The sequence below is a fragment of the Tenrec ecaudatus genome, chromosome 1 (genome assembly GCF_050624435.1).
Source record: "Tenrec ecaudatus isolate mTenEca1 chromosome 1, mTenEca1.hap1, whole genome shotgun sequence".
Lineage (NCBI taxonomy): Eukaryota > Metazoa > Chordata > Mammalia > Afrosoricida > Tenrecidae > Tenrec > Tenrec ecaudatus.
In genome coordinates, this window is record NC_134530.1 from 31706930 (window position 1) to 31995287 (window position 288358).

A 288358-nucleotide genomic window follows, 5' to 3' on the forward strand; every position below is an offset into this window, starting at 1 on the left:
CGCTGGAAATCAGAAAAATGTAATGAAACTTGCACAAAGGTTAACGGAAAATGAGCAAGATGCAAACCGGTCATATAGGGATGTCATGGTATATATTACTATTTCCACATAATGAGGAGCCAAAGAAATCTGATGCTTTTAAAAATTAAACTACACATGTGAACACGAGAGGCGGATGTGGTAGCATTGGCTGATGCCAGTTTAAAATCCCCAGGTGGCTTGAGGGCCAGTTGCAAGAATACGCGTGTTTTCCTTGGTTCTGGCTGCCAGCTGAGGGAGAACTCAAGGCTTGTTGTGAAGCCAACACGTTCCCAAATAAAGCTTGTAAACTGGTGTCTTCGGAAGGCACGTAGATACAGAAAGATGGTGGTAAAACTGGGGTCAGTGCTCTTGGTGCCTTTTCTATAATTGTACTTGTTTTTTAATTACTTCCTTTCACTGCCAACCTCGAATTACTGTACAGTATATGTCTTACTGCTTGTGATCAGCTTTGACAACGGTGACAGCCCCACCACTAGTAGCCACCTGTACATTTGTAAACTGACCTGACTTGATTTTGTTTTTAAATGTGTGGGTTATGTTACAGCTGTTGCAGTCTGCCCTGGCCCCCCCCCAAAAAAAAAGAAACCCCCAAACTATTCTTTTACCCGATTTGACCTCTTGAAGGACACTGAACAATTTACAAACAAGCGCATTCATCCGCGAGCAGAATACAACGCCAGCGCTTTCACAATAGCCTCTCAAAACCGAATTTAGTTGGGTTTATTCCATTTATTATGGTCAAACGAACTGATCTTCGACAAGAGTAAAGGCCTCAGTGGATTTGCTTTAACCCTCACTTTTTTTTTAAACGTTTCACATGTTAACATTATTAGCTGGATAAGGTATACGATTCTGGAAGATAGAGACTTTAGAATTAATTAGATGGGTTCTCATGGAGGGGACAGGACATAGGTTCAAAGCCTACCTGTGTAACCTACCAGTACAACTGTGATTCCTAGGTGAGGTAAAAATGCACTTCCACTGAAATGAAGCATTTCTGACCGCTTTTTCTTGGTTGTGAGTCTTAATTTTGAATATAAGACGATAGGTAAGCACAGCTTTCTTGGATAATCTGAATTCCCAAGTGCCAGGAGTAGGATTTCATTATAAAATTAATAGCTAATCTTTATTCTGTCTCCTGAAGATTTAATTGCTATTCTTGTTACCCATTTGAAATCAGCTGTACTGTGTGAACGAAATACAGACAATAACACGAACCCCTCTCTGGCTGCACGGTCGCTTATGGCAGTTCCACACAGTAGTTGGCGCCCAATGGGGGGTCCCTGAGACTTGCATGTAAAACTAGTCTAGATGTCTTCTTTTTTGTAAGTTTTATTTTTGTAATTGTGCATGTAAAGCATCATTGAATCAATGGATCTGTTGAAGAACTCAGCTGCTGGAAACCATGCAAAATGTTTTGAATTGCCCTTAAAATATGGAAAATGTTTTCTGAATGCTTTATATTCTTTCTGCTGTAAATTAAAAATGAAGAAAATTTCCCCATACAATGTGTGTGTTTTCTTTTAATGCTACCTGATGAACGCCAAGGTGATTAGCATGTTTGAACCCAATTGGAATAACTTCAAGGGCTGTGTTTCGTTGGTGGCCTGGCTTGAAAAGAGCTGGAAGGTGAGGCTGTTTGCTCAGAAGCCCACTGGGGCAATGGTACTCTGTCCGACAGCGTTGCCTGGTCAGCCTCAACTTGACGGCAGTGGACCTGTTTCCTTTCGCCCAGATACAGCATTTTGATACTGAGTGCTATTGTGACAGATCGTGTGAAAGAAAAAATCTTAATAGGACCATGGTTCCTAGGGCACTTGCCTTTCACCCATTTTCCCAGGCACTTCTCAACATATACAACCATAAAGTGTTTTGTAAAGTAAAGGCAATATTTTAGATTCTTTTGATTAAAAATCCTTTTATTTCTGTTGTTAATACATTGCAGACAGATCCGGAGTTTACTTGTGTGTTGGACGGATCACGAGATAACTCTTGAGATAACTCGTGATTTCTACCTGCTGTTTTCAGATGCCATCTACTTGGATACATTTTAACTACTTCGCCTATTTAGCTGTTTATATCAGTAGTGAATGTATCGAACTCAATTGTCTTCATGTTCTTTTTGTTTATTTAGCATTTTAGTGCAATTTGGTTAAATCAAATGGTTACTATTTGAATTGTTTTGCAAGGAGTTATGCACTTACCATGATCAAACCTCAGTGAAACATAAAACATCACCTACATTGCTCAAGTGGTCTCCTGTTACTCAAAAAGACATGAAGAGACTCTTAGCCCTAATTCTTCTAATTTTTCAAAGTAATATGGATTGTTAATTTTACAAGAAATTTATAATTTCATGGAGATTATAGTTCATAAAAGTAATGGTCTGTGTACATTGCAAAATATTGTTTCATAATGTGAGATGTTTTATATTCAAAAACTGAAAGAAATGAATATGATCAAAAGTTGATGAGATGTAAATCCACTTATGGTTTAATGCAAAAAAAACAGCTGAAAAAATACACAGCCACTTTGGTAAGTTGGTAAAAAAATATCCAGCCTTTAATGTGATAATTGATTGAATAACTTCTCCCTAGGCCCCAACCTGCACCCTCTGGTGGTTGGTTCTGTGCACACCATGTTCCCTATTGTCTTTGTATTGTTCAGCCTTGGCGTACCAAGTGCTCCTTTCAGCTACTTAACCAACTCAAGTCCCATACCCTCTGTGACACTTGTTTGTTCTAACTAAAACCCAAACTCACTGACATCATTCCCAATTCCGACTCATAGTGGTGCTATAGGACAGAATGGAGCTACTTGCTCCTGGGAGCTTCCTAATTCTTAACTGGAACAGACAGCCTCGTTTTTCTGACACGAAACAGCTGGTGGGTTTGAAATGCTGACCTTGCAGTTAACAACCCATTCCTTAAGTCGCTATGCCACCAGTAATGTAACATACACTACTGTTTTCCTTTTCAAATTACAGATGAAAGAGAAAGTATTTTCCACCCCTCAGCCAATCTTCCAGTTATATATCGTAGTTGTGTGTGTGTGAGGGCAATGATTGTATGTTGGTAGGAATACTTGCATAGCAACTCAAAAGTACCAAAAGCATTCAGACTCGTGCCACCTTCCATTCAGCCAGGGCCCACTCTGCTAGGGATGCAGAAATGAAGTCCCAGCCCCGGGTGCCACGGCTCCCCCAAACACAGGACCCGGGCAATGACAGACATTGTTGCACTTATGAATGCTGAAGTGAGGGAAGCCAACCCAATACTGTCCGTGACAAATAGCACAAACAAAGGGACTTCCTATCTCCTTCGATTTGGAATTTTTCTCGTGGAAAAACGTGGCGTCCCCAAGGCGGTTGGGTTAATGTGGGGGCAATAAGCAGAACTACATCGCCCCAAAGAAACGGCCCACGACTCACACAGAGCCCACCCTCTCCCGGACAACAGACAGGGTCATGCGGCGTCAGGCAGAGCCCGTTGTCGACCACGCAGCGGACTCGGCCGCTCCCAATTCTCTCCCGTCCGCTTGGGCGGCGTGGAGAGGAGGGCCCCGCTCCTTGACCTGCACGTGCCGGGACCGGGGCCTGCGGGCCCAGTTACAGCGGCGGTGGCCTCGCTTTGGCGTGGAAGCCTCGTTTTGGCTTGGAAGCCTGGCTCCGGCCCCACCTCTCGGCGTCGCCCCGCCTACTCGCGGCTCGCCCCGCCCACTCCCGGCACGCCCCCGCCGCTGCGCCTGCGCTCCAGCTTCCCGCTCAACCCTCCCGGTGACGTCACCCCCACCGCCCCACCCGCCGCCCCGCCCCTCTCCCCGGCGCAGTCCCCGCTTGCTGTACTTCGCAGCCCGCCGACCCTCGTCCACCGTCGCCGCCGCCGCCGCCGCCAACATGTGAGTGACGTGACGCGACGTGACTCGGCGCGACGCGATGCGACGCGGGCCGGCTTCGGGCTCGGGGGCCTGCGGCGGGGCGCCTCGCAGGGCTCGGTGCCGCTGGCCTCTGCTCAGACGTGGGCCGAGGCTGCGCGGGCGGGGGCTCCGAGGCCCGGGGTGGGCGGTGGCCCCGGGGTTGCTGGCTGCACCTCGGCCTGGACAGCCCTCTGCGCCGCCGACGGCTCCGGGGCTCGGCGGGCTGAGGGCTGGCGCAGAAGAGTCCAGGGCGAACGGTTCCGGGATTCCCCGGAGGAAGATAACTGGCCCGCACCCCACCCAACCCCCAACCCCACTCGCCCGGTGTCGCCTCACCCCCCCTCCCTGAAAGTCCCCGAGAGGCGCGGCGGCGGCTCTGCCGGGCTCCGGAAATTGCACCGCCGGGTCTGGAGGCCCCTAAAGTCTGATGACTGGAGTAGTCCCGAAGGGAGTGGCCGGACTTGGCAACCAAACCTGGCAATGGCCTTTCTTTTTAATCGAAAGCATTCTTGTACTGGCCCTTGAAACCGCAGCGTTTCCATTGATAACATTCAGAGAATCCGAATTGTTAACAAGGACCGTCTGCCTCGCTTCCAACTGACTCTGTGCTCACCCACGGAGGCAAGACAGGAATGAGGGTTTGCCCCAGGATTCCTCGGAGAAACTAGGGGACACCGCTCCCTGGAACGTCCCTACGGGGCTGCGGGCCAGTAGACCATGGTGCTTAGTTCATCAGTGGAATTGTCCTAGGAGCTGGCTGCATGTAAACACAAGCTCTCCCCACTGCAGCCAACATGTTGGCTTTCTAAACCTCGCCTTACTCAGATGAAATAGGGATGATAACCATATTTCTCAGAGTATAGGAATTAGTAAGAAAGGCCTGTGAAGGCCAGTGCATGGCCCTTTGCTGTCAATCCCTGCAAACACTAAACTCTTGAGGGCAGGAATCAGATCTCCTGTATCCCTCACCTTTGGCTAAAAACCAAACCCACACCACTGAGTCAAATCCAACGGCGAGCACCCGTGTAGGGCAGAGTACTGTGGTAGATACTTACTACAAGGAGCCTGGTGGTGTGACTGGTTAAGCACTTGATAGCTCATTGAAAGTTGGCAGTTTGAACCCGAAGGATACAGTCAGGGTGATCTGCTGCCATGGATATTCCCAAAAGCAAGCCCCCTGCCATCAAGTTGATTGCAGTACATATATAGGATTTCCAAGGAATGTAAATCAGGAGCAGATGGCTTCAATGTTCACCCACGAAGTGGCTGGTGAGTTTGAACTGCTGGCCTTGTGATTGGTAGGCCAGTGCTTACCCAACAGCACCACCAGGGCACGTCTCATTAAGGATCATACCTCAGAAGACCTTACAAGCACATGGGGTCACTCAAACCAAGCTCATTGTCATCAAGTCAGTTCTGACTTCTAGGACCCATACAGAATTGCCCCGCCCCCTTTGGATCCCAAAGATATAAACTAGTGAGCTTGAACTGCTGACCTTGCCGTTAGCAGTCCATTGTGTTATATCCACTGCACCACCAGGGTTCCTTGCCTCAAAATACCTACCAACAAATTATCTGTCCAGGAAAGCAATGTCTGCCCTGTGCAAACCATATGCTAGACGGTGTCTTGGAAACAGAGAAAAGCCCGAGCAATCAGGACAAACAAGCCTGCCTGGACAGGAGGAGTAAAGTGTTTGATCAGTATTTTTAAGAGATAAGACTGTTAAGAGATGACTTGATTTTGATAAATAAGTCAGATTTCTCCATATTGGGAGAGTATTCATATAATTTTTTGTGTCTATGAAGACAATTCTTGCCCCAATGAAAAGATCAGAAGAGTCCTTAGAAGACTGAAGGCAGATATGTGTTTTAAAGCAAGTAATAATGAATTGGAAAGTATGCCTGCCTAAGGATCAGGTACTTACGTACCCCAAAGTTGATCCGTCGAAAACTTCACTTTAGACCCGGTTCACTTGAACACATGGGAGAATCCTGGAAATTATGGAGAAATGAAAAGAAAGGCTCATTAAAACCTTTACTCATTACTATAGGAAGGACTTCAAAAAAAGGTTTAGTTCTGATGTAAGACAATATCCTCACTGTGGTCCTGGAATGAAGACTTTACGCGTACAAAAGTGTATGTAAATCGTTATTCATGGGAGTGCTTGCTTTTCTGTGTTGTAGGTCTACAGGTGGGTCTACAGGTGCGCCTGCAGGTTCAAGTGCTGCCTCTGGCAGCAATCGGAGACTGCAGCAGACACAAAACCAAGTGGATGAGGTATTGCCCTGAAATGTTGGTTGTGTGGATTTTAAACAAACATAGGAGCACTCTGGAAATAGTTCGGTTTAGAAAAAAGTACCAAGAGAGTATAACGACCAAGCGCATTTTGACAGTATCATTTCTTGGGCTCAGTCAAATTGAATGTGACTCATCTCCGAGGCTGTAGTGTTTAAGGTAATGAGTTGTCTGGTTTTCTCTCCTGCTTAGCCAATGGGAAGATTTGAACAGCCCACCTTTTGGCATGCAGCTCAGTGCTTATCTATTGTGCCACCAGGTGCCTGACAGTATCATTGAAGTAAAAATTTGCCTCTCTATTTCCTGGGCACCCTGACCTAAGCAGAAATCAGACTCTTCCTAGTTTCACGCTTGTTTCATGTAACTGTAACCACATCCTAAAATACACAAGTGAAAAATAAGGTTATGAACCTTTACGGCTAGGGTCTTCAAATTTCTCTTAATTGACTAGGTGGTTGATCAAAATGCTTTGTTTAGCCTTACAAGTTACCCAGCCTGAGCAAGTCTGGGGAGTTTGTCCCTGGCTGTTGCCATGGACACAGTGCAGGCAGTTGCTGGCAACTTGCTGTGTAGCCCAACAAATCGGTGTTTGTAGAAATCTTGAGCTGTAGGTCCATCATAGCATCTTTTGATCTGCATTATACATGCAGAGCCCCAGTGGAGGGCTGCTTGAAGACTTCAGACTGGATTGGTACTGTCCGATAGAGATAGCAGGATTTTCCTGCACTTCGCTGCTTTAAAAAGGCAAAGCTAAAACGTTCAAGATACGCTTGTTAAGTCATTCAGTCATGTTTGGATCTGAATGTTTCTTTTATGGATTTCAGTCTCAGAATTTTGTGTTTTTATGCTAAGAAACCTGATCTCATTCAGTCTTGCTTTGCAACTTTTATTTATAAAGTCAAATGCTGCCCCCTGCCCTTTTTAATGACAATTTGGCCCAAAGCAATAAAGTGTTGACCTGTCAGTAGATTGTATTGTTGGTCCTCCATTTCTTCCTGTGTGACTCGGTGGGAACATACCCATATAGGTGGTGGACATCATGCGTGTCAACGTGGACAAGGTGTTAGAAAGAGACCAGAAGCTTTCCGAGCTGGACGATCGGGTGGATGCACTGCAGGCCGGAGCTTCTCAGTTTGAAACAAGTGCTGCCAAGTTGAAGAGGAAATACTGGTGGAAGAATTGCAAGGTAATTCTCTCGCAACTACTCTGACCACGCACCAGTCTCAGGAACAGTGGCTATAGGTACTGGCCTTCCAGGCATCTGGGAAGGTGGGTTCTACTTCCCATGCATGGAAATTTCAATTAGTCTGATTCCAAAGTGCTGACCCGAATGCCATTTTCCTATCCACATGATTAGGAATTCCTCCTGTGTTGTGGCAGACCGTAGGGGTCTATAGCAGAGGAAATGCAAGATCTCCCACAGACATCTGCTCCCCGACCCCTGTCCCCAGCTGCTCCGGGACTCAGGCTAACAGGCGCCAGCTGGAATTGCTGGTCGATTTGCATGTTTTGCCGCGAGTGGTCCCAAGACCCAGGAAAAGAGCTAGAAAGCTACAGTGTGTGGGACCAGAGAGTGGAAAGTGGTTACACAAGGAGCTTGGCCTCAGCAGCTCATTGTCACCAAAGACAATGGCTGGAGGCTCCCTTCCTTATTTAGAAGTAACACCTGCTGACACAGGGGCCAAGGTGAGCAGCCTGGGGGAAACCTGTCCACACCAACAAATGCCTAACTCAGGATCATAGTCGTTTGAAGATCTTAGAAAAGGCAAATCAGTGCCCTTTGGACCCTAATAAAAACCAAACCCACAGCCATCGAGTAAACACTGACTCATAACGACCCTATAGTACAAGGTAGAACTGCCCCTTTGAGTTTCTGATACTGTCTAACTCTTTACAGTGATTAGAAAACCTCGTCTTTTTCCCATCGGACCTTAATGGAAACATTGCGGTTAGGTTTTAGAAACTGGATTATTTCAGATTGTTGTGCACCTTTATGCCCCCTTTCAATGACCAGAGTAATCTATTGGTCTGCGGTACCCTCAGGAAGCACACTTTTGAAATGTGACTGGAACTCTGTCTCATTACAGATGTGGGCGATTGGGATCAGCGTGGTGGTCATCATCATCATCATCATCATCGGTGAGTCCTGATCCATGTCTTCTCGCTATGTTCAGATAAAAGATCACAAAATGTGCACCAGTCAGCTACTGTTCACAGATTATCTAATGCACAGCTTATCCCAAGGGTTTTATGTTCTTTAGTACATTTGAAGGGGCGCTGGTAATGTAGTAGATTCCACACCAGGCTGCTATCTACAAGACCATCAGTTTGAATCCACCAGCCACTCCATAGAAGAAAGATGAGACTCTTGTTCCTCTACAGCAGCAGTTCTCAGCCTGGGGGTGGAACGACCCTTTACAGGGGTCGTCTGATTCATAACAGTAGCATGACAGTTATAAAATAGCAACGGAAATAATGTTATGATTGGGGGCAGTCACCACCACATGAGGAACTGTATTGAAGGGTCGCGGCGTGAGGAAGGTGGAGAACACTGCTCCAAGGTTTACAGTCTCGGAATCCCACAGAGGCAGCTCCTCTGTGCAGTGGGGTCATTATGAGTCAGGATTGACAGTAAGTTGGGTTGGGTTTGAGTACATTTTTACAAAAATTCAGTTTGTATGACAACGTTTTTCCCTTGGAGTTTTTGAAGAAAAAAATGAATCTATTTTCAGTAATTTATTAGTTTTTCTTTCTGAAAATATTTCCATCCTACCTTTCCTTTTATGAGAAGCTGTGCAGTGTAGTGATTGAGAGCAGGAGCCAGGGCTCCACTGCCAGCCAGCCGTGCGGCCCTTGGTTAAAATGAGACCAGGCAATCCTGGTTAAAATGAGACCTATCCTGTGTCTGAGAGTCATGGGTAAGCCAGAACATTTGCATGCGGCTCTTACGCAACCTTCATTGCAAGCAGGAAGCCCCAGTGGTATAATGGTGACAGCTTGAGCAGCTAACCACAAGGTCATCAGTTCCAGCCCACCAGCCTGCTCCAAGGGAGAAAGATAAGGCTTTCTTTCATAAAGATTTACAGTCTCAGAAACCCAAAGGAGTAGTTATCTGTCCTAAAGGGTCATAAAGAGTCAGAATTAAGTCCGTGGCAGTGAGTTTGCGTTTTGGCTTAGAGCGAGAGAGGGAGGTAAGTGTTGGGCTGCTAACTAGAAGGTCAGCGATGAGCCACCAGCTGCTCCAAGGGAGAAAGATGAGGCAGTCTGCTCCCTTAAAGATTTATAGCCTTGAAGACCTTATGGAGCAGTGCGACTCCCTCTTAGACCGTCGCATACATTGCAATTGACTCAGCAGCAGTGGGTTTGGGTTCATGCAACAAAAGACTGAAAGTCTTTTCAGTGATTTAAATCTGCACATGCAGCAAATGAAGGTGTGATTGCAATAAAGTGCATTGTAAGTACAGGTTGAATCCATGCAGGTGAGCATAAACACACCTAACATATTAAAGGGCAGGCAGGAGTTTTCTGTAAGTCAGACAGCTGTCATATGGACTAGCATAGACGGTATTGACTCTTGGTACCACTTTAGGACTCCTGTCTAGACTCCCCTAGCTCCAAACTCACTGCCGCCGAGTCAGTGCCCATTCACGGCGACCCTCTAGGACAGGGTAGCACTGCCCCTGTGGGTTTCTGAGACGTAGTGCTTTACAAGAGTAGAGAGCCTCACCTGTCCCAAGGAGCAACACGTGGCTTCAGACTAGACTCTGCGCTTGGTGAGCAGAACACCATGTAACACAGGGCCACTGCCCCCCCACCCCCAATACACAAAAAGCTATTGTTCTCATCAGCCCTGAAACAATCCCCTGCCATTTTTAGCTCCTACTTCTTCCTTTCACTGCTGGGCCAATGGCAGTGAAAGTTTCCTTTGACAAGGATGTACAATGCTGACTCCTTCCTCAGGTCCCCCCCCTCCTTATCTCTGCAGACTGTCAAAAAGTCACTAGTGGCAAATGGCCCAGATGAACTTCCTCACCTCTGTGGTTGGAGACTCATTTCCGTTTTAGTGTTCAGCACCCATTCCATATTTTCCCTAGAAGAATAAACGTTTTCCCTGCTTTTTCTCCATTTCCCTGCTTATTAGTGTGGAGTACTTCTTCATGAATAGCCTGTGAAACTCAAGCCTGCTGCCCAAGGAACCTCTTCAAGACTTCTGACTCAGTACCTGCGAATTATCAAGCTTACCTACTACTATATCTAAAATGACTCTTTTTGGTTAGTTAATGTTTGATTTCCACGAAATGTGCCTTTGTTTTTTGATATGCACTCCAGACTAGAAGTGGAGTCAATCCAGCCCCCGGTGCGCACAGTGCCTTTACCCGTTTACACAGGGGCGGATGGGGGGACTTCCACAGGTGCAGTGTGACCATCTAGAAGGAACGTCGTCCCTGAGTAATTGCTGGGTTCCAGCTACGGGAATTTGTTCCACATTGTCTCTTCTCTTCATAGGGTATTGTCTCAAGAGCCACCTTGTAAACCTTTCCGTAATCTGATTTCCAACTTGTGCCTTCCGGAAAGAACATTACTACCTAGCATAAATCTGTGACAGTAACAGGCCGTGCCTTATGTATTTTGCTGTTTTTCTGAGAACCTCTAAGAGAATGCACTACTATTTATACGCACTACTATTGCCGAATCTTTGCTCTCATTACCTATGAAGATGCTTACCGTCATTATGTATAACTTGCTAAAAACATGCCATTTTCATCAGAAATTATCAGCCCTTTTAAAAGTACTGTCGTTATAGAGCTGTGGCTGTGACCAAAGTTTCTATTTTGCCAAAAAGTTGAATCCTAGTAAGCACCTTATAAGTCTGTTCCTAACAGATAAATGCTGAAAAGTGCCCAGTGGAACTCAGGGTGCCCTTCAATATTTGAGCTGTGTTGAACCCTCTGTGTCTTGGCAGACTGTGCTTGCCTTTGAGAGAATGTACATGATATGACTCCCAATGCAGTGTTTTCCCAGGGCGGGGGGGGGGGGGGAAGGTGGAGGGGCTTGGGCTAGACTCTGTCCGCCTCACAAGGAATTTGATCCAGCTGTCGTCAGGGTAACAGCTGTGGAGGCCAGAACGTGTCTGAGAATGGCGTGAGCAACCGTTTTGGACTTGGTCATGATCTGCTCCACCCCCTTTGAAATCATGCTTTCAATGAGGCACTGATCCGAGGTGGGTGCCTTTTCACAGAGGATGGCTAACCATGCCCTACACATGCACGGGCTGCTGCTGGCATCTGAGATTTTATTGGTGTCTCATGAGACTCTGGACATCAGGGTCTGTGGCCAACACATGGGAGTACAGTATGAAGGGAGACAGACAAGAACCAGGCAGAGGCTTCACCCCTCAGTGGCCCACCGTGACGCCACTGTTCCAAAGTGCAGCTCCACGGGCTGTTGCTCAGCTCCTAAACACGGCTTCCATTTCTCTAATACCTGTCCCCTGCTGTCAAGAAAACTACACATAATGCTGAAGACTTGCCTTCCATCGTGACTGCCTGTGAGCAAAAAGCAGCTGTCAGTGGCAGAACATGAGCTGCCCTCTGCACAGGCTCTCTTGGCAGGTCTGACTGAACCACAGTGTTTGCTCCTTGGCCTCAATGCTCCAAGTCCCATGTCACCCACTGGCTCCTGCACTAACCCAAAATACCTCGCTTGTATCTATATAACATAGCCGGGAACTTGCCCTCTGTACTGAACTGAATAAAAAGTTTGTAAACATCCAAGTTGTAGCTCCTGTATTCCATGTTGAGGCGTAAGGAACTAAAATAGCCGTCCTGGTTCACGCACCGTACATGGGGCTCTGTGGACTCCCCGCCGTGCCCTTCCGAGAACTCTGACTCCTCTCCCAGCTCCCCAGTCTCTTCCCAGGAACTGTGTCATAGACCAAGAAGCTTCGCTCTGCCCGAGTGAGTAGAAGCCACCACTCCCCATGTGAAAAGTGCTTTTCAAAGGAGAACAGCCCCCAGCAATCACCAACATTGTCAGGACGTGGCTGTCAAGGTACCTACATGGGTGGGTGGTAGCTCCAGAGCCACTTGCCTAGGATCTGGAGAAGGTGTCTGCATTGTGAGTGTCCGCTTATTTTGATTATCCTTCTTCCTGGAATATACATCCCCATAAATATTCTACCACCCCTAGGGAACCACCTTGGGAGTCCTGGTGGTATAGTGGTCATGCTTGGGTTGCGATCCGCATGGTCAGTTCAGTCCACCAGCAGCGACTCGGAAGAAAGACTGGGGAAGCATTATAGTCTCGGAAACCCACAGGGGTCGCTATGAGTCAGCATTGACTCAGCAGTGAGAGGAAACCACCTTAGTGGTTGAAAGTACGATTTTTGCCCATGTTTTCAATGAAATGTTAAGCCCCAAATTGAACTGCCCTTGAGGCAGTTCTGAGTCAAGGACCAGATGAGTAGAGTACAGCTGCCCCATAGGGCTTCCGAGGCTGTAAATTGTTACAAAAGCAACTGGCCCCATGTTTTTCCCACAAAGTATCTGGTGGGTTTGAACTACCGATCTTGTGGTTAGCAAGGTACCACTAGGGTATCCTAATGAATGCCAGTCACCGCTAAAATCCCATTGGGGTATTTCTGGTACTTCTCCCCAGCCTCATTGATCTTGTCTGCCATATTACTGTGCCCTTCTGCTGATGGTCTGTCTATAATGAAATCTATACGAACTTCTTAAGTGCTGTTTTCAAAACTTTGAAGGAAAATATGTTTACAGTAGATGAACTCCTCTGCCCCTCCCTTAAGCATCTGGGTTCCAACTTCCCTTCCCAATCTGCTACCTCTTCCTGGGCAAGCATGCCTATCCCCACTACCTCTTCAATGGTTACTACACCGAGAACTCCTGGCCTCAGATTTAACGTGCCCCAAACGCTCCCCTGCCTTGCCTTCCTCATCCTGTCATCAGTCGCAGCCTGGGAGAGTGAGACCATCACCCACTGAGTGTCAGCTAGACAAGTCCACTGGCCATGTTGGGGGCACAGCACACTCTACAACCAACAGGAAGGGGCTGTGACACACTGTTTCTAATGTTGTTAATGCTTCTGCCTGGAAGTGGCACGAGCAGCTCTGCTCACATGTCATTGGCCAAAACACAAGCCACGTTGACTAGGCTAATCTCAGAGGAAAGAGCTTTGAGAATGGCGATGGTTAAGCAATCGGCTGCTAACAGAAGGTGGGTAGTCCACCCGCACACCCAGAGGCTCTGCAGGAGAAAGCTCTAGATTCTGCTCCTGCAAAGATAACAGGCTAGAAAACCCTACTGGACCGTTCGGCTCTGAGTTCGTTCTAAATCAACTTATAAATGGTGTACTCTTGCCACACAGAAGGAGAAATGGAATGTTCAGGAACAGGCTGTTTTGTAACAATAGGAGCAAATTCCCCTTAACCAGTCAGTATTATCTAGTGAGTTGTGCTCCCCCAGGTTGTTTCACTAATAAAAAAAAATACTTTGTAAAAGTATGGTGGTGTTGCAGTATGCAGAAGGCTAGGGATGACAGTGAAAGGCCAATATCCGTTTGCAGGGTCTCCGTCTGGACTAAGCTTCCAGCGACTCTGTTCTTCATTGACCAGGCATGTGAATGGCCTTCCCTCAGACAGAGTGCACGGAAAAGTGGACTGATGCTGATATAGTTAGTTTAAAATGTAACACCTTAGCATTGGCTTTCCCTTTTGACCCATTTTGAATTTGTTCCCTCACTGCCAATGAGTCAGTTCTGACTCAGGGGAGCCCAGTAGGACAGAGTAGGCTGCTCCTGTGAGCTGATGAGACTGTAGCTCTATGGGATAGAGAGCCCGTGTTTCTCTGGGACCCTGTGGTTAGCAGCCCAACACATAACCACTATTATTTTCTTCTTTCTTTGGTTTGGATTTTCTATTTGTTGTTGCCATTGTTGGGTTTTATTTTGCTTTATGAGTTTCTTCATGTGAAATCAGGATAGGCAACTCTATAGAACCAATAAGTAGATGAATAGTTTATGAGATACAATTATGGCGACAGGTTGGGGAAATGGACGGTCAATAGTGGTACATGAATAAAGAACCATTGTGGTGGCGACTACATGACTCTCATATATTCAAGCGACTGAATTGTGATTTAAATGTCAACAAAACTTTCTTTTTAAAGGATGGTGTTTTTCGATCGGTTTTGAGTGGGGCTTAATTTTGTTGCTTTAAAACTGAACTGGCTGCTTAGTATTTTTACAGTCAACATTTACAGTGGAGCTGCATTTCATACTGGGAGAAAACTCTGTAAGCTGCATTTCGCTAACCAATTCTAGCATAATTATTTCTTGGACATAGATTTTCTTTTCTTACTCGTTGCATCGCAAGCTAAGTTGCTTTTAAAATCTTGCGAGTATCTTCGTATCACCAAGACCAAAGCTAAGCTCCTGTATTCTGCCTTCACACCTGGGAACAGAAACCCTGCTCCTAGCCTGGGTCTGATCCCCAATCCCTAATGGAGGACTTCTGTCTGGCGGCTTTCCCTTCTTTTCTCCCACTTCATACAGTTCTCCCTCCGTGTGGCGCATCCAAGCAGAAAGGCCTTAATAGTGGTTCACTTTGAAGACCCTCCCTTGACCCGCATCACTCCCTCCAGCAAACAAGTTCTTTCAGTGAAGGTCCTCCCCGCAGGTGTTTATTCTGTCTCACTCCATGACTTCCCCCATTTTCTTCAGACCACAGCATGGAAACATCTTTAACCAAGGTCATCCAGAACCACCATCTGGTCCATCCCAACAGGAACACCCTCTGCCCTGGTCTCACTCTGCTCGCCAGCATCAGCCACAATTGCCAACACTCTCCTTGAGGTGTCTTCTGTAGGTTTCCATGACGCCACACACTCTGGTTTGCTTCCAACCTGACAGGCTGCTTCTCTTCATTCTCTTCTGCTTGCTCTCTGCTTGACCTCAGTCTCATGTGTCCAGGGAGGCCTTGGCCTTTGGCCCTCTCTAAGTGCTTTCAGCCGCCCCACTGCTATGAATACCATGTATATCCTGATGCTTCCCAAATGTAATCCCCCTCCCTGCCTTCTCTTCCAAGTCCCAGTCCTGAAAGTCCAATTGCCCACTGACATCTCCACTTGGACATGGAATGTACATCTCAAGTAAACCACGGGAAAAACCACACTTGATTTTTCCTTTCACCAAAAAGTACTGCCCCCAGGCTGACCCATCTTAGCGTCTGCCCTATCAGATACAGCTTTGCTTAAGGCAAAGGACCAGGAGTCCTCCTTGGTTGCTCTCGTCCTCACAAACATTTCAGTTGCCAGCAAGGCTCGGTGTCCCCACAGAGACCCAGAATCCAACCACTGCTCTCACATTACATTGTCTTTACCAGCACCGCTCACTCTATCTAGCCTACTGGCCCTCCTGTTACTAACAGCCTAACTAAACTGTTGTGTTCTACACACCAGCCTGCCTGAGCTAATCAAAGTGCAAATCAGAATGCAGCTCTTGATTAAAGGCCTCTACTGACCTTCCACCGAAGGAGCCGTGGTGGCGTAGTGGGCTCCACATTGGGCTGCAGCCGTAAGGTCAGAACTTTGAAACCACCAGCAGCTCTGCTAAAGAAAGCAGAGCTTCTGTAGCTTTTCTGAAATGGGACGCCTTTTACAAGCTTTCTATTCCTGTAAAGATTTACAGGCTTGAAAATCCACAGAAGTTTTTAACCTTGTCCTATAGGGTTGCTATGAGTCAGAATTGACTTATTGGCAGTGAGATTGATTTCTGTTGCTGTTTTGGCCGTCCACTGCCATTTGGAAAAAATCCATACTCCTTTCCGTACCTACAAGATCCGCCGTGATCTGGGCCTTCCTAAACAGCGGTACGCTTCATCGCCTTCCATTCTCTGGCACCATACTCTTCTTCCAGCCCAAGTGCACTCACTGCCTTTGAGTTCTCAACAACAGACTTGCCCCCTCCAGGGTGTTTGCAGGCCTATTCCCTCTTCTGGGATATGTCTGTCCCAAGGCCTCTCCCTCCATCCCAATGACACTTAATCATCTCCTTGTTCTGTTTCCTACAAAGCACCTTCCACTTTCTGAACTTAGGGAATTGTCTGATTCTCCTTGCCTCATGTCAGTGAGCAAGAGTGACTCCATCATAACCAATGGAGAGTTAACCAAAGAACGACTCTACGTTAACCCATTTCTAAGCATAGGTTAGATAATTTTCATATGGTCCAGGAAACAGCTGTGCCCACAAACAGTTGATGGTCGACTGATTCTCAGAAAAACACCCTGGCTTCCGCACCTTCCTTGTCCGACTGCATAGTTGTCATTGACCTATCAGAGGCAAAGCCCTACTTAAGGGATAGCCCACCTGCAGTTTGCTGACCACTCTCGTACCAATGATGAGAGCTTTAGCTGGACTTCAACAGTCTAAACCAGCCTCAGCAGAGCAGCTGATCTTACCCTGTAAGATTTGCTTCCTCCCCAGCTTGAGCTCATTGTCTTCTCAAGAAATCTCTCTTGGATTAATTTTTGAAAGTCTTGAGTTTTACTCTTGGGCAAAATGCAGACTCAGTGAGTGGCAAGGCCTTGTCCACCACTCTGTCCTCAGGGCCTGCAGCCATCCTGCCCGAGGTGAACTGCACTAACCGTTGTGGGATCAGTGCAGCTTGACAGAATCAAGAGCTTCATGGAGGGGGAGATTCAATGTAGTGTACTGTTTAGAAAAACAAAGTGATCGATCCAATACATAACTTGAACAAATTGCTTTTTTCCTCCCTCTTTTACATATAATTTGTAGAAAGACCAGGCTTTCTAATGCCATAAAGAATTATAGTCTCAGAAACCCAGAGGACCAGGTCTACTCTGTCGCATGAGGTCACTCTGAATCAGAATTGACTCGATGACAGTGGGATTTGCTTTTAAATATTATGATGTTAACTTATGTAACAAGAATCGACCATCTCTTACGTCCCAAGCATCGGAGGAGGGTGGAGCATGTGCACCGATGCTTTTATTTTAGGTGGGTCTCAATACCAGCCTCTCTCTGCAGGACAATGAGGCTGTCTGCTCCTGCAAAGGTTTCCAGCCTTGTACACACTTATCAGTTCACTATGAGTAAGAATCTACTTGATGGCAGTGGGTTTTGGTTTTTTTTAGATAGTCTAAGATGGGCTTGCAGACTGTTGTTGGAAAGCTGTGAGCTTCTGTAGCTTTTCTGAAATGGGACACCTTTTACAAGCACTTGTCTTTCTCCAGTGACCGCGGAAATCTGTAACCATAGGAAGACCAGGGCAATGTTAAAGTACTACCATCAACATCCAGCTTGTTAAAATGATTGCTGCTTTTCCTTCTTCCCTTTCATTCGGCAGTGGCAGTGGTTTTTAATTGCCCTTCTAGTGCATTCTGACTTAACACGAGCCCATGTGTGCAAAGTAGAATTCTCCATAGGGTTTCTAAGGCTGTGGCCTTCAGGAAGCTGATCACCAGGCCCGTTCCCCCAGATGACATCTGGGTGTGTTCCAGCTGCCCGCCTTTTTATTGGTGGTCGACTGTTTTCGCCACCCAGAGACTCCATTCAGCCATCTTGGCTTCCATTTACCAGGGCTACACAATTGCCTGGTCATTCCTAGCCTACTAACCGAAGGAGCCGGGGCAGGGCGGCAGGGTCTGGGAAGAGAGAGCCAGAATGCTCCTGCGAAGCAAGGATGACGAGAGAGACCAGTTGCTGGAACAGGGCGTCATATGTGGTCAAGTACGTAGTGAAAAAGAGGAAGCCCTTGATCTATGGGCTGCAGTTGACCCAGTCGCTGCAGTAGTGGTGAGGATGGCGCGGACCGGGCGGTGTTTTGTTCTGTTGTACAAATAAGGTCGCTATGAGTCGGAACTGACTGAAGAACCAACTAACAGCCAAATGTAGAGAAGGCAATAGGATTTGCAAGTCCGTCTTCTGGCTGTTCCGGGGACTCCCCGTTCAGGCAGCTGCTGCCCCTCTTCAAGATCTGCCTCCATAGTCCCTCGGGGAACAGGGCCGGTCCAAGAACCTGGGGTGGCTACAGAGCCCTAGGACCAGACCCCGGAAGAACCAGCAGACAGGCCGGCGCCTACACCTTCCTCTCGCCCGCCGGTCACCACCTCAGCCAGCCTCTCACGTGGAGCCGCGCTGGCCACGCCCACTCACGGCGCCAGGTCCCCTGATGACTGGCAGCTCTAGTACCCTCTCTCTACCAATCCCGAGGCTCCTCGGCGGCACCTCACCGCCCATTTATGAGCCGCCTTGCGGGGATTGGTAGAACGCCATCCTCGGCCCACCCCCTGAGTGTTATGTAACGTGCTCTGAATCCTTCGGCCCCGCCCCACTCACCCTCGTTTTCATAACCCGTGCGCCCCAGCGTGGGGCCCCGCCCCCAGACCAATGGGGTCCGCGCAGCTGGCTCTCGCGACCAATCGCGCGGCCCAAGGGCGGAGCGACGGCACGTGGGGGCGGGGGCGCGGGCACCTGCACGCGGCGGGCCTCGGGACTGGCCCGCTCGCGGGGGCGGGGGAGCGCTTGGGAAGCGTTCCGTGGGCAGTGCCGGCACAAGCCTGCCCTCCGCGGGAGTCGCTGCCCCGGGACCCCACTGTTCCCGGCCCAGGCTGGGCGCGCGCCCCCTTTGCAGAACTGAGGAAAGTTGTGTGAATCCAGAGTCTTCCGTGCAGCGACAGGGGTGCGGGGCCCGCTCGTCACGGGCTCTGGTCAGAGGTGTCCCTGGACCCCTGTCACCTTGGCACCTCCCAGACGGGACTCGCCGCTGGGAAGCCACCGAGTAGGTTTTCTGGAAACACGGGGAGACCAGTGCCTGCAGGTGGCCACAGATGCCGAGTCCCCGCGGTGTGGAGACGGCTCGCTTGGCCGGGGACCAAAATGAGGCATAAACTTCTGTCCCAGGCTCGTCGATAAGCCAAGAGCGGACGACAGACGGCAGGCGGCCAAGCAGCACTGATGGAGCTCCGCGAGGGTCCGCAGCCCGGGGCAGCCGCGCCGTGGAGCCGGGACCCCGGGCCTCCGCCGCCGCCCCGAGACGCGAGCAGCTCCAGGTGACGCCTGGGCGTCGGTCCCGGGAGCAGAAGGGGGAATCCGGCCTGCAGACGTGTCCTCTTTGGGAAAGTGGAGACCAATACCCAGTGTACAGTCTAAAAGTACATCCAAAGTGGGAAACAGTTGAGCCTGACATGAGGCTGAAGTGGGAACGAGAGTGGAAGGCGCTTGCTACTTACCCTTATAATTGCCTTAGTTCCTCCTCTCCTCCCCATCCTCCCATGCTGTCCGGTACATCCATCTCTCTCTCTCTCTCTCTCTCTCTCTCTCTCTCTCTCTCTCTCTCTCTCTCTCTCTCTCTCTCTCTCTCTCTCTCTCTCTCTCGCCATCCCCTCTCTCTCTCACCATCCCCCCTCTCTCTCCATCCTTCTCCATCCCTCTCTTCTCTCTCGCTCTCTCGCTCTCTCTCCTTCTCTCTCTGTCTCTGTCTCTCTCTGTGGGTGAGAGAGGGAGAGAAATGAGTATGACAGGGTATTTTTTAACAGATCGCCAGGCCTTTCTTCTGAGGCACTGTGGGGGTGGATTCAAACCCCAGCCTTTCGGTCCATAGCCAAACCCATTAGCTGCTGACACCACCCAGGGACAAAGAAAGCTCTCAACAAAGTGTGCAGAGACCACCGAGAGAACTGGCACACAGTAGGTGGGCAAAGTCGGTTGGCTGTTAGCATGACCCACAAAGTAATTGTGTCCCTTTTGCGCGTTAACAGGGGGCCGCAGAGCCGGATGCAAGTGTCTGAAGAACTGCGCATGGTGGTCCAGGAAATGAAGACGTGCCTCCCATCAGAGAGGCACGGCAAACCCAGCACCCTGGATGCCCTGAACTATGCCCTCCGCTGCGTGTACAGCGTGCAAGGTAACCTGCTGGAGGGACAAGCCAGTCCTGCAAGGCCAGGGAGCTTCTGCAAGGTCCTGGGGAAATTGGAGTGAAAAGCTAAGGGGGTTTTCCCATGAAGTTGTTGAAGCCCCCTCATCCACCCAGGGTCTACCCAGGGAAGGTGTCTGTGTGATTTGCTCCCAAACATCTTTTGAGCTTTTAATGACACTGTGTGAGGTGAGCAGAGCTACAGCGTTTGCTTTACTGTCTCTGTTTTTCAAAAGAAGACCGTGAGAACGGTGTTTGCTGAAGAGTGTAGTAAATGGACCGTATGTTGCTGACCTATTGCGAGGGCCTAGTGTTTAGCATGAACGCTCATTGTAAAGATGAACTTTTAAGAGCATTAACCTCTGTGGGTGCAAAGGGGGCGGGGAAGGTTAGTGCTCTGGAGTTGGTTTCGACTCCCAGCGATCCTTTGCATAACAGCAGAACCAAACGCTCCTGGGCCCTGTCTCATCCTCACGGCCACTGGGCCAGTCCATCTCATTGAGGGTTTTCCCCCTTTTCACTGCCCCTCCACGTTACCAAGCAGGCTGCCTTTCTCCAGAGATGGGTCTCTCCTGATCACATGTCCAAAGAACAGGAAAGAAACCTCACCAGCCTTGCTTCTCAGGAGCAGTCTGGCTGTACCTAAGCTGAGACAGATTGATGGTGGTTCTGGCAGTCCCCCGTACTTGCAGCATTCTTTCCAAGCACCGCAATGCAAGCGCATCAGTTCTGCAGCCTTCCTCGTTCTTTTTCGAGACTTTGCATGCGTAGGAGGTAATTGAAAACAAGGTGTTCAGGCACACCTTAGAACTCAAAGCGACACCTTTGCTCTTTAAAGAGATCTTGTGCCGCTGACTTACACAACACACTGTGTCATTCGATCTCTTGGCTGCAGCTTCCATGAATGTTGATTGTGGATCCAAGTCCAAGGAACTGCTTGACAACGTCAGTCTTTCTTCGGGGTACAATGACATGCTGTTGATTGTTCCAGTTGTGAGGATCTTTGTTTCCTCTGAGGTGTCGTCTATACCGAAGAAAAATGTGTGACTGGATGTGAGGGTGCTTCAAAAGTTAATGGAAAAATGGAATGCAAAGTTAAAGGAATTTTTTCCATGAGCTTTTTGAGCCTCCTTATATACTATACACTTCCCAGTCCTACACCTAACTTTTTAAATGCAGGCATAATATATTGGGAATATACCCGAATAAAAATGAGCAATTGTAAACAGCCTCTTCTTTTTCACTCTGACTTTGATTCATATCTGTGGCCTTATATATGCTCAGTACTAGAGTAATGTGTCTGTCATGCAAAGTTATGTATGTGTGCATTGGTGCCTATGTTTGGAATTCTGAGTTTAGTGTGTTAAAGGTATGTTGTTCCCTGATAGTTAAGGAACTTATAAGGAACTTTGTTTTGGAGAAATTAAAAATCCGAAGAGTGCGGCACTATCCATGTTTTTGGTAAAAGAAGAAAATTGTGAGGAAAAATCACTTGCATCGTGTTCTAAAATTTAAGTCAGTTTCAGAGTAATAAAAATTATTTCCTAAAGTTACTGTTGCCACTGGATGACCTGTGTATTTTCCTCTGTTTCTGTAGCAAACAGTGAGTTTTTCCAGATGCTCGGTCAAAATGAAGCACCCCACGCAGATGTGACCATGTACAGTCCTGAGAAGCTGCCTACTGTTGCCTCAGAACACACTTCCAAAAACACAGTAAGAATTCACATGTTTTGCCATGACCACACAGACGGCTCCCCCCAAAATCTCTAGATACAGATATTTGAAAGCGTGCTGCAACCAGGCTTGAGGCAAAGCAGGAGAAAATTGCTAAAGAGGCATTGTGTCGATCCTCTTGCTCTTGACAGAGAACATGTCCAAGAAGCTGCGCATGAAGTAGTCGATCTGCTTTGGTTGGGAGGTGCTTCTAACTCCTCCTGACCATCTCTGAGAGCTCTCAAAGCAAGAAACAAGTAAATATACTGCGGGATAGTTTCCTGCATGTTATCCAATCTCAGAATTGCTCAGTCTTATTAGATCATTCTTAGTTTCAATACCTCCTACCTCAAGTTAGGCCAACTGGCTTTGATAGCACAGGTGAGTTGAATCTTACCATTTTAAAAATGAAAATCTGGGAGAGATGTTTGGTATATCTTTATGGAATCTCTTCATGTTGACAGAATAATTAAGCCTTGTGTTTTGCTAGTAATGATGGATATTACTTTATGCTTTGACATCACCATAATTGTAATTTAAAGATGTTAACATTTGAGAACTTGAGCTATCTCTTGGACTAGCATAGTGCATATTTACCTACTGGTGTGTGCATAGTACTATAGAAGGCACTGTGGAGATTTAAGGAAAACATTTTCTCATTAAGATCTTTACCCTAAAGCTGGAGAATATACACATACCAGCCCTAGTGGACACACACGGTAGTTGATTCGAAGTGTGTAACATTGGTGCCCAATGAAACAAATGAGAGAGGGATTCTTATGAGGTGAGGTTTGTTCAGGACAGCTTCTTAAAGGAGGTAAATCTTGCACTTGGTCTTGAAGCCCAGAATTTTCAGTTGATGCATAAAACATAAGTCTCTTCAGGTGTGTAAGGCGCCCAGCTTGCCAAGGAGGAATCAGAAGTGTATCTAGCATGTATGTTTAGTCCCTATAGAACGATCTCATACGTGCGTGTGTGTGTGTGTGTGTGTGTGTGCGTGCATGCTTGGGAATTAAATTTCAAAAGGTGAAACTCTTCTGGTAATACGAATTTATGAAGTATTTAGGCAAAATTTATTTCGGTAATTTTGTTGCTATTCTAGTTAGTGTGTGTACCTGGTTTAAATTATTAATCATAGTAGAATGCTAGAAGAAAATTCCTTTCCAGTGCCTATTATTAGTATTTTAATATTTGCAATTATTTTCAATGTTGTTCGTAGGATACCTTTGTGGCAGTATTTTCATTTCTGTCCAGAAGGTTGGTGCACATTTCTGAACATGCTACTTCGATCTTGAATTGTGAAAAAGAGTTCTTGGAGTCTTCTCATTTCTCTGAACTGCTTGCCCCTCAAGATGTGAGGGTGTTCTATACGCATACTGCCCACACCCAGCTCCCATTCTGGAACAACTGGACCCAAAGAGGTAATGACTCCAATATTCATCTTGCCCCATGGGAGATCCATTTCATTCTTTCAGAAGGAACACAGAAACTGTTATAGTGCTTAGGATATGTAAGCGATATGGTTTTCCTTATTTCTTGAAAAATAAAATAAAACTAAAACCAAGATGTAGTGAAAAATCTTGTAAGGACATACGAATCCATGTACTTTGATTTTAGTCAAATGAATTGCATAGCTTAACCAAACCCAAATCCATTGCCATTGATTTGATTCCAACTCAGCAATCCTATCAGAACTCAAAAACCCACTGTCCTGGTGCTCCTGCAACTCCTAGTGACCCTGTAGTACAAAGCAGACCACCCTGTGGCTTTCAGAGACTCCAGATCTGTACTCCAGATCTGTTCCCCCTCCCGAGGAGTGGAGGGCATAGAGAGACTTTTCTGTGTGGCCATTTTTATGGAAGAGGCTCCCCATCTTGGTCCTGTGGAGTGACCTGCAGGCCTGCACCGCTGATCTTTCTGCTAGCACCCAAGTGTTTAACCATCTCCAGTTCATTGCCTAGCAGAACAATCAATGTCAAGGCTTAGTTTCCTTTTTCTAAAAACTTCTCTCTTTTTTGGTATGTCTTAGATACAGACTTAACCAGCCACATCATTAGTCTTAAATTGAACCATCCATACACACTTTATTTCAGCTCATTCATTGTTACCTCTTCAGTGTAGCGTCATGTTACTCTGCTTTCTCCCAATGGTTCCTGTTTCCATTCCACCTGTTTTCCTTACCCTTCGACCTTTGTCCTTAGGGAAATGCTGCCCTTTTAAAATGGTTGGCTATTCTACCAAAAGAGTGAGCTCCGTTTTAGACCTGAAGGGTGACTTCGGGCCATAATCTCAGAGGTCCCACCTGTCTCTGTTTGCCCAGTAAGCCTGCTCGCTTGGATGATTTTGGGTTTTGTTGCACATTTTTCTCTCATTCTATCTGAACCTTCAAATGAGATCCTTTCCAGAGTTAGTTTCCTTCAAAAAAAAACCAGAACAAAACCTAAACCATTTCCTGATGAATAATTTATTCTGACTCATGGAGACCCCAGTGTGCCAGAGAAGAACTACCATAATACTCAAATATAAGCCGACCGAGTATAAGCCGAGACACCTAATCATTACCTGGGAAACCAGAAAAACTGATTGACTTGAGTATAAGCCTAGGGTGGAAAATGCAGGATGTGAATTAACACAGAGACCAGAGGGGAGAGATGGAGTGCAGCCACAGACACATCCTTACCAGTTCAGCTGCCGGCGTAAGTGAATCACTACGGGTGCTTCTGCGAATTGGAGCCGTCCATGTCATAGGATGGCTCTAATTGGTTAGATGTGAGTGAACAAACATTCAAAGCCCTGCAGTGTCAGCGGGCTCTGAATGAACAGCGGAGGAAGGGCAATCACCAGCGAGATGTTACACCTCGCTGGGGTACCACTGACCTGTGTATAAGCCAAACCTCAGTTTTTCAGCACATTTTTAAAAAAACTCGGCTTATACACGAGTACATACGGTAGGCTCCACAAGGTTTTCAGTGACTGATTTTGTGGGTGGTATCTCCAGTTATTTCTCATGAGGAACTTATGGGTGGATCCAAGCCTCCAACTCTTCAGTAGTAGCCAAGGGTGGTAACCATTTGTGTCACCCACGGACTAATTTCCTCTCAGTTAATAAAATTGACTGTTTCCCTTCGATATTAGCTTCACCATAGAGATTTTACTTTGGAGAAAAATAAAATTTTAATTAACAAACCCTTTTCCAATTTTCCTTTCCTGTAAAATGTTTCTAAATCTCCTTACTTTGCTTTTCTTCTGAAAGTCATGCTTCTGTCTGTTCTGGGGCTGCATAGTCAGTTTCTTTGTGGCATTCAGTTCAGTCTTGGTGATCTTTAAGTGACTCATTGGTTTTGGTTGAAGTCATTTTGTGTTACTTAGTTTATATTCTTTGTGACGTGTCTCTTAAAGAGCTTAGTGTGGAGATCATATCCAGCCTCCTCTGGCTCCTGTTGCCACAAGGACAAGGACCAGCTGTGCTGTTTTAATTACTAATGCTGTGTAGTTGACCTCTGTTTTCTAATATTCACTGCAATAGCTACACAGAATTCATAGACAACATCCACTAGTACAGGGCTTACTAAGGAAGTTAACAAGTAACAATACCAGTGTGAAATGCTCAGGGTTGAGTTGCGTATCAAGACATGCCACAAAGTTCTGTCAGATCTGCTCACAGATGCCCAAAGGGCAAGCCACTCTGCTGTAAGCCTCTAGCAGAAGGTATTCAGCTTAAACTCAGCAAACCCAGCTCCTGGCTCTTTCTAGTAATGAGTTCCCGCCTCCTTCTCAGAGGGCGCATTTTATACCCATGAGGCAGCCACTCCAGGGAAGCCCAGTCACAGTTACTCACAGGTGAATCCTGTCAGTGTGTTCCCCCACCTGCTTAGCAGAGCCAGGAAGGGAGAGGGCCTTTGGGAGAGTTAGAGACTTGGGCTAGATGAGTCACACTCAACAACCCACTGCCCCTGCACATGCCTCTCCCGCCATCTTTCTTTACCTATTCTGACCCCCGTCATTCCTCCCATGGCATTCTCTATCTATGCTAGGAGTGATAATTCACTGTCATGGCCTCAGAGAACCCACAGACAGCACTCACAATTAAGGGGGATTTGTTAGGGCAGTTAACAGATCAGGATCAAACAGCATTAAGGATACAGTCAATGGCCCACAGCAGCATGGCTTCTCAGCCAGAACTCAACTTTCTCAAGCCCTCAGTCTCACAGCCAGCTGCTGTGCTTCACAGTCCCAACGCCTCAGTGCTTCTCTGCGCTCTTCTGTTCAGTCTCATGGTCTTCTTGCTTTGGCCTTTGATTTTGGCTCTGTCCCATCGTCTCTGTGTCACAGCTTCTGATCTCAGTTTCCACCACTTGACACAAATCTCAAACAGACCACACTGATGGCCTCGCTTCCTTGATGGTCCTGGGATTCCTTTCTGTGCTTCTGAGATGGCTCTTTTTACACAGAGGACGTGTGGTTTTTGTCTTCAGCAGACCATCGCTCCAAGGAAGCAAAGAATAGTAAGTTGTTCACGCACTCTGGTAAGGTGGAGAGTCAGGATGCATCTCACATTAATCCTGTTCATTAGTATCAAAGAGAACTCCCTCCAGAGCAGGATTGCACCCACAGGCACAGAGGGTGGCAGTTGTCAGGTGCCATTGGGTCAGTCCTGACCCACATAAAAAAACACTTCCTGGTCCTGTGTCACCTTCCAGTTGTTCCTATTCCTGAGGCCCTTGTTGAAGCCATTGTGTCAGTCTATCTCCTTGGCCTTCCCCTTTTTCAATACCCCTCTCTACCAAACATGGTGTCCTCCAGGGACTGGTCTCTCCTGACAACATGTTCCAAAGTACATAGGATGAAGTCTCACCATCCTTGCCTCTAAGGAGCACTCTGGCTGTACCTCTTCCAAGACAGGTTTGTCTTTTGGGCATTCCTCGGTACTTCCAATGTTATTCTCCAGCGCCACAGTTACAATTCATCAATCCACATAGAGGCTAGAATGTACGATACACGACATAAGGGATTATGGCTAAAAGGACCTTATTAATTGAGTACATCTTACGATTAGCGAATTTCAGGCTGTTCTTTGATTTAAGCCTGTTTCTCTAGCTTTTCAAATAGTTATTGATCCGGTTTGCATCTTTATTTTTAATTGTAGACCTTTGCCTGACTCTTTTTGTACATTTTAAAATATAAATTGTAGAAGTTCTGGTGGCTTAGTGGTTACATGTTGGGTTGCTAACTTCAGGGTCAGCAGTTCGAAACAGCCAGCTTCACCTTGGGAGAAAGATGAGGTTTTCGACTCTTGTAAAAGAGTTAATCTCAGAAACCCATGGGGCAGTTCTACCCTGTCCTGTAGAGTTGCTATGAGTCAGAAGCAACTCAGTGGCAGTGAGTAGAAAACTTTCCTATGCCATCCTTGCCATCTTCTGGTTTTCTCAGCTCTCTTTTTTCCCCTCCTTTCAGAAATATTGATTGCACTTTTCCCCTTTCCTGGGCACCCTTTCTCATCTTGAACTGTCCCTGCTTGTTCCTCCACTGTCGCGTAGTCACTCGCTCCGTAAACATTCGTCTAATTACTGTCCAGATGTGTAGCTATCAGCGCAGAACAGCGCAGACACTGGGGACGACCAGGGATTTTCCTACATCGTTCTCTGTGTCGGCTCTGTCTTTACTTTCCCACCTTTTGATAGTCACTGATCACTGATTGCTGCTCTGTGGTCCTTCCCACGCCAAGACCTTAGATCCCCTTGTTCGATGTACCTCAGTGTTTACTTATTATGTGAGGGTATGGAAGTAAGTCCATCCAGTTTGCCTCCATACTGAAATTTTCCTGTAAACCTCAAGGATTCAGATCTGTGCTAAAGGCAGCCAGTCAGTTCCATGACATTTCTAAGCTGGCCCGTGTTACCTTCCTTTGCCCTTTCTTCACCACCCAGCCGTCAGTTTGTCACACAGTGGTAGTCTCGGTGTTGCTGTGATGCTTCAGATATCAGCAGGGGCCTGCAGGGTGGGCAAGTTCAGTGGAACCTTAGACTGAGACAGACTTAGGAGAAAGGGTCTTCTGAAAATCAGTCAGTGAAAACTCTATGGATCATGCCAAAATTGATAGAGTATTGACTATAGTATCCCAAATCTACAGGATCAAAAATAAAAACTCACCCACTGTGCGAGTCAATACTGACTCATGAGTATGGAACAGGGTAGAACTGCCCGAGTGAGTTTACGAGACTGGTTGTTCACAGGACTAGAAATCCCTGTCTTTCTCTCAGAGAGCTGTTGGTGGTTTCAAACCGCCGGGTCCTGCAATCACAGCCCAGCATGTAGCTACTACAGCACCAGGGCTGCTACTGAGTTGGCCTTCTGCCCCTTTCAGCACCCCCCAGGCGGTGTTGCCCACTTAGAGAAACCCTGGTCTAAACGGAGATATCAACTGTCCTGGCCTTGAAAGATGTTGTCCCAGGGGGTAGGCCAGAGTGTCCCTTTGTTCAGGGAAGAGGAGCAGGAACAGGATGGGTGGAGGTACATGGCAGACCCTCTGGAAAATCCTAAAACTCTGACATCACCACGTGACGATTCTTTTTCCCTTTCTTGGAAGCACCAGTCAGGTTGATACTAGTAGCTAGTTCATTGCCACAACCCATCTGTTCATTTGTCACTCTTTGGTGGCTTGCATATTCCTGGGATGCTGGAATCTGTGCCATTATTAGAACATGTTTCAATGGAAGCATATGGTATTAGACCTCTCAGAAGCCTCTGACCACGGTTTCTTTAGAACCGACTTCCAGGAGCTCAATAAGAATTTAGCACAGCCTTGAGCGCGAGGGCTCGCATCTGCTGCGTGAGATTATGGAGTCCTGCTCCCTGTGTTAGGACACTCCTGGCCAAGGCAGCTGAAATTCAGGTAGTGACATGGAAATGGTGGAAGCAGGTCTACGCAGTGTTTTCTGTATGCAAAGAGTTTTAAGCTTAGAATGTGAGGTTTGCTGAGTTTTAAATTACACTCTGTCCGTTCATTAACCTTGGAGTCACTCAGTGAAATCTGAATGTTAGCTTCTGGCCAGCCTATGGAAGCACGGTTACCACGTGCTTTACAGAGTTGGGGCACTCTGTGCACATAAAGGAGTCCTGGGTGGTGCTAACCAGGAAGTTGGATGTTAAAGAGGTTCCTTGGAATAAAGGCCTGACCATCTACTTCTGGGAAATGAGCCATTGAACATTCTCTGGAGCACAGTTCTACTCTGACACACACAGGCTGTCATGAGTTAGCGTCAACTCAAGGCAGCTGATTTGGTTTGGGCATATAAACTTAACGGATAGTACTAATTAGTATCATCTTTTGAGTTCTTAACTATTTTCCAGGGGTTCTTTTTAATGTTACATATGGGTTAAATGGTTTCCACAGCAACCATGCGGGCTGTAGGTAGTCTTACTAACCACATTTTACAGGTAAGGTAGCTATCCGTTTGGATTTACCAGGAAGCAAATGCCAAGATGGGACTGGTTGTACAAGAGATACATTGCAAGAGAGAGTAGGAGAGGTGGGCAGCATCTTCAGACCATACCTGACCAGACCAGATCTGACACCTGGAAGGAGAGAGAAATTAGCTCAGAGGGGGGAAGGACACCTTGGGAAGAGAGAGAGGGGAAGGAGGCAGAGGAGGAAGTAGGTCCACACAGCAGCCTGGTTCAGAGAACAGCTCAGCGGAGAAGCCCAGGGGAAGTCCAGGAGCCAGAGTCATGCATGGGTGGCACTCCTTGTTAGCCCGGCCGTCATACTCCATGCACAGGCACTGGCTAGGACCTGCTGCACAAAGTGTGGTGGAAGCAGAGAGGCCACTGCTTCAGCTTTCAAGTCCAGGCCACTCCGGGAAGCTGGAAGGTACAGGCCCTGAGGACACAGGGTGACTCACCTGCAGTCACACTGCTGAGAGTAGACGGGGCCAGTGTTCACCTAGGTAGTCAGACTTCAGAGTCCCGCTGTTAGCCCCTGCTCTCAAAGTTGGAAAACCTCTCACCTACACAGCCGTTTGTAACTCTAGCTTTAAAATAAGAGTTCCGATTGTGCCCCTTCTGAGCCCACGTGTCTGAATGCAGAAAGCTGCACTCTCAAGGGCTTCCAGGGCAGAGACGTTTCAGAAGATCGACAGGCCTCTCCCAGCCATCTCCACCTTGGGCTAGCTGCTAACTCACTGGCCATTTGCACCACCCAGGGACCCAGCTGTAAAAGGGAAGCCACCATCATAGATGACTTTGAAACTTTCTTGGCTTAATTCCTCCATCAGTTTAAGCCATTCCTGAAACCATTTCTGTGTTACTACTGTAGCATGTTGTTGTCAGGCACCATTGCATTAGCTCTGAGTCATAGCAAAACACTGCTCAGTTCTGCGGCATCTTGTCCATTGTTGCTGCTTGCGCCCATTGTTGCAGTCACGGAAGCCATCCATCTCACTGAAGGGCTCTTTTTTTCCTGACCTTCTCCTTTACCAATCGTGATCGCTTTCTCAGAGGACTGGCCCATCCAGATAACATGTCCGAACGTCTCAGGTGACATGAAGTCTTGCCATCTTTGCTTATAGACAGAGTTCTGACTGTACTTCTTACAAGACATCCTTGTTTGTCCTAAGGGCTGTCTGTGGTGTACTCCCTCACCAACACCAGCATGGAAATGCATCACCTCGGTGGTCTTTGTTATTCAGCCTCAAGCTTTTACATGCATATGAGGTGATTGGATACACCATGGCTTGGCTCAGGCACCCTCTCCACACAGTGATATTATGTTCCTTAACACTTCAAAGAGGTCTGTGCCACCGGTTCCCAGTGCAATACCAAGTTTTACTCCCTGACAGCTGCTTACACTTGCTTGCTTATGGATCCAAGTAAAATGGAATTTTTGACAACTTCTGCCTTTTCTCCATTTGCCATGCTCCTCCTTATTGGTCTAGTTGTGAGGATTTTATCCTTCTTTATGTTCCATTCTGAAGGCTGTAGTCTTCATCTGTGTGTGCTTTAAGCTCTCTTCACTTACAGCAAGCAAGTTTGTTGTATCTGCATATTATGTAGGTTAATGAGTCTTCTGATCTACATATGTCTGACTTCTTGGATTATGAATATGGCGAAAGACTATTCGAGACACGTGTTTCCTGATTTTAAACCATTAAACCATTCAGTGTCTCCTTGTTCCTTTTAAACAACTGCCTCTTGGTGTATGTGCAAGTTTTGCGTGAACACAAGTAAAGAGCTCTGGAATTTCCGTTCTTTGCAATGTTGTCCATCATTCATCATGGTCCACACAGTCGAATGCCTTTGCATAGTCAGTAAAACACAGGTAAGCACCTTCCTGGTGTTCTTTCAGCCAAGACCCATCTAGCCCTCACTCTGCATCCTCTTCTGAGCCCAGCTCAAGCAGCGGCATGCCTGACAGTCATTGCTTATGGTCACTCTATGAAGTTATTCCTCCATTTGTTTTTCATGGATGCATTGTGAAAGCTATCTTCTGGTTCCAGAATTCTGGCACCGTAACTCTGGTACTTTTATGAACTGTGATACTTTGTCACTTATTCCTGTACTTTTAAATTGGAGTTGCTTTTAAAATCTTGTACATTTTCCTCAATCATCCAGAGTCCTTTTTCTGAATTCTTCCAGCAGTTTTTTTCTCCAGAAATGCACGACTTTGGCTGTATTCTGTATCTTGGTTAGTTAGCTTTTGTGGTGTGTGTGCTCTCTGATGTGTGCTTGTGAAACATCCCATAGTTTTACTTCATTCCCCTTCCTGAGGCCCTTTCTCTTACGTGAGCAAATGCCCACAGATACCTTGAGAGAGCTCTAGCCAGAGGACACTCACATAGTCAGCAAGCACTTGGGAAAAGGTTCTGCTCCTATCTTTAAAGGCAAAGTAAACAGCTCTGAATTGCCACTTGACATCGAAGCAAAAACGCAACTAAATCCCTTGCCATTGAGTTGATTCCAGCTCGTAGACCCTAAAGGACAGAGTAGAACTGCCCCGTAGGGTTCTCAAGGCTGTATCTTGACCGGAAGACCTTTCCATCAGTAGCCCAGTGCCTGCCCGCTGGGCCACCATGGCTCCTCACACCAGAACTCGCCGCAATCAGTAAAACTGCCACAAACCATGGCATCAGCATTGTGAGACGACATTAACATATTAATGACAAAGAACCTTACATATCACAGTAACCTCTGAAAGTCGCCTGACTTGTGTGTGATGGGGAAAAGCTGGCGCTGCTGTTGCTGTAACGTGTCGCTGAGGTGGTTCCAACTCGCAGTGTCCCGTGGACAGCAGACCGAAGCACTTACATCTGCACCATCCCCACAGTTGGTGGGTGGGAGCCCGCTGGGGCCCGTCTCCTTGAGGGGCTTCCTCTGTTCCACTGAGCTCCTTAGTTGAACGCACTCAGGATGGCCTCGTTTAGGGGCTGCTCTCTCCTGAGTTGACATGTACAAGGTACGTGAGACCAAGAGCGTCCATGGTCACCGTCCTTGCGTCTAAGGAGTATTCTGGCTGCATTGCTTCCAAGCAGATCTAAAGGTTCTTCAGGCCGTCCATGGTGCTTTAACTGTTCTTTATTCAAAGGCATGGATTCTTTTGCAGTCTTCCCTCTTTGTTGCCCACCAAAGAACAGTTGTGTGAAAAGATTATACTGGTGGCTGCAATAATAACTCTGAAAAGTTGTAGAAATAGGAGACTCACGCAGTGTCAAATGCACGTTAAAATGACCGTTGAGCCTGGTGGCACAAGGATGACCTGCTGGGATGCTAACTGAAAAGTCAGCAGTCAGAACCTCGGAGGGACTCCTTGGGAGACCCGGCCTGGTGGAGTCTCCCCTTAGTGACACAGGCCTGGGCCGTCACACACTGCCCTACAGAGCGCCGTAGCAGCAGACAGCAGCAGTAACAGAAAAACAAAAAGGATTACTGAGAAAGCTGTGAATCGGAACCTGCCACTGTGTTCCCTGAGGGTTGCTTGTGTAATACGGGAGTTCTGTGGGTCTGGTAGAATGTAAGGAAGTCCTTAAAATGACGGAAGAGAGTTCTATATTAATCAAGAGTACTTACTTATCATTTCATTGGGTGCTCTTACACTTCTTATCACAAGCTATATGTATATCCATGTGTCAAGCACATCTGTACATATGTTGCCATCATCATTTTCAAAACATTTTTTTACATGAGCCCTTGGTATCAGCTCCTCAATTTTTTCCTCCCTCCTTCACACTGCTTCCCTCATGAACCCTTGATAACTTCTAATACATTATTATTTTGTTCATGTCTTACATCAGCCATTGTCCTCTTCCTTCACTTTTCTATTGTCTGCCCCCCTAGGCGTGGGTTCTGTCAATCATTGTGATCAGTTCCCCTTCTCCCCCCAGCTTCTCTTACTCTCCTGGTATCTCTATTCTCATTATTAGTCCTGAGGGGTTTATCTGTCTTGGATTCCCTGTGTTGGGAGCTCTTATCTGTACCAGGGTACATGATCTTGTGTAGCCGGATTGATAAGGTAGAATTGGTGTCATGATAGTTGGTGGGGGGGAGCATTAAAGAACTAGAGGAAAGTTGTGTGTTTTGTTGATGCTATACTGCACCCTGACTGGTTCGTCTCTTCCTTGTGACCCTTCTGAAACGGGATGTCCAATTGACTACAGATAGGCTTTGGGTCACCACTCTGCCCTCCCTCTCAATCACACTTCATGATCACACAGGCTAGTATGCTTCTTCCATGTAGGATTTGTTGCTTCTTAGCTAGATGGCCACTTGTTTATCTTCAAGCCTTTAAGACCCCAGGCTCTATCTCTTGATAGCCAGGCACTATTAGCTTTCTTTATTTAAAAAAAAAAACCAGATTATTAGGGCCTCATACAACTTATCACAATCCATACATACATACATACATTGTATGTCAAGCACAGTTGAATATTTGTTGCCCTCATCAGTCTCAAAACATTTGCTTTCTACTTAAGCCCTTGGTATCAGCTCTTCATTTTTTCCCCTCCCTCCCTCCCTACTCTTTCCCCTCCTTCATGAACCCTTGATAATTTACAAATTATTATTATTTTGTCACATCTTACACTGTCCGATGTCTCCCTTCACCCACTTCCCTGTTGTCCATCCCCCAGGGAGGAGGTTATATGTAGATCCTTATAATCGGTTCCTCCTTTCTACCCCACCTTCCATCCACCCTCCAGTATCGCCGCTCTCACCACTGGTCCTGCAGGGGTCATCTGTCCTGGATTCTCTGTGTTTCCGGTTCCTATCTGTACCAGTGTACATCCTCTGGTCTAGCTAGATTTGTAAGGTAGAATTGGGATCATGATAGTGGTTGGGGAGGAAGCATTTAAGAACTAGAGGAAGGATGTATGTTTCATCGGTGCTACACAGCACCCTGACTGGCTCACTTCCTCCCCTTGACCCTTCTGTAAGGGATGTCCAGTGGCCTGCAGATGGGCTTTGGGTCTCCAATCTGCACTCCCCCTCATTTACAATGATAGATTTTTTTGTTCTTTAGTGCCTGGTACCTGATCCCTTCTACACCTCGTGATCGCACAGGCTGGTATGCTTCTTCCATGTGGGCTTTGTTGCTTCTGAGCTAGATGTCCACTTGTTTACCTTCAAGCCTTTAAGACCCCAGATGCTACTATATCTCTTGATAGTTGGGCACCATCAGCTGCCTTTACCACATTTGCTTATGCACCCATTTTGTCTTCATTGATCGTGTCAGGGAAGGTGAGTATTACAAAGTGCCGGGGTAGTACAACAAAAGTGTTCTTGCATTGAGGAAGTACTTGAGTGGAGACCCAATGTCCGTCTGCTGCCTTAATACTTAACAAATAAATTTATGTACATAGATCTATTCCCTATCATTATATATAAATGTATTTACATATATACATACTTGTATTTAGACCTCTATAAATGTTCTTTGCCTCCTAGTGCTTTCCTCTGTTTCCTTTTACTTTCCTTTTGTCCCACTATCATGTTCGGCCTTCATTTGGGTTTAGGTAATTCCTCTTGGCTACATTGCCCTTGATCAAGCCCCTCCAGGCATCCTACACCCTCCTCGCCATCGATTTTAGGTCACTTGTTCCATTGTCCCCAGGTTTGTTGGCACCTCCCTTTCTTTCCCCTGCCTCTTCCTCTCCCATGTATCCCCGGGACCATCGGTCTGGTTGTTTTCTCCTCCAGATTGTTTATCCCACCTATCTTATCTAGATAGACATGCAGAGTCAATAATAAGGGAGACATTGGTCAGTGTAAGACATGTAAAAGTAATAATAACTTCTAAATTATCAAGGGTTCACAGGGAGGGCAAAGGAATGAGGAGCTGATACCAAGGGTTCAAGTAGAAAGAAAATGTTTTGAAAACGATGATGGCAACATATGTACAAATATGCTTGACACAATGGATGGATGTATAGATTGTGATAACTGAGCCCCTAATAAAATGATTAAAAATAAGCACAAAAACAAGGCAAAGCAAAACATAACAACCAAAGAAAACTAAACAACCCAAAAAAAACCAACAGCAAAAAAAGAAAGCCTATAAATAGTTCTAGGTCTGTCTGTTTACCTTTATGAGTGTTTTCCAGTCGCGTCTGATGTGGTGCCATGCGCTGGCCCCAAAGTCTATTTTTTATATTCCTTAGGGACTTTGCTTTGATCCCCCTGCTTCTCCGCTGCACGCCCTTAGTGTTTCGCCCCATTGTGGTGTGCTCAGATCTGGCACAGCTCCTGCACCGTGTCTCCAGTGCCATCCCCCGTAGCGCTGTGGGTCAGTGAGGAACAGTGTGTCTCATGTATGGTCCTCTCTGTGCATTGGCTGCTCTCAACCAGAAGATCATCCTCTGGACTTGCTGGGCCAAGATGTGCTCCACTCTCTCTCCTTCCCTCTTCCCTTGCTCCTGATCAGAAGTGCCCTTCTCCCTGAACTGCAGCTTCAGTGCTGTCCTCGAAAGTGCATTCTTGGGGGGGTTGGTGGGGGGGGTGTCCATGTAGTTGGGATTGGGCCAGCGGCAGACCTCAAGAGTACTTGTAGAGCAAGCTTCTTCTTAGTGTGGCTGACAGTGCAACTTCATTCCCCAGTGCTCTTCTCTTCCCTCCTAAGTGGGAGCAGGCGATTGACGGTATGTCTCTGTCCCCTGCAGCCGCACAGTCCGAATTTGCTCCAGTGAAATCCTTTTTCTGCAGGATTCGGTAAGTATTGGCGTTTATGACTGCCAGCGAGGGTGGACCCTGCTGATTTTCCGTAGTAGTTCTTTTTTTTTTTCCTGTTTTCAATCAAGTTCATTTGTGGATACAGAAGACCTAACAGATCTTGTCACCGAGAGTTTGTGCTTTGACCGAAGAAAACGTACATACAGGTATGCTTGAGAGAAAAGTAGATGCTAAAGCAATGGGTGGAAAGCTGATTCTTACCCTAGCGGCCTATGAGACCCATTGGGTGTTTGCATTTTAAAATGACCGTTGTCTTGGTCTATTCCTGTTGGTATTTTCAGTTACAGCTTAAATTAATTTTTGCATTTGTTATACATATGAGGATTTAAATGGTCCAGAAGCAGTGAAGTAGAAGGAAATGGACCAAAATGTTAACAGTCATTTGCTTTAGAGGAGGATTAATACTGATTTTGTTCTCTTCTGAATTGACTCGTAAGTTATTAATCTTGCTTTCAAAATAAGAAAAATTAGTTTCAAATGACAATTTGATCCCCAACATTTAGTAATGACATTACTAATAGCTTTAAATACTTAGAGAAGAGAAAACTCTTGTCAGTCTCCATGGAAATTATTGAAAACCCCTCTTGGTAGCTGGAATGGCAAAACAAACCAGCAATAAAGTTGAGTGAGGAGCTTGGAGGCAGCAGTGAGGGAGCCCATTGGGGAATCCCTTGAGAAGTAGAAGGACCACCAGGCTTAGTGGGCTACATTGTAGCTCCCACATTTCTCCTGGTAGACTGGTGATCAGCCCTCCCAAGCTGGCACCTTTATGGACTGCTGGTCCATGTGCAGGGCCTATGCCAGTTAAAGCGGCAGTAGAAACAGACTGACTCAGTTCCTTGAAAGAGAGTAGGGGGCACTTCTAGGCAGCGATTGGGGAAGAGGAGCTGGGAGGGCAAAGTCTCCACTCTGCTCAGTGTGACGGCGCTTGAGCGAGCTGGAAATGAGATGGACAATCTTATCTGTCCTTCTGCAGGCAGGAATGTCAGTGGCGGGTTAGGGCCCAGAGATCAGGAGAAAAGTCACAGAATGACTGTTTCACCTTCACCCTCATTGTCATCAAACTGGGACTTTGTCTGCATTGAATAACTGGGAAATAATGTCTCGTGGTGATGGTGGTGGTGGTGGTGGAGGAGGGGGTGGTGGTGGTGGTGGTGGTGGAGGAGGAGGAGGAGGAGGATTAGGTGGTGGTGGTGGTGGTGGTGGTGGTGGAGGAGGAGGAGGAGGAGGAGGTGGTGGTGGTGGTGGTGGTAGAGGTGGTGCTGTTGGAGGAGGAGGTGGTGGAGAAGGAGGTGGTGGTGGTGGTGGAGGAGGAGGTGGTGGTGGTGGTGGTGGTGGTGGTGGTGGTGGTGGTGGTGGTGGTGGTGGTGGTGGTGGTGGAGGTGGAGGTTATGGAGGAGGAGGAGGTGGTGGTGGAAGAGGAGGTGGTGGTGGTGGTGGTGATGGTGGAGGTGGTGGTGGTGGAGGAGGAGGAGGTGGTGGTGGTGGTAGAGGTGGAGGTGGTGGTGGTGGTGGAGGAGGAGGTGGTGGTGGAGGAGTTGGAGCTGTTGGAGGAGGAGGTGGTGGAGGAGGAGGTGGTGCTGGTGAAGTGTGGTCAAGTCAGTTCTGACTCTGGAAACCCTTGCTATTGCAGTAGACCTGGCTGCCCCGTCCTGCACCACCCTCACAATTGTATGTTGCGATCACTGTGTTAATCCGTTTTGTTATCAATCTTGCTCTTTTTCATTGTCCTTCTAACTTGCCAAGCGTGATGTCCTTTTCTAGGAACTGGTCTCCTGATAGCATGTCCAAAATAGATGAGATGAAGTTTTTCCATCTTCACTTCTAAAGGAGCATTGTGGTTGTACTTCTTCCAAGTCAGCCAGCACCATGATTCAGATGCATTCATTCTTTAGTGGTCTTTCTTATTCATGGTCCAACCTTCACCTGCATAGGAGGCAATTGAAACACCAGGGCTTGGGTCAGGCACACCTTTGTCCTCAAATTGACCTCCTTGCTTTTCAACACTTTATAAAGGTGTCATGCAACAGAGTAAGATATTAGGGAGCATTTAAAGAAAAAATTCCCTTTTGAAAATAAATGTGCTTAAACATTTTTTTAATTTGGTAACATCTCTCTTTGGAATCACCAATAAAACATTTCGGCAGTCTTGTTTTGCATTTGACTCATTGAATGCCTTGTCGCCAGTCTAACCATTTTTTAATTTCTTTAGGGAAGGTGCAGATCAAGAGAAGAACTACTGCCCATTCCGGATTATCCCCTATTTGATTCACATGTGTAGCTCCACTCAGCCAGAACCTGAGCCTTGCTGCCTCATGCTGGCTGAGAAGATTCACTCTGCTTATGAAGGTGAGTTGGAGTTCCTACTCTCTGATGCAGATGCAGACATGCCAGCACAGAAGACAGGGACCTGGGAAAACTTGTTTTGTGCAGTCGAACAGTCAGAAAGCTTCTTGAGCCTTCGTGTTTCCCCTCAATGCTTTAGACATTCCTATTTTAGTTTAAAAATTTTTTTTAATTGTACTGTAGATGAAAATTCGCAGAGCAAAATTAGTTTCCCATTTGATAGTTCATACATAAAGGGTCCCGTGTATTGGCTGCATTCCCCGCAAGGTGTCGGCACTCTTCCCGTTTCCAATCTGGATTCCTGATTTCCTGTAGTTCACATTTTCTTCTTAGCTTTGCTTTCGGAAAAGACCATCTTTTTGACCTCAGATAATTGATTGGTGTAAAGAGCATGCTCCTCATGGGTATGATTGTTGATGAGCCTGTCATTTGTCTGAAAGATGAACTCTGGGAAGGACTTCAGTTCTAGGTCAGAAAGGTGTCTTGAACCATAGTCGCAGGGGTTCCTCCAGTCTTTGTCAGACCAGTTAAATCGGGCCATTTTTGTAAACTTGGGTTTTTGTTCTACATTTCTCTCCCCTTGTCTCTAGAACCCACTGTTGTGATTCCAGCCAGAGTGTTTCATAGTGGTGTGCTTCTGGCCTCAGAGCCATGTTGGCTAGGATTCTCGTGGTCCCCTCATCCTTTGTCGTCCAGTTGCTCCCTCGGTTTTCTTCACTCCTGTGCTCTGGACGGGAAGAGACTAATCGCTATGTCTCAGATGGATCATCACAAGCTTCTAAGACCCCATATACTATTGTCCAAAGTGGGATGCAGATCATTGCCTGTATAAAATGTGTCGTACCACACACAGTTTGATTGGTGACACTGACTGCAATCCCCACCAAGGAGCCCTTCCCACTACTTCCCTGTGTTTCTCATTTCCATTCATCCTTCTTTCTGGTCCTTTTCCTGCCTTCTGAACTTTGTCCCAAGCAAATGCTGCTGTTTTGTTCCTGTATGGTTCGTTGGTCTAATAAATACATAAAATTATTCACCCTATAGTCTACTGTTGAGCTGAAAGTTGATCCACAGGGTGGTGTAGTGGGTGGGGGGTGGGTTTAATTCCAGACTTAAAGGGTGTGTCTAAGAGTCATATTCTTGGGAACCCAAATACCGGAAGTCCTGAATTTTAACTTATATCAGCTTTTCCTTAACTTGTGATGAGCAGACTAGCCATTCAGTGAGTATACTTTGCTCTCTGCTTAAAGTTAGCTATAACAAGCATTTCATTTTGACCTAATACTATATCTAGTAATGACAATCATTGTCAACTCCAGTTCTGACTGCTTTAAGACCAGTCCCCTAAATGAAATTTCTGCTATTTCATCTAGAGATTCCATTCCCCTTTTTGTATGTTATGTGATTACTGTGGTAGAAGATGAATTAAATGTTGGCCTTTAAATGCAGCTGTTGTTTTCCTTAGCTCCTCGAATCCCAGCGAATAAAAGGATTTTCACCACAACACATACCCCAGGGTGTGTGTTCCTTGAAGTAGATGAAAGGTAAGTACTTCTTTAAGTCAAAGAAATTTGTTCCTGGAGATAAACTAAAAAATATAAAAAGTTTACAGCACATTCACATATCTTGAGGCTCCATGGTGATCCAGTGGTAAAAGCAGTCAGCTGCTAATTGAAAACTCAGCACTTTGCACCCACCAACTGATCTGTGGGAGAAAGGTGTGTTAGTTGGCTTTGTGATATGGTCTATATGAGTCGGAATCGACTTGATAACAGCAGGTTGGCTTTGGCTTAGTAGTACAGGTATGCATTGCCTTATGTAATTTTTGATAACACCTGATCAAATTGATGTCCGCAATTCCATAAGTTGTTTTTGTTTTTTTTTAATAGGAAAAGTAGCTCTACTTTAGTTTATTTTCTCCTAGTGGTTTCAAAAGATCCCTGGTGGCCGAGGGTGTATATGCTGGGCTGCTGTTCATAAAGTCCAAAGCTTGAAATCATCAGCCACTCCTTGGGAGAAAGATAGGCTTTCTGCTCCTGTGAACAGTTGGGTCACACACGGGGCAGTTCTGCCCTGCAGGGTCCTGCGAGTCAGAATTGACTCAGTGGTACTGAGGGAGAATGGTTTAAAAGACCCCACACGCAGCTTTGGCAGCACTGAGATGCAAGCAGGCGAGGCAGAGAGGATAGCTCAGGGAATCAGCTCGTGGGCTCCGTCCAGGGGACAGGCGGACAGCAGGGCCTGCGCTGCTTCAGCTCAAGTCAATGGAACAGCTGGCAGAGCTGGGCACATTGTGTGGTGTGCACCCCAACCAGCTGTAAATGTCCTCTCAGTCCATTCAGCTGCCAGAAACAGGTTCCCATAAGGACTTCCAAAAAACAAAACATCTTTTCACAAAGCACATCATTGATATTAAATGATACATACCTGTATACGGTTGGCATTTTCCATTTGCCTAGTTTTGATTAGTGACATTGGAATTTGTGTGGTATACATTTAGTATAAGCAGGAGATCTTGCATATCCATGCTTTGCTTCTAGGAGTGATTTTCAATTTTTCAAAGTTGGTTTCATAGCAGTCTACTCCTGCAGGTAGGGCCGAGGCTCTTGTTTCACATTGCAAAGGAAGGCACAGAGCCTGGACCAGTTTACTGAGAGTTCCTACTGTGTGAAGCTTCATCCCAAATGAGGCAAAGACACTGCTCTCTTGGCACTGGCTCCAGCATCATTTCCACTCAGTCATTGGTTACCCAACCCACTTATGATGACATTTTTATCATTGTGAAGTTGGGGGCAGAGGAGAAAGAAAGGAAGGAAGGAAAAAAATAAAAAAAATAAGGGTAGTTTTTGTTTGTGAAACTAAATTAATGTAAAAGATGGTTGTTGTTGATTTGCTTGTTTTACCTTATATACTTCCTACTTTTTTTCTGGTGTTAAAGTAGTATTTCATTAAAAGCTAGTGATATTGAATAATATAATTTTTGCTTATTACTGTCCTTTTAGTGTATTAGGGCAAATAAAACATTGGAACGCCACATCAGTAATCCCTAAGGTTTTTCTACATTTGTATTAAAATTTAACTTAAAAATCTGGAGACCAGTATACTGTACTACACTCGTAAATTCAAAGCAACAATGTATAAAATGCCTAGAAGAGTTGTGGTTGTTAGTTATTAAGTTTTGCTTAAAAGAATCTTAACATCTGACATTGAGTTTTTTTAATAATAGTGTGTTAGGGTTCTCTAGAGAGACAAACCAGATTGCTAGTAATTATATATAAAATATTTATAAAGATAGAGATATAATACAAGAAATGATCTGTTAAATTATATACAGATAGATAATACAAGAAATTGACAGTTAAATTATAAAGCAGTGAGACACTAGCAGTCCTTCAAGTTTTGAGAGCTGCCAGGTGCCAGTCCCCTTCTGTAGAGAGAGCTGGGCTATATATATACCCAGGCAGCAAACAGCAAGGCAGGTCCCCAACTGTCATCAACTGTCGGTCCCCAGCTCCAGAGATGAACATTCCAATTGTGTGGGCTTAAAGGGACCTCAACTTACAGCGACACAGTCCACAGGCTAGGCATCCAATAGGTAGTATACCCCTTTAACCTGAGGCACAGAACAAGCAAGGCGAGGCTCACCGAGCCATTTATCCCTCTGCCCTTCAGTTAATCCTACTTGTGTTTATCGGCCAGGCTGGCACAATAAACTATCGCAAATAGTTACACTGAAATTAAGTAGCAAGTGGTGGCCCTTTATATAATGTCATCTGTGTCGATGAAGAAATTGTAGCTAAACATTACTCTGAAAATTACTTAAATTGATTGCAGTGGAACAGGGTTGCAAACTGGCTCACAAGCCATACGCAGCTCTTTCGTGCTTGTGGCTCTGAAGTGAAATTGAAAGCGAGAACTATCATAGTTTCATTTATAAACTTTTTAAAGGATATTAATGAGATAATGATGATTTCACTTTTAAGAATATATTTATGGCTCTCAAATAATTTTTAAAAATTTGTGAAGGACGGAATTGGCTCTTCAGTTTCAAAAGATGTGCTGCCCCTGCACTAGGAAGTATTTGTGGTGTTTAATACGCAGGCCATCTTTGCGCGATCAGCCTTTTCTACATATTTCTAACATCTTTCCCTTAGGACTTCCCTGTGTGCTAGGTGACTGTCTGTCTCCTATTACCTCTGGGGGACATTGTTTTATCGTTGTAATCATATTTGTAGCTTGCATTATTCATTAAGATTTCTTCTTGTGTTAGAGTGTGGTGTCCTCTTCAAAGATCTTTGAAATGGCAGCAAAAGGTCCCACTAAGTGGACCAGTATTCCAAACTTGTCTGGATTTCAGAGTCCTCTGAAGAACTTGTTAAAAACGCAGTTTTCCAATCTTACTCCCAGAGGTTCTGGTTTAAAACCATATGTACTCATGTATGAGCTGAGTTTTTCAGCACATTTTTTAATGCAGTTTTTGTGGTAAAATTAGGTGCCTCGAATGATACTCGGGTTGGCTTATACTCAAGTGTATATGGTAAGTTTATGGTGAGCCTGTGAATCTGGTTTTTAGCAAGTTCCTTAGACAATGTTGATGAAACCTGCTAGATGTCCATCATTCCCCCACATAGAAGCACTTAGATGCTTTTTACATTTTTGAACATTTTATGTATTACTTGTTTTTGAAAAGTGTTAAAGTATAAGTTTCTAAATTACTTAGAGTCTAGCATGCTTCCGCTGTAAGCAAGCTCTAGAACGATCTCTTGGATCTTTGGTTTGCGGTAACGTGTTCTGTCTCTGTGTCCCAGGGCAGTCCCTTTGCTGGGCTACCTACCTCAGGATCTGATTGGGACATCAGTCTTAACGTATTTGCACCCAGAAGATCGCGCTCTCATGCTCGCCATACACCAGAAAGGCAAGGACCTCCTTTTTTAATTGAAAGAACAACTTTTTATCATTATTCTAATATTCTACTTAATGGTTCATGATGCTAAGCCATTAAAGTTTTAACTAAGTAAACAATGTATTGAAACTGCCAAGAAGAATATTTTTTCTGTTTTGACAGACTAAGAAATTTACAAATGAATGCCTACAACAGATGTTGTTTTGATCAATTTCTGTTAAATGAATTCTGGTTTTGCTCTGTTGTTTCATACAGTCTTGAAATATGCAGGCCGGCCTCCTTTTGCACACTCGCCCATTAGATTTTGTACTCAAAGTGGAGATTACGTCATACTGGATTCCAGTTGGTCCAGCTTTGTGAACCCCTGGAGTCGGAAAGTTTCTTTCATTATTGGTCAGCATAAAGTCCAGACGTAAGTCAGTCTATTCAAATGACCTAGGCATTATATTTCACCAAATGTGTGTTAACCCATCGGTTCCCCATAAACCAGTTGGAACATCAAATAAGATCAGTGCAGCTATGACTCGGTGCTGTTGGAAGATAGTTGGGCTGTGTGTATCAGAAAAGCTTTCCAAATGGAAGGCATGCTTTGCAGCATAAGCTTTGAAATAGCTTCAGTGCCATCTTAACCATCATTAAGTAAACGCTGGATGGTTTTTGACATAGATGATATTGGCCAATAAAAACTTTTACAGAGATTATGTAACATAGGAAAGTATTTGAGGCATTAGATATAAAAAGTGTACATAAGTGTTTGATTCCTAAGATTACAGTTATGCTTTAAATAAGCACACACACTATAAGGGAAAGAAGTTTGGAAATAAATCAAAATATATATTGTGAGTAAGCATAAATTATGGGATGATGGAGAATATATTTTTCTTTTGCTTTTGTGTATGCTAAAATTCCCTTTCATGAGCATGTAAAACTTTTTACATCAAGCTTCTGCTGTCAAATGCCCCTTATGTGTGTGTTCTATTAAATTTTTATCTTGAAAAATTAGATTTTTTCCCTGTTATTGTAGCTGTTCAAATGCTTTTGCCTGTAGCAGAATCATGTGAAATCAACCTGAGCAGTCTGCCTCGGTGCTCTTGTAACCTGAAATGCTCCTAGTTACATCAACCCCTTGAACTTGTGGCCCATGCTCACTTGATCTCTAGAGTTGTAGATTTGGGCAGAGGGTTTCCTTTGAGGTCTTTGTTGTTGCTGTTCTAAGCATGAAAGCTGGACCTGTATCTTCAATATCATCTTGAGAGGGAAAAACTGTACTTCATAGTGCAGGATTATATACATAAATGGCAGTAGCCGTGTTGTTGTTGGGTACTGTGGAGTCAGTTCCAAATCCTCACAGTACAAATGCCCCACAGGGTTTTGTAGGCCATACTCTTTTTTTTTTTTAACATTTTATTAGGGGCTCATACAACTCTATCACAATCCATACATATACATACATCAATTGTGTAAAGCACATCTATACACAGCACTGCTGGGAAACTAAGTTAATAATGAAGATAAGAAATGCGACTACTCCCTGTGTTGATCAGAAAGGGAAACCTACTGGGAAATGAAAATAAAACCAGGCGGTTGTTAGAACCACCCCGGACAGGGAAGAGTCTTCCTACGGGATGCCCATCAGCCGTGGCTTTGGGAAGCTTTGACAACTGAAAGCGTACCCCGCAACTCACTTAGGCAGGTTAGGAACTGTTGGGTCTAATCTTAGAGGTAAAAGGCAGACCCTGTGAAACAAGTAGCTTGGCCAGGAAGGTACTTAAAAAGTGGAGACTAGGACTGGTGTGTGTTATTCTGATTGCCGTTCTGTACACGCAGTGCTCCCCCAACCCTTCAGAGAATATTTGCCAACGCTTGATGAAAGCTCTGTCTCTGTGGCCTGCAGATAATTAATTTGGGTTAGATAAAGCACTGCTATTTACTCCAACTCTTGTATCACATGTATTCGAACAGATCTGTGTCAAGGATCTTTGATGGCTGATTTCCCAGAAGTAGATTGCCAGGCCTCCCAAAGTACTCCTGGGTGGACTTGAACCTCCAACCTTTACGTTAGGAGCCAACCACATTAACCATTTGCATACCAAGGGACTCCACCTCATTGATAGCACCTACATTGTTGAGGTGCTAGAGGCAGGAAAGCCCGGCAATGTCATGTGTGGACTTTGAACCTACACATATGAGACTCTTCATGACTCTCCACTAGTTATTTACTAGCTATGTGAACCCCAGTTTTAAATGAAACTGTATGCGACCCTTTTTACTTAAGTTTTTTGGGCACATAATCTACATGATCATGTCATTTAGTCATTCAGTCATATCAAGTATTGTACAGTCATTATCACAATAAATTTTAGAACCTTTTTTATTCCCTCCTATGATTAAATCACCTTTAAAATGAGTTGTATAATCACATTCAGCTCTAGTGCTCCCTCCCCCTGCCTCTACATCCCTTAAAAACCCTTGCATCAGTTACTATCTCTGCATTCACTCCTTCTGTGCTTCACAAACTGGTAAACCCAGCAGAAACCGTAAAGAACAAAAATGAGATAACATGGTAAGGATAAAACAGTAGTAATATAAAGACAAAAATACAAACAATGAATGAAAAAGAGACCACCATCAATATTTAAAAACCCAGGGAAGAAATGTTTGTCATGAAATGCGCAAGAGATCCTTGCACCTAGAACAGATTCAGGTTCGGCCTAGAGGGAGGTCAGCTGACCCAGGATCAAGCTCAATCCAACATAATCAGGATTACAGTGATCTATGCTTTATAGTCAGGCTGTTCCAGACCTTTGCCTGTGGTAGAGGGAATCTGACAGCAATGTAATCTGCATAGATACTCTGCAGATGAGTTTTGGGCTCCCACTGCCCTCCAAAGTCTCCCACAAATTGGATGTTCACAATTAGAGCTCTGATAACTGTTCCCTTTGTCATATTTGAATTTTGTTATTGTCATCTTTGTATCACACAAACTGGTGTGCTTCTTCCATGTGGACTTAGTTGACTCCTTGTTTGAATAAAAGCCTTTAAGACCCCAGATATACGTTGTCTGAGGTCACTCCCTCAAGCAGGGAAAATAAGAGATGACCATCCACTTGAGGCGACACAACATTGAGACAACACTGGGGCAAATCAAGGGGCCCCCCACAGAGATGGGAGATCATTGTCGGAAAACCAAGCTATGAATAGGGGAGAGGAGCATGTACATTACAGAGGAGAGGCTGACAGGTCTCTTGGAGATTATGGTGGGCGATTGGAGAGAAGAAGCATCATATTGGGAAGGGGTGTTAAATAATGATTGTAGGGACCCTGGGTGGACAATGGGCCAGATTTTATGTTCCTGGGTAAACACCAGAATATGTTTCTACCCAACTCTCGGTGAACCATGTCATGGACTAAATTGCATGATGACCCTGGACATGGATTGTGCAGGAAGGGTGGCATAACACAGGGGCTACACCAGCAGGGTTTAACAGAGTCCTGGCTGAATGAACAAATCCCTGCCTCAAAGTTGCCTACACATTGGACTGAGAACTGGGGTGCTTGAATGGGTGAGGGAAAAAGTGGTCACCCTGGGACTGTGGAAGTCATTGGACCTTAGGAGAACCCCTGGCTTGGGGGTATTCAATGGAAAGGGACCCAGAATCACCATATACTTAGTACCTCGATGCCCTCCTCCCAGTGACTCGACAGGTTTTGGTCTGTTGGGTAGGAATCTGCACTTAGAAGAACTGATCCACAAAGTCTCTCTTGGCACCAAGCCCCATACTTAGGGTAAACAGAACTCAACAGAAGGGGAGATTGAACTGTGTAGGGCAGCTCATGGGCTATGGCTCAAGATGATCTGTACTCGCATAGACTCCTCATACCAACAGAGCCCAGAGTGTTGTGTCATTGGGAAAAGTGATGTCATCAGTGCAATCACCTTATACCCCACGGAGATGATTGACAATGCACTATTTTGTTTATATGGGTGTTTGGAATAGTGACTGGCATATCATATGGGTGTTCAAAATACTAGTTTGTAGTATTACTGTGATGATGTTCTATAATTTGCATATTCTGCTGGGTCCCGTTTCTCTGATATGGGTGCAGATACAGATCTCTTCCAGTCAGTTGGCCAGCTAGCCAAGTTCCAGATTCTTTGGTGCAGACCAGTGAGTGCTTCCAGGGCTGCATCAGCTTGCTGAAATATTCCAGTTGGTATTTCATCAAAGATCATGATGATGCTCTTTAAAAAAAAAATGTGAGCGGGATAGTGCATTTGGAGTTCATTCCACCAGGTCGGATTGTTAATCAAACTTCTTTTAGAGATTCTTAAAAGATTGCTTAACAGTGTGTGACAAGAGAGGTCTGATTTGTGGCAGATCAGGGACTGATTTTGCCAACATGACAGTGCACCTGCTCATGCAGCCATCTTAGTGCGTCAATTTTTGGTAAAAACCAGCATGCCTCTTTTTGCCTCATGCACCTTATTCACCTGACCTCACTCCATGGAGCTTCTTTTTGATTCTGTGAGTGCAGAAGGACATGAAAGCACAGTGACTTAACTAAGCAGAAGAGGTAAAGAAAAAAACAAGGAAATACTGTCAGCCGTCCAAACAGATGAGCTTGATAAATGTTTCCAATAATGGAATCACAGATTTCACAAATGTATTAAGTGTAATGCAGAGTGCTTTGAAGGTGATAAGTTTGTTTTCTTTAAAACATTAAATACTTAACTTTTTTTCATTTTATTTGAGGATTCTTAAAACTCTTGTTACAATCCATGTATCAATTGTCTCCAACATATTCATACATATATTCCATCGTTCTTTTCTAAACATTTACTTTCAATTGAACCCTTGGGATTTTCCCCTCCCTCCTCCCCCCACAACCCTCGTGGCCCTCTGATAAATTGTAGATTGTTAATTATTTTCAGATTTCACTCCGACCGCTGTCTCCCTTCCCCTCTGGTTTCTGTTGTTCTTCCCCGTGGATGGGGTGTGTGGATATGTGCCATTCACTGTGATTGGTGCCCCCCTCCCTCCCTGCCTCTCCCTCACTCCCCCTACCCTTTTGGTATCTCTATTCCCATTCCTGTTCCTGGCTTCCATGTGTTGTGAGTTTTATCTCTTGCCTATACTTATGTACGTGCTCCCATTCAGTCTAGATTGGGAGGCGGCACTGAGGTTGTGATAGTGGGGGGTGAGGAAGCCTCCAGGGAACAGAGGTATATTGCATGACTCATTAGTGCTCTACTGCACCCTGATTGACTCACCCCCTCCCTGTGACCCCTCTGTGGGGGGATGCTTCATTGTCCATAGATGGGCTTTGGGTCTCTGCTCCAACCCCCCCTCCATTCTCACCAATGCACTTTTGTTTGTTTGTTTACTGTTTGTTGTAAATCTTCTGATGCCTGTTGCCCAGTCTCATGATCACACCAGCTGGTGTGCTTCTTGCTTCACTGTTGGTTGGCTGCTTGTTTAACTTCAAGCCTTTAAGACTCCAGACACTATATCTTTTAATAGCTGTGCACCGTCCTCTGTGTTCACCAAATCTGCTTATGTTCCCATTTTGTCTTTAGTGATTGTGTAGGGGGCGGCCGGGTGAGTTCACATCACAAAATGCCAATTTGTTAGAACAAACTGTTCTTGTATTGAGGGGAGGTATAAGCCGAGGCCCAAGGTCTGTCTGCAGCTTCAGTGGATTGCCTTTTAAGTATATGTACACAGGTCAATACCACTATGCTATGTTTGAATGCATTTGCATAAGTGCACACTTCTGTCAATCTCCCTATCTGTGCCTTTGCTTCCTAGAGCTTGCCTCTGTTTCCTTTTGAAATACATAGTTTTAAAAGAAGTCTAGTTTTTGAGGGGGAGGACCCCCTCGTATGCTACCTCTTGAAATGGTTGAATGTCAGCTAGTTTTTTGGGGTACAGTGACTCTGTGTATTCCTTCTATTTTCTTTTGATGCTTCCTGTATCTTTCAGTATTTGTCCCATAGAATCCTTCAATATTGCAACTTTGATGCTTGAATTTTTTTCTTCAGTTCTTTCAGTTTAAGGTATGCTGAGTGTTTCTTCCTTGTTGGTTTTCAAAGTCTAGGTCTTTTGCACATCTCATTATAATATTTTACTTTGTCTTTTGGGGCTGCCCTTTGAAAATTTTTGTGCAGCTCTGTGACTTCATTATTTCTTCCATTTGCCTTGCTATTCTATAATTAAGAGCACATTTCAGTCTCTTTTGACATTCACTTTGCTTTTTTTCTTTTCTGTCATTTTTAATGATTTTTTTTCTTCATGCGTGATGTTCTGGATGTCATTTCACTGCTATCATTAGTGTTCAGTACGTCAAATCTTGTGATTCGTGTTCAATGCATTCTTGAGATGTTCTAGAAATTCAAGTGGGATATGCTCAGGGCCTTTTTTGGCTATCGTTGATTTGTCTTAATTTTCTTCAGCTTCAACCTAAATTGGCAAACTTAGGATCTTAAAATTCCTACAGCATATTACCATATATACTCGAGTATAAGCCAACTAAATATCAGCCGAGGCACCTAATTTTACTACAAAACTGCATTAAAAATGTGCTGAAACACTCGGCTTATACTCGAGTATATATAGTATTCAGTTAATGTTAAATTTTAAGGCTAGCAGTTATTGAAGATAGCACTTGGCTGTTCACTAAAAGTTGGCTGGAATCCGCCAGCTGCTCCGTGGGAGAAAGATGTGGCAATCTGCTAAAGGGTACAGCCTTGAGAAAGAAAAAGGACAGCCTTGGAAACCCTGTGGGGCAGTTCTACTCTGTCCTGCAGGTAGTTATGCGTTGAAGATGACTCCCGGCCTTTTGGCTCTTAGTGAGCGTAAGAATGGCATGGGGACCATGTCTGACCCTCTGACTTCACAAAGGAGAAGACTCAAACTCAACATCAGCCTAATGCTGATTCCTGTGAACTAGGGGTCAGACATGCTTTCACCCTCCAACCTTCTTCACCAGTGTGACACCAGCCATTCTTCCATGGCACTCTATACTTCTCTGAAGGATGCGGCAATTCATCGCAGTGGCCACACACAACTCCCAGACCATGCTGACAATGGTGGGGTTTGTTAGGGAAGTCAAACAGCGTGCAGTCCAGGGTCAGAAATGCTCAGGAGCTAGTCCTTTGATCTGGAGAGCCCCTCCACGTCCAAGCTGATAGGGCCTTTCTCTAGTTCTCCTGCGCAGTGACACAGCCCCTTTACTCTGTCCTGCCTGGGCAGGATTCCAAAACCCCTTTAGTGCTGCTGAGAAAAGTCTAAAAGGTACCCCACTTCCCCATAAGCCTCGGTCAAAGGTGCTCAGCTGCAGCTCCATGGGTCAGGAAACCTAGCTCCACAAGCGTGCCTCTTGCCTAAAGGCACCGGCTTTTTTGCCGACCACTCTGTCCACGCTCTGGTTCTCGGTCCTCCTCTGCTGTCACAGCTCACTCTGCTGCATTGGGAGGCTCAGCACACATCCACTTCTTGCCCTTTTTTCTTGGTGGTAGTGAGATTCCCCTTCCTTTTCCTAAGATGACTCATTTTATATCCTCCAGGAAGGCAAAATTGGCCAATTCCCAATTAAAGAGTTCTAAATTTTTATAATCACAATTAGTAATTAACAATCATTGACAACAGAATCATATCTTCCTATCAGTCTTGTCCCACCTATTTTGAGGCCTGTCAGGAAAAGAGAAATTACACCCACGCTGCATGGTTCCACCCGTCATGTGGTGGGAGTTACAGAGACCATGGTTAGAGGAGCCGTATCAGGTAAATCACTGCACCACTGTGAGCAAATCGCTTTGTGGGCAGATTGCCAGGTCTTTTCTTCCATAGAGCTGTGGTGGGTTCAAACTACAGACCTACCCATTGCACTTCCAGGACTCCTTAGAAAGACCACAGCGTAGAGAAACGAAACCAAAGCCCATTGCTGGCAAGTCAATTCTGACGCACAGTGGCTCTGTGGGACAGAATGGAACATCCCCAGGGGTTTCTGGGGCAATCTGTGTGTGGAAGCAGACTGCCACATCTTCATCCTACACAGTAGCTAGTGGATTTAAATGGACTTTCCATTAGTCACTGATGAGTCTGCTAAAGAAACCTGTTAAGATTTCATTTGTTTGCTAGTATTTTCTATACCTCTATAAATATATTTTTAGGCTCATGTTTTCTATAGTTGGGGTTTAACGAGTTACTTTGTAAGAGATTTGGTTTATTCTTTGAAGAAGTGATTAAGAATCACTTAAGACTTCATGTGAATGAGTTCTCTTGTTTTGGTGAATGAGTTTTAAATTGCTTACCTCAACCTTTTGCTTGGCATTTTCTAGGAGTCCCCTAAATGAGGATGTTTTTACTCCCAGAATGAAAAAGACGAACAATAGTGACAAAGACATCATAGAATTGCAAGAGCAAATTCACAAACTTCTCTTGCAGGTAAAGGGAGAGATTTTAAAAAACAAACACAGAACCCTCATAATTGTGTTTTGTTTTACTAGTGAAGTCACTTCACAAGAATCAACTGCAAGACAGAGAAATCTTTATCTTTCTATTCCAGAAAATGGTGTTCTTTTTTTTAATGTGGTAAAAAATACAGTATTATAATAAAACACACCCTTTTGTGTGTTGAAATTAAATTTGATTCTGAATTTCTTTGGTTCCTTTTTCTGTGTTAAATACAGAGTAATTTATAAGAGCCTATTTTAAGACAGCAATTGAGTCACAGTAAACAATAGCAGGAGAAGCTCTGTGCCATTTGGGAGAATTCTTGTATTCTCAGTACTGCTCTTATTTTAAGCCTCTGGGCGTTGATTTCAGTTTGTTGTTTTAAATCTGTTAGATCTCTCTTAGGAGAGATACACCTCGGTTCTTGGCTTCGCAAGAAAAAGAATTCATTCCGAAGCCTGGTTTGTGATCCCAGTGAGTGTAGAGAATAGAAACAGTTTCAGGATCTATATATAGTAAATGGACCACAAGCTAGACAGTCCACGGTACAGTTGCAGGACTGCAGCCTGGCCACTCTGGGACTGCAGCCCAGCTGCGTTACATTGTGTAGCACCCGCTGGGAATGAACGCCAGGGCAAAAGCCTTTCAGGACCCTGCTGGGAGGTGTGGTCGATGAGACTGGTTGACCCCATTGGCTGAATTAAATACACCTGGCCCAGATGGGCCAATCCAGGTGTAACGCCCACCTCGGTGCACCACTCCCTCCTGGCTGGAAGCTTGAACCTCTGAGCATGGGTAATGTATTCCCCAATCCCTATGCTAAGATCCCTAACAAATCCAAGTTTAAAGTAGTGGTCAAGGACAGTGGGTGGCAGGTCTTAGTACATCTTTAGTTATTATAAGATTTAAAAAATTAGGAAAAATGAACTGTTGGAAAGAAATACCCAAGATGGTTTCTATGAGGGCTTCCGCAGGTTTGTGACACATTGAACAAAAACTGATGATATTCAAGAGAAGACCTACTAACCCAGTTGTTTTCAAAATGTCTTTCATAAAATCTTGAGGGGTTTTCAAGTGTCTGTGAAACTTTAAAAAAACTTTCATTGTATATCTAGTTTTTTTTAATATCGTAAAATTTAAAACAAAGAAACAAAATGGAATTTTGCTAAAAGTTTGCTAAATCTATTATACTGTGGACTTTTTAAAACCTGCTATTCTAGAAATGTTTAAACAAGAAAGCCAGATTTTTCCCATGAGAATTATTGAAATGACAGGAGACTGACTATCTTTCCTGTCAGCATGAGGGCCAAAAGCATTAATCTTCACAAACCTAATTTAAGAGTTAGCGATTTAACTCTTAGTTTTCTGGCTGTTTTAGGTAGGCTCTGAGGTAGATAATGCTGTATCTCCGCTCTGCCACCATAAAAGCTGGCCCTTTCCTTCCAGCCGGTGCACACGAGTACTTCCAGTGGCTACGGAAGCCTTGGAAGCAGCGGCTCCCAGGAACGTTGTATCAGCATTGCATCTTCTAGTGAGTCCAGTGGACAGTGCGTGGAGGAAATGCAAAAGGAGCCAGTAAGTTAGCGAGCTTTATCTTTCTGTGCAGGTATCATATTCTTAGTTTTGTTACCCGGACGATGTCAGTGCTAGGTCATTACAAAGTAACTTAATAGATGTTTCTGATCTGAAGATGTAATCTGATGATGTTGGGAGGCATTGAGGTAGTTCTGACTCATCGCTGACGTGTCTTTTTTCCCAAGGAGCTGTCAGTGACTTTGATCTGCCAACCTTTCTGGTAGCAGCTGAGTGCTTAACCGTTTCACCACCAGGGCTCCTTTATCTGATAATAAAACTTCAAAGTAGCTTTGGTTAGGGAGAATGTCCATAGAAAGAAAATAGCACTTTTCGAAGGTATTATGTGGGTTAACTACATTTTCTTTTTAAAATTTTCACATCTTGTGGATAGACATTTAAAGTTTTGACTGTATCAGTGTATTATGGCACAGTAGGAAGCGGGATTGAAGTTATTACTGAACTTTTAGTTTATGTCAGAGAACTAAACACTAAATGTCTTTTATTTATATATTTTAATGTACATTGTTATCATTTTAAGCCTGTAATATCGCTTTTTTTCTAAGATGACTTTGCAGCAGGTTTATGCCAATGTAAACAAAATTAAGAATCTGGGTCAGCAGCTTTACATTGAGTCAATGATGAAATCACCAAACAAGCCAGCAGTGGGGCTGTGTACAGTGCCAAGGGATGGTAAGTCAGCCTGGGTGAGTCTCCCAGGAGGCCATGGGAACTGACCTGTGGGTCTTCTGATTTTATTTCTTGATTTGCCTAAACAATAATTGTAGTAAAAAGAGTAACAGCAAATATTATTTTGAAAGTTGTATAGGTTTTAGAATGTAGGTCTAGTACATTTTTTTTTTACGTTTTATTAGGGACTCATACAACTCTTATCACAGTCCATACATATACATACATCAATTGTATAAAGCACATTCATACATTCTTTGCCCTAATCATTTTCAAAGCATTTGCTCTCCACTTAAGCCCTTTGTATTAGGTCCTCTTTTCCCCCCCTCCCTCCCCACCCCCCCCTCCCTCATGAGCCCTTGATAATTTATAGACTGTTATTTTGTCATATCTTGCCCTATCCGGAGTCTCCCTTCCCCACCTTCTCTGCCGTCCGTCTCCCAGGCAGGAGGTCACATGTGGATCCTTGTAATCAGTTCCCCCTTTCCAACCCACTCACTCTCTACTCTCCCAGTATCGCCCCTCACACCCCTGGTCCTGAAGGTATCATCCACCCTGAATTACCTGTGCCTCCAGCTCCCATATGCACCAGTGTACAACCTCTGCCCTATCCAGTCCTGTAAGGTAGAATTCAGATTATGGTAGTTGGGGGGAGGAAGCATCCAGCATCTGGGGGAAAGCTGTGTTCTTCATCGGTACTACATCGCACCCTGACTGACCAATCTCCTCTCCTAAACCCCTCTGTGAGGGGATCTCCAGTGGCCGACAAATGGGCTATGTGTCTCCACTCTGCACTTCCCCCATCATTCACTATGGTGTATATATATATATATATTTTTGCATGATGCCTAATACCTGGTCCCTTTGGCACCTCGTGATCACACAGGCTGATGTGCTTCTTCCATGTGGGCTTTGTTGCTTCTGAGCTAGATGGCCGCTTGTTCACTTTCAAACCTTTAAGACCCCAGACACTATCTCTTTTGATAGCCGGGCACCATCAGCTTTCTTCACCACATTTGTTTATGTACCCTTTTGTCTTCGGCAATCGTATCATGGAGGTGTGCAGCCAATGATATGATTTTTTGTTCTTTGATGCCTCATAACTGATCCCTTCGGGACCACGTGATCACACAGGCTGGTGTGTTCTTTCATGTGGGCTTTGTTGCTTCTGAGCTAGATGGCCGCTTGTTTATCTTCAAGCCTTTAAAACCCCAGACACTATCTCTTTTGATAGCCGGGCATCATCAGCTTTCTTCACCACATTTACTTGTTCACCCGCTTTGGCTTCAGCAGTCTTGTCGGGAGGGTGAGCATCATAGAGTTCCAATTTAATAAAAGAAAGTATTCATGCATTGAGGGAGTGTTTGAGTAGAGGCCCAAGGTCCTTCTGCCACCTTAATACTAAACCTATAAATATAGACACATAGATCTATTTCCCCATCCTCATATATATATTTGCATGTACATGTCTTTGTCTAGACCTCTATAAATGCCCTTTGACTCCAAGGTCTTTCCTCCATCTCCCTTGACTTTCCTCCTGCCCTACTACCATGCTTCGTCCCCACCTGGGTTACAGCTATACCTCTTCTTTATGTAACCTTACCCTGATCATTCCCTACGAGACCTGCCACTCCCCCCTTACTACCATTTTGGGTCCCCTGTTGTTCCCTTGTCCCTGTGTTTGTTCAAACACCACTTCCTTACCCCCCCCCACCTCTCCCTATCCCAAGTCCCCCCGGAACTGTCGGTCCTGTTGTTTTTCCTCAGATAGTTCATCCAGCCTGTCTTATTTAGACAGACCTGTGAAGACAATAACATGCACAAAAACAAGACAGAGGAAAAGAAAGCAACAGTATACAACCAGACTTCAAAACAACAACAAACCACTGACAAAGAACAAAACAAAACACATCAAGAAAGAAGAGCTTGTAGTTAGTTCAGGGATCGTTTGTTGGCCCTTAGGAGTGTTTTCCAGTCCAGTCTGTTGGGGCACCATGCCCTGTCTAGTACATTTTTACTAAAGGATTAACTTCTCTGATAATAGCGGCCAGTTCATAGAGCGTTTGCTCTCCGTGTGAGCTATTGAGAAGTTTTGATGATAGCAGTGGCTGGTTGCACACGCAACTGTCTAACCAAAGATTGGCAGTTCGCACCCAGAAGAGAAGACCGGGCAGTCTGCTCCGGAACGGACTACAGCAAAACCTCGGATGGTCCTCTCCCGTCCCAGAGTCATTCTGAAAGGATGCAAGCAACTGCTTGACATCTGCCTTTCTCTACCCCGCCCCCGCCCTACCAAACACCGCTGGAAAAAGACTTACTCTCTGCTTCTGAAAGGTCATAGTCTCAGAAAGTTCTGTTCTGACACACATTGGGTCGCCATGAGTCAGAACCAACTGCAGCTATCTTATTTCTGGTTTCGTATACTTTGGTATTATACATAATAGTCACTTACTGGCAGTCTGCTTCCAAAAGGTCAGCTGTTAAAAACTCAGATGCCCCCAGTTCTCAGACACACCTGGGTTCCCATGGGTTAGAATCAAATAAAAAAACAAACAAACACATCTGGCAATTTAAATTTATATTAGTTATAATGAAATAAAATTTAAAACTGAGATTTATAATTGCCCTAGCCACATGTACAGTGCTTAATAACTTTATGTGTCTGGTAACCACTGTGTTGGGCAGAATAGAAAGTTCTGTTGGACACAGGTTCAGCACAGGCAGTGAGAGGCACTTGACCTTGCGTGAAAAACCATGCCTGCTTGCCCACTCTTAGGGATGGTGAGATTAATTCTTTAGTATAGGTGATGTCAGCTTCATCACTCCAGTGTAATTTTCCCAATCAGCTTCTCACCTCATTGTTTCATGTGTTGATAGTCTTTGCCTGAAACATCTATTTCACCCCTAATTTTTAAAACTATAGATGTAAGATTCCTTCTTGTTCTATGTGCAGTGTGGTCTGCATCGTAGTTTTCTCACATTGTTATGTATTTTCTCTGTCAGTGCACTTGGAATTTTCTCTCATTTTCAATTATTGGATAACATTCAGCTGAATGCATGCATCATAAAGTACCACAATGTAATTTTGCTGAGTACAACTAATGCTAAATAATTTCACACAATTTTGGTTTTGGTTTTGTTTTTTTCAGATAAGCAGAATGTCTTTTCTTCCTTCCAAAATCTTAGCATGCATGCTGAGTCATATGAGGATTTGAGAAAAGATCAGCATAGCCCATCCTACCAGCAAATCAACTATATTGATAGTGTTATCAGGTATAAGATAAGTTTCAATAAACTTCAGTTAATTTTTCCAAAAGCATACATGCATTGCTACTGTGGACTCTTCATACATTGTTTAATAGTTGTTTTGTGTGAAGTTTTCACTATAAATCGGTAGATAACGTGGCCATCTTACCTAAATATAATGCAATAGATTGAACATTAAAGGGGACACACACCCCTTTCGAGCTTATATTAGTAGATAAGACATTAAAATAAGTTTTTGAGACTTGAACCCCAGTTCAAGACCATACTTAACTTGAAGTCACAATCCAGTGATTGGGCTGTGAAGCAAAACGTCATCAAAGAAGAAAGATACAAAGTATCCCAAACAAAAGTGGCAAAGAGATGGGAAATGGTAGAGTCTAGGGACAGGTGAGCGTCCGCCCGTGACCTCATTGTGTTGTCGCAGATATCTGAAGAGCTACAACATTCCGGCTCTGAAAAGGAAGTGTGTATCCTATAGGAATGCAAAGTCTTCATCCTCAGAAGATGACAAGCAAATCTACCAGGCAGATGGTGTCCACACATTGCAAGGTAACAGGAGCACTCTCCTTCAGAGAGAGAAAGAGCACGATTGCAAACTTTCCTTTCTGGTTCTTTACTCTCCTGTCTTTAATTACTTCACTGTAATCACAAATAGACGAGCCCTGGCGGCACAGGGGTTAATGCTCAGCTGCCAACCAGTAGGGCAGCTGTGTGAGCCCCATAACTAGTCTGTGGCAGGCAGATGTGGCAGTTGGCTTTTGTGAAGACTTGCAGCCCAGAAAAGCTGATGGGGCAGTTCTCGGTGAGTCAGAATTGACTCAGTGTTTTGGATGAGCACCCAGCAGCTCCCCGGGAAGGCCTGGTGATCAGTTTCTGTAAAGATTCAGCCCAGAAACCTTCTGTGGCAGCCCTGGGGTACTAGAAGTCGAAGTTGATTCCTTGGTGCCTAACAGCAGTAATCACAAATAATCGTAGTTTTAAATTGCCTTTATGGCAAGTAGATTTTGTCAGTTACAAAAGCTTTTGGGTAACTTCTTTTCACTCACGGTTTCTCTTATATTACCAGCTGTTCCTCAGATCCACATCAGACCTGAATCAGAAATCGTAGCAACTGGACAGTCTGCAGATGCCCAGGAAGGGATTCCTTGGACCCGCTCCACGAAGGCCCTGAGCTTGGTGTCGAGCACAAGTCAGTGCAGTTACAGCAGCACCACTGTCCACGTCCCACCACCTGAGCCAGGTACCACGTGCACCTTCCACTTGTAAAGTCTATTTAGCTTCAAGTAGAAACTGAGTGTCACTAATACTACGTCTGTGAAAGGAGCGTCAAAAAGTGTGTGAGAAATGGAGTTAAAAGATAATAGAATTTTTCATACACTTTTATTGACATGGTTCACGTATCATACACTTCCATAGTTTAGTTGTAGGAAAGAGTTGTACAAACATCCCTACAGTCAATTTCAGAACATTTTCTTTTATCTTGTGTTTGTTATTCGCTCCTCATTTTCCTCCAGCCTCCTCCCACCTACCCCATGCCCTCAAGAAACCCCAAATCCAGCCACTGCCTATAGTTCAATCCATCTTGGAAAACATTTAGAAACAAACTATCAACAGCAATAACAAAATAAATCAGAGAAAACATTCCAATCAAGGAAGAAGCAGGAAGTATTAAAAACTAAAACAAATTTAAAATGGGTCAAAAGGGAGATCAAATGATCAGGTATCACATTTTGACCTAGTTACTGTGATTGAGTTTACCATATTCTCTTGTCTGATATAGTAAGGCCATTCCCACCCCTCAACTATGATCAGAGGAAGTTTAAAAAGATAATGGAGTTTTTTCATAAACTGTTTGAAGGTACCTCATGTCTGCTGAATTTTAAATACCTTTTCTTTTTAAATTTAGCCAAAGTATTTTTAATCTGTTTACTTGGCTATATATTGTGAACTGCATAAGGGAGACTTCAAAAAGTTCATGTAAATGGAATTAATACATGATAAAATTTTCCCACAAAATTTTGAAGTCCCCTCATGTAAGAAAATAAAAAGAACAGATTCATTCCATTAAATAGGGGAGACAGCCTCTTCAATAAATAGCACTGGCAAAATGGAAATGTCCATTTGCAGAAAAATGAAACTGGTCTATACCTCCACCATATATAAAAACTAACTCAAGATAGTTCAAAGGCCTAAGTATTCAACCTCAATCTAAAAAAATCATGAAAGAAAAAATACTGGCTAACTTAAGAGTCCCTAATGGCATAATTAGACTAGCAGACATAATTTAAAATGTACAAACAACAGACGATAAACTAGACTACTGGACTTCCTAAAAATTAAATGCAAATACATATCAAGGGGCTTCTCCAAAAGATTAAAAAGAATATCTGCAGACTGGGAAACACATTTTGGCACTGGAATATCTAACAGAGAACTAATCTCTAAAGTTTGTAGAAAACTTCAAGACCTTGATGAGAAAAAGGATAAATAATCCACATGAATAATGTGCTAAGGATATGAATTTATGTTTTACTGAAGACATTCAGGTGGCCAAAAAATACATGAAGAAATGCTTATAATTATTAGCTGTTTGTAAACAGATGTAGATCAAAACAACAAAATAGCTATCATCTCAGGAGCAGTGCAGATTTGCCCACTGAAACATGTCACCTGATTTTTTGTGGTTGTTGATATCTGATTTCTTGACTGATGTTTTCATGAACATTGATTATGGATCTAAGTGAAATCAAATTCTTGATAATTTCAATCTTTGCTCATTTATTACGAACTTACCTATTGGTCCACTTTTGAGGATTTTTGTTTTCTGTACCATGAGTTACAATCCAAAATGAACACTGTATTCTTTGATCTTCATCAATAAGCAAGCTTGTGTCATCTACATGTCACACACTGTTAAAGAGACCCTTCCTCTAATCCTGGTGCTGCATTGTTCAGACAGTGCCACTTCTCAGATAATTTGCTCAGAGTGCAGATTGAGTAAAGTATGACGAAATCCTTTCCTGACCTTAAACCGTGAAGCATCCCCTTGTTCTGTTCAAATGACTGACTCTTTGTGTACAATGTTCTTACATAGAGTTTGTTGTGATCCATGCCAGTGTCTTTGCAGAGTTAATGAAACGCAAGGAAACATTTTTCTGGCATTCTCTTTTTTAACCAAGATCCATATAATGTCAGCAGTGATATCCTTCACGCTAAATCCTTTTCTGAATCTGCCTTGAATTTCTGGCAGCTCTCTGCCGACACACTGCTGTTAACCATTTTAAAATTATCTTCAGCAAAATATTACTTACATGTGGTAGTATTTTTAATAATCCCCATGTTCTACTGAGTCACTTTCTTCGGAAATTGGCAAAAATATGGCTCTCTTCTAGTTAGTTGGCCAGATAGCTGTTGTCTAAATTTCTTGACATAGATTAATGAGTGCTTCCAGAACTACAGCGGTTTGTTGAAACATTTCAGTTGGTATTCAGTCCTTTCTTGTAGTCTTAGTTCTTACTTATGCCTTCAGGACAGCTTGGACTTTTCTGTCTTCAGTACCATCAGTTCTTGATCATATATGACACCTCTTAAAATGGTTTCATGTAAGACAATTTTGGGGGCTACTGTGCTTCTGCTTAGTTTTTCCATCTTTTAATGCTTGCTCCATTGTTCAATATTTTACCCATAGAATTCTTCGATATTGCAGCTGGGGCTTGACTTTTTCCCCGCTGTTCTTTCAGCTTGAGGTGTGCCGAGCATGTTGTTCTTTTTTGGTTTTCTAACTCCGGGTCTTTGCATGTTTCATTACAATACTTTGTCATTTCTACCGACCTTTGAGAATTTCTGTTCAGCTCTCTCCCATCATCATTTCTCCCACTTTCTGTAGCATCTTTACATTCAAGAGCAAGGCGCAGAGTCTCTCTGACATACATATATGTCTTCTCTTTCCTCTATTTTCAGACCTTTTCTTTTCTTAATGTAGGATGTTCTTTTTTATGTGCAAAAATATTTTTTAATTAATCACTTTATTGGGGTTCTTACAGCTCTTATAAAAATCCGTACATTCAGTGTCAAGCACAATTGTACCTATGTTGCCATCATCATTTTCAAAACATTTTCTTTCTACTTAAGTCCTTGGTATCAGTTCCTCATTTTTTCCCTCCCTTCCCTACCCTTCCACCCTCATGAACCCTTGATAAATTATTATTATTTTCATATCTCACATCATCTAATGTCTCCCTTCACCCATTTTTATGTTGTTCAGCAATCCTGGGTGGGTGGGGGTGTTATATGTCAATCATTGCAATCGGTTTCCCCTTTCTCCTCCCACTTCCACCCTACCCTCATGGTATAGCTACTCCCATTACTGTTCCTGGAGGGTTTATCTGTCCTGGATTCCCTGTGTCAAGAGCTCTTCTCTGTACCAGTGTACATGCTCTGGTCTAGTCAGATTTGTAAGGTAGAACTAGGGTCATGATAATGGGGTGGGGGGGGCAAGCCTTAAAGAACTAGAGGAATGTGTTGTATGTTTCATCGGTGCTATTGTGCACCCTGACTGGCTCGTCCCTTCCTTGTGACCCTTCTGTGAGGGGATATCCAATTATCTACATATGGGCTTTGGGTCTCCACTCTGCACCCCCTCATTTACATCATTATGATTGTTTGTTTTGGATTTTCTGATGCCTGTTCCTGTTGACACCTCATGATCACACAGGCTGGTGTGCTTTGTTGCCTCCCTGCTAGATGGCTGCTTGTTTATCTTCAAATCTTTAAGACCCCAGACACTATATCTTTTGATTGCCGGGCACCATCAGCTTTTTTTTTTTTAACCACATTTGCTTATGCACCCATTTTGTCTTCAGCAATTGTGTCTGGAAGGGTGAGCCAGGTTATTAGAACAAAGTGTTCTTGCATTGAGGGTGTACTTGGTAGAGGCCCAATGTCCATCTGCTACCTTAATACTTAACATCTAAGTATATGTACATAGATCTATGTCCCTATCCCTATAGATAAGTATGTTTACATATCTACATTCCATATTTATACCTCTATAAATGTCCTTTGCCTCCTAGTTCTTTCCTCTATTTCCTTTTACTTTCCTCTTATCCCACTATCATGTTTGACCTTCATAATACTTCAGCTGCATTGCACTTGATCAAACCCCACCAGGCATTCTACATCCTCCTCACCATCGATTTTAGATCACTTGTTGTTCCCTTGTTCCTGGGTTTGTTGACACCCCGCTATCTTTCCCCTGCCTCCCGCTCACCCATGTTACCCCCGGAACCATCAGTTCCATTGTATTCTCTTCAGGAATGTTTATCCTGTCTATCTTACATAGATAGACATGGTGGGGGGGGACTATAAGTAGTTCTAGGTCTGTCTGTTGACCTTTCTGAATTTTTTCTGATCGAGTCTGCTGAGGTGTCAAGCTCTGCCCCTGAAGTCCATTTTGGGGATTCCTCGGGGACATCATTGCATTGGTCCCCTTGCTGCTCTGTTGCACTCCCTTCATGTTTTGCCCAGGAGTTTGGGAGTCAGGCCGGGCATAGTTCCTGCATTGTCTCTAGTGTTGACCCCATAGCACTATGGGTCAGTGAGGGGATGCCATAGCTTGTAGTGGGACTGGCCATATGGTTCTCTCTCTGCATTGGCTGTGCTTTGAGCAGGAATATTGTCCTCGGGGTTTGGTGGGCCAGGATTCAGTCCACTCTCTCTCTCCTTCCCTCTTAGTTTGCTCCAATGTGTTCTGAGGAGACCCGCTGCTCTCCTTGAGCTGTATCTTCAGTGCTGTTCCCTGTAGTGCACTCTTCTGGGGAGGGGTCCAAGTAGCTGGGATTGGGCCCAACCCCATAGACCTCTGTAGGTTTGCTGCTTGATGCTGGTATGTTGCCTTCAAGTCTTGGCACACCAGCTTGAGGTCTGGTCCCTCTCTCCCTTTCCTGTGGAGACATAAACAGTACCCTCCCCATGGGTGGGTAGTGCTGTTCCCCTCCCTACTCATGGCCTTTTTTTAACCCTCTCCTTTTTAGTTGGCTGCCATATTTATCCCTGGGTGTGCCTGACCCCTGCCAGAATACCTGGACCTTTTGAGGATTTATGCATTTATGCATTTACTGGCTACACCAATGGGCTCAAACTTAAGAACAGTTGAGGGTGGCACAGAAGATTGTGGCCAGTTGCCACTTACAGTGGTACCATTTACCAGTTACAGCTTTCAGTGGTATCACTATACAAGAATCTGAATGGAATAGGAAAAAATGGACAAACTTCAAAATTGTAAAAAAGAAAAACCAGACATACTATTCTGATAAATATTGATAAACCCTAAGATTTTGGCCCTTAGACACTCTTAAAACCTAGAACTGAACCAACATCTACACCCTCACAGATTCTTTTAGTCATAAAATAGGCCTATATAGGGCATAACAACACTAGTGAAGAAAGTCCTCCTCAGCAAGTCAGCTATATGTGTTCAAATGTATTGACCAAAAAACAAGATCAGATGACAGGAAGTGACAGGAAAGAAGGAAGAATAAAAATGGAAAACCCAGAGAGGAAATAGAAAAGCAAGGTTACTTTGAGGGTATTGTGCCTGTCACACTACAAAATGTATAAAAATTTGAACGGGAAAATAATGTGCTGTGTCAACTTCCACCCCAGCTGCAATAAAACATGCTCAAGAGAAATGTTTGATCGACAGGATTGTATGAGAACAATTACTGAGAGACAAACGATGGATAAACATGATAGTGGGGCAGGAGACAGGAAAAGGAAAAAAGAAGAAACAAAAATATGTAAATACAGGTGTATATTTATGTAAATATATAAACATTTAAATATAGGTGTGTTTGTTTATATATGTCTGCAAATGCAATAAGGAAGCAAATGGACTTTGGGCCTCTACATAAATCTTACCTCAGTACAAGAACTGTTTGTTCTAATAATGTGGCATTGTATGAAATTCCCCTTCTTGACAAAATTGCTGAAGACAAAATGGGTGCATAAGCAAATGTGAAGAAAGCTGATGGTGCCTGGCTATTAAAATATACAGTGTCTGGGGCTTTAAAGGCTTGCAGTCAAATGTGTTAGTCTGGGTTGACTAGAGAAACAAATCCAGAGACACTCATGTGCATAAGAGAGAGCTTTATATCAAAGAATAATTGTATATTAAGAAAACATCCCAGCCCAGTCCAGATCAAGTCCATAAGTCTGATATTCACCCATATGCCCAATACCAGTCTATAAATACCTCTTCATACTCACACAACGCATGCAATGATGCCAAATACAGGAAGATCACAGGACTGTGGGTGGAAAGTCTAGTGGATCCAGTGGTGGTGGAAGCATCTCCAGTGCTTGGCTGCTATCAGTGTGGCTCCATGTCACTTGTCAACAGGAACGTGAAGCAGAGAGAGTGTGTGTGTCCCGCCTCCAAGGAGGAAGATAGGAGTTCCCAGAAAGCTAGATTCCACCTCTGCTTAAGCTGACAGGAGATTATGTAACTGCCATGTCAAAGAAGCAGGGCTATCTAGCAGGGAAGCACCTAAGCCCACATGGAAGAAGCACACCAGTCTCTGTGATCACGAGGTGTCGACGGGTAAAAGTATCAGAAGTTCAGAAACAAGCAACCAAATCCATGTGAAGGGGTGAGGAGGTAGTGGTTACCCAAAACCCACCTGCAAGGTAATTGGACAGTGCCTCTCAGGCCACAGAGAAGAGATGATAAATTCCAGGGCGTGGCATAGCAGTGATGAAACACATAAACTATCCTCTAGTTTTTTTATATTATCTACCCTTACTATGTATGGTTTTTATTTGTTTTACCTCATTAATCATGTTAGACTTGCATATGTTCATTTATGCAATTAAGTTGGTTCATAAATGAAAGCCAAGATAGATGACCCTTCAGAAATAGTAAAATAAGTAATAGTTCCCTGAGGGAACCGGAAGGAAGGGGGAGGGGAAGGAGTGAAAAGGGGCGCTGATAGCAGTGATGGCTCTGTGACCCCATTCGGGTGGAGCGAACAACAGAGCTGTACGTGAATGGATATACTGGATGGAGTAAGGTGCGTCCGTAAATGAATGAATGGATGCATATATGTGTATATGTATGTTGGCTCCTGGGGCAGAGAGTGGGGGAGGGAGGGAGTAAAGAGAAGCTGATATCAAAGAATTCAAGAAGAAAGAGAATGTTCTGAAACTGACTGCGGTAACAATTGTACAACACCACTTCCTGTGATTGAACTATGGAATGTTATGATAGCTGTAAGAGCTCCCAATAGAATGATTAAACAAACAAAAACGGCAGGGTAAAAAAAGGATTTTTGTCGAAGGAGTGAATGAGAACTTGGCAGATGGTAGATGGACATAGAGTGAAATTGCTAAATAGTTATGTATTTAGTATTTGTTGATTCTTTTAAATCAGGTGGACATACTGCCTTTTAAAACTGCAACTTGAAGATGGAAGAAATGGGTTGAAGAAATGTTCAGAGAGAGAAAAGATGTTTACAAAAAAGCAAGCTTTATTTAAATATGTTTATTGATTATTGCAGCTCTGTAAAAACATACATTTGTACAAGAAGTATAAAGAAATGCAGAAAAATAAGTCAACTTAGATGTTAGGCTGATGGTAGCTCTTCTTTTCCATTTGGCATAATAATTGTTGTGTTCGTTGAAATACAGGTAAGTCTGTAAAGATAAATAAGAACTAAAATTGAAGCCATCCTTTCCCATGGCAACAGATGTGGCTGCAGCAGAAGAAGTTTCCTTGACTTTTGAGCCCTGGACCTTGAACCCACAGCCAGCTTCACCGACCTCAGAAGAATTTAAACCTGTGGGACTCACGAAGGCTGTCTTATCAGCCCACACACAAAAGGAAGAACAAAACTATGTTGATGAATTCTGTGAAAAGATCCTGTCCTCACCCTTAAGCGCCTATCTTCAGCAAGAAAGCAGAGGCAAAGCAACATTCCCATGTGTTCCAGGTAGTTGCATATTTTTTTAATAAAGTCTCATTTGTCATCATAGCTGTTGATTTTACAAATCTCATGTACACACTGGGAGATGCTCAGTAAAGAATGGACGTTTTGCTGGTAAGAAACTCAGAGAAACTGAAATAAGGGTGCTTTCTAGCAACAAATTTCCAGGATATTGGTCACTGTTTTAGAGCTACCTTTGCCATAGCTGTCGCCGATTGGGAAAATGCTTATTCTTTGGTGATCTACTTGTAACTAGTTGCTGGTTCCTCCTCCATAGGATTTTCAGTGGCTGGTGTTTTGAAAGGGAGTCACCAGGCCTTTCTTTCAAGGCACCTTTGGGTGGACTCAAACCACCAGCCTTTCCGTTAGCCGCTGGGTGTGTTACCTCTTTGTGTCCCTCAGGGGTTTAATTGGAACATGACGGTACGTGACGTTCTCTTCTTTTGGGAATTCCATTTTCCATCGTATCTACATCTGTATCCTTCCAGGAGATTCTCCTTCTAAGCAGACCAAATCGGCCGGGTGCAGGAAGGGAAAGACCAAACGGAAGAAGCTGCCTGTGTCCTCGGACAGCAGCCACTCCGCTGCCCACATCTGTCCTCACTTCAGAGAAGGCATGCAGAACGCACAGCCCTGGTGCCCTCCCAGGGTCTCCCCACCACCCATCCCTGGCTTGTCCGCAGTGGTGATTCCCAGCCAGGCTCTTTACCTCGCGCCATCGTGTTCCCTCCCAGCAGTGGCTGCTCTGGGAGGAACATGTGCAGCCTCAGGAACTGCGCTGCCCTGTCTGCCCCGGCCTCCTGCACCCAGTGAGCTGGTTCCTTACTTGGACACATCTATGACTGTTTTCCTGCATGACCCCTTTGCCTGTCCCCTGTTACCCCCATCATTCTCTCCTTATCCATTCCTGGGAACAGCGGGCTTCCTGAACACACCACCCTGCATCCTACCCGTGGCTCTGGACTTGGAAACGCCACCTTCAGCCAGCCACTGTAGGAGGAGGGAGGCCAACTGTGCCATACACCCATTTATCAGCTCCTGGAACAGTTCCCCGCTGCCGTTGGACTTACTGCAGGAAGACGGGCCCACATCAGCATCGCCACCTCAGATGAAAAGGGACGTTTGCCCAGAAGCCGAGTGTGTAAGTGATGCTGGGTTTTAACACAAGAAAATAAGCACAGGTCCTCTTTTTATAACTAAGGCTTGCCTCCTGGTGCAGAACACTGCACCTCAGTGGGGAATCTGGACTGCGGCTGTGTGACTGGGGCGGGAAACTTTGCTTTTAGATCATAGGCTCCCACGTGTACCTGTGGCCTGTAATCCAGGATCAACTGTAGGTGTCTGCTTTTGCAACCCCCTGGAGCACTCCAGCACCCCTGGCCCAAAGGGGTGTGGGTGTACTTTGAGAAACACTGCTTTAGGTGAACATTGGAAACTGTCTACCTGACAACTACGTTTAGAGAGCAGGAATAAGAGAATCTATTAGGTCCTGGTTTGTTACATACAGTCTTAGTTTGCTAGTGCTGCTTTAAAAGTGCTGAGAGGGATTTAAGGAGCGGAAGTTTGTTCCCTCACAGTTTGGGAGCCATCTGCTCTGGGGAAGGCCCTCTTTGTGGACTTGCGGGGTAGGTCTTTTTCAGCTTCTCCAACCCCGCTGCTCCTCCCTCGGCACTCTTTGGGGTGCATCTGTCTTTCCTCATTGTGCTTCTCCCTGGTCTGCTCTGCTCAGTTTATAGCTCTGCTGCTGTTGGGTTGGGACACACCCTACCCTGATAGGGCCTCATTAGCATAGCAAAGGAAGCCCCGTTCCCAAAAGGTGGGATAACATCCACAGGATTGGGGACACAGCAAAATCCAGAACAGGTCCTTGGTGAAGTTTCTCCAGAAGTGAACCTGGACTTCCCTCGGCCCCCCTTGATTGTTTGATATCCAGGTGTTATGTTTAGTATACGTAACATGTATGTTCTGACTTAGAACTGCATTTATGATCTGGCAAGATGAAAAGAAGCCATATTGATTAGACAGGATTTAGAGACTGGATTTTTTTGCTAAGGCTGAGTCATACCTCAGTGGCAGCGCCTCATTCATAACCTGTTTACAGGCGAGACAGGGCCCACTCTCAGTATCATGATCAGAAAATAGGAGGTTTGCCGAGTCACAGCTAGACATGTCACTGCAAAAACAAAACCAAAAGGTCCGTTTCCTTTAGCTTTTCCTATCTTCCCCTAAAAAGACACTCTCAGATTTATTTACGAGGTTTAGCTTTGGGATATGAAGTTCCGTTTAGTTGAACGGGCCTGGAAGAGGGTGAACTTTCATTGATCTTTCCCTCCAAGAATAATGTCCCCTTCAACAGGCGATCAACATCTAATGATCTAGAGCCAGACAATCCGCCGTTTTTGAAAGCCTGTCATGAGTGCAGTTACTAAAGTCAGTGACTGGAGTGAGAAAAACTGGGCTCTGCACTAAGACCTTGGGTTCAAATACCAGTTCTGCTGCCTATTAGGGGAGCTGCCAACGTAGACATGATTAATACTTAAGGATTGTTACATTGGGTTAAGTAAAGAAAAATACTTGTGTCATTCCCCACTGCTACAAACTCCACAATCACCAGAACTTTGTTTTGGTCATTATTGTATCCGCGGTATTTAGAATAGCACTTCTGAACCAAAGCTAAAATTACTTTCAGTGAGTGGATCCGCTTCATAACCACCTATAGGGCAGGGTAGAACTGCCCCTGGGGGTTCCAAGACTGTAACTCTTGACAGGATTAGAAAGCCTGGGTTTCTCCAAATCACAGAGCAGCTGGCAGTTTCAGAGTGCTGACCTTGCAGTTCGTAGCAGTTCACAATGTGTAACCACTAAACCACCGGGGCTTAGAACATAGAAATTATTCAGGAGATCCTTGGTGAGTGGCCAAAAGGGGAAAAGTTCAAATCTCTATAGTATCTTTCGCTTCTTCATCCTTTTCACTGATAACTCTCTTCTACTCGCTGCCATGGACTAGATTCTGATGCACAGTGACCCCATAAGCCCCTGTGGGTAGTGGTTCCGCATTGGGCTGCTAACCACAAGGCCGGCCCTCTGAAAGCACCAGGTGCTCCACAGAACAAAGGGGCGGGGTGTTCTACTCCTGTAGAGAGTTACAGTCTCAACAATTCACAGGGCCATTCTACTCTGTCCTATGCAAGTCCAGAATTGACGTGATGGCAGTGAGTATCCTGAGCATGACATCTCTTACCAAGGACTGGGCCCTCCTGGTGATAGCATGTCCAAAGTCAGGGAGACAGTGTCTCACCATGCTCGTTTCTCAGGCACATTCGGACTGTGCTTCCTCCAAGACAAATTTGTTCATTCTTGTAGTCAGTATCTTTAACGACACCATAACCAAAATGCAGTAATTCTTCAGTCTTTTGTATTCCTTGTCCAGCTTTCAGAGTTGGATTGATAACAGTGGCGGTGACAGTGGGCACAAGCAGAGTAAGGACTGTGAGGAGAATGCAGAACCAAAGAGTGTCGTTCTGTTTCTAGTGTCCCTACGATTTAGAGCTGCTTCACAGCACCTACCGGGTCTCCCCGAAAGTAAGACCTACCTACGGTTTTTCCTCTCACTGAACTATAAGCCAGTCCCCCAAAATAAGACCTCCCCGAAAATAAGGCCCTTGAAGCTAGCATGACTCTGCACTGTAGAGGCGAGCACCACAGCACAGCTCACTGTTGGCCGCAGCGCAGCCGGAGCAGACAGGAAGTGCGAGGTCTCTTTTAATAAAACAGTAAACAATAAATGTGTACTGTATTCTTCTTCATGGAAAAATAAGATATCTCCTGAAAATAAGACCTAGCGCATCTTTGGGAGCAAAAATTAATATAAGACACTGTCCTATTTTGGGGGAAACAGGGTAACAACACAACAACATCGTGCCTGGTGTGTGTAGGTGCTCAAACACCTGTAGCACGTTTACTGCTAATTGCAAAGGAGGTTGACAATATCCCTGGGGACAGGCTAAAGTTGTTTTACTTCTTCAATTTGTAAAGTCTGTTCTGCTTAACATGAACTTTTAGGTCTATTATGCTACTTTGTAATGTACTTGAAATGTTAAGATACAATGTCTATTCTTCTCTCCTTTCTAGCCCCATGTTTTAGGCAACCTTGGGAATAAGAAGAGCCACTCCCCAGCCAGGGAGCTGTCCACTGTGTCATTTCCTAAGCATTGTCCCTCTGGACCCAGTTCTGCAGCATCAGGTAGTGATCCGTGCCACGAATCCTTTACGCTCTGTTGCCAGGGAATCACTGTAAAATGGGTTTGCACTACCTGCTTTGGGCGCTGGCATAGAGTAAAGAATTCGGTCCTTCCTGTGTTGGAGTATAACTTGTGTAAAATCAGATTCACCAGGTTCAGGTGTACTAAACAAGAGTTCTGCTGTGTATCGATTAGTGTAACCACCACCACAGTCATGATAGAGAACATTCTGCTGTCCCTAAGAATTTACTTGTGACTCTTGTAGGCATTTCCCTGCCCTGGAAGCTACTAATTTGGTTTTTGTCACTTTTCAGTTTTGCTTTTTCTATAATTCCATACAGTTTGGGCCATCAGTAAGCTGTCTTTTGTGTCTGGATTCTTCCAGTAGAACTATCGAGGCTCGTTACTATTACTGTGGTTTGGTAGTTTATTCTTTTTTGTTGCTGAACAGAATTACACTGGATGGATATCCACTAATCACTGGGTAAAAATATTGGGGTTTTCCCCAGTTTGGGGCCTGTTATAAATATATTTTTATTTCCCTTGAGTAAATTACTAAGAATGACATTGGTAGGTCATATGCGAAGTGTATGCTTAACCTTAATCTCCCCACAGGGGGTATCCCTTGCATCCCCAACAGCCGTGTAGGAGAACCGCAGTTTGCAGCACCTGCTGGCCTTGTCCCTCGTTTCCATTTGCACCAGTGCATGTGCAATGATACCTCATTGGAATATTAATTTGTATTTGCCTCTCCACTGATGATGTTATCTTCTGATGTATGTATTTGCCATCCATATTTCTTCTGTGATAGAGTATCTGTTCACATTTCTTAGCCATTAAAATTATTAGTTGTAATGCCTAAGTAATATTGATCCATATTTTTTTGTAATTTTTTTATCAGGATAATGCTGGTTTCAAAATATGGATCATGAGCTGTACCTTTCTCTTCTATATTCTTGAAGAGTTTGTATTGCATTGATATTCTATCTTCTTTAAATGTGTAGCAGAATTCCGTATTAAAGCCATGGAATTTTCTTCATGGGAAGGTTTATAGCAAGTTTAATATCTTTAATAGATTTGGAGTGATCTTTGACAATGTATATTTTTTGAGAAGTTTGTGCATTTCATGTAAGTTACCAAATGTATTGGTATCAAGTTGTTTATACTACACCCGTATGCATTTCTCCCTTAGACTCTCAAATGTCTGCAGAATCTACAATCTGGTTGTGAGTTTATCATTAACTTTAGTAACTTGGCAGAAAATCAGCTTTGGCTTAATTGATGTGTTTTCTTTTATTTATACTGTAATCATTTATTATCATTTTAATGATTACTTTGAGCTTTATTTGTTCTTTTTCTTATTTCTCAAGATACAAATTTGGATCATTGATTTGAGACCTTTTTTCTTATCTAGTATCAACATTTAATGCGCTTTATTTCTCTTTATCTGCATCCATCAAATTTTATTATATTGTCAATTTATTACCATTCAACCCAAAATATCTTCTAATTTGCTTTTTTCCCTATATCCTACGGGTTACATAGAAATGTGTTGTTTAATTTCCTAGAATTTGGAGATATTTCAACAAATTTTTCTTTTACTGATTTCTAGATAAATCCCATTACAGACAGAGAATCTTCTTGGTATGTTTTAATTTATTGAGTCTTGCTTAATGGCTCACCATTTGATCTTTCATGGTGAATTGGGTGCATGCCCTTTGGAAGAGCATGTGTTCTGCTGTTGTTGAGTAGACGGCCCTGTAACTGAACGTACAGTCCATCCGACTGGTTGATGCCTTCATTTGCTAGGGCTGCTAGACCACACGGGAGTGGCTCTAAAGTACAGAAATTAATTTCCTTACAGTTCAGGAGTCTAGAAGTCTGAATTCAGAGTATCATCTACAGGAGAGGAGATTTCTGTCTGCTTGCTCTGGGGGAAGACCCTACCTTGGCTCTTCCAAGCCCCAGTGTCTTGCCTCTTTTGTGATCTTCGTGTGCCATCGGTTTCTCCCAGTTGTGTTTGCTTCTGTCGAATACGCTATTTTTATATGTTTAGCACATACCCTCCAGCAATATGGTCTCATTAAACACCAGAGCAAACTTTGTTTCCAAATCAAATTGCATCTATAGTTGTAGGGGGGCACAATTTAATCTATAAAACTTGATCATGGTGATCTGCCCTAACTTATATCTTACTGACGTCATGTCTCCTTGATTGTCATTTGAGTGAGAAATCAATACATAATACAGTGAGACCTGTGGGAGCCAGAACTCAACAAGACAGCCTTGTTTTTATGAATCGTTCAAGTTTTCCACCTCTGACAGCATGCAGTCATTTTAGTGGAAGATATTTGTGTTTTCCTTCTCTGACAGGTTCCACATTACATGGGTTCCAGTTTTGGAAGATTTTATTTTATGTGCTGGCTACAAGAGATCCAACTTGAAATATAAAGTCACAGAGAAGTTAAAAGTAAAAAAAATGTCATGAACAATAATCAGAACAAAAGTAGAGTAGCCACACTGATATCAGACAGTCAATTTCAAAGGAAGATACATTTCATAATAAAGGGATTTTTTCCTTAAAGAAGATAGAGGATTCTAAATGTCTACACACTATTAAGGAAGCTTCACAATTATAGTTGAATATTTTAATAGTCTTCTCTTAATAACTGATAATACAGCTGATCCTTGTGAGGTTAGTGATAGTGGGTTTTTTAGCACCATCTACCCAGATATCTGTGGCTTCTTTCAGCATCCCCTGTTGCTTGGGTTTAGATTAGAATGAAGGGGGTAATTGGCTCTATCAGAGTGGCTATTTTGGGGGTTGTGAAAAGTCAGAGGGAATGAAAAAGAGCATTGTGGAATGGCATTGTGGTCTCTAAGTTGAATGATGAGGGAGCTGAAGAAGACTAAGACCAGGGAGGTAGAAATTTGTAGTTGGAAAAAGCAAGTGAGAAAGTGAGGCTGGGTGCTAGTGATTGCAGAGCCTTGCTGGGCAGTGATAAGACGCAAGGTGCATTGCCTTAACAGAAGAGCCTGGTGGGGAGGCTGGGTGATCACGAGGTGTCCATGGGATCAGGTATCAGGCATCAAAGAACAAAAATCATATCATTATGAATGAGGAGTGTGGAATGGAGACCCAAAGCCCATCTGTAGGCAATTGGACACCCCCTTACAGAAGCATCTTGGGGAGGAGACGAGCCAGCCAAGGTGCAGTATAGCACTGATAAAACACACAACTTTCCTCTAGTTCTTTAATGCTTCCCAACCCGCACCCCCCACTATCATGATCCCAATTCTACCTTAAAAATCCGGCTAGACCAGAGCATGTACACTGGTACAGATAAGAGCTGGAAACACAGGGAATCCAGGACAGATTAAACCCCCTCAGGACCAATAATGAGAGTAGCAATACGAGGAGGGGAAGGAGGGAACCAATCATGAGGATCTACATATAACCTCCTCTCTGGGGGATGGACAACAGAAAAGTGGGGGAAGGGAGACATTAGACAGTGTAAGACATGAAAAAATACTAATACTTTATAAATTATCAAGGGTTCATGAGGGAGGGGGAGTGGAGAAGGAGGGGCGAAAATGAACTGATACCAAGGGCGCAAGTAGAAAGCAAATGTTTTGAGGAGGATGACAACATATGTACAAATGTGCCTGACATGATGGATGGATGGATGGATGGCTTGTGATGAGTTGTATGAAGCCCCAATAAAATGATTTTTTTTTTAAAAGCACCAGGTGGGTGGAGAAGGAGATGAGATAGGAAGATCAAGGCTAAAGGCTTTCTCCACTGGAGGTTCAGTGGCGAGGAAGACCACCAACCAGCTTCCAGAGTCTTGCCAGGGGTGGGGACAGGATGGCAAATCAGTGCCTGACAGTTATTTACTAAATGGTGGTTATTGTGGATTCTTCATAGGAAGCAGTGGCAGCGGTACATACTCTGCTCGTCATGATTCCTCGTCTGAAATCCAGGATACACAGCAAAAAGCAACCACTCTCGGTTCCACCCAAGAGTCTATCTGGACAATGATAGAACAGACCCCTGAGTGCGTTTTAATGACCTATCAGGTTCCTAAGAGGTAAGGAAGCACTTTAGAAGACTTGCTTTCATATGAAATTGAGGGTTCTCATGTAATATAAAAGATTTTCCAGTGTTTTTGTACATGCACTTAGAAAATGTATTTTAAAATTCATTCACTTGGAGCCAAATGAAGAATGATTTTTCATAGTAAGACTTATAGTGACAGTGCACCACGTGTGTTACATGTGATGAGGGAAGAAACATGAGAAAGGCAGTGCTGGCCAAGGTGGCCTAGCAGCCTCTGGGTTGGTTCTTTCTGTCTCTAAGAGACCAAAAGAGATAAGGGAAAGCTACAGGGAAAAGACGAGGCTTTCTACTGAAAGAGCCATGCCTCAGATTCACAGGGACAGTTCTACTCTGCCCGTGTAGTGTCCCTGTGAGTCAGAATTGACTCAGTAGCAGTGAGGGAAAGAAGAGGAGAATCTGTCGCTTGTATATGCCTCACCAAAACACTCTTCAGATGTATTCTGTCCAGAAAAGATGAAACATAACTAACACATGTTATCATGTGTATTATTAATATAGACAGATATAATATTAACACGGTAGAAGATACAATAATATTGTTCTTAGTGCTGTAAATAAGAAAGACTTGTTCTGTTCTTGGAAGAGCCCTAGTGGTTATGTGTTGGGCTGCGATCCACATGGTTGGCACTTTGTAAACCCCAGCAGCTCCTCGGGAGAAAACCTGTGATTTCTACTCCAGTGAACAGTTACAGTCTAGGAAACTTACACGGGGTCACTATGCACCAGCATTGACTCGATGACACTGAGTTTTTGGAGTGTGTGCGTGTGTGTGTGTGATTCTTAATGACAGCATAAGAAACCCCATATCTTATCCAGGACTCTCAAGGCTTGACTCTCAAGGTTTGTTTTGTTTTCAGGGTTAACGATGTTGTACTAAAGGAAGACCTAGAGAAGCTGGAGTCTATGAAGCGGAGACAGCCCCGGTTTTCCCAAGGACAGAGCAAGGAGCTGGCCAAGGTGCATGCTTGGATTCAGAGCCAGACCGTCCCTCCAGAAATCAATATCCAAGTAAGCACTGCAGTGAGAAATCCCAGAGTGTCCCTCTTTGCACTTACTATGCATTGCCTGACCTCTCTGATAACATTAACCGTCACCCTTACCGTGGTGGTAGGTGGTGGTGACCTCCATGTACAGATAACCAACAAAGGAAGGGGTGCAGATAATAATTTGTGTAAGATCACACTCTTCACTGGGTTCTGAATACAGGACTTTTTGATTTTTTCTTTTACCTGTTGGAGTGCATATTTGAAAAAACTTGAAATGCAAGATTTATACCAGAGTAGGGTTCACCTCTAGCAGGAATGCCCGCGAGACCCCAGGGTCTTTTGCTTGTCTGGGGGTTTCTCAGTGAGATCATCAGTGACTGGGCCTGAACAATGCTTTGATGGACCCATAGTCCAGACAGATGGTGGTGGTGGAAGCAGCAGTAACGATGGTACCCATGGCTGTACTAGTGATGGGGTCTTAAATCCCACATGTATCAAGACAGAGGATTCGTGACGTTAAAAACAAAGCAAAAGAACAAAGTCATGAGTTCAAAGAGTGTGATGCCAAGGCTTATGACGTAACCGTGTCATTGAAGTCCACCTCCCCTCATATATAAAGGAAAGGAGTTCCAGCCACTGAGGAAGGGTGAGATACGGTCTTATCAAAAAGCAGGAGCTGGGCTGGTTCCTATAAATGTCAGATGGAGACAAGATCCCCCCAAATAGAAAATATGCTATCATTTGCCTTCCAATAGTAAACAGTGAACTTTAGTGGATCTGCTTAGCTATGGGCTGAGGTCGTCACAGAGCTAAAAATGGCTTGCAGGGTCTGTTTGACTCATTTACAAACCCTCCAGGTGGTGTGAGCATCAAGTTACCTGCCTGTTCTTTTCTGAAGGGTTCTGTCACCGGTGAAAACAAAGTCGTCACTGGGGAAGCTGCAGAACACCCTGACCAGAGTACAGCCAAAGACCGCACTTGAGCGACTGTGCAGACAGACATACCTTCGCACACTTCCCAGGACACAAGGAGCACTTGGACCTTGACTCCTAAATGCTACCCTTGACTCCTAAATGACCACGAAGCTGTCGAATGTTACGGCTTTTCCTTCTTTATTTTTTAGTAGGTAACGTTTTTCAAACAGACATTGTGTCTAGAATATTTTGTTTCTCTTTGTTCGCGATGCACTAAAACTGTCCATTAGAGCCTTTTTAGATGCTGCCTTCTGAAGAGATTGGACAGTCTTTAATGAGGCATGTGCACAGCAGAACTTCATTTCAGGTGTCATGCAAAACAAATGATGAGATGTAGAGCTGGAGTGAGCCCCAAACCTCCGACTCCTGTACTGTGTCCTTTGTTACATATCCCCCCTTCTTCCCCTCTTGAGAGGCCTGAAGAAACCCCACCTTGGGGCCACACAGTGCTCGTCTTGGTTGCCTTACCTAGGCTTTTCACAGTTGGTGCTCCCCCCGAAAATTCAGCCAGTACTCCAGTTTGCTCTCCTTCTGCAGCACAAGTCACTGGAGTATTTACCAGGCCTCAAATATACCACCCAGTAATGTTTCTGGAAATACTAATGTTTAGAGTTGAATTTTACCATCCATTTTTATAGATGCCGTACCCTTCCATTTTACCATTCGCTGAAATTATGGAGCCTTATCTTAAAAACTAAGACGCTTGCCATGGCCTCATCCTTTGAGAGTTTTAATTGATATTTGCATGTCGAATGTTATAATGAAAGAACTATCTCAACAAATGAAATTGCCCCATTTTGAAGCTTTAAAAAGCCTCAAAATCTATGTAAAGGTTGGCGGTGTTCTTTAGTGCTTATGTGTTTAAATGCTCAGTCTTAGCAAAATTGACTGAGGTTTGATGAGGGTTAACTTTCTCCCCCACTCATTTTCATGCACGTAAGAGGTTCTCTCCTTTGGAGGGCTTCCTTGACACATGTTTGCCCAGTCAGTGGGGCCAGTGTCCTGAAGAACCCACAGCATCTACCATGGACGGTCAGTGCTCTCTGAGCTGTTTGCAGTCACCTTTTAAGAAGTGAGTGGCTGCTTACGTACTAAGCTAGCTCTTTACAGGTGCTCTTTAGAGAAGTCCAGGATCCTTCTCAGGCTTAGAACAGTCTAGGAGATGTACACCTGAGGGGCGCAGGAGATGGAAATGGGAGGAAATGAAGGTTACCAGTAACCTTTTAGCTCCGATTACATGCAAAGGACTAAATTTTTTTATAGATATTTTATTGGGAACAAGGGACTCATCTTTTCCTTTCTTGTCTTTAAAATTTTTTATTATCATTTTTCTTTTAGGAAAACATTTCTTTCTCCTTTGAAGTTTTATAACTTTTTGTAAATGCATCTTGATATACTGAGTGGGAAAACCAACCTCTGTATCTGGGTCAGCTGCTGGACTTTGACACACACAACCTCCCCTCACCCTCCCCCCACCCCACACACAAGTTCAGATCTTCTCATTAAAGTAGCATTTTCCTGGATGGTAATTTTACCTTAAATCATCAGATTGTTTTCAAATGCTGCCTTTTAAAATTTCTTGGAATTTTCTAACATTAAGCATTCCTGTGAAAATCCTGCTTTATGATTAAAGGACATTATATTCATAGTTACATGATTTCTGAAGCCTTGTTGTATTGGTTAAGTTGTATTGGAATTTTTGCTCTTAATGAAAAATCCAGTTTTAAAAATGTATCCAGCCTGGATATTGTCCACCAGGTGATGGTCTCGACTTTTTTATGCTAATGAAGTGTGTCATTTGTGTGTCCTTGCAGCGGCCAGAGGGTCAGCTGCATAGCCCTGGGCATATTTTCAATCTCTGCTCTCCAGTCGTGCAAGCCCCTCGTGTCCACTGTTTCTGGAGACTCATTCCTTCCTTTGCCGTAGCACACTTGAGGGGGCGTGTTCCACTGAGCTTCATTGCAAACTGGTGATCATCGTGGTAGGCAGACGTATGGACGCATTCATACACTTACCCATGGGGAGCAGGTCACAGCTGGGAACCCCATGACGTCACTGCTGTTGCTGTGAAGGGAGGGGGGAAGGATGGACGGGGCAGGACCAGGGCAGCCGGGACAACACCAACCCCATGGGGTCTCCCCACACTCCACTTTGTGGTTCGCTTTTGTAATGTTCTCTAATCATGATCATGGAAAATGTAATAAAATGTACCTTGGAGGCTTTCATCTTCACACAAATGTTACTCCAGGCTCCGTCATGTCTTGGACACGGTCAGAACTTAGGAAAAACTATTGCTCTGTGAATGGGGTGGTTTCGCAATTTACTGAAACGCCAGTGTAATTCACAAGTAAGTTAAATCCACATTGAATTTTTTCAACTGAACTTATAATTACTGCATGAGTTTACTTCTTTCAATGATTTTGTTAATATTTTAGTTACTTTTTCAAAGCAAAAACGAGAAACTGTACATGTGAAACTTGAGAAAATTTTTTTCACTGCCATTAAATCTTTGCCCAGATTTATGTAATACACATATATATACACAATAGATAAAATAGATAATATGGGATGTGTTATGATATTAAAGGAGCTCTGATGATGCAGTGCTTAGGCACTCCACTGCGGACTGAATAGTTAGCAGTTTGAACCCAGGCAGAGGCTCCCCAGGCAGGAAGACCTGGCTGTCTGTTCCTGGACAGATGACAGCCTGGAAACCCCAGTGGGGGTTCTCTGTGTTGGAACCAGCCCCTGGACCCCTATCAGCAGTAGTAACAGCACCAGCAAGGTAAGAAAAGTTCCTCTTATTTGATTACTACTAGTCTGAAGAACCTACTGTGTGTAGGACTCACACAGGTATTTCCAGGTTCGTGTCTTACTTAATCCTCCCTTGGGTGTGTGAGGTATGTATGAGGATCTATGCTTACGAGTTTTTTATCTATCTTTAAAGCTAATGAATTTAATCAATGTATAATGTTTTGTTGGGCACTCTTACGGACTCTGTGGAGTGAGCCTGTGTTCTAGAGTCTCATGGTAAATAGTGGCTTCAAGATCTAGAAATGAACATTTTCTTCAAAATCCTGAAGCCAGTGGTTTTTCTTTTAATTTTTGCCTTTTTCAAATCATTGGCACCTTTCTGTAGCAAAGTAAGAGCAAGAAGAGCCCGGTGTGGACTGTGTGCATGCTGCCGTAGCACGGCCTGTCATGGGCTTTAGTGCAAGTTAGTGCTCCCAGCATCTCACACCCAGTGAGATGAGCGTTGCTATGTCCGCTGCTCCAGAGAAGGACAAGGAATGCGGACGCCACGGAGCTGAGCCACCTGGCCCAGGACCCACAGCTGGTGTGTGTGAAGAGGAAGGAAGCAACCCAGTGATCTGACTCCACAGGCTGCACCCTTAAAACATAACTGCAAAATACAGCGTGTGAGGGGGTTGGGAATTTGTACTGGTGTGGAATCCCACCTTCCCGGCCTTCCTGGAATCACCAGTATCAAACCGCTTTGTGGCGCAGGAATCGGTTTGGAGTCCTAGTTCTAGTTGAATTTCTCCCCAGCATCATCATCACTGTAGTCAAGGGCAACATGTTTGTCATTACACCTTCCTCTGAGCTCAAAAGCCGGGTTGCCTTATCGCTATTCTTAGTATCTGGAATGAGGGAAAGTGGGCAGTTGATCAGTCTGTACCCCACAAGGCACCTGTGGCGTTCGTGGACAAGACCAGTGCAGACTTCATTGCTCTGACAGGGCCCGAGTCAGGAGGCTCAGCGTTCTCATCACGGGAGTCGGCCCCACTGTGTGCTTGGGAACCGCACACGACTCTGAGAAGCTTGTAGCTTCTACCAGGGGCTTCCAAAAGTTTGTGGGGAAATTCCATTATCTCATAATTCCATTTTCCCAGGAACTTTTTATAGGCCCCTCCATATTCTATACATACACAAAATAACATTTATGTTGATATGCTAATGAGTACCCCCCCCCAAAAAAAGGACAGAATTGCACTGAATGAAGCAGAGCTTTTGTCGTGTGCATTTCCCCCACTTGGCAAGAATCGGGCAACTCTCTCTAAGTTAGTGCACCAAATAAGGTTCTCTCTGGTCACAGCAAAGTGTTTTGTAAAAAGTTTCACTCAAATCTCATTGTTTTGTGGTGGCTGATTTAAGAGAACAGCATGTGGCTGTGAGGTGGTGTTTCCTGCTTGGGAAAATTGCCGCAGAAACGGTTTGATGTTGACCACGGCTTATAAGTGCAGCGCTATGGGAAAGCTCAAAATGCCGATTGATGGCAAATGCCTTTCTGGACATCAGTCAACTTCCTAAATGGACTGAAGTGGCAGACGGGGGACTGGTTTGGCCACCTGTTCACACAGCCATCTCACTGCACTAGCTTTTGGCAACAAAACAGCATGTCTCTCTTGCCCCACGCCCCTTTCTCCACTGGCCTTGCTCCATGCGACTGTTTCTGACAATGTAGAGGGACATGATAGAAGAGATGAAGAAAAAAACAAGGGAGGCGCTGTCAGCCCTCCAAACAGATGAGTTTGAAAAATGTTTCCAAGAATGGAATCACAGATTTGACAAATGTAGTAAGTGTAATGGAGAGTGCTTTGAAGGTGATAAGGTTGTTTTGTAAAAAAACATAGCTTTGAAAAAATCCAGTTTGGGGGGGATACCCCCTTGTAAATGTATACTTGCATATATACATGTATTCTTAAATTGATAGATCAGATTATTTCTTTCCGTCTATAAATTTAACCTCTTGTCCCTCAGCTTTCTTCTATCTCCCTTCTTCCTCTCTTTCTTTCTGTCTGTAAGCAAGTTAAAGAGGATTTTTACCTTTAACAAATGTTCGTGACCTAGCAGGCTGCAGTGTTGAAAGACTGACATTTTCAGGGGTCTGAACACATGAATTTCCTCTCTCACTACCACTTGGCTTCTTTCTGTTCCTGTATTAGCCTTTTACCTTCCAAACATTTTTGTTTTGACTTAACTGAAGATTCATTGAAGGAAAGTAGAATTATAAATTTTCAAGATATATTTATAAGTAAAAAAACCACTCACATGTTTATTTGCAAAACATAGAGGATTTATTTTCCAAATAATAACAGTATAGTTTGCCTAAGTTTTTCTCTTATGCTGTTTTTAAAAGCAAGCATTTGCATTTTCTAAGATAGTTATTTCTAGTTCAGTAGCAGATGCATATTTCACCTCAGATACAGTATTTCCAGAAGCATTCAGAGGGAGTCTCATATTTCTTAGACTGTTTCCTGGTTCCAACCAAAAGGTCTCTCAGTAAAACTCTAGGGTCTTGTCCAGAGAGAGCCTGAAACCCAAACAATTCAAACAAACACTGGGTTAAGTTAATGAATTAAGAGTCCTGCATGAGAAAGACATCGCTACCAAACTCATTGCCCATGAGTCAGTACCCACTCAGAGTGACCCTACAGGACAGGCTAGAACTGCCCATGTCAAGACATAACTCCAGCTCCTGGTGACCCAGGGGTCAGAGTAGAACTGTGCTCCGTGTGGTGTGGGATGGCTGATTTAGAAGTAGCTTGCCAGGCCTGTCTTCCAAGATGACAGCAGGTGAACTTGAAAGGCCTGTAAGAGTAGCATATTCACAAAGCCCTTTAGGAATCACACATGTTTGCTTCTCAGCGAGGTGATGTGTCTTTCAGTGTTTAAAATTTCCTTTTAATCATACGGGTTGGCTGTCATCTGCATGGTCGGCAGTTCGAAGGGAGAAAGACTGGGCTTTCTACCCCCATAAATAGTTACAGTCTTGGAAGCCCACAGGGGGTCGCTCTGAGTCTGGTGACTCAATGGCAGTGAGTTTGGTTTGAGTTGAAGTCATTATAAAAGGAACCCTGGAGGCACAGTGGTTAAGTGCCCAGTGCCAACGGGGAAGTCAGAGATGGTGACCTACCAGCTGTTTCGTGGAAGAAAGATGTGGCAGTCAGCCTCAGTAAAGATTGACAACCTAAGAAACCGATGAGGCAGTTACACTCTGTCTTACAGAGTCGCTGTGAGTTGTGATTAGTTCAATGGCCGTGGGTTACTGTACGAGAATCCCTGGGTAGTACAAATGGTCAGCATACTGCTGCCAAGTGAGAGGTTGGAGATTCAAATCCACCAGAAGCACCTGAAAGAAATGCCTGGCAGCCTACTTCCAAAACATCAGCCATTACAAGCCCCGCGGAGCACAGTCCTGTTCTGGCATTCCTGATTCCCCAGGAGCCAGCTCACTCAGCATTTTCTCAGACGTACCTTTTCTTAAACGTACACCATTTGAGTTCATGCCCAATTACAATTTTTAAATTTACATGTAATTTTCTGGATATTGTCTCTCGTGTGCATCTTCCATCTCAACGTTTCCAGCCTGCCATTCCTGCACTGGCATGCGACATTGCAGTGTTTTCCTCCCTGCCAGGCATGTGAATCACCTGTGGGCTGGTTAAAGGACTGGCTTTCACTCAGAATGTCCTGGGCAGGTCTAAGAGTCTGTTTTTCCCCAAGTTGCCTGGTAATACTGATGCTGTGGGTCCGGGGACACAGGTTGAAATACAGCAGCAAGTGGGTCAGAAACTTGAAAGCCAGCCCTTATCTATGTTTCATTCTCTTTTAACTTGTAATAATTTCCACCAATTAGCCACCACTGGATAAGTGCTTCCTGCATTAAGATCTTATATGAATCAAAATCTGGAAAAACGAATGCTTTAAAATAACACTGATTGGCCCATGATTCTAAGTGATGGTTTCCACCAAGATCATTTCTCTCATTCATGCCAAGGATCCTCTTGCCAAGAACACTCTTTAGTTCATGAATTTAGAATCCTCTTCAGTTGGGTATAGAATGTTCTATTTCCTAAGCCTAATTTTCATGCACTGAATTACTTACGTTTCTTGTTCCTCCTGAGGGGAAACTGCTGGTTCTTGGTTCTGGAAAATAATATTTGGAAAACAGGCTCACCATCCAATCTCTGTTTTCATTTTATAATCCTTTCATTTAAAACACAGAGTAGCGTATTACTAAATTAGGCCCAATGCCTGCCCTTTCTTTTTCTCACCCTCTAGCACAGTGGTTCTCAGCCTTCCTAATGCCGCGACCCTTTCATACAGTGTCTCATGTTGTGGTGACCCCCAACCTTAAAATTATTTTCGTTGCTACTTCATAGCTGTCATTTTGCTACTGTGATGAATCGGGCGACCCCTGTGAAAGGCTTGTTCGACCCCACAAAAGGGTCGTGACCCCCAGGTTGAGAACCGCTGCTCGGGCAGGCAGAGGCCCTCCTGCTCTTATCTGTGGAACTCGTAAAAGGCTCGTTCCCCTCATCCAGGTAGCACTTAAGTGGTTGACCAGAAATAGGTGACGGCAAAGGGGATGCTTTTCTGTTCAGGAATGTCAGTTGAGAGTTCCGTGTCATTTTCAGAACCCTCCCGAGTATTTGTGCCAGTGCTTTGAAGAGCACACAGAGAGAGAGAGGGAGACACCAGTAACAGCCGACACCGAGCTCCTTTTTGTGTGACCCTCCTGAGCCTTGTCCCTGCATTCTCTCACCGACGCCTCACAGTAACCCTGTGAGGTGGGTGCTTTTTAACGTTCCTGTTGACTGGCTAAGAAACTGAAGGACAGAAAGATTAAGTCACTGCTGGCTGACATTAGTAGTGAGAAACCAGGATTTAATCTTGTGCTCTAGAAACTGGAATAATATCTCCCCCCAAATAAAAAGCCATACAGAAATATATATATATATACACACCGAGACTCTAAGTAGAGCATTCGCAAGGAGTTCCTGGGGAAAAGGAAAACCATTAAACAGAACCCCACTAGCCGAGGGAACCTCTCAGCCAGAAGGGGAAAGAGTTGGATAGTTGACTTGCACAGTTCATCTTTTATCTTTCATGATCGGGGTTTTCCTCGTTTAGTGGACAGGAGTGGAAGGTAAGTTGAGCAGCAGCACCATGAGACAGGCTCTAAGCACATACTTTCTCCTCACCTGGCATCCCAAGACCAGCAGCTCCCTGCGCATGCAGCATCTCTGGCAGCATCCGCAGAAGGGAAGCTCGTACCTCACTGGAAGTCCATCTTGCCTCTTCATCAGTGGCTGCCAGGAGAAATCACATAGCAGTCACTCGGTTCAGTAGCCCCTTGGTTATTTCTGTCCTCGTGTTTCTAGGAATGTGATGCCAAGGCCAGTGGGAATATTAGGAAAAGTTCAGAGGCTCAATTGGTCAGTGGCATTTCAGTAGAGCGATGGGAACTTAACAGAGTACAAGCCAGCCAAACAGGAAGTTGCCTATAGGAGCGGGGCCCGCTGCTTCACCACCTTCATGACAGAGCAGCCTTGCTTGGGCCTCTCTGAAAACAGTTTCAGCTCAAAAAGCAGATCCTTCCTCATTCTTTTACCGACCGCTGCCTACTGCCTTTTGGCCTTAGGATGTGGCTGGTGGAATTAGAGGGGACCCACAAAGGAGTAGTTTTCTAACAGAGGAGACTTACCATTCTATAAAACAAATAGGATACCTCATCCTGAACTTCAAGATTGAGATACAAATATCATCGTCACAATTATAAAAGAATATGCTTTAAAATAATCCTAAAGGGATTTAAGATGTCCGTGTGGAACGTGGTGGACTAAGTAGTACATTAGGTCAAAGATAAAGATGTAGAAGGTTTTTGCTAAGCATGTGTGACATGTGTGATGAGCCTGTACGTAAGGTGAACGAGAAGTAGTGTGAATTGTGTTAGGATGTGTAAGGTGTATAGTAAGTATGTGAAGTAATTGTAAGCATATGCAACACAGAGTGATCTGTTCAGACAGAACAGAACTGCCCCATAGGTTTTCCAAATTTACAAAGTTTGGAAGCAGACTCCCACATCTTCCTCCTCCTATGGAATGGCTGGTGGGTCCATACTTCCAACATCTTGGTTAGCAGCAGAGTGCTTAACTGTTGGGCCACCAGGCTCCTTCGGTGCATACAAAGTATGTGGTGAGTGCATGCCAGGTCTGAGATGAGTTGTGTAAGGTGTAAGGTAAGTGTGGGCGTGACAGTGCTACGGGGACACTTAGGGTTGGGAAGCCAGACTGGTAGCCAGACTGGAAGCCACATAGAAAGCTAGCATGCCCCAGACTTACAGATAATTAGCTACAACCTTGATGGGGAGACAATGAGCAAGCCAGCGTAAAGGCATCTGAGTGCATTTACAATGGTTCTGAAGGGTGTTGATGAGAATCTTGGAAACACTCACCATAGGTGAGTGTTTGTCATGATGGAGAAACCAATGAGAGGCAGGTAGCCTAAGGTAAGCTGCCACCTGTGTGAGAACTTTCAAGTGAGACGGTACTCATTCCATCGTAGTTTCTCTTACTTCATCTTAACAATGAAATGTAAATTTGAAAAGATGACAGTAAATCACAACTCACTGTCCTTAAGTCAATTCTGAAGCTGAGCTACCCTAAGGGACACGGTAGAACTGTCCCGGTGGGTTTCTGTACAGGAACAAAAAGCCTCATCTTCTCCCTATGGAGCGGCAGGTAGGTTCCAACTGCTGACCTTGTAGTTAGGAGCTTAGGTCCCACAGCCTGAGAGTAATAGCTTAAGGTTTGCTCCTGGGTTCCATTTGCTTTTCACTATTCTTCTGTGAGTAGCAGCAATTCAGTGAGGTGAATGCTTGTTTTGAACACGATTTACCTGCTAGTTGACCCTAGTGCTCAGTGGCTCTAGAAACTGACGAGAAGTGCAGGATGGCGAACAGTGCTCAAAATTACCAGAAGGCCTGCCTGGAGAAGGTGTCGAAGGCTACAAATGATCAGATCAATGGCTTAGAAGAATCCTCCCTTTACTTTAAAAAGAAATCGGAAGTTAAGGTAAACGCAAGTTAATTTTTTTTCCCCATGATTCATTTCTTGAGCTAAATTCGGGTAAGTATCTACTTGGCTGATACTTTTTTTCCCCTCTGAATCCAATTTAGACTTGGGCTGAATGACGCAAATTAAAAAGAAAAGATCAATGTACTTGGAAATCTGGGACATTCCTAGCTATGGCTTCTTACTTAAAAAATACTTTTGTATCAGCTGGTTGTTCTTCATCTGGAAAGAAATATACCACTAATTGAATGTAGGAGCAACCAATCCTGCATCTGATCAGTTCATTTAAAATAAAAGCTAAAGGTTATAGTATGTTAAATTTGCTGAAATTTTTTAAGTTAATAAAACAAAATTTTGAGTTACAGAGGTAACATAGTCAGTAGGAGAATTCCTACTTTTATATTTTGGTAGGGGAATAAAACCATACCTACTACCTGACTCTAAAATTTCCAGTGAGGATCTTATAATAATTCTTTCCCTAGCTGGAATTACAACTCTCACAAGACTCTTAGTAAACAAGAATCCGCATTCATTTTGCTGTTACAAAAATAAAGGTACCACAACACTTGCCAAATAAGAATCCCTATTCTTATCACTCATATTGCACTGAGAACCCTTGAAGATGCGAGGCTAACCTGGAGAGAAAGACTCATCTTACCTGAGAGCTGAGGGGACACCTCTCTGAAGTCCGTGACAGGAAGAGAGAAGAGAGGATTGAAGAATCCGATGAAAAGCAAGCAGGAGGCCAGCTGATACATGGCTGGCAGGGGGTGTGGGTCTTCTTTGGCTTCTGTTATCCAGAACTTGCAAATTGCCTCTCCTCATTTGATTATATACTGCCCGGTGACCTCATAAATAGCTCCCTCAAAAAGTGAAATAGAATTTATTGGCTATGGAGGCAAAACGGCAATCACTTTGCATTGATGTCATTCTTTAAAATAAATTTGCAGTCTCGTTGCCTGGAGTACAAATGCGGTATTACATAAAGGTAGAAGAGTTCAGCGAATAAATCTGGCGTGAAAAGTAATGTCCAGCCACAACTCATGAGGTAAAGGGAGGGTCGGGTGTTAGCTGGAGTGGCCAAGGCAGAGAGACGTGGATTTATGAGGCGTGTCACGAAATGCACTGCGTTTTCTTTCTTTTTGATCTGTCCTGAGGAGAATGGATGGGGTGACAAGTGGTGTTTGGGGCTGCCATGCTAGAATTACAGTCAGAGGAAGAAAACTTAAAGTGAATAATGGACTTTTAAATAGGATGAATACTTCATATCAGTTACGCAAGGACGCCGGGGACACATGCAGGCAATGCTGTGCGTGCACTTCACCTCAGGTAAAACCGCGCTCTCCCGACTGTGCGGGAGAAAAGCAATGTGCGGTTGCCATCAAGTCGGCCGCAGACTCGTACAGCCAGGCACTTGACTAGTTGAAGATCAGAGTGTTGTGATTACAGGGTTTTCACTGGCAAGTTTTCAGAAGTAGATCCCCAGGCATTTCTTCCTGGCCCATCTTCATCTGAAAGCTTCAGTGGGACTTTTTCAGCATCGTAGCAACAGAAACCTGCCACGCCAGGTGGCGGCTGAGCGTGAAGTCCATTGGCTGGGAATGGAGGCCAGGTCTCCCCCATGGGAGATGACGATTCTAACACTTGGAACCACCGCTGCTGCATCATGGGCATAACAACTTTCCTTGAAGTTTTATACCATTCCTCAGGGATGAACATTTCCAGAATTTGCTTCTAAATGCTTCTAGAATTAGACCGCTATTCACCACCTCCACTCTGGCCAGCCTGGATTATTGCCATCATCTCCTCAGGCGTCTCAGTCCATATTCCATATTTTATCCCATCATACTCTAGTTTCAGCACAGCAAAGAGAGGCTTCTAGAAAACAAATCAGATCATGTCAGTTTTTCTCCCAAGCCCTCTATTGATCTAAACATAAAAGTAACGACTGTTGGGTTACTGAGAAAAATTTTTTAAATAATAATTGGGCCACTCCTCCATTGAGTGGGGACAAAAAATGTGCCACCTCTCTGTAAAACCGTCTGGAACTTTCTTATATATAAAACTAAGGCATATTTACCCGGAACTCAGAAATCCAAATCCTACGTGTATACTCAAACAAAATAAAAGCATGCCCACACAAGGACCTGTAAACACATGGTCACAGTAGCAAAACACTGCAGACCAGATGCATGTCCACAGCAGGCAAATGGACACTTCGATTGTGGAATACCATATTCAGGATAAAAAGATAGACCAGTGATACACACACATGGGTGAAGCCTCAAAAATGTTCTATGAAGCATAAGGTGACCCCGGAGAGTAGACTGCTCGATTCCATTTAAGAGGAATTCTAGAAAAGGCAAAAATTAATTACCACTAGAAATTAGCTCAGTGGTTGCCTGGGGCATGGGATGGGATGTAGAAGGAATTTGAGGAAAATAGGAATGGTCTACATCTTGATGGAGGCAGCGGTGAGCTGGGCGTACGAAGGGGCTTCAACAAATCCCTGGAAAGTTAAAAGATGATTGAATTTTCCTTGAACTTTTTGACGCTCCCTCTTCTACAATGACCAAGTCCAACCAACCATACACTTACAACAGGTGCATTTTATTGTTTGTGCATGATACCTGGCTAAAGCTGATTTAAAATAACTCCATGGGCTCCTTGTAATTGTTTTCTCCTGCTTTCACACAGTGCCTCATTCCTTCTGACCCTCCTGCTGCTTCAGGACTATCTCCCTGCCTCTGGGCCTTTGCACTAGCTGATCCCTCTGCCTGGAAGGCTCTTTCCCAAGAACCTGCAGGGCACGCTCGCTCAAGTGTTTGTTAAAATGCTGCTTTCTCTGTACACCTTCCCCTACCACACTTTTAAAAAATTGCAACCAACCCCACCCCAGTGCTCCTAGTCTATCTTGCCTGGCTCCATTTTTTTTCCTTCCCCATTGCTCTTACCACCTTCTAAGACACATTGTACTTTCTCTATTTCTCATACATAGTAAACCCACTGCTACCAGGTCCAATCCTTTATAGGGTTCCCGAAACCATAAACCTTTCTGGGAGAAGACAACCTCATCTTTCTCCTGCAGGGGTTGATGGGATTGCACTGCCAGCCTTGTGGTTAGCAACCCACAGCACCCCAGGGTGCCTTGTCAAACACTGTAAACAGTAAACATTTGTGAAAATAAATGGGACACTGACCATACACCAGACCTCGCTTAGGGAAAAGAGCCCGGAATGAAAGAAAAGGAGCCATCACTTTCCTGTAGCTTTCCAACTGGCAGAGACCGAGAGCCAGCATGGCAGGTGACCATTGCTGTGAAGAGGAATCCGGCTAAGGAGAGTGCAGTGGGCTGGCGGTGGATTGTGAGGGTGAGATGCTGAGAGCCAGCTGGTGAACAACGGGATCAAGCAGAGCCTGGTCCTGCACCGTCCTCACAATTTCTGCTGTGCTGCGCGGGAGCCCTTTGTGACAGCCGCTGGGTTAGTCTGACCCAGTGCCTTCCTTTGTGTCACCGACCCTCCACCCCACCAAGCTTGCCGTCCCTCTGCAGGGGAAGTTACTGTTTTATGTAGGGATATTGGGGGGTACTTTCAGAAGGTGACATTTGACACCCTCGTGGAGCCTGTTGGAGGTCGGTGAAATCGGGGCCAGTGGCCTGTGAAGTAAGGGGAGGAGGGGCACCAAGCTCCCAGAGGCCAAAGGAAGACATGTCGACAGCGACAGCTGGGTCATAGCTGCTCACTGCTGGACTCGGGTGTGTGAACCTAGTTGGTGTTGGCCTGGATAAGAGTGGCAGTGGCAGGAGTGTCGGGTGTCTTCGCCTCATTAACTCACACAAGTATTTTCCAGCACCACTTCTGTGCCGGCAAAAGGTCTGTACAGTGCTGCTGAGAGGTTGGTGGTGCAAATATTCCCTGTGGCACCTCAGAAGAAAGGCCTGGCAATCTACTTTGGAAAGGTAACAGCCGCGGGAAATGCTGTGCATAAATTGTTGAATACAAAAATGATCTTAAATGTAAACCCCCAGCTAATTTACAGTTAATAAAAAACCCCACTAGGAATGGTATTAAAACCATGAAAACAGTTGTGCTTGCATAAAGGAATTAACAGATTTTCTTTTCTCAATATGTTCTTTAATACTGTTTCACATACATACATATTTAGGAAATGTAGTTTCACCAAGAGGTTGAAAAGGAGGCAGGCTGAAGGGTGTTTGCTTTTGTAAAATGCCATTAACCCACCATGTGCCACTTCCCCGTTTTTCTTTCCCTTTTCCCTTTCAAGTACGTAGCAGAGTAGATTATTGGAAAATTTTAAAGCCAAGGAGCATGGAACAGTGACTTTGCCCCACTCTTTATCCTTTGATTCCCCATATCCTCAGTGTAGCTTACCCTTTTATTCTCTCCACATCTTTTCCAAAAGTTAGGTGGGGGAAAGCAGGTCAATCAATATTTACTTTGTCGGTAAAAAGCTGTAGTTTCTTTAGAATTCATCTTTTTTTCAGCCTGAATTTTTAAAATACTTTTATTGGGGCTCTTACATCTCTTATCACAATCCATACATTCCTCCAATGTGTCAAGTACATTTGCACATATGCTGCCATAGTCTTTTTCAAAGCACTCTCTTCACGCTTGAGGCCCTGATATCAGCTCCCCATTTCTTCCCCCTCCCTCCCCCACCCACCCTCCTTCATGAACACTTGGTAAGTTATAGATTATTTTTTCCATATCTTACATGGTCCTCTGTCGCCCCTCACCCACTTTTCCACTATTTGTCTCCCTGGGAGGGGGTCCAGGTTGATCCTTATGATTGATGCTCCCTTTCTCTGCCCACCCTCCCCTAATCCTCCTGGTATCTCTACTCTCCTTGTTGTCCCTGAGAGGTTTACCTAAAGGCCAACAAACAGACCTTGGAGCTATTTATAGGCTTTTCCATCTTTGTCAGTGGCTTTCTTTTTGTTAGTGTTATTTTGTGTTTGTTTTTGCTGTTGCTATTGCTTTGTTGGTTTTGACTTCCTTTGTTGTTTTATTTGGCTTTGCCTGACTTTTGAACTTATTAATGTATTTGCATGTCTATCTAGATAAGATAGGCGATATAAATAATAATCAGAAATGAAACCAATGATTGGGGATGGGGGGAGGATATGGGAGAAGGGGAGGTGGGAGAAAGGAAATGGGGTTGGGGGGAACCAACCCCCAGGGACAAAGGAACAACCAGTGAACTAAAATCATGGAAAGAACATCCTAGGATGCCTAGTGGGGCTCAATCAAGGGCAATATAGCAGTGAGGAATTACTAAACCCGAATGAAGGCCGAACATGATGGTGGGACAAGAGGAAAGTAAAAGGAAATAGAGGAAAGAACCAGGAGGCAAAGGACATTTGTAGAGGCCTAAATATAGGCATGTACATATGTAAATATATATATATATATGTAATGAGAGGGGAATAGAACTATGTACTCATATCTATATGTTAAGAATATTAAGGCTGGACATTGGGCCTCCATTCAAGTACTCCCTTAACACAAGAACACTTTGTTCTAATAATCCGGCATTCTGTGATGCTTACCTTCCCTCCACGATTGCTGAAGACAAATTGGGTGCGTAAGCAAATGTGAAGAAAGCTGATGGTGCCCGGCTACCAAAAGATAGAGTGTCTGGGGTCTTAAAGGCTTGAAGCTAAACAAGCGGCCATCTAGCTCAGAAACAACAAAGCCCACATGGAAGCACACCAGCCTGTGCGATCATGAGGTGTCGATGAGATCAGGTACCAGATATATAAGACCCAGAATAAAATCATACCCAATGTGAAGGGGGGCGGGGGCATGGAGTGGAGACCCAATGCTCATCTGTAGACAATTGTACATCCACTCAGAAGGATCATGGGGAAGAGATGAGCCAGTCAGTGTGCAGTATAGCACCGGTGAAACACACAACTTTCCTCTAGCTCTTTGGTGCTTCCTTCACCCCACTATCATGACCTCAAGTCAGATTAGACCGGAGCATGCACCATGCCACGTCCCTGTTTTCATGGGGACAGCTCAGGGAGCGCAGCAGCAGCAGCTACCAGGATGCTGTGCACCATCACCAATATTCTTTGCCAAATGCCCTGTCCCCACACACAAGACCTTGGTGCTGCGTAAACATGAGTGCCCTCTGAGGACACTGATGGCTGCTGAGGGCACCTTCAGAGGTGGGGGGGGGAGCTTCAGCGCTCCCTCCTCAGGGAGAGCTCTGTGCCAAGCTTTGTCATTGTCTGGTGACTCAGGGGTGCTTCTGACAGTTATTAGTGAAGGTTTTACAACGTGGCCTAATTAAGCTACTACTAAAGGCTAAAGCTGCTTTCCGTCAATAGGCCATCAATAACAATGTCACCTTGTCCCAGAAAGGTACTGAGTGAGTGCTTCATTCTACCCTGGAGGGCTTCACTCTTATGTCAGCACTCTTGGGAACAATGATTACCTTCACCAAAGGTGGGAGCTTTTAACCAGTGGCAACTCGGCTTTTCCAAACGAATCTCTTTCACATTATGAAGCAGCCAGCAGTTCCTTTAGGGGCCTTTGCCCGTGGAGCACCAGTGTCCATTGGATCTATGCCAAACCCACACAGCTCTAACTAGTTTTTCGTTTGAAATCACCCGGAGTCCACCCTGTCTGCTCTCAGCTGACCTTTTTACAACACAATCCTAGTAGGAGACAGAATGAGAGGGCTTCACAGGGTTTGTGATGAGATGGAATGAAGGAGATAATGAGGATTCGCCCACCACCTGTTTGAAGCCTGCCCACATGTGAATTGAGCGTCCTTGTTAGTGGGTGCTCCGTGGGCAGGGACTGATGGGAAGGGGCACCGCCTAGCTGGTACTTTCATCTCAGGGAGGAACGACTATTAAGATCGCAAGGGATTACTTAACCAGGCTCTTCTAACTGTAGTCTTTTTGTAACAAACTAACAACTTTTCCCTGAATGGGTTTAAGTAAGAAAGGGTGGGGGAACAGGCTGGTAGGATTATATGATTTGGTTGTAAAGGATTGTTAACCAAGGTTAGTGGTGGTTTTAAAAACATGGACCTCTAACATGGGATTGGTCCATTTTTCCATCCTGAGGGAATATAATGTGAGCTATCTCAGAAGCAGGAGGGGGAATACCACGATCATCAACAATAAAATGTGGCTTGGGGGCTTGCACATTGCACCTTCTTGACCCAGGGACAGAAAACGGTGACACTGGAGACGTGGCAGAATGACGGCAGCAGAGCCAAGAGCCAGAACACGCCACGGAGTGGTGGGCTTCGTGGCCCACAGAGCTAGGAATGCCGAGGGCCTTCAGGTCGGAGGCTCACTGTGGAGTGGGGTGCCTCCAGGCACGTGATTGGGGCAGCTAGGCTTCCTGACCCACAGCCAGGGCTGAGGCTCAATGTGAGAAGGGCTGTCTTTGGGACATTTGCTGGCAGCCCTGAAAGAGCTGTGCCACATTGCCCAACAGGATAAGGGCCAAGCCGAGGGACCGGGGGCCAGAGAGAGGCCTGCCTGCAGGCCCAGCCTAGTAGAAGCTCTTCTGACCAACTGTGTCCTGAGCATTTCTGATCCTGAATTGAAACCTGCTTTCTTCCCTAGTGAACTCTGTGCTCATGAGTATGGCTTGAGTTCAGTGATGCCATTTGCAAGGAATGATTGCACCCAGCCGAGAAGGAAAGAGGGCTGCAGGAGGGGTGCTTGGTGTCATAACAACTAAGGATGTTGGAGGATGGAGCTTGTCTGACCTCGCCTTCATAGCAATCAGCCTTGGGAAGCTGCTGCTCATGCTGGCGTTTCGCTCTCCCCTTGTGAAGTCAGAGAAAGTCAGACATCGCCTCCCCTGCTTATTTTCAAGCTAGTCTCTGAGGAATGATGGGGCTGTCTGCTCCGGTAAAGCGTGAAAGCCAAGGGGGCAGTTCTCTGTCCTATAGGGTCACTGTGAGTCAGACTCAACTCTATGGCAGTGTGCTTTGAGCCTGATGAGGAATTATAGGATTTCAGAGAGGTGATAGGTAAATGAGCAAAGCAGGTTTGGTGGAGAGAGCGTGGCGGGGACTGTGGAGAAATGGAGACCCCCCACCCCAGTGCTGAAAGAACTGCTGCACACAGACTACCCCACTTACCAAACCAGCCTTCAGCCCCTTCCTGGCCCACAGGCCATCTGCTTCCAGAATGGTTTCATCGTCCAAAGTAGACAAGGAGGCAGACTTGGCTAGCGTCCAGAAGAGCTTCATTACACATCAGCAGACTGTGTTTCTCACCAAGGCATGTCAGTGGCAGAGTGAGTGACTGTCAAGTTCATGTGGAGCTGCGATTTGTGTCCTGTTTCACCTTGGAGGACCAGAAAGAGAAATGGGAGGTCAGTGTTCTCATGGGGCAGGGCTGCCCACACAAACCTCTCGTCTCCTCTCTGCCTTATCTCCAGCTCTCTGGGCACCTCCGGCGGCTCCCGGCTCCTCGGAGGTGAGTCGCTGTAATTTTGTCTCTGCCATGGTGCTGTCTCTCCACCTGACCGCAATCATCCTTCTCTTTATTGTTCAGCTGAAGTGCTCCCTCTAAGCACTCTCCCTCCCCCCTCCTCAGGGATCCTTAGGAAAAAAGAGCATTCGCTATGCCTTAGCGCAGAGTTCTGAGCCCACCTGCCTCCTCCACTCAGGGCACAACCTCCTGAGGAGCGCTAGGTGCCTCTACCAGGAACCATTCATTCTAGACACTCTCAGTATGCCACTGAATCCCTAGAGTAGCTCCATTTCCTAATGCTGACTGCGGGAGCCAGCACAGAACTGGGGCTCTATAAAGGATTATCAGGCTGAGTGAGTTCAAAATAACTATCAATTCCACTTGCAAAATTAAAAATGTTAAAAAGCTCTACACCCCACTCCCATCAAAGAACTTAGCATAATTAAATGTTGGCTGGTTATGGGGAAAATGTATTAAATCAGATGCCCAAAACTTAGATGAGAACTAGCATGAAATCACCCAACTGCTCAAAGTTTTGCTTTCCTCCCTACACGGTGGCTTCCAAACACTGAAGCCCAACACCGAGTCTACCAGTGCATCTCAGAGAGCCGTCTTCTGCTAGTAGGTGCTCTGGAAGCCTGATTTATGACGGCATCTCCCAGAGTTTGCATTCTGCTCAAGGGTGCTCCCCCACCCACAGACCACAGTCAGCAGGGGATGCTCTCCACTGACATTGCCCTGGGGCAGGGCTCTCTCACAGACGGGCCCTTGATAAGCCCCCAGGAGTCACGTCCCATTCCGATGCAGGAGGATAGTCTTGAATCTTAGCCTCCTAGTTTGAGAGAAGGCAGTTTACTGTAATTCCGCTAACACCCCCGTCAAAGAGTGTCACTTGGTCATGCTGTGGCTTGGTGCTGGAGGCTGTGCCTCTGGAATTTCAGAGACCAGCAGAGTCGCCCACATTGCACAGGTTTCACCAGAGCCCCAAACCAAGACAGGCTCAGAGGGAAGACCTGGTGATCTAGTTCTCAAAGTCAGCCCATGAAAACCCTGGAAATCTCGACCGGCTGATCTGCAGCTGGTCCATTGTGCAGGGGGTCGCCATGAGTTCATTAGATCCCTGGCAGCTAACAATAACAAAGGGAAAGAAGCCAGTCTGAAAAAGCTGCCAACCCACTGCTTTTGAGTTGATCCCAAGTCATGTTGGGGTTATTGGTACCTACCCATGGACCAGTTCTGCCTCCTCGCGACCCTCTGCCCAGCAGAACACCACCCAGTCCTGCACCAGCTTCACAATTGTTGTCCTTGGACCCATTGTTGTAGCCACTGTGTTGATCCAGCTCATTAGGATCACCCTACTTTTCACTAACAAACACGATGTCCTTCAGGGACTGGACCCTCCTGATAACATGTCCAAAGTGTGTGAGATGAAGTCTTGCCATTCTTGCTTCTAAAGGGGTGTCCTGGCTACTTCTTCCAAGACACGGCATATTCAGTCTGTAGTGACCCTTCTCTGGACGCAGACTGCCATAGCTTTCTCCCGAGGAGTGGCTGGCGGGTCTTTGAACCACCCACCTGTGGGTTAGTTGCCAAGTGCTTTAGCCACTGTGCTACTAGGCCTTCAGAAAAAGCTGTGTTCCTTATTATTCCAACTCCGTGACATTCTAGAGAAGACAAAACCATGTCAGTGGTCCCCAGGAAGCCAGGGGAAGGGCGAGGGGGAGTAGGCAGACCAGAAGGCAGTTTCAGGACTGCAGAGTGCGAAGAGCAAAGCCTAATACAAAACCAGGAAAACCAAACTCACTGGCATTGAGTCAATTCCGACTCACAGTGACCCTGTAAGGACAGGGTAGAATTTCCCCGGTGAGTTTCTGAGACTCTAACCCTTTATGGAAGTGCAAAGTCCCGTCGGATTCTCTCCCGTGGAGCTGCTAGTGGTTTTGAACTGCTGACTTTGCCATCAGCTCCAACACAGAACATCTATCGCACCAGAGCTCCTAATGTAAAAGGTGGACTTTGGTTCATACAAATGCATCAGTGTTGCTTCATCCAGTGTAACAACTGGGCCACCCAAAGGCAAGGTTTAATAATAGGGAAGAGAGGGCATGCGGAAACTCTGTGCTTTCTGCACAATTTTTCTGCAAATCTAAAAGTGCTCTTTAAAAAAAAGTCATTACAAAATCTTGGAAAAATATGCCCATACCCTTGCCTTAAAAAAAGTCCCATCTCAGTGGGAGCTGGTGGGCACGCACAGGTAGGCTGGTGCTTAACTCTCAGGCCTCGTGTTCCTCACAGAGACATCCTTTTCATCGCTGTGACCTGGAGGGCCACTTTACAAAGAAGGATGAGCTGCCAGAAGAAGGGCACCGGGGACTGGATTTAATCCACCGGGGATGCGTCATCACAGAGAGTGACGGCGGCCGGGGAAGGGTGCAGTCTGCTCCATTGATTGATTTGATTAATCTCATTTAGTGATGGGTGGGCGGTGGAGGGTAGCATCAAGGGAATGACCGGAAGGTCACCTGGGTGAGTCATGCAGCCTGCCGCCAGCATTTCTGTCACCCTCCCGAGACTAGAGGAGACTTGAGGAGCAGTGTTCATTGCTACCAAGGCCTGGGTGTCGAGTCCAACAGTTGGACACGTCCGGCATGATGGTGCCACGGTGGAGGTTCTGCTGGGCCGAGCTGAGCCAGTTGGCCATTGCATTTATTGATTATTAATTTCTTTACTAATGAAAGACAGGCTTCTTGGTGCGCCTCTTCCATTTTATCATCAATGGAAAATGCTGCAGAATGCATCGGAGTAGCTGATTTATGGGAAGGCTTGTTTTTCCAGGTGAGAAAACCCTCTTGATCCAAAAATAAAAACAATGATGCATTGCATATTGCCTCCACCTCCACCGCCCAGAAAGGAAAAACAGGTTTGCAGTACTAAGCCCTGGTGCCTGTGAGCAAGGCCTTGTTTGAAGTCGGGACTCAGAAGATGTTATCAGTTAAGTTAACACGCGGCCATACTGGGGTAGGGGGCGTCCCAAGTCTGTGTGCGTGGTGCCCTCACATAGAAAGGAGAAGAGGGGCCGACAGAGGAGAACAGTCTGTGAAACCAGCCTGGGGCGTCTCACCTACTGTCGCCAAGCGTGTTCCAGCACTCGGTGCAGGTTGGCCAGGTGGCCTTTGGGCCCCCTGCTGGGAACCGGGTCGAGATTGCAGATGCGGTTGCTCGGAACAAGTCTGGTGGATGCGCCTGGCACTCACGGCAGGAGGCAGGCCATGCCCTTCAAATGCCTACAGCTCGCTGATGCCATCCTCACGTTCCCTCGCAGTGCCCGCCACAAGGATGGCCCATCAGCCTGGCCGAGGCAGGAGTCGGAACAAAAGGGGGAACCAGCGATGGGCCAAAAAGATTTGAGCCAGAGAAAGAAAACCACCGTGACAGATGTTGATCATTTTAAAGTCAGGAAGACAAAGAAAACGAGGAATGGACTAAAGCAGTGGTTCTCAGCCTTCCTCAGGCCGCGACCCTTTCATACAGTTCCTCATGGGGTGATGACCCCCAACCATAGCATTATTTCCATTGCTACGTCATCACTGTCATTTTGCTACTCATGAATTGGGTGACCCCTGTGGAAGGATCATTTGACAGCCCCCCCAAAAGGGTCGCGACCCACAGGTTGAGAACCGCTGGACTCGTGGCATCTCCTGTAAAATGCCGCTTTCTTGAAAGCAGCTGCTCCAGCTCCAGTGCAGCTGCTGCCAGAGTTCTCGCCAGGACGGCAGCCGGTGCCGGCAGGCAAGGAGCGGCCAGCCCGAAAGAAGAAAGCCGCGGGCCGAGGGCTGGGCCTCCGAAGCGCAGAAAGCCCCAGCCCAGACAGCACCTGATCTGAAAGCAATGGGGAGAAAGCATGAAACGGTGTTCTAAACGGATAGCTCTTCGGGATGACATACTGACCACAAAACAAGAGCTAAACGGATCTGAGCAAGTTCCAGGAGTTGGGGCCACCACCAGAGGCTCGGAGAGCTTTCGGAGAAAGCATGGCCTTGCTGACACCTTGCACTTGAAGTCCTAGCCTCGAGCGACGGCCAGTATCTTTCTCTGATTTCAAGTCATCCCACCCGGTGGTTGCTTTGCTGAGGCAGCCCTAGGGAATGGACACCGGAGCCAAGCTCTGACTGACAAAGTCCCCGTGGGTTTCTTGTAGGCCTTTTCTAAGGCGCTCCTCCTGGCACGGAGCTCAAATCCTCAGCTGCTAATCAAAGGTTGGGCGTTTCAAGCTACCCCTTCGCTTTCTCTGTCCGTACAGCTTTCAGCGGGTGATTCCTCTGCTGAAACCTGGTCCCTGTGGGTGGCTGCTGGCATGTGAAGTACCGGTGACATCGCTTCCAGCATCACAGCCACGCACAAGCCACCAGGGCGTGACAAACTGACAGACAAGTGACTGATGAAAGGACCATGGGCTAGCAGAAGGAAGAAACAAATGTCTTGGAAGAAGTACAGCCAGAATGTTCCTAAGAGACAAGGATGACACGACTTGGCCTCGTGCATTTTGGACATGGCAGGAGAAGCCAGTTCCTGGAGAAGGACATTATGCCTGGTAAAGCAGTGGTTGTTGTTGTTGTCATTGTCGGGGACTGTCACATTGTTCCGACCTCTAGTAACCCTGTGCACAACAGAACAAATCACTACGACATCCTGAGACAGCCTTACAATGGTTTCTGTGCTGACACCCCTTGACGCAGCCGCCGAGTCAAACCATCTCGTTGAGGGCCGGCCTCCTTTTTGCTGCCTCTCTACCAAGCGTGGTGCCCTCCTCCGAGGACTGGTCTCTCCTGACACATTGCCAAAGTCTGTAAGATGAAGCCTCCCGCTCCTTGCCTCTATGGAGCACTCTGGTTGTACTTCCAAGCAGGTTTGGTTGTCCATCCATGCATGATGCTTTCAATATTCCTCAGTGTCACAATTCAAGTGCATTACTGGTTCTTTGGTCTTCCATGTTCACTGTCTAACTTTCACATGTGTATGAAGGAATTGAAAATACTGTAGCTCGGGTCAGACATACCTCTATCCTCAAAGTAACATCCTTGCCTGTTTATATTCTCAGAGGGCTCGTGCAGAAGATTACCCAATGCCAATTGTCTTTTGATCTCTACCCTGCTGCTTCCATGAGCACTGATTGTGGATCCAAGCATGGCAAAATCCTTATGTACTTCAATCTTTTCTCCATTTGTCATGATGACACTGATTTAGTTGTGAGGAGTTTGGTCTTTACACCGAGTTATTGTCCGCACTGCAGGCTGCAGTCTTTGATCTTCGTTAGCAAATGCCTCCTGACTCTCAGCAAGCAAGCTCGTGGCATCTGCATAGCGAAGTTTGTTACCAAGCCTTCCTCCCATCCTGATGCCTCATCCTTCTTCATGTAATCCAGCTTCTGGTCAACTCTTCTGAGAGATTGAAGAAGGACAGTGAAAGGATACAACCCTGACACACGCTTTTCCTGATATTAAACCACGGAGTGTGCCCTTGTTGTGTTTGCAAAACTGTCCTTTGATCCGCGTAGAAATCCCTCCTGAGTTCAATGAAGAGTGTTGGGGTCCAGAGTGTTATGATAAAGTAGAGCAAAAGAGGAAGACCTTCGACACGATGGATGGACATAGCCGTGTCAATGGGCACAGACATAAGAACAAGTGTGAGGCTGGCCCAGGGCCCACGCAGGGTTCAGTTCCATTGTCCTACAGTTGCTGAGTTGTAACAGTCGAAAGCACCTAACACCGCATGGCTCTGTGGAACGGGCTTTCATTAAGAGGATGCCCAGACAACCCTCTGGGGCAGCTCTGCTCCGTCACACAGGCTGGTATTAGTGGAAACCGGCTTGATGGCCTCTAACAAGACTTTCCCAAGACCGGAGTATAGTTTGCCCGAGTACTCCAGTGTACTGATAGAAGCAGTTTCTTTAAAATATGGGATATTGAACTGCTCAAATCATTTTGTTTTTATTCTCCCTTGCTGCCAACATCTAGCCCAAAGCCAACTCTTTTATATCTCAAAAGAGAGAGATTGACACAAAATAAAAGCTAATCTTGGAGCTGGCATCCTGCCTCATTAACCTGACTCCCACTCTTCCTACCTCAGGCATCAGAGTGGTTAGGAATCCAGCCACACCCACTGTGGTTGAGTCCATGCTGACTCTGCAAGCCCCTGTGGGTCTCCAGACTGTAAAGGTTTACGGGAGTAGAAAGCCCAGTCTTTGTCCCCAGGAGCTGCTGGTGGTTTTGAACTGCTGACCAGGTGGATTGCAGCCCAACTCGTAACCACTATGCCACCAGGGCTTCACATCTAGGACATATACATATATTAGATATACATATATGGATCATCGCCGAACACTGAGAACCAAAGCCTCGCCAAGTTAGCTCATGCTTCTGAGGGACCCAATTCGAGCCATAACACCTACGTTGCCTGAAATGAAGATTGCCGCCCAGCTGTCTTTTAATGATGGAATGTTTTTATCCATCCTTTGACTTTTCACCTACTTGTGCCCCTGGGGCTAAGATGTCTATGAGAGGTTTGGGCATTGGGATATAGGTTCTTGCTTCGCAGTGCTGAAAGAATTCACGCGGCACAAGCATGTTTACAATCAAGTGACTTTCATGAGGCAAAGGGAAGTTTCTGTTACTTTAGTCTTCCAAAGTACACGCTGTTTCAGGAAAGCATACAAGACGGAGCGGGAAACGAGCAGGAGTCCATGGACGAACTCGGGACTACGTGGGAAGAATGCAGGAATGGAGCGCAAAGCGCAAACCAGGCTTGCAGAACTAGGAAACCGCGGGGCCTGGAGGGCTTGCAGGGCTGCCGGTCTGGCTTCTTTTCTTTCGCCTCCCGCCCCACTGGCTGGGGGAGGCGTGGTGGAGGGCACTGGCCGGCCCTATTGGCTGAATTTAAGCCCACCTGGGTGATGTCATGTGCCTAGGTTTTGGGCAAGCTTAGCTTCACTAGCACTTGGGTCCTAGACTGCACATGCTCAGTTTGGATCTTTCCATAGGTGTCTAATTAGTATGCCTAATTTCTTAGCCAACCCCTTTGTGGTGGCCTTATTGCAGGCATTGGGTAGACAGCCCCCCCCCCCCTACTCTCTATTCTGGCTACCTAACATATATAAATATATGGTTGTTATTTAATGTAAACACTTCCTTGTAAATTAGATGAGGTTTATAATTCAGATAATCATTTTTTTAATTCAATAACTTATCAAATCTCCCAGTGGCTTACCCTGTTACCTTTTTTATCTTCCTCTTTCCCATCACCTTCTTGTTGGACTTTGGCTTCCCCTTCTCTCGTTAATACCCATCTACCTTCTAGCCGATTTCCCTTCCCTTCCTCCCCCTCCTCCCCCTGGCTACCATCAAAGGCTGTTTCTTATCACACGAAACCTTATTTTGATATTTTTAATAATAATAGTCCCATTCAAAACTTGTCTTTTTGTGACTCACTAGTTTCACTCCGTATCATGTCCTCCAATTCCATCCATGTCAAGAGGTGTTTCACAGATGTATCCTGACTCTGGAATGTTGCAAGGGAGCCCTTGTGTGGAGTTCCGGAGTTTATTAATCCATTCTTCCATCAGCGGACGTGTAGGTTGTTTCCATCCTCCTGTTATTTTGACAGTGCGGCATTGAACACAGGTGTGCATACATCTGTTCATGCTATGGACTATGCTTAGTCCATCCTGCTGCTCTCTGCCTGTTAATTTGAGCATCTAGTCCCGTTATATTCGCTATCATTACTGGTATGAAGTGGCATCAGCCATTTTATTATTAATTTTTAAAATATATATTGAGTCATCTTTTCCTTTGTCTTTGTTACTACTTGCTTCTGTGTTGTCCTTTACTGATACGTTTTTGAAAGTCATTTCCTTAGTGCTTGCCATGGATATTGCCTTTAGCATCTTGTACTTTTAACTCCCTAGGCTAAGTTGGAGGGAGCCCCGGTGTCGTGGGCTGTGTGTCGCGTGGCTAACAGCAAGGTCAGCAATCCAGAATTACTCGTGACTCCAATTGTCAGTAGATTCTTTTCTGCAGCTGTCTCCTCTCACCTTGAGCTGTGCCCCATCAGCAAATGAAGATCCCCAGGCTCTACTCCCACGGGCTTTGCTCCGTTTGTGTCACCACGGCCAGCTGTCCTTTGAGAAAACAGTGCCTTCCAACTCCAGGGGCCCATCCTCCGGCACTCTGTCTCTGACCATGTTCTGTTTCCATTCATCAGGACATAGTATCTGAAAATATTTACATATTATGCCAAAGGTTTTCAGTGGCTGCTTCTTCCGAAAGGAGCAGCTGATTTCTTCTTCATAGTCTGGAGGCTCTCCTGAAACCCATTCACTTTGAGTGACCCTGCTGGCATTTGAAACACCAGTGACATCGCGTCCAGCATCACAGCAACACACAAGCCACCACAGTACGACAAACTGACAGACAAAGGATGTGCCTGACCCATGCCGTGTAACTTCAATTGCCTCAGATGCAGGTGAAAACTGGACATGGATTAAGCAAGCTCAGAGGAGAACCGATGCATTTGAATTGTGGTGTCGTAGAAGAACATTGGAAGATTCACAGGCCACCGAAAGGACAGAGATCTGTCTTAGAAGAAGCCCCGAGTGCTCCTTCCAAGTAAGCATAGCACGCCGATGCCTCACATACTGTGGACCAGCCATCAGGAGAGACCAGCGCCTAGGAAGGACATCATGCTGGGCAAAGTCGAGGGCAACAAATGCGAGGAGGGAGAGATGGAGATAGAGTGACCAGTGGCCGCAGCAATGGGCTGAAGCATCGGGGCAATGGTGAGGACAGTGCAGGACGACCGTACAGGGTTGGTTCTGTTGCGCACAGGGTCGCTCTGGGTCAGACCAACTAGACGGCGGCCCCTGACTGCAACAACAAGTGGCTCTCAGGGAGAAACGTGAGTCTTTCTCATCCCACGGAGACTCACACTCTATCCAACAGGTGCAGTTCTACTGAGTCGCTATGATTCGGAATCAACTCACCAGATATACTCATGTATAAACTGAGTTTTCCAGCACATTTTAAATGCCGTTTTTGTGGTAAAATGAGGTGCCTCCTCTGATATTCAGGTCACCTTATGCTCGAGTATATTCGGTAATGGCAGTGGATTTTTGAATTAGGGTAAGTTGGTACCAACTTAGTTTCAATAGTATAAGAAATTTGATATCTATTTCCTCCTTCCCTTCTCAATTTTGCTGTTGTTATTACCGCTTACATATTTCTATTTCGTGTGCCTTGTAACAGAGTTTTCAAGCATTTGTCTTTAAAAAGCTTGAAGGACAAAAAAATTAGAATGCTCAACCATGAATGCCTGATAACTAACTTTCATACTTATCATTTTAACCCCCTTTCCTAGGGACCTGTATTTTTCTGTATTACTTTCTGGTGCCTTTTCTTTTTCATCCACAGGACTCTCCTGAGTACTATTTTGGATGCCTGGTCTGGTGGGCATGTACTTTCTCAGCTTCTGTTTGTCAGGAATATTTTCATTTCACCTTCATTCTTGAAAGATAGTTTCACTGGGCAAAGTATTCTTGGTTGACAGGTTTTTTCCCTTTTTATTTCGTTCAATGCTTAAAATATTTCATTACCTTCTTCCCACCAATATTTCTGAGAAGAAATTGGTACTAAGTCTTTTCTTTTGTATCCTTTGTGTGTGATGGTTTGCCTCTCTTTCACTGTTTTCAGAATTCCCTTTCTCTTTTTAAGAGTCTTGATAATTACTTTCTTGAGAACCTAAATGTAATGCAACTTGGTTTAGATATCTTCAGGTTTATCCATTTAGAGTTCTTTGTGGTTCTTTGAATTGTAAAATTATTTCCTTTGTTAGATTGGAGATACTTTCTGTCATTATTTCTTCAGATATCCAATCTTTCCCTTTTCCTGTCTCTTCTGGAATTATATACAAGAGTAAGCTGAAAAGTATTGCTACCAGAGTCCCAGTTCACAGATGCAGGGGTTTATCCCAAACAGAATATATTTAATATATCAATACATATTTAATATATCTATATATTATATACATATGTCATCAGTGGGTGGCTTCAGGGAAGTTCTCTCAGTGATCTGCTTGTCTTAGTCTGGTTAGAGTGTCTTAAAAAACAATTGCTATGAGGAAAAACAATTTAGAACTCAAGGCAAATATAAAAATTTTAACAAAATTCAAATGGACATTTTCCCAAGTCATTGGAACGTTGCGACTAGTGTTTGGAAATGCTGCATCACATAAAGCAAAGTTTTGGATGGCTGAAGCTTTTAGGTAACATTGAGAAGACCTCAAAGATGAGCTAAGAGAGGGAAGATCATAAACCAACAAATGAAGACAATAGATTGACCGAGAGAGTGGTAGAGCACTGTAGCATCACCGTTGGTGCAGTAGCTGCTGAAGCTGGGGTCTTAAATGGCTGGATACTCCCTATTTTAAGTGACCATTGTGACCTCAGCAAGCTGTCGGCTCGATGAGAGCTGAACTTGCCAACAATATTTCAAGTGAGCGTGAAGCTAATGAAAACAATCTTACGGAACAAGTTGTAATCGGGAGGGTGAGTCTTGAATTTACTAACATGATCCAGAGCGCAAGATCCAATAAAAATAGCGGATCTCAGGTGATGTACTGGGCAGGTAAATTCAAGGTCGAGAGATTCGACCTCAGAAGGTTATATCGATTGTTTAACTGTTAAGGGGTCATTTGGATAGATTCTCATGAAGGAAACAAGATGATTGTGGGGGCTTATTATGAAGAATTTAAAAGAAAATTGGAAACTACATTGGTGAGGAAAATGCCATAAAAGCTGTACTGAAAAAAAACTTTTTTTGTGCCTCATAACACTGCATCTGCTCATTGTTTGAGTGTAGCAAGATCTTACCTGTGAGAATTTTGTTCAGAATCCTTACCTGATCCACCCTGATCTTATACCTTCAGAATTTTTAGTGTTCCTCCCCCCACACCCCCCGCAAAAACACCCTCAGAGAACATTGGAAGGGAGCATTGTGTCTCTCGAGGATCCCCAAACTGCCATTTTGATGTGGCACAGATCCGAGTGCAGAATTCCTCGGGGAAGAGTTGGAGAAAGGGAGTCGCTGCCTACGAGATGCCTCGATCTTGTGGAGGCCTGTCAGGGAAAACAGCTGCATGGTGTGATATTTTGTATAATAAATCTTCTATGATTCTTGGCGCTGCTTCTCTGCTTACCTTCATGTACGTGTGCTCCCGTGAGCATCCCAGACTTTACTACACGGTGCTGCCTTCGTGGACCTCGGTTCTTGGTGCTGTTCACCCTCCGGAATGTACCTGTCACCCTCTAATTTGCTCATTCCTTTTGTCCGACAAATGAAATCTGTTGGTCAGTCCTCTGATTGTGTTTCTCCTTTCAACTGTTTTTCCCTCCAATTCCAGTCTCTTCTTGGATCCTCATTTTGCTTTGTCTCTTTTTTTTTCTTCGCTCTCTGATTGTACTTAACATTGCTGTGTTTGATTTGTTGCTTTTCCCCCTTGCTTGGTCATTCCTAGATATAAGTCCACTCCCTTTGCATTGTTCATTTGAATGGACATTGTTCTTTCTGTCTTGTGGTAGGGCATTTAGAATTGTTGAGACTGCTCATTATATGTGTGACTGTGTGTGTGTGTGTGTGTGTGTGCATTGTGTTCTGTGTAAAACCCTTAGGCCTGCTGAGCCTTTGCTTACTATTTTCTTTCGCTCTGATATCCCTTTTGCCCTCTTTGGTTTAATTAAATTTTAAAAGCCTCACTTTCATTAAGTTAATTCGAATTCATAGTGATCTTATAGTACAGTGGAGAACTGACCCTGTAGATTTTCCAAAGCTGTGAATCTTTTATTGCAACAGAAGCCATCTTTGTCCCACGAAGTGTCTGGGGTTTCTAACTGCTGACCTTGTGGTTAGAAAGCTAACGTGTAACCTTCTACATCACAGGGCTCCTGGTTTAATTCGGAAATTCCAAACCTTGGTTTTCAATGTCTTTGAAAGATCTATCTCATAGACTAATCAATCTGTCCACCAGGGGGCACAGTCTCCCTTGGCCGTTTCTACCTTCTCTTCTGTGTCTGCAACCCGCTAGCAAGATGCTTCTGGGCTGATGCTGTCCTTCCGTTTTGTCTGAGGTTTCTCTCCCTGCTTCCAGCTGAGCGAGTATTCCTAGGAAACACAGGACAGCGTGGCTCTGTTTCATGAACAGAGCGGGCAGGCATTCCTCAGGAGGACCTCCTCATTTCAGAGCCCCAGCCTGTGGTGGCTGAGAGAGCAGCCTTGTCTTGTCCTCCTTCTGACTCCAACACAGGGAAGCTTCAGTAGCAGTTTACATCCAGCATCTGACAGCTACCGCCTGGGGGAAGAATTGTCACACTCCAAATGGATCCCCCAGGGAGCCCACCCTGTACTATGTTGGTGTGTGTTTAGTCCTCACACAAGGTGCCTACTTCACTGTGTAAGTAGCGTTAGTCAGCAGTGTTCAGCATAGACTGGAAGGAAGATCAGTCAGGTGTACCCGGTCCCTTAGGGAGTCTGTCCTGCTGGTTTCCGAAGCCTGAGCCATAGCGGGAACAGGGAGGGAGGTAGAGTACCCACTACGGGAGCACACTCCACAATTCACAGCAGCGAGTGGCTGCCAATGTCCAGATGGGGGAGGTGTTGGACCTTTCCAAACAGACCTCTCGAGAGATCTGCTTTATTGGTTTCAGAACAGCAGGTTGCTATCCAGTCTTGTGACATACAGCCTAAGGAGTCCTGGTGGTACGGTGGGGTAAGCACTGGAGTGCTAACTGTAAGGTGGGCAGTTCAAATCCCCCAGTCTCTCCAGGATAGAAAGATGAGGCTGTCTTTGTTGATTTTAGAGCAGGATAAATGATTCTTGCTTGTCTGTAGTCCCCAGCTATGTTCCTCTGTTCCTTAATTCAGAACCCCTTCAAGCTGAGCACTATTCCCTTGTATTTCTTATTTTATTTGGGGATGACAGGTGGGAGGTTAGGTCAATGGCCTAGTTACATCATCATCTTCCCAGAATCCTCAATACTTCCTTACAGAGCCCAACAATCTTGTACTTAAAAGAACGAAAACATCCATTAGCTGCTGTTGGCAATTGCAATAGGTCTTGTGTGAACTTGGCTGGGCCAGGGCCCTAGGCGCTTCTGCAGTCATCCCCCACGATGAGATCTAACACAGTGTGATCAGCTCCACGATCGGATGCAAGTTAACATAATCAACTAGCCGAGCCTCCAGCAGTTGCGATGGGCGCGGCCCCTCGATGACGAGACTCCTTAAGGATGTCCTCTGCTCCGTTTTTAGCAGATTCCCCGGAAAAGCTTCATTTCTGCTGGATCTGGAGCCTGCATCCAGTTTATGGACTTCTTGCCATATTGTCTGCTGATACCAGGAGCCATCAACAGACCTAGGATTCAGTCAAAGTAGCATACCCAGCCTGGGGCCTTCCTGGTTCATTACCCTCCGTAGCAGCTACACCAATCAGGAGACGCATCCAGCTTGCTATTTGGCCCACAGACTTGAACCAGACTAGTCCATCATTGCGTGAGCCGTTTCTGGATCTAAATCTACGTACATGCGCATCTATACGTGTCACAGGGTTTTGCTTCTCCAGAGAGCCACGATTAACACAGCAATACACACAAACAAGGGGGCTTCAGAAGGTTCATGGGAAAAGGTAACAAAGAGAGCATCTACCTTTCTTAGTACCTAGTTATGTACATATTTCAATACAAAACCCAACACTTTTATTAAACAAAAAAGTCACAATGCAGTGCGATTATTTCTAAATGATCTTCCGTTCCAGGCTACACCTTCCGAAGGCAGTGCCTCCACGTCTCTACCTGTCCCAGAGGAGTTCTGCGCTGATTTTCACCCCACATCAAAATAGCAGTTTTAGTCTCCGTGCGGAACTGAATGATGTTCCTTGAGTTTGGGGGGCAAACCAAAGTCTGAAAGGAGCAAGATCAGGGCGCTGTAGTGTCCTGAGCACTCCTGTGGCTGACGTCCTCAGGAGGCAGTCAAACCCAACCCAACCCAACCTAACCCAGTGCCATTGCTTTGGCTCCAACTCCCAGTGACGCCAGAGGACAGTAGCACTGCCCCAACATTCACCCATTAACGCATCTGTCCAAAACCAATCCACAAAGTCCTCCTCCATCTCACAAAACAGACCCAATGATGCCGACTGCAGGAGGAGAGCCCAATCAGTGAGCGTGTAAGTGCTGTCAGGGGTCTCCACACAGCTGCTCCAGCACCGAGGGCTGCATCGGGGTAGGTCCATGTGGCTTCTCCTCAGGGATGTCTTGCAGGAACTGAGCCTTGCCAGCTGAAGCAGGGAACTGGCTAAAGCAGCTGCACCCTGCTCCGACCATCAGAAAGCAAGAGACCCGAGAACTCACAAGGCAAGGCTTACAGAGCCATTTATCCCTCCGCCCTTGAATTAACTCACCCCTTATTATTAACAGGTTACCTTCTTGGAGTATGTTTGCTGCAACTCATGAGTCCATATCAATATTGGCACATTAGTCTGAACCCAAGTCCATGGTTAACATTAGGATTTGCACTTGATGTTGCAAAGTTCTGTGAGTTTTGGTAAATGTATAATGGCCTGTGTTCCCCATTACGCTATCATTTCTGTCTCAGAAGAAGTACAGCCCAAATGCCCCCTTGGAGGCAAGGATGATGAGACTTCATCTCATAGACCTTGAACATGTCATCAGGAGAGACCCGTCCCCGGAGGACACCATATTTCATAAAGCGGAGGGGCAGTGAGCAAGAGGAAGGCCCTCTCGGAGATGCAGGGCCCAGTGGCGGCGACAAGAACACTGGGGAGGCTGGTGCATGCAGGATGGGCGGTGTTGCCATCAGTTGTACATGGGGCCGCTGTGAGTCGGGACCAACAAGGTGACACCTAACAACAACAACATAGAATTGTCTCACTGCCCGGAAGATGCCCTGAGCGCTTCCTATGAAAGCTGGGTTTGCCGTTAAAAGGCAGGGCCTAGAGAAGAACTTAGGAAAACAGCTTCTGCCTCCTGGGAGAGAAACCGGTGACTCACCAAGGCGCCACTAGCACTTGCCAAGGATGAATTAAGTTTGCAGGACCTTGGCTCTAACCCTGCAGCACAATTTTTCTTGCCCTTCGTTCCTGCCCTCACTTTATGCTTCAGCTCGTTAGGACATACGGTTATTCCATCAGCAACTCTTTTACAGCCTTTTTAATTGTCAGAAAAAATTGCTAGAGAATGTTCAAATCTGGTCGTTCTTGTAGCCTATATTTTCCAGGCTGTGATATCCCTGTTGTGTACTGCCAAGTGACAAGTGGGAGGGTTTTGTCAGTGCGACCTTGGTAAAGTCACAATCATCAGACTGTTTTTGGTAGTTCTTAAAGAGAGGGGCTGGAGCCCTGGGTTAAGGATTAAGCTGTTAGTCCCAAGGTCAATGGTTCAAATTCACCAGTTGCTCTCCAGGGGAAGGATGAGGTGGTCTGCTCTTATAAAGATCTACAATCTTAGAAATCCTAAGGAGCAGATCTGCTCTGTCCTGTAGGATCTTTATAAGTTGGAATGGACTAAATGGCTCTGGGCTTGACTGTCATGGGTTAAGGGTTTCCAGGATATTGAATATACCGTAACTTCCCAAAAACTCAAGACCCAAACTCAAAAGCTACTGCCATAAAGTCCATTCCAACTGATTTCATTAGTTTATTGTGCCAAGCTGGCTGATAACCACATGTGGGGTTAATTAAAGGGCAGAGGGATAAATGGCTCTGTGAGCCTCGCCTTTTGAGTTCTCGGGTCTCTTGCTTTCTGATGGTCGGAGCAGGGTGCAGCTGCCTTAGCCAGTTCCCTGCTTCAGCTGGCAAGGCTCACTTCCTGCAAGACATCCCTGAGGAGAAGCCACATGAACCTACCCCGATGCAGCCCTGGGTGCTGGAGCACCCGTGCGGAGACCCCTGCCAGCGCTGAGATGCTTACACATTCACTGATTCGGCTTTCCTCCTGCAATCGGCATCATAGTGTGTGTTTTGTGAGATGGAGGAGGACTTTGTGGATTGGTGTTTGACATATGGGTCAATGGGTTAATGTTGGACTGTGGGTGTGGGCAGCACAGGGTTGGGATGTTTTCTTGATGCGCACTTACCCTTTATATAAAACTCTCTCTTATACATGAGTTTCTGTGAATTTGTTTCTTAAAGTACCCCGACTAACACACCAATTCATAGAAACCCTGTGAGAAAGAGAGATCTGCTTCCATAGGTTTCTGAGCCTAACTCTACGAGAGTCAAAAGCTGGAGAGGCTGATGATTTTGAACCACTGACCTTGCAGTTAGCATCCCAATGTGCAACCAACCACACCACCAGGAATTCCAAATGAATGAAAAACCAGTCTTAGTAGAAATATGACCAAAGTGCTCCTTAGAAGCGGCAAGGATGGCAAGACTTCAACGCACTCGTTTGGACAGGTCATCAGAAATGACTGCTGAAAGGCATCCTACTGGATAGCATGTCTCCACCCCCGCCAGTTGAGTTCGACTCACAGTAGCCCTGCAGGACAGAATAGACCTGCTCCTTAGACCAGGGGTCCTCCAACTTTGTCAACAGGCCAGTTCACTGTCCCTCAGACCCGTTGGAGGCCGGACTATAGTTTTAAAAAAAATAAGCTATGAACAAATTCCTATGCACACTGCACATATCTTATTTTGAAGTAAAAACCAAAACGGGGCAAAAACACCCGGCAGCCTGGATAAATATCCTCTGCGGCTCGCATGTGGCCCAGGGGCTGTAGTTTGAGGGCGCCTGCCTTAGGCTGTAAATCATCTTTCTCCTGAAGAGTAATTGGTGGGTTTGAACTGCTAACCTTGTAGTTTGCAGCCCCCCCTTTTTTTACTTTTTTAGTATGAAGTAGACGAAGGTTTACAGAACAGATCATCAGTTCTACATTCAACAAGTGATGCACATTTTGTTTCAGCTCATCCAGTTCAATCCCCTCAGTGTACTATTGCTTATCCTACTTTTTCTCTCTTTCCATTTTCCTGCCTTACCTAACCCTCTGAACTTGGCCCTTGGGTAAATGCTGTCCTTTTGATCTTTAACAGTTGATCATGCCAATGTGCAGGTGAGTCCATAACCTTGGGTGGGGCGTGTGTGGGGTGGGACTATCCCATAAGTCTCTCTCCAACCATTAAGCCTGGTCTCTTTTATGATTTTGAGTTCTATTCTAGATTTCTCTCCCATTCTATCCAGGACCTTCTCATGTGATTTGAGGCGGTGAATTGTGATAGCTGGCCAGGTTGTGGAGACTGGGTTTGCACGTCTGTTAGTGCATTGGACTAATTGTGTCATGTGTATCTCAATTTTCATCACTCGTCTTTACGAGTTGGGCTTCGATCCCCATGGCTGTCAGTTTGAAACCACTTGCAGCTACATGGGCGAAAGACTGGGCTTTGCCCCCTCATAAAGCAGTTACAGTCTCGGAAACGCACAGGCGGCTGCTATGAGTCAAGACTGACATGATGGCAGGGAGCTTGGGGTTTTTGGAGGGGTGGGGGATTGAGGAGGAGAGGTTGGTTTTTCTTTCCCCTAAGCAGAGAGAGACCAATAGTTTTCTCGGATGACTGCAATTGAGCCTTGAAGACTCTGGTCACCCACCACTTGCCAAGTTAGCATGCAGAACACCGGCTTTGTGAACGGTGTTCCCTGCAAACAGGGCCCGGATCTCCCAGGTCCAGCGGCTCCTTCTTTCAAGGTGCGTGACCATGTCAAAGGAGTTTCATAGCTTTGCCCTCCGTGTGCTCTACCACATTCAAAGACATAGTTGCAGCAGCCATAAATATGGGCACACAATCTGAATCTCATATCTATCCGGGGCTTTACTCCCCATTTCCACCAGTTCAGCCGTGTGTCTACCCAAGCATCTATTCCTAGATCCCCACTGTTGCAGGATTTTGTACATAACAGTACTTAGCAGCTTAATTTTTAATGTACTCTGGCACCAGGGCTCACTATGGGTAATGTAGAGGGCCAGCAAAAATAAGTGAAGCCCTTCCTGAGGTGAATTGATAGAATAGCCAAAGCCATGGGCTTAAAGATAGCAATGACCATGCCATGGAGCAGAACCAGCCATAGATAAGGTGGTTAGGAGTCAGAACTGACTTCACAGCAACTACCAACAGCAAAAATGAGAGCTGCCATTATGGAATTGCAGAGGAATTCCACAGCCAGAGGGCCGTGCAGGCAGCCCCTCCTCCCCCCGCCCCGCACTGTGTCTCCGCCGCCGTAGCAAAGGTCTCACAAGGCAGAGTGTGCAGCAACCAGCGGTTTGGATTGAGTCACATAGTTACTGCCCAGAGGCTGGGGTTGAGATTAAGGAAGCAGAGGGTAAAATTATTCCTAGAGGCTATCCATTTGGTAGCTAACCATCAGGTCAGCAGTTTGAAACCACCAACTGCTCTGTGGGGGAAAGATAGGGCTTTCTACTCCTTAAAAGAGCTAAAGCTCCCCAATAAAATGATTTTTTTAAAAGGGTGACAGTCTTAGAAACTCATAGGGGCAGTTCTACGGTGTTCTGTACGGTCACTATGAGTTGGAATTGACTCAATGGCAGGGACTTTCGAGTTTGAGAATTATTTTCCAGGGGCCTGGACAGGTTTCAACGAAGCTTCAGAATAAAATGAACTAGGAAGAAAGGTCTGGTAATCTACTTCAGTAAAAACAGCTAATGAAAATTCTACAGCTCTCAACAGTCTGATTTAAAACTGATCCCGGGGGTGGTACAGGCCGGGGCAGTATTTCATTCCATTGTGTCAGGGTGGTTGCTCTTGGCAACAACAAGAATGATTCATTTGAACACCACGTTTGTCTCCTTCTGAAAGAATAAAAGCACTGTTCTGTTTTAATCCTGCAATTTAAAGTAGACCATAAGTAAATTCAGATGGTCTTCCACTATTGTTTTCAAGAAAAAGAAAGAAAGAAAGCTACATCACTCAGAGCGATGTTGTAGCAGATGGAATTTTATGTAGACTCAAAGTGCAAACTGATTTCTAACGGAAGGAGCAGCAATCTCCTTCTTTGATAGAAGAAACTCTGAATTCAGGCCCTGGCTCTTGTCTGAAGTCAGACCTGTAGCCCAAGCTGTGAGAGGATACATTTCTGTTTGCTAACGCCATCCGCGCTGGGTAGTTCTGTTTCAGTAGAGCCGGCTATCTAAGACACGAGCCAGGGCTTCAGGGGGTCACGGCATGAAACAGTTCAAATACTAAACGCCGTGTTTCTCCATCAGATGAAGAGACCAAACAACCGCACGCTCTTCTGTTGAGTCAGACTGTAACCTTGGCCTCTATGTTGATGACTCTGTTCCTCTAATCCCTTTCTCATCTACTGGGTTTCCAACCATGCATTCTCCAACATGCACCGCCCCCCCAACACCCACCCACCCCATGGACATAAAGGACACAGTTTCCTCAAATGCAAACATTCCACAAGAGCCCTGGACATGTCCAACCCTGCTCCTCGCTACCCTTAGCCAGGCTCCGTCTGTGTCGCGTTCTGCCTCTCCCACAAACCCACCGGGACCAGCTGTGGCCCCCGTCATGCAGGCTCAACACCTGGACTGTCCCTGAGTCATGACTCTTTACAGCCAGGGTTTGCTCAGTCACAAGGTCAGGATACCACTGCCCTCAAAGAGACACTGCACGGTTCAAAGTCAGGAAAAGGGTGCATGGGGTGGTATCCTGTCATCTTCCTTCGTGCATCTGTAGGCTGAGCAAATCCTCAGAGAGGCTAGATTCTACGGAGGAGAAGGTGGCCTCAGGATTGGAGGAAAGCCCGGTAACAACATGCGATGTGCAGATGACACAATCTTGCTTGCTGAAAGTGAGGACTTGAAGCACTTGCTGAAGAAGATCAGGGACGGCAGCCTACAGGATGGTTTGCAGCTCCATGTAAAGAAAGCAGAACTCCTCATAACCGGACCAATAGGTAACATCATGGCAAATGGAGACAAGCTTGAAGTTGTTAAAGATCTTGTCTTGTTTGAATCCACAATCAATGCTCATGGAATCAGCAGTCAAGAGATCAAAAGAAGGATTGCATTAGGTATATCTGCTACGCAAGACCTCTCTAGAGCAGTGCTTCGCCACCTTCCTAATGCCAAGACCCTTTCATACAGTTCCTCATGTTGTAGTGGCCCCCCCACCATAAAATTCATTGCTATTTCATAATTGTCATTTTGCTACTGTTATGAATTGGGTGACCCCATGTGAAAGGGTCATTCAATCCCCCAAAGGGGTAGCGACCCACAGGTTGAGAACCGCTGCCCTAGCGTATTGAAAATAAAGGCTGTTACTTTGAGGACTAAGGGATGCCTGGTCCTAGCCCTAGTGTTTTCCATCACCTCCTAAGCATGTGAAAGTTGGACATAGAATAAAGAAGCCTGAAGAATTGATGTGTTTGAATTACGGTACTGGAGACGAATATTGAAAGTACCATTCACTGCTAAAGGGACCAACTGATCTGTCTTGGAAGCAGTAAGGTCAGCATGCTCCTTAGACGCAAGAATGACAAGATCTCGTCTGACATACGTGCCCTCGACAAGATAGACTGACACAGTGGCTGCTGCAATGAGCTCGCACACAAGCACAGTTGAGGGACGGCTCGGGATCCGTGTGTTCCCTTCTGTTGTACGTCAGGTCGCTGTGAGATTGGGAAGTGAGAAGTCTCCTATTTTGTTCTTCTTCGTTAGTAGTGCTTTGCTTACTCGAGATCTCTTTCAGAACACAGTAGTTTTTTCATCTCTTTAAAGAATGGTTTTGGAATCTGGATTGAGGTCACATTATACGTATATTTGGGTGTTGGGGTTATTGTTAGGGGCCCACAAGTCCAACTGAAGTCCCAGTGTCACAGCTGAGACCACTCACTCAGAAGGTGTGGCAATTATGTAATTTCCTGTCAACTTGCAAAGGGGTGATGTCTAGCCTGTCAAGCAGGTCATAATAGTCAATGAGGCCTCTGTGTGGGCAGGGCCTTCTCCTGAGGATTCTGGGAACTCCTGTCTTCCTCCCTGGAGGTGGGACACACATACTCTGCTTCACATTCCTGATGACAAGACATGGAGCTATGTGGATGGCAGTCAGAGCCCTGGAGCTGGAGGAGCCACGTGGAGACCCACGCCAGTGCTGAGATGCTTCCACCGCCACTGGTTCTGCAAGACTTTCCATCCACGGGCCTGTGATCTTCCTGCATTTGGCATCACTGCATGTGTTGTGTGACTTTGAAGAGGACTTTATAGATTGGTATCGGATACATCGGCTAATATCAGACTTGTGAATTTGATCTGGACTGGATTGGGATGTTTTCTCAATATACAATTTTTCTTTTATATAAAACTCTTTCTTATACACATATGAATGTCTCTTGGGATTTCTCTAGTCAACCCGATTAACACAGAAGACAGTAGGCTTCTTCCTTTTCCTCGAGCATTGTCTGAGGTCAGACAGCCTTTGACTTTCTTCCTCTTACTGGGGCCTTCATATGGGGTTCAAAGTACCCAGCTCATTTATGTAGAGCTTTGTCTTTAATGTGTTGATGTGTGTCCATTGAGTCAAATCCAACTAGTAGTGATCCTATAGGACAGAATAGAACTGCCCCATAGGGTTCCCTAGGTTGTAATTTTTATGGGAGAGGAGACTTGGTGATTCGGTTAAAGCATTCCACTGATAACCCAAAGGTTCACTGTTCCAACCCCCCAATCCCAACATGGAGAGAGAGATGGCAGCGTGCTTCTGGAAAGATTACAACTTTGGAGACCACATGGGGTAGTTCTACTCTGTCCTAGCGTGCCGCCATGACCAGAATTGATTCGATGGGGATGGGTTTGATTTTGTTTGGTTCCATCTTTGCAGGAGCAGATAGTCAGGTCTTCTCTCCCTCGGAACCAATGGTGGGCTCACACTCCCCATGTGTTGGTTATCAACTAAGTGCTTAACCGATTAGCCATCAAGGATCCTGTGTGGTCCTTTAGAAGCAGTATCTGTCCCGCCCCACTTCTGGTGATACTTTTGATATGGAAGTTAGGGGATGTTCTGTCTTCTGGTCCCTCGGAGTTTTGGACAAGATGCCGTTTCCTCAAGGAGTCTGTCCACCTGGTTCAATAGAGAAGGGATCATTGCCTAGGGCAAACCTTGCTCCTGACAATGTCACCCATTTGGTGAATTGTTCCCAATAACACGTGTGTCATGTCATTGTTGCTGCCATTCGCTGCTGTCCCATTAGGTCTGGCACCCCCATGCACAACTTGGGAATGGTTCCCAGTCCTGGGCCATCCCTGTGATGGCTTGTGGATTGGACCATTTTGAGCCATAAGGTTTGCATTGACTGCTTTTGGGAAGTGGATTACCGGGCCTTTCTTCCTACTCTGTCTTGGTTGGAAAGCTCAGCTAAAGCCAGTGCAGCACTGGGAGGCACCAGTCCCGGGAAAAGTAGAGCAGCGGTTCTCCACCTTCCTCAGGCCGCGACCCTGTCACACAGTTCCTCGTGTGGCGGGGACCCCCAACCATCATAAATATGTGCTTTCCGATGGTCTTAGGTGATTCTTGTGAAAGGGTCATTCGACCCCCAAAGGAGTCGTGACCCCCAGGTTGAGAACCGCTGAAGTAGAGGGTCATCCCAAAAAGAGGAAGACCCGCACGGAGGAGATGCATCGACACAGTGGCTGCAACAAGGGACTCAAACGTAACAGCAGTTGTGTTGATGGCACAGGACCGGGCAGTATTCGGGTCTGTTGTGCAGGGGTTCGCTGTGAGGCGGAGCTCACTCTAATCCCTAACAGCACCCACTTTGAGGGTAACAGACTCTGGCAAGTAGCTCCATGATTTCAGGCGAGTCATGGAGCCTCTTCAGCTCCCCCTCTTCTCAACTGCGAAAGGAGAGGCACCAATGAGATCGTCTACTGTCCAGTGCTCTCTTGCTTCCATCTAACAGTCTGCTGGACCCCAGTCAGTGTTTGTTCGAGATGCTAGTGACTTTGATCACCCCCTTGTGGTTAGAGGGGTTTGGTTCTTGTTCTGCCAATGGCCTTTGGAATGTTTTTTCAATCAGACCAAGTGGTGTTGGAGTGTCTCCCTGTCTCGGTGTTTGGTGCCATGCTTACTGAGAGCTGCAAGAGGAAGGCTCTCCGGGAGATGGGCTGGCACCGTTGCTCCCACCTTGGGCTCAGCCCTCACACGGGAGGGTGCCGCAGGGCTGGGCAGTATGTCCTTCCGTTGTACATAAGGTCGCTGTGAGCTGGGACCAACTTGTCCATACCTAACAACAACAGTGACATGGAAATTACATGAAGCAACAAAGCCCACATGGAAGAAGCACACCAGCCTGAGCGATCACGAGGTGTCTAAGGGATCAGGTATACGACATCATCAGAAAAAAAAAATCTTACCATGGTGAATGAAAGGAGACGTGCAGAGTGGAGACCCAAAGCCCATTTGTTAGCCACTGGAGATCCCCTCACAGAGGGGTCTAGGGGAGGAGATGAGTCAGTCAGGCTGCGATGTAGCGCCGATGAAGAATACAGCTTTCCTCCAGTTCCTAAAGCTTCCTCCCCACCCCCCACCCCCAACTATCATGATCCGAATTCTACCTTGCAAGTCTGGATAGAGCAGAGGATGTACACTGGTGCAGATAGGAGCTGGAGGCATAGGGAATTCAGGGCGGATGATACCTTCAGGACCAGGGGTGTGAGTGGTGATACTGGGAGGGTAGAGGGTGAGAAAGAGGGAAAACAATTACAAGAATCTACATGTGACCTCCTCCCTGGGGGACAGACAACAGAAAAGGGGGTGAAGGGAGATGTGGGACAGGGAAAGATATGACAAAATAATTTATAAATTATCAAGGGCTCATGAAGGAGGGGGAGGGGGAACAAAAAGAGGACCTGATGCAAAGGGCTTAAGTGGAGAGCAAATGCTTTGAAATTGATGAGGGCAAAGAATGTACAGATGTACTTTACACAATTTATATATATATATATATATATATATATATATATATATATATATATATATATATATATATATATATATATATATATATAATGTGATAAGAGTTGTATGAGTCCCTAATAAAATGTTAAAAAAAAGAATGTTCAGTAAAGATTTTAAATATTGTTTAAAAAGAGAGCAAGAGAGAGACGAATTCAAGGAGTACAGGAAGAAAAGTATGTTTGGAAACATTGTAGAAGCAATTGTACAGTTCTGCTTGATGCAATTAAACTGTGGAATTATATGATAAAAAAACATATGGCATAAAACACTCACTGCCATCAAGTCAATTCTGACTCACCGGGACCCTGTAGGGCCAGGGGGACCATTCCCAGAGGTTTCTGAACTGCAATTCTTCATGGGTATAGACAGCCTCATCTTTCTCCTGTGGAGCAGCTGGTGGTTTCAAACTGCTAGTCTCACGGTTAGAAGCCCGGCATAGCACCATGGCCCCTCAAAGGAATCCATTTAACCTGCACCGCCGAGAACAATACGTGTAGGATTATCTGGTCTGAGACTGGTTTACTACAAGGATTGCTGTTTTGCTTGGGGGATCGTGGATGGGGGGACCGACCTGGTGTTCCATTGAATTGCTAGTGTTCAGTCCAAAGAAATGGTGTGGGGCTGTGTCTGATTTCCTCTGAGGGGAAGGAGAATCCAATTCCACACCAGCCCCACAGACAGAATGGAGACGTACCTCCACCCTCCATCCCTCTTTGTCCTATTACGGCACCAACAATCCTTTCCATAGTGCTCCATTTCCCTCTGGGCTCAATAGTTTGTTGCAATTGCCAGACAATACTAATCATTATGGGATTTATTGAGGAAGCTGACAGGTTACAACATGTTAAGGATACAGTTCTTCTCAGTCATGCCGGCAGGTATGTGTCTCTCTGGTCCTCAGTCTCTCAGCCACATGGCCCCATGGCCTCTGCCGTGGTCAGTGGACAAGGAAGCTCACTGTTCTGTCTCACTGTCTCAGGGTTGTGTGTTCTTAGCGCGGCTTCTCGGCTCTGCCTCGTGATCTCTGTGCTCTGGCTTCTGGTGCCTCTGCCAATTCAAACAGATTTCACACGCACTCCGCTGGGGGTTCTCGCCTGACAGTCATGGGATTCATTCTATCCCTCTTCCTGCTTCTGAGATGATTCACTTACATACCCAGTGGGATGGAAAAACTGACCCGTCCCCTCCATCAGTGGTTCACACACCCTCTTTATATGGTCCCACCCAACCGTTTGGTACAACCAGACCCGGTAGACGAGCCACACCAGATCGTTTCACTTCGCCGCACTGTGAACTGGCCAGCTTGGCCAATTCATGGTCTCTGCAGGCGATAGAAAGAATTATTAAACAACCTTCCACTAGTTACAAACAATTAGGCTAAGTAGTAACTAAGAATAGTACAATTATAAAGCCAAGTTTAAACATCTCAGCAGAGTGAGTGGGAATCCCGCTCCATGGTTTGAGGATCAATTGTCTACTTCAGATGTCATCGGCTTCTGGCCATGAGGACTTTTCAAGAAATGTCCCTGTTAATGTTGTTTGACGAGGTAGTTAATGGACTAATTTGTCGCTTAGGGTCTGCAATGGACAAACATGTTTCTCTAAAGATATGCAACTATCAATAAGAAAGCTTAAAATATGTCCATATTTTGTTATAATGGATTGGACGATGCATAAAAAATGTAAATATATTAGCTTTTCTTCCCTTCGACCTGTTGTCTCATCTCGTCCTCACGTCGAAGAGGCCCTCAAAGAGAAGGACTGACCCAGTGGCTGTAACAGTGCACTTGGGCGTAGGAACCGTGGCAGGACGGCAGCGATGGGGCAGTGTTCCAGCGGAGCCACCTGACGGCGCCCGTCAACAACCACCACCACACTGCTGGGGCTCGCGCCGAGCCTGAGGTCATTAACCATCTGAAGTCTCGATAGCAAAGTTAGCCAAACCGTAATTTCATAAATCAGCCCTTCCTTTTTCTGATTACAAAATCTTTTCATTTGAAGTCCACTTTACTGCCTTTTGAGTACGATCTTTCTATTTTCAAGACTCTTGTTTCATTCTTTTAAGTTTGTATTCCTCACTTCAGATGTATTTCATCATTGCCTCTATTTACACAGTCCTTTGTTTTGTTTCCTGCTTTACTTTTGTTTTTCTGTGTCTCTCTCACTTAAGTCCTCTGAACTCTTCTAAAACTTACTATAAACCCTCAAGTTTAACTTTCATTTTCTTTGATGTTTTGGCTAACCAAACATTCTATTTCAGACAAAACTGCTTTCTTTTTCCCTCCTAAAAACTTATCATCAGTTTTCTTTCTCTCTTGCTAAATTTAAGGTTTCCTTAAAATTGAAGGTTTTTCTCTAAGGTGGTCAAGCATTTTCAGTGACTCAGCACAAAAGAACATACTTACCAACGACCACTTTAAAATGTTTGTGGTTGGCTTGTATTAATAATCCCTAAAAGCTGAAAACTTTATGAGAATTAATTATCAAACTAATGCAAAGTCAAATAGTCAACTAAAAAGAAAGCACATGAAAATATAATGACTAATCTTAAGAATTTTGAGTATAGCATAAAATAATCTTGAGACATAACAAGAATAAACATAAATTCAAAGACAGCAATTGTTGCCTCCGAGGCACATTACCTAAAATAAACAGTAAACAAAGGAAACAGGTGTATTAAAGTTGAGTACATTTTGTTAAGATTTTAACATATTTCATAATTTTCCGACACAGGGATGCATTATGCTGAAATCTGGACATAGAAGTAGGTTTCACTTCCGTTCGATCCAGCCATACCTCTGCGGGGTATGTCCCCTGAAGAAGTAAGAGACATCGCACAGACAGACACATGGACTCCCGTGTTCATGGCAGCTCTGTTCTCAATAGCAAGAGGTTGGAAACAACCCAAATGCCTCTAGTCGAAGAATGGATACAGACGCTTTGGTCTGTACACACAATGGAATGCTGTGCACTGCTCGCAAACCATGACAAGACCACGAAGCACCTGGTGATGTGGATGGATCGGAAGAGCATTATGCTGAGCCAACTGAGTGAATCCCCAAAGGACAGCTGCTGTAATCCCCCACTACTCTAACGACAGAAACCGAGACAGAGACTCGCATAGCAAAGGAGACCCTGGAGATGACAACAAGGACGAGGGTAAGCGAGGGAAGCTGAAACAATGGTCCAGTTCAGCGGTTCTCAACCTGTGGGTCGCGACCCTTTTAGGAGTCAAACGACCCTTTCACAGGGGTCGCCCGATTCATAACAGTAGCAAAATTACAATTATGAAAGAGCAGCAAAAAGGTTTATGGTTGTCGGGTCACCACAACATGAGGAACTTTATGAAAGGGTTGCAGCATTAGGAAGATTGAGAACCACTGGTCCAGTCTGTTGATAGATGTTGACTTGGGCTAAAGGGAGGATTAAGGGTCACAAGAGGGAGAAAGAAATCAGGGAGTGGGGTTGAGTGGAAGAGGAGGTGGGGCTGATAAGTGATTTGATCTATTGAATACAGAGCTGATGGTCTGAAATATAAAATGCACCCCCCATGTCAATTCACAATGAAAAAAGATATTTATATAGAACTAGGTTCCAAACAAAATGTCACAATCAAAACACTCCCCTAAGTAGGGGGAGGGGGAGGAACAAGGGATTTCCCAAAGAGTAAAATGAACTCTTTTATTTTGTAATTAAAGAAGTTTTTATTATTTTAACACTGAGAAATTGATTGTTATTTAACTGTAAAGTTTTATAAGCAATTCTCATGAACCAACCTATTAAACCATTCATTGCTTTAAATAAACACTTTGACTATAGTAAATAATTCTCTTTTTAATAATTCTTTTAAATTTCTTATTGTGGTAGGTAGGTTTATTGTGCAAACCTGGCTAATAGGAACATGTGGAATTAATCAGGTCAAAGTTTGGAGAGCAGAGATACATGGCTCTGCAAGGCCCGCCCGCTCTCTCTTGCTCTCTGGTGACCTGAATGTGCTGGAGCGTGAGTGCTGCTGCTAGAGCTGGTTCTCTGCCTCAAACTGTGAGCTACGCTACCTGTGGGCCAGGCCAATCCACGGAGCGTGTGGCGAGAGCTTGAGGCTCCTTCGAGACTTTCTTCACCAAGTTGCTGTGCCTACATCGCTTGAGCTTGAGGCTCTTGCGTGTGATATCCCACCTGGGCCTGCTTCCCTAAGCTCCCGAGCTACTGACTGGTGGTGACCCACCTGCTGTTTGCTGCCTGTGGGCAGACTCTGCCTGCCTTGATCCAGGGAGGACGCTGCTGTCTGCTTCCTTGACCTAGGACCTGCCAGCCCACGTGAGTTGAATGACTTCCAGTATATTCACTGTTCATGGAATTGAGTTGAACTGAGCCCTCTGTGCTGCTGTGTGGACTGATTAGCTGTTGTATTCCTTCATGCTGTATCTATCTATATTTCTCTCTGTAATCATAAGTGTCCTGGTTATACAGATCTTATAACATTTTAATTGGCAAAGGTAAACACATTCATTACTAAACCTAAATATTTGGATATATTTTTCTGTGACATAAAAGTAAGAGCCTAGAGGCAGACCTCCGCGCCGAGTCGGACGCCCTGCTCCTGCAGCTGCTCCAGGATCTCAAGGAGCTCGAGGCGAAGTGGGCAGCCTTGAACGCCCGAGGGAGGAGGGCTGGTTCTCTCTCTCCAAGGCTCGTTACACCATGGGTGCCAAGTCGGTAGGACCTCTGCAATGTGCCTCCAGTATGGTGTCCCACTGTTGCGTCCGCACCGGTGACACGCAGGACGGACTTCAGAAGTTATGGGTGGCCAGAGCCATCCCCCAGATGCCAGAGGAGTTGGGACCCCATGAACCAGCTCTCCGAAGGCGCAAGGGCCTTCCCAAGACTCCAGAGCCAGAGCCCTCTGAAGCACCTGGAGCCCCTCTGAACTGGCTTGGGATCCTAGTTCCTCACAGTCTGTGACAGGCCCAAGCCAGCTTCAAAGAAGGCCTGCAGCTGGCTGGACACATAGCCAGCCTCCAGATCCGCATCGATTGGCGGCAGAGCCAGTTCCGGGAACTCCAAAAGAAACTTAGACAGCTCGAGCCTGGGGCTGCCTGAACCTGCATCCCTAATCAGACATGGCTGCCCCAGACCACCGCCTTCTTCCTTTACAGATTACCCCTAATCCACCTAAGATCACTCCCTGCCCCTCTTTAAAATGCCCCCGGCCTTTATGTTTCCAGCATCCTTAGGTTTGAAGAGGCAAATTGAGTAATGCTGAAAACCCTGACTTTGAAATCCTTTCTAGGTCCTGTGTTTTCCCAGGACACTCACACGGGCCAGTACAAGGTTATCAGTATTGGTGAAGAAGGAAAAGCAGCCACCTGAATAGATTAGCTGTGGTGTAGGTTTTGGAGGAAACACTGTACGATGCCATGACAAGAAAGGTTACCTGGAGCCTCAAAACCAACCTCCAGGAAAATAACGTGACAGATTAGGATAAGATAATAAAAGTCACCTGAGTAGATGGGCAGCCCTTGAAGTAAAAAAAAAAAAAAAAAAGATTTTCAAGCTAACGCTAAGAAGAAACTTTGTTTTAAAAATCTGACGTGCTCACCAGGCGTGAGACCCGTGCAGTTGAAGGTTCAAGTGAAAACTGGACGACTCCTCTTTTTGTGTTCTTTAGATGAGAACTCTGCCCATGTCTTTGATTCAGTTTTCTACTGGATTGTTGATCTTTTTGGCAATTTCAAGAAGTTCTATTTATTTGGGGTGATATTAGTACTTTGTAGTATGTAATATAAAATAAAAATACTTTTCTCCAGTTTAAAAAAAAAAGTAAGAGCCTATCTATCTTAAATATACTGAATATTTGCTCATTCAATCTGATATCAGTAAGATACCTAAGATTTTTGGATATTAGTTTGACTATATATTACAAAACATTATTCTTGTTGAAATGAGATGTATCTTGTCTATATATTTTCTCCATCCAACCTTAGCTTTATAGGCAGCTTAGCTTTATCTCATGTTTTAATTTCTTCTGTTTGAGTTAATTGTTTTGTAACACTTAGTCTTTTAAAAGTTAGTCTATGAAAATTAGTTATTAAGAAAAGAAAATTAGAGTCATTAATAAACAATTTTGGAATACCTTTATTCATCAGAAGGATAAGAGTCATTTGGGAAGTAGTTGATTTCACTGCCTTGTCTACAAGGTTGTCTCAATTTCTATGAGAAATTAATAATTGTTCCATCAAATCTAAATAGTTATGCTTAAAGTGATGATCATTATCAATTTCTGATAGAGTGGTACAATTGAAACAAAACAACAATTTTTCTAGAAAATTTATTTCTGCCAAATAAGATTATATTATTGTCAAGGTGAACTGTGGGAGGTGGAATATACTAGTAAATCATCTACATGCTGTAATGAGTTTGATTCATTTTTAAATTGCTGGGGCTGCAAATCAGCAGTAAACATTTGAGTGACCAATAACAGTGAAATGTGCAGCACTGAAGGGTCATTAGAGTAACAGATGAGGATTTGGGATTACTGGAAATCTGGATGCAACAATGAAACTGGCGAAAAGCCCAGACTCAAGAATCTATTTTTTTTTGGAAGAGAAAACTGAACATTTCAGATAGCCCATGGAAGACAAGCACGTAGGGGTCAGTCAGTGAGTAGGTTTGGCCTCTCAGTGACCCTGGGTCCAGCGGAAGTAAGCACTTCCCAGCTGTGCGCCACCCTCCCAATTCTCCTTGTGGCCGGGTCCTTGGAAGTTGTCAAGGATTTGCCTTGCTTGGATCCACAGTCAATGTTCATGGAAGCAGCAGTCAGGAAATGAACCAGTGCGTGCATCCAGCAGGTCTGCTGCACAAGACCTCTCCACAGTGTGGAAGAACAAAGAGGTCACTTTGGGCTTAGGTGCCCCTGACCCACGCCATGCACTTTCCGTTGCTGTGTTACACATGTGAAAGTTGAATGATAAATAAGGAGGACGTAGGAATTTTTGCATCTGAGTTATGGTATTGGTGAGGTATGTTGAAAGTAATGTGGATTGCCATAAGAGAAACCAATTTGCCACGGAAGGTGTACAGCAGATGCTCCTTAGAAGCCAGGCTGAGGAGACTTCAGCTCATACACTTTGTACCTATTGCCTCTGGAAAAGCGGGATCATGCTTGGTAAGGAGAGGGTCATGGAAAAAGAGGAAGACCTGCAGTGAGATGGACTGGTACTGTGGCTGCAACAGCAGGATCGACTTGATATAAGACAGACACAGAGACAGAATATTTGAGACCAGACCCAAGTTCTCAGGACAAAATGAAGCAGAAAACTCCATAAACTCACACATGTTTGAGTATATCTCAAAAAAACCAGGCCTATCCAATCTTACATAAGACAATTTGAGCAATATAGTTTTTTGTTTTTCATAAATGTGGAACAAGGGATATCATTTGTGCTGTCAGATGTATCTTGCTGAAAGCAGAGAACGCCAGAAAGATGTTTAGTTATGTTTTATTGACTCTGCAAAGGCAGTTGACTGTGAACCACAGCAAACTATGGAGAGCCTTGAGATGACTGGGAATTCCAGACCGCTTGACTGTACTCATGTGGAACCTGCACATGGATCAAGAGGCAGACAAAGGGGACACTGCATGATTTAAATTAGGAAAGATGTGTGTCAGGGTTGTATCCTCGTACCATACTTAGTCAATTTGTATGCTGAGCAAATCGTCAGAGAAGCTGGATTCTATGAAGGATTCGGCATTGGGATTGGAGGAAAGGTTATTAGCGACCTTCAATGGGCTGATGATACAACCTTGCTGACTTGAAGCACTTGCTGATGATTCAATGTAAAGAAACCCAAAATCCTCACAATGGGACCTTTAAGTCACATCAATGTTTTCTCTATTTATCATGATGTTACTTAACTCTACCCCCAATTCAAGAAGAGTTAGTTCTGATAACATGGCCCTGCTCGATACTCATGAAATGATCACTGAAGATAAGGGTGCTACAGCAAAGTGTGGTGAAGAAAGTAGATGGTGCCCGGTTATCAGTTAGTGTCTGGGGTCTTAAAGGTTTATATTCAAACAAGCAGCTGTCTAAGTGAGGAGTCAACTAAGTCCTCATGAAAGAAGCACACCAGCATGTGTGATCCAAATATGACAATTACAAAATTCGAATATGATGAAGGGAAAAGTAGCAGAGCTAAAATTATGAACACCCAATTTGTAGAAGGCTGTGGAGGACAGTGGGAGCCCAAAGCCCATCTGCAGAGTAACTCGTCAGACTGAGCAGCTGGCAGGTCCCCTTCAGCCACAGGCAAGAGACTCGAACAGCCTTGCTATCATACAAGGACCATTGTAACCTTGATTCTGCTCGATCGAACTGGATGCTGGGCCAGTTGATCTTCCTCTAGACCTGACCTGATTTTGTTCTGGGTGCACGTATCTCTTACTTGTTCCATGAGAGAAATTTCTTCCCTGGATTTTTGAATGTTGATGGGGTCTTTTCTTTCATACTCATTATTTGTATTTTTGTCTTGATATTATTATTATTTTATCCTTGCCACCGTATTTGATTTTGTTTTTTATTGTTTCTGTTGGGTGTCCCAGTTTGTGAAGCACAGAAGGAGCGAATGCAGAGTGGGAATAACTGATACGAAGGTTGATAGGGGACGTCGGGATGGGGCTGGGTGACAAGGAGGGAGAGAGGATTTCAGGAGTAAACACTGAAGGGGGAGGGGGAGAGAACACTGAACCGATTGTAATTGCACAATTCACTGTAAAGGCGATTTAATCATGGGGAGGGGAATGTTCTAAAACTGATATGGTAACGATTGTACAATTCTTTTTTTTACATGATTGAATGATTTAACTATTGAATTGTATGATATGTAAATTATGTGCCAATCAAATTATTGAGAAAAAAAAGAGGAAGGGTCTCAACAAGATGGATTGGCACAGCGGCTGCTACAATGGGCTCAGACATAACCGTGGTGAGGATGGCGCGGGACCAGGCAGTGATTTGCTCTGTTGTACATCGGGTGAGTTGGTACAGACTCAATGATGTTTAACAACAACCATTAAAATGTATAGTTCAAATTTTTATAAAATGGATTTAATTCAACGGAAAAGCAGATCTTGGATCTAGTTACTAACCTGAGCAGTAAACAAAAGTTCACCAGAGGACAGAAAAGGTAACTTAAATGATTACTCGTTTTCTTAGAGTGGGCACAGAAACTCTAAATTATGTCTAATAACGTCAGTCTCATAACGTTTTTGAACATGAGCTCCAGACTGGTATCCTGGTAGGAGGAAAATTCAAGTTCTTTTAATGATGATGTCAATGGGTTGGTTGAATTGGTTGAAAGAAACCTGGGTCGCTTGTTTAGATTCTTTCTTTCTTTCTTTTTTTTTTTTTTAATACAGATCAGCAGTTCAAAGCCACTGGTCAATCACAGGAGGAACCTTTTTTTTTTTTAGATTATTTTTTTCATATGTTATTTAATTTCTAGCAACATGTCCTCCGATGCCTAGCTTTGGAGTAGCTGCAAATACTGGGCTCGGTGCCACCGGAGGGCTTGGATTTACCTCTGTGAACAGGAGATTGCGGACATTGTCACTGTAAAGCCATCTGTCTGTTTGCCGGGGATCTTATTAGCATATGGAGGAATCGACATAAATCCAGTAGTCTGGGAGGGTGATCTTCAAGAAGGATTTCAAATTCTTCAACACAGTAGTAAAAGCCCCGGCACAATTGGAGGCTGTTGTTAACAATTCTCGGCAAGTCTTTTGGAGTCCAAGGAGCAAAGATACACGAGACCCATTGGGAGTTGTGTTTGGTGCTCATCTTGACGCTGCTTGTAGGGCAGGCTTTAGAAGCTATTTCAGGGACGGGCGGTCATGGTCAGGAGGTTCTTTAAGGAATCGAGACGTGCAGTCTCGTCAGAAGAATCAGAAGGCAGGGGGGGTTAAAGAGAAACTTCCACTGGATGGGGTTGATTCTGACACACAGGGAAGTAATTTTGCTTTCACCACATCGTTTAGAAACTCAAAAGACCAATTAAAATAGATATCCTTGAGTAGAGTGACTAGGGTGGAACTGACTCACCGGCAGTGGGTTGGGTTTGGGTCACTGAGCTTGTTGGAGTTGGAAGTCTCTCCTTTCGAAGCTACTGTGCGGTCAACTTAACTTGTGTGATTCCAAGGGAACCTTGGAGGAACCACACCTTTTCCAGCCTGGCCTTGGTCCAGGGCAGCAATTCAAGCACAACCCAGCTTCTCGGCAACGGCAACTAGTCAATATGAAGTCTTTCAAGAACAAATACAACCAGGTTACTCAATAAATCTCAAAGACCTCTGTCCCGGTCACCACCTAGCTGTGCTGAGGTGGAGGCCCAGGTGTGTTCACGATTGAGCTCCACCCATAACCGGCCGCCGTGAACGAAGATGGCGTTACAGTAGATGCTGAAGACCACCCTCAGACACGATGGCCTGCGTGTATGATTCTCATGCCTTCCACCAGCCCCAAGTCCATCTCTGTGGGCTTGCATCCAGTTGCCTGTACATGTCAACGTGGGGAACCCTATGTGCTTAACACCAAATCAGCCTGACTAAGCTAGGGGAGAACAAGAAACTAGGGGAATGGATAGACTTCTACAAAACTGACAGAGAGGGAAACCCCTTGAAGTGTTTGATTGCAGTTGTGTGATCGTTAAGGACTATGGCAAGAATGTCATGTTACATTATCTTATGTTAAGAATCTCAGGCCAAGGATGCATAGAAGAATATTTCAACTGCAAGAAATGAGCCAATTAAACAAATGGGTTGGCACTGAAAAATAAGTACCTCAAAGAGTTTCCATGTGGAGAATGGAACTTGAGATTTGAGAGGTGGTTCATCCGAGCTTTTCATGGGACTGGGGAGCCCCAAAGGCTGGTGACCCCAAATCCTGAATCCCTGATTCTTCAGTGAATTGCCTCTTCAGGTCACTTGACTATTTTCTACTTTTTATTTATTTTTTTTTTACTTTCCTCATCCTTCTCGATCAATGGCTAGAACCTGCAGCCCAATATCTAACAGACACTATAGAAAAAGAGGTGCTCATCTCATTCATGAATTTAAAGAGAATGCTAGGAGACCTGGTAGCATAGTGGTTACACATTGGCCTTTGATAGGCAAGGTTGGGAGTTCAAAAACTACCAGCTGCTCCTCAGAGAAAGATGATGCTTTCTACTTCCTTAAACAGTTTTTGTCTCAGAAACATATGGGACAGTATTGCTATGTCCTATAGAGCTGGTAAATTGACTTGATGGCAGTGAGTCTATTGAGCTAGGAGCCTGGGTGGCACAGTGGTTATGCATTGGGCTGCTAACCACAAGGTCAGCACTTCAAACCCACCAGCTGCTCTGTGGGAGAAAGACGAGTTTTTATTCCCCTGTAAACAGTTACAGCCCCAGCAACCCACAAGGGCGGTTCTATCCTGACCTAAGGGGTTGCTGTGAGACAGAATTCACTCAATGGCAGCAAGTTTGGTTTTTGAATAATGCAAGGAAACCTTGTGACCCTGAGGATTAGGCACCAGCTGAAAGGTCGGAGGATCAAACCCAGCAGCAGCTCCATGGACGGAAGATTCCGCCGTCTGCTCCTGTAGAGACTTGCATCTCAGAAACCCTCCATAGGTGGCTAAGAGATGGAATAAACTCGGTGACAATACGTTTGGTTTGGGCTCGGTACTGATGTTTCACTGTTGCATATGATACCTATTGTAGGCTTTGGATAGCATTTTTTTTATGTTGTTGTTGTTGTGAGGTGCCATTGAGTCAGTCCTGATGCATAGCGACCCTGTGCACAACAGACGAAACACGGCCTGGTCCTGCGCCGTCCTCACAATGGTTCCTGTGCCGGAGCCCATTGATGCAGCCCCTGGGTCAATGCATCTGACGGAGGCCCTTCCTCTTTTTTGCTGCCCTTCCACTTTACCAAGCATGATGTCCTTCTCCAGGGACAGGTCTTTCCTGATGACATGTCCCAAGTATGTAGAAGAAGCCACAAGTATGTAAGATGGAGCATTTTTTAAATTGAGTTAAAGACATCCCTTTCCACTCATAATTTGATAAGCACATCTTACAGATGGATACTGAGTTATATGATGTGCTTTCTCAGCATCTCTTGAGAAAAACATATGGCTTTTCTTCTTTTGTCATTATCATTAATATGGCGAATTGTCTCAAGAGATTTGGTTAGGGTAGATCATCTTTGTATTCCTTGAATAAATTCTTTCAGAATCATTTGAGTATCAATAAGTGCCTTTAGAAGTATTTGCTTTCTTTTCAAGAAATACCAGAACAATTACAAGAATTGAAAGAGGCAACACAATGTGTTCAGACCTTTTGTACAAAAGGTGTAAAATATTATGGTAATGACAGAATAAATCAAGTGGGGGAGATCATATTAGTATATGGCTGCTGTTTTTTTCATACTAAACAAAGTATATCAGTAGTAGAGATATCTTATAATCTTATTGATTTGTCTGCCTAAACTGTCTTTCAAACTGGACACCCCCCACTTTTTTTTAATGTGACAGACTTAACCAGGTCAATGTTAATGTCTATTCCCATCACATTTGACAAGCCCTTGTGTGTTAATAGGGGCCAAACACAAACGATTTTTATGAAGACAACTTGTAAATAGCCAGTATTTCTCTTTTTAAGTAGTTTGTGTGTCTGATCATGCTTTTGATTGTGACTTTGAGTTCTGTCATCTACATAAAAGATTTACTCGTTCATTTAATGAAACTGAATATTCCACCTTATTTTATGTCTTGACTTGGCTAGGATGGGCAGGATTTTGGAGTGCCCATCCACTAAGTTAACTTGAAAAGGACTGGTTTAGAAGATTGGTGTCTGGAGGGTATTGGATTATGTCCTCCAAAAAAATATGTTGAAGTCCTAAGCTGTACCTGAGAAAATGATCTTAATATGGGAAATAAAATTTTGATTTTTGGGTGCTATTAGTTAGCAACATCTTAAAGGAGTCGGGTGGGCCCTAATTTTGGTCCTTTCTGAGTGGCATCTTATTAGAAATGACAGGCTTGGAAACAGAGTTACACACAAAGGGGAGACGTGTGTGGAGGCACAAGCAAAGGAATGCCAGGGATTGCTGGCAGCCAGTAGAAAGTAGAAGAAAGGCAAGGGACCACTCCTGTCTCTGAGCCCACAGAGGGAATCAGCGTGTGTGATACCCTGATTCGGATATCTAAGCCCCAGAATTGTTTACGGAAACAAATTTCCATTCTTTGGAGTCACTGGCTCTGTGTTTTTTTGTTGCGGCAGATCCAAGGGACGGAGACAGTCCTGTCGCCATCACAAGAGAGCCAGGCAGGGGCCTGCGTAGACACCACCCCGTCCTTTGCTTAACGAGGACCCCAAACCCAGGGAAATGTAACCGTTTTCCCGAAGAAGGTCTCACTGGCCAGGTATCCCAGGTCCATAATGTCACCCCTGGGCTCTGCCCAATGCGACACGCTGGACTCAGTGCAGTCTCTTACCTCTTCATGGTCCCAGGCCCCCTTAAGAATCTGAGGCTTTGGACCTTCAACTCAGCATGACCCATGTGCCTTTGCAGGTTTGCACACACACTCTGGGGAGCTCGTGGATGTCCCGGCTGAGCAGTAGCGCCCAAGCAAAGAACCCTGTGCTGAGAGGCAGTGAGGTGCTGTAGACACTGGGTGGGTGCTGTTCTTTGCCTTGCTTTCCCTCGCTTGCTGTGTACAACGCAAGTCCACGGTCACTTCGCACTAGGTGGTATTTTTCTCCCATCCTGAAAGTCTTTTTCGATAGCCTCCTATGCACCAGGCCCTGGTTAAGCATTCGGGAGACAGCAGAGAACAAATGGACTCCTTGTTGGATGAAGCTTATGTTCCGATGTCGGATGATAGTCAGTGGACAAATATACAAGTAAATATGCTCTGTGTATGGGTATATACATACATGTATGTTTTTATCTGTTGACTCTACTGTTCCTTCATGTGTGCATGTTATCTATACATACAGTGCAATGATTCAGTACAAGGGATGAGAGAGGATGAGACGGGTGCGTTGGTAGGCTTGACGGTGACCGGAAGTTTGGACTTCATCCGACGGAGATGCTGAGGAGGGACATTGCATAGACGGTTGGGTCAGAGTGCGCGTGGGGGCATCTAGGTTTCTTGTTGGGAGCGCTTCCACTGAGATCCCACTTAGCAAGACCGGGAGCTCAAGGAGGAGCAGGGCTTAGGGGAGAAGACAGCGAATTCAACTTTGAAATCTCGGTGATTATAAAACCTCTTTGTATGTGTTGGATGAGAAGTTCTATCTCATCCACCCATTTGTTTGCCCATTTCTCCCCTCATCCATTTGTCTGTCCATCCTGTCATCCATCTGTTCATCCACCTGTCCACCTACCTGTCTTTCATTTACTCCCTCGCCCTCATCCAGGGATTCCACTCTCAACTGATCTTTGTATTAATTATTGCTTGGGGAGCTGTAACATGGTGTTTTAGCAGCTGTCATTGGTTCTCTGATCATACTGATTGTTCTGAAATATGGTGTAAATGGAACAAGCAGGATAATGCTTAATTGCCTCCCTTTAATTGGGACTGGAAGTTTTTTCTTTTTTTTAATCTCAACACTAAGATTTTTGCAGAATAATTTCAAATTATAAAAAGTATGTTTTTGTTCTACTATTAACCAAACCCAAACCCCGCTGCCATCAAGGCATCTTTACTCACAGGGACTCTTGGTAGGGTGTCTGAGGCGAGGCTACACATCTTTAGGGAAACAGAAAACCACATTTTTCCTTCCCCAGAGAGGCCAGTGGGCTGGAACTACTGTGTGGTTAACAGCACAGCTTGTAACCAACAAAGCCACCAGACCTCCTGTTGGCATCTACAGGAAAATGTCCTGATCCAAACGGCCGTCATGACCTCTAGTCTTCTTGGAATTTGTATTCCAGTTCTGGGAAAGACAGACTTGACCTTGCAGAAATGAGCTACTTTGTCTCCCTCTCCTCCGTCCATAAGCAAGAGCACACTCATTTCCTGCCTCTGACAAAAGATCCCCGAGCATATGGTCTCTGTAAAACATTAACCACCACAGCAGTTAAACAGGGAAGGGAGTGAGTTCCTGGATGCTATGTCAGACTTTTCAAAATATGCCAGAGATCCCCTTGAGTCTTTATTCAACGACTAATGCAGAGTGGGGAAGAAGAAAATCCGTGAGTCAAGTCTTCCTGTTGAAGCCTCAACTGCCCCTGGACGCATCTGTCTCTTAAGTGTAAGGCCAGACAGCAAACGCCATGGACGACCAGAAACCAGGAGAGCAACAGGGACTTCACTTTGAGTGACTCCCTTCCTCCAGCTGGGTCTCGGAGTCTACTTCCCTTTCGATTGAGAAATTCTGTGGGTCTTCGTGGTTCGTTGATATGGCTCCAGGAAGAGCGAGTTTGCAACATCTGCCAACAGGGGGAATTTGTATTTCACTAGTAGAATCCCTGCCTTCCCTGTGGGAACTCTGGGTTCGATTCCATTGGCCAATGCCGCTTGAGTGCAGCCACCACTGAACTGTCGGTGGAGGCTTGCGTGTTGTCAGGAAGCCGAGTGGGTTTCAGTGAAGCTTCCAGACTAAAATGAAGTAGGAAGACAAGCCTAGTGGTTTACTTCTGAATCGGAACCAATGAAAATCACATCCACCATGACGATTTGATCCATAACTGAGCACAGGATGGCCTGGGAGCAGGCAGCAGTTGTGCACAGTCACCGTAAGCTGTGAATCAACTTGATGGACACTGACCCATGACATGGACGTTTTACATTCCCGTACCTTGTAGTCCCACGACTTTACTTCTAGGACCCTCTCCTATAAACATATTTGGGAGCAGCTTCTTGACCATATTCATATTCTACTGTATGATTAGTTACATCACATCATGGTTCAGCCTAACTGTAGAAAAGAAAAAAAGATCATCGGTGGAAAGATGGTGCTACTTAAAGTCAATTTGCTTTTACTGGTTACCTGCAACAATTTAAGCATCTGTTATCTGAAACAGGTTATAAGCTTTTGTTTCATAACATGATTTAGGACCTCTACTTTCCTAATTATTTTTGATAACTTATTGTTAATTGGGAGTTAATACATCATTCCATAGTTCAATCATGTCACGCAGAGTTGTATAGTTGCTACCTCAATCAGTTTCCAAACTTTCTTTATCTTCCTGGACTCCTTGGCAACGTCTCCCTGTACCCCTCCTCCACCACTGTACACTGTACACTGTACCCCCGCCACCCCCAACAAGACCCTTATTCTACTTGCTGTCTCTATAGGTTCATCAGTTCTCGATTCATAGACCAAAAAAAACCCAGAAAAACATATTGCACAACTTCAGGAGGGTGGGTACACACTGAACTGTGATCCACAGGTCAGCACTTCGAAACCACCAGGTGCTCCAAGGGAGCCAGTCGGGGCTTTCTACTCTTGCTAACAGTTACAGCGTCAGAAACTCACCGGAGCGGTGCCACTGTCCCCCAGGGTCTCTATGAGTCAGCATCAACTCAGTGACAGTGAGTTTGGTTTGTTTAACATACTTACAATCTATAGGTTATCGTCCTCTTTTCACACTTATGTTGCTGTGGCCCCAGATATTGTCCCATTTCATTTAGTAATAACTAGGTTTCACTAATCCACAGCTAAGGGGCCTCGGTGGTGGGGTGGTTATGTGTTGGGCAACTTCACTGAAAGATCCGTAGTTTGAAACCCCCAGCGGGTCTACAGGAGAAAGTCCGGGCTTTCTACTCCGGTTAAGAGTTAGTCTCCCAAACCTACTGGGGACGCTGGGCTCTGTCCCAGCGGGCCGCTGTGAGTCAGGATAGAGCCAATGGCAGTGAGTTTCTGAGAGACACAAGCTGCCCAGGAATTTGTCCTCTAAACGTAACCGAACACAGTGTCCCCATCAAACGCATGTGCAGAGTTCTTTTGTCAACCGCTGTACATGGACTGTTTTTTTTTTTTTTTACATTTTATTAGGGACTCATACAATTCTTATCACAATCACATGGACTGTTTTCAGTTTCGGGGGAAAACCGGTTGTCAAGCTGATTCTGACTCATCGCAACCTGATTACCTTAAATTTTAGGGAAAATCGGTGCCTTTTTCAACTTCCTGTATTTTTGCCGGCAACAAGGAGGGGTGGAGCGGATTACTGGGGTAGGATGGGGAGTGGGGGTGGGGTGGCGGTGTTGGTGAGCTGGCATCCTGACGCTGCAGTTTTGGTTGGATCTTTGGGAACCTCTTAGAACCTGGTATTCTGTATGCAGTGTCTGTGTGTGGCAACGTCCGCCGTGGTTCTCAACCTGTGGGTAGCGACCCCTTTGGAGACTGAATGACCCTTTCACAGGCCCAATTCCTAAAAGTACCAAAACTACAGTGATGAAGTAGCAACGAAAATAATGTTAGGGGGGGGGGGTCCCACCAGGACTGTCTTCAAGGGTCGTGGCCTTAGGAAGGTTGAGAACCACTGACCTAGAGAATGTTTTCATTTCTACCAGGGCATGCTAGTCAAGGGTGGCCTCGTCTTAGCTATCTGTCATTGACAGGTGACGTCTCTTCCCTGCTGGGAGTTTTCATTTGCTTTTAATGTTACTGGAAAGTGCTTGCTGCCCCCAAGAGCAGAAACTGAAATTCTGCCCAAGTCTTAGCATCTCTAATCAGAAGTAAATTAGGAGCCCATGCTTCATAAAGATAAAATTTGAATCTTCCCCTAATTCCACCCACCTGTCATTTTGTGTGTCGTGATGGCTTACCTGTTCCTGTGCTGCTGGAAGCCCCGCCATCAGCATTTCAAAAACCAGCAGGTCAGCCATGTGGCCTGGCTTTCAGCAGAGCTTCCAGACTGAGACAGACTAGGAAGAGACACCCAGCGCCCCATGAAAACCCAAGAATCGCAATGGAACATTCCCCAGACCGTGCTGGAAGACAATCCCATCGTGTAGAAAGTACTTGAATGACAGTGGACTAGATAGGACGGGTGACCACGGACGGGGCGCAGGACTGGGCAAGGTTCCCCTCTGTTGGGCACAGGGCTGCTGGGAGTTGCCCACTTGACGGTAAATACCAAGGTACCCTGCCGTGAGAAACACCAGGAAACCAAACCCCATCGAGTCGATTCTAACCCACAGAAGCCCTACTGGACAGCTGAGACTTGGCCCTGGGGGTTCTGAGTCTGGACATCTTGAAGGGGCTGGAAAGCCTTGCTGTTCTCCACAGGTAGAGGCTGGTGGCTTTGGGTTCTCAGCCCAGTGTGTAACCCACTACGCCCCCCAGGCTGCGTAAATGAAAAGCAGCTCTCTGCCTTGGTGGGGGCAGCAGTCTCGGTCAGAGCAGGGGGAATGCCAGCCCCCAGCCAGGGCCCACGCACCCAGGCACTGCAGTGCCCGCTCCTCAGACCTCTGCCTTCCCTGGACGCCTGGGCTTCCTAGAGCTGCCTTGGCATAAGAGCAGCAGGTGGGTAGCCCGAAGCAGCAGGCACGTAAGGCCCCCAGAGCTGAGGGTGGAGTGTGCGCATGTAGGATGTTGCACCTGTCGGTGTCTTCTGAAGCTGTCCCAGCCTCTCTGCCAGTTGCTGGCCCATTTTTGTTACCTGATTGGCTGCGTGTTTGGAGACTGGAGTGCATTTAAAGTGCCTTTTTAATAGGTTTTATGATCAATGTGAAAGATGCATCTCAAAAGATGTTTCTCACTGCCATCAAGTCAATTCCAACTCGGAGCCACCCTGCTGAACAAAGCAGAACTGCCCCTGCGGGTTACACAGGGCACGTCTTTACAGGAGCAGAAAACCTCAGCTTTCTCCCGGGGAGTCGCTGGGGGATTCTAATTGCTGAGCCAGCCACTCAGTCCCTAAAGTAACCCAGTGAGCCTCCAGAGAGCCTCCAGAAGTGTAGTTGGAAGCATTTGCCATTCTCTTGCTCCTGTCTCCAACTTCCTCTTCCCAGTTGTCCCTCTGTCGCACTCTCCTGGAAACCCCCGCCTGGGGTCAGTCCCTGCTGCCTCCCTGAGCCCTTCCAGGGAGCAGCCTGTGCATAGAGTACAAGGCTTTGGGTTTCCCCAGTCAGCCATCCAAGCCTCTACTCAACTGCTTCTTTAATGTCCCATCATCCGGTCCCAGCAAAGAACGACAGAGAACTTTCTGGAAGGCACTTCCTCTCTCTCCTTCCTTCCATCAAACCCAGGCACCTACCAGCACATGAACTGCCCTTGTCCCTATCCCATGGCTCTGTGCCCAGGGGTCAATTCCTACTCAAAGAGACCCTTTGGGGCAGTAGACCTGCCCATGAGGTTGCTAAGGCTGCCGTCTCTATGGGAAAAGGCTGGTGGGCTCGCACTGTCCACCTTTCACTCAGGAACAGAGAATGTGACTATCGTGTCACCAAGCTCCTTCCTCCTAGAGTAGAAATGTCCATCCTCACCCTTCCCCGGGCCCTGTGCTCCGCACCTCCGAGTCCCGAGCACGGATTCTTCCCGGTTGCCCCTTCTCTGTTATTTCTTTAACATCGGCATCTAATCTGGTTAAGTTGAACCAGTTTAGCCAGTTGAAAGGTTCCCCCTTCACCCCATTGCCATGTCGTCGCTTTCTACTCCCAGAGACCCGTGTGTATCGGTGGAATTTCACTCCATGGGGTCTTCAGTGATTGACACCCAGTGGATCACCAGGCCTTTCATCCACAGCACCGGTGAACGGGGTGGATGCAAACCTTGTGCGCCACCTGAGCTCCTAAAGCAGGGTCACCACACTTCACAAAAGAAAATGCAGGAGGCTGGTGACATCGGGAGTTCAAGTAAACAACGAATAAATCTTTCCTACGTCCCAGATATTCCATGGGACAAACTTATTCTGAAAATAACAACAGCAACCACCACCCCACCCCGCCGCGCTCTGCTGTCTGCCGGCAGTTCTAATTTAACTGGGCACCTCTTATCTTATTAGCAGCACCAACAGCAACCACCACCCTGCCCCGCAGCGCTCTGCTGTCTGCCTGCGGTTCTAATTTAACTGGGCACCTCTTATCTTATTAGCAGCACCGCCCCTGAGTGCCTCGGTGAGCCTCGAGTGCCCAGGCATGCTGCTTTGTTCTTTCACGGCCAGGCTTTGGCAGAGTCTGGGTTCTGTAGCCTTCCGACCCCCACTGAGTCGCCCCATCAGAGCCTCTGGCCTGGAGCCATCTCAGAGAATACTGAACCTACAGTATTTCTGTCTCCGTTTCAGCTTCCTGCTCAGAAAAACTCCCTGTTCCGAGTGCCCAGTCCATCTTCCCTGTACTGCTGCTTGCTTCAGGCTGTGCGCCATCCGGCCCCTGCTCAGACCCCAGACGACTTCTGATTCGGATGTCTCTCACCTGCAGCATGGAAGAGGGGTGGGTGCAGACCACCAGCGTGTGCCGGCGGCACAAGGAGACCCACTGGCCATTGGGTGCCTGCTGCCGTGCTGGTCTCTGTGAGAGGAAGTTTTATTCCAGTAGGGTCTATGCAAGTAGTGTCCTTCTTGGTGACCCCAGACAGTGTATGTGCAGTTATGGTTACCCTGGTCATAACCCATGGTTACTCAGTCATACCCTCCCCCCACTACCACCCACGATCCTGTAGCTCAGTACATTGGACCGTCACCTCTGTGGCTTGTCAGTGGCCTTCACTCTAGCTACTCTCACCTGGTGAATTTGGAGCTCTTTGGCCTCTGTGATGACATACCCCATCCCCCACCCACGTAGCCTCAGGTGCCTCTGGCTGCCCAGGGCTCTGCCCATGACCTCAGCGTCCTCCAGGCTTTGCTCACCCTCCACCGGGCATCCTGCCGAGCCCAGCCCAGCACTGACCAGCCTCTCTTGACCTTCTCCAGAGTTCATTGGTTCTGTGACAGGGACGATAAACGCCCCCTTCCAGTGCCCAGGCCTGAGACCCGAGCCCAGTCATCCACTTCCCGGCCCCAGTTTCTTCCCTGGCTATCATTTCTCGTGACTACCTCTTCCCCTGGATTCCCAGAACAGCCACCGAGCTCAGCTTTGCAGTTGAATCAGCTTGTCAGGGAGAGCTTGCTAAAATGTAAATCAAATCCAATTGATTTTGAGCATCTTAACTTTGTTGAGAAGGTCTGGGTATCTGGTCACTGCTGCCTTGGTCCCTCCTGGGTCTCCAGCTCCAGTCGTCTACACCAGCTGTACCCTTTGCTCCCTCTGGGAAATGCTGTGTTTAAGGATCTCTTACTCCTCTGGCCGGCCCTCATCATACCAGGCAGTCCCTCCTTCTAGTGTGACCATCCCAACTTCCCAATGTATACAGCTCCCTAGCACACAGCTGTCTCTGCCAGCCAGAGTGGCCCAAGAGGGACAGCCAAGACTCTCTTCTATTTCACAAACACCTACCCAATGTCACCATTCACCTCGAGTGTGTCCTCCTGTGGTGGCTTGTGTGTCATTCAGATGTTAGAAACCATGCCACCAGATTTCAAATGCCAGTAGGGTGATTCACCATGGAGAGGTTTCGGTGGAACTTCCAGATTGAAACATACCAGGAAGGAGGACCTGTCCTGTGGGTCTACTTCTGAAGAAATTGCCCCTGAAAACCCCGTGGATTGCCGCAGAACGTCGTCTGATGTGATGCCAGAAGACAAGCCCTCAGAGGACATCTGGGAAAGAGCAGCCTCCGCGAGGACAGACAACCTTGACCTCAGTGTAGAGCTTTGGCACTTCCTTCGTTGATGTGGCAAAACTCAAAATGAGAAGAACCGGCTACAGACATCCACTGATAACTAGAGTGTGGAATGTAGAATGTTAATCTAGGAAAATTAAGAGTCACCACAATTGAAACAGAAGGCATGTAGATGCTGGGCACTGGTGAGCTGCTGTGGACCACTCTGACTCAGACAAGCATGTGGCCTACTGTGCCGGGAGGGGCGCCTTGAAGAGGAAGGGCACCCCGCTCATCGTCAAAAAGAACATTTCAACAACTATCTTTAAGTACAATTCGGTCACTGCCAGTAACTGGATCATATTCATATGCCTACAAGGAAGACTGGTTAATACAGCTATTCAAATCGGCACACCAACCACTAATACCAAAGATGAAGAAAGTTGGAAACAAAGAGGGATCGATAGTTAGAACGTACGGCCTTGGTGGTAGAAATGAAACTAGATAATCTCGTAATACAATTTTGCAGGATCAGGACTTTTCCTTATACACACCCATTTTCAATAACATAAATGGTGACTATACGCGTGGGTGTCAACAGATGGAATACACAGGAATCAACTCAACATCTGTGGAAAGGGAGTGGAGAAGCTTGATATCATCGGTCAGAACAAGGCTGGGGTTGACTGGAACAGACCATCCATTGTTCATGCAAGTTGCAGCCGATGAAAACAGAGACAACACCGTGCAGGTCAAAGTACAAAGTTAAATACACTTCACCTGGGTTAGAGACCACATAAAGAACACTAAGGACAAGAGAGCAGCTAAGTCGTAGGGTGACATCAATGACATCATATATGAAGAGAGCAGAGTCTCATGAAGAAAAGGCCAACATAGATAAGAGACTCTGAAGCATGCCCTTCAATGTTGAATAATTAAAGCAATGATGAAGTAAAACAGCCAAATAAAATGTATTTCAAAGATAGCTCACGAAGACAAAGTAAAGGTGATCATGAACTGTGCAAAGACACTGGAGTTAGAAACCCAAGAGAAAAACTCTCTCGGCGTTGCCCACGCTGCAAGGACAGGGAGAAGAGGTGGAAGAACTTGCAAGGTTGACGGTTTCTCTGGGCAAAGCGTTGAACGATGTGGGAAGCTTCGAGAGAAGAGGGAGGAGGGAACGCAGAGAGTTACTGTACTAAAGAGGATCGGTCAGTGGTTCAACCATTTCAGGAGGTAGCACATGATCAAAACCCAATGGTATTAAAGGAGAAGTCCAACTTGTACCGAAGACATTGACAACCACGAAAATAAATAAATAGAACTTCCAGAGGCAACACAGTACCGGCTGAGATCCTTCAACAAAGAGAGCCACAATGAAAGTGCCCGTGCTCGTGTATGCCAAGGAATCTGGAAGACTTATCTGGCCAACTGACCGACGAGGCCCATACTCATGCCCATTCCAAACAAAAATGACCCAAGAGAATGCAGAAATTATGCAGCACTTTGCTAATATCACACGCAACCAAAAGTTTTGTTGGACTCAGTAATGGTTGTGACAGTACATCCACAAACAGAAAGCTGCCAGAAATGCAAGCTGGACACAGAGGAGGATGTGAAACGAGGGGTGCCGTTGATGATGTCAGAGGGATCTTGGCTGAAAGCAGAGAATATTCGAACGATGCTTCCTTGTGTCTTATTGACGACACGAAGGCATTCGACCGTGTGGATCATCACAGATTTTGGATAACGTATTAAGGATGGAAATCCCAGACATCTCACTGTATCCATGGGAAACCTATACACAGACCCAAAGGCAGTCCAAACAGGGGCTACTGAATGGTTTCAAGGTAGGAAAGATGTGCGTGTCGGGGCTATTCTTTCACCACACGCATTCGATCTGTGTCTAAGGAAATCATTTTAGAAGCTGGACTATCTGTAAAAGGAGCCTCGGGAATAGAGAACAGTTAGGAACAACCTGTGATCTGCAGGTGATAGACCTTTGCGTGCTGAAAGGGCAGAGGGATTGAAACACTTAATGATGAAGACCAGAGACTACAGCCGCCAGTTTGGAATACACTTCAACATAATTTTTTTAAAATCATCACAACGGGAACAATATACCGCATCACGATAAACTGAGTAAAGACTGAAGTTGCCGATCAAGGACGTCATTCTACACGCCACAGTAGTGCTCATGGAAGCAGCCGGCTAGGAGTCAAGCAACCGGCAGACCTGCTGCCAAACACGGCGTTTAAAGTGTTTTTAAAACAGTCGGACTGGCATGGGATTCACGTATCATGCAATTCAATAGTTCAATTACTTCAAGAGGAGTTGTACAATCTTAAGTGGTTTTTAAAAAACAAAGTTGTCGCTTGGGGGACTAGAGTGCGCCTGGCGCAAGGAGTGCTGTTTTCAATGGCTTCACATGCATGTGACAGTTGGGCAAGGAAACCAGGAGGAAAGAAGAATTAATGCATTTGAACTATGCTATTAGCAAAGAATATAAAATGCACCACTGACTGCCAGAGAGATGAACAAATCTGTCTGGGTGAGTCTGAGTAGACTAGAGAAACAAACTCACAGAAACTCATATGGATAAGGGAGAGTTTTAAAGGGTAAGTGTACATTAAGAAAGCATCCCAACTCAGTGCTATCCAAGCTCATAAGTTCAATATTAGCCCATCTGTCCAACACTGATCTACAAAGTCTTCCTCAATTTCACAGAACACACGCAATGATGCCAACTGCAGGAGGAAAGCCGAGTCAGTGAATGTGTAAGCATTTCAGCGCCGGCAGGGGTCTCCACACGGCTGCTCCAGCGCTCAGGACTGCATCGGGGTAGGTCCATGTGGCTTCTCCTCAGGGATGTCTTGCAGGAAGTGAGCCTTGCCAGCTGAAGCAGGGAACTGGCTAAGGCAGCTGCCCCCTGGTCTGACCACCAGAAAGCAAGAGACCCGAGAACCAGAAAGGTGAGGCTCACCGAGCCATTTATCTCTCCACATGTGTTTATCGGCCAGGTTGGCACAATAAACCTTAACTATCTCACTGTCTTAAAAGAATAACAGCCAGAAGCTCCTTAGAAGGGAGACTGTTGAGACTTTGTCTCCTGTCCTTTGAACATGTTATCAGGAAAGATTAATCCCCGGAGAAGGACATCGTGCTTGGGAAAGTAGAGGGTCAGTGACGCAGTGGCTGCAACACTGGGCTCCAACCTAGGGCTGATTTGGAGGAGGGCGCAGGACTGAGCACTGTATGGTAGTCTTTGGACAGACAGAGTGGCTATGGGTCTGAATTGACTCCGTAACACCTAACAACAGTACATTCCTGATGCCCATCCTGACACCTGGCACCCAGCAGGTCTGCCAACAGCTTTGGGTCAAATAGAATCCTCTTCAGGAACTCCACTAATACCCTGCTGTAGCGCTGACTGGATTCCACTTGTCCACCCTCAGCTGGAAAATGGATCCTTCATCTCTGAGCTGTTGATCCTAATAGGTGCCACGTGGAGGGCAGACACGGGTGCAGGGTGTGGAGCGCAGACAGTGGGGTGCGGGTGCGGGGCGTTCGCTCCATGAAGGAGTCATTGCACGACAGAATCCGCCACCGCAAAGAACGCACGAGAGACAGGATGTGGGGGCTGCTCCAGTGACGTAATGAACCTGCATCCCTGGGAATCAATATTTCTACAGAAGCAATGTTCATGTTCTATGACTGATCACTGTGCGGCAGACAGCAAATGGGATCCCAAGCTCCACATCTTCAACCTGCCTCGCAGTAGTCTAGTCTCCGGCAGCGCACAAAGACCGGCACCTTGCTTCCCAGTCAGCCGTCAGGTGGGACTGATCTCACAGGATTAGCACAGCACCAACGAGCACTGACGGCTGAGCCGCTGCTAACTCGGTCTCTTGTTTCTGAAGCTGGCAGGTGGGTGTTTTCCTAGAGACCCCTGCAGCGCACAGGTGGCGACCACTCCTACAGCCCCTCGTGCACCGACCGCACGCAACCCACTCGGGCTGGTCTGACGGTGCGGCCCACCCACGTATGGAAACAGCTGCTCGGCGATGCCCAAGGCGCCCACTTGAGTAGTCAGACGCCCCTCATATCAAAAGTTTCCATCTGTTTCTTCCACCGGCACCGGAGAGAGAGACTCAAAGTGCTTGATGTGGCCTGCGCTTGTTTTTGTGCCTCTTAGGAACCCACTTCCCACATGTGTGTCTCTAAGGATGGAAGTTCGTTTGTCCCAGAGAACATTCACCGTGGTTTCTACCAAACCCAATCATTGGATTTCAGAAATGAACTCGAAAGCAGGATCGTTTTCTTTTGTCTTGATTTTCTCCTCCCACCGCCCCCCTTCATTAACTGTCTTTGAGGAAGAGATGACTCATCCCCCAAGTTCCTGTGTGTGTTTTTTCTTTCATTTATAACATTTACACCAAAATATACTACTGATATTGCAGTCTGTGTAGTAAAAACCACCTGTCAGGCAAAAAAATACAAACCAACCAAAAAACCCTAAAACCCTCTCTAGAAGAAACTGTCCATTTTCTCTGGGGCAAATGAGAACTGAGTTAGGTTTTCTTGAATGTTCCCAACACAAGACGATGGGGTGTGACCAGTCCCTTCTCCGTGTGCAGGTAACAAAGAGCAAACGAAGAAACACACTGTGCTCTGAGCCAAGAAGGGGAACTCACTGGCTTGTGGTTTGGAGAGTCAACTGGACTCTGGAAGAGGCACTGATCAATGCCCTAGACCAGTGGTTCTCAGCCTTCCTCATGCCACGACCCCCTTATACAGTTCCTCATGTGGTGGTGACCCCCACCCCCCAACCATAAAATTATTTTCCTTGCTACTTAATCACTGTCCTTTTGCTACTGTGATGAATTGGGTGACCCCTGTTGAAGGGTCGTTTGACCCCCAAAGGGGTCACAACCCACAGGTTGAGAACCGCTGCCCTAGACACTGCTGTGCAAACCTCTTATGTCAAAGCCTGGGACCACCATGACTTTTCACTTTTTCTTGCCGGGATACCAAGTTAAGGGACCTCTGAGGCCGCTCATTACTGTTCAGGCTCCTGAAACATCAGACAACTTCACCCACAGAACTTATAAAGCACAACCAATTGCCATTGAGCTGCTTCTGATGTGTGGAGACCTCATGTGTGTGGAGCAGAGCAATTCTCCAGGGGGCTTCACAGCTGGGACTTCTCAGAAGGAGAATGCTACGTCCATCTTTCAAGGTGCCCCTCGATGGCTTCAAATTGTCAACCACTTGGTTAGCAGGCAAACACTTAAGCCACTGAACCAACCGCTACTGAAGTTCTAGCAAGGGTCATTCAAAGTACTGGAGTATTCAGATAGGATCTTAGATATTATCATTCGGTATGAAGCCGTGTGCCCTTTCTTAGCCCCAAGTGGAGTGTTTTCATGTGGCTTGGCAAGATTTCTTGGAAAATTAGAAGGAAAAAAATCTTCCATAAGAGAGGGAGAGGAGAGCAAGGAAGAGCGGGGGGAAATGAGGAGCTGATACCAAGGGCTCAAGTAGAAAACAAATGTTTTGAGAATGATGAGGGCAACAAATATACAAATGTGCTTGACACACAATGGGTGGATGTATGGATTGTGATAAGAGTTGTATGAGCCCCCAATAAAATGATTAAAAAAACATTTTAAAATGTTTTAATATAATAACAAATTTCTTATCAAAAATAGTCAAGAAAGCCAAATAGAAGGACTTCATATATTTAAATAAAAACATTTGCCCAGGAACAAATACTTTATGATTATGTCATACATCAGAGACTAGGAAAACAATCTTATAAGGAAGAAAAAGAGATATAGCGATTATTGCATTAAATTTATCTCATTCTGTGATTGTCTCAGACTGATGCTGAAGTTTATACTCACAAGTGTTCATTTTATTGCTTTGCTCTGTGATTTCATATATTGAGTGTATGGAATGTGGCACAGAGAGGCATCCTCTGCTAAGGTCCCATGGAGCCTTTGAATCGCCGTTGTCATTGGGATTCCCTACAGATAGTTCTTAAAGGAGCATAATATTCAAGGCAGATGTTCTTTACTGGTCACACTGGTTTTAGGAAGGCCCAAGGGGATATCTTTAGTTTAAGGTTTAAAGATGAGCTCACAGGCTCATCCAGTCTTAATAACTCCAGAAAGTCTGGCATCTGTGAGAATTTTACATTTTGTTATAAATCCCACCCACCACCCAACACCCCGCCCCCCGCCCCACCTTCGATCAGGATTCTTCTTTAGAATCTTTTGTCAATACGTCAGTAAAGCCGGGCACCATCTAATTCTTCTGGTCTGCTGGCAAAGGAGGCAGTGGCTCATGGAGGCAATGAGTCCACATCCTTGCCCCATTCCTGATTCCCCCCCTTCCTCGGTTGTTCCAAGTGTGTAGAGACTGACTATGGTACCTTAGACGGCCTCTTCCAAGCCTTTAACCCCGGCACCACCCAGTGGACTCCCAGGGCCAGCTCAGAAAAGAAAGATGAGAGTGTTTCCACAACTTAAAGAAGGCGATCGATGTCATGGACGCGGACATGCAGAGCCTGTGGAATTGGTGTGCGTTTTGTCAGGTGGATGCCCAACAGGAACAAAACGAATAGAATGCTAAGACCAAAGCCAAGTTTGTTGCCCTTGAGTTGATTCTGGGACTGGGATTCAGAGGGAGCCCCCAGGACAGAATACAAGTGTTCCCTAAGGTTAAATCTTTATGGATTTATACATATATCCGACTAGCTTACACACCCACCCACACCCACACACACACACACACACACACACACAATTTGTGAGAAGAGATCTAGCTCCGAGGGAAGTGAAAGGAAGGCCAAAGGTGTGAGGGTGAAGGGACCCACCGGATGCCCAAGCACGTTTGACTCCTTTCAGGCGCTCTCTCTGTGGTTTGGGATTTTCCCTCTGGACCTCAGTCTCGGCCACTCACCACACTCTCCCCCTGGCCGTGAAAAGGTCATTGTGCTAAATGATGGCACCATTGGAAATTCTGGTTGGGGATAGTTTACGGTCTATTGTCACATACCATTAGCGTAAGGAAAAATGGAATTATTTAGATGAACATTTTAGCGAAACAATTGGGCCCTTCATGATTCAATTTTAAATATGATTCTCTTTGGGTTTCAAAATCACAAGTCCAAGACCCTTGGGTCGCATCTAGAAAATGTCTTTTGGCCACCAGCTCTGGCTCAACTGTTAGAAGGGGTACATTTTCAAAGGCCAATCTCACTAGCATTTGGACAGAAAACGTGCCAGAGGCTCGTCCTTGGCCTTCCCTAGGAAGGCCTTTTGCCCTGTGAAGGGCCCGGAGACAAAGGTACTCGAGTCTCTCCTTTGCTTCTTTTTGAGGCTTCTGCCTCAGGGCTCGCGGGCTCCTTCTTCTTCCTCGGGAAATCGGCAGCTACATGCATCTTCCTCCTGGGCAGTTTGTACTGGTTTTATAAAAGCTGCGGAGAGACACGGTGAGTTAGAAGCTACTCAGCTTTTCTGGTCTGTTGTCATCTTTTAACTATTATTCCCCACAAAGTAGCAAACGTTTTCAACTGTGATTCTAACCAGATATCAAGACAGGCATGAGCTTTCTCCCAAAATAATTTAATTCTGAGATGCGTGTCCTCTTACCAATACTTCTGATTGGTTTCTTAAAGATGGCTTCATTTTCGAAAAGTGGTTGAAAAAAAATGGTGAGCACGAATCACCGCACTATAAAATATTAGTCACAGATCAAATGCTGATTCCATTCAGCAACACATATTTTGGTCTTCAGAATTACTGAGAGTAGGCATCAGATACCTTTTTAAAAAATGCTTATGCATGTTAAAGATTCTAAAGATATTCTCAGTCACATAATCCCCCCCCCACTCCCACCCAGGAGGATGAACAACAGAAACACGGGTGAAGGGAGACAGCAGTCAGTGTAATATACAAAAACAATGACAATTTATCATTTATCAAGGGGCCATGAGGGTAGGAGTTGGGGGGAAGGAGGTAAAAAAGAGGAGTTGATACCAAGGGCTCAAATGGAAAGTAAATGTTTAGAAAATAATGATGGCAACATATGTGCAAGTATGCCTGAGACAATTGATGTGCGGATTGTTATAAAAGCTGTAAGAGCCCCCAGTAACAGGATCTTAAGAAACAAATGTACAGCCGGGGCGGGGTGGGGGTAGATGTTCTCACTGGCTCCATGAAGAGCTGGCGGATGTCTTGTGAACTGATTTGTCCATTATGAAGACAGTGCAGCTTCCTCGTGCTCTCTTACCCATTTGTATGAAGTGTTGTGTTACTGCTGGTCAGCAAAACGCCCGGCCCCATCGTCACACGCTGGTGACTAGAGAAAGCATAACCCCAACCCAACGGCAGCACCATCTCACCAAGAACTTCCCAAACCCGGTGGACACTATCAGTACCAGTGAGATGTCTCTTTGCTTTTGAAATATCAATGACAATGGAGATGTTCCAGAAAGATGGAGGAATGGTGCCTTTCTTGATTTCTCCTGCGAAGAACAACCAAAAACTCTGGATCCAATGCGTAAAACAACCATGAAGTAACTCTAATGAAGAGAGCAGCTGGGGACCTCGGGGTCCAAGGAAGGACCTGGGGATACATGAGTTGCGTTTTCTTTCTGCTCAGCTCTCCCATCAGGGGACTAGAAGCCAGCACCCCAGAAATGACCAGGAGGCCCCAAGAAAGCCTGCCCCTCTCTAGCATGCTATCAAGAAAGGGGCGACAGCAAAACAGGAAACTTTTACATAATAGCTGCTCTCCTCCAGGCAAACCCCACAGGAACAAAACGAGTGGCTTCACTGGGCGAAGGCTAGTGTTGAGCCAGAGCTGACACCCTCGTCTCACCCTTCTCACCGGGTGTATCAGGCATCTAGTGGGAAGACAGGACTGTCCCCACAGCCTGTCCGTAAGGAAGCACTCCTTTCCAGCCCAGTCACAGTAGTAGTGGCAGGAGCCTGAACACCCACACATACCCAGTACTGAGAAGAAGCCCCTCACTCCCTGCCCCCCAGGAAGTCAGTATACTACCTGAATTTCCACCCTCATCTCGCAGCAACAAGGCGGCAGCACCCGCGTTCCTCTGCTAGCGCAGCGCCAGAGGAGATCTGAGAAAATGTTATCTACACTCGGGGTCTCATAACCTGCTCTCCCAAGTAGCCAGGTTTTAATTAAACAAATCACATGTCCACAGTCCTGGTGGGGGGACGGGGGCCATCTGGGTCCATTGGCATAGCGTAGTTCATAAAGACAATGCCCTACATCCAAATATGGCTGGTGGCGGCTGGGATCTTAAACGCATGCGACTGACCATCTAAGGGGCACCTACCGGCCTCTGCCTTTCTCGGGGAAAGAAGAGTGAAGGAAGCCAAAGGCTTGAGGAAACAATGGGTGCAAAGGACTGACTGATGGACCCCATGAACTTAGCCTCAAGTCTGACACCAGAAGAACGAGAGGGTTCCCCGAGGCCACCACCAACTGCCCTGACCAGTGTCACTATAGGAGGTCCCAGGCAGTGCGAAAGAAACATGGAGAATGAAATGCAACTTCGTTAAAAAAATAAAACAGACTTATTGGTCTACCACACATTAGTGGACCTCCTAAGACTATGACCCTTGTTCAGACTCAGATCTGAGTCCCAGAGAGATTACAGTCAACAACGGCGAGGGCTGCAGAGATAACAGTAAAACCCGTCAGGAGTGTGTTGCTAAGATGTTCAACTACACCGAGCGACCAACAGGGCAGTATTTGCCCAGAAGCAGCACGCAGACCGCAAATGCGGTGGGAAAACGGAATGAGTGGAAACAGGACGCCCTGGTGGAAAGTGGGGAGAGTGCGATGTCTTGAGGGGATTGTAACCCAAGTCCTGAAGCCATCTAGGTACGTATAATTCTAGGAAACTCATTTGCTTTGTAAACTTTCACCTAAACCACACTAGAAAAAATAAAGCAAATCACACGACACAGCAAGCCTAGGAAGATCTCGGTTTGAATGAGAAAAGGGAATCAACACCAGATGTCAGGCCTAGATGACACAGATGTTAGAATTATCTGGCAATGATTCTAAAGTAGCTATGATAAAATATGCTTCAGCACGCGATTAGGAACATGTGGATTTTTTTGTCTCTGAAAGAAATAGGATATATAAAAAACAAGTAGAAATTTGAGACCTGAAAGTTAAAATAATTGAAATTTAAAATTTCACGAATGGACTCAACAGCAGAATGGAAAGAATAGGGAAAAAATGGTTATTTAATCTAAATATCAGACAAAAGCAGTTAATGGAACCTCTGAGATGCGTGGACCTATAGCAAAGGATCGAATATTGGCCGTGAGAGTTTCCAGAAGAAGAGAAGAAGGTAGGAATGAAAACATATTTGAAAAAAAAATGGCAGAAAAACCCTCAAATTTTGGATAAAAGTGAAAAAACTTACAAATTATTAAAACGTGGTAACTCCAAGCAAGATAAAAATGTATAGCAGGACCCATCATATCCAAACTTATTTTTAAAAAGAGAGAGAGAGAGAGAGAAATTTGAAAGCAGGAGAGAGCAGCACTACCTCATGCAGAGAGGAAAGTCAACTGAAGTGACGGGGCTATCTCATCATAAACATGGAGGCACAATAAGTAGCACAGGAGCTAAAAGAAAAGAATGACCAACCTTAAATTCTATATCCAGTACAAATATCTTTCAGGAATGAAATGGAAATCAAGACATTCTCAGATTAAGGAAAAGTAAGACTCTGCTGCAAGCAGTCGCATGACTGCCTAAAAGACATTCTCCAAGCTCAACGCAAATATGAGGAGCTGATACCAAGGGCTCAAGTAGAAAGCAAACGTTTTGAGAATGGTGAGGGCAACAAATGTGCAAATGTGCTCGACACAGTGAATGTATGTATTGTGATAAGAGTCGTACGAGCCCCCAATAAAATGGTTAAAAGACTGTCAAAATAATAGTAATTTATGAATTATGAAGGGTTCATGAGGGAGGGGGAAGCGGGGAGGGAGGGGGAAAAATGCGGAGCCGATATTAAGGGGTCAAGTAGAAGGAAAACGTTTTGAGAATGATGATGGCAACAAATGGACAAATGTGCTGACACAACGGATGATGTGTGGATTGTGATAAGAATTGTACGAGCCCCAAATAAAATGATTTTTAAAAAACCTCTATACCAATCAAAATGGAATTCTAAAAAGTGTTAACCATAGAAACCCAGGACTAAAAACAGAAAAACAAACTAAAGTAAACAATAGGAGGAAATGGCAGCCATAACATATCAATAATTATATAAATTTAATTGTGTAAATACACTAACTAAATGACAGAGATTAGTAGGGTGGGGCTTTTAAAAGTGGCCTAACTGAATGTTGTGTGTAAAGAAAGAAAATTAAAATATAACTACTTTCAAGTAGGTTGAAAGTAAAAGCCTGGAAGGGTGGACTCCATAACCATGAATCAAAAGAAAGCGAGGACTGTATCAATATTCATTAAAGTAGACCTTAGGAAAAAGAAAATGGAGAGCTACAGAGGGACTTATATAATCCTTAAAGAGCTCCCCCAAAAGACGTAGCCGTCACAAATGTGTGCATGTGAATGATAGAGCCACAAAATAAGTGAAGCAAACATGATAGAACTGAAAGAGAAATAGACAAGTCTATAATTTATTTAAAGAGTTCAACATCTCTTTCTCCCAGTTGATAGAACAGCTCGACAGAATGGGTGCAGGGGGTTTCCGAGGGTGGTGGGGACAGACTCTGAATGTGGCCTCCGGAACAGGAGCTATCTCCTCTGTACCCCTTGTCTTACTCCTCGATGCCACCCTGAAGGCTGGAAAATCCAGTGACACTGTCAACCAAGGGTCTCTCATGAGATGTAGAGAGCCCCCACCCAACAGCAGCAGAGTCTCCCTTTGAAGCACCTGGGAGCCCCGGTGACAGAGTGATTCCTTACTGGGCTGCCATCCCAACTGCTCCTCGGGAGGAAGACGGGGCGTTCGACTCCTGTGAATCATGACAGTCTCGGAAACTCACGGGACAGTGCTGTGCTGTCCAATAGGACACAACTGCAGGGTAGAGCCTATGTCCCTTGAAGACAGGCTGTGAGTCGGCATCAGCTCGATGACAGTGAGATTTTATACACCCACCGAACAGAGACAAAGATAAACCCTATTCTAGACCATCCAACCTCAACACATGTGCATCACAGAAGTCCCACACAGTGTTTTCTGGACATAATGAAATTAAAATAATAATCAAAAAATATAAACAAGAGGCCATCTACCTCAGAATCAACAAAGCCCGCATGGAGGAAGCACACCAGTCTGTGTGACCACGAGCTGTCGAAGGGATCAGGTATCAGGCATCAATGGACAAGAAAAAATCATAGCATTGTAAATGAGGGTGAGTGCAGAGTGGAGACTCAGAGCCCATCGGTAGGCAACTGGACACCCCTTACTGAAGGGTTGTGGGGAGATGAGCCAGTCAGGGTGTAGGGTAGCAACGATGAAACATATAACTTTCCTCTAATTCTTAAATGCTTTCTTCCCCCCATTATCATGATCGCAATTCTACCTTAAAAATCTGGCTAGACCGGAAGATGTACATTGGTACAGATAGGAACTGGAAACACAGGGAATCCAGGACAGATGACTCCTTCAGGACCAGTGGTGAGAGTGGTGATACCTGGAGGGTGGAGGGAATGTGGGATGGAAAGGGGGAACCGATTACAAGGATCTACATATAACTCCTCCCTGGGGGATGGACAATAGAAAGTGGGTGAGGGGAGATGTCAGACAGTGTAACATATGACAAAATAATAACTTATGAATTATGAAGGGTTCATGAGGGAGGGGGGAAATGAGGAGCCGATATTAAGGGCTCAAGTAGAAGGCAAATGTTTTGAGAATGATGATAGCAACAAATGTACAAATGTGCTTGACACAATGATGTATGTATGGATTGTGATAAGAATTGTACAAGCCCCCAATAAAATGATTTTTTAAAAATAGATGAAAGACCAGAAAATCCTGGAGCATTTATAAATGGTTTGGGGGGCTAAAGAAAATCTCAAGGGAAATGTTTGAAAATGAAAAATTATGATTTGTAATTAATATAGTGCTCAGAAAGAAATCTATATCATTAAATGCTTACAGTAGAAAAATTAAGGGCAAAATAAACTATAAGGAAACAGAAGGAAGGAAGGAATAAAAATAAGCGCAGAAATCAATGGACTTGAAAATATAGAACAAGCGAGAAAATCAATGGAATGAAAACTGGTAAACTGGAGTTGATCAAAATGAAACACTTTTTCTCTGTGAGAGACCCTCTTCAGAGAGGTGGCACAAAGGGTTAAGCACTTGATTGATGGTCAAAATGATGGTAGTTCACCCGCACCCAGAGGCCTCTGGGAAGACAAGCTCGGCCATCTGCTTCCCAAAGGCCACAGCTTGGAAGCCTTCAGGAGCAGCTCTCTCCTGCGTCTGTGGGCCCCTCATAAAGTCTAACGTGACCGGAAGGCAAGCAGCAACAACAAAGCAAGGGGGAAGTGCACGGAAACCAGGCACTGCTCCAGAGTGCAGACGGAAGAGCCAACGTTCACCAGTGAGAAGCAAACACAACAGGCAAAGGCAAGCAGGAGCCGCTCATCAGAAAAGTTATGTAGATAGGCAACCATCAGAGAAATGCAAATCAGTAACACAATGGGATAGCACGGAAACCAATTGCTAGCAAGCTGCAGAGAAACTGGGTCTCTCGTACATTTCTGGTGATACCCCTACTCTGGGAAATTGTTTGGCAGTTTCTTTAAAACTACAAATGTACTTGTGGACACTTAGCCTAGAGAAATGAGAACGCAGGTCTACGCAAAATCTGTACGGGCTTCTTCACAGCGGCCTCCTCTATCGCCACCCCAAATGAGAAACAGTCAAAATGCCTCTCCAAAGGATGAGAAAACAAAGTGTGATGTGATCAGAGCATGGACTATTCCTGATCAATAAAATAGACCAAGATGGTCACACATTCACAGCAACTTGAATGGCTCTCAAGAGCAGTGTGCTGAGTGAAAAAAAGCAATATCCAAAGATCATGTGTATAACTCTCTCTCTCTCTCTCTCCACACACACACACACACACACACACACACACACACACACACACACACACCAAAAAACTGAAACATTTGGTTTTTTGATGTGAGGGGGATAGTGCATTTGGAGGTCGTTCCACCAGGTCAGACTGTTCATCAAGCTTTCTATGTAGAGGTTCTGAAAAAATTGCATGCCAGTGTGCGACAAAAAAAGGTCTGATTTGTGGCAGGCGGGGCACTGGCTTTTGCCACCATGACAGTGCACCTGCTCACGCACGCAGCCATCTCAGTGCGCCAGTGTCGGGCAAAACACAGCATGCCTCTCCTGCCCCGCGCACCTTCTCACCTGGCCTCGCGCCACGAGGCTTCTCTTAGTTTCCACGAATGAAGAGAGACATGAAAGGACAGCGATTTGACAACTAGAAGAGGTGAAGAAATAAACCAGAGGGCTGGGGGTGGGATGGGGTCTGGTCAGCCATCCAAACAGATGAGTTTGAAAAATGTTTCCGATCATGGAATCACAGACTTGACCACTGTGCTAAGTGTAATAGAGAGTACTTTGAAGGTGATAAGATTGTTTTGTAAAAAAGACATAGTTTGAAAAATAAAATTCCGGGGTTTGGGGGGTTACCACCGTGCTTGTATGTGTGTGTGCGTGTGTGTGTGTGAATCTATATATATCAGTCTCAAAATGACAAAATGATAGAAATGGAAAAACAGGGCGGTGCTTGCCCGGGGTCAGGGAGGAAGAGTGAGGAGGCGCCCGTGGGCGTGGCTATGAACCAGCAGTGGGAGGAAGTCTTTGCGGTGATGGGCAGGACGATATTTTGGTTGTGGTGGTGGCCGCACAAACCCACGTGTGATAAAATGACGCAGAACGACACACACACGCAACGTGCCATTGCTGATGTCCTGACTCTGCTATTGTCCTCTACTGATGCATGCTATAGCCCTGTGGAGGACACGTGGAAGTTCTCTGTACTACCTTGGCCCCTTTTTGTGAAACTATAATTTTATCAAGGTAAGAAATAAAATTTTATTTTTAGAAATGGGTACAGTTCCATGGCAAATCACTAATTACTCATCAAGACTTTTGAAAAGCATTTGAGAAACATCTTTGTTATAGTCTAGGGTGGCCATGGGATGGATGCATGTGTCAGGGAGGAGGTGGTGAGTTAGATAAGGAAGTTAGAAGTCTAAATTAGGTTGGAGGGTTAGACCTCAAAAAGAAAACAAGAGAGTAGACCACAGAATGGAAAAAATATATATATGCAACCCATGAACAAGAGACTAAAGGATTTCTGTCAATTAATATGAAAGAGCAAACAAACCTGTAGAAAAATGCTGAAAAGAACTAATCAGATACGTCGCAGAAGAGGAAATCCGCTGGCTAATATAATGTTAAAAAGTGTTTAACCTAACTAGCGAGTCAGAGAAATGCAAATTAAAACCACAAGGAGATACCACTCTCCACCCACCAGAGAGATCAAACATTCAAAAAGTCTGAACGTGGCAAACAGTACAGGAATGGGGAGCAAAAAGAACTGCTACGAAAGTGGACAGAGGCCCAGCTCTTTGGGGACAATGGTTTGGTTTGTCTCCCAAGGACCAAGTTACACACGCATGTCTCACATGGCAGCACGTTTACTCCAAGTGAAGAACAAACACCAGAAGTGCGTGCTTCCATGTGCTGAGATGCATGGACAAGAACACCCATACCCCACTGCCTGTACTGTTCCCCACTATGGGAATGCTCCACCACACTTGGAAGGGGTGACCTGTCATGTGCACTAGCAATGAGGATCCTGGAGCGGCACTGTGGAGCCAGAGAAGCACGGTTCAGGGAATGTATGCAAGGAGAATCGCAGCCGCTAAGCCAGTGCTAGACAGCAAGCCCGTGAAGAAGAGCAAGCAGTGAAAACCACAGCCCTCTGCCTGTGACTCGTCCTCGTGGGAGGGGGGGTTGTCTTGGGAATGGGAAGCCAAGAGTGCTCCATCACAGCTAGCAACGAGAAGCCTAGGGCCTTGGGGGTGTTTGTGATGCAACGCTCTTTTAGACAGATGCACCGTGTAAAATACAAACAACAAAGCAGCACCGCACCACACTCGTTCCCATCAGTTGATGCCAACTCAAAGCCGCCCTAGCGGAGCCCTGCTGGGTTATGGCTGCTCTTTGAGGACCCGAAATAGCCTCACATCAGACTTGGCTCATGCTGACCCCCCAGGTATTCCTAACCGCCTCCACACCGACACTCATCAGTCTCTTTCTGGTGTTTCCGGTTACAATCTTGCCCTGGGAACGCTCTTTCAATGTCTGAAGTCCACTTGTCAAGACTAGCCTGTTATCTGTCCTTCACAAAGACAAAGAACGAGTTGCCTCCATCCAGGTAAGCTGTTGCTTCACGGATGCTGATTCCTGCCAGGTACTTATTTGCTGGGCTTCTTACTGAAATAGTGCCTTGTAATACAGTCATGAAGGAATTCCATTATTAAAATTATTCACTTAACCTATACTCCAGAATCAAGCCAAATTCAAGGCCCCTGAGTTCATTCTGACTTTTGACGACCGCCTAGCTGAGTCTGTAGCTCTTTCGGGGATTTGGAAATCTCATGTTTCTCCTGTGGAGCAGCCGGTTTCTAACTGCCAATGTGGTGGTTGGCAGCCCAGAGCCTCACCCACCACACCGCCAGGTTCTTCTCATGTAACCTCTAAGCAAGACCTGGTGGAATCGTGGTGATGCACTCGGCTGCAACCCCAAAGGCCAGCAGTTCAAGTCCCCCATCCCCTCAGCGGAGAAAGCCCAGGCTTTCTCTTCCAGTAAACAGTTACAGTCTCAGAACCTCATGGGGCAGTTCTACCTTGTCCTGTTGGGTCACTGTGAGTCAGCACCGACCCTGAGTTTCTTTTGTTGGTGTTGTTTTAGGTTAAAATAATCCAGTTCATTAAATATACTGCCAGTTTCCTCCTCGTTCTATGCCCGCCTCAAGCTGTGGGTCTCAGCTCAGATTGAAAGCTACTTTCAGGCAGAGGAGCAGTGCTAGATGGGCTAAAGATTCTGATGATTTGGTGACGCCTCTTTGCTAGTGTCCTGTAGGTACATCCAACCAGCTTAAATACACACGCAGACACATGCATGAGCCCAATGGGACCGTATATGAAATGGATCTCTTTTCTAGAATCCTTAGATGGATGCTCCTGCAATAACCCAGATTTCTCGCCCCTGACACTCTTTGGGGGCTGAAGAACTATTCGTTGTGTTGGCTTGCCCTGTGAGTTACAGCATGTTTGGTGCATACCTGGCCTCCGTTCACTACACGTCAGCAGCACCCACCCACTCGTGAGGCCCAACAGGGCTCCCCACTTTGCTAGGTCACACCTGCTGGATACCCACTGTCCCCCACCATTCCCGTTTCAGCAACTAAGAGAGCCTTTTCCTTTCCACCATGAACAGCCCGGCATCCCAAGAGCTCGGGTTGGATCCTTGGGTGTTGATCTTACGTTGCTTGAATATATACAGCAGTTTCTTTCGGCCCCAGTTGGCGCGGGCGAAATGGAGCAGGAAGACGAACATCAGCGACAGCACCACGGCCAACATCAGTGCCAGGAAGACGCCCTTGACCCGCGGCTGGCCATCTTGAAGACAAGAGCAGAAAGAGGAATGGACGCTACCCGGGCGGGCTCATTTCATTCCATGGTCCCCTCAACCTCTGGAAGGCTCTCGAATTAACATAAACTCCTGAGCCCTTGGGAAAGCGACCCCTAGCAACTCCACCCAGCCAATCTAGCTCCCTTGCCTGTGTGTTAAGAGTGGTTTAGGCTTTCCAACCTAGGGAACCAGCTCCCCACGAGCTGAGTCTAGCCAGACTCTACAAATTGGCAGGCCTTGGCGAATCCACATCATTCATGCATTTGGTTGCTAACGAAAGGCTGTGGTTCGAATATGCACCCAGAGATGCCTCCGGAGAAAAGTCTGGGGGGTCTGCTTCTGACACAGACCACTGAAAACCACCGGTTGCAGTTCGACTCTGACCCACCTGGGGTCACCGGCAGTCGGAGTCCTCGCAATGATGCAACTCATCTGGGCGAACACTTCAAAAGAACCTCACGGGAGATGAAGATTTGCCCACAGGAACGAAGGCCATAGGGGCCACTCTGCTGGAGCTCGGAGGCAGTCCTTTTGTCCCCTTTGGTTGCCATGGAGACAGGTGTAGTACCTGTTTCGATCAAGTCTCACCGTATCCTGTTTTCTAAGGTGTACCCCTGACAGAGAGAATGCCAGACCTCTTAGAAAAAATGGATGGCCTCCAGGAAGCCCGGGTGGCAAAAGGAAGGGCCCTGGAGGTGCCTGTGTAGACGGAGAGATGACGCATCACGAGAGCCAGGCGGTGTAGACCCCAACTGGGCTCGCCATCACCTATTCTCTTGGGGGTGCCAGCAGCGAACCACCTACCTGCCTTTCTCTCCGGAGCAGGAACAGTGGCTGAAGATGTAGTTGGAGAGAAGTCAACCAAGCGTGGGCCACACACCACATCCTTTTCCCTCGTGCCATTCACAAGCACAGCTTTTCCATGCGAGGAGCAGCTGGGAGAGTCCAATGAATAGAGTTCAAATAATGAATTCAGGTACAGATCACCCTGCTTCAAACCCATTGACACCCTGCTTCAAACCCATTGATCACCCTGCTTCAAACCCAGTGTGGCTGAATACTGATAAAGATGCATGGCATGGCTGAATACTGATAAAGATGCATGGCATGCGTCTGCGCCTACAGGAGACATGAACATACGTGGATCAATTCCCATCAGACCATCGGGCTTCCTTCAGCTTTCACACGGATGTTTCGGCTGACCGTAGCCCTCCTGACTCTACACACACGACTGGATTCCCTGCCTTCCCAGGTTGGGGCGCCATGCAGGCCCCTTCTTGTTCTGCGAGAGCTGAAAAGGGGCTTTCCTGCCAGGTTTGCCTCTTGCCACGCCCACCCTGACCCCCCAACTTCTTATCATAGTTAGACGTCCCCGGCACATAGAAAAGACAAACCATACAGCCTAGGCTGAGGAGCCGCAGTCAGGCAGACCAGGGTGGAGCTCTTAGCTCGTCCTCTTTCCACCATGACCTTGGGACATGCTAACGTGGGTGAAGGCCCCAACAATCACAACAACTTTTTTTTTTAAGTTCTGGAAGGATCACAGCTATGCAGACAAGAAAAGGATCGCGTTGAATAAGTTAGGCTATTTTATTAATCGCGACTGTAGGAGGACACGCCCAAAAAAGTCGCGAAGCACAAACACAGGGGTGAGTCCTAGTGACACGAATGGAAAATGGCATCGGCTGAGAACCTCCAGAATCGAGACCGCTGGAGACAGCACAGCTCTGAGCAGCGGTTCATGCCGCTGTGCGTAAGATTGACACGACTCGAATCCTACTCGAGAACTAACAGGCAGCACGACCTTCACACTTGATGGGCGTACAATAACCCCAAAGGTAGAATTCTTTGTGTTTCAAAAAGCTGATCCCAGATTATTCCCTAAGCCAAAGGAAACGCATGTCATACATACTTTGTCCAGGGCCGACAGACGCCTTCCGTCTGATCGTTGTATGTCCCAAAGCAGCAGTCTTTACAACCTTGCATAAAAATTAAATCTATCACTCAAAAAGAAGTGTTGCCATATTGTTTCATAACTTTCCAGTGAAGGGCACAAAGCAGTAAAGTACATCAGGGTATTAGACCGCTATACGCGGGAGAGAAATGCATGGTCCTGGTAAATGACGGAGGTCTTTCAATTATTTGCATTGAGTGAAAAATGATTTTGTAAATGTCACACGCTTGGCACGGCGGTTCATCACCTTAAGGGTCAACCATTTTTCTTTTAACTTTAGGATTAAAAACTCAGGACAGATGCTAATGAGTTAGGCTGAGACAATGGACTTGTAACAGAATGCGAACCTACCCCTTTTCGTTACTCCTTGTCCCGGTTTGCAGTCCCGTTGACACTGGGTGCATCCTGCCCCCAGGCAGTGAAACCCGGAGACACATTCACACTCGGCATCGCTGGTCGGGGAGCATGCCCTCTTCGTCCTGAAAACGCCTCCAAATCCCCCCACAGTTACATTACACTTGATCTCCAAATTCAAGCAGCAATTCTTTGGTGAAAAATTCTATGATAAAAAGTCATGCTTGTCCTATGATGTTACTAATGGCCTTGGAGTATAATGCTTACTTTTCAATCTCTGTAAAAGGTATTTTAATATTTTACTGATTCAAAACTCCTCTCTTGTTAAATGAATGTTTCTTCTAATATTTAAAAAGCTTGATTCCCAGTGTGGCAGTCACCTAATCTGGTGTCAATTTAAGGATGAAGAGTGTAGGGGTGGAGTCTAGGCTGTCAATCTGGAGGTAGCCAATGAGACATCTGTGTGGGCATGGCCTTCTCCTGAGAATTCTGGGAAATCTGGGACTTCCTCCTTGGAGGCGGAAGACACCTCTCTCTCTGCTACTCCCTGGGAGACATTGCAGAAGACAAGCCACATGGACACAACCAGACCTCAGAAGTCGGAGAAGCCACAAAGAGACCCCTGCCAGCGCTGAGAAGTTTCCAATGACACTGGATCCAAAGACTTTCTACCCACTGGCTGGTAAATCGTCCTGCATTTGGCTTCATTGCATGTGTTTCGTGAGTCTGAAGAGGACTTTCTAGTTGGTATTGGACATATGGGCTAATATCAGCTTTATGGCCTTGGACTGGACTGGGTTGGGATGTTTTCTCAATATTCAATTCCTCTTGTATATAAATCTCTTTTTTTAAAAAAATCATTTTATTAGGGGCTCATACAACTCTGATCACTATAAATCTCTTTCTTATACACATATGCGTGTCCATGGATTTGTTTCTCTCGTCTACCCAGACTCACACACCCAGCAGGTAACTGCCACTGTAGTCCATTATCTGAGTGGACCTGCCTGTTGGCAGGGGAACCAGCCATGGAGGTCAGGATCACCTGTCGGCTGCTGTTGAGTCCGTTCCAACTTATGGGGCCCTGGTGGGGATCAGAGTCGGAGTGTGCTCGAGCGAGTTCTCAACGGCTGAGTTTGGGGAACATGAATGGATTCTCGGGACACCAACAGAAAACGGCAGCACTTGACAGCGACTAACCACAACGAATATAGAGCTAAGGATGACACGGGCTGAGTAACAGTTCGTCCTGTTGTGCATCCGGTTGCCGTGGTTCACGGCCCACTCGGTAAGAATGAACGACAGCACTCTGCTGGCACTGCCCACAGATCACCGGCCTTTGCCTCGAATCTAGACCAGACTCAAATCGCCAGCCTGTGTTAACTCTTGGGACTCCAGAGACCAAGCCCAGCCAAACACAGGTGGGAAATCATACCTTTGCACTGCTTGCACACGTCGCAGCTCATCTGTCCCCCTGTGCTGGAGAAGCTGTTGAGGGGACAAGGAATGCAAGCCGGCTTCCTGTTGTTCTCACAGAGAGTACCTACGAAAAGGTAGATGCTGGCTGTGCGTGCTTGCTAGCGCGTGTGCACCACCCAAAGCGCTACGAACATTTATTGAAAACAAGACGACAATATAAAAGAATTACTAGCTGTCTGGATGCCACCGCCATGAGAGACAGTGTTTGGTTGGTTGGCTTTTTGAAATTGTACGTTTACCAGATTATCTGCTGAGTAATCACAGAACTACTAATAACCAAGTCTAGACGTTGCAACCAACACATTAATGGAAAGAAAAACATGTCCCCTTATCTCTCAGATGCAACAGAGCAAATGAGGAGAGCTACCAGTTGGAACCAGGAAGGAAGACCCTTGTGGATCCACTAAAAATTAAGTTTTCCCAGTTCTCTATATTCTATTAAGCCCTCTGGCCCCTACTTATTTCCTGCTCTCCCCCCAGGCCTGCAGATAATATTAAGGTGTATTGGGGGCTTGCCATGGGCCACACATTGATCTAAAGCCTTCATAGAATCCTTCCAGCAACCCTTTGAGATGGGTCCTTTATTACCCCAATGGGGTTAAGTGGCTTGGCTCTGTCCACTTGTATGATTATGACCACACTGAGTTCATTCCGGTTCACAGAGACCCATCTTGGGGTTCTCAGGCTATATATAACTCTTGATGGGAACATGAGTGGTACCCAGTGGGTTTGAACAGCTATGTACCATCCAATAGATGTTGGTAAACGAGTGAATAAAAGGTCAGTAAAAGGAAGCTCATTCGCTCTGACCACTGGACTAATTGAGGCGTATTTTCAGCAGGACAGACGACATGCACACGAATTGGGTTCTTACCAGCTGGGCAATCCCCACAGGAATCCGGCGCTGCTCCTGTCCTCTCCAAGTTCAGGACCAAGAGCACTGTTGCCACCATGCTGTAACAGCTGTTCCCCATGATGGAATCTCGCATGGGCGCGACACTGGCAAAGCAGAATCCAAGCAAACTTGAATCATCCCATTGGCTGATGTCACAGCTGTCACCCCACAGAAGTCAGCCTTTCAAATAAAGAGCTGGCGTCTCCTTCTGAAAGTGCCCACATGAGGGGGGATTCCCCCTGACAAGAGCCAAGGTTCTTTCCAGACCAAGTAATACTGGGATAGACTCTGGGAAAGGATTTTCACTTTTGGGAGACGCCAGACTTCTATGATAAAACAAGCATGAGGAAGCACATTGGTTTGTCAGCATTACAAAGCACATTTACTGTTGTGAATCATGCCCCCCCCCAAAAAATATATATGAGTTGTAGATCCTAACCCTCTGTATTGGTGGTCACAATCCCATTAGGAACTTGGTTCTCTTTTTCAGAATAATGAGGTAGTTAGTGGAGGCTGTGGTTTGAGTCCATCTCTTTTGAGATACGAAGGACACAGATTAAAGAAAGATGGGCGGAAACAGATGCTCTGCCGTATGAAAATCACCAAGGACAAAATGAACCAGCGACGAAGAGATGCGGACCCCCCCCCCCCGGAGCCAGCAGAAAGAGCGGGGGCTTCCTCTGGCATTGGAGACTGTATCCAGATTCTAGCCCTTTGGGGCAGTTCTATGCTGTCTTAAAGCATTGGCTATTTGTCAGATTAGACTGGGGTTTGGGGAGCCTCCTAAACTGTGAGAGAATCTCTGTTTCTTCAAGGCCCCCCTCCTCCCCCTTTCTGGTATTGCTATGGGGGGTGGGCACTAGGTCACCAGGACACTTTCCAGCCCATTTTGCCCAGAACTTTGGGGACTTTCATGGATCCTGAGCATTCCCACAGCACCAGTTGCGTGCTGCCCCTGAAACACAGTGCCAGGGAGAGAATCTCAGTGGAATCTCTCAGCTCAGCTCCATGAAGAGACTGATCTTCTTAACCTGAACAGTAGGGGGGGTGTTCCAACACCTGGTTACCTCAACGCTGAAACACTCTTCTGCCCAATTCAGGATCCTCCTTTCTTAAACACAGACATGCACTCGCTTACTTTGAGATCTGAAGCTTCGGGGCTAACACACTGAGGATTCAAAAAAACACACATCCTTCAGGTTCAACTTCTTGATCTTCATGGACTAGGCTACTGAACAGGAAAATTGCTCTAAATTAGAAGGAGGAAAAGTCTAGACTTGTAGCAAGGGGAAGCAAAAGTCTATCTTTCCCCGCTGTGGGTCCTGCCTGTGCCACCCCACCTCCCTGCCCTCCTCCCTGCCACCCCTGGCTCTGCCCTGGTAGACAAACCTTGAAGTCGCAGGGCTGGTGGAGAACTTTCCACTCCTTGATCTTCAGAGCAGAGAGAGTTCTGTAGCTCAGAGAGTGGAGCAGGTTAGACAGAGGCAGTTTGGGTGACTCAGCCGGGGGCGGGGCCCCATGGGAAATCCCCTCATTCAGTATCCACTGACCCCAAGTCCTCTAGACCCCTGTTCCCACGTGTTAACGATACTGGAGGTCATTTCTTTGAAACAGCACCCCACTTAGAAGATGTTTCTCTGATGATTTGGGGAAAAAAATATTGTTACTTCAAATAGTTCTTCCAATTATGTCCTGAAAATACTTGATACTCGAGGAATGAAACCAACTTCTAAATGGTGATTAACACTTTTGTCACACTCTATTTCTTAATGCCCCAATAACAGTGATGTTATAAAATAAATTTAAAGCCAAACCAGTTGCCCTGCAGTCAATTTCAATTTATGGCGACCTCATGTGTTTTGGAATAGAAGTACACTCTGGAGGATTTTCAAGGGCGGTGACCCTTTGGAGTCCTGGTGACATCGTGGGTTATACATTGGTCAGCACAAGGTCAGCAGTTCAAAACCACCAGCCTCTCTGTGGGAGAAAGATGAGGCTTTCTACTCCCATAAAGAGTTACAGTCTCAAAAACCCACAGGGGCAGTTCTACCCTGTCCTGTAGGGTTCTATGAATCAATAGCAGTGAATTTGGTTCTAGGAGTTTGGGGATGACCTTCTGGAAATAGATGACCACGTCTTTTCTCCCAAAGTACTGCTGAGAGGATTTGAACCCCCAACTATTTGGTTAGTAGCTATGTTAGGCTGGGTGGTCCAGAGAAACAAATCTAGTGACACTCATGTATGTCTAAGAAAAAGCTTTATAATATGAAACCATCTAATATCAAGAAGGCATCTCAGCCTAGTCCAAATCAAGTCCATAAGTCTGATGCAAGCGGGGCCCCTCATCAGACCCATATCGCTGCACGCTGCTAATGCAGAAAGGTGAAGTGGATACAAGAAGATCACAGGCCATAGGGCACAGAGTCATGGGGATCCACACATCGTGGAAACATGGCAGGGCGCTGACAGCTCTCAGGGTCAGGAGACAGGCTAGTGGCAGCCAGCAGAAAGGCAAAGTGGCAGAAGGTCTTGTAAGAAGGCCACGCCCCAGCAAAGGCAGCATCAGGCTGTGACCTGATTGACAGGATGGATTCCACCCCTAGTCTTTTATGCATGTTCAAGTTGACATAAAATCTCACTACCACAGTAGCCAAGCCGTCACCATTGACGCCATCCAGGGTTCTGCTGGTGTCACTGGTTGCTGTCGAGTTGAGTCTGACACATGGTCACCCCGTATGTTACAGAAGAGAATTACTCCATAGAGTTTTCTCGACTCTAATCTTTGCAGAACCAGGTCACCCAGCAAAGGTGCCTGCGTACGTAGGTTTGAACTGGCAACTTTTCCATTGGTATCGCCATGTTTAACCACTGTGCCACCAGGGCTCCTTGCCTCTGATGTTCCAGACGCCAGATAAGTCAGTGCTTTAACTGATGCAACCCTTACGCAAAGACCCTGAGTTGTTATTGTTGCTATGATGTTTAATATTAGCATTAAGCAAATGAGGAGAATGGGGCTCGGAATCCGGTCAGATTTTCAGCAGGAAGGGGACCTGAGAGTAGAACTCAGGACCCAGATGCTTTCTGCTCTGCTCCTGTCTGCGTGATGAGCACAGAGGAGGAAACCGAAGGCAGAGAGGGGCAAGGGAAGGGCAGGGAGGTGGGGGGAGCAAAGACATTCATGCAGAGCAGAGTTGAGATTGGAGAGAGCCTTTGAAAAGCCCATGATTCCAATTTTCTTGGTGGCGGGGGTAGAAAGAAGGAGAAGGAAAATGCGATATAGAAAAAGGAGAAGATGGCAAAAAATGGAGGGAGGAGGAGGAGGAAAAGGGGGAGAAGAGCTCTCCAGACCTAGAAGCCTGCTGAACACTGAGTCACGAGGGACCATCAGGAAGGCAACCTTTGCTCCCCCACCTGCCCATTGAGCATTTGATGTCATATTACTTAATCCTTCCAGAACCAATTGTGCAAGATGGTTATTATTGACTCCATTTTGTTAACATGAGAAGTATTACTATTTCATAGACAAGAAAGGGAGGTTTGCTCAAAGGCATTAGGTAACCCAAACTCTTAGGTGTTGAGGCTAAAATTCAACTTCGGGCACAGAATGGAGCCTTCCAGATGGGAGGTCTCACTGCATTCATCCTTGACAAGTGTATCAGGGCCTGAGTGAAGCAAACTATCAGGAGAGCTGATCTCTCCGTCCTCAGCCCCCACTCCAGCACATCTTTGCCCCCGTTGTCACCCGAATCAACTGGAGAAGCAGAAGGAAGTGGGCCTGAGGGCTCTGCTGGTTCGCTCTGGAGCTCCGACATGACAGCTATGTGGCCTGAAGAACTCATTGTTATGAAGTTGAATCTGACTCCTCGTGACCCTGTGGGACAGAGTAGCCCCATAGAGCTTCCGAAGATGTGATGTGTATGTGAGTGGCCCGCCGTGTCTTTTCCTCCCCAGGGAGGCGCTGGTGGGGTCAAACTAAAGACTACGTCACCAGACCTTTGGGCAAGCTATTTGACCCCTCTGGCCTCAGTTTCCTCCTCTAGGATCCCCATAGACCCGCGAAGAGTCGGTGAAATACAGCGACACTAGAAACGCTCAGCAAACACATCCGTTCCCTGCAGCCTGCGGAGTCTCCTTTTTCATTCCCACGACGTCTCCCTCTTCTCCGTTCTCACACCCACTGTCGTAGATGCGGCCTTTCTGAAGAAGACCTTATCATGGCATGATCTTCCTTACCAACCTTCGGTGGCTCCTGGCAACCCACAAGAGAAAATCTGAGCTCTCTAGCCCATCATTCAAGAGCCTTCCAAATCTGGCCGTGGAGTTTCCTTTCTTACTTTTTTTTGTTTAAGTGGAGATAGACTCACACAACATAAAGGCATCATTCTAAACTGTACGATTCAGTGGCTTTTAGTAGGTATTGTATTGTATTAGGCCATCATCTTTGCCTTACATACGTGGGACGTGTGGCCAGAAGGGGCCAGTCCTTGGAGAAGGACTTGGTAAAGTGGAGGGCCGGCAAAAACAAACAGGAAGGCCCTCAACCAGTTGGATTGGGACAGTGGCTGCAACGATGGGTGCTGGCATAGAAGCAACTGTGAGGATGGCACTGGACCATCACTGGTGCCTGGGGTCATTATGCATCAGAACTGATTCGATGGCACCTGACGGCAATAGTGCGACCAACACCAGTCTAAGCCCAGAACCTTTCCATTTCCCAGCAAGGCCATATCAGCCTGTGAGCGGTGAATTCCAACTCCCCACATTCCACACCCCTAACAGCCCTTCATCTGCATCTCTCTCGATGGATTTGCCTACAGTATTCCAAACCCGTCCTACAAATGAAATGGGACAACCTGCGGCCTTTTGCATCTCACCCCTTTCACCGAGCATGTGTGCAAGGCTCATCCATGACAAAGCATGTGTCAGAGCTTTGTTCTTTTGTATGGTGGGATGCTTTCCCATTGTACGGACGGGCCACCTGGCTGTGTATTCATCAACTGATGGACATTTGGGTTGTGTCCACCCTGGGGTTGGTGCAAGTACTACAAACGTGTGTGTGCGCGAATTTTTGTGTGGACATGAATTTTCAAGTCTTTTGGGATATTTGTGTAGGAGCAAGATTTCTGGGTGATAAAGGGTGGGGGGAGTTCCTATTTACAGAACTGCCAATCCATTTCCAATGGCAACTGCCCCGTCCTCCTCCTCAGTCTCTGAGGGCTCCAATTTCTCCATGTCCTCACACTGGTAAGTTTCCCTTAAAGTGTTGTGCCCATCCTCGTGGAAGCTAAGTGGTTATCTCACTGTGATTGTGATTGACCTCCCTCCCCTAATGTCATCGCACCCGATGCACTGAGGAATGACAGGTACAGCCCCGCAGTTAAGACATCTTCCTCTCCCCACCCCACCCCCAGCCCCAGACTGGCTGTCAGGCTCACCCAGCTCGAATCCAGGCTCTGCTGTTCGTGGTCGTGCAGGCTTGGGCAAGTGTCTCAAGTTCTCTGGGCCTGAAGCTTTTCCAACATTAACTTACTGATGGTTCATCTGATACAAATGGATGTGGTCGCACCCCATTCCCGTCTGGAGAGGCCTAAAGGACGCAATGATGTGGAAGTACTCAGCTCGAGGCCTGACCCGGCCAGGACTGGAGGGATGAGATTTGCTCTGTCACCTCCCTTTCCCTCCCGGAAGAAGCAGTGACCATCAGAATGCAAATAACACCCGGAAAAGGAGGAAAAGGTCCGGATTGTCCAGGAAATTTATTCCCAGACACAGGGAAGCGTCTCCCCTGAGATCACTGTGGGAATCTGCTCCACGGCACCCCCACGCCAGCAGAGCAGGCTGAATGCGGGAGGGTTAGACCATAGAAGTTAGACGACTGATAGTCTCCTGCCCTTTAAAGAGAACATCTAATCAAGCGACCTTCTCATTTACGTGGGGCGCTGTGTGCTTGGAGTGTCGCTATGACATTTTTGGACTCTATTTTCATTTGACTAAATGCTGACTAGGAGCCCTGGTGGTGTAGTAGTTACGTGTTGGCCGGCTAATCACAAAATCAGCAGTTTAAAACCACCAGCCACTCTGTGGGAGGTAGGTGAGGCACCTCCCCTCCTGCAAAGAGCGAGTCTCTCTCTACAGCCCGCAGGGACCATTCTAGTCTGTCCTCTAAGGTCACTCTGAGTCAGAATCGACTCGATGGCAGTGCGTTTTTGGTTAAATGCTACTTACCCATCTGCATTTTGAATATTCCATGGGCCGAGTTATTAACCTCAGAAGTGACATATTGAGTTTCCCAGCACAGTCACTAGCTCACTTTCTCAAGCTGATGTAAAAAACCTGTATGAAAAAAAAAAAAAACCCTGTATGAAGCTAAAAGATTCTCAAGATTAGTTTTGTGAGCCTAACCCACAGAGTTGACTGAGTCAAGTCTGCCTGACTTGTAGCAGCCTTAGGACGGAGTGGAACCAGAGACCCACACCCTCGTGTTTCTGAGCCGGTCCGTCTTTAGGGAGCAGCCAGCCCAGCTCTCCTTCATGGAACAGACCTCGTGGCTGACAGCCCAATGCTTAACTTCCTGCACCATCTGCGTGCCCACTTTAAGCAAAAGGAACCCTGGTGGCACAGTGGTTAAAGCGCTCAGCTGTTAACCAGAAGGTTAGGTGTTTGAATCCACCAGCCACTCTTGAAAAAAAGATACGGCTGTCTGCTTCTGTAAAGACTTACAGCCTTAGAAACCCGGAGGGGCAGTTCTGTTCCAGCTAAAGGGTCACTGTGAGTTGGAATTGACTGGATGGCAATGGGTTTGGGTGTTTTTTTAAGACAAACAGAATCTCACTTCCATTGAGTCAATTCTGACTTGTGGCAACCCTATGGGGCAGAATCGAAGGCACCTGTGGGTTTCCAAAGCTGTAGCTCTTTCTGGGAGCAGAAAGCCTCATCTTTCTCCAGCGGCAAGGCTGGTGGGTGTGAACTGGTCACTCACTCTATCACCAAAGCTCTTTTTCTTTTAGACTGCTCAGCAAAATTAAACTTCAGAATGAATCTACTGAAGGGTATGATCAGATTCATGCAGACTTTTAAGAAGGTCTTTAAAAAATCATTCTCAGGTGCATAAGCAAATGTGCTGAAGAAAGCTGATGGTGCCCAGCTATCAAAAGATATAGCATCTGGGATCCTAAAGGCTTGACGGTAAACAAGCGGTCATCTAGCTTGGAAGCAACAAAGCCCACATGGTGGAAGCACACCAGCCTGTGCGATCACGAGGTATCGAAGGGATCAGGTATCAGGCATCATCAGAACAAAAAAATCAAATCATTGTGAATGAGGGGAAGTGCAGAGTGGAGATCCAAAGCCTATCTCTAAGCAATTGGACATCCCCTTACAGAAGGGTCGCGGGGAGGCATGAGCCAGGCAGGGTGCAGTATAGCACCAATGAAACATATAACTTTCCTCTAGTTCCTAAATGCTTCCTCTTCCCCCACTACCATGATCCCAATTCTACCTTACAAATCTGGTTAGACCAGAGGATGTACACTGGTACAGATAGGAACTGGGAATCCAGGGAATCCAGGGTGGATGATCTCTTCAGGACCAGTGGTGAGAGTGGCAATACCAGGAGAATGGAAGGAGGGTGGGGTGGAAAGGAGGAACCGATTACAAGGATCTATATATAACCTCATCCCTGGGGGATGCACAACAGAAAAGTGGGTTAAGGGAGACGTCAGGCAGTGTAAGATATGACAAAATAATAATTTATAATTTATCAAGGGTTCATGATGGAGGGGGTTGTGGGGAGGGAGGGGAAAAATGAGGAGCTGAAGCCAGGGGCTTAAGTGGAGAGCAAATGTTTTGAGAATGATGAGGGCAATGAATGTACAGATGTGCTTAACATAATTGATGTATGTATGGATTGTGATCAGAGTTGTATGAGCCCCTAATAAAATGATTTTTAAAAATCATTTTCATGTTACTGCATTCTTGTGTGATAAAATCTTCATAGTAAGCTAAAGCATATAAGGTAATTCTCAGATGGCCATGCGCTCTAACCTAACAGATGCAGTAGTACATTTTTAGGTGATGTTCATCTGCTTTAAAATGTGTATCACCTTACTTTATCAATTTTAGCCTTCTAGTATTTTAAGTGCAACAAAAAGTAATTTCTTTCATAAGGTCTTTCCAAACTAACTCAAAGATAACCAACAAAACATCAATGCTTACCAGTATTCCTGGTAAGTACTATTTATCTCATCACATTCTAAACTAAGCCAACGAATAGATTTCGTCTTGTTTCCGTTGATTGTGACTCTGATATTGACTAGATCAAGTGATTATACTTTGAGGCCAAATAGTATAAAGGCTCTATGATTCTAATAAACATTAAAAAAATAAACAGTCCCTTGAAATATACCCATCTACCAGGGCATGTTTTAGAAGCAATCTACACAGGAAATATTGACTGCTTATACTTGTAAGCTTCCCAAAGGATTTAATGGCTCTAGGGTACCCAGCCCCAAGTGAGGTGATGGCTACAAATCACAAGCACATACTTTGTGGTGCCTTGGTGTTCTGTAGCAGAGGGACGGATACAATTTTTAAAAGGAAGCCAATAAAATAAAATAAGTAGAAAATCTGAGACAGAGGAGAGAGAGCAGGGGAAGAAAAGGAAGCACTTCTAAGGACAGGAGGTAAATCCAGAGACCAGGTCTAAGTCCCAGTCAATGACCTCCTGCACAGTCACCATGCACCACCACCCCGCAATAAAACCTACTACTGTTGAGTCCACACCGGCTCCTGGCAACCCTGCAGGACAGGGGAGAGCTGGTATATAGGTGTCCCGAGGCTGTGAATCATTGTGGAAGCAGACTGCCACATTCGCCTCCTAGGGAGCAGCTAGTGGGTTTGAACTACCATCCTTCCGTTTAGCACCCGAGTGCTTTCATACTGCGCCTCTAGGGCTCCTCCTCTTCAGGACAGGGCCCTACAAATTACAAATATTTCTCCACACACACAGTTAATACACGGTGCCTCTGCACTGGGCATCCGGCTCTTCACACTGGCATCGAGGACACATAACTTGGAAGATGGCGCCCTCTGTTTTCTTGGGATTAACACAGTCAGGCTGCAGGTGAACCTTTCTCTGACTGTCCCATGTCCTTGACGCACAGGTAAGTGTCTCTCCATGCTGGGAAAACTGCGGCCGCAGCAGAGACTAAGAACCCCAGGGCCCGGGGAAGACACAAATCACTGCAGCATCTGGGTCAGAGAACAATTTGTCAAATGATTCAAGACCGAGAATGCGCTCGACTTCCGCAATGACATAGCCTTTCCCAGCAGTCTCGAGTGTCTGTTTCCTGCATCCTATTTATTTTCCAAGTTGTCGGTCTAGAAATCAGCTGCAACTCACAAACTTTAGAAGCATGTTTGAAAAGTATATAGCAGGCACTCAACAGCCCATTATTGAATGGGTGGTGTGATAGTTAGATTTTCGCGTGTGCAAGAAGACCTGGGTGGAGTTTAGCCTGTCAATCAGGCCCCAGCCTAATGACCGCCCTTGGGAGGTTGATTGAGATGTATAGCTCTGTGGAGGCTGGCCTCTCTCTCTGCCTTCATCTGTCCTGCTTGCCGACGGTCCAGAGAGCTGCAGGAGCCCTGGCATGTTCTCCACTGGCCTCGGATCCATCGACTGCACACAGCAGCCTGCGATCTTCCTGCATTGTGCGTCCTTGCATGTGGCCGTGTGAGTCTGAAGAGGGTCTTAGAGCCTCGTATCAGACTTACTGACTTGAGTTGGACTGGGCTGGGATGTTTCCCTGATGTATAATTACTTCTTGATATAAAGCTCTTTCTTACACACGTAGAAGTATCACTGGCCTAACGCAGATCGATAAATGGAAACATCGGTAAATGTGTTAAATCTGATGCTGCACTCTGCCTACTTCTTCATGACTCAACATTTTATTCCTCTTACTCAAGGAATCGGAGGTTCATCTAAGGCACATTGTGAGTGCCTCCTTTCCAGGTTTCCCATAAAACACTCTTCTAATAGTGGCTAACATTCCTGAGAGATTACTCATGGCCCTCGGTGGTAAAAAGCCCTGTCTTTATCTTGCAGAGCGGCTGGTGGTTTTGAACTGTTGACCTTGTGTATTACAGTCCAATGCACAACCACAACACCATCAGGGCTCAGGGCTCCTGCGGGATTACTAGGTGTCTGTTTTATAGGCAACTTCTATCAATGTATGTGATTTCCCTCTTTAACCTTTACAGCAACCTTCATTCCTGTCATATGGTTGAGGAAACTGGTCACAGAGAGACTGAGTAGCCTGTCGGGCTGGGGAGGAGCAGAGGGAGGCTTCACATACACTCTTAGCCTCTAAACTCCATGCTCTTCTTACCTAGGATTCTTTCTGCTCCCAGGACACTCATGTCAACCTAAGCTTATGTAGCCCTCCCCTAATAATGTCCCTAAGTTCATCAAATACATGACTGCAAAGGATTACAAAGGAAACCAAACTTATTGAACTAAGTTATGTCATTGTTAGGTGCTGTCTTCTTATAGAGATTCAATGTATAACAGAATAAAACACTGCCTAATACTGTGACATCCCCAAATTTGTTGCTGTATTTGAGCACCTTGCTCTAAGCCACTGGGTCAGTCCATCTTGTTGAGGGTGTTCCTCTTTTCATCAACCCTCTACTTGACCATATATGATGTCCTTCTCCAGGGACTAGTCCCTCCTGCTAACATGTCCAAAGTAAGCGAGATTTGATCTTGCCATAATTCTCAATGTGCTTCTTCTAAAGCAGAATGGCTCTTCTGGAAGTACCTGGTATAACCAATTCTCTTCACTGACAGCATGATTCGGAGGTATCAATTCTGCAGCTTTGCTTATTCGTGGTTCTGCTTTCACATGTGTGTGAAGTGATTGAACATACCACAGCTTGGGCGAGGCATCCATGTCCTCAAAGAGGCAGCTTGGCTTCTTTACACTTTAAAGAAATCTTGGACAGAAGATTTGTCCAAGGCAATTTGTCATTTGATTTCTTGGCTGCTGTTTCCGTAGGTGATGATCATAAATCTAAGTAAAATAAAAGCCTTGACGATTGCAGACCTTTCTCCATTCATCACTGTGTCGTTTATTGGTCCAGTTGTGAGGAATTTTGAGTCCTTTACATTGAGATGTACTCCCTACTCAAGACTGTGGTCTTCGATCTTTTCCAATAAGTGCTTCAAGTCCTCTTCACTGTCAGCCAGCAAGATGGACTCTTCTGCATTTTACAAGTTATTCATGAGTCTGCCTCCAATCCCGATGCCTCCTCTCATCTTCCTTTTTCTTTATAAAACTCAGTTTCTTCAGTTATTTTCTCAGTATATGGATTGAGTGAGTATGGTGAGAGGATACAATGCTGATGCACACCATTCTTGTTTTTAAACCATGCCATCCCCTTATTCTGTTCCAACAATCATCTCTTCATCTATGGACAGCTTCTGCATGAGCACAAAGAAGTATTCTAGGATTCCCATTCTTTGCAATACTGCCTATCACTGGTTAAGATCCACACAGTTAAGTGCCTTTGCATATTTAATGAAACAAAAGTAAGCATCTTTCTGATCTTCTCTGCTTTTAACCAAGATCCATCTGGCAATAGCAATGGTACCCCTCATTCCATATTCTCTTCTGAAAACTTTTGAGTTTCCTGCTAATACTGCAACCATTTAAAAATTAGTTTCAGCAAAATTTTGATGTCTTGTAATATTAAAGGTATTTTTCAGTAATTTCCACATTTCCTTGGACCACTTTTCTTTAGAATGGCACAAATGTGGTTCTCTTCCTGTCAATTGATCAAGTAGCTGTTTTCCAAATTTGTTGGCATTGGTGAGTGAGGTATCATGTGTTGAAACTTCTCAGTTGGTATTCTGACAATTCTTGGAGCCTGAATTTTCAGCAATGTCTTTGTGCAGCTTGGATTTCCACTGGTTCTTGATGACCTGCTACTTCTATAAGTGGGTTAACTTAATCCTTTTGGTACAATGGTTCTGTGTATCTCTTCCATTTTCAAAAACGTGCTTTCAGCTTCCAGAAAAGCTTTTTCCACTTTATGTTTCACTTAGATTCCTTACATAGATCACGTCACTGTATCAAGTACCTGCTCTCTGTACCTGTACAATTTCTATCCCTCTCCTATTTGTGTGTCATATCACTGTCTGTGCTCCTCTGTGCCAGTCCTTCAATACTGCATTTAAGCAGGTTGTGACCGTGGATAAATGTTTTCTAATACTTACGGGCTTTGCATTGTTATGGTCAGGTACCATCAAAGGGGTTCTGAATCACGAGGTTCAAGAACTATAGAAGGAAGCACTGCCTGGCCCCGCACCGTTCTCATAATTGTTCTTCTGGAAGAGACCCATATCTATGCCCATTTCAAAGAAAGGTGACCCTGTAGAATGCTCAAATTATAGAATGAGATAATTCATATCACATGCAAGTAAAAATTGCTTATGACTTATTGACAATCCAAAGGCATTCAAACTCTGGATAGCCTTAAGAAGAGTGATCATTCCAAAGGCTTCATTGTGATCATGGGGACCCTGTACACGGATCAAGAGGCAGTGGTTCATACAGAATGTGTTAGTCCAGGTAGGCTAGATAAACAAATTCATAGACACTCATGTGTATAAGAAAGAGGTTATGTACGAGAGCAATTGAATATTGAGAAAAGATCCCAGTCCAGTCCAGACCAAGTCCATAAGTCCAATATTAGCCCATATGTCCGATACCAGTCTATAAAGTCCTCTTCAGACTCTGGAAACACATGCAATGACGCTGAATACAAGAAGCTCACAGGCCAGTGGGTGGGAAGTCTTGTGGGTCCAGTGGTGGTGTAAGCATCTCAGCACTGGAAGGGGTCTCCATGTGGCTTCTCCAGCTCCCAAGGCCGTATCAAGGTAGGTCCATGTGGCTTCTCCTCAGGGATGTGTCCCAGGGAGAGAGCCTTGTCAGTAGTGAGTCTCCAAGGGAGTGAGCAGAGAGAGAGTATCCCACCTCCAAGGAGGAAATAGAAGAGTTTTCAGAATCCTCAGGAGAAGGCCACGTCCACACAGAGGCCTCATTGGCTATATCCCGATTGACAAGCTAGACTCCACCCCTACACTCTTAATCTCAAGTTGACTAACGATTACATAACTACCACACAGAACAAGGGGACAATGTGTGCTTTTAAATCAGGAAAGGCCTGTATCCGGGTTGTAACCTCTCATCATACTTGTTCAATCAGTATGCTGAGCAAATGATCAGGTAAGCTGGATGACATGCAGAAGAAGGCAGCACCAGGATCGGTGGAAGGCTTACTAACAACCTGCGATATGCAGATGACACAACCTTGCTTGCTGAAAGCTAAGAGGACTTGTAGCATTGACTAATGGAGAGCTAACACTAGAGCCTTCTGTTTGGACCACACTTCAACATAAAGAAGACAAAATTCTCACAATTGGAGACTCACAAACAATGTCGTAACATCATCACAAAAAAGACGGAAGTGTCACCGACTTAATTTTAGTTGGCTACACAAGCAACATTCCAGGAAGCAGTAGCCAAGAAACCCAACCATGCGCTTGGGGCTAGTTTGTTACAAAAGACCCGCTTTAAAGTGTTAAAGAACAAAGATGTTACTTTGTAGACTAAGGTGTGTTTGACCCAAACCATGGTATTTTCAATGGCCTTTGATGCATGTGAAAGTTAGACAGCAAGGAAAATACAAGAATACCTTTGAATTGTGGTGTGGCTGAAAAAATATTGGATGTACTGAATGTATTGAATAGCTGCCAGAAGAACAAATAAATCGGGCTTGGAAGAAGTACAGTCAGAAGGCTCCTTAGAATCGGATAAAGAGACTTCGTCTCACATGCTTTGCACATGTCATCAGACCAGTCCTGAAGAGGGACATCATGCTTGGTAGAGGTTCAGTGAAAAAGAGAAAGACCCCCCAGAGCTGGACGGTTCCAACAATAGGCTCAAATATAATAATTGTGAATATGGGGGACCAGGCAGTGTTTCCTTCGGCCATTGTTAGTCAGCGATGACTTGATAGCACCTAACACCACCACTTCAGGTTGCTTCCAATGTTCCAGATGTTACCCTAAGAACATTCTATCTTCCATTTAGTCATTTAGGAACCGCAGGAGGGTTGTGAAGCTAGCGTAGGACCAGGCAGTTTTTAATCCCCTTGTACACAGGGGGTGACTTGCCTGAACTGATCGGACAGTCCCTAAAAGCACTGAGCTAAGAACTATTGTTACTACTCGGATGCTAAAGAAATAGAAGCCAAGAGAATTCAACTAACTGTGTTACCATTCACACGATACACATGAAAAGTATTTTAAAAGCTGCTTTGTAACAAATTATTAAAATCCCAACTGATCAAGCCTTCCACTCATTAACAGAAAGGCAATGTCAACAGCAGCAGCGCAGGATAGTTTAACGTCTCTGGTCTCTGCAAACAACACGTGAGAAATCGTCGCCACAAGGGGTCCGGTAAGCCACCAATGCGGCGAGGAGGACGTTGGATGTAACAGGGTTTGGATTCCTATTATGCAAAACGTCCTCTGGTCAACGCGCGGCCTTGCGCGCTCACCGGGAGAATCTGGGATGAGGAGACGGAAGGTGGCTGGTTTCGCGGGGTCGCGGCAGCACGGGGACACCGCAGGCGGCGGGGAGCGCGCGCACCCAGACCCCGAGCCCGGGGACTGCACGTGCGCAGCCGAGCGGGCGGCGTCTTCCGGGAGCGCGTCCCAGAGGCCACGCCCCCGACGTGCCGGCGCCGCGCGCGCGCCACGCCCCCGCCCGGGGACGCCGGGAAGCGCGGGGGTCGCGGAGCGGCCGGCCCGCGGGTGTGACGTCACTGCGGGTCGCCGGCCGGCGCGCCGTGGGCGTTCCCCCGTGCCCCACGCGCCGGGGGCTCTTCGCACGCGGTGGCAGGTGAGGCGAGGCCGCCCTCGGGGCTCCTGACACACGTCGGTGTCAGAATTTCCCCTCGCGCCGCGCGCCCTCAAATGTCAGGCTCGCCCACTCTTCTCGGGTCTCGCCGCCCTACACTTTCGGGCCACCGGGAGGGGAAATTCGTGGTTTCGCCCGGCCGGCTCTTGACGAGATTGTGCCGGGAGCCCAAACTCCATCGCCTGTTGAGGAATACCGTCCCTCGATGCCTCAGGTGTCCTCCTTGGGCTCAATCGCGAGCAGGCGGAACGTCCCCCGGAGTGATGTTCACAAACGCTGTCCATTTTCCAGCAGCTCCTAATGTTTCAGGTTGAGTGTTGAGGTGGATTTGGCTTGGGGAAGAATGGTCAAAGAGAAGCAAGAAGTCGGTTGGACGCTTCATAAACGGCTGTTTGGCAACTGCAGAAGTACATCAATAACCAACAGGCTGAAATGGGGACGCATTTTGAGTCGTGCCCCATCAAGGAATTTAGTTTGCCTTTATCGTTCAGGTGGACTTCCCTGAGGAGGCAGCACTCCCCCCGGTCGTATTTCGAGGACTTCCCAACCTGAGGGGCTCATCTTCCACCATGATACCTGACAGTAGTCCATTGCTAGTCAGAAAGTTTTAAGTAGCTAAATCGCTGAGAAATACACTCTTTCTTCTCCCTGAGCCTGGAAGCTCCGCTGAAGCCTGTTCACCCTGGTGATCTTGCTGGGGTTTGAACATTGGTGGCATAACTCCCAATAGAGTAACATGCAAGCCACCACAGTAGGACAAACTGATAGGCAAGGATAATAATTGTCGTTAGGCGACAAGAGAACGTAACACTGCCCAGTCCTGTTTCATCTTTACAGTTGTTCCTACGCTTGAGCCCATTGGATGCAGCTACTGGGTCAGCCCATCTCGTTGAGGGCATTGCCCTTTTTTGCTGCTCCTCTACCAAGTATGATGCCCTTCTTCAGGGGCTGGGCTGACAACATGCCCAAAGTACGTGAGATGAAGTCATGCCCACCCTTGCCTCTAAGTAGCATTCTGGTTGTACTTTTTAAAATCCAACATAGATTTATTCTTTGGTAGTCCATGGTACTTTCAAGATTCTCTGTTAGCACCAGAATTCAAATGCACCGATTCTTCGTTGGTCTTACTTTTTCAATGTCCAACTTAAACGTGTATGAGACGATTGAAAACACCATGGTTTGGGTCAGGTGCACCTTAGTCATTGTGGTAGTTATATAATCACCTGTCACTTTGAGGATTAAGAATGTAGGGGTGAAGTCTGGCCTGTCAATCAGATCATAGCCAATGAGGCCTCTGTGTGAGCACAACCTGAGAATTCTGGGAAATCCGGTATTTTCACTACTTCACTCCCTGGGAGACAGAGCAGCTGACCAAGACATATGGACCCACCCTGATGCAGAGAACCCTGCCAGCGCTGAGATGTTCCTAATGACACTGGATCTAAAGACTTTCTACCCACTGGCCTGTGATCTTCTACATTCGGTGTCATTGCATGTGTTTCATGAGTCTGAAGAGGAATTTATAGGTTGACATCGGACATATGGGCTAATATCGGGCTTACGGACTTGATCTGAACTGGGCTGGGATGTTTTCTCAACGTTCAATTGCTCTCGTATATAAATCTCTTTCTTATACACATAAGTGCATGTCCATGGATTTGTTTCTCTATCCAGACTAACACAGTCGCTAAAGTAATCTCCTTGCTTTTCAACACTTTAAAGAGGTCTTGGGCAGCAGATTCATCCCATGCAATGTATTATTTGATCTCTATCTGTTGCTTCCATGAGCACTGACTGTAGATTCAAGCCAGACAAAACCCTTGACAATATCAATCTTTTCTGTTTATCATATTGCTACCTACTGGTCTAGTTGTGAGGACTTTGATAACAGAAAATATTTATTACATGGGTGTAAATTATGCAACTAAAAATAATTTATAAATCATCAAGGATTCATGAGGGCAGGAGGATCGTGGAGGGGGGGGGAAGAGCTGATACTAAGGGCTCAAGTAGAAAGAAAATGTTTTGGAAATAATGATGGCAACATATGTACAAATGTGCTTGATACAATTGATGCAAGGATTGTTATAAGAGCTGCAAGAGCCCCCAATAAAATAATTTATTCAAATAAAAATGTTATATACTATAAGAAATTTTTTAAAAGAAAATATGTATTGAGCACTCGCTTTTTGTCTAGGGCTGCAATAAATATTGGAGATACAGTAGTGACCAAGGTAGGTAGACGCTCCCATGGAGTGTACAGGACTGGGATAGGCCACAAACAAATAATCAAAAGACAAGGAAATGCCAGAGGGATAAGGGCTATGAATAAAATAAATGATACAAGCATAGAGAATAATTTACCTAACTCATGAAAGAAGAATAACCCAGCCGCAGTTTCTTTGCTACTTATTATGATCAGGATAATTTTGAGTGGAATTGCTTTTCAGAACTGTACTAGAATGACTGGTGTGCTAACATTGTCAGCAGCATTTCTTCACACTGCGAGCTCCTACAGGCAGAATAATCTCTCTGTCGTATACTGATGCGGGAAAATAATTATTTTAATCTTGAAAACAGAATGCATGGTTGTGTATCAACTCTCATAAAAAGGGGAGTAGGGAGGATTGGGCTGCCCGGCCTAGAAATAGGGGAGTGAACTAGGAGATTAGTAGCCCAAGTCTACCCACTATACCAGCAGATAGAGTGTGGAGGTTGGCTCAGCATATCTGCCTTTGACCAAGCTCTGCCGGACTTTCTGTAGTCATTTACCCCTCTGGACCTTGCTCTGCACCTGTCAAGTGAGAGCCAGGACACCACCTGCCAGGTAGTCAGTGTATAATGTCTGTGGTTGGTAAATGAGAAGTAGCATTATTAGCGTATTATTTAAGATGATGACATAGCTACCAGAAGAAATTATTCAAGTGTTTCTATCTGCACAGCAGTGTTGAGAGAGGAGCTGAGTCACTGGAATACCGTGTCTCGTTACCAGCAGTCCCCAGGTAACAGATGACATCAGTTCCTATGTGAGTCTTGCGTTTTTTGTCAGAACAAGTGCAATTACTTTTATTGATCCTTATGTCTAGTGCAAGGAAAGGCTCCACAACTATGCAGTGATTTAAAAGGACAGAGTGAGTGAAGGTGTTTGTGATTAAGAATTTGTGCAACTAGGGTTTGGCTCAGTTGTTTCCGAGCGAGGGCAAATTTACATAACATTAAAGGCTGGTACAAGTCATAAGCCAGACTTTCTGAACCTTATACACATGTTCATACAGTACTGGTTAGCTTGTGCTGTGTTATTGCTAGGGCTTCAGTCTTTAGGTCATTGTACAGTCGGCTGGGTCAGCTTTGTTCACAGATGTCAACTCTGAAACCCTGGATGGGACCTGCCCTGGAGGGAGATGCAAAAGTACAAGAGAGCAAGCCTAGCTATCAGGCCTGTCATTTTCAAGCCTTTGTTCAGTCACAGCTGTTAACACAAGGCCAAACCCAATGTCATGAGGCACAAGAAGTTACTCCTCCGTGCCCACAGAGGTGGAGAAGGAAAGAATGCCTTGTTCTGAAGATTAATCCATTCTAAAATGAGCAATACGTGAGGTTTTAAAACTATGTGCATCATATTAATTCAGTGGTTCTCAACCTGTGAGTCTTGACTCCTTTGGGGGTAGAATGACCCCTTCACAGGGGTCGCCCGATTTATCACAGTAGCAAAATGATAGTAATAAAGTAGCCACAAAAATAATTTTATGGTTGGGGGGGTCACCACAACATGAGGAACTATATTTAAGGGTCCTGGCATTAGGAAGGTTGAGAGCCACTGTATTAATTTAATCAAAGTCAATGGTGACGGGTCCATTTCAGAGCTCCATGGTGATGTAGTGCCAACTTGGGCGATCTCTGACAAGCCATCTGTTTTTGCCATTTTCACTTTATTATCACTATTATATCCTGCTGTGTTGGGGTGAAGGGGTTCCCAACACTCAAATGTATCCTTGGGAGTGACTTTGCAATTGTGGAAAATATTAAAGACAGACAACAGACAGATAGCGGAGCACAGGGGCTCCTTGCCCCATGTCAGGACTGAGAGAGAGAATGTATTTTCCAATGGGTATATTGTGGGGCTTACAGATCTCTCATAAGGCATGCACGTCATACAGCTAATATATTACGAAGTTGATGGGTGAGATCATAAACGAATAACGTAATAGACAAGCAATGAGTTATCATCTTGACCTAGTGCTCATTGACCTCAACCTCCCTGAGCCCTCCCCACGGGGATGCTACCTTTATGGTGGGTCATCTATATATCCCGACTGCTTTTATCTACAGAAAACCTTTAGGCATTGTGAAGTAGCCACAGAAATGATTCATCGTATATGGTAGCTCCTTATGACAGTTCTTTTTTTTGGGGGGGTGGTTAATGGAGGACTGTGTTCAGTCATGAGAATGTATATTAAGACTTGTTTATATCTCATAACTGTGAGAGTCTTCCCCCACCGGAGTCAGCTTTCCAGACCCGTCATGATAAGCATAGCTGCTTTAGCTGCATGGCATTGTCATCCGGTCCCTCCGCTTACCACACTGCTGATGCAGGCCATCCGTGTGGTTGTCTCCTTAGTGAAAATCACCCTCCCCACAATTACCGGGCACCCCTCGTGGCATGGTGGTTGCACTTTGGGCTGCTAACCACAAGATGAGCTGTTCGAATCCACCAGTGACTCCATGGGAAAACAAAGGAGTTAGTTTCTGAAACCCACAGAGGGGGTTAGTTCTCTCCAGCCCTACAGACTCCCGGTGAGTGAAACCACTTCAGGGCAGTGAGTTGTTTCTCGTTTGTTTTCAGTTACCCAGGTCACATGAAATAATGTATGAAAGTGCTTTGCAAACTAACAAAAGACATGTTTCTTTGAAAGTAAGCATATTTTAATATCTAAGTCAAAACTTTTGGAAAGTACTAACATATGTATTTAAAATAGGCCTTAATTGCATATATCACTGCTGGGAGTATTAAGTACTTCAACATCTGTGGAGTCGCTCAAGTGCATTTCTCAAATGTATCCCCAAATATACCTGTATGAGTGGAGTGTCTATAAAGTTACTAAATATAGCCTAGTCCCTACAAAATCCGATTGATAATACTTTATTTATCAGTAAATGCGCATTGGGACATCCCTCAACGCCAGTATCTATCCAAGGGCTTTTTTCAGAGCTCCAAGAAACATTATTCAGTGGGAAAATAAATGCATGACAGTGTAAATAGTTTGCTACATTTTTTAAGTGGAAAAGGGGAGTCTGTATTTGCTTTGCCTGTATGTACATAAATACTGGAAGAATTACCAAGAGAATAGCGTTACTGGGTGGAAGACGGAAAGGTGAGAATCGTTTTATTGGGGCTCTTACAGCTCATTTTTCTTTCTTTCAGCATTTATTATTTTGTTTATTGAATTTTAATAAAATGTTTAATGTGAGGTACTATCTCATTGTCTTAATTTGTATATTTTGTGGTCAGTTTTTAAATTTTTATTAATTTTTAATCGTTTTAGTAGGGGTTCATACAACTCAACCCAATCTATACATGCATCAATTGTATAAAGCGCATTTGCACATTCATTGCCCTCATCATTCTCAAAACATTTGCTCTCCACTTAAGTCCCTGGCATCAGGTTCTCATTTTTCCCCTCCCCTCCTCCCTCATGAACCCTTGATAATTTATAAATTATTTAGTCATATCTTGCCCCGCCCTTGTCTCCCTTCACCCACTTTTCTGTTGTCTGTCCCCTAGGGAGGAGGTCACATGTAGATCCTTGTGATCAGTTCCAGCTCTTACAGCTCTCACAACAATCTGTATATCCGTTGTGTCCAGCGCATTTGTACCTATGTTGCCATCATCCTTTTCAAACGATTTTCTTTCTACTTGAGGCCTTGGTGTCAGCTCCCATTTTTCCAACTTCCTCATGAACCTTGTTAATTTGTAAATTATTATTTTCATCTTACGCTGACCCACATTTGTTGTTTGTCCCCTTGGGGCAGGAGCCGGGGAGAGCTGTGATACGTTGATCGTTCTGATCGGTTCCCACTTTCTGCCCCTACTTTCCCCCTACCCTCATGGTATAGGAGAGCATCTTTTCAAGGTAACTCTTACCATCTGGGTTTGAAAACTGGTGGAAGTACTAAACAAACAAACGAACATTTTAATGAAATAATTTACTTATTGACGACTTGTCTTCAGCATTGCTGTGATCTGGTGGACGCAGACACAGCATTAGGAGTTCAACAGTTTCGAGGTTTAAGAAACACGATACTGCCATGTGTACATAGGGACCACAGGGCCAAATCACGGGAGGAAGGCAGGGAATAGCCTGAAAGAGCAAAACCTTTAGATGAGAGGTGAAACGGGCGGACACTCCAGGAAATATACCAGCGGCAGTGCAAAGAGAAATAAATATAAAAAACACTAGCAACAAATCTATTTTTAAAAATGCGTCCTACACGTAGCCGCAGCTGTTCCGACACGCCCGACGGCGCGCCTATGCGTTCCAGGAAAGAGCCGGTTCAGCCTGGGAGCCAGTTAGACTGCTATTCCCGGGAGAATTCCGGGCGGATGCATGACGCGGCAGGGCTTCGGGGTTCTTGGGTTTTCCCTGGAACGGAAAACAATCCCTAGAGTCTGAGACCGTCAAGGCGACGTGGAAAAGCGACTCCATCATGCCCCCCCCCCCCAATTTATAGCCCCTTGCGCTCTTCAGCCGGGCCCTCGCCGGACGTGACGCAACGCCTCCCGACGCGACGTGACCCCGCGCGGTCGTGGCGGCGGCGCGCGCCTGCGCAGTGCGGAGCGGGGGCGGGGCCGAGGTGCCCGTTTCCGGCGAAGGCCCGCCTGTCGGAGACGCGCAGCCGAGCGGGCCGTGGCGCCGAGTGCGTAGCAGAGCCGCGAGGTCAGGTCGGGCTCTGGGGGGAGCGCACCGCGGGCGTGCGGGCCGCGGGCGTGCCGGAACTTAGCTGGGTACCCGCCCCTGGTGCGGGGGGCGTCGGAGGGCAGGCCCCCGCCCACTGCAGGCCTCTGCCCTCCGGTGAGGGCCCTGCACCGTGCAGACTCTGGCCCTGGCCAGGGTTTGGTTGCGCTTGATAAACACGCCACTTACGTCTAAGCAAACTTATTTTCGATCGCCAGCCGTCCTAGCGTGCTAAAGAAGAGCGCTTCCCGATTGCCGTGCATAAATTACAAGGCCTCGGCTTGGCTCTAATTAATAGTACCTGGTGCAGCCGTTTCATTGACAATCGGATTTGCTTGGACCACAAACGGTCAGAATAAGACTAGGTTGCAGATGACTCAGAGCTGTTGTGCAAAGAGAGAATGTTGCTGGATTCGACATTTGTGAGGGGGAATTTCCATCGACCATAAAAAAGTGTTAAAACGCGCAACACTTAGTAAATCCTCTTGAAAGTTTTAGTACAGTTACCGAGAAGAAGGAAAAAAATCCCCTGCAAAAAAAATTACAGGCTAATTATTCAAATCCTGAACATTTAATTTTATACCCATAAGGTCACACGAATCACTTTTTGCCCTTGTCATTGTGTGAAATGCGAGACCCATCCATGTACTTGTGTTTCAGAAAGCCTCACTTTACTTTGAGAACTTGAATTTAGGAAACGGTAAACACATGGTGGGAAGATAAAAGCTAAACTGTTAACAGGGGTGTATTTTGTGACACCCTCTGGGAGAAAAACGGGACTTTCTACTCCCGCAAAGAGTTAGTCTTGGAAACTCACAGGGGCAGTTCTACCCTGCCCAGTAGGATTGCTTTGAGTTGGCATCAACTTGATGGCAATGGCAGTGAATTTGTTTCTGAGAGAATTAACAAGCGCTGTGCTTAAGCTTTGGAAATCAGCCAGGAACTGTATAAGCCCACTTGGGGCTACAATTTACCGTTTTTTAGTTGTTTGTGTCATTAGACCCTTTACCCTAGGAAGTAACGTACTCTTTGAAAATGTTCTTAAACCTGAACTTTTTGGCCATTTCAGGGGTGCAGTGAAAGTTGTTTTTTCGAAGCCTTTTCCTAGTACGTCTTTTAAACAAAAGTACAACCCGAAAAATGGCTTCAAAAAGAGCTCTGGTCATCCTAGCCAAGGGAGCTGAGGAGATGGAAACCGTCATTCCTGTGGATGTCATGAGGCGAGCTGGAGTAAGTCCCCCACTGTGGGCTGATCCTCTCTCAGAGAAAGTGGGCTTTTAACAGAGATATCGGATAATAACTATTGAAAATACTGTGTGAGATATTTCCAACCCACATAAAAGCCCGGATATGAGAAGTGCCCATTTATCCAATTAACTATGTGCTCAGAGTGACAGGCAACTGGAAAGGATAGATGAGAAGCTTAGAGGGACAGTGAGTTTGTGTTAATGATGGTGAAAGAGTTTGGAAAAGATGTTGAGAGATGGCCCAACTTGGCAAACAAGTATCACTAGTAGAAATTGCTGAGGTGGAGTGTGGTTTCTTGTTGGTGCTTAGATTTATCCTAAACTCCCTGTTATCGATCCACTGCCTGTATTTAACACTTGTTAACAGCTTGTCATATTTCAGGCCCTTTTCTTAAAGAAGCAATGTTTTAAAGAAAGAGAATTGCAACCTCTGTGTTCTCTTCCCCAGTCCTGTTCGTCTCTGTCCCCAGAGGAGAACACCTGCTGTCCTCAAATCAGTTTCTGTGCGTCCTATGGGTCTTCAAAGCAGCCTTAGATTGTAGCCCCCGTGCTGCGTGTGGATCGGAGCATTCCGTAAGGAGGGCGAACCCACAAAGCTTGGTGTGTGCCACAGCCATGCCAAGCACTCCCTTTCAACAAGCCCGGTTTGGGTTTGGTCCTCCCCGTTTGACAGCTACACAGAATCTCGTTCTCGTGATGACGGTGAGGAAGCTAAGGAGCCAGCACAGAGCTAGTCTTTAACCCTGTGCTGCTCTGACTCTCCCAAGAGCAGCTACATGCAGATCCAGCTGATTCATTTTAAAATCGCTGCTTAACCGTGTGGGAAAAACATTCCACATTTTTAGGTCACTTCCATTTATAGTATTACAGTACTGTAATAAGTTTCCTTGAGCAAATTTGGGGCGTGTTCCCAGTGTATATACCTAAAAGTGGAAGAGGGGTCTTGCTAGGTCAAAGGAGCTTGTCTGCATTGCTGGATTTTGCTAAATGGCTCATCAGTGTACCAATTTGATACTCCGTCAGTAGTATTGGAAAACTCATCTCTAAGTACCAGCTTTTATTATGATCTACCTTAAAATGTCTTGTGCCAGCTGTAATAGCCTTCCATTGTTTTGATGTATATGTTTACCCCCGTGGTGTAGTGAGTTATGCCTGGGGCTGCTACCTCACCACAAAGTCAGCCGTTTGAAACCACCAGCCACTCCTCATCCAGGTTCACTGCCCTGGAAACCCACGGGGCCAGTTCTACTCTGTCCTGTAGAGTCGCTGTGAGTCAGAATTGACTCATGAAAATAATATAAAGCTTAAATGGCCACAGCACCCTTGCAAGGTAGGTTATTAATAAGATCACATCAGTTATTGTCCAATTTGGAACGCTCTGAGGAGGAAGGACGCTGACCAGATAGGATGTGGGGACAGAAGCTGTAATTGGGAGTACCCCAGGCAAACAGGGACAGACCTAGTTATGAAATAGGTTAAGCCGAAAATTCAGCATGGCTCAGTTGTAGTATTTCCTGCCAGAGTGTTTTAAAACAGGCAGCTGTGAAAATGTTAGTGTGTGCTTCTGTTTTCTTAAATGTCACCATGGTGCCTTTCTCCTAGATTAAGGTGACTGTTGCAGGCCTGGCTGGGAAAGACCCGGTACAGTGTAGCCGAGATGTGCTCATTTGTCCTGATGCCAGCCTTGAAGATGCAAAGAAAGAGGTTTGTCCTTCTTACTTGCAATTATTCCTTAATAGAGCTTACTTATTAGTGCTGATTTCTTGAAATACCACCATCTGCCTATAGCTAACGCTTTTGTGCATGCACATTTATTTTAAGAAAGGTAGTTTTCATAAATGCCTTCCCTACTCAACTAAGGCTTGAGAAGGTGAAGGCTCCAACTTCTCTCGCCCTGAGTCCTAAGGGGGTCATGATGGCTTGACAGCACGATGGGGAGATATGGATGGGTGAGGGGTAGCTATTTGGGAGGGTAGGAGAGGAGATAGGATGGGTGGATGGCTGGCTCAATGAAGGGATGAGTACTTGAGAGGGTGGGAAGGTAGACAGGAGTGTAGGTGGATAGTTGAAGGAAGGGGTGTGTACTTGGAAGTTGGGAGGGTAGATAGGAGAGTGGGTGGATATGTGGTTGGATAGAAGGATACATGAATGACTGGGAGGATTGATGCTGTTCTTTCGTCATTCTTGTGGCTACACAGACAGCCTTGTCTGCTGTTACACCTTGTAACTTTATGTAAGAGAATAAATAACCACATTTGTTACTAATTTCATATCCTTTGTTCTAAATCTGCCTTTTTCACATCCCTTTTCAATGACGCAGACATAGTTATGGGACTCATTTACATGGAATAATTCCTACTTTATTAGTGATTGGATTAAGGGAGGAGTAAATTCTTCTTAAATTGTGTAACTTTTCCAGTGTTTTTAGAATGACCGTTCTTAACCCGTGAGCCCTGGTGGGGAGCGTTCCGCATTGGCAGGTCAGCAGGGGCAGAGCATCGCTGCTCCTCGGGGGAGAGAGGAGGCTTTCAGCTCCTGTCAAGAGTTTCCGTCTGGGAAATGCCCCAGGACAGCTCTACTCATAGGGTCACTGAGTTGGAATCGAGTCAGTGGTGGTGAGTTTGGTTTGGGGTTTTTAACTTTTGAGGATGACAGATACCTTTGCGACCCTGGGAAGAAAGCGTTGGGTCCTTTTCTCCAAAAGCCTGCCTGCCCAAACTTGCTGCCTCCCAGGAGGTTGGGTGGATGGGTGGTAGGTGGGATAGCCCTGTGGTGAGGTTGGCGTGGATGGAGCACGGCTCTCAGAGGGCTGTTTCGCTGAGGAGCTGGATCCTCCGGCCGGAACATCATGCCTTTGCTGAACTGACTGTCAGAATGCATGGGGATAGCTGCCTCCTTCCGAACAGAGTCCGGCGTTCCAGTGCTGGATGGGGAGTTGGTGAACAGGCACGGCCATATAAGGGGTAGGAACTGTCCAAATGATGTGCTAGAGGAGCGAACTGGGAGGACATACTCTGCCTCTGCTTGTTTTGGGTCCCAGGAGACGATATTTTAGAGCAACAATTCACTGTGCTTTTGATTTATCGTTCAGTTAGATGTGAAAAGGAGTGAAAGCAATGTAGGACTTCACGTGTCTTCAGTTTCCCTTGGCGTTAGTAAGAATCTGAAGATTAAAAGCTGCATTAAATCTCACACCACCACCACGGAGTTGATTCTGACTCAGGGGCCTTACGAGATCGAACCGAACTGCCTTGTAGGGTTTCAGAGGTTGTAAATCAGGGGTTTTCAACCCCTGAATACAGTTCCTCATGTTGGGGTGAACCCCAACGATACAATTTTGTTCCTACTTCCTAACAAATTTTGTTACTGTTATGAATCTTAATGTAAATTGTAATGTATTCTCTGATGGTCTTAGGCGACCCCTGTGAAAGGGTCATTCGACACACACACCCCTCCCCAAGGGGGTGGCGACCCACAGGTTGAGAACCGTGGCTGTAAATCATTACAGAAGCAAGCTGCCATGATTTTCTCCTGAGGAGCAGCTGGTGGGTTTCAACTGCCAACCTGTTGGTTAGTACCCAAGTGCTTTAACCACTGTGCCACATGGCGCCTCTGCTACGTTAAGTACCCAAACCCACGCTACTGTTGAGTCTGTTCTGACACCGAGCAACCGTTTAGGACAGAGTAGACTTGCTCCTTAGAGTTTCCAAGACGGGAAATGTGTACAGGAGCAGACAGCCTCTTCTTTTTCTGAAAGGGCAACTGGTGGGTTCGAATAGCTGGCCTTGCGGTCAGCAGCCTACCAGGGTTCCTGTTGCAGTAAATTGGTACAAAATATTCCTTTTACAATTTGCTGAATGACTGGAACTTTTTCAGTTTCTCAAAAGGGTTTTAAACCAGTTGCCATTCTTTATTTGAGCAAGCTTGAAATAATGATAGAGTCCTAGGATTTTTTTAAATAAAGTTTTTGTGCCATTTTCCTCCCAAGTTCCAGTTTTAATAAATTTGATGGGTTTTTAAACTAAGTTTTAATTTTTTTTTCCCCAAAGGTTTTGGTGTGCTGTATTTTCTTTCTTTCTTTTTTTGTAAATCATTTTATTGGGAGCTTGTACAACTCTTATCACAATCCATACATCAATCCATTGTGCCAAGCACATTTGTACATATGTTAAAACAATTGTGGATTTGCTGGTAGAAAAATAATTTACACAGAAGACACACACACACACACACAGCCAGTCCCTTTTTTACTTCCTCCATCCACTTCACTCCACACCACGCTCCTGCCCATTCGCAGTTGGTTTATCTTTGAGCCACGGTGTGCACGTAGATCAATAGGAAGGATGTATTTATAACATACGAGGGTAAGTAAAAAACTATGGCCACAAAACACCTGTCTCTGATTAGTGGGCGCCTGCAGACCACCTCCCTCCACAACCCTTGTCTCAGTCCTGTTAGGGCCCCGCCAAGCAGCAACAAAAGGCCCAATCACAGCTGACTTGGAGGGCATCTGCTGGACCAGTGAAAGTCAAGGCCGAGAGGTCAGCTGGAGGATTATGGTGCCTGTTGTGGGAGATTCTAAGGGGCAGTCCCGTTAGATTTTCTTGAAGGAATAAGACCATCAAGGGGCTGCCTTAGGAGGTTTTCAGAAAATGGGAAATGCCGTGGGGTGGGAAAAGACTGGGAAAGTTGTGCTAAGAGATTTTTGTTGTTGTTGTTTTACATCTGAACACACCTCCTGCTCATTCTTCAATGATAACAAGGACTGCCCTGTGAGTATTTCCTGGGAACTTCATCCCACCCACCCTACAGCCCTTCAGACTTTCTTTTATTCCCCAAACTCAAGAAATGCTTAAAGGAGCACAATTTGAGTCTCGGTGTCAGAACTGCTGCTGTAAACGAAGGAGAGAAGACCTTCGAGGAAGGGTCCAGTGGAAGTACTTCACAGGGACTGGAGGCTTCCCAAAGACCCAGCTCCCTGCCCCGCGTCGGCTCTGACTCCTAAGGACCCGATACTTGAGAGTCAGACTGCCCCTGTGGATATCCAGGGTTGTCGATCTTTATTGGGGAAGAAAGCTTCGTCTTTCTCCCGAGGAGCGGCTGGTGGTTTTGAACTTTCTACTATGTGCTTCTCAGTCCAACTTCAATGGAGGATATGTAATAGCCTCACATTTTGGTATTTTTGTTTAACAACGATTTCTATGATTTATAGCTGTACTTTTGGACTTATCCTGAATCCATCCATCCATCGACGCACTTTAAAAAAATTTTGTTTAGCTAAATCAAGATCATATTATACCTCTTATGGGCATCTTTTCATGGTACTCTCTACAGACTCTGCATTTTATTTTGCAGGTTTCAACAGCATTCCAGCATAGGGATTCACCTTCAGGTCTCCTGTTGGCAGAAAGAGCCCTGGTGGCAGGATGGGTTAGGTGTTGGACTGCTCACTGGGTGGTCAGCACTTCAAGCCCACCAGCTGCTCCAAGGGAGAAAGATGAGGCTGTTTGTTCCAATAGCGATTTACGGTCTTAGAAGCCTTCTAGAGCAGCGGTTCTCAACCTTCCTAACGTCACGACCCTTTCATACAGTTCCTCATGTGGTGGTGACCCCCCCAACCATAAAATTATTTTCATTGCTACTTCATCACTGTCAGTTTGCTACTGTTATGAATCGGGCGACCTCTGTGAAAGGGTCGTTCAACCCCCAAAGGGGTCGAGAGACCCACAGGTTGAGAACTGCTGCTCTAGAGGGTCCCAATGCAACAGCATCTACTCGGTGGCAGTGGGTTTTTCTGTTGACAGGTATTTGTTAAGATTACCTCCTGTATTTTGATGGGCCCGCATTTGCATATGAAAGCGACACTCCATTAGCTCTGCAATGCACGTTTACAGTGAAAGATTTTTCACTTCTTCATATTTTGATTTGTTTCAGGGGCCGTATGATGTGGTGGTTCTGCCAGGCGGGAATCTGGGTGCCCAGAATTTATCCGAGGTAAATGCGCTGAAAGGCTGTCTCGGCCGCTGCCGTGGTCTGTTGGCTTCGGGGCACTCACGTGTTTGGGGAGGAGGCTGTGAATGAAATAAGTGAAAGGCACCTAGTGGTGTGTTAGCCTGGATTTTGTTTCCATTGTCTGATGACATTTCTTGTGGAAGTAAGCCGAGTTGCTGGGATTGATAAGCAAGAATTTTCCTCTCGGCAGCGGCAGAAGGATCTGATTGTACATTTGTGCTGAGTGGAGCATAGAAAGAGGAGAGATCGGCTCTCTGCTCCCAGATCAAGAGCCAGGAGAGGACAGTGCTGGAGTTGCCTGTTTGAATCAGAAGTGGCCCCAGAAGAGGCCAGTCCTGCTTCATCTTAGTCTTAAGTGTGGAGGCCCCAGCAGATGGGTTCCCTGCTAGTGCAAACAGACGGTTAATATTCTCGGCAGCCAACCAAAAGGTTAAAGGTTGAACCTACCCCGGATGTCACAGAAGAAAGGCCTGGTGATCACAGGCCCTTGAAGAAGCAGCCATTGACAGCCCTCTGGGACAGTTCTCTGACACCCGTGGAGTTGGAGTCAACTTGAGGGCCACTGGTGCTGGTACCACTTGTGGGCGTTGGGGGGTTGTTTAGGAGAGGTACCAGAAGACCCTCTGAAGCAGGAGTCAGATACTAAGGATGCTGCTTTACCCCACCATCTGAAAACATCCCACCCCCCAATTCCTTCTCTCATCGCAAAGGTCAAATGGGCCCAAGGGATATTGTTTTTTTTGTTTGTTTTTTCAATTCAAAAATGTTAAATGTAAAAAAATGCCCTGCCCTTATAATCATTACCCGAGTGGGGTTAAAAGAATGTAGAAACATGATGAATTTGATCGATTTTTACGTTACTGACTTTGAAATCTGACTAAGAACAACAACCAAAGCAGATTGGCAGTCTGGTGGGTGGAGTTCAGCTTTGCCTTTGCCTCCCCCTGCAGTCGGCCGCCGTGAAGGAGATCCTGAAGGAGCAGGAGAAGCGGAAAGGTCTCATTGCCGCCATCTGCGCAGGTAGGAAGGGCGAGGCCTGCCTTGGGTGAGCGGGTCATAGCTTTTCCTCCTGGGGCGATGGGGCGGCTCGTGGTCCCCGCTTGACACCGCACAAGCTGTGTCTCTTCCAGCTGTTCCGCGCTGCAGGCGGCCTGAAGTAGGTGCTGTTTGAGAAGCTAGCACAAGTGCCCCATTCTTCTGCCTGTCAGCGCCTTCAGGCTGCTTTGTGTGAAACTTAGCGTTTCCGTGTCTGGTTGACCTCAGAGGGAAAGAAGGCCTTGTGGAATTCAGTAAACAGCTCGTCCTAGCACATGTCTGTGCCAGCCTGCAGTCAGCAAGAACCCGTCTGGCCTGGCAGAAGCAGGCAGCCCTGCCCGGGGCCTGACCCGGGAACACAGGCGCCCCGGTGCTTGCCCTCACCTTCCTACCGGGAAGGCACCGCCACTCTGTACATGCCAACCCCCTACACCAGACTGGCATCGCGCGGTGCTTCATCGATGCCCCCACAGCTTTAAAACAGAACCTTCTGTTTCCTGATGTCGTTCTGCACACCCTTGTATGTGGCGTGTCTGTCAGATAATGCTCCGCCATCGTGCACGTTGGCGGTACTATAGTTGGTGCTAGTTGTTGTTCGCCTCGTTTTGTGTTTGGCAAAACAAAACGAACGAATGGATAGTTTGCTAGAACAACATAGGTGTCTTGTCCATTTTAAAAGGCTACTCATAGCAAGACGATGAGAGGCTGGGGGTCCCAGGGCTTTTGACCCGAGTTCTTCAGAGGACCGGTAGGGTCAGAAGGGATAATGGGCAGACGCCCTGTGCCCTCTTTGCCCCTTCCTCTGGGCAAGGTGTGGAGATGCCGACACCGGGGCTTGGCACGTGCCCTCTTGTGTCTTTAGTTTTTTCTCCGTTTACATTTCTAATGTTGATGAGTGTGGGATGGCTCGGGACCTTCATGTTGAAGACCCCCCTTGCAGGCCCTGCCCTTGGACTCCATGGACAGGGGCCTCCCAGCAGGCCTCGGGCCCAGGGTTTCCCTTGCTGCAGGGCACTGTAGTCACCACAGCCCTGGATGGGGACAGAGGCACACGTCCTAGTAGTTGTGTGAGGACTTCACCTTCTGCCCTCCCACCTCGGCGCACAACCTCGTTCTTAGGTTCTTTGGCCAAAGGAAGACAGTTCGGTGCCGTCATTTCTGACTGCTGCCATAGCTAGGCCCGAGACAGGCCCTGCACTGATGTAGCCTCCCTAGTGGGGCGAACCCTCAACCCAGACGGGTCTGTCTGCGGCTATGTTGTTCGGTGCCTTTCCGCCTGCTCCCACTCCCAGCGACCTCCTGCGCAAGAGAACAAGCGTCGCCGGTCCTGCAGCCTCCTCCCCTCCCCACTGCCCTTATGCTTGAGCATGGGTGCAGTCACGGGCTGTTAGCTCATTGGGGGCTGGCCGGGAGCAGGGGCAGTTCAGTCCATAACGTAAGACCGTTACGGGTTTGTTCCCTTAGGAAAGTGAAAATGGCAGGTTAGTCCTCTGTGTCGCTCGGGCAGCAGAATTAACACTCCCATCTGAGTCCCTGTCTTGCTTTGAGGCGAGCCTAAGTGTCCGTCAAGTAGCTTAGTCCAGACGGCATTTGAACGGCATTTGTCGGGAATACGGCAACATTCTGACAAGGTTGGTGCTGTTGAATCTACAGCCGCACTGTTCTGTGGGCTGCACCAACCTAGGAAACTGTCTCCCAGTAAATTGAATAAGTTGTAGTAACTCGGGTGTGACAGAGAGCTACAAGAAAGGAACAGAGGCGCTGGGAGAGGCTCAGAGTTTTAAATTGGCAAATGAAAAGTGGATGATTCCTTTTTTTTTTTAATTAAAGCTGATTTTTATGACTTCTTGTATCTTAGTATGATTTACATTTTTCTGTCTGTTTTTGTCTAATGACTTTTTTACTGGACTTAAATTTTTTCTCATGTATATTTTAGTTTTATTAACATGTGATTCACATACCGTCTAATTCAGTTGTCTGACAATTGTGTGGTCATCACCACGCTCAGTTTTAGAACATTTTCTTCATTCTTGTCCTCAATGTTTAGCTTTCCACTACCCCCCACACCTCCCCTGCCGTAACCCTAAGAAAACTATTAATCCAGTTACCGTCTGTGTAGATTTACCTATTTAGGGTTTCATATAAAGAAAAACATACCCCCTTCCCCCACAACAATAACAAAATAAAACACTGGGAAACCTCAATCCAAAAGAAAGCATAAAATAATAAAAACCAGAACGAATTTAAAATAAGTAAAAAGGAAGAACAAATGATAAGGTGTTACATTTTAATCTAATTACGTTAGTGTTAATCCACTCCTCAGAGCACTGTGTCTGATAACCAGGCTGTTCACATCCCTGGTCAGTGGGCAGAGGGCATTCTCCAGAGACTTAATTTACTTGGGGACATTGCAAATTGGCTGTGGGCTTTCACAGTCATCACAGACTTCTGCAAACTGGGTACTTAGAATTGAAGCTCTAATGCAGTTCCCCCGCTCCAGTGTTGGATTTTATTCTTTAGAGTTCTTGGATCGCTTAGTGCTTCTTCCATGTGGACTTAGCTGACACTTCGCTGAGATGGCTACTTGTTTTATGATAAGCTCTATTCTTTCCTGCAGCCACGCACCAGAGAAGTAAGAATATTTTATAGTATTGTGGTTTTCAACTCAAAGCTCACTGCCATCGAGCTGATTCCAGTGTTTAGCAGCCTTACAGGACGATGTGGAACTGCCCTTTCTCCATTCATTATGAGTTACAAGGCTATAAAGTTTTATGAGGGCAGAAAGCCTCATGTTTTTTCCTGTGGGGAAGCTGGTGGGTTTGAATCGTCACCTTTGTCGTTAGCCCACCCAGGGCACCATGGTGTTGTAATTAGGAGTTGAGAACTGTTCTATTGAACTAAGAGAAATTAAAAGAGAGACGCTTTCTTGGGAGTCAAACAAAATAAGACCCACTTAGGCCTGGAGAGGGAGCTCTGTGGCCTAGAGGTTTCCACGTTGGGCCTCTTAACCACAAGGTCAACCATTTGAAACCTCCAGCTTCGCCTTGGGAGAAAGCAGGCTTTCTATTCTGGTAAAGATTTACAGTCTTGAAAACCCACAGGGGCAGTTCTACCCTGTCCTATAGGGGCGTTATGAGTCGGCTTCAACGAGGTGGCAGTGAGTTGTGGAGTTTGGTTTGTGCTGGCCCTGGGGTGAGGAAAGTGAAGGAGCATTTGCCTGGTGCTCTGGGTTAGGTGACCATTCACCAGGGTGCACTGCGTCCCTGTGCTAAGCCACCACACGGTGGCACTGTGGTCCTCCTCTTGACTGCGCAGAGGGCTTCGGCCCACTTGATCCTGGGAGAACAGAAAAGCCTCCTTTCTCCTGCTTCCGGAGGGCAGACTCGACAACATACCTATCAATCCGAGTTTCAAAAAGTTCTAAGTGTTTTGTACCCTTGAGTCAATTTTCTATTCACTGTGATGTCAGAGTAGAACTGCCCCACGGGGTTTCCCAGGCGGCCAGCTAGCCCCGAGCGTGCACTTAGTCCCCGCATCCCTGGGAGCATTGAGTTATCTCTGAATTGTCCAATCAGATGCCCGAGCCTCAGAAAGCAATACGTACAAGTGTACTATGCTGAGTAACAAGCAGACAAATGTCTAAATCCAACAACAGGATACATTTCTTAGTATTCCCGCCGGCCTCAGTGTCAGCCCTTAGAGTCAATGCCTTGTGTGACCCTGCAGGGCAGAGGAGAACTGCCCCATGGTCACTGCCCCTCTCCTGGGTCATTCGAATCGCCAGCCTGTGAGGTAGCATCTGAGCCCCTAACCACTGCACTGCCCAGCCATGATTACTTGGAGGTAGGAGCTTCGAAGCTTATTTTATTGGCTCTCCTCATCTGTGAGGATTTGTTTCTTGGTTCTTACACTGCTGTAAAGTAAGAATTAAAAGAAAGTAATTGATGTATCTCTTTGAATAGAAATTGATGGGTTATATTTATATGATTTTTGCAGCCTTCAGACAGGAAAATTTGAAGTTTTATGGACTTAGAATTCACACAGCATGCAATCCAACAGTTCAGACGTGTCTAAGGCATCGTGCAGGCGTCACCACAGTCGATTTTATAGCATTTTCTTCTTCCTTGTCCTCACCATTAGCCCCCACTTTCCCCACCTCCCCTGCTCTTTTTAATGAAGACTGCCACCATTCACAACTGTCTGGTACGTGGTGAATTATATGCAGTGTAAACTAAGTAGAGTGGAAAGGACCTAATTGTAAGGACTAAATTCATAAAACTCGTAGGAAAACATGTAAAGGTCTTGCTCTGGGTTGTAGTTACCTTACAGTGGGTTCTTGGCCACGTGACAAAGCATCACTTAGAAAAGACAAGACTGATCAATTAGATTCCATCCAAATGAGAAACTTCTGCATCGAAGAACTTCATCAACAAAGTGAAGAGACCTGCCAGTTGGGGAGGAAAGTGTTCAGGAGCCCTGTATTGGATAAGCATTTACTGTACTATTCTATAAAGAACCCCAGACAGTGTAGCAACAGAAAGAGAAACAACCCAATTGAAAAATGGGCAGAGGACATGAATAGGTAGTCCACTAACACAGGCCATGCAAATAGCCAACAAGTTCCTTCCCTGTCATTCGTTTGTTGCTAGGTACCCTCAAATCAGGTCCACCGAAGGGAAACCCTGCTGGGTCCCATGCCACCATCACTTGTTGAGCTGTGGCTGAGTCTGCTGCAGCCTCTGTGTGGGTCCATCTCATCTGCTGCTGCAGCCTCTGTGTGAGTCCATCTCATCAGGGCCTTCCTCCTCTCCACTCACCCTCCTATTTTCCCAGCATGACGTCCTCCAGGGACTGGTCCAAAGTACACGAAAGGAGAGCTCACTGTACTTGCTTCTCCAGTGCATTCTGGATATACATCTTCCCACCCAGAACTATTTTTTTCTTCTGGCAGTGTGTGGTCTGTGCTGTATTCTTGGACAACACTCTCATTCCAACACATCAGGTCTTCTCTGGCCCTTCAGCGTTTACATGCATTTGAGACTGGAAACACCCTGGCTTGGATCAGGTGCACTTCAGTCCTCACTGGCATCTTCACTCTCTCATACTGAAAAGAGGTCTTTGGCAGCACATCTGCCCCGGACAATGTGCACGTCAGTTGATTTTTCTGACTGCTGCTTCCATGAGTGTTGATTGTAGATCCAAGTGAAAGGAAATTTCTTGACATTTCCACCTTTCTCGGTTCATCATAATCATGATTACTGGTCCAGCTGTGAGCATTTTGTTCTCTGTATGTTGCAGGTTTCATCCATATTGAGGGCTATAGTGTTTGGTCTTCACCTGTGAGTGCCTGAAGTCCTCTCTGCTTTCAGCAAGCAAGGTTGTATCAGTCTGCCTCTCGCAGGTTTGTAATGAGTCTTCCTGCAGTTTTGCTGCTGTGTTCTTCCAATGGTCCTGCTTCCCAGGGGCTTTGCTTGGCATCCTGATTGAATATGTGTGGGGAATAGATAAACCCTGACCCACGCCTTCCCTGACTTTTTAAATCATGCCACATCCTCTTTGTCTGTTGACTGGCTGCGTCCCGTCTCTGCGGGAGCACAAGGAAGCGGTGTGCCGTTCTCATTCTCCACCGAGTTGTCCCGTCATTTGTTATGTTCCGCACAGCTTAGTGCCACGGCCGAGTCAATAAAACACAGGCAAACATCTTTCCGGTGTGTACTGCTTTCACCAAGATCTGTCTGGCATCGGTATTGATGTTGCTTTGTTCCAAGTTTTCTTCTAAATCCAGCTTGAATGTCTGACAGCTCCTTGCCTGTGTTTTGCTTGCATCTGTTTTTCACTTCTCTACAGCAAAGCGTTACTTAATGTCTAATATCAATGGTGTTTTCTAATAGATCATCTTTCGTTGGGGTGGGGACAAATATGTAGCTCTTGCGGTTGGTTGGCCAGGTAGCTGTCTTCCAAATTTCTTGGCATAGACGAGCATCAAATGTTTGTTGAACCAGCCCAGTCAGAACTTCATCAGTTCCTGGAGTCTTGTTACTTTGCTGATGCCTCAGTACAGCTTAGATCTTTCTTGAAACTCTCGGTTCTTGATCTACTTCCTGAAATGATGGGATGCTGACTAATTCTTTTAGGTACGATGATTCTGCATTCCTCTTCTGTCTCCTTTTCTGTATTAAAAAAACAAACAAACCTCCTTATTGTGAGTTGGATGGAGGTTTACAGAAAAACCAGTTTCCATTCAACAGCCCACATACATTTCACTTCCTCTCACTGATGGCAATCACCGCAACGGAGCGATACGGATCCTGCCTCCTCCCTGTGTGTCCTGTGCCTGCCTCTCCTCCTCCTCAGACCCCTCTGAGCTTTGTCCTGAGGTCAAGGTTGCTCTTGTGATCTAAAGCGATTGAAGATTTTAAGCTGTGTGTACCTTGCAAGCGTTATTGTTTCCCTTATAGACCTGCCTGTGTGGCTGAAAATTGAGCAGAGGGAGAGCGTTCATGTTCAGACCTGAAGGGGGGACTAGGGGTTGTAGTCTCAAGGGGTTCCACCAGGCTCTGACCAGTAAGCCTAGTCCCTTTTTTATGAATTTTTTATTCCACAATTTTTCTCTCTCTCTCAAGGACCCAATGTGATCCCCCTCAGAGCTGTTGGTAGTGCAGAGACTAATGCTGTGTGGTCCATTAGGCCATTGGGATAATTAATTCTTGCCATGTGTCTTCTTGTCTCAGGACAGACAGCCCATGGGTTGACCCCAGTTGTTACTCAGTAAAGGAAGATGATGCACAACACTGACTTTGTGGGCTGTTATGCCAGTTGACCTTGGTGTCCCCTGAGCCTGTGTGCCTTTTCACCTTCAAGTACTCTCTATTGCACTTAATACATTTGTCAAATCTGTGAGTCCATTCTTGGAATCATTGTTCAAACTCATCTGTTTGGGTGACTGACAACCCCTCCCTTGTTTTTCTTCACCTCTTCTCCGTCATTAAATCGCTGTCCTTCCAGGTCTCTTCATTCATGGAAAACAAGAAGCTGCACAATGCTAAACGTCAGGCCTTGTTTGTCACATACTATTATACAATCTTTTCAGAACTTCTAAATAGAAATCTTGAATAACAGTCTGACCTGTGGGATGAACTTCAAATGCTCTAACTCCCTCACATAAAAAAAACCAAATGACTGCATGACCTTCCTGTTGAAGAGCCACATGGAGCCACGCTGATGGTAGCCAGGGTCCTGGTGATGCTTCCACCGCCATTGAATCCATGGGACTTTCCACCCACGGCCTGCACTCAGCACCATTGCATGTGCTGCGTGAGCCTGAAGAGGAATTCATGGACTAGTATCAAATATAGGGGCGAATATCGAAAACTAGTCTGGGATGTTTTATCGATGCATTAAAAAAAAAGAGAGCATCGTTTTTGGGAGGCTACCCCTTGTACCCTTTGGAATCTTCTGTACAGTTCTTTGGCTTCATTCCTTCCATTTGCTTTAGCCACTTCATGTTCAAGAGCACATTTCAGAGTCTCTTCTGACATCCATGTTGGTCTTGCCATTCTTCCCCGTCCTTGGGGTGCCTTTTTAGTTCCTCGCATGTGCTCTCCTTGGGGCCATTCTTCAGCTTCTTTGATCATCAGTCATTGGTGTTGAGTGCGTCAAACCTATTTTTGAGTTGGTTTCCAAGTTCATGTGTGATCTCCTCAGGGTGATGTGCTGAGCCACTGACGGTCTGTTCACCAGGTGGCCCCTGACTTTTCTGACTGATGGTATCGAGCTTCCACAGATGCCATGAGTCGCTAGGGAAATGCCAGTCAAAACCCCAGTGAGGTCCCGCTTCACACCCTGCACGATGGCTGGGATGAAAAACCTTAAGTCTTGGCAGGAATGTGGAAAATCCTAACTCATCCATTACTGGTGGGAGTATGAAATGGCTTAGATATTATGTAAAACAGTTTGGTCTGTGGTTAAACATAGAGGCACCCTATGACCCAGCTGGTCTCCTCTTAGGACTGTACCCAAAAGAATTGAAAGCAGGAAAGGAAACAATTTGGTAGCATAGTGGTTACACATTGGGCTGCTAACTGCATGGTCAACAGTTTGACACCATCACCAGCTTGCTTCTTGGGAGAAAGACAGGTCAAAATCCTGTAAATAGGTACGGTCTCAAACTCACTGGGGCAGTTCTACCCTGTCTTAGAGGGTTGCTGTGAGTTGGTATCAACTCAGTGGCAGTGAGAGAACAAAAAGATTGCTATTAGTTCCCCTACTTACTACCCCTGCCCCCCCATCTCCCCTGCCATGCTTTTGCCCCTAGGCAATTGTGAATCCAGTTCCTGTCTCCATAGACTTAGCTACCGTGGATTTCATATACAGAAAATCATACAAAACACAGGAAGCAATCAACAAAATAGAACAGAAAATTTGAAAAGAAAGCAGAAAATATTAAAAACTGAAACAACTGTAAAATGGGTCCAAAAGGTGGTCAACTCATACGGTGTAGCATTTTAACCAAACTGCATCTGCCCTAATCGACGCTGCTCTCTAATAGCAAGGCTGCTCACATCCCTCAGCTTTGGTCGGGGGCCTCACGGGAGGCTTCAGCCATGTGGGGACACCCAATCGTTTGGGGCTTCCACTGTCACCCATAGCCTTCTGCAAACCAGGTATTTACAGCATAAGCTCTGGCACGGCCCCTCTTTTTCACTTGGATTTTATTATTTACAATCCTTGGCTCACAGGCTTGTATGCGTCTTCCATGTAGATTTAGTTGATGGCTCGTTTAGATGGCTGCTTATTTTAAGACGAGCCTTTAAGACCCCAGATTCTATTCTTTTCTGATAGCTGGGCATCATCTGGTGTCTTCAGCACACTTTGCTGTCGCACCCGTCTCTTCAGTGACCTCTTCATGAGGCCAAGTATCAAGCAGGGCTGTGTCCTAAGAAGTAATTGTTCTTTGAGACTAGAAATAAGTGAAAGCCCCAAATCTAGCCATAGATGTATAATTTATTTGGTTCATCCGCATTTTATTGAAGAAAACATTCTCAATCCTCCTGTGGCATAATGGATTCTATTTATGTTGTTAGGTGCCATTGAGCGGCTCTGACCCATAGTGACCCTGTGCACAACAGAACAAAACACTGCCTGGCCCGCCATCCTCACAATTGTTCCTCTGTCTCAGCCCTTTGCTGCAGCAACTGTGTCAGTCTTTCTCACTGGGAGCCTTCCTCTTTTTTCCACGCCTCCACTGACCCAACAGATGTCCTTCTGCAGGGACTGGGCTCTCCTGACAGTATGCCCACAAAACGTAAGATGAAGTCTTGCCATCCTTGCATCTAAGAAGCACTGTGGTCTTACTTCTTCCAATACAGATTCGCTTGTCCATGGTATTTTCAATAACCGTCTCCAGCACCACAATTCAAATGCATGCATTCTATAGTCGTCCTTCTTCAGTGTCTAGCTTTCCCAGGCATATGATGCAACGGAGAGTACCATGGCTTGGGGCAGGTACACCTTAGTCCTCCAAGTAGCATCCTTGTTTTTCAGTGCTCTGGAGAGGTCTGTGCACCAGACTCACCCAGTGCAACTTGCCGTTTGCTCTCTCGACTGCTGCGTCTCTGAGCATTGCTCGTTAGCCCTAAGCCGGACAAAACCCTTGACAGCTTCCATCTTTTATCCAGTTACTGTGATGCTACAGACTGGTCCGGTTGTGAGGACTTGGGTCTTCTTGGCATTGAGCTGTGACCCACACTGATCCTCATCAGCAAGGGCTTCAGGTCCTCACACTGAGCGGGCAGGGTGGTGTCATCTGCAGATCGCAGCTTATTAATAAGCCTTCCTCCCATCCTGCTGATTTGCTCATACAGATTGCGTAAGAATGGTGAGAGAATACAACCCTGACACACGTCTTTCCTGATTTTAACCCACGCAGTATTCCCTTGATCCATTCACACAACTGCCATTGGCAGGTTTCACATGAGCACAGTGAAGCGTTTGGAATTCCCATTCTTGTCGGGGTATCCATAGTTTGTCACGGTCCGCGCCGTTGGATCGTTCTCATAGTCGGTGGGACACAAGCAGACATCGTTCTGGTCTTCTCTGCTCCGCCAAGACCCCTCTGCTGTCAGCAGTGCTGCCCCGTGCTCCACATCCTCGTCTGCGTCTGACCTGAGCCTCTGGCAGTTCCTTGGAAATGTTCTACTGCAACCGTTGTTGATGATCTTCAGCAATATTTTTTTTCCTACCCCATCCCCTTGTCACCCCTCCCTCCTTCCCCCTTCAGCAATATTTTACCTGCATGTGACATCAATGATTTTGTTCTATAGTTTGAGCATTCTGTTGGGTCACCTTTCTTTAGAATGGGCACAAATATGGATCTCTTCCGGCCACGTGGCCAGGCAGCTAGCTGTCTTCCAAATTTCCTGACATAAGATGAGCGCTTCCGGTGCTTCATCGCCTTGTTGAAACATTTCAGTTGCTAGTCCATCAATTCCTCATTTTTGTTTAATGCTTTCGGGACGGCTTTCATTGGGTACCCTCCAAGCGAGCAATCTGAGCCAAAGCCCAACAACCACCAAATTCCATAGCCTTGGGATAGCAGTCTTCTGCTGCTGCTCACGCCAGGCCACTTCAGCCCTAAGTCCAAGTCCGTTCCTTAAGTGTGCGTCTGAGGTAAAGCCCTGTTCCTTAGTGGGACTTCCACCTAGAATCCCTCTGTTGTGGCCTAAGAAGGATGTTGTGTGCCTTGAAAGGACAGAGTCCAAAGTCACAGTAGTCTACAACGCAAGGCCTGCATCACCACGGACTGGACAGAAGTGTCCAATTAGAAACATTAAGACAAAGTAAACCAGCGGACTGCCATCGCTTCCATTCGCACTCACAGCTATGGGCGTCCTCCTCCCTTGGCCTCTCGATAAGTACTACTAAGCATCTCTTCCCCAATAGGTTGTTCCACTGGGCTTACCACCCACAGAAGTGCCATCGCTTTCTCGAAGACATACCTGCCCTCCTCCCCTAGCCTGGACTCGAATTTCCAGTACAGTTTGCTTATCGCTCCTGTAGGAGTGTCAGTTGATTGGAGGTGACCTTAGCTCAGGGTTGTATGGCAGCAACTGATGGTCTTTTCCTGCTTCCCATATCAAGAAACTGATTGTAGCAGAGATGAGGTCTCCTCCGTGGAAGTGGATTTGAAGATGTGCATCTAAGAGGGGTGATTTAGGGCTCGCGGGCACCAGGCAGGTTCCCTGCGTGTTGCTTGGGTGATCAGACGAGAGCCGGAGCCTGCCTCCACCTAGGCGTTTGTCCTCACAGCAGAGAGCTCCTACAATACCTGTCCTTTGGTGATTGACTAGCGTCACTCGGCATAATGTTCTCCAAGTCTCCTTGTCGTGAGGTGTCTCGTGGTTTCATCGCTGTTTGTTAAGGGATGCACGGTACTCCATTGTGTGGCTGCCCCGTGGTCTCTATCCGTTCTCTACTGAGGTGCGTGTGGGCTGTTTCTTGGAAACAGGTTCTTGTATACCATGTTCACTGCAGCGTTTGCTACCCCAGCCAAAAGGTGGAAGCAACCTAACATCTGTCCCCACATCAGTGGATAAGCAGAACGGGCGCCCCCAGGGGACTATTCCTTCGCCATAAGGAGAAGTTTTGATGTACGTTATAGCTAGATAAACCTTCAAAACAAGATGCTAAACTAAGCCAGACACAGAAGGACAAATACTGTATGATCCTACTTCCTTGCAGTAGAGATCAACGCTTACTAGTTGTTACCAAGGGCAGTCTTGACTAGCCCCTGAAAGGTCAGTGGTTCAAACCCACCAGCCTTTCCAGAGGAGAAAGACATGGCAGTGCTACTCGGTCACTGCATTTGGGTTGCTTTACCAAGGGCTGGAGGGAGGGGGAAAGGAGGTCATTGCTTAGGGGGTGCCGAGTTTCTCTTAAGGGTGGTGGAAATTTTAGAAACAGGTAGTGCATGGTGTTGGTTGCACAACGTGATTATCATAATTAATGTGACTAAGTTGTACACGTAAAAATATTGAAATGTAAATTTTTTGTTATATATATTTCTGCGACACCACACCCTCCCGCCCACCCTCCAGGGGTAGAGACAGACTTGTACTTGATAAACCAGGATTGGTCTGCCTGACACCTGATCCTGGGTGGGAAGCTTACGGAATGAGAGAGTTGTTTGTTCGTCATAGTCCCTTGACCTGAGTAGCCTAGATGTTGGTTATGTAATGATTTTTTCTTAAGAATCTGGCTGGAAAATGGAAGCCGCATACAACCAGGTGTCGAGGTTCACTGAAGTCAAGTCTGCAGCCTGAAGCATAGGCCCTTAGCCTAGCTGGTCTCCTCACTGTTACACAGCTTGTTCAGAGAGGTGTGAGATGAGGCCTTAAAAGTCTTTCAAGAACATGCTTTGGATTTGGAGAAACCAGGTAAAATAACTAAAGGAAGCTTTAAGATAATACAGTAACAATGAGAACTCCCAAGAAAACAACTTTTAAAAAGAGATGAGGCAACAAAGATCCTTACAGTAGAACCCTTTTTGAGGTTTAGCCTTTATTTGCGTAATAGTAGATGCAGAATGTACTCACTCCGCACTGATGTGGTTGGGTTCTAATGACCAGGCTGTTAGACAAATTGGGCATTATGGGAGCAGGCGTCCTCAAACTATGGCCCACGGACCACCGCCGAGGGCACTTATCCAGCCCGCCAGGTGTTTTTGCCCCCTTTGTTTTTTACTTCAAAATAAGATATGTGCAGGGTGCATAGGAATTTGTTCTTAGTTTGTTTGTTTTTTTTAATTATAGTCTGGCCCTCCAACGGGTCTGAGGGACAGTGAACTAGCCCCCTGTTTAAAAAGTTTGAAGGCTCCTGACCCAGACCCTCCGAACTTCAGGCCCTGCCATTCATTGGGATCCTGGGCGCAGCTGCTGGCCTGGACACACAGTTGGTGGCTCTGAGGCTCAGGCAATCAGCAGGGCTGCAGGTCAAGATGGCCAGTGGAAATTGCTTCAGCCTATCAGAGCTGAACGCCCCCCTCCTCCCTCACTGAAACCAAGAGCAAGCTGTTGGCTTCTGAACGTGGACGCTGAGGACAAGAGCCTGAAGACTCAGTGCTGCTCAGGGCGCTCAGCCACCCAGGCTAGGGCGGGGTGTCGCTCTGCTGCAGCCCCTAGACCCCGAATGACCCCTAGTGCCCACCTGGCTGCAGAATGTGGTCTCTCTAGGATTATTGAGTATCGGGAGTATGGTAGCAACCACCTCCCACACATGGCTCGGTTTGCCTCTTTCGCACTCGGCAGGCCCGGGACTGGCCCTTCACCCCTGGCTGGGAGCCTGACCCGTGTCGTGGCTCTGCACACTGGGAGTTGAGCTGACTGGGAAACCCAGGTTACTGTACAAAACAGAGAGTAATGTTTTTGACAGTGGTCATCAATGTAAAATGTGAGATAATGCGACACTAAGTTAGGAGCAGGTGTGATTATTCATGGAAGTGATTGCTTTTGCATTTTTAACACTTGTATAACAATCTCAAGTTGGCGCCTACTTTTCTTTCTAACTTCATTGTAAGCAGAGCAAGACAGAGTATCACAAACTCCCATTTGTGTGTGATTATTTTTAAGTCATTTTAATAAAGAGAAGCTAGGGTTTGTCGTCTCAGACTTATCGATGTTTTAAAACTTCCTCATTAATGGCAGAAATAATGTTCTGTTTATGTTGATCATCTCAACCAGTGACCAAGGAGCCACTGGTGGCGCAGTGGTTAAGTGCTTGGCGAGAACCCAGAGTTTGGCTTAATTCCACCCAGTGCTTCCACAGCAGAAAAGACCTGGCAAACTGGGCCTAGAAAAACCACAGCTGGTGAGGCAGCTCAGCTCTGTCACACAGGGTCACTGTGAGTCGAAATCAGCTTCAAGCGGCAGCGGCGATTCGTCATCAGTTGCCTGAGGTTGCTGCCGACTCCCGTGACTCTGTGTGTCAGAATAGGATTGTGCCTTATCGGGTTTTCAGTGACTCTTCAGAAGCAGGTCACCCGGCCTTCCTGCTGGTGAGACTCGAACTTCCCCCCTTCCAGTTGGCAGCCCAGCGTGGTAACCATCCACACCTGGCATGTTTGAGTGGCTAATTGAGTATTCGTTCATTTTCCATTCCCAAGTGGGGAAAATGTGGAAGTGGCCCATCAAATAGCAATACAGGTGGGAGGTTCAGAGGACACAGGTTGCTCCTTAGCAGATACTCAGTCTTTGGCGCTGCTTAAACGGAGTTAGCCATGTTCTTCCCAGGGCACGCTGTTACGTGGCTGGGTTCGCTCACAGTTAGGGGGTGTTGGGGGGAAGCTAACAGGACCCGAGAGCAGGGAGGATACAGTCACTGGTCCACAGCAACTCCTGTCTTCAGCCAGCAGCCAAGCTTCTCCGCCTTTCAGCTACGCGGTCCCTTGGCCCCTGCCTCCATGGGCCCGGAAGCAGCCTGTCACTCTGCCTCGCCGTCCCCGAGTCTCAGGGCTACTGCTGTGTTCTGCCCCCTGGTCTCCGCCACTCAGATCTCCAAGGGCTCCACTTGGATGGTCCTGGGTCTCGTTCTGTGTTCTGCTTCTGGGCTGGCTCGTGGGCAGTGGATGGCTTTTCTCTCTACGGTCCCCAGCCCCAGGAAAACAAAGGGTAGGGACTTCACTCACAAGCTCTAGTGAGAGCCCAACTACTAAGGATACGTCCCGTGTGAGTCCTGTCAGAGTGGCCATCCATAGGATGGTAATTGAGTGTATCAGCTGTGGGCGGGGGGGGAGGGGGGAATGGACGCCGCCATTTTCTTCTCTTACTCGTCCTTCCTGCTGTGAGGAGAGGCAGCCCGCTCGGCGTCCTGTGTGTGGCCTCCAGACTCCCAGGGCAATCTTCGATGAAATGGTGACTGGAGTATTTCGAGTTTGCATCTCTGTACACCTGCCAAATGTTCTCAGGAAGTGCTTGCTGTAGGGCTCTATCTTTCCCACTAAGAAGTGAGTGTGTCATTTCAGAACCGTGACTGGACCTTGTGTGAGTCTCCCTCCCAGTGCCGTGTGCGAAGCGTGGGTTTCCCTGTGTCGGCATGTACTCAGGCCTGTCTGTCCATCTTATTTCCAGGTCCTACGGCTCTGCTGGCTCACGAAATAGGCTTTGGAAGCAAAGTGACAACGCACCCACTTGCCAAAGACAAAATGATGAATGGAAGTAAGTGTACGCTTATGTTTTCCTATTAAAGCTTGAGTTTAGCCTTGTTTCCCGACCAGTAGAACCCAATCCAAGGGCCCCTGGGGCGCAGCTGCTAAGTGCTTGGTGGCAAGCCAAAAGATTGGTGGTTCAAAACCACCAGCAGCTCTGCAGGAGAAAGCTATGGCTGTGTGATTCTGTGAAAAGCCTCTGACACGCCACAGGGCATTCTAGGCTGTCCCCGGGTGGCCGGGTGTCGTGTGTCAGCATGGACTACACTACAGCAGTGGGTCTGGCTTGTAGCCTAGCTCACAGAGCTTCTCCCTGCAGCCTCGCCTTGTCCTTGAGTGTTTCAGTGGGGGGCTGGGGAAGAGGTGCCTGCCTAATCGCAGGGTGCACAGCAGTCTCCACCATTGGCCAGCGGGATCCTGGCACAGGCGGAAAGTGGCCCCTAGCTTCACTGCGCTGCTGGCGGCCCAGGGAAGCAGCCGAAACCCCGATGGCCCGTCAGAAAGTGCCCTCAGCCCACAGCCTAAAGACAGGCCTGCTGTCTCCGCTCAGAATGCCTGTGCGCAGACATGCGCAGTTTGCTGTGATGTGCTTTTCTCACACCTGTGCACCAGACTTGTAGTTTGTAGCTACCACTTTAAATGCGTTAAAGCAATTTCTGTTCATGGTTCAAGGTCAAAAAAACTTCAAGCCATATAAAGAGAGGGGAAAAGTAGAAAGGAAACCTCCCACTTCTCCTCTTCCTACCTCCCCACCCCCCTTCTCTGTAGCTGCGAGAGGCCGCTCCTGCTCCAAGCCGCTTAGGTCGCTGTCCGGCATCCCTCCACTCATGACCAGTATCTTTTTGTTGTTGTTTCTTTGGCCCCAGTGGGATGCTACCAGCCACACTGTTCTGCAGCGTGTCTCTCCGCCAACAGTGCATGCGCGCTGCGCTGTCTTTCACGGTGCATGCAGATCAGCTTCAGCCTTTTAACGGCTGCAGACTGTTCTCCGACTGTCACTCTCAGACGCTGTACTGTATTGAGCGTCCTCAATGTCCCTGTGAGCCTGTCTGCGGCTCCCTGCCTATCGCGTCGTGCTACACAATCATAAACGTTACCTGCAGTAGTATTGGCTTGAAAGTGATAGCTGTCTCAGTGGTGCAAAAGAGACTAACTGAGTACTGTGATCTGCTGGGGAATTGACGTCTTGATTCAGGCATCACTCACTTGCTGCCATCCAGTGGGTGCCCACTCATCGCAACCCCGTGGACAGGGGAGAGCTGCCCCTGGGAGTTTCCGAGGCGGTCACTCTGGACGGGAGTAGAAGGCCCCCCTTCTCCCGGCTTTGACATAGGGGAGAGCTTTCAGAGGACCCAAAAGAAACGGGAAGGACAGACCCCGATGTGCTTTAGTAGTTGTGAAAGAGCTAAGCTGAGGCTGAGCACACCCTGAAGGTTTCTCTGGCGCTGTTTCCCGTGAGCGCCTCAGAAACAATGAGGTGGCTTAGGAAGAGAAGCTGACTGGAGGGATGACTGTCCTGGTGGAAAGTCACAGTCCTCAGTGCCTTGCAGGGCAGGTACTCCCATCTCAGCACCTCGAATGCAGAACTTGGAGGCGCAGGGCACGTGATCAGAGACGGGGTGCTCAGAAGTGAAGCGACTTGCCCCAGAGTTAGGCCAGACTCAAACCAGCCCAGTCTTCTGCCTTGGGTTCAGTTTCACCTGCTTGTCCCTCCTCCGCAAATCACAGCAAGGGTCCCCCCCACATTGAAGTTGCCAGGCTGTGAATCGCATGGAGCCAGTCAGTCCTGTTACACAACATATGGTTGGAGAGTTCTCCCTCTTCAGAATATTCTGAGAAGTGAAACTGTAACCTCTAATCATTTCCTGGGTGAGGCCCTTCTGCTTGTCTTCATCAAGAACTTAATAGATGAGTAAGAATCCCCCACCCCAGCCCCACAGATAAGTATTCCACTCTTGTCCTTCCTCAGCTTTAAAACTCACTACGTGATAGCTTGCTTGAGCAGAGGCAGCCCTCACCACGCCACTGTCCGCTGCCCCTCCTTTGTCTCTTTCCTTCTCCTGGTAACCCCTTAGGTTGATCGCCCTGTTCTGTAGAGGAGTGAGACTCAGTGTGGGACTGCTACGACATGGCAGGTCTGGGATTCGAATCGCATCAGCACACATTTTCTTTCTTTTTTTTTTTTAATTTTTAAAAATTGTTTTATTAGGGGCTCATACAACTCTTATCACAATCCATACATATATCAATTGTGTAAAGCACATTTGTACATTAATTGCCCTCATTATTCTCAAAACATTTGCTCTCCACTTAAGTCCCTGGCATTGGCTTCTCATTTTTTTCCCTCCCTCCCTGCTCCTCCCCCCCATTAGCCCTTGATAATTTATAAATTATATCTTGCCCTGTCCGACGTCTCCCTTCACCCACTTTTCTGTTGTCCATCCTCCTTGCCTGAGGAATTCTGTTCTTTTTAATATATAACCACAAAACAGTTTTAACCTTCCCGAGGGACACAAAATTGTACTCTTTGAATGTTCTCTGAGCTGGGGAACAAAAAAGAAGTATCAAGAAGTAAGGTCAGGGCTGTAGAGCAGATAGGATAAGGTTTCCTTTTTTTTTTTTAACAATTTATTGGGGCTCATACAACTCTTTATCACAGTTCATACATATACATACATCAATTGTATAAAGCACATCTGTACAGTCTTTGCCCTAATCATTTTTCCCCTCTTTTCTTTTTTTACATTTTATTAGGGACTCGTACAACTCCTATCACAATCCATAGATATACATACATCAATTGTATAAAGCACATCCATACATTCCCTGCCCCAATCATTCTCAAAGCATTCAGCACACATTTTCTATAAGGACCAGATAATAAATATTTTAGGCTCCATGGGACTTAATACTCAGCAGTGTAGCTTAAAATGTAGCCACAGATAATATGTGCCTGTGTGTCAATAATACTTTACTTGCAAAAGCAGACAGTGGACTGGATCTGGCGCAGGGACTGGTCCCCTCTGTCTACAGCAGTTTTTCACAAAGCGAGCAATACCGCCCCCTGGCGGCCATTGGAACGATGGGGGCGGGGCGCTGCAAACGCGGTTAATTCAGTGACTTTATCCTGGATTATGGGCTACTACGCAAAAAATGTGCGATTGCAGTGGGAGGACACTGAGTGGTTTTTTAGTAAGTGGGAACCTGTGGTGTGTAACCTTCCTGTTCCCAGGTGCCTTTGTCTCTGAGACAACTGGCTTTGGGGATTTTTGCTTGACGTTAAAACATTATAAAGGCCTCATGCAATTTTGAATATGAAATTCACCACTACCACTCAATTGTGGTTTTTTAAAAAACTTTTTATTGTGAATTGCGTGAAGGTTCTCAGAAGAGATCCTAGTTTTACCTTCACTAATTCAGACTCGTATCGATGGACCTGACACATGACATTCCCTCAGTGTGCCTTGCCAGTTCCCACCTCCCTCCTGTGTTCCCGTCTCCACTCCTCCTCCTTTCCTAACCTTCTGAACTTTGTCTTTGGGTGAATGCTGCCCTTTGACCTTCAATGGGTGATTATTCTAACGTATGGGGGGTGGGGAGCACAGTCCAGGGGTGTGGACAGTCGCGTTTGGGCCTGCTACTGTTTGGCCCGTATGCCTGGTCTCGTAGGACATTGAGCCCTGTGTCACGTTCTCTGACTCTGCTCAGAACCTTCTGGCCTGATCCTTTTCGGGCAGGTCATCCTGGCAGCCGGGCACCATTGAGTACTCCGGTGTTTGCTTTGTCGGGAACCCATCTGTGCAGTGGTTTTCATGTGTCTTTCGTCGTTTGTCACTGTTCCCTCTGAAGGGGGAGACACCAGTGGTCACTTGCACCTGAGGCGGTCATTGACAAACGCACCACACTCGGCTGGGGAGCGTGATCTGTGAAACGCTGGTGTGCTGGTTAGCTTAGGTGTGCCCTGAGAGTGTGTCCTGGCTACGAGCTCCCGGAGGCATTTAGCTATGTCTAAGATAAGTTTTCCTAACTGTCTCCTGTGTGCTCGACCACATTCGTGGATCTATTTACAGGAGAGGTGTATATGTTATGTATACCATATACAGACATCCTCTGTTAAACCTAGATGTATCTGTGGGCATAGTCCCACGGGCCCGCCCCCCCCCATCCCTGTTCACCGTGCCTCTCTAGCCAAACCTGTGCTCCTAGACCCCCACTGCTGCAGGGCTGCCTGTGTAACAGTGTTTGCCTCTGCTGTCTTGAACTCGTGAAGCTTCGCAGTGTCTCCCGGGCTCCCTCTGTTTCCTGGCCCCGCTCTGATTGTGTGTTGCCGTTTCCTTCGTCCGTGTTAACGCTTCGCTACCCTCGGCCCACGGCTGCCCCTATTTGCTTCCCTTCCCACCCGGGGAACCATCAGGCAGGGTTTCTTTTAGTAGAGAGACCTGATTTTGACTTTATAAGCGCAGCCTCGTGCGGTATGTGTCTTTTGTGGTTGGCTAATTTCACTCGGCGGCAGGTCTTCGTGTTCATCGTCCGCAGATGGCCTGTAGCTCGGGAATGTTCGGCAGCGTAGTCGGCTGCGTGTGTCGCTCCCACAGGTGGGCTTTCAGGTGGTCTGTGTCTGCTGGTTGTCATGAAGAGTCCTGTGGTGAACGTGGGTGTGCCTAGGGCTCATTTTCATGGCTCTCATTGCTCTCGTCTAGGGTATATGCATACTACTCAGTACAGGGACTGCAGGGCCCTAGGGTGAGGAAACCCTGTTGCTGACCACCGGGGCGGCCCCAGTTGACATTCCCACATGGGGTTCCAGTCTCGCCACCCTCTCCAGCATGTGTGAGGTTTTGTTTTGTTTCTTTTGGAACTTGGCCGTCAGCGAACTGGGGCGAGGAGGTGCCTCCTTGTTTGGATTTGCACTCTGAATGGCTAACCATCCCCAGCATCTCTTCGTTTGTTGGCTGCCTCCATGTCTTTTTGGTGAACTGGCTGTCCGTGTGGCTTTGCCCATTTTTAAGCTGAATTCTTTGTCTTGTTGCGGTGTTGAAATTCAATATAAATTTTAGAGAGCAGTCCCTTGTCTTTAGGTCATTGTCAAAAGAAGTTTTCTCGGTCTGTGGGCTCCCTTACTCCTTCTGTGAACTCTTCTGATGCTTCCAGGTGACTGGATTTTAGGTGGTCCCAGCTTCTAGTTTGTCTTCTGCTGTTGTGTTTTTCATGAACAAATCAGTTGATTTGCATTTGAATTCTCTCACCTTGTTGCTTGACCAAGTTGACCTTGTCTTGTGTTTCTTTGTTACGGCCACTAGATGGAGGTAGTTGATAGGTGTGAACATTTTGCTTTTCCGGCCTGAAATTTGGGGAGAAAGCTATGAAACCCTTAAACCTCTCCACCAGTTCACGCGCCAGCCATAGTAAATAGTCTTTTAGCCACCAGGGCCCTGGTAATTGAACCGCTTAGCATGTGGCTCCCCGGGCTCTCGCTGCCCCAGTCGGGACTGTTCCTGCACACTGGAGGACCAGCCTAGCAGGTTTCCTGGGTTTGCATCTCAGATGATCTTGGCCTGGTTTAAGCAGCAGGAAATGGGGTTAGATGATGAAAACCTGCCCCGGTGCAGGCGCCTCCTCCTCCTCGCCATAGGAGCATCCACATGAAATGCTTAGTGCCCCTCTTCACCTGTTTCAGCAATGACTTGCCTCTGTCAATCAGGAGTCATCAATTACTGCCGGTGTCTGTGATCAGAGAAGCCCTGGTGCTCAGTGAGCTGCACTTTGGCCTACTGGCCGCAAGGCCAGGGCGGTGGCCCCACCATCTGCCCTCGGGAAAGATGAGGCTTTCTGTTCCCTTAAAGTTGGACCAGCTCTGCTGGTCCCTGCTGGTTCCCTCGGAGTCGGAATCAGCTGGACGGCAGGAAGGCTGCATGGTCTTCCTCAGCTTTGAAAGGGCTTGGACACTGGCCTGCTGTTTCTGAAGTCAGATGGCCACGCTGAGCCCTGTGCTTCAGTCCCAGGGGACTCGGGGGACTGTTTCTGTGTGCAGCCATCAATCATGGACTTGCTGAGCCCTTCCGAGTGCCACTGGGCTTGGGGACTAGAAATGGAGGCACCCTGCCAAGTTGCACTGGACTTGGGGGTGCATATCTACCTGTTGAGTTCTGCCTTCAGAGACTGATAAGTCAGGATATGGCACGATGTTAGAGGCTCTGTCTCCACCGTAACCCCTCTCCCTTGTCTCTCCGTCCTTTGGTGTCCCCAAGTCAGTGAGGGTGCCATTGCATACCATACACCAGAGCCCAAGACAGACATGCTGCACATGGGCTCTGCACACTTGCTCTCTCAAACACTTCAAGCCTGTTTCCCCCTCTAGGCCACCATCACCCTGGCCAGCCCTCCACTCCCCCACCTTCTCTTTCCTTGGACAGCAGGCTCTCCGTGCTCCCTTCTGGTCCTTCCACACCGTTCTCCGTGCAGGAAGCCAGGCCCCAGAGGGCCTTGAGTGCCAGGCAAGCTCACCACAGGGGCTGGGCAATGATGGTAAAGGCCTTTCCCAGGGGAGAGAACTGGATCTGTTTGCGTGCCGCTCAGGAAGGTTGCTACTTGGCAGTGTGGAGTGTAGCCTACATGGGCAGAAACGGAGAAAGCCATCGTGGTGCGAGCTGGAGCCCCTCCGCTGAGGCTGGGCAGGTGTGGAGAGGGGCGCTGGCTCCAGGAACACTGGCTGGCCCAGGTCTGAATTTGCCCAGCACTTCAGGAGCCACTGCTTGGCGCAGGCAGGCAGGGTGGCCCTGCCACTGAAAGCATAGACCATAGGCAAGGAAGCCAGCAAGGTGCTTGCAGATTGCACAGGTGGCGAGAGGGAGCTGACTAGGGGCAGTGATGCGCAGCACTGGAGGGATGGTTAGGGACTGAGAACAGTTCAGAAGGGAAGGGGACTCGGAGATGCCTGCTGAGGGGTTGACATGGGCTTGGAAATTACAAGGAGGTCCAGGGTTGGCGGAGTTTCTGGGCGGATCAGCCTGTGTAGCTCCTCGTGGTCCGGGAACGAGCATGGGGTGGCAGTGGCAGGTGGACCGGGGCCTGGGCTGCTGTTCTGCGGCAGTGGGTGTTGGATGGAACATGTCTCATGAATGTCTGGTATCTGGGAACCCCTTGGGGAGGCCACTGAATGGACAGGAGCAGAAGGGCATGTCTTGTTGGCTGAGCGTACGTCAGCATTTGGCAACTAACAGAAAGGTTGGTGGTTCAGACCCACCCAACAGCTTCATGGGAGAGACCTGGCGACCTGCTCCCATAAAGAGTCTAAAAAAAACTTAACTGCCACTGAATTGGTGCCAACTCCTGTTGAACCCATAGGGCAGGGTAGAACTGCCCCTGTAAGTTTCTGAGACTCACTCTTGACAGGAGTAGAAAGCCCCATCTTTCTCCCATGGAGTGGCTGGTGGTTTTGAACTGCTGACCTGGTAGTTTGCAGCCCAACACATACTCACTATACGACTAGGGCTTCCCCCTAAAGCATACAGCCTAGAAAATCCCATGAGGTCGTTCTGCTCAGTCATACGGAGTGACTGTGACTTGCAATCAACTCAACACCCGAAGACAAACCATTGCTAAAAGGAGGCAGTTGGGGGCCGCAGAAGGAAACAGCCCTTGAGAAAGTGAATGTGGTTTCTGCCTACACACACACACAAGCACACACATACACACCTGCAAACAGTGTGCTATAAATTTTTTTTAATATTTCCAGGACAGGAGCAAGTCTGTGTGCGCTTGCCGGTACATGAGCACAGACCAGTCCCACCTTCAGCCTCTGGTGCTGACAGAAAGGCCACAGGGACATTTGCCATGTCCTAGAAATGTGAGGGAGGGGCCCTCATTCTGACCCCTCCCTCGGCACGCCATGCCAGCAGGTCCCACGTCCCCGCCTCCAGCTTCCGTGGGTAGGCTCCCTTGCTTGCTTGCCAGTGTTGGCTTCTCTCCGCCTCTGCTGACACAGTTTGCTGTAGCTCTTCAGGCAGGGTGTCTTGTGGTGCCTTGTGAGTGGCTAGCCAGCTAGTTTGCTTTTCATGCACTGATGTAAAAGCAATAATTGGCTGTAAGTGAATTGCTCAGCGGTATTGTTGTCCAGCCTGACCCATTGGGACATAATTTTCAAAATGTTTTGCTTTGAAGATCATTACAGCTACTCGGAGAACCGCGTGGAAAAGGACGGCCTGATCCTCACCAGCCGTGGCCCCGGAACCAGCTTCGAGTTTGCTCTCGCTATCGTGGAGGCCCTGAATGGCAAGGAGGTGGCCGATCAGGTGAAGGCCCCGCTGGTCCTGAAGGAGTAGAGCCGCAGTGCGGGCTGTTGCATGGAGAAGCGGGCCGTGAGCCCTCTGCTCTCGAGAAGAAGGGCTGCTTACTGCACTGTGCTCGCCCGTGAGGTCACAGCGTCACAGATTTCTCTCAGCCTGTAAACCCTGTGTCCGTACATTTCAGAGCCTTGTCATCGTAGAATAAACAGGACGCCTAGCAAACGATTGATGGTTGCTGCTTCCGTCTTTCTTCTGTGAAACCCAGTGCGTGGTCAGCCCCTGGCACCGTGGGTGTTTGTGACGTGCCCTCGAGTTGGTTCCAACTCAAGGCGACCGGCCTGCAGCGGAGCGAGCCACTGCCCGGGCCCGACGCCATCCTCACAGTTGCTGTGCCGGGCTTGCTCTTGCAGCTGCTGTGCCGTCCATCTTGTTGATAGTCTTCTCTGACCCTAGCCCTCTTCCCTAGTGAACACTGTTCCAGGGACTGGTCTTTCCGAATAACAAATCCAAAGTGTGTAGCACCAAGTCTCGCCGTCCTTGCTTTTCCTTTTTTTAAATCATTTTATTGGGGACTCGTACAGCTCTTATCACAATCCATACACCCATCCATTGTGTCGAGCACATGTACGTTTGTTGCCATCATCAGTCTCAAAACATTTGCCTTCTACTTGAGCCCTTGGTATCGGCTGCTCATTCCCCCCACCCCCTCCCTCGTGAGCCTTCATCATCCATCAGTTATTATTCTCCTTGCTGTACTTGTTGTCCGGCGGTCGATGGTGCCTGCATTGTCCTGCATCAGCACCGCAGTGCAAGTGCATCCGTTCTTTGTATGACACCCCTTTTCCGTCTGCTGATTCGGCTCCTGAAGTAGGGGAATCGTGGGTGCATTTTACGTGGCAAGAAGGAAAGACTAAAAGCAAAGGTCTAAGAGCCTGGCGGCTTTCCCCCTTCCCTCTCGTGAATTGTATTTCTCCTGTGCTCTGGAGGATTCCAGTGAAGGTGGAAGGCAGGGCGCATTTTTTCAGCTAGTTGCTGAAACCTTTTCCTGGCTGCCTGTGGGCAACAGTGCTCACTTCCTTGTACAGACAGTAATGGGTTTGGGTAAATAAAGCAAGCTCCAAGTGGGCATATGACCTTCAGAACTTCACGCACCCCTGATCACATGACCCAGGTGAGCGCACTTCTGGGGCCTCTGTCCGAGCACCTGGCAACCTCCTTCGTGTCCCAGTGGGGACAGCTGCTGGCAATGGCACAGGCACAGCGATGGAGATTGGGCGCCATGAATCCGCCGAGCAAGAACAACTCCTGATTTAGTGAACCGAGGCCAACCTTTGCTTGCTTTCCAGTCTGTTTGTGTTTTGTCATTTTTTTTTTAAGACACCTGCTAGAACAGTAGGGGAAGAACTAGGTCGTAGTCGAACCAAAAACCAAATCACTGTCATCAAGGAGACTGAGCCACTGAGCTTGTGGGTAGACGTCGGACGGACAGACAGTCGTAGTCAGGCTTTATCAGAAGGGATTCGATTCATGCTGCGAGTGGCATTTTGCTCTGCGCCCCTGATTGAGTATCTTTCTCTGCTTCCATTCATCAGCTCCTTCCTGTGGCCTAGTGCTAGTGTCAGCAGCTTCCCTGAAGGACCAGCCAGATAGCAAATAAGATTGTGACATTCAGAGTCCATTGGAAGGACGCTCCTTGTGTGAAGGCAGCCATAGGCCACACATTAAGGAATGAACATGGCTGTTAACCCTTCATTGACTTACTCAGGCGTCAGTGCACGCCTGTGTGCGTCAGAGTACGAGTAGGGATTGGACTTTTACTGGTTCAATAGGTATTTGTCCAGAACTTACTGTGTGGCCAGCCTTGTTCCTGGTGCTGTGGAGAAGCCATTGAAAACGCACAGCATCTTTGGCTTCCTAGAGCTCATATTCTAGGGAAGGGGGAGAGAGAAAATTGAAGAAGATTTCTTCTATCAGGTGTATGCGGTGAAGAAAAATCAAATAGGGGGTGGCGTACTAGTTTAGCACTGGGCTGCTGACCAGGAGGTTTGAAGCTACCTCTGGCCCCACTGGAGAAAGGCCTGGGAATCCACTCCCACAACGATCTACAGCTTAGGGACACAGATGGGGCATGTCTGCTCTGCCCTATAGGGCTTTCCTGAGCCCGAATCTACAATGAGGAGGCCATCTGAAAAAAAGTAGGTGTGAGCAAGACAGGTGTCTATGGATAGCAGGTATCCATTCCTGGGAAGGGCAGGAAGTTTACCTGCCAGAGGGCAGTGTGTTCTTGAGGTGTGGAGGAACAGCATGGGAAGCTTGGTGTGGAGAAGGTCGAGATGGAGGGAGCGAGCCAGGGTTAGTCTGCACAATTTGGGAATGGACTGAAGATGGGACTAGGAGAGACCCAATTTGGTCTAACAGGCTGACTCTGTTGCCAGGGTGCCTTGGGGAGTGAGTACCATCCCTGGGGTGGGCGGCATGGACCAGGACAGCCTTGGGCTCCTCCCAAAAGGTTGGTGGTTCAAACCTACCTACTTCTCCTCTGGAGGGTGAGGTGGACTGCTCTTATAAAGATTTCTTAACTCAGAAACCCAAAGGAGTCTTTCAACTCTGTCCAATCAGGTTATTTTGAGGTGACATCGACTTGATGGCAGTGGGTTTGGTTTGGGCACTAGTATCGTTGTATGTTGGGCGGTGTAATCACGGTATACCCGACATGGGAAATGGCAAGCGTTACACATGGGAAAGGATGTGGCTTATTAAGTTCCCTCCTCTGATCAGGATTTCTGCATTCTGCTGTAATCTTATAAAGGTGCCCTGGTAGAGAACTGGGTTACCCGTTGGGCTACTAACCACAAAGTCGGTAGTTCGAGCCCACCAGCCACTTCTCCAGGGAACGGTGAGGCTTTCTGCTCCAGAAGCCTTGAAAAACATAAACAGGTCCGTACTCCGCTGCCTTATGGGGTCACTATCAGTCTGACTTGACCGGGTGGCAATGGGTTTGTTTGTTTTTTAGTAATAACCTCATGGGACCCTGAATGTACGTGCTGCTGAGGTTACCCGAACAGATGTTCCTGGTACACAGCTGTCCTGAAGGTCACAAACTGCGGATCGTTAACTGAACATTTGTCAAATACCCAAACTTCCTCCAACAGCCCCGCCCTCTGAATGAGCTCCCTGGAATGTGTACAAGGACAGTCAGGGAAGAAGCCCTTTGGTGCCGGGCCCCCTCAGCGCTGCCAGAAAAGTGGCTGTAGGCGGACCTCGCCACAAAACAAGAACTTCGAAGAGTCTCAGTTCCCAGGAACCCAGGGAGGGGAGTTTTCTCCTCCTGACCGAACATGTTTGTGGTCTGGGCTCTGCGACCCCCCTTCACCTAAACCCGGGGCCTTTTCCGGCCAGGTGAAGCTTTGTTTATAACTTTTTCCTTTTAAAAAAACAACAAACTTCATATTATTTCTTTCTCCCTTTGGTTACTTGATCATTCACAGACATACAGCAGTAACATAACAAGCATCTGCCAAAGCGACACGTGGGAACCAGCCATTAGATAATGTTGGAGAAAGGACAAAAGGGTTTCTTATATCCAGAAAGGAGCCCTGGTGGCGTAGTGGGTTACATGTTGGGCTACTAACCACAAGGTCAGCAGTTCAAAACCACCAGCCATTCTGTGGGTGAAAGATGAGACTTTTTACTCCTGTGAAGAGTTAGTCTTAGAAACCGACAGAGTCAGTTCTACCCTGCCCCACAGGGTTACTACGAATCAGAATCGGCTTGATGGCAACAAGTTTGGGGTGATATCCAGAGAAAAGAACATTACACCATGAATAATACCCCTCACATAAATCCCATCATAATCCTCTAGTCAACTCAGTTGTGTGTAATTAATTTTTATTCCACTCGGTCCTGGCTCAGCAGTCTTACTCTTGAAATGTCCACCCTGCCTATATGCCTGGTGCTTTCTGCCTGATGCAAGCATACCCTCCTCCTTTGAGGACGTCAGGTGAGGCGTGGGGAGTCAGGGAAACTGGGAACGGAAGTGGAAGGGTGTGTGTCTGCCCAGGAAGGGGGCCTTCCGTTTCCACGCTTGTCTGCATCTCCTCCTAAACCTGGGGGCCTGGGACCCTCCCAGATTGGGAACTGTAGCTCTGAGAGCTTGCCTGTCTGGCCCAAGGCTTCCCAAGAGCTAGAGAGAAACCAGTTCTAGAAATCCAGCCTTTGGTGCAGCACTCTGGCCGGAAGCCAGAAAGTGGTGTTCAGTATTGGGACTGAGATCTGTTCACCCACCACCTATGGGCCCCTGGCTTCCTGGCTTTCTCTGAACAGAATTCCTGAGGCAGGATTCAAAGTGAGGGTCTAGCAACGTGATGGCAGCACCACTCTTCTGAAGAGAGCAGCTGCCTCTCCAGGAGATGCTCCTGTCCAAGGGGGGCCTGCCTGAACCCATCTGCCTCCCTGACTAAGTGTGCATCATGGGAAGGGGCCAGGGCTCGTGAAGTGTGCCCCACTGCTGTACGAGGTGGTACTTTAGTTTGTGAATGTGCTTCCTTTCACCCTTTACACAGAAGGGATCCTGTTATCCCTCACTGTTCAGCCCTGGGCCGTCTCCCTGACAATATTGGCAATAAGGAGGCCTGTTGGCAGAATGGGTTATGCGTTGGCCTGCTAACTGCAGGGTCAGCAGTTCAAACCCACCAAGCACTCATCTGGGGACAGAGGCGGTGTGTTCCCCTAAAGATCTGGAACCCTGTGGAACAGTTCAACACAACCCTATACAGTCCCCGTGAATTCGATCCACTTGGGAGCAGTCAGTTTGGGTCTTGGGGCTTTGGTTCACATGGTTTGTGCTGGCTGATTTTCAGGAGTTTCCCCAGGCCTTTCATCTCAGTCTGCCTCAGTCTGGAAGCTCCACTGAAACCTGGTGGGCACCAGAGCGACGTCCTGGCCGCCTCCACGGGCAGCCAGGTGGTGGCTGCGCATGCTCTGGAGTCGGTTGGGACTTGAACCCCGGTCTTCTCTATTGAAGGCGCGCGCTGAGCAACTTCCCAGCCTCTAGTCAACCCAGGGCTTTTCTCTACCAACAGGAGGACATTTGTGTGTGCAGTGCTTTGTACACATTATCCAACCGCATCCTCCCCACTGCCTTACAAAGCTGCCCTTGTCTTCCACTGGACAAAGGAGAGGAGAGGCTCTTCCGAGGGCAGGAGCCTGCCTCCCCTGTGCCGTAGGGTCGGATGGAAGACTGGAAGGAAGAGGGAAGAGCGTTCTTACCCTGGGAGACATGGTGTTAGCAGAGACAACGATATCATCTGGCACCTGGATACTTACTGCAGGGTGCCCGTTCCCCTGGGCACCAGGAAAGCATGCCCACTGCAGCCAGGGCTGCAGAATTGCCCTGGTCGACTTCCCGAGGCGGAGGATCCTTGTCTTTGCCCTTTGTGGAGTCCCTGGGTGGTACCAATGGTGACTGCCTTGGCTGCCAACTGAAAAGAGTGGGGGCGGTTGGAGCCCCCCCGCCCAAAGGCACGGCAGCAGAAAGGCCTGGTGACCTCCTCCTGTGAGGGCAACTGCTGGAAAACTTGGGGAGCATCATTCTACGGAGAGGCCGTGCGTTGTCGCCAGGAGTTGGATTGACTCCACAGCAGCTGGCTAACTGGGTTTTGCCCTTCAGGGAGCAGCCCCCTGGCACCAGAGAGCGGAAGGCTAGGACTGAGCCGGCTGTACCGAGTGTGGACCCTCCCCGGGAGGTAGACAGGAAAGGGTTGGCGGAAATTCTGTCTACTTCTCAGCTGGCCTCACCCATCTGCTCCCACCGCGGGGTCCTGGTGGGCCAGCTCTTCTTCCCAGACCCCGCCTGTGACCCCGCAGCGGAGGTGACAGCCGCAGGGCTGGTTCCAGGGAGCAGTGCAATGGCTCCATCGGTATGCTGTCCCCTTTGCTTCCTCCGAGTCCTGGCCAGTTGGGATAGATCCTCAGATCCGATGTGATCTGCCTGCCAACCTGGGCGCCGCCACACCGCGCTACTTCTGGCACAATTTTGCTTCCGAAATCCTGCCTGCGATCATACTGTCAGGTTACCCTTTTGAAAAATAGTTGTTTTTTGTTTGTTTGTTTTTAAAACTCGTTTGCCCCAGGAGATTCCCCACTCCCACCCACCGCCACCCCTTCCCCGGGCGTTAATAGCAGCATTCCCAGGAAAAGCGCATGGTCCCTTGGAGGGGATGTCTCAGACACAGTCCGGGGTGATAACGTCGGGGATGGGTTGTGCTTCCTTGCCTGCAATCAATGCTTTCAAAGCCCAGCAGAAGCATGTATGCTAGAAAGATCGGGCTGGGCGCGAGGAGTTGGGTTTTATTTTCCACAGGGAGAGGTGTATTGCAGGAGAGAAAGTCTTGTTTTGTAAACCCAGGAGGAATGTGGCTGGTTCTGGCTGTGTTGTGCGTTAACAGCCCGTCGATTTTGCCCTTCCAGTGGGCCCCTGTCTCCCTGTGTAGTATGTGGTCAGACGTCTTCTCCATTGACGTCACTGAGAGATTTGCAGCCTAGTCCCTGAGACGCGTTGCCCCACCGAATGCAGCGTAGCACCACTCTGCAGGGTTTTTCAAAGTGGTGACCTCTTCCGACCTGTCTTCCGAGGCCCCTCTGTGTAGGTTCGAACCCACAACCATGACCTAGCGCTTAGCTATTTGTACTACCCAGAAACCGAATGGCTAGCTGTGGATGCCACGGTGACACCGAGGGGGCCGTCTGGAAACCGTGTCACTTTGACAGGCAGCGGAAAGGACGCTGAAGAGCAAGCAGGCTTTGCGGTGCCTTGTCAAACCTCACCCCACCCTCCAGGTTCAGCCTCCAGTGGCGAATCCCTGCGAGACTATGCAGCAAAGCCGCTTCAAGCCCATGGTGATGCCACGCTGGCACAGGGAGGCTGTGACCTCTCTGCCGGAAGCAGTCACCAAGCCTTGATTTTTTTAAACGATCATTTTATTGGGGCTCTTACAGCTCTTGTCACAATCTATACATCCACTGTATCAAGACATTGGTACGTAGGTTGCCTTCATTATTTTCTAAACATTCTCTTTGTTTGAGCCCTTGGTATCAGCTCCCCTTTTTTCCCTCCTTCCCCCACGCCCCGACCCTCGTGGACCCTCGATAAATCATAAATTATTATGTTTATATCTTACACTGACTGCTGTCTCCCTTCACCCATGTTTCTGTTATTCTTCACCTTTTTGTAGTTGTTATACATTGACCATTTCTAACCATTCCCCCTTGCCTCCCCCTTCTCCCCCCACCCTCATACTATTAGTATTCTCATTTCTGTTCCTGGGGGTTTTGTCTTTCCTGGATTCCGTGTGTCGGGAGCTCTTGTCTGGAACAGTGTACATGCTCCAGTCTAGCCGGATTTGTAAGGTAGAGGTGGGGTCCTGACAGGGGGGTGGGGAGCATTAAAGAGCTAGAGGAATATTGTGCATCTCGTCACCTCTATACTGCGCCCTGGCTGACTCATCCTTCCTTGTGACCCTTCTGTGAGAGGATGTCCATTTGTCTAAAGATATGCTTTGGGTCTCCACTCCAGCCCCCTCATTTGCATTGATATGACTGTTTGTTTGGGGGGCTTCTGGTGACTGGGCCTTTTTTTCAAGGTGCCTTTGGGTGGGTTTGAACTACCTACCCGGTGAGTATCTCAGCGCTAGAGCCACCCAGGGGCCCCTAGGGTGAGGATCCACTGTACAGATGTGCAGAGTTCGCAGCAAGACTCTCTTATCCAAGAAGCACGATCCCCCAGCATCATTACTGCCGGTTGTGTTGTCAGGGCCACCAGGCATCTGGCTCAGTGCGACAGGGATCTTTCCGCATTTCACCACATTGAAATGACTCACTGTGGCCGTCAACACCCTTTCCTTGGAGAAGGTTTCAAGGGTACCTGAAAACGTAAGGACAAACCAGGCCAGTCTCTCTCTTGCCCTCTCTCCAGTCCCAGTCCCTTCCTCCACAGCCCCACTTCAGGATTTATTTTCGAGTCTCCAATACCTTACATACCTATCTTTGAAAACCAAGCAAAAGCATGCATGCTATAAAAACCGGGCTGGGTGCAAGGTGTTGGGTTTTATTTTTCCGGGGAGAGGCCTATTGCAGGAGTTAGAGAGAAAGTCTGGTCTTGTTTGGTGAGCCCAGCTGGACTGGGGCTGATTTCTATTCTCTCACGGAGCCACACCTACAACCGCTCCATATGTGCAAAGGGGTCTCAAGACATATGTGGAAAAATGGGATTTAAAAGATCATGGAATTTGTCCTTGATGTTTATGAGGCCCCTTTATTTCTATCAATCTTTATTTCAATGTGCCAATTGCCACCAAGCCAACAGACTGAGTCTCGGTTACCCCAGGTGTCTCATGGGAGAGCTGCCCCCAACGGTTCTCTAGGGTTGATGACTCAACAGGGGTCGCCAGAGCTTTCTTCTAAGGCAGCGGTTCTCAACCTGTGGGTCACGACCCCCTTGGGGGGGGTGGGACAACCCTTTCACGCGGGTCTTCCAATTCATAACAGTAGCAAAATGATAGTGCTGAAGTAGCAACGAAAATAATGTTATCGTTGGGGGTCACCACAACACGAGAGACTGTATGAAAGGGTCGCGGCATTAGGAAGGTTGAGAACCACTGTTCTAAGGCATCTTTTTTTTTTTCACAACAGTTTTACTGACAGACAATTCACATATCTTATAATTCAGTAGTTCACTCACATCCAGAAGAGTCGTACAGTCATCACCTCAATCAGTTTTAGAACACTTTCTTCATTCTGATACGGTTGTTATTAATTCCCCGTTTCTCCCAACCTCCCTGCTACACCCCAAGAAACCACGAATCCAGTAACTGCCTTTATAGATTTGCCTTTCTTGTATTTCATATATAGAAAAGCATTTCTTAAAACTAACAAGAATAAGTAAAACAGACAAAAACCTCAATCGAAAGGCAACAGAAAATAGTTAAAGCCGGAACAGGTCCACATGGGTCGTAAGGGGGACCAAATGATGGGGCGCTAAATCCTCACCTGCCTGTGTCTGCAGCAAGCCACTTTCTAGCGCATTCTGCATGCCAGCAAGGCTGTTCCCATCCCTGGCCAATGGTCCGAGGGGATTCGCCAGCGGAGATTCATCCATGTGTATTCCCCTCCACCTTTCCTTTTAACTGAAACAGCTTGAAAATGGGTCAAAAGGGAGATCAAATGCTATTACGTTTTGGCATAACTGCATCTGCCGTAGTCAGCGCTCCGATGCTCTCTGTCATAGCAGGCTGTGCACACCCCTCACCTGTGACTGGAGAGGATTCGCTGGGGGCTGAGACCCCTTGTGGACACTGCACATAGATTTTGGGTTTCCACTGTCATCTCTAGCAAACCAGGTGTTCACAGTGCAAGTTCTGATGCCATTTCCTCTTTTAGATTTAAATTATTTTATTTGCAATCCTTGTACCACACAGGCTGGTGTGCTTCTTCCATGTGGACTTAGTTGATGCCTCACTTAAAATGGTTGCTTGTTTGAAAACAAGCTTTTAAGACCCCAGATGCTTTACTTTCTGGCAGCCGGGCACCGTCTGGTTTCTTCACCACATTTTGCTATAGTCCCCATATACTCAGTGATCTCCTTATCAGGTTGAGCAGCAAGTAGGGTCATGGCATAAGAACTACTGTTTATACTCAAATATAAGCCGACCCGAGTATAAGCCGAGGTACCTAATTATTACCTGGGAAACCAGAAAAACTAATTGACTCGAGTATAAGCCTAGGGTGGGAAATGCAGGATGTGAATTAACACAGAGACCAGAGGGGAGAGACGGAGCGCAGCCACAGACACATCCTTACCAGTTCAGCTGCCGGCGTAAGTGAATCACTACGGGTGCTTCTGTGAATTGGAGCCGTCCACGTCATAGGACGGCTCTGATTGGTTAGATGTGAGTGAACAAACATTCAAAGCCCTGCAGTGTCCGCGGGGCTTTGAATGAACAGCGGAGGAACGGCGATCATCCACAAGATGTTATACCTTGCTGGGGTACCACTGACCCGTGTGTAAGCCGAACCCCAGTTTTTCAGCACATCTTTTTGTGCTGTAAAACTCAGCTTATACACGAGTACATATGGTATTTGTTCTAAGATTGGGGCTAGAATTAAGTGCAAGCCAAAATTCACTTATGCACCTGTGGTTTATATATGTCTGGTTCACCTGAGGGGCATCATTGTCATTCTATGTCAGAGAATACTATCGATCATCTAAGGCACCTTAAGGTGGACTTGAACTCCAGCCTTGCAGATAGAGCAGCAATGGCGTAGCTGTTGTGCCACCAGGGCATTCTCTCTGTTTATGGATGTGTGATAAAATATGCGTGTATATATGATTTCAAATAAATAAATGTGTGCATTATTTTACATGTTTGACATTTTCAGCGTTCACACCTTAGAGATCTGATCATGTCCCACAGCCTTATTTAGCAGTTCTGTAGGCCCCCAGAAGCCCTTATTATTATATTGATATATATATATATTTCCTCTATCTTACCCGCATTACAGCCTTGTACTGTATCGCTTCACTGCCTGTACTGTGCCCCGTCATCCCTCCCCACTCCTCCACAGCAAGCCCCTGCCACCCTCGGACACTTGCACTTGCGCCTCAGTGGAAACTCCATCATTGACGGTGTCTTTTCCATAGCGCCTTCTGTAAGAATATTGGTGTGAGGGACCCTCAAATTGGCTCTGACATGGCACCCCGTGTGTGGCATGTACACCCCGTGTGCAGCAGAGCACAACGTTACCCCGTGCTGCGCCAGCCTCCCGAGAGTGAGGTGTGCTCGCGCCCATTGCGCCAGCGTATCTCGTGCAGGGCCCTCTGCTTTACCAGGCTCCTCCAGGGATTGGCCTCGACTGATGCATGGCCACGGTGAGGGGACGAAGCCTTCATGCCCTGTTTTTAAGGAGCATGCTGGCTATCGGTGTCTCCTCCAAGACAGATTTGTTCATTGGGCAGTCCATCGTCCAGTAAATTTTGAATATGTTAATTCTTCAGGCTTCCCTTTTCATTGTCTAGTTTTTATGCATGTGAGGTATGTGAAAATACCAGCAGATGGGGTCAGGTGCCCCAGTCATCAAAACGGACTAACTGACTAACCTCAGACTCACTGCCATTGAGTCAGTCTAACTGCTGGTGATCCTAGGACAGGGTAGAACTGCCCCTGTAGGTTTCTGAAACTGTAACTCTTTACAGGAGTAGAACACTCCAGCTTTCTCCTGACAAGTGGCTGATAGTTTCGAACTCCACTTAGCAGCCCAACATGTAACCATTCCCCCACCCGGGCTCCTCCTTCAGTCATCTAAGTGACTTCTTTCTAATAGATCCTGGGCATATTGACTTCTGACTTGCCTGTTTCTTCTCCTACCTTCAACCATACCTTTTTTTCCCATTAAAATCTTTTTTTATTTCAGAGGATCTGTTGTGAACCAGCTTGTATAAAAGACTGCATGGACGTGCAGGTGTGCACTGAGAGAGCAGTGCTAGCAGGCCAGCTCGTCTCCAGCACCCACTGTATCCGGCAATACGGCAGGTAGCGTTCTCGAGTCACAAACCCCACCCAGGCCCCAAAGATGTCCACCTCCCTGAGGCTGTGTTAACCATTCTCGGGCATTTCTATCAATTCACCATCTCCTTTGGCTAATTTGAGCTTCACCTAAGTGGGATATTCTGTATTATTAAACTTGGTAGTACGTTTTAAAGGTTTATGCATGTGTGTTAGGCCGGGTTGACGAGAGAAACAAATTCAGTGACACTCATATATGTGTAAGAGAGAGCTTTCTATCAAGAAATAGTTCTATACTAAGCAAACATCCCAGCCCAGTGCAGATCAAGTTCATAAATCCAATACTACTCCCTAAGTCTGATAGCAGTCCATAAGTCCTTGTCAGACTCACTGCAATGACACAGAATGCAGGAAGAGCACAGGCTGGTGGGTGCAGAGTCTTGTGCTCCAGTGGCAGTGGATGCATCTCCAGGGCTCTGGCTGCCATCAGCGTGACTGGAAGTGGCTGGTCCACAGGAAGGTGAGGCACAGAGAGGGGGGAAGGCCTCGGAGAACCATTTGTCTCCGTTGCCCTCCAGTCAAGCTGGGACCTGATTGACAGACTCAACTCCGCCCACAGATTCCTCCGGGAACCATGCTGGCACCCAAAAGCCTAACTGTCACAGCATGGTAATGGGTATAATTGTAGCTTCCTGATTTCCACAATTGTACATTTCCCCGCATATAAAAAGCCTGTCCTTTGGCCATACTGTTGATGAACATTGAGGTCGTTCCTCGTTTGCACTCATCTGATACACATGCGCGTGAGTTTCTCTAGAATATAATCCTTTTCATGTGTCGTTTTACTAGTGATTGGCTCTGGGGAAAAAACCCAAACCGCATTGTGGTTCACTGAGCAGCTCTGTGTTCTAGTCAACAATTCACCTGCCTTCTGTTTCATGTCAGGGATCGCTCTCCCCACCATGGGACGCCACTTAGCGCACTCCCTCCTTCTGTTTCCTGTTTCCATGGCTCCTTCTCCGTAACCCTTCTGGACACTGTCCGTGGCTAAATGCCGCCCTCTGACTTAAAATGATCGATTGTGCTCAGCTGTGCTGTCCCTCGCTCGTGCTATTGTTCCGCGGCCAGACCTGTTTGTTGTCTGGCTGAAAATTGAGCCATGGGGGGGCGTTCAGTTCCAGGCCTGCAGGGTGACTAAGAGCCGTTGTCTTGGGGACCCCGTCAGTCAGCTGTCTCAGGTCTAGTTTCTGGCTTGGAGTTTTGTTCTACATTTTCCTGTCACTCGCTCTGGGACCATCTACTGTGATCCTGCTCAGAGGAGCTGGTGGGGGTAGCTGAGCATCTAGTTCTTCTGGTCGCAGGGCCATGGAGACTGATATCTGTGCGGTCCATTTGTCCATCCCACAAAGTGTCCCCATGGGCCTGCAGTTTTCTTCACTCGTCTTTCCCCTAATCCCGAAGGGCTCGGTACTGCCTTCATTTCATCGACTCCTTTGGAACACTAGTGAAGCCTATGGATTCCTCCTCAGAAAAACATTATGCCCTGGGCTGCGTTCCACCTGGTCGGCAGTTCAAAACCACCAGCTACCCTTTGGGAAAAAAGACAGGGTTTTCTATTCCTGTGAAGAGTTACAGTCTCAGAAACCCTCAGGGGGTCACTATGAGTCAGCATCAACTTGATGGCAGTGAGTTTGTTGGTTTGCTTGTTAACATTATGGATAGAATTACAATCACATCAGAGTATCATTTACAAATATTAAAACACCAAGGTGTCATGCATGTACGCATTTCGTTGCGGCTGTGGGAAGTTGCTGTGGAGCTCATTCTGATTCTTGGCGGACCCTCGTGTGCAGAGTAGAAGGCTCTACAGCAGCCGTTCTCAACCTGTGGGTCGTTTGACCCCCAAAAGGGATCACCTGACTCAACACAGCAGCAAAATGACAGTGATGAAGGAGCAACGAAAATAATGTTAGACGGGGCGGGGGGGAGGGTCGCCACACCATGAGGAGCTGTGTGAAAGGGTCTCGGCCTGAGGAAGGTTTTCAAGGCCGTGGGCATTTGGGGCAGATCTTCAGGGTTGCCCCTTGGGGGGGAGGTTTCAAAGGGCCAGCCTTGTGATCAGTCGTGGAGAGCTGACCTCTTACACCCCCGGCTGCCTTCCATGGTGGTTAGGGTTCAGTCGTACAGCTCTAACTTGGACGCTGTACGGAGCATTAACAATATTTTGAGATGCCTGCAAGGTGCAACCAGATGTGTTCTATTGGTGAAAGCCGTCGGTACGGCCTGCTGGTTTTACTCCGGCTGGATTCCTGATAGAAAGGAGCGCCGTGGTCCAGTCCGTGCGTAGTGCCGTGATCGACGTCGTCGTTTCCCCGTCGAGCTGCATGCATTTCCTAGCGTTCGTCTTGGATCCGGGGTAAGAAACCCGGCAGTAGCTGGTGGAGTACTCCTGTGGGGTGAAGGCTCACAGTTACAGGGTCGTTCTCCTCATCTCCCCGTAATCCCACCAGGTCATTGGGTGGGATTATGTAAATGAGGTACGTCTGGCCCACGAAGGGGACGAGACCGTTTTGAAATAATGCAAATAAGGAGCATGTCAGGCACCCATGTAAGTGAGAGAGCATGCGGATGAAGTACAAGGACACTTACAAGGGAAACGGCTGCAGAGAAGAGGGACTCCCAGAGTGCTTCACTGTGCTCATGCAGCACCGTCCACGGACCCAGAGGCAGACGTGCAAACAACAGCGCTGCACGGTTCAGATTCGGAAAAGGCGCGCGTCAGGGCCGCAGCCTCTCACCCTGCTCATTCTCTCTGCATGCCGAGCAAATCAGCTGCGAAGCTGAGTTAGATGAAGAAGAGTGAGGCATCGAGGTTTGAGAAAGGGTTATTGTGGTCATAATTTCTTTTGTAGGAATTAATGCCAGGCTAATTTCAGAGCTGGAGATTGGCGATATCCCACATAGCCAGCATTTCCCAGATAACAGTTTGCTCTCTTTTTCCTCATCTCTGAGATCTGCGAGTCACTGAAACACCCACAGACACTCCTGAAACTCGGAGGGCACGCTGTACAATCTCAAACCCAGGGTCAGGCAGAGACAAGCCACATGCAGGGTCCAGAGCCAGAAGCCAAAAATGTGCAAAAGCCTTCGTGTGTCTCCCAAAGCTCAATCAGGAAAGTAGAGGGATCACTTGACAGGTGAGTTGATGAGTGTGTGGAATTGTTTGGAAGCCCCGTGACACATCCGAGGGAAAGCAGAATGTGTCCTGGTTCATGCCCAGCTGGGTCTAAGGTGGAATCCGAAAGATGTCGTCAAAGGAGCAAAGCACCTGGCCGGATTCACACCCTCGATTAAAGCAGGAGAAGGTGACGTTCCTGCTCCAGGGAAGGGTCCCAGTCTCAGAACCCACAGGGGCAGTTCTACTCTATCCTATACGTCACTATCAGCCAGAATCGACTTGATGGCAGTGCGTTTGACCTTTTTGAATATTAAGGTCGGGTCTTTATCTCATCCTATTCCTGTTTCATAGTACAGAATGTTCTCCAAATAGCCATAGGCTTATAAAGTCCAGAATTACGACATATCACATAAGGAATTATGGCTAGAGGGGCCATATTAGTTGACTATAACTCATTTATGAACAACTGGTGATATGCAGATGACAGACAAGCTTGCTTGCAGAAAGTGAGGAGGACTTGAAGCACTTTCTGATGAAGATCAAGGACGGCAGTCTTCAGTATGGGATTACAATTTAAAATAAAGAAAGCAAACATCCTTACAACTAGACCTGAGACAAGAGCATTGCATGCAGCCCGAGGTATGATGTTGATGGGGAGGGACCAGCCGATAGCAGAAGACCTGAAAGCCAGCCTCGGGTGGGAAGTTACCTTAGCCAATATAAAGTCTTACATCACATTTTGCTGAGCCTTTTAGACTAGCTAAGGGCCCTTTGGACTTCTTTCCCAAAGAATCCACCGTCAATAAATTCACTCTTTCTGTTTAAACCTTAAAAAAAAAAGAATTCTACCAATGCTTTCAGTCTGAAATTGACCAAACATGCATTCACGATGCAGTGATAATTCTTGATGATTGGAGACAGTGGAAGGAACAGTTGGAAAATGTGGCTTGGAGACAGAAACAAAGGTGAAGAGCATATGATAGAATTTTGCAAGACCAACAACTTGTTTATTGCAGATGCCATTTTCCTCCAACACAAAAGGGAACTACAACATGGACTTCTCTAGATGGAAGACCCAGACATCAAAATGACTACATCTGTGGGGAGAGACAATGAAGCAGCTCAACAACTGTGAGGACAGGTGATGGAGAAGCTCAATATCAACAGCTAAAGTGAGGCCAGGGGCCGACTGTGGAACAGAAGCTGAAGAAAACTAAAGCCCACAAAAGCCGAAATACAACCCAGAGTAGTCTATCCCACTTGAATTGTGAGACCATCTCAACAACAGATTTGACACACTGAAAACTAATGACAGAAGACCTGATGAGCTCTGGGATGATATCAATAAACATCATCTACTAAGGAAAAAAGGGTCATTAAAATACAGGAAAAGAACAGATCAAACTGGAAGAAACAACGTCAAAGAGCAGAACAGAAAAATGTTAAGGGCAGCTCCATAAGACAAAGTAAAATATTATAATGAAATGTTCAAAGAACTGGAGTTAGATAACCAAAGAAGAAGAATACACTCGGTATTATTTTAAACTGAAGGAACGCAAAAAGATAGTCAAGCCTCAGGTAGCAGTATTGGAAGATCCTTTGAGATGGAAAGATACACAGTCACTGTACCAAGAAGACTGGTCGACACCCCCCTATTCCAAGAGGTAGCATTGGATCAGGATCCAGTGGTACTGAAGGAAGTAGGCCAGCTATACTGAAGCCATTAGCCAAAAACACAGCTTCAGGAGCTGCTGGCATACCAATTAAAATGTTTTATCAAGTTAATAAAGCACTCACCTGTGCCAAGAAATGTGTAAGACAGCTACTTGGCCAACTGACTGGAAGAAATCTACATTTGTGTCCATTCCAAAGAAGGGTGACCCAACAGAATGTGCAAGTCATAGAACGATATCATTAATATCACAAACGAGTAAAATTTTGCTGAAGATCATCCAAAAATAGTTGCAGCAGAGCATAGACAGGGAGCTGTTGGAGGTTCTGATCCAATTCAGAAGACGACATGGAAGACGGGATATCATTGCTGATGTCAGATGGATCTTGGCTCAAAGCAGAGAATACCTTAAAAATGTTTATTTATGCGTCATTGACTATTCAAAGGCATTTGGCTGTGTAGACCATAACAAACTCCGGACAGCCTTGAGGAGGCCAGGAATTCCAGAACACGGCCTTGTGCTCGTGTGGTGCCTTACAGGAATCAAGAAGCAGTTGTGCACTCAGGACAAGGGGATCCTGCGTGGTTTAAACTCAGAACAGGTGTGCAGCAGGGTTGCATCCTCTCACCATACTTGTTTAATCTGTGCTCTGACTAAGTCATCAGAGAAGCTGCCAGGAGGAGGCATCAGGATTGGCAGAAGGATTATTATCAACCTGCGATATTCAGACGACACAACTTTGCTTGCTACCAATCTTTTGAAAAGTGGTGAAGCTTAGCAGTTGGCTAATGTTTGTACCTACTGTATGTGTGATTTAAAAGAAATGAATCTTTTCGTATCTATAAGAATGAGCACAAAAGAAAAAAGGAGGGGGAGTGGGTACAATGAAACCCACAGAATTATACCAAGTGTTAATTAGTAAGGAATGGGGCAACTGGAACTCATACACTGCAGGTGGGAGTGTAAATTGCTACAAAACCAAACACAAGCCAGACAAGTCGAATAGAAACGTGCATGTCTGATCATATGCCTGTTCCTGTTCTGGCTCGTACTTTTTTAGGGCATTTCTGGCTTATGTGGAATTTCTATTTTTGGTTGTTTGAGGTAGCATTGTATTGCTTTCCACGACGGTGGTATGCATATCCAGACCCACCAGCAGTATTGGAAAGTTCCGATCTCTCAGCAGCTTCTCCAGCGTCTGCTGTTTTCTGTTTTTTAAGTGGGCCGTTGTTCTCATTGGATTTCCTCCTTGTTGTTTTGGGTTGCGTCTCTTGCATGGCTAGTGATTGGGAGTGTTTCTTCATACGCTGATTGACCCTATAAATGTCATTTTTTGGTGAACTGTCTGTTCATGCCGTCTGCCCACTTCTTAACTGGATACTTTGTTCTTTCTTTTTCTTATTCAGGCATTGCAGTTTTCTATAGATTTTAGAGAGTAGTCCCTTGTCTATTGTGTTGTTGCTAAAGATTTCCCCCCAGTCTGTGGATTCTCCTTTTACTCTTTTGATGAAGTCTTTTGATGTACACAAAATGTCTTATTTTCAATAGCTCCCAAGTTCACTGCCATCGAGTTGATGCCGACTCATGAGGATAGGGCCCTGCCTATCTTCTGGTAACTCTTTACCAGAGTGGGCTGGTAGTTTGAAGCCCAACATGTAACCACCAGGCCACCAGGGCTTCTTAGTGGTCAGTCACCTTTTTGTCGTGTACTCTGTGTGCTTCCTTGGTTATATTTGATGGTAAGACCCCTAAGCTTGTCCCTGTTTTCTCATTGGTGATCTTTATAACTCTGGAATTTACATTGAGTTCGTTTTTGTACCTGGGGTGAGATACGGTTCGTGTGTCATTTTTCTGCAGGTGGAAAGCCAATTTTGCCAGCACCATTTATTGAAGAGACTATCTCTTTCTTATTTAATATATTTTTGACTCTTTGTGAAAGATCAGTTGTCTGTCACTTTCAAATGATTCATTTTATTTTTTAAAAAATCTGTTCATACACAAATATTTATTATTGACACATTGAAGAGTTACTGTATCCTCTGCATGCACCTCATAATTCACAAATCCGAAGCCTCTGCAGCTCTCTGTTACTGTGGTTCTGCCTGCTGGCTTATGGTGCTTTGTTTCCGTGTGTGTGTGTGTGTGTGTGTGTGTGTGTGTGTGTGTGTGTGTGTGCGTGTGTGTGTGTGTGTTTCTTTGGCTTGGGCAGTGTTCATTTTCCTTGATTCTATTTTCTTATTCACTAGACATTCTCTGTGGTTTGGATTGAAGTTGAGTTCTCTTTGAGAGGACTTACATTTGCTTCTAAAAGTCATCTGCGGTACCTTGCCACCTCAAGACCACTTAAAATAAAATTCTCCATATATAGTTTTGTTTTGTTTTGGACCTGTGTTGGTTTCAGAGTTCATAGAAGGAAATAGAAACCTTTTCGTGTATTTTCAGCAGAGAAGGTTTTCATCTAGGGAATGAAGTGTTTAGAGATCACTAGGCGAGACTAATGGGGAGTGCTTCCCTAGGAGGCATGTATTCAGGAATATATCCCCATAGTTCTGATGCAGCCGTGTGGAAACGGAAATCAGGAGGCCATAGGAAATTAGCAGCCGGCAGCTGCTGCCATACCACCCCTCCCCACTGCTGTCCAGTTGATTCTGACTCAGAAGGACCCTGTAGGACCCTATAGAGTAGAGGGTTTCTAAGACTGTAAATCTTTACAGGAGCTGAGAGCCTCATCTTTCTTCCATGGAGCCTGGTGGGTTTGAACCACCGACCTTTTGGTTAGCAGCCCAAGGCCTCCCCCACAGTGCACCAGAGCTCCTCTAGGTAATCCTATCAACACCTCACTGCCATCAAGTCGATGCCGAGTCACAGCTACTCTGCAGGACAAGGTAGAACTGTCCCGTGGTTCCCGAGACTGTAACAGCTTACAGGACTAGAACACTCTGCTTTTCTTCCTTGGAGCTGCTGGTGGTTTTCGAACTTGAGGGTCACAGCCCAAGGCATAACCACTATGCCAGCAAGGCTCCTGGATAATCACGAGGCTGCTGATGAGACGCTGAAATGCTGAGTGTGTGTCCTTCACCCCATGTCTTCGTGGCCTTTCTTGCCAAATCTCATGTAGGTGCACAAGCGTGAAAACACTTTTACAATAAAGGCTATGAATTGAGCTGCTAACCACAAGGTCAGCAGATCAAATCCACCCGTTGCTCAGAGAGAGGAAGATAAGGCTCTCTGCGCCCACACAGATGTACAGCCTCAGAAATATCTGTCCTAAAGGGTTATGCTGAGTTGGAATGGGAAATTAGGCTTGGCAGGTCATGTTATTAGCCTTTGGTTAGCATTTTTCTTTCTTTTTAAAAAAAAAATAAATCATTTAATTGGGGGCTCTTACAGCTCTTATAACAATCCATACATCAATTGTATCAAGCGTATTTGTACATATGTTGCCATCATCATTTTCAAAATATGTTCTTTCTGTGTGAGTCCTTGGTATCAGGTCCTCTTTATTCCTCTCCCTCCACCCCCTCCCACCCTCATGGACCCCTGATAAATTATAAATTATTATTATTTTCATATCTTACACTGCCTGCTGTCTTTCTTCACACACATTACTGTTGTTCATCCCAGAGGGTGTTGTTATACATTGATCATTGTGATCGGTTCCCCCTCCCCCTTTGCCCTGCAATTTCCCCCTACCCTCATGGTATCGCTACTCCCTTTGCTGTTCCTGAGCGGGTTATCTGTCCTGGATTCCATGTGCCGAGAGCATGTAGACCAGCATACATGCTTTTGTCTAGCGGGATTTGTGAAGTAGAAGTGGGATCATGATAGTGGGGGGAGGAAACCAGAGGAATGTTGTGTGCTCCGTCGGTGCTATGCTGCACCCTGCTGTCTCGTTCTCTCCTTGTGACCCTTCTGTGAGGGGATGTCTAATTGTCTACAGGTGGACCCCATCATTTGCATTGATGTATTTGTTTGTTTGGGGGTCTTCTGATGCTTGATATGTGATCCAGTCGACACGCCGTGATCACAAAGGCTGGTGTGCTTCTTCGGTTAGCATTTTCTCCCTCTGTTGCCGACCTATGAGACACACTATTCCCTGGCTGAAGAGCACTCATTTTAAGCCTGGCTCTGGACAAACCTGTTGAGGGCTTGTAGGAAACCTCTGTTCTTACTGGAGAAGGGGCCAGGTGACTCGGATCCCTCATCTGCCTGCTTTCAGTGTGCCTCTGATGTCTGCTAGTTGGGAGCCCTTCGGCTGGCTCATAGCAGCAGACAGGCATTTCAGACTCCTTTACAAGGAAAAGAACACCCCCCCCCCCCCGCTTTGTTAAGCTACTGTTAGTCGGCTATTCTTGCCTTTAGGAATTTTCTCAGCCGATGCACTGCCATCATTTTGCTTTCAGTCTGCCTGTTACAGATAACAAAGATTCTGTTGCTGTTAACTTGAATTCATTCACCTTCTTGTGATCTTATTTCATACTTGCCTTTTGCCATACTTTTGTGTATATTAAATTTATTTTCTTCCTTATCATTTTAGATTATTTTTAAGTCTTAAAAATTTATTTGGAAGTTTGTATAATCAATTTGTGTTGTCCCAACTGGGATTGTTTTCCAGTATTTTTCCTCTTTGGGCTGTAGTTTGTATAAGTTTCTATGCATCCATTTTTTTTCTTCATAATGGCTCAGAATCAGCTTGATGGCACTGTGTATTTCTATTTTATCTTTATGTTCTTTGATCTTCTCTCTACTTCTCTATGGTGTCTCATCTTCGGTGAATCTCATAGAACAAAGGAGGGAAAAAAACCCCAAAACCTGTTTTCTTTTCAGATGTGGTATTTTTTCAGTTTGAGGATTTCCATTGGGCTTGTTTCAGAGTTCCCCTGTTGTTCTCAAGTCCCCCCACGGCTCCACCCATTCTATCCATCTTCTCTTATACATTCTGCGACACATCTATGATCATTTTTTAAAAGCCTTTGCTGATTCCAGGACCCGGCTCCTCCGTGGTTTTGCATTTACCATTTCCTCTTGAGCGCGGGCTACATGGTGCTGCATCTTTGCATGTCTTGTAAATTTTGCTCAGAGGGTGGACGCCGTGCACAATGCATTGTTGCACGGTCGTCTCTGCTCTCTTCCTTGGAAGAGCGATGACTTTTGTCAGGCTGGGTTGACTACAGAAACAAATCCAGTTACATGCCTACATGTGTAAGAAAGAGCTTCATCTCAAGAAGTAATTGTATATCGGGAAAACATTCCATCCCAGTTCAGTTCCAGGCCAGAATCCAATATTAGTCTATAGACAAATAGTCCACCGTCTTTAGACTCACACAGCCACATGCAATGATGCAGAACGCAGGGGTAGCACAGGCCAGTGGGGGCAAAGTCGTGCGGGGCACTGAGGTCGGTGGATGCGTGCAGGGCTTAGGCGGCTCCCAGGGTGGCCAGCAAGCAGGAGCGTCGAGGCAGAGAAAGAAGGGAGGCTCCTTGGGCCCTGCTGTGAGAAGGCTATGGGTACAAGGAGGCTGTGACCCGATCGACAGGTGGGATCCCACCCCGACACGTCTTACCTATCTTCAAGTTGACAACCACAGGCAGGTAGTTAAGATAGCTACTGCAGAGCTGTACCACAGACTGGGTCAGCTTGTTTCTAGGCTGAGCGAAGGTGTATGTCAGGATGTGACTTTCACTCCTAAAGCATGACCCTTCCGAGGCGTTCATGAACATCCTCTCTCTGGGCTGATAAATTCTGTCACTGTAGCTGAGAAGTTGCTGGAACCTTTGCTCACTTTTTCTGAGCCTTCTGGCTTTGCTTTTCACCAATCTCCTTGGAGTCATGACCTGTGACCTGCACAGCTTGGGATTCAACCAAGGATTTCGGAAGCCTTTGAGGGCTGTTACCAGTGCATGCCCTTTGAGCGTGTCTAAGTGTGCGCCTCCTTTCAAGTAAATCATTGGCTTTCCGGGGCCCTAGCCACACAAAGATCCGTGTCTCTCTTCCCAGGTGGGAGCTTTGCTTCTGTGGTGTTGCAGGTATTTCTTTGGGGCCATCCTCCTGAGAGTCTTGTGAGTGCATGTGGGTGTTGGATCTGTCGGTGGGGGTGGTTGCTCTGGAGTTGGTGCCAGCTCAAGGTGACCCCAAGTGTGGGCGACTAGACCTCTGCTCCATGGGGTCTTCAAGGAAGCAGACCACCAGGCCTGCCTGCTGAGGGGCCTCTGACGGGTTCAAACCACAAGACTCTGTGGCCAATAGATGAGGACTCTACTGTTTGTGCCCCCCCCCCCAGACTCCCATGTAGACGGACCCTGTCTCTTAACTTGTCTTCACGCTCTCGATCCCATTGCTTCCTCCACCCCCATTTCCTGGAGGCAGTATTCTGTGTAATCTCTGAGTATTATTTGAACAGCTGTTCATTTAATGAAATATTTGCATGGATGCTAGTCTTTGTTTATGGAGTTCAGTGCCTTGCTTATTTTTCTTCAAATGCTTGGTGAGGTTTTAAATGCTAGGCTCATCTTTGTGTGTGTGAAAATCCATATTCTCCTGTCTGCGGATGTAGGTTCTAAAGACCTGACCTTGCTTCTGGTGGTGGTGGAAGGGAAAGGGGCCTCTGGACAGAGTGGGAGGGTCTTCCTCCTATCTAGAGATTTCTGGCCTCTCTGGGGCTTTTCTGTGCCTGTGGGCACACACTGGGCAGGTTAGCACAAGGGTGGTGGGGCAGGGGGAGAAGCTGACTGGCCGGTCCTCTAAAAGTCGCACCCCCGATAATCACTCTGCTGATTAGCCCAGGGCTCCTTCCTGCCCAGTTCCATAAGCACAGGGTTCCCTCCTAGTTCTCCACAGGGCTGCCTTCACAGGAAGTCCTTTCCGCCGGCCCGTTCAGCCTCTCCTTCCCTCCGGTCTGCTTTCCCCACCTGCACCCATGTATCTGTTCTCTACCGTTCATGAACTCCTGAAACAGCCTGATATGCTAAGGTGTCTTATCATTGTAAAGAAATTATAGTGTGTGTGTGTGTGTGTGTGTGTGTGTGTGAAAGAGAGAGAGAGAGAGCATGAAAATGAGACCCACATGCCAGCTTGCCTGTGGGTGAAATTTCTCTAATCCTCCACCACCTTATCACAGCCGTTCCCTGGTTGGGGCCTGTCCATGAGCAGGCCTGCGCCTCGGACTAACATGGTGTGACTGTGTACTGACTGCGGTCCTAACTGACAGGCAAAAGACCTACCCTACATAAGCAAGGAGCTCCAAGGGAACGAGTGAAAACTCGACCCTCAAAATTAGGCTATCTGATTTTAGGAGAAAACCTTTTTAGTTCAACCCCCACATAGAACCAGTTGTGGAGAGGTGAAGTGATAAGCAATCCTAGAAACTGCCAGGGGCCTCCTTCTCCATGAGCCGCAACTTGTCCCATACACACTGATGTATAAATAATACAGCAACGCTTCATGTGCAACTCAGGGTGTGGTGTGCATGTATGATTCAGAGAGAATAATATGAGTTTGTATAGATGGAAATGGGCATTTGGGTGGGAATTAAGCAAGGGCTGACTTAGAAAGCATGATGAGTGAGTGATGGAACCTCTTTTTGCCACAACTAAGGCTCTTCAGAGAAAACCGTACCCAGAAAACTGCTCGTGTGTGTGTGTGTGTGTGTGTGTGTGTGTGTGTGTGTGTGTGTGATGGCTGAGTACATGGAACCCTGAAGTCATAGAAACTTGAGAACAATGATATTGCTAGAAGATGCCTACAGAGGAATACTCCAGATTTTAGAGGAAGAAAAATTCAGGTGAGCATTTCAGTTGGGTGAATCCATTTCTTTATCGGAGATTCCTAGAAATGACCAGACGCCCAGTGACGATGTATTATTGTTAAAGGCTGTGGATGCTTGGGAAAGGCCCCGTCAAACCGACTCAGTGCCAGCACCTGGGCTGGAAGAAGAAGACGAAAACAGATTTCTGGTGCTGACCTCAACCTCCTCCTCCTCCTCCACAGCGGGGTTACTGACAGCGCAGCCACTGCTGGGCGAGGTCCTTCCACTGGGCGGCTTTCATCAAGAAGCCCCTGGTCAGCAGTTGCCAGCCCCAGTTCTCCGCCCCGGGACAGTGATTTCTCTTCTGTTCTGTGCACACGAGCTGGTCTCCCGGTCCCCGTGGCATCGCACAAAAAGATTCCTGTGCCCAGAACAATGCCTGATATGCGGCAAGTTTCCTGATCCTTCACAGCGCTTAAAATGCGTCCAGGGGCCCAGTGGTGCAGGGTGGCTGCACTCGACTGCTAACCGAAAGGTTGGTGGTTCGAAGCCACCTGTCAGTCTGCAGGAGAAAAGTGCGGCAGTCTCTTTGGGTGACGATGTACAGCCTCAGAAAGCCCACGGGACCGCTCACAGGTTGAATCGACTCGATGGCAGTGGGTTTTAAGACGTTAAACTGGAGACACCTGCAAACAGGTTCAATCAGGCCAGGCTCCGGGACACCTCTGGGACAAAGCTGCCGTGTGGAAGGAAAAACACCGCCATTTAGGCGGGTTGTTGTTTTGTTTCTCGTTCTTGCACCCTGACTCTCCAGTCCAGCCAAGGAGGGTTCTGTCTTTCCTGAGTCAGAGGGGTCAATGGAAAGTTGCGATACAAAAACACACCAACGCCCCCCCCCCAAAAAAAAAAACAAAAACCACACCAGGCTTGGAACTTTTACGGGAAAATAAAATCGTGGCAATGCTTTCAGAAAAAAGCACTAACTAGCTTATTAAATGGGCTCTTGTTTTCTTTGGAATGCGGTTATTATAATTTGTCCTGAAGTGACGCACCGGAGCTTTGAGGTGCCTTCCCCACCCCCGACCTCGGCGCTGGCAGTGAGAACTGGCCCGGCGCTATCTTCACAGTTCTTGGCCCCTGTGAGCACAGGCCACCTGCGCGCTTCTAAACACTCAGACGTGTAATTAGAGGCTCTGGGCTGGGATGATGCGGTGCGCAGACAAGTCTTATCATGCGGCCGGGCTGCTGTGGGTGCTTGGCAGCCTGCGACGGGGGAGCTGCCGTGGGCTCGGCTTCCTCGCTCGACTGGCTCGTGCTCACCTAGGACGTCCGTCAGTCACGGCACAGAGACGCCGGGGACGAGGACAGGCCAGTGGCGCATCCAAGCACAGGAGGCCGGCCAGGAATTCCGAGCAGACACAGCCCGGCTTCCTGCGTGTGGTGCCCGAGGCTGCTCGGAGGCACCCAGGAGGAAGGCTCGGGGCGCAGGCCAGGAAGACACGACTCATGCCGGCTTGCACAAGATGGGAGTGGTCCACCGCCGTGCCAGCGCCGGGGAACGAGCTGGACTAAACGTCCTGAATGTAAAATGAAGAAATACGCACGAAGCATGTGATTAAGATGTTGATTTGACGTGGATCCCGAGCTGTTTCCAAGGGATGGAGGTGCCGCCTTTCGACAGAAGGGCAGTCAAGTTACCTACCAGATCGGCCATTCCGCCACTGGGGCCTGGGTTGCAGCCGCAAATTGCTGTGTGCCCCACCAAACCGAACCGAACTGAACCAACCAAGCCAATAGACTCATAGTGACCCCTCAGGATGGAGCAGAACTGCCCCATGAGGTTTCCAAGGCCGGGCTCTTACGGAAGCCGGTGGCCACCGCTTTCTCCCATGGAGCGATGGGAACAGCTGGCTGCTTAACCACTGCACCAGCAGGGCCACAGAAGTGCTCCGCAGGGAAGAAGAGCCGGGGTTTCTTCACAGCTGCCGTGCTCTAACCACAGGCTTCCTGGCTGGGGGTTCCTGGGAGTTTTCTGGAATGGCAGGGTGAGCGATGACGGCATGAGAGAGGCACGCTCAGCCCAAGAGCGCGCTAGCAGCTCACCTTTCAGGCAGGTGAAACTAGTACGTGGAACAGCCCCTTTCTGTCCCTTCCCCACCCAAACCCACCCTCTGCCATGTGCCGGTGGCCGCTCAGGGACAAAGGATCGTCCCGTGGCTGCTCTGGGGTGAGTCGCTTGGGTACAGAAAACCACGCACAGCGAGTAAACTCCTTGCCACTCTGAAGTCTGGGCAGAGAACACGATCCCAGAGGCGAGCTGTGTCAACACGCGCCAGGAGTCGATTCCCAGTGGCTCAGGCAGAAGAGTCTTGGAGGTGGAGCCACTGAAGTGACAAAAAAGCATAGACACTCACCTCCCCGCAGCCTCACACTGCACAAGACGTGCCTAAGTCACCTTTCACTCAGCTGCAAGGAAGACGAAGCGAGATGAAGCAGGTGCCCGCTCTCCTCTCCCCGCCCCCCAAATAAAATCCACAGAATTTTCTCTGAAAATGTACAGTTTCCACGTGGCCAGGGAAGGGGCCAGACCTGTGCAGTGACCTAGTTTGCAAAAAAAAAATCCAGCCCAGGGAGAGCAGGGGTAAGGCAAGAAGTACTGCCACCCAACCAGAAACCTTGACGTCAGGGACCAGCGGGGGAAGCCACTGTGTCCTGACTTAGCCGCCAAGCCCGTCTGTAGGCTTCTCGGGATGGCGCTGCTATGTCTGGTTGACGGCATGGCCTCAAGGGTCTCAACAGGTGCTCCTCTGAAATGTTCTTCGAGTCTGGGGGACAAAATGGGCTCACCAGTGCAAGTTTTCCATTAAAAACAAATGAAACGTCCTAATAAGGCCTAGTGACAGGCCTATGTCCCTCAAGAAAATCCATCCAGATGGCCTGTAGGGAATCCTAGAGCAATTGCCATAAACTTCGGAACTGAACTTCAGAAATGAACATGCACATCTCTTACCGTCTTAACTATGATTACCAGGATGGAGGAATATTTACATGGCAACATTTTAAAAATGCGATCAATTAAAATGTGGCAGGCAGAATGGCAACATTAAATTGAAAATGAAGTCGAAAAATAAGCCAGGGTGTTCACTTGAGGTTTGCATGACCCCAGCCAGGGATTTCCCATCCCCTCACGTGCATGTGGAAGGTGGACTTTGAACCGGGAAGACGGAGGAAGGGCTGGTGCATATGCATGGAGGTGCTGGAGAAGAGGGTGAAAGGGCCAGGGACTGCCAAAAGGACAGACAGATCTGTCTCGGAAGAACTGCAGCTAGCACGCTCCTTAGAGCACGCGCTTTAGACGTGCCAGGAGAGGCCAGTCTCTGGGGAAGGGCATCCTGTTTGTTAGAGTAGAGGGGCAGTGAAAAAGAGGAAAGTCCTCCACAGAATGGACTGGCCCAGGGACTGCAACAACAGGCTCACACAGAACCGTCGTGAAGCTGGTGCGGGACCGGGCAGGGTTTTGTCCTGTGCTGAGTCGGAACTGACTCGATGGCACTAACAACAATACAAACAACAGAACAAATACAGGCAGAGTGAAAAACTGTGTCAGACTCTTCCACCGTGACCAATTTCCTGGTTTTGCTCAGGTGCTGTCTTTATGCAAGAGCTTGTCCCTGGGGGACCTGGGTGATAGGTATAGGGAACCTCTCTGCGCGACTGTTGAAACATCTTATGAATCTGTAATGATTTCAAAATAAAAATTTTAAATGCTGTGTATGAAATCCTGTTCTAGCTTACTCAATTTTAAAAGGTCCCACACCCCCTAAAACTATGAATAGTATGATGAAATTAAGAGTCCCAATAGAGAATACCTTTATATATGCCTCATGATCTGTAACTGTGTACTGGTGAATATAGTTCTCTACTCAACTGGGTCGCTCTAGAAGATTCCTGAAGAAACTATTTCTTTAGGAATTCTTTAGGCTTTAGGAGCCATGAGCTCCTGATCTAAGGATCCCTGGTGACCAAATGATTTTTGAGTGGGATTGTTAACTGCAAGGCCAGCGGTTCGAAACTCCCTGTTGCTCTGTGGGAGAAAGATGAGGTGTTTTATGGGTGTCTCACGGTGAAGAAACAGTCTCTTAGCTGTCTTCTCGGTGCGTCCTTAGTAGGCGATATCCCTTGAGATCTAGGTAAGTGACACAGAAGCATCATCATACTGTATTTTTTGGAGTTTAGTAAAAAGAAGGCAGGCAATCCACAGTGACTGCAGCATCCTAAAACTCGACTTAAATAATGAGCTGAATTTTGGACTTCCAAATGTGCCTTCTGGAGTCCAGCTTCTGCTTCTTACAGGATAGCAGTAACCAAGAGAAAACGCTGTATCTGTTTAGTATTGTGAAATGGTCGCTTGTTTTGAGAGGTTGATGAGGCTCAGGGAGGTCGAATCCTTCATGTAGAGTGTATGTCAGAGGCTGAGACTGAAGCCTTGACTTCTGACTTATAGTTAGGGATTTGCTATCTCAAGGAACTCATGGACGCCCTAAGGAGCCACTAGCAGACAGCTGTGTCCCCTTTGGCACCGGGCTGACCATCAGCTAAGGAAGAGTGCCTGAAGGACCAGGGCTGACCTCAACCAGAGCGGTTTAGAGTTCACCTTGCGGTGGTGGTTTGGAGACAAGTTGGGAAACAGTGCTATAAAACAGCTCATTCTAGCAGCATGGCATTAGCATGACAGGTGGGGACATTGGCTAGGCCAGGGGAAAAGATTTTGTAAAAACAAGGGAAAATACTAAGGCAAGAGGGAGGAACTCTGAAAGATGACCTTGAGCACCATCAAAGAAAAGGTAGTGGAAAGAGCCGCTTGTAGGGTCAAAGTGCTGCCTTCAGACCTCCCATGGACGTGGTAGCGGAGTCCTGGTGGCATAGTGGCTGTGCTTTGGGCTGCCACAACCACAAGGTGGGCAGTTGAAACTACCAACAATCTGCTGGGGAAAGATGGGGCTTTCTAGTCCTATTAAGAGTTACGGTCCTGGGAGCCCACAGGGGTTCCCAATAAAGCTGCCCTATAAGGCTGCTTGGAATCGGCGTCCACGCCACGGCAGCGAGCTTGCTCCTTCTGTGGTTTTATTGGCATGGTATGTGGAGCACCCCTCTGCCGGGCAGACAGGCACTCAGGGGAAGGGGCAGGAATCGGTCGTTGGTTTCTTGAGCTGCGCTCTGTCACAAGAGTGGAAAGTATACACTGCCTTGAGTCACGGGTTGCTGGCTAAAGTTGGTTTTGCCCTTGTGGCATAGTGGGTTTTGAGTTGGGTTGCTCATCGCAAGGTCAGCAGTTTGAAACCACCTGTTGCTCTGTGGGATAAAGATGAGGTGTTCTAGAGTTACAGCCTCAGAAAGCCACAGGGGGGCCCTTCTACCCTGTCCCATGGGGCCACTGTGCATGTGTAAGTTGGACACTGAATAAGGAAGCCGGAAGAATCGCTGCATTTGAACTGTGATGCTGGAGAATACAGGAAGTACCATGCGTGGACTGCTAAAAGGACAACCCATCTGGGCTGGACTGAGTTTAAGGCCAGAGTGATCCTTAGAGGCAAGGATAGCAAGTCTTCTCCTTCCATACTTTGGACATATTATCAGGAGAGACCAGTCCCTGGAGAAGGACATCACGTTTGTTCAGGTGGGAGAGTGGCTCGGCTCGCCAACCCGACAGGTTGGCCACTTTCCTCCTCTGCGGATTCACACTTCCAGACAAAAACTAAAAAACAAAAGTGGTTGACTCTCCCCTAACTAGCCGAGAATGAAGCATTTGCCTCCAATACAGTGATGATTCTTTCGAAATGACTGAGTCTACAACTGCATTCCAGAGTTAACAAAAAAGGCCTCTGCTACTGTGCACAATTTGGCAAAGGGGAAAATGCTAAGAAACACCTTCAGATAGATGACAAAGTGGCCCATGTACGAAGGGCCGACTTGAATGACCTTGAAAATATGGTACCATTCCTTGGCATGGCCTCCTCTATTCCTTGAATGATCCAGATCTCTCTACAGTACTTCTGCACTTCAGACTCTGTTGGAGCATGAATCTACCACACCAATGCATATTTGACACCCCTTCCCCAGCCAAATCAAGATTTGGCTTTTTTTTTTATTGGATAGGGAGGGGGGTGTTACATTTTCCATGGTGTCAATGGCTGAAAAGTAGATTGTATTTGTAAGGAGAATCATGTGACTCCCCATCCAGTTTGGTGTTGGTAAGAGTTCTGTGCTTCCAACATATAATTACTTTCTTAGGTTTTAGAAGGGGAGAACGATTTAAGAATTATGAAAAATGCATTTTGAATACTAGCATCTACAATGTCATATTTTGTTAACGTTCATGTTACTTTGTATAAAGAATGAGTAACGTATGCTACACTTGAATTTCTTAATTGCTGAACTGAGCAAGTGAAATGAAGTATTTAAATGATTAAAAAAAATAGGAAGGCCCTTCGTGAGAGGGAGTGACACCTTGGTTGTGTCCATGGGCACAGGCTCCTCAGAACCCTGAGAGAGGGTCACTATGAGCCAATGGACTTGATGGCATGCGTTACATTTGGTAAGAGCCGGAGGTGTGTGTGTCGATTTCTCCAAGACTTAGAATGTGGTTGATATTCAGATGTGGGTTAAATCAATTTCCCAAGCCCAATTTCTTCATCTGGAAAACGCTGGAAATGCTGCCCACTTCACAGGACGGGTTTATATGCAGTCGTCTCACACTATACCGCAGGTGTGACCATCCTGCTCCGAGGGACTCCCAGGTCTTCTATCCTGCAGGGCTGCCGACTCAGAACCCTTCCAGATCACAGAACCACCTGCTCGCCAACATAATCAGGAAGCGGTAGGGCTGGCCTTTCAACCCTGGTCAGTCTGATTTGGGGGACTTCCCTTATCTAGTGTGCCAGGCACCAGACAGCGCAGGGGCCTAAGTCAGGTTTCGCAGAGCTGCAAGCACCCCACCCTCAGAAAAGTCCAGAGCACGACAGGGCAGCAGGACAGAGGGAGGTGAAAAGCACAGAGGGAAATCCATCCCCCCGCGGCCCCCCCCCCGCGGGCTTCTAGAAGCACATCTGGTTTGCTGAGGACTTGCCATCTATGAAAGAGGCCGGACAGGCTGGGCTTCTTTGGTGGTCTCCCATAGGGCCCACACTAAAACGGACCCTAAAACTCAAATTGAGTCAGATCAAGTCCATATAGCACGACTATTTCTTCCATTAGTCTCCTCCCAGTGGACCCTCCTCCCCAGTTTATAACTGTTTCAAGAGCAACCCATCAGAAAGCTTTATTCCAGCTCTTTCATCAAGGTAAATACAAACAGCGACACCCCCCCTCTTTTTTTTTTTTTTTACTGTACCGGCTTTAAATGATTTACCAATCAACCACTTAATTGACTCAGTGTTTTAGGGTGTGACAGTCAATTTCATGTTATCTAAAAATGGGAATATGTCCAATGACTCCAGACATCTTATAAGCACGTGTAGCCAAGAAACAACTTTACCGGTGTCATAAATAAGTACTGTAACTTTATTAAAATGAAAAGACAATATTCAAAATAATGCACACAATGAATAAAATCCTTTGTCCAATACTGTACACACAATGCAGAAATCAGTGCATTTTTTCTAAAGCATGTTTTAACCTTCATTTAGTTCATACTAAAATATAATAAGCTTGAAATAGCTCAAATGATCATTCAGCAGTTTAAACTGTAAACAGCCTGTTGAACTGTGAAGAGAACATTGTAGCAATGTGTCTCCCTGTGCGAGCACCTCTCTGCTGTGCTTCTCTGTAGGAGACAAACACATCAAAGCACATGGGAATAGGAACAAAAGCTAGGTGTCCCACTGACTCAAGGGCAGCCGGGAGGGGAGGCAGCAGCCGGGAGAGTGTCAAAGGCAGGAAGATGCCGATGTGACCTCTGGTACGGAAGACACACTGTGCTATTGGTCAGAAGTGTTTTACTCAAAAAGCAAACAATCCCCAGGAAATACTGACTAGGAACCAGCAACACAAGGCCAGCTTGTGTTGTGTTTGTTTATTAATACAGTCTAAAAAACAAACAAACAAAAAACACAAAGAAACTCCACAACATACACTCCCACACAAAAACTCTCAAATCACTGAGCTAATTGCTTCATTACTGCTTCCATCTGCCCCCCTCTCCACATGGGCAACTAGCCTGCCTTTCCCGGTGAGTCTAGCGAACCCCACCATCTCTCTAAGGCACAAGTGTTAACGGGCCATTTTCGTGGTGAGAAAAAGCAGGAGTTTAAAGGAGGGGTAAAAAACCAAAATTCACTAATTCCATTTGCAGTTTTCAAACGGTGAGATCTGTAAAATGGTAATGTGGTTTGCCAAATAAACTGCTACTCCCCCCCACCCGCCCTGCCCCAACCCATCAACCCAACCCAACCAAGCCTGCTAGTATTGGACCTTGGGGGTGATTAAAACTAACAATGGAAAAAGAACCCTCAAAACTAAGTAGGCACAGTCCTGGTAAAGAATGGTCACCCTGCCACCTATGGAAAGGACTGTGTGGCAAAGAAATAAAAAAAGTAACACATAACAGGCCCAAAAATCCAGAAATCTTCAAACACACCAAACCCAATTAAAAAAAAATGATTCTGATCTAAACCACACTGTATTTTCTTCCATTTGCTCAATTTTCAGGCTATCAAGAGTCATTTATCCAGCTTGAGTTTTAATTTTTCTGAATATATATTACTCTAAGGTGTAACTAACTTGGTTAAGCTGCAACTATGGCCTATGGCTGTACCAGTTTATATATACAGGTATATAATGCACACATACATAAAAGTTTCCCTAGCCCTCCCTCCCTGACATCACATCTTAAATCAGAGACTTGAAAAGACCTTTCTCCAATTAATAGCACAATCGGGGATTCTCAGCCTAGTAACAGCACCTTCCCACCTGCTCACGACCTTTCTCTCAGAGACAGTGCTCAGCAGCTCTGCCATCGAGCTTTCGCCCGGAACCTCCGTCCACTGGAATGTTAGTTGAGAACCACTTGCTCCTGTGTACCCTCGGCTACCTTGTGACCCTGCGTCTAAGGGGAGACCACGTAGGATAAGTGTTTGCGCTTCACATGGCCACCTACATCCGCTTTGGGGTTTGAGTCCACTCTCATTGTGCTCGAAGCGCTGCTGCAGCCGGCGGAGGAGGGCGCACCGTGGATCCGGGCGCTTGTATTCGCTTCTTCCACTTCCCTAAAAAACTTTTCATATTTGTCCAGGTACGGTGGCTTCTCAGGTAGCAGGTAATAATGTGTTGAACTAACTTTCTTCCCATTTTCAATAATGGGCAGGATGCAAGGAACCTTATTGGAAGATCCTTCACTGTGCTGTCTCTGCAGAGCTTTGTAGCTGACATACTTGGGGTCCGGAGCAAAGCTCTGGGTGGGGGGCATGACCCCATTGAGGTAAGACGGAAGGCTTTTAGGACTTGGCGTGCGGGAGTTACTCCGTGACAAAGGCTCTCTCGGTGGCACTTTGGGGGGCCTGTCTTCATCACTGTAGGTGCTAGATGTAACTTCTGCCGACCACCTTCTGTAATCTGGCTTTACTGGCCTGGGAGGTATGGGGACCCTGGGGGGAACCTCGGGCTTGTCCTCGTCAGAGTTGGGAGAAGCTCTGTGTAAGTAGCCCGATATCCTTATGGCTGGCTTGTTAAAAGATCCAGCTGGTCCCGAATGAGATCTTCTTAGTCTCCGGTGGCTTTGAGGTGGAAGGGGATTTGAATTCTGGACACATTCATTTTGGTCGGGTATATGGCTGAGATCCTCTGCTGAAACGGTTGGGGTTTCAAAATATGCATAATTGATCTGCCCACAGCCCCTAAAGCTCCGCCTGCCGGGGCCACCATATTTTAAGCCAGCAAGTGTTGAGTTTCCTAAAAGCAGTTCTGTATCGGAGCTGGTTAGGAATTCAACCTCACAGTCTGCCTCATCCGGAGCGGGGTCTTCAGAGTTTGGCAGTGGGGGAAGGGGCCTGGAACCCCGCTCACAGAGACCGCCACAGGGGAAGAAGGAAGGGGAGTTTCTGATCGGGGTATGTGGGGGAGTCGAGGCACAAACTCCGTTTACTGAAAGCTTCTTAAAGCCACACGCCACCTGCTCCTCTTCTTGTGGTCCCAAGTGTTCACTCGGAGGGATGAGAAGACGAGGCAAGCTGGACTTGGGGGATGGCCCATTTGCTGCAAAGTGGTGTCCATTCATCGGAGCAGATTTTGAAGCGTGCCCTGGAACGCATAAGGGATGTTAGGGAAAGTTCGACACCGGAGTGAGGGGCGGTCAGCCACCTGTGCGCTTTAGCGCTCTGCCTCAATTGCCAGTGGAAGACGTGACTGGTCATCCCTGAGAACACCCGTGCGACAACCACGGGTGTAATTAGAGCCCCGAAGGTGGTGAATGCACATGATTTGGTTCAAAGACCCAGTTATCTCTTCTATCTCCTGGCCATGTGCAGGGTGCACACCCACACATGTCAGGCAACCTTGTGACGGGTGCAAAGTTCACAGAAGATGAACACCACCATATAATTTATATGAATACCATACCACGCCAGCCATTTAAGAGACGTGACAATACACAGCACCGATGAGGTAGGACCAGGTCCTCACTGCCGGTACCGTGACAAGGCTGCAAGTAGATGGACTCAAGTGCCGTCCATATGCTTCCCACGGCCTTTATGAACACGTACACTGTGCTCACCTGGCACTTTCAAACCGGCATCTCCTGTTCCTAAGACAGACTAATATTTTTGTCGAAGGTCTGTAAAAATTAAAGCCTGCATCATAGCTGGAATTGGAACTTTTGAGTCTTGATTTCAAAAGATCACACTAAACAAATCATCCTAGTCAGGAATCAGTGACTCGGGCAAAGATGGTGGGGTACAGCAGTTTGTGGAAAACATGGGTATCTGCCGAATCTGTTGCCACTAGGGGTCAGACTACTGTTGGAAATGGTTCAGGATGTTTTCTCATGAAAAAAAAAATGAATGCTGCAGGACATGCAAATACGAGGGGCAGGCTTCCTCTTCAAGTGGCTAGCTAGCTGGCTCGGATGTTCAGAATACATACCAAGAGGTGTTAGGTGCTCCTGCGTGGAATTCAGGTTGTAGGCCATGGTTAGCGGATCAATGGTTAAAAAATGACTGCAAGGGAAAACATCTTGGTCACACACACGCAGCCATCGTCAATCCATCTCATTTAAACAGCACAAGTTTCCCCCGACTATACCACCATTATCTTGCAGACATACTTTTCAAACTCACTGTGACTGCCCCAGCAGGTCTTCAGCGTGCCCATGGCTTGGCCATTATGTAGAAATCCGGTTTTGATTGGGGTTCTAATCTCCTGAGCAGCAACTCCTGCTACTGACATCGTGCTTTACACCAGGACGACTCCAGATGTGTTTCGCTCAAGGACCTTCAGTCCACCAATCGTTTTCATAGCCTAGAAAGGGAGCTGGGAGAGAATCAAGGAAACAATTCAGAGACACCTCCGCTACACCCATGCGATTAAGCTGAGTGACCGCAGAACTGAGCAGAGCAGACGTGCTTCCTGGGGTTTCTCAGACGGCAAATCTTTACAGGAACACATAGCCTCATCTTTGTCCCACAGAGCAGCTGGTGGGTTTGAACCACTGACCTTGCGGTTTAGCAGCTCAATGCTTATCCCACAGCACCACCAGGGCTCCTTATACCTCTGCCAAGCTAGTCTAAATGACCGCATAAACAGCTTTAATAAGCACTTAATACTAATACATAAATACTTTAAGGGCACGTTCAATGGGAAAACACCCTTGCAGACTTGCACTTAATTCTTACATTATGCAATGCTTACTTCTCATAAGGGTACTTAAACGTAGACACTAATCATAATTTTTTTGGAGACACTAGTGCACAACCTCAGAGGTTTCAGCAAAGTGAAAAGCAGCCTTCTCGCGGAGCCTGACAGTTGCACAGCAAACCGTGTTCCCTCGCCGAAGCACACAAGCCTTTCCGAACCTCCCAAACCACCTTCTAGTGTGGGGTTGTGCTGGGCACGCAGCACAAGGGAAACTTATTTTTTCCCATGCGACAAAAAGAGTAATTTCATAAAGAATTGCGCTTTCTACTGCAAGACTGATATTCGTTAAAACCCAACCCTGAAATGAAATGAGAAACGATGGGACTGGCACCTGATTCCAGAGCAAAGCCCAGCACTATGTGGACGCTGTGTTTCAGAGCTGGCCCGGGGAGACAGCCTCGCCAGCTATTACTTGTTACAGAGAGAGATGGATGCACATGAAGACACTCATTTCCATTATCCTGTAAAAATCAAGTCTGCCAGCTTACCAGCCTCAGCAGAAGCCAGGCCTTCCTCCCTCCCTCCCCTTTAAAAGACAAACTTAAAGGTACATTCTTTACATGCTCCTCTGGGAAATGCCTGGTATTTGTGTCTTGCCTGGTTGCAAGGCATGGATTGCAAAGGCTATTTCTCTCTCTCTCTCTCTCTCTAAATCTACTATTTCCTACACGTTAGGGCTCCCCACCCCGCCTCTAAGCCCTACCATGGTGCTGGGCTGCAATCTGCTTGGTGGGCAGTTCACAACCACTAAGGGCCACACTAGGCTTTCCACTCCTGGCAGTCGGGATCGGCTCAGCAACCCACGGGGGTGTGGACCCATAGCAGTGAGTCTGGTTTTTGTTGTTTTTTTTAATTAATTAGCATCAGTGACCTTAGAATAAGGTAATCTATCCCAGATTGTGAATAGATCTGCTTATAGCAAGTACAGCTTTTTAACTTTCTTTCTTCACCGCCTAGGACATGCTAAGCCAGCTCTCCGTATAAGGCTGACTCCCTTTCAGGGGAGCTATACATATGCACCCTGTCATATAACACTTTCCCATCCTCTCGATAAACTAGTATTTGCACACCCAGACACCATGCTGAGGATGGGTACAAAAATGAGTAAGACTTGTCTGCTCCTCTAGAAGGGCCAAGAGATTACTTCTGTTGTCGTTAATTGCTCAACAACTCCCAAATCTATTGTGTACAAATCTGTCACCTCCTATTGACTGGGAGCTCTGAGCAGAGGCGATGTCCTAATCACCTCTTAATCACCAGTGCCTGGCACAGTGGTAGGTGCTCAGCAAGTGAATGTTTGTTGAGTGAACGATTGTATAATACTGTCTAATTATTATTATCACCCATATAAACAGAGTGCCTATAATGTGCACAGCACAGGCTTTCTTTAGCTGAGGATCTAAAACATGCCCAGTGTATATTATGCACTTTTCTATGTGAAAAGGAGAGGCCCCAATGGGATCCTCTGCTTTGGACTCTCCCAAAGTCAGCTGCTTTGATACGGGCTGGGATGTGACACAGAGATCTGAAAATACGACATGAAGTAATCAGGCACTCTTTTTCTAGTGCCTTGGATATATATGATTAAGAAAAAAATTCCATCATTTAAGACATTGAAATTATTAGGAGATGGTTTTGAGAGGGGGGAGGTTGGTTCCAGTTAAGTATTAAAATAAAGCAAATGTTTCTTCATGTGTTATTTGCTGAACCTAAATCAAGTAAAGCTGGAAGAAATTTTACAAAACTTTTTTTTTTTTAATTGCAGACCCTTCCTTTGTGTACGTAGCCCAGTAGTTTATCGTGCTTTTTCTAAACATTCTACAAGCACTGGCAAGACATGGGGAAAGTCTGGGGTCAGTCAGAAATGAAAGGCAAGAAAGGAAGAAGAATATGGTATTTAAGTCGTTTGAAAGCACACGTTTGAAGATCCCTCATCCAGATTACAGGAAAATGCTGTGGAGGGGGATGGGGGGAGAGTGGTTCTGGAGGCCCAACCCCCACCTGCCTGCAAGCCAACAAGTACTACTAGTAATTACTGTGTGTCAGCCTAATGCCATCTAAATCTTAGCTTTCAACAGAATGATTGTGTAACGATTGCCTCTTCTGAAACTGCCTTGCAATTCTAAACGCACATCTCAATGGGCACTTAAATTATTTATATGTTCTAGCAAAAGTAATTTTAAATCATTGTTTCTATCACCTACTTGTTAGCTTTCTTAAGAAAAAAAAATTTTTTTAGTATAAAAAGAATTGTGTTCACTAAGCCAGCTCACTTCTGACCACAATAGTGTCTTTGTGTATTCATAGAAGGTGACCTGCCTCTACATTTCAATGGGGAATTGTGAATGGGCCATGTTATGAAACTGTCCCAACTTCCGACTTGCTTGCTTGGGAGAAGTGAGAGCAATATAATTGCATGTTCTCTTCTGGAAAATAACTCCAAACTGTAGACTCAAAGGGGGCAATGTGCCATGGGTTTGGAAGCAAACACGAAAAAAGAAAGATGTGCTCTGCAGATTGTAAGCTGTGGGTGCACCATGCCGCCACCTGAAACTCTCCTCCTCCTCTACCCAAACCCACTCACAGTCAATACCCAGACTCCTGGGAGAAAAAGGCACCTAGCCATGAAACCCTGAGCCGTGCTCCATCAAGGTGAACTCATGCTGCAGCGCTTCCAGTCAGATCTGTCCCCTTACAAATGTAAAACCAGTTCAGCCTTACAATTATCTGGAGACAGGACAGTGCTCTGCCATTAAGGGCAAAACTATGAAAGCTAGTGTTCACCCAGGCAGACTAGTTTGGGCCAGGAGCCACATAACCCTGGGCACTATCACTCTTCTAGAATCCATGAATAGGAATCCTTAGCTTTTTCAGTGAGTGCAATTGAATACCAACCCCAGATAGGACCCACCTTTTCCTGTGAGCATCAATTGGCTTTGTTTTGTTTTTTCATTTGAGGGGGTTAAAAAAAGAAAAGGAGCCCTAAATGATTTGTTTCTTGAGGTTATTCTGTCATGTTTCCTAGAACCCGCCTCAGTTTTAACCCATTTGTACAGCTTCAACGACATGCAGACAGCTCCAGCATCGGCGGCTCTAGCCCAGGCTCAAGCCTCACCTTTGCATTACTATTGTCTGCAGATTATCTTTCCACTTGGATGGCCTCCTGGCATCTCCAACTCTACATGCCAAACGCCTCCTTCCTATTTACTTCCCGAGTGCCCCCCCTACACACACACACACACACACCCACACACACCCCTAAGACTGTTCGCTTGTCTACAAGGATCTCACTGCTTCTAGAAAGGGTCTTTTTTTACATTGGGATTAATACATATATAAATCATTCCATAGGTCAATCACATCCAGTGGAATGGTACATTGGCTACCACAATCAGTTTCCAAACATTCTTTTTCTATTTGGATCCTTTGACGTCGTTACAAAGGGTCATTTTTAACCCAAGTCACAGCCGGTGTGCATCCAGGTACCAAGTTCCACAGCCCGTTCCTACAGGTTCAAGTCTACTTTTCCTCCATTCCATGTGGTGCCATTATGACTGGGTTCTGAAAATAGCCCAGCCCATCCCACACACCAGGTTGAGACCAATAGTTTTAAAGCGCAGGTTCTTCAAAGGCTCCCACAGAAAGGAAACGCTCCTCAGTCCGCATCTAAGACTTCTAAAACACGGCCTGTCTTTGTCTAGTTCTTCCCCTAGGATCTGATAGAATTGAACTTATCCTTGAAGCGTTAAAGTTGAAGGCCGGCCTCTTCTACAGCTGCTCCAGAAAAACCAGAGTCCTGCCTTCTTACTTCCCTGTCATCCTCCAAATCTTCTACGGGCAGTTTGACTTTCCTTTCTGCCTGCAGATCTTGACATCTTTAATTCCTAATAAATTATTTGTTACATGCATATTGAGAAAACACCCTCCTGGTTTTATACTCCACATAGTGATTACTAGGGGGAAACGGATCAACTACTTCACATGTTCTGGATGATTTGCTTGCACAATAATAATGTAGCAAGTTTAGGATACCTAACGTGAAAGAAATGTTTCCAAAGTCCGAAGTGGACAGCTTGTAAACGTAAAAAACTTGGAAGTTAAAATGGTTAACAATGTAACCTTCTAAATTGGTTTTGGTTACCGTATTATTTATTTGAAGCCAATGGGCAGTGCTTTCTGAAGACCGTGAATTTTATCGTACTCACTATTCATCCTGGATTACAGTGCACCTACAGTGTTTTTAACTGCTAAATTTAAGCCACTTTCTTAAAAAAAAAAGTTACACCAAAAATCACATTGCACATTCTCTGTTGAGGTGAAATCATATGCCTTTAGCTTAAGGTCAGTCTTTTTGAAACTTTAAAAACTAGGCTGCCTTAAGACAGTAACCTAGATATGCTTACCTTGCCACCAGATCTCATTAATAAATCTCAGTAGCAATTCACAAGAGGGGGAGGGGCACATTTTTGTCATACAACTCATCCAGTTCTGCCCAGTGCTTCCTTATTTAAGAGTGTGATGTAATTTCCTTCTTTCAGTCTAGTTCTAGAACCTGATTTCTGTTTATTCAGAGTGATAAATGGTCTTTTCAGCTGCATTTAACAACTACCTCTATAACTATTGTCACCCCCAGAGAGATCAAAGGAGAACTACATTTAGAGCCAAAATTGATTTAAAAAAAAAAAAAAGCAAACTCCCTTGGGAGACAGGCAAATTCTATGAGTTCTGAAACCCCCAGCATTCCAGTGTATGCAGAGCTACCATCCTTTAGAAAGGTCACTGAAACAATGTCACCTTCGGGAAAGTAGAAAACACAAAACCAGCACCAACCCTACCACTTTTATTTTGATGAGTGTCTGTCTAAAGCACACTAGCAGTCCACCTTTATGGTTAAAGGAACTTTCGGCTTGGCTGTTTTATAGAATGCGATCTGAGAAAGCGTGCTGATTTCATGTTAATCTAATGCAGGGGCTTCAAGAAGCCTGTAGGACAGTCCCATGCCAGTGTCGGTGCTCAGGATGGCTCCTGCCTTGTAGAACTGGATTTTGTTTACAAAAAACAAAAGGGAAATTTGCATCATTTCTTCAAAAACAAAGGCCAGAATTCAGGATTTTTCTTGGATTTCACTTTAATTGGCCGAGATGTGAGGATATGGTAGGGTAGGAAGTGGGAGGCTAATTGAGAAAATTTCTGCTCCTTGTAACCTGCCATGGGAAAGTGCCAGCGGCCTCCAAATGAAAAGACTAGATGACATTTAAATTTTAAGTAATGAGCCCCCGATAATGATTTATTAAAATAAAAAGTAAAAATGTCAGTAAAGATACTTCTGCATGGACTTGAGCTACAGCTGTTTCGGTAAAGAATGAAATAGAGCGCACTGTGGTGAGGGTGAACACTGTGTAGCACTTGGAGCTCTGTTCCTCAGAGACTCCTCAACGCGCATAATAGGCCACTTGTACAGCGAAGATTGAGGCAACAAGGACAATAATTTATCTAAGCAGAGTGGGGGAAGAGAGCGCTAAAGGCCGAAAGTCTCTCTCCAGATGGTCAGAAACCAAAGGTAAATGGCAAAATTTCTTGACATTTTGAATGTTTTTGAAAGCTTACATATTTTAAGACATAGCAAGCTAAAGACAAAAGTACTTGTTTAAATACCAGAGTGGTCACCAGCTGCCCCCCTGTTCACAGGATCGGCTACGCTGTCAGCAGAACAGCAACCCAGGGACCTGTTCTTCTGTCTTTTGTACTTCTCATGGAGAATTCTAAAATCAGCCACACACACAATGAAAACCACTCTGATACAGTTGAACTCTATAATTCTAATGTATTTTATTCTAATCTTAATGATGAGACAAGTGGCGTAGGATGGGCAATGAGTTTTGAAAACTTCAAATTAACTTAATATGTATTCTAAGTCACCTGATGGCTGACCCTAAGTAAACTCAGTGCCACCGAGTCAATTCCAACTATCATGAACCTATAGAACAGAGTAGTTGTCCTTGTGCGGTTGAGACTAGAACTGTATGGGAGCAGAAAGCCTTGTCTTTTTTCCCACTGGCTGACTCTAGATGATGATAATACAAAACCAATAATTAAAGAACCCTGCTGGCAGAAAGGGTCATGTATTTGGCTGCTGATACAAAGCCAGTGAGGGGAAAGGCCTGGCAACCAGCTTCCTGAAAGTTTACATCAAAGAAGCCCCTAGAGGGCAGATAGGCACTCCCACCTGTCGGGTGGCAAGCGCTTCATGTGTATTAACTTGTAGCTCTGGTGGTGCTGTGGGCGTAGTACTCGGCTGCTGACCACAAGAGTAGCAGTTCAAATCCATCAGCCACTTCCCAGGAGAAAGATGCAGCTGCCTGCTCTTGGGCTCACTGCTCGTCCTCTCATTTCCTTTGGCAGCACTTGAGTTTCAGAGGGTTATTTGCTCATGTCCACCAGCTCATGAGTGGAGAGACCAGGACAAAACTAGGGAGTGTGGCCTTGAAGTCCAGTTTCCCCTACCACACCACACCCCACCCCACCCCACTCTCTCCTTTGAGCACATGGGAGGACTCTTGAACCTGGTGGGCTAACACTTGACTGAACACAACACGCAACTTTTAAAGAGAGCGCACATTTACTTTATTTATTGGGGAGAAGTTGGGAGTGAAATTTCTTCGGCAACTTTTACTTAGCCTAAGAAAGTCCCCGTTTTCCTTTAACTCCCTCAATTTCTCCTGTAAACGGTATTAATTGTAGTTTTGGCCTATGGATCCCCTGGAAAGGGTTAGGCACTAATTTGACATTCTGTGACCACTTCAAACACTGCAATCTTTATTGGCACACCGAAACCCCACCACAATAGAACCCGTTACAACATGGGCACATGATATAACACAGGTCTGCCTTTACTCGTAAAACAGGGGTTACTACATATACCCAACGGGCCTCCTTTTAATGGAGTCCAACTGCACGGATCCCAGGGTGGCAGTATAATCAGGCTCTATTGTAAAATCCAGAATTTAATAATAGAACGCCTTATATTTGTAAAGCACGCTGCAAATTACAAAGCACTTTCTTACACATTATCTCACTTGATCCTCACAACATCCCTGTGAAGAGAGGCAGGGATTAGCATCTCCAGTTTGCAGAGGAAATGAAGTGAGGGCAAAGGCACTCCCCACAGAAGCGGCATCTGCCCCGCCCCCCACATCACCACCTATCCTTCCCCAGGGTCTTCATTTCTTCTTCATTTCTTCTCCTAGCACCCACCCTTGCTTGGAAGCGGGGGAAGAAGAGCAAAGGCTAGCTAGGTGACATGCTCCAGCCCCGAATGCTTCCCAGTGGCAGGGTCAGGAACAGGGACCGGAGGTCATATTCTTACAGGGCAAGGATTAACTGATTTCTTTTCACAAATATTTATCAAGTGCTTATTCTGAACTAGATAGTAGGTTAGGTGGGGGGGGGGACAAAGACAGCAAAGAAGACAAGTTAAAGCTGTTGTGATAGCTTCCAAGGACATGCGCAGTGTACATTAATAGGATAGGAGCTAAGAGAAGAACTTATTTCCATAGGTGGTTGGAAGGCCCTGAGGAGACCTTTTCAACTGAAATTGAGGATGAAAAGGCGGCAGCCCAAAGAAGTTAGGAGACGCTCATTCCATGTGCACATATGTCTGTGTATACTTTAAACAATCGAGTAACTGACAAGTTTTGTACTCTCTGGTTGTCTGGTGAGAGCATCTGGACGTCTTTAAATGATCCTTACCTCTCTCCTGTTTTCTTGGTTAAACTATATGGTTTTGCGGAATCATGGAGCTTTTGAGTGGAAAGACCCTAATGTGAAGTGGCCAGGGTCTCCTGGTTGAAAGATCATGACTCCCAGAACACGGTGACTTACTTGATGTCTTTTAATAATATTGTCCATGTGCGATAAAGAAGGTCAACAAAGATGCCAAGGCTCATCTCTCTTCTCTTCCTAAACTCTGAATCCCCTTAGCTTAAAGTGAAGTCTCCCTTATAAATTACATGCAAGACCCTGAAACTTACCCATTTTATCTACCCTAACAAAGACTGTGTGTGCACTCTGTGAATAAAGCCAGACTACGACAATAGCATTGTGTTTATCCAGGGAGGTATTCATTAGCTCTTATAAAGCATGGCCAAACACTGGCACGAAAAGATGCTACATGAATCCTGATGACAAGGTACCGATTCAAATGCACTCCAACTCTGAGGAACAGAGTTGGTGCTCTAGCAGAGGGAGCCCATGACATTCAAATTCCTGGAATTACCCCTGGCACCACCTTTCCCTCCTCTGCTTACCTTCCTAAAGCAACCTGATGGTATGTAGACAATCAGGTCAGTTTCAAGCATGTTAGAGTGTACCTATAATTTAGGTGACTTGCTTTTCAAAGCTGCCATTAGTATTAGCAGAAAGGAAGTATTGTCTGGTTTGGCTTCTGAGTAGCAGCAGTGAAGAGTTTTTTCACACAAAAACTAAAGCCTGTAGTAGAACTAGATCTCATAGTAGAACTAGATCTCACCAAGAGTGATCACTGACTACTTTGAATCAGAAGCGGGGGAAAAAACAATTCATTACACGCGTAAATCCGCCTGACTAAAAATGTAAAAAATATATCTATGGATTTGCTTTCCCATTTTTACAAGTGACTGGTCCAATCTTGCAAAGTCTAAAAGTATAAAATGCTTTCCTGCAATTATTTATCAACCGGAAGACAGAAGCTGTACCAGCCAGAGTTCCTGCCGTAAAGTTTACAATCCAATTTTGTTATAAAGTAGCAGTCCACAGGACACATGGCTGAAAAATAAAATGACTGCATTAAGTGAGGGTGTGTGACAAAAGTACTTTAATTCCCTTGAATAATTAGGTCATAACTGGAAAAGAGCTTGGTTAAGCACGCACTGGTGACCAGCAGAGGGTGAGAGAACAAGCAGCAGACCCCCTGCAAGATTAACTGACAGTCCCGGGCTGCAACCACGGCGCGGGACGGGGCACTGCTCCATTCTGCTGTGCACAGGGCTGCTCGGCTGCAATCTGACAATAATCAGTCACAGGCAGCATGTTATCAAGTAACTGGCTTCGTTTATGGTGGTTCTAGCAAAATGTGGCCATTCGCCGAATTACTTAAGCCTTTAAAATATATTGTCATTGCAGATATTTAAGAAATATCAATAGCCACAAGAATAGTTATGATGAACTTAGATGTCCCCATATCCTCAACAAACTTTGACCCCTTGCGTCCTTGGAACAGATTTTAAAGCTCAAAACTCAGCAGAACACTTGTTCTCCAGTAGGAGAGGGGGTGAAGAAAAAGGCATTTTAACCTCACCTTTCTTCACCCCTGACAGTTGCCTAGAAACCAGTCCTGCCCTACCTGTGTTGCAGGTGTACCTAAAGTCACCAACACATCTCTTTTAAAGCGACAGTCTCTATTCTGACTGCACTTAAGTTTATGACTAACAATCTATTCATATTTTTATCAGGCAAGAGGCTGGTTTCTTTCAAGCAATGATGAAATCCTAATAAAGACTTAGCAAGCACCGATACAGCACCAATCATGGTTAAAGAGTCATCTAATTTGTACAAAGCTGTGATATACATATAAATATATACACGAGAAGTACCCAATAAACGTTCGCGTTCTCAGTACATCCCTCGGCAGTCCCATTCCTTTCCAACCAGTACTGAGAGCGTCCGAAAAACGAATCGTTTCCCTCACGGGGGAAGAAAAGGGTAGGGAGCTACTCGGATGAATTAAAAAATACTGACTCGGAATGGAGCGACCACGGTGGCCGCAGACGCAGCAGAGGAACTGGGCAGTGACTACCTTATCAGAACTGGTCCCAACCGCAGCTCCCCAGAGCGTCCAGGGCAGGGTTTAGGGGACAGAAGGTGTGAAAAAGCTAGCACGGCAATAGCTTAAACAAAAAAAAAAAAACCCCACCTAAAAACACAAAAAGAAAAGGGCTGGGGGGTGGGGGGAGGACAACACAAAGCTGGCCATCGGGGATCCCGGGGTCGCCCCCCAGCCCCGCTGTCCCTCCTCTGCAGGCCGGTCTGGGGAGCCCGGTGCACGGCCCCGGCGGGGCAGGAACCCCGCGGCGACCACGGCAGGCGGGAGGGAAGCGGGCAGACGCCGGGCGCTGGCCTGCACCAAGGCCGGGGTCGCCGCGGGGCCCGGCCCCGAAAGCAGCGCCGGCAGCGCGGGCCAGCCCCTTCCTCCCTCGCTCGGTCCGTCCGTCCGCTCCCGACGAGCCCCGGCGGCGCGCACCTCAGCCCGCAGGCCCGCTCTCGCCCCGGGGGCCGCTCGGCGGCGCCCAGCTCCAGGCGCCCGCCGCCGGGGCTCCGAGCCGGCGCAGCGCGGCGCCGCCCTCCCCGCCCCCTCCCGGCCCGCCAGGCCCCTTACCCCGGCGGAGCGCGGCAGCCCCGCGGCGCCCTGCCGCGCATGTCCGTCCCAGCTGGCTCAGCGCCGCGGGCTCGGGGGCCCGGACACCGCGCAGGCGCCTCACCGCCCACCTCAGCCCGTCTCCCGCTGCTGGATACCGCCTCGCACTCGGCCGCCGTCGCCGCGCCGCCGCCCCCCTTATATAGCCTGTGGGCGGAGCCGTGACGTCGCCGCGCACCGCCTCTCCTCCCCCGCGCAGCCAATCCCGAGCTCGAGCCGATTAAAGTGGCGATGGTAAGATCAAGACGTCTGCCGGGGCCCACGAGGACGTGGTGCGGGTCCTGCGGGGGCCGCTCGCGAGCCGCGCTTTCCTGGAGGGCGGTTGAGCCTCTGGGCGTAGGGAGGTGTCTGTCCAGCCGGGGGGGGGGGGGGGGGGCCACCCGTCTGGACAGTTTTCCTCAGAAGGTTGCAACCAGCTCTAACCCACTTCGCACGGAATCTCCCCTCGTTTCCAGCCCCGGGGAAGACTTTTCGGTACTTTCCCCTGTGCACGGGGGCCACCGCGGCTCGCGAAGCTGGGGGCATCCTGGACAAAGAGCGTAACGCTCTCGCGGCCCCGGGTTCAAGACCGGCCGCGTGGGACCAGCCCTGGAGGGGTGGTCAGGGCCGGGGGCCCTGCGATTGCCGGGCCAGTTTTGTCTGTCCTTCCACGGTGTTTGAGAGTCTCGCTGCATCCGGTCCCGGCTGGCCACCCCCGGCCTGGAGTGTGCCTTCGAGACCTGCCAGCCACCGTTGGCTTTTGGCCACTGGGCCTCCGGGAGCCACAGATGCCCGAGGACGAAATGCTAGCCGGCCACCGGTGATGCAACATAGGCTTATAGTTTAACCGTAAAATAAATAATACAAATGATAACAAACCAAGAGTAACCAAAGTAAGAGGTGAAAAAAAAAAAGCAAACAGACAGAAACACTCCAGCTCTTGCCAGGACAAACTCCCCTGCACTTGCCCTCTCCACCGAGGGGACCCCTCTGCACCCCAGGGGCAGAGCCCAGGCTCACCGGACCCCCCAGGGCCAGACAGTCAGTGGGCATCTGCTCCCCGTGCAGCAGGGCGGTTAGCCATTAACTTTGCACCCCATGAAATGAACCCCACCGGGGTGATTTACTCACATTCTGTTTCATTCAGAGGCCTAATTTTGAATTCCAGGCCACAAGGGAGGGAACCGCCACCACTCAAATCTGCAGTGTCTCTTTGTTCTTAGTCTTAGTCGCACTATAAACAAATGTTTGGCAGAAAGAAAAGCAAGCCTCACCCCACCCCCTAATAAAACCTCCTATCTTCCTTTCCAGATGGACTCCTGGTGGCCTAAAAGGGTTGTCGGGTCACTTTCAGGCTTTAAGAATTTAGCAACAATTTAGATAGTCCACCTTTGTCTTCCGATTTGTTGCCTTGCACATCTTGTTATTTTAGCCATGATGGAAATTAGTCACAACTCATGACTGGTTTTCTCGCCAAACTAATTTGGTTCAAAATAATGTTGTTGTTGTTTTAATATTCAGAGAAAATGCCAGATCTCTCTCCACCACCTTTTTGGTTTCGTTCTATAAAAAAAAAAAATCAAAATTATAAAACCGGGAACTCGTTTCCTTGATATTTACGCCTGACCCGTATGCTGTTATCACAGTCAGACGGAGTAGCCTGAGGACTTGCCAGAGAACATCTTTTGGGATCTCACAGTACAGTGTTTCCTGCATGAGGGCAGTAGATGAGTTCAAGTTTCATAAAAGAGGAGCCTTGGTTATTGCTGTTGCAAATCATGATAATTAATACTGTTGAAGTTTGTGCTCAAGTCTTACTGGCAGGATTTCGCATTCCCCTATTCATGACATGAAACAGTGATAATCACTAGCGTAACAATCAAACACACCCCTTCTTTTGAGAAAGAAGACCAGGAGTTGTCAGAGTGTTTTGATAAATTATCAAAAGTCATAAAGTCACATGATTAATGCAACTTTTTTCCTTCTGATCTATTTTAAAAGTAAATGGTTTATTCCTTTTTTGCTTAAAAAATAAATGGTTTATTCCTTTTTTGGAGGCAAGGAAGAAGTTCTTGTTCATGGCTTCCTAAAAATTGTATTCATATGAAGTGTTTTTCTCAGCTATGGACAAACTGCATGGGAAGACTTCCACTCCACCAATGTTTATGTACTCTAATATTTTGTAATCACATGGCTATGTCAGGGATAGTATAGAATATTATAGAAAGAGTTGAAAAAGAAAATACTAGACAACTTAAAGAAAGATTCCCATATGGTATTTGCCAAGTGATCATTCATTGTCCTTTAATAGACAAGAACACCCCACTAGAGGTTTAGGGGTAAAAAACACCTTTTTCCTGAACTTGTTTAAAACTCTCCAGTAAGAAAGACATTTAGAAGTCACACAGTCCATTTAATTTTTGAGAGAATTCCCCAAAGAAGCTGTATTAGCTGATTGTTTTTCACTATTAAAAAAAAAAAGCCTAGATGAGATGTAACATCTCAAATGTCAGACTTATGTAATATTGACCCAAATTGTCACTTTTGCCCTCGCCCTTCTTTTAGTGTAAGAAGAAGCTGTCCTTGGAATGAGGACAAGGATGAGGTTCTGGCTGAGAAACTTTAGAGTCACAGGCAGTTTTCCTGAGGACATCGCTCCCCTCTTTGCTCCAAGACCTGAACCACAAGTCATGAATAAGCTCCAGGGGCCTGCTTCCAAACTGGTGCTTTGATGGTAGTTGATTTTTTTAATTGAACACTCACATTTTGATATGTATGCTTCTTGATTGAAGATGCTCTTATGTTTTTCTTCTGCTTTTAAAGAAATATTGTAATGGGACCCTTTGTCCAAAGTCTTTATTTCTGCCTATACACAGTATCATGCACATTTCCTTGAACTGATTGGTAAGTCTACAGTAAAACAAAGCAAGCAATATACCAAATGGAAAATGTTCAGTTTTTGGTAGGTTATTCATTGAGTGTACCTGCATTGTCTTTTGTAAATATATATAGTTAGACATTATTTGTGGGATATTTTAAAGCATACATGCTGATGAGCATCCCAAGTTCAACCATGAGGAGTGTCCGATCAAACAAAGAGCTTCTTTACTGAGACGTCAGTAAAGAAGTCCCCGAGACCTGCTGCCAGGGAGGAGCCCCCGTAAACTCCTGGTGATCCTACGGAGAAGCCCCGGCCTCTGTAAATCTTTAGTTGTGGTGGTAGCTTGGAACCGCAGACGGAGCAGCTAGTCCAATGCTTACATGACACAGAAACGGAAGAAAATTTTTTTTCCAGCTTCCATTTTTTCCATTATTAAGGCTGCAATTCTTCTCTCTTAGCTTTCCCCCGAAAACTGATTTTACAAATGCACTGATAATATGTAGTAAACTTAGCTTTGTGAACAGACTACATGGTCTGGTTTTAATTTTTTGGCTGTTACAGATGTTAAGATCAGGGCAGAACTTTTTTCCTTTTACAATTTTTACGTTTATTTAAGAAGCCCCAGGGCATGATGGATTATGTGTTGGGCTGTCAATTACAAGGTCGTTAGTTTGAACCCACCAGCCACTCCGCAGGAGACGGATGCCTGCTGCTCCCATGGAGATTTACCACCTCGGGAAGTCATGGAAGTTAGAAGCGACTCCCTGGCAGTGACGCTTTATGGACTTATTTAATTGAGGTAGTTTTCACTGTCTAATACAATCTTTTAAAATATTTGGTGCTATTGGTGGTTATACTGTTTCTAGTTCTTTCCCATGTCTAGAACTTAAGAGCCATTCAAAGAGCCCTCGGTGCACCACAGTCAGATAAGCATTGGACTGTCAACTGCGAGGGCAGCGGTTCAAACCTCCGCTCAAAGGGAGCTGAAACCTAGACAAACCCATAGATCGGGGGTGGCTATGTGTCCGAAGGGGGTTGGGATTTTTGCTCTACAGCCTTGAGAACATTTTAAAATGCTCTGTAGACTGCTGTGTCTATAGGTTCGCTGTTAGTTGGATGGCGATGAGTTTTGGTTTGGTTTGGTGTGTGTGTGTGTGTGTGTGTGTGTGTTGTAGATTGAGTGTTACGAATACAAGACAGTATAAATATAGCTATCTACAAGACAATTTTTTCAAGTTTCTTTTCATCTGATTTTAAAGTTTTAAAAATCATACTCTCACAAGTAAATACTGTAGTTCCTATTAGCTGGCCAGTAGGGTGCGCTGTCGTCTCTTTCCTAATAAATAACATTAATGTAATCAACTCTTCATTAAAAAGACATCAGAAGCAGATTTTGCTCACCGTTGCCATCAACACACATGAGATGAGTGTGTATTGATTAAAGCTACCAAGAGTTCAGTACATATAGCAAATCTGGAAAGTCTAATTGTTGTGCTAAAAAAAAGAAACCTTCAGATGTTTTGGGATTTAATTCTAAAATAATTTGGTGTGGATTTTCCAAAGGTTTTTTTGACAACAGGTATTCCTTTTCATGAAGGATAAAAATGAATAAGAAAAGTTGTGTAGTGAAGGAGAGCAAAAGCTCTGTGGTCAGAGGACTTGAATTCTAACATCAACTAGGTGACTTTGGAGAAGCCACTTGTCAACCTTTCGATGCCTTGTGGGTGTAGTAGTGGTTATGCTTTATACTTCATAGGGTTCTTATAGAGATAAATTATATATATATTTCCCATCAAGGTTTATTAAATATTAGATCTTTTTATTATCATCATTAATTTCATTATTGTTGTTACTTGAACACTGATCACTGCAAGATTCCAATATCCTATATTGCTTATTAGTATGCCTAATTTAACTTGGCCAGAAGGTTTCATTGTTAAATCTCAGGAATATAAATAATTTATAAAGTGCAGTGTTTTAATTTTCACTTCATCATTTCTGTGTATGATTCTATAAAACCTGAAGTGAAAGAAAAGGATTCTTCATAGTTAAGATTTCAGGCAATCCTTGGAGAGATATACTTGGGGCAGGAAAAGTAAATCCTAGCATCTCTGGAGGTAAGTTTTTGAGTAGCCCTCCGTCTCTGAGTACTTGCTTCAAAGCCCATGGCCACAAAGATCCATAGAGATGCTTACTTAAAACAACAGATTTAGTTTGTACATAAATATAAAGTCTCTGCAGAATTTTAGAATACTGACAGCTCACAATTTTCTCCAGAATGCAAAGAAGCAATGTACCCCGGAAGCACATAGATATAAGAACATTTTATAAGTTAGAACTGAAAAAAATACTTTTGGAGATTTCTATAACTTTACACCATTGGTTCATTCATCCATTCAGTAAATACATACCAAGTTCCTACTATGTGCCAGCCCTATGCTAGACATCCGGCAACAAGCAAGAGAGACACAATCACTGTGCCGTGCCAGCTTTCAATGTAATGGGGATATGGAGAAGTGCACCGGAAGTCGTGATGCAGCGCTGAGGCTGTGGTCAAACTCCCAAGACTCACTGCCTTCAAGTCAATTCTAATTCACAGTGACTGAACTGCCCCTGTTGGTGTCTGAGACTGACTCTGTATGGGAGTAGAAAGCTTTATCTTTCTTGTTTGGAATGGCTGGTGGTTTCAAACTGCTGACTATGTGGTTAACAGTCCAACGAGCAACTACACCACCACCAGGGCTCCTTGGGTGCTGTGATACAGGAGTGCACAGGAGAAGCACCAACCCACACCTGGAGGAATCCTGGGAAAGCCTTCCCAGAGAAAACGCGGTCTGTGCTGAGAACTGAGGGATGTTTGGTGGTAGCCAATAGGGGCAAGGTTAAGGGGGACGATGTCCTTGTAAAGCAAACAGCACATTTTTAGGTGACATGTTCGAGGAAGTCAAGGTGACGCTAAGAAGGAAAGTGATGAGGCTGGAGAGCTGAAGCAGAGATCAGATTTTACTGGACCGCGTGACTGAGAGTAAGAAATTGAGATTTTGCTCCGAGAGTAGAGGAGGCATTGAAAAGATGTAAGCTGTCAGTGAAATGTTTCCGTTTGTGCTTAGAGGGGTTACTCCTGTCGCCACAGGCATTGGGTGGACAACATGAGTTCTTATTTGGGACCCGAAGGCCTCTTCCTTGGTCCAGAGCCTTGATTTCTCCCAGCTCTGAGACACAGGGCCTTGTACCAGTCTCTGGCAACAGTTATGAAGCAGGCAGGAGACAAAAGAGGGAGCAAAAAGAAAGAGGCAAATGCCCAGGTTATTTTTGGAGAGGCATAGTCCTTGAAAGAGTGTCCACTACAAAAGGCTGCTTCTTTATAATTACCATATATACTCGTGTATAAGCCGAGTTTTTCAGCACAAAAAAAAAATGTGCTGAAACACTGGGATTCGGCTTATACACGGGTCAGTGGTACCTCGCGGGTGATTGCCGTTCCTCCGCTGTTCGTTCAAAGCCCCGTGGACACTGCAGGGCTTTGAATGTTTGTTCACTCACATCTAACCAATCAGAGCCGTCCTATGATGTGGACGGCTCCAATTCACAGAAGCACCCATAGTGATTCACTTACGCCGGCAGCTGAACTGGTAAGGATGTGTCTGTGGCTGCGCTCATCTCTCCCCTCTGGTCTCTGTGTTAATTCACAACCTGCATTTCCCACCCTAGGCTTATACTCGAGTCAATCCGTTTTTCTGGTTTCCCAGGTAAATTGGGTACCTCGGCTTATACTCAGGTCGGCTTATATTCTAGTATATACGGTAACTTTTAACTGAAGTGGAAAGAAAACAAAGAGAATACAGTTAAACGATCAAACAAATTTAGGGGCAGTAAGACATACGTACCAAGGTATGCATGCATATTGGGATATAGGCTTAAAGGAAGAAAGCAACATTGGATGCAATTAATTAAAATATCTGTTGAATTTTACTAAATTACTGATATTTTCAGTTTGCCGTTAAAAAATCCTAATTCGAAAAAAAACGTGAATTAGGTTTCAAAGTTAATTATTTCTTGTGTGTCTCTTAGTTCTGTTCTATTTATAACAGCCATACTGAGTTTTTTCCTCTAAGAAGTTAGTGGTGAGAGAGTCTGAAATAAATCTGAAGGTACTATTTCATGGATAGAAATGACTGGGAAGCTGAGCCAAGATTGGGGTGAGGCAATGAGGGGGAAGGAGTGTTCGGTGAAGAGGGAATGAATGTAGGAAGTCTGTTACACAAGTCCAAGTACTCTGTAGAAAGAATTGAGAGCATCAGTGGGTTTAGTCTTAGATGAGAGGAATCACAAACTACTCATTCATGTATTCCACAAGTGCTGTGTTATGCTGCCTACTGCTCGCCAGGTGCTGTCTTAGTTACCAGGCATACATAATAAATGAAAGAGGTACAGCCCTTGTCTTCTTGAAGCTTATGGTCTCCTGGGGGAGAAAGACAGTAAGTAGCAGACAGAGGTTATAAATGGCAACATGCTGTCAGAACATGCTGCGACAGAACAGTGGGATCGTGGCAGGATGTGGGCCAGGAAGGCCATTCTGGAGAGACGAGAAGCCTAGAGAGGAGCCATCGATGTAGGCTTATTGCCCAAGTCATTGCGTCATTGCGTAGAGTTGATTCTGAATCACACTGACTGCGGGAAAGAGAAGCGGGCCCCATAGGTTTCCAAGTCTGCCCTCTATTCAGTTGCTAACTGGAAGGTGGGTGCCTCAAACTTACTATCCACTCTAGGTAGAAAGATGTGGGGAGTCTACTTCTGTCAAGCTTTACAGTCTGGAGGGCAATTCTCTGCCTCGAGGGTCACTGTGAGTCAGAGTCAACTCAATGGCAATGGATTAATCTTTAGAGATGTCAGGCGGTCAACCTCTTTCTCCCCAGAGTTGCTCATGGGCTCAAACTGGTGAGCAGTCGATTGCTTCACTGTTGTGTCACCGGGGCTCCTGTCCAGTGCCAAGCTTGTGGAAAGCACATTTTAGATAGAGGAACCTTATGAGTAATGGTTAGAAAACGGGACATAGCTTGGTGTGTCGAGGAGGTCAGTTTGAAATCAGTTAGGAGACTGTATTTTTCAGGTACCCACATGAGAGATGGTGGTGGCATGGGGAGAGGGTGAGAGTGGTAGAGACAGAGCAGAGGAAAATGATTCCAGAAGGACTGACTCCAATATATATTTGAAGGCAGAATGATGGCTCCTATATGAGAAGCAAAGGAGGGGGAACTTCAACGATGATTGTAGCTTGCTGACCTAACCAAGTGCGTGGTACCCTTTATTGAAGAAGAGACGGACGGGAGGAGCCCAGTGGCTTGGGGATTGACGTCTGGGAGAAGTCAGGTGACTGATGGCCAGACGGACTTATCGCTTAGGCGAAGACTCCAAGAGGAGAGAGATGTGAAGCACGTTGTGTTTTCCTGTTGGAATGTCTTTAAAATGGTTCATTTCAGCGGTTCTGTGTAGGATGTGAGCAGAGGTTGGCAGCCTGGTTTCACTTACTCACTAAAGTTTGGGCAGAGATCCCTGTGGTTAGTGACTTGGATTCTAGGGACTGAGGAAAGTTCAGACAGAGGCCTTGGAGTAACTTGGGAATTGCCTCCATTGCTGGCAGCCCTGATGTTGGGAAATACAGGCTGATATTCCTGCTCTTCTCCAAGAAATCCCTGGGTGTTCATTGCGTTTCAAGAGCCGCAGATATTATATGGAGACACCAGCAGAATTCAGGGCTTTGGGTTCCATACTAGTAAGAGAGCATGTAAATTTTAAACCTCTCCTAAAGGTTAGGTGAGTGTCAGTTGGTAGGCACTTGCTATTTATTTGCCAATGCATTTGTTATTGTTTATTATTATTTGTTATCTTAGTTATTTGCCAGTGCATTTGTTATTTTAGTTATTTGCCAATGTATTTGTTATTTTAGTTATTTGACAGTGCATTTGCTATTATTTGTTATTTTAGTTATTTGCCAGTACATTTGCTATTTTAGTTATTTGCCAGTACATTTGCTATTTTAGTTATTTGCCAGTACATTTGCAACCTGAATCTCTTTGGGGGTTATTTTTGGCATCTTCCTTAGTTGATGTAAAACTGTGGAATAATCTTTCCAGATTACACTCTTAAAGTAATGATTATGAACGACTGATATTCCAAGGTGGCAGATATTTTGCTGTGCTTTAAGACACACGGCCAGCCCCGTATTTCGTTTTCTCTGTTGTAAAGCAGGCGTGCTTGTATCCGTCATTAATCTGAGGGGGTTGTGATTAATGAAAGCTGTTTGAAAGAAATGTGACAAAAGCTTAGCTCTCGCTAATGTGTTGTTGTCAGGTGCTGTCAAGTTTGCTCGGACTCATGACAAGCCTCTGTACAACAGAACGAAACACTGCCTGGCCTTGCGCCATCCGTACCATTGTTCCTAGGTCTGAGCCCACTGTTGCAGCCACTGTGGCCATCCGTCTCATTGAGGGCCTTTCTCTTGTGCTGGCCCGCCGGTACTTTACCAGACATAACATCCGTCCCCAGGGACTGGTCTCTCCTGAAAACACGTCCAAAGTACATGAGACGAAGTCTTGCCATCCTTGCCTCCAAGGAGCATTCTGGCTGCACCTCTTCCAAGACAGAGCGTTTGTTCTTTCGGCAGGCCGTGTATTCTTCTCCAGCACCGTATTTCAAGTGCATCTGTTCTTCTGTTGTTTCCTTATTCAGTGTCCAACTTTCACCTGCATATGAGGCCATTAAAAATACCATGGCTTGGGTCAGGTGCACCTTAGTCCTCAAAATAATATTCTTGCTTTTCCATTCTTTGAAGAAATCTTGTGCATCAGATTTATCCAATGCAGTGTGTCATTTGATCTCTTGACTGCTGCTTCCATGAGCATTGATTGTGGATCCAAGCAAGACAAATCCTGGATGACGTCAACCTTTTCTCCATTGATCAGGATACTATCTATTGGTCCCTTTGTGATTTTGGTCTTCTTGACGTTGAGTTGTCATCCACCCTGAAGGCTGCAATCCTTGATCTTCATCAGCAAGGGCTTCTCCTCACCAATTTAGAAATATAATAAAATATATTGTGAAGCTTGGTCAGATAGAGAGTCAGGAAAACAGGAAGATGCTCAATGAGATGAATAGACACAGTGACTGTATCAATGGGCTCAAGGCTAGCCACAGGTTTAGGTAGGGTGCAGAACTGGGCATTGTTTTGTTCTGTTATAGATTGGGTCATCCTGAGTCAAAACCCACATGACGGCCCCTAACGACAGCAACAACAACACAAACAAAACTCACTGCTGTTGAGTCCGTGCTGACTCTTCGCAACCCCATAGACAGCAACACATTCCCTGGTCTCATGGGTCCAGTCACCAGACAGCAACTGACAACAGCATCATGATGCATGCAAGGCACTTGACCTGAGCTAATCATTATGCCATCAGTCCCACAACGGCATACTGAGCAGTCAGATCTGAAGGGGCCTGGTAGTGCAGTAGCATAAGCGTCGGGCTGCTAACAGCAAAACTGGTGCTCTGCCCTGGTACAGAAGTCCAGTCTCAGAAACCATAGGAGCACTGCTACTCTCTAGGGTCCTAGAAAGTCGTTATGAATGAGAATCAACTGACAGCACCTTGCAGCCACATCATAATGCACTGGAAGGCACTTTAGAGCATCTAAGCTGGTCATTATACTACTATGCCGTATGCAATCGTGATTTTACTCATTCACCAAATATTTACTGAATCACTGCCCTAGGAGAAGTGCCGGCCCACAGTTCACATCTGCCAGCTGCTCTGTGGCCAGGATGGTGTTACTTGCTCCTGTTTGTTGTTGTTAGTTGCCATGGAGTCGGTTCCAACCCAGAGCAACCCTGTGCACAACAGAAGAGACACTGCTGGGTCCTGTACCGCCCTTGCACGGCGGCCTTCTCCAGGGGCTGGCTTCTCATGAAAGCATGTCCAAAGCACGCAAGGTGAAGTCGTGCATTCCTTGCCGCCAAAGACTACTCTGACTGTACCTCCTCCTCCTCCTGGCAGTCCTTGGTGCTATCGGTGTTCTTCTCCAGCACCACCATTCAAATGCATTGATTCTTCTTCCGTCTTCCTGATTCGGTGTCTGACTTTTGCATGCATATGAGGCAATAGAGAATACCATGACTTGGGTCAGGGACACCTTAATCCTCGAAGCGCCATCCTTGCTTTACATTGCTCTAAAGAGGGCTTGTGCAGCAGAGTTGCCCAACGCAATATGTCGTTTGATCTTTTGGTTGCTGTGTCCGTGGGCATTGACTGTGGATCCAAACAAGACAATCCTCGACAACTTTAACCTTTTCTTCATTGATCATGATCTTACCTATTGGTCCAGTGGGAGGATTTTCATCTTCTTGACACTGAGCTGTCATCCATACTGAAGGATGCAATCCTTGATCTTCATCAGCAAGGACGTTAAGTCCTCCTCACTTTCAGCAAGCAAGGTTGTGCCATCTGCATGTCCAAGGTTATTAGTAAGCCTTCCTCCAATCCTGATGTCACAGTCTTCTTGATATGAACCAGCTTTTCTGATCATTTGCTAATAATTTCTCTGATAAGACAGACTGAATAAGTATGGTGACAGGATACAATCCTGAAACACACCTTTCCTGAATTTAAACCATGCAGTGCTCCCTTGTTCCATTCTTTTGATCTTTGTACAAGTTCCACATGAGCACAATGAGGTACCCTGGAATTCCCATTCTTCTCAAGAGTACCCCCAGTTTGTAATGATCCACACCGTCCAATGCCTTGGCACAGACAATAAAACACAAGTGAACATCATTCTGGTGATTGCCACCTTGAGCCAAGATCCATCTGACATCAGCAATGCTATCCCTTGTTCCATGTTCTCTTCGGAAGCTGGCCTGAATTTCTGGCCGTTCCCTGTCAGTGTACTGCTGCGACTGTGGGATGATCTGAAGCAAAAATGTACTAGCGTGTGATACAACGATACTGTTCTGTAGTTGGAGTGTTCTGTTGGGTCACCTTTCATTGGGATGTGCAGGGATATGGATCTCTTCCAGTCAGCTGGCCAAGTAGTTGTCTTCCAAATTTCTTGGCATAAACGAGTGAGCGCTTCCCGTGCTGCATCAGCTCGCTGAAACATTGGCGTTCCATCAATTCCTGGAGCCTTGTTTTTTGGCTTATTCTTTCAGTGCGATCAAATCTGTTCTTCGGATGTTCTCCAAATTTCAAGTAGGATAAACTCAAGGTCGTATTTTGGGACACTATGAGTTATTATTTGGGAGTGGGAGACCCTGAGGCATCTTCCTTGGTCAAGAGCCATGGTTTCTCCCAGGTCTGGGACTCAAGGCTTTGTACCAGCTCTGGCAACAGTTACGAAGCAGGCAGGAAACAAAACGGGGAGCCCAGAGGAGGAGACAAATGAATCTGCTTGTTTGCATTTTCTTCAGCATTTTCCTTAACTTGTATGTGAGTGTCGGATGATCTGTTCCACAGTCAGCCCTTAGTGTGGGCCCGGCTGTTGTTATCAAGTTCTTCCGCGGCCTTCCCACGGATGAGGTCCGTTTGATTTCTGCTGATTTGATTTCTACTCAGAGGAATAGAAAGCCGAATCATTTTTCTGCCTAACACGGAAGGTTTTGGATTGCTAACCTTGTGGTTAGCAGCCTAACACAACCACACTCCCTGCCAGAGAGTCCGTGCTGGACTCTTAGCGGCCCCATGGGTTTCCGAGACTCTAACGGTTTATGATTGTATAAAATGCTGCCTTTCTCTCGTGGAGCTGCTGGTAGTTCCAGACTGCTGACCATGAGATCACAGCCCGACGCACAGCCACCGCACCCCAGGGCCCCTCTTGTGCGCTTCATACACATCAGCTGTTCCACGATACGGGTGTCTGCTCCATTGGCCCTATCCGGTAAGTGTTGGACTGCTGACCTTGACTAAGTGGTTTAAATCCACAGGTGAAGTCTAGGATTCCCTACATATAGCTCTCTGTCTGCTGGAAATAACTCGTGGGTTTGGTTTGGGTTTGTTTTTTTTCCGTCTGCTTCCATGAGGATTTACAAAGCGCCAGATACCCAGTAGAAAATCGCCACGAGTCAGACTCAACGGGATGGCTGTAAGTATTGCATTATGATATTTGTCTATTAAGATTTGTATATTAAGGAATTTATTTATTGCCTATAATCAGGGGTCCTCAAACTTTTTAAACAGGGGGCCTGTTCACTGTCCCTCAAACCCATTGGAGGGCTGGAATATAGTTTTTAAAAAAACTGTGAACAAATTCCTATGCACACTGCACATATCTTATTTTGAAGTAAAAAAGCAAACAGGGCCAAAACATCCGGTGGGCTGGATAAATGTCCTTGACAGGCCAGGCCACATGTGGCCCGTGGGCCATAGGCTATGCTACAAGTATTTATCTCTTTAAGGTGACTATGAGTCTGAATGGACTAGATGGCAGTGAACTAGTTTGGTCTTTGGGTAGTACAGTATATTTCTTACAGGGCATTCAGATAATATGGACATATCATTATTAGCTAACCTACATAGCTTATTCCAATTTCCGTAGTTGCTACCTAATGCCCTTTATCTGCTTTAGCATCCATCTCAGACCCCGTATTAGTTATCATGTCTTTTGAGGCTCTTCTTGGTTATGTGGTGTATCCGACTTGCCTTGGATTTGATGACTGATGGTTGGGGAATACTGGACAGGTATTTTATAAGATGCCGTCTCTTGAAATGTGTCTGATATTTTCCTCATGATTAGACTGGAGTTACTCATTTGGGGTTCTAGAGGCCTTTTCAGACCTTTATCAACAGGTCAGTGGCACTTAGGTCAACTATTCTGTACGAAATTTGGAAGTGAAAACTGCGTAACCAACCGTCAGAAAACGGCTCTGATTATTCATGGATCTGAATAGGCTGCTGAAGGCAAGTCCTAAGATGTGAAGTTCATTTCAGACAGTGTGTTTTCAGTGCTACTCCGAACAAGAAATTGATGTTAGTACTGAAAGATGTGTTCTTTGAAATGTGGAGCATGTTATTTGAACTGTAATTCCCCCCTGCTTACCATATCCATTTGGAGGTTAGAGTATATCAATCTGTTCGTGTGGGTTTTGATATTCTAGAATTGTTTTTGCAAAGCCGTGCTTCTTATCTAGACATGATGTAGTCGTCTGGTGGCACTTATTTGGTTCCATCCATTGAATCAAGCTTTTGAATGTTTGTGCTGCTAAATTTCCCACATCCTACATTTGATCATTTCCAGGAGCCAATAAGAAAGTTTAGAAAAATGAATCCAAATGATTTATTTGTACAGAAAGAATGAATTTCCTCTTACTCGTACATCCGACACCCACACGATACCTCATCTTCGATGATGCTGGGAAGGAATATTTTTTCAGGAGAAATTTGATTCCTAATTAGTATGTTTTAATTTAGTCAGTGGAATTTCCATCTGGCTCGGCTGTGTATTCTGGAAGGGGGACTCGGACTGCATTAAACAGTTTATTAGGATGTGAAATGGGCTCAGTAGGCATAAAGGATATTTCACATAATCAAGTTTGTTTAACCCCTCAGATTCCCCCTCCCTTTTGGTTTGTTTTTGTTAGTTACGGGATGAATAGGCACAGAGAAAGCACACGCTTTTTCTTTTTCAGTTGAACACTTTAATATACATTGTTTAAAGCAAGCGGAACATTACAAAAATTGACGTCAGAGCAAACTGATTTTTCTCCTGGAGAAATTATACATTTGCAGACACAGTTATCTTGGCACGCTGGTAAATGCTTACTTATTATATTAGTATATTATATGCGAGAGGACACAGCATTTCTACTTTAGAAATGTGCATTTTTGCATAAAAATAAGTCTTTCAAAAAGTTTGGTCGGGTTTGCACATAGATGGATAAAATAGTCAACCTTTTAAAATCCCCTGTGTTAAGTTCATTCAAAGGCTAATATTGAAAGTCATAACTAAGCTCAACCAGACAGAAAAGTGTTGGAGAAAATAGGCCATCATAAAAATAAAGTTTTCACGGAAGGTTTTGATCCCCATTACCCTTAAAAGTAGAGAGGATTTATGTACAAGGAATCCTGGCCAAAAAATGTGGCTTCCATTTTTTGGAATGTATCTTTTTTGGCCCATTTTAAGCATACACCACACACACATACATACACACACACAAACATATACTTTCACTTCCTGTCCTCTAGCCCTAAATTGTTCTGTTTCATGCACTTGAGTGGAATCTTACATACCCGATGTTTCTTGGGTTCGTAGATTTCCTTTTGTACACTTGGTTGTTTCTTAATGTTTTCCCCATTCCATACTTATATCACCAGTTAGCACTTATTATTTACGTATTATGCTTTTTTATGATAATGTAATACTACCTCAAATGATTGTAGAATGTTAAATTTAAATTTGCTGTTGGATGGGGCCATCAAGTGGGTGACCCCACAGGGGAGGACACACTGCCTGGTCCTGAGTCATCTCCAGCTAGTGTGGTCCTAGGGTTTCCATGCAGAGTCTGGATGTAGGTTACCAGACATGTCTTCCCAGTTCACCTTAGTCTGGAAACTCTACTGAAATCCGAACAGGTAGGCTTAAAATGTGTTTCTTTTGACAGTTCTTAATTTCAAATGATTATGAATACACTGTTCTTATGAGAGAACGGTAATTATATACTTACAAAACTTTTAAACATTAACCTTTGTTAACATATGATTCCAACTCTGTTTAATTATGACTACTAAAATATAATTGAACGAGCCCCAGGCATAGAAGTTTATGATTAAGACCTTCAGTCCTTCCAGGAATAGAATCAGAAATTTCCCCATATGTCTGTAGACACTGAACCTCAAAATGTCTGCAAGCCTTTTACAGTGTCCACTGCTCCCTCAAGTTTGTTTCCCAGCCATAGAAAATGCCCATGAGAAAAAGTTTTGCAATTGCTAACTGTTAGTCACTTTATATTTCCTGTATTCCTTATTTAATTTCTCTGGTAGCTGGCAATAACATCTAGGATTTAAGTTGCTGAAGGGTATTCGGGAAAACCCACATAAATGTCTAAGATGAGGTTTGGCAAGCTATGAATCTTGGTGACATAACAATGTTATAACTAGAGATTTCATCAAACAGAGGAGGCAGGAAACCCTGACTCTGCCAAACACCCACTTACACTCACTGGGGCCTCAGAACCCTACTTTGTTCAAATTGATTCTACACAGTTTTTAATTCGATTAGGCTACCGGAATAAAAATTTGGACTTGAATTTTAGATGCAATGGAGTTTCTTTTAAAAATGGTCATCTGAAGGGAACTTTTTTTTCTTTAAAATTTTCCTGGTTATTGTTTTCTTTTAAAAAATAATTTTATTGATATATAATTCACATGTCATACAATTTAATCATTCTTTCATATTAGGAAGAGTTCTGCAATCATCCTCACACTCAATTGCAGCATATTTTCTTCTCATACTCATTCTAGTTAGTTCTCCATTTCTCCCCCCCCCCCCCACCATACCTCCCATGCCACGCTCCTAGATAATTCTTGGTCCAGTCATTGTCTATACATTTGCGTGTCCTGGAATTCATGTCCAAAAAAACAAACAAACCAACAACAAAGACAAACCAAAATAGAAAAACCTCAATAAGAAAGAAAGCAGAAAACATCAAAAATGGAAACATTTCAGTGACTCAGCAGGGCGATCAAATGATAAGGTGTTGCAGTTCAGTCCAACCACACTTGCCGTCACGTCACCCACGTTAGAATGCTCCTTGCCTCATAGCAAGGCTCTTCCTATGGCTGGACTGTGGTCAGAGGGGACTCCCTGGAGGCTTCTCCCTGGGGGACCCTGCACAGAGCTGGTGGCCTTTCACTGTCATCCAGAGCCTATCTGAAGGGGCTTTTTCGGAAACAAAGAAACCCTGGCAAAGGTCCTTGCAAGGGACCGCAGCTGCTGGTTAAAGAGCGGCTGGCCACCCTCAGCACGGAGGTTAGCTGTGGGAGGAGGCGGCGGGCCTGACAAATGAGCCACGTCAACCATGACAATCAGGGGGACGATGGGTTTCCCAACCCCGCTTTTCTCACACCCGAGAACCCAACGGACATACTTTTTTCTTTTTTTCACATACGGAAGCGTTTATCTGAGGTGTAACATGAAATTGTACAAATAAAAATTGGATAATCACAAATCCACATGGAGTCAAAACGTAGACAGCACAGGGCAGTGTAAACACAAAGAAAACTAGTGGGCGGCTCCATACAGTTGGACACAGTTGTGTCTTGTACACTACAATGTCTTACTAACTAGTCCTCTTGGCTCCACAGAAGGTCAAGCTACAATGTCCATCGTTCTGCGAGATGGGCTTCCTCCGCAGGACAGTGTGTTCTAGTGTAGGCCTTGCGCTCTGCCCGCAGCGTGCGACCCCAGAGATAGGGTGACACAGCCCGCAGTGAAGTTCCCGCTGTGTGCTCCAGTGTCCTTCTTTTGTGTGGCTGGTAGTTGTGATGATTGCCACCCCTGAGATGATGCCCTGTCGTATTGTGTTCTGTTGGCCCTGTGATCTGCCTCTGTCTGTCCATACCCAGAGTTCCCATAACTACACCCAGGATAGTCCTGTCCACATAGCCACTCCAGTTCTAATCACTGCCACAGGCACTATGGTAATTTCCATGTCCTTGAACATAATAGCTATTAAATTGGCCCTGGTCTCGTCCACGACCCCTAGGATGGCCTCGACCACCAGCTGGGGCACCTCTTCTTCCTTTCTGTGTTGTCCCTGCATCCCTCTTGAAGCCGCACAACTTTTATTTCACACTTTTCAGAACCAATTTGGTGCTATCTGCTTTTTTTTTTTTTTTTAAGTAATTTTATTGGGGCCTCCTACAGCTCTTATCACAATCCATCCATCCATCGTGTCAAGCGCTTTTGTACATATGTTGCCATCATTTAAAAAATATTTTCCTTCTACTTGAGCCCTTGGTATCAGCTCCTCATTTTTCCCTCCCTCCCTCATGAACCCTTGATCAATTATAAATTATGATTATTTTCATATCAGACATCATCCACTTTTCTGTTGTTTGTCCCCCTGGGGTGGGTATTATATGGAGATCCTTGTGATCAGTTCCCCTTTTCTCCCCCACCTTCCCCTTCCCCTCCTGGTATCGCTACTCTCATTATTGGTCCTGAGGGATTCATCTATCCTGGATTCCCTGTGTTTCCAGCTCTTATCTGTACCAGTGTACATGGTCTGGTCTTGCTGGATTTATAAGGTAGAATTGGGATCATGATAATGGGGTGGGGGAACATTAAAGAACTAGAGCAGTGGTTCTCAACCTGTGGGTCACAACCCCTTTGGGGGGGTCTAGCGACCCTTCTACAGGGGTCACCAGATTCATAACAGTAGTAAAATTGCGGTTACGAAGTAGCAACGAAAATAATTTTATGGTTGGGGGGTGGGTGTCACCACAACATGAGGAACTCCATTAAAGGGCACTAGGAAGGTTGAGGACCACTGAACTAGAGGAAAGTTGTATGTTTCATCAGTGTGATGCTACACCATGACTGGCTCGTCTCCTCCTTGTGATCCCTCTGTAAGGGGATGTCCAGTTGTCTACAGGTCTCCACTCTGCACTCCCCCTCATTCACATTGATATGATTTTTTGTTCTGGCTCTGTGATACCTGATACCGGACCCCACTGACACCTCATAATCACACAGGCTGGTGTGCTTCTTCCATGTGGGCTTTGTTGCTTCTCAGCTAGATGGCTGCTTGTTTAACTTCAAGTCTTTAAGGCTCCAGACGCCATATCTTTTGGTAGCTGGGCACCATCAGCTTTCTTCACCACATTTGCTTATGCACCCATTTTGTCTTAAGCGATAGTGTCGGGAAGGTGAGCATTCTAATAGAACGAAGTATTATTGCGTTGACGGAGTACTTGAGTGGAGGCCCAATGTACATCTGCTACCTTAATACAAAACCTATAAATATATGTATATAGACCAATTTCCCCATCATCATATATAAATATATTTACATATGTACATGCCTGTATTTAGACCTCTATAAATGCCTTTTGCCTCCTAGTCCTTTCCTCTTACTCTTCTCTTGTCCCACTATCATGCTCAGCCTTCATTTGGGTTTCAGCAATTCCTCTCAGCTACATTGCCCTTGATCAAGCCCTACCAGGCATCCTATGCCCTCCTTGCCATCGATTTTAGATCACTTGTTGTTCCCTTGTCTCTGGGTTTGTTGACACCCTCCTTCCTTTTTCCCACTTCCCCCTCCCCATTATCCCCATCCACCCCCACCAGAACTATCAGTCACGTTGTTTCTCCCCCGGCTATCTGCTTTCTAGCAGCTTCTTTACTGGTTCTTCGTCTGTATAATAAAACAAAATCTTCTTCTTTCATTCATTTTTGTATCCATGGGGAGTTCAATATTTTCAATCTGTCCAAAGGCTCCAAAATATTCTGTAATCTGTTCTTCAGAAGTATCTGGGCTCAATCCAGCCACAAAAACAATTTAGGGGGTTTCCTTCCCCTTCAACGCTTAACCCTTTTTGGGGGTGGGGGTGTCAATCAATTTGCCACGCCGTGTGTGCCTTTCAGTTACAACACCTTACCCACACTGGCAGTATCTTTGAAGAACACAAATCCAAGTGCTCTTGATGGTCCAGCAACAGGGTCTGTTTCAATTGTGCAATCTCTCCAACCTCTCCAAATCAAGCCAGGATGTTTCCTGCTTATGTTCCAGCTCAGGCCTCCAATAAACATTTTACCGCCATCCTGCTGATTCTTGCTCGCTGTGATCTTGGAGCCCACTGCGGGTTCCTCGGTGCCGCTGTGCTTTCATGTCCTCAATCATGGCTGGGATGGCGGCTGCCTTGGCCGGGTGCTGGTGCGCTGACCGAGTCTTGTATGGAGCTGGATTTACAGTGGTGGCGGAAGAGGGGGCATCATTTGTTTTACGTAAGGCAGTATTTTAGTTGGTGCTGTCCATGTGTCCGTTCGGTGTGGACCTGGTACCTCTTGTGAAGCAGCAGTTGAGGCTACGGCAGCGCTTGCCATGGCCTACGAGAAACCCATGGAAAGCGCCAAGGCCGGGCACGACGATCACATTAACTTGAAGATGGCGGGGCAGCATGGTTCCGTGGTACAGTTTCCGATTAAGAGGCAAACGGCAAATAGGAAACCAATGAAAGCCTTTTGTGAACGCCAGGGTTGTCAACGAGATAGATCAGATTCCGATTTGACGGGCAGCCCATCAGTCCAGCAGACACACACCTGCAGAGTTGGCAGTGGAGGATAAAGATACAGTGATGTGCAGACAGGAGGCGTCTTCTAAAAGGAGCCTGCACCTTTGCCCCAGAACGGTACACTTCACCATCAGAAAGCCACAATTTGGTTCCACCACATCCTGCCGACTACAGTATAGTACAGTGTTCTCTTGTCCCCATTCCTTTATTGTACATCAGGGAACTGAAGCATGTGCACAAACTCTCTCTCTCTCTCTCTCTCTCTCTCTCTCTGTCTCACTAAATGACCACTGGTATGTTTTGATCGACATCCAGTGGAGATGGGATGGGGAAATACTGGTTCTGTGAACACACCCCCCCTCCCACGCCTTCTCCATTAGTGGCCTGGTCCTTCAGCTCATACCTTGCTCAATTGGAGAATTTTGGTGTTCTTCATTTATCATTCTGAAACCAAGGACAGTTTTATACTTTTTGTGGTATGTAGCTGTTACATCTAGGACATTCTGTCTGATAAGTACCGCGCGCTCACCGATTGCGCCACTGGAGCACCCGGCTGGGACAATCTGTCTTTAAGTAGGGGTAAATTATTCTCAAAGAAATGAAGCCTAGCTCGTTCTTCCTTCAGGTCAACTGTCTTGTGGTTTAAGTAAACTTCTTGTCTAAAATTTTTAAGACAATATTTTATACACTGAGGTATATTTATATTTATTGCTACAGAATGGAATATAAAATGATACGTTCAGGCTGTTATCTCATTCTAAGCCAAAACCATATTGGTTGCCGTTAAATTGAAAGATGAGGCCTTCTGCTCCCATAAAGATTTATAGTCTTGGAAAACAAAAGGCCAGTTCTACGGTTTCTTCTACGTGTGGTAGGAATTTGCTTGTAATCATTCACAGGTCCTTGAAGGGCATCGGAATTCAATATTACTGTGGCTTCAAGACATTACATGACCTGCCCCCCACCCCACCCCTTTAGTTTTTACTATACTTACTATGGGTCTAATTGGTAGTTGTTGTTTTTTTAAGACCATTTTTACCTTAGGATTTTACATTTATTCGGTTTCTCTGCCTCAGTCTTCTTCCACTCAACCTTCTTGTGGGTTCATGATACCATTCAGCTCTCTGCTCAGACCTTACTTCTTTGAGGTCTCTTCTGACCACCCTGGAATGCTCGCCCACTGACCCCTTATCATCTGACATTTTATGCCTGCTGTTTTCCTGCTTTCCAACTGGAATGTCAGCCCCATGGGGTCAGACACTTTCTCTTACAGCTGACCATTTTATAACAGTGCACAGTGCAGAGTAGGTATTGAATAAACATGTGTTGAATGAATGCAAGAATATACTTCATGATAGCACCACTCTTTCCATGTGACTCTCTTGCCAGTCTCATTTTTTTATATTTTAAATTTATGATATCTCTTTGGTGGATTTGAGTTTAATATTTACATTTATGCTAGGTTTTCAACATGTCCATTGAAATTTATTTCAGGTTAACTACTTACCCATTTCAGTTACATAGACTTTGACTTTTCTTCTAGGGAGAATGTTATTGCTGGTGCCACCCAGTCAACTCTGAAATGTCGCCCAGACCTGCACCATACTCACAATTAATGCTGTGGTTGAGACTAGAGTTGCAGCTACTTTGTAAGTTCATCTCACTGGGGCTTCTCTTTCTTTCCAGGGATTGGTCCCTACTCAGAATATGCCCAAAGTAAATGAGGCAAGTCTTGCAATCCTTGTTACTAAGGAACTTGGCTGTTTTCCTCTCAGACAATTCTGTTCCTCCGTCTGGCTGCTTATGATATATTTAATATTTTTCACCAACATTACAATTTTGAGTGTGTCAGTTCTTTTCTGGTCTTTTTAACTTACCAGCTTTGGCGCACATACAAAGCGATTGGAAACACTAAGGCATGAGTCATATGCCCCTTAGTCATCACATTTCCAGCCTGTTTGCACAAGGCCACACGCCACTTGAGGTCTTGACTGCTGCTTCCTTGGGCAAGGATTGTGGATCCAAGAAGAATGAAATCCTCCACAACTTCAGTCCTTCCCCATCTGCCACCATGTTGTTTACTGGTGTCAACAATGGTTTAGCAGTGTTAACTTCTATGCCTGTTTTATCGTTTTTATATTCTGGTTTCGCCCTTTATTGATGGACTTCTCTCTTTGTCGTTTGCATGTACTTCTAGGTCTCTATTTTAGTCTGATTGTGATCACAGCTGTCACTAGCCTTGTTGATTATTTCACCTTTCCAGATCCGAAAATATTCTGCTCTGACTCTGAGGAGAAATGCCAGGTTGATTGCGCTCTGTATGGACCTAGCCACATTTCTTCCCCCGCCCCCTCCCCGGCCCCCCCCACTGCGGTTGAGGTAATTTCCATTTTTGCATTTGTACGTTTCCTTTTTTTCTTAAGCTTTGCTTTGCAAAGGTAAGAAATAGATATGTGAATTTTCAGGGCTTTGATTTTTGCTTGTGCTTTTTATTTTGCTTTTGAACATGCTCCTGAGATGCCTAATGACACTCAGATTTTAGTTTATTTAGAATTTTTTGTACGTTTGAATTTTTCATTCTTAGATTTTCGCAGTGTTAGCTTTTTCTGATTATCCCAGTACCTTTGTTTCTCACGGATGGGGTTTCTCTGATTCATTCTTTACGTCTTTGAATATCTCTTGCCTTGCTGTCATCTATTTGATTAATTTGCAAGGGAACTTAATTTGCCCCGTAGCTAGACTTACAAATCCTCTGCTATTTGTATCCGTTTGCTATTTTCATTTTCCCAGAGGACACTTGAAAAAAACATTTTTTAACAGATCCAGCAGTTTTTCCTCTAGAAATACATCATTTTTGAAGTTATATATATCCTAAAGTAAGTTGCTATAACTCATTCTTGATGGTTTGCGAATCTAAAGAAGACACTGCCAATCTTACTGAGTATCTTCTGCCCCTTCCTGCAAGTCCCTTTCCTCACCATTCCTTCATTCCGCACATCATCTGTGAAGAACCCGCTCTGTTCCAGATAGCGCTCTCAGGACTGGGTAATACAGCAGTGGATACAGTTCCTGGTCTTTCCACTGGGGGTGGCGGCAGGGGGCGGGGCCTCCAGACAGTACATACGCTTCATGGGATGAGAAGATACATGAGTTAGAAGAAGACTACAAGGCCAGGGGACACAATAGACCTGGAGTGGCTATTTTAGATTGGATGCCTGAGGTGGCCTGTGTGATAAGCAGAGAGATGAAAGAGATAGAACAAAGATATGGAGACAGAGTTCCAGGAAAGTAGGGGGGCAGTGTATAGAAAAGGCTCGAGGCAGAATGGCCTTACCTGGTTCAGGGAACAGGAAGGGAGGCCAGCGAGTTGGTGAGGCCAATGCTAGGAGATCTGATGGAGTGGCGGACCTTTTCAGACCGCTCTGCCCTGGCTCTGCCCGCTCGGACCTTCTCACAACTCCTAGGATACACCAGTATCTCCGTTGCCTCCTGCCTTTGACTTACTTCTGTGGCCTGGCACCCCTTCAGTGGCCTTTCTCTGGGGCTCTGGTGGTATAGTAATTATGCTTTGGGCTGTGATCTATATCATCAGGAGTTTGAAAACCATCAGTCCCTCCGGGCTTCCTACTCCTGTAAATAGTTAATAGGAAACCCTCAAGGTAGGTGGGATGGGGAGAGCAGGATCACTAGGAGTCAGCATGGATGATATAGCAGTGAGAGAGAGCCTGTCACATCCTCAGTGTCCTATCTCCGGCTGTTCTAAAGGTCGCCTCCTCATTTAGGGGTGATGGCTCAAATGCCATCCCCTTGCCGTTAGTGCCAGGCATCTCATAGCACATTCACTTCTTAAAAGCGCTGAATTTGCTCACTTCATTACTTTCTTACCTCTCTCACCCTCTGCATGGCCCCTTCACCTTCCAAGCAACACACTGGGACCAAGCAGAGCCGACCATGTTTGTTTGGCTTTTGTTGTATTCGCTCCCACAAGCATTTGTTAACTGAAGGGATGAAGATAACCTTTGATTGGTAAACAAGGTCTCCTGAATCGCTTAAGGCAGTATATAAAATATATATAACTCCTTTACAGATGGAAGAAGAGGCAGATGGATAAAGGCCGCCTTCTCCAAATAGAAGCTTGACCCTACCTCCCATTTCATGATCTCTACTGCCTGCATTTACTGCTAACTAGTGTAATGAGTACACTATCTAGTGTAGTGAGTACGCTAACTAGTGTATTTCTGGCATTCCCTTAAAGGACACTTCTCTGTTTCCATGACCTTAAAACACATTCCTCTGAATACCAAGACTGTGTTTCTGTGTTAGCGTATTTCCCCGTGTTTCTGGACTCTGTTTTTGCACGGTCTTCCTCACATTAACCTTACAAAGTGCCATTTAGAGAACAAAGTGAAGCTAAGTTAATGACTTGTGGCTAAGAAATATATCCATAAATTTTAATTAAAGTGGTTCATTCATTCATTCTGCATGTATGTTTCACGTACTTCTTATGTAGGAGGCATTGGCCAGGTTCTTGGGGTACCTTGGGATAGCTGAGCAAGGTAGACACAGCCTCTATCTTGGTGTAGCTTATATTTTGTTGTTAGTGCAGTGGAATCCCTTGGTGTGGCTCTTCCATCTTTGTAATTCACCCCCCCCACCCCCAAAACACTAGGCTGTTGTTATTTTTGTTCAGTGCCATTAAGTCTGTTCCGACTCAGCGATCCTATGAATGGGACACTGCCCAGTCCTGTGTC

General features: G+C 46.2%; 6 protein-coding genes and 1 pseudogene across 8 annotated transcripts; 4 read left to right on the forward strand and 3 right to left on the reverse strand.

Annotated features, from left to right (window-relative positions):
• Positions 1–3843: 3843 nt before the first annotated feature.
• Positions 3844–12027, forward strand: VAMP3 (vesicle associated membrane protein 3). Its single transcript, XM_075550607.1, has 5 exons — positions 3844–3939; positions 6142–6235; positions 7281–7439; positions 8341–8392; positions 10395–12027. Coding segments are annotated over exons 1-5 (327 nt in total). The 5' UTR covers positions 3844–3937; the 3' UTR covers positions 10415–12027.
• Positions 12028–18819: 6792 nt separating this feature from the next.
• On the forward strand, positions 18820–78894 carry PER3 (period circadian regulator 3). 2 transcript variants are annotated; one of them, XM_075550611.1, is made up of 22 exons: positions 18820–19338; positions 20047–20192; positions 21799–21914; positions 23134–23335; positions 36059–36107; positions 36197–36274; positions 38341–38477; positions 39940–40018; positions 43283–43389; positions 43633–43789; positions 51719–51824; positions 53280–53408; positions 53972–54098; positions 57245–57368; positions 57787–57911; positions 58429–58602; positions 66107–66349; positions 66832–67484; positions 70475–70586; positions 74513–74675; positions 75562–75712; positions 76589–78894. In XM_075550611.1, exons 1-22 carry the CDS (start codon positions 19244–19246, stop codon positions 76670–76672), a joined length of 3357 nt encoding a protein of 1118 aa, XP_075406726.1. In that variant the 5' UTR covers positions 18820–19243; the 3' UTR covers positions 76673–78894. The 2 variants fall into 2 exon arrangements, with proteins under 2 accessions (XP_075406726.1, XP_075406732.1); XM_075550617.1 differs by lacking the exon at positions 36197–36274.
• A 5735-nt stretch (positions 78895–84629) lies between these two features.
• On the reverse strand, positions 84630–94326 carry UTS2 (urotensin 2). Its single transcript, XM_075558834.1, is given in 4 exon segments — positions 84630–84760; positions 87183–87284; positions 87528–87676; positions 94286–94326. Coding segments are annotated over 4 exon segments (423 nt in total).
• A 386-nt stretch (positions 94327–94712) lies between these two features.
• LOC142457785 (vacuolar ATPase assembly protein VMA22-like) lies at positions 94713–124287 on the forward strand (annotated as a pseudogene).
• A 22754-nt stretch (positions 124288–147041) lies between these two features.
• TNFRSF9 (TNF receptor superfamily member 9) lies at positions 147042–164712 on the reverse strand. Of its 2 annotated transcripts, XM_075538192.1 has the most exons (9): positions 164629–164671; positions 164307–164407; positions 163219–163343; positions 162301–162408; positions 160863–161000; positions 160470–160536; positions 159362–159492; positions 158410–158544; positions 147042–148269 (listed from the first exon to the last, which is right to left on the reverse strand). In XM_075538192.1, exons 3-9 carry the CDS (start codon positions 163331–163333, stop codon positions 148181–148183), a joined length of 783 nt encoding a protein of 260 aa, XP_075394307.1. In that variant the 5' UTR covers positions 163334–163343; positions 164307–164407; positions 164629–164671; the 3' UTR covers positions 147042–148180. The 2 variants fall into 2 exon arrangements, with proteins under 2 accessions (XP_075394307.1, XP_075394297.1); XM_075538182.1 differs by lacking the exon at positions 164307–164407 and having other exon boundaries at positions 164629–164712.
• Positions 164713–185063: 20351 nt separating this feature from the next.
• On the forward strand, positions 185064–217185 carry PARK7 (Parkinsonism associated deglycase). The gene is made up of 7 exons (XM_075550623.1): positions 185064–185164; positions 186252–186412; positions 188032–188133; positions 192364–192423; positions 193392–193461; positions 208599–208685; positions 216836–217185. Exons 2-7 carry the CDS (start codon positions 186323–186325, stop codon positions 216994–216996), a joined length of 570 nt encoding a protein of 189 aa, XP_075406738.1. The 5' UTR covers positions 185064–185164; positions 186252–186322; the 3' UTR covers positions 216997–217185.
• A 32358-nt stretch (positions 217186–249543) lies between these two features.
• On the reverse strand, positions 249544–263570 carry ERRFI1 (ERBB receptor feedback inhibitor 1). The gene is made up of 4 exons (XM_075550631.1): positions 263430–263570; positions 252429–252634; positions 252248–252321; positions 249544–251407 (listed from the first exon to the last, which is right to left on the reverse strand). Exons 2-4 carry the CDS (start codon positions 252548–252550, stop codon positions 250218–250220), a joined length of 1386 nt encoding a protein of 461 aa, XP_075406746.1. The 5' UTR covers positions 252551–252634; positions 263430–263570; the 3' UTR covers positions 249544–250217.
• Between the last annotated feature and the right edge of the window lie 24788 nt (positions 263571–288358).

Excerpts from the sequence above, each read along its gene's own strand:
- VAMP3 (XM_075550607.1), top strand. Across the intron at positions 7,440-8,340 it reads ACTGGTGGAAGAATTGCAAG|ATGTGGGCGATTGGGATCAG; the intron begins GTAATTCTCTCG and ends GTCTCATTACAG. Across the intron at positions 8,393-10,394 it reads CATCATCATCATCATCATCG|TGTGGAGTACTTCTTCATGA; the intron begins GTGAGTCCTGAT and ends CCTGCTTATTAG.
- PER3 (XM_075550611.1), top strand. The coding sequence starts at position 19,244 with ATGGAGCTCCGCGAGGGTCCGCAGCCCGGGGCAGCCGCGCCGTGGAGC. Across the intron at positions 53,409-53,971 it reads AGGAAATGCAAAAGGAGCCA|ATGACTTTGCAGCAGGTTTA; the intron begins GTAAGTTAGCGA and ends TTTTTTTCTAAG. Across the intron at positions 57,369-57,786 it reads TATATTGATAGTGTTATCAG|ATATCTGAAGAGCTACAACA; the intron begins GTATAAGATAAG and ends GTGTTGTCGCAG.
- TNFRSF9 (XM_075538182.1), bottom strand. The coding sequence starts at position 163,333 with ATGCGAGATTCCATCATGGGGAACAGCTGTTACAGCATGGTGGCAACA. Across the intron at positions 161,001-162,300 it reads CGTGTGCAAGCAGTGCAAAG|GCGTTTTCAGGACGAAGAGG; the intron begins GTATGATTTCCC and ends GGGGATTTGGAG. Across the intron at positions 159,493-160,469 it reads GTCTGTCGGCCCTGGACAAA|CTGCTCCTCGCATGGAAAAG; the intron begins GTATGTATGACA and ends GGACTCTCCCAG.
- PARK7 (XM_075550623.1), top strand. The coding sequence starts at position 186,323 with ATGGCTTCAAAAAGAGCTCTGGTCATCCTAGCCAAGGGAGCTGAGGAG. Across the intron at positions 188,134-192,363 it reads TTGAAGATGCAAAGAAAGAG|GGGCCGTATGATGTGGTGGT; the intron begins GTTTGTCCTTCT and ends GATTTGTTTCAG. Across the intron at positions 192,424-193,391 it reads GTGCCCAGAATTTATCCGAG|TCGGCCGCCGTGAAGGAGAT; the intron begins GTAAATGCGCTG and ends CTCCCCCTGCAG.
- ERRFI1 (XM_075550631.1), bottom strand. The coding sequence starts at position 252,550 with ATGTCAGTAGCAGGAGTTGCTGCTCAGGAGATTAGAACCCCAATCAAA. Across the intron at positions 252,322-252,428 it reads AGTCACAGTGAGTTTGAAAA|TCATTTTTTAACCATTGATC; the intron begins GTATGTCTGCAA and ends TTTCCCTTGCAG. Across the intron at positions 251,408-252,247 it reads GGAGCACCTAACACCTCTTG|GGCACGCTTCAAAATCTGCT; the intron begins GTATGTATTCTG and ends TATGCGTTCCAG.